Here is a 264,107-nt window from a genome sequence, read left to right on the forward strand (position 1 = left end):
ACATACATTAGAGTGCAATGTTATCTGTAAAGCAACTATAAAACAGCATGTATTATTAAAAGCACTGTATAAATAAATTTAATTTATACTGAATTAATGTCCACGCTGTTTTCCGAATCACCTTTTCCCCTTAAGGGAAGACAAGCACATTCTGCAAAGACACTCAAAAGAAAGTGAACTGCAGGCAGGAAAAATTCAGGAAAGAGGAAAATCATAATACAATTAATTTCAAATGTGATAAAACATATCACTACTGTACATGTCTCATCTAAACATTATGGTCTTCACCTGTAAAATTTCAGTTTAGCATTAGCCTACAGCATGAAAACAGTTGAAAACATCATCACTACTCACAGACAGTTCAGGAAAAACAAAGTTCCTTTTTATACTCAGTAATAATGCCATTACATGTTAAAAACACGTGAAGCATTCACAAAGCCCAACGCTGAATAGAAATGAACAAATTCTCAAAATGTCTAATGAACTTTCAACATATGTATACTAAGGTGACCAGATTCCTGAAATGAAAAACGGGGACATTTCAAGTTCAGTGGTCAATAGATCATTGAAATTTCATGTTACTTATTAAAAAAGGGGACAAATCGGGTTTAATGTATTTTGACCATGGTGAATGTGGTAATATGCTAAACTATGCACTGTAAGAAATAATTTTGGTTTAACTTAAAGTAATCTGGTTGCCTTAAAATTTTGAGCTAATTTAAAATAAAATGCAATAATAATATAAAATAAATAAATAATAATTTGAATAAAAAGTCTAGTAAATAACAGTTAGTGGAATTATTATTATTATTATTATTTTATTTTATTTTTCTACATTATATCAGTGCATTGCCATTGTGCCATTAGTTTACTCAATAAAAACACAAATTCTTCTGTTATCTGAACACATTAGTGAATCTAAGTTGATTTGGCAAAAAATATAAAGTTAACAAATCATGGAAATAATTTTTACGGTGTGGTATATCATGCTCTATTGAATACTGTAGACTTTGTCTCAATGAAATTCAAACATGGAGGTAAAGTTGATAATTTTAGTGGTCTAGTAATGATAATAATTATAATACTATTTTACCTAATTGTTTCATACGGACCTGTTTTTCTTAATGACCACATTTTATTTTGATCAAGTCTTATGCATATGGTGCTCTTTTCAGTCACGTGTTTCCCGGCAAGGCGCAATGCTGTGATGTACTGACTAACTATACAGATATTTTATTATACATTTTAATTTATTTTTCCATGTTATTAATGTCATATTCTTCTTTCGGGTATATGTTAAAACAACAAATGAGCAAATATGTGAGAAGGCGCTTTCTTTAGTCAGTGTGTGATATTACTAGTGCAGGAGGGAGGGAGAGGAGGTGGTGGGCCGATAGCGCTGATATACACAACACACACTGAATAAAGATACAATTATTGATTTTATATGGTCATCTGTGGGGATTAATTTGACTTCTTTTCATCAGCATGTTATAGTCTATGTGGGAATTCCAGCATTATGAAGGCCAAACTTTCAATACAATCCCCCGCCGAGTTCAGAACCTGTTATCAAATACATAACAATATAACTTTATAACATAAATAGCTAGTATGTGCCTTATCTTGAAGTTTATAACAATGATGACAATTCTCTTCAATTGCCTGGTCCAGTTCTTAATGGCAAAACAGGCCCAACCAAGTAATCAGTGAAGGAAGACGAATGAATTGAAGCTGCTATAGCAAACAGCCCCTCTCTGTTGATCAAAATAAATAGCACACGGTAGGCTTTGCTGCTCGGGCTAAGTTTGCCATGTAATATAATTCACTATGCGGGCTGTTTTGAATGCTCTGAAATAACGGGGACATTTCCAGGGACAGCTGCAGTTGGGGACAGATCACCAAAAACCGGGACTGTCCCCAGAAAACAGGGACGTCTGGTCACCCTAATTTATACACACGTTGTTATACATCGTTTATGTAATTAATTGCGCTCCGTTTCTGGACATCTATCGTAGCCAGAACGAAACGGTGGATAATATAAGCAATCCCCACTGTTGTGTTCTTGCCAATAAAGTGAAAAGAGCATGCAAACACATTATTCCAAGCTTTTTCTTTAATGAGCGAAAGTAAGAACAAACAGACCCAAGAGCAGAGGAAACGTTTTAAGGATTTATTAACAACAAAAGAGAGCAGTCACTGAAGCGTGGAATGTTGAAGATCCCAGCACCAGCTGCAGCAGCAGGAAGCGATCTCTGATAGCATGCGCGTCATGGCTGTGCAAGGGGCAATCCGTGAAGAGCATATTCGTGGGATGAGTGTGTGCATTGTGAAAGTCAGGAACAGATTTGCAGAATCCTCTGCTGAAGCTTAGTGAGGTGCAGAACAATGGCCAGCTTAGATGGGCGATCTTACTCCCAACACGCGGGCAGAGACGAGGTATCCTCCGTGGAAAACCAGCTGACATGCGGCAAAACTGGAAGGCAACCCGACACCAACCAACAGATACGCAAGACATGACCAACTAGACAGAGAGAGTGAGGTTGGTACTCAACATCATACAACAATGCTCAAACATTCAGTCAACACTGAGCAACATTAAACATTCAAACATTTAATCAGACAATCCAGCAAAGGACATGACACATGAGGGGATTAATATAGGCATGAACAAACAAGTGGCAAGTGCCGATCACAGCTGAAAGTTGGCATGATCAGTGTTCCTATGGAAACAATCAGGGTTCCCATGGAAACGCTGATTCCGCATGCCAGCGGCACCTGAAACACATGAGGGCAAAAACGTCAACATGCTTGGAACAAAACAAACAGGGAACGATGTCAAATGATGATGTTTTGTCCTCATTAGACAAAACCCCAACCTGTCAAGGTGACAGGGCCGTGACATCACCGGAGAGCACATGGCGGTAACTAACAACCAGACCCATGCGCTCACACAAAGAATGTACATGAAACACAAGACAGACAGGTGACGATGATGCCATGGTCCTCATCAGACAAAATCCAACCTGACAAGGTGACAGGACCGTGACATTTTCAAACAGGTGTTCCTAAGTCAATCCTTCTGTAGGCAGCCGATGGGAGAAGCAGCATCTGGGACAGGAGTGCTTTGCTTTGCGAGTGGTTTCTGATCATAACATTGCTGTTTTAGATAAAACATTAGTTTCAATTGATTATTAGGATACCATTAACTGCGCACATTGTCAGGGGAATTTTAAAGAGATCTTACAACATTTAAAAAGCACGACTCTAACCGCATGACACGCAAGCAAGCAGTGACCAGCTACACACAAAACGCCAACCAATCGCACTTCCGCTAGCCAACCGGAAATTCTGCCCACCTAGCAAAATACAGTGGACTCGCTGAAAATATTGTGGATAGCATTATTTAGTGTACACTCTTAGAAAAAAAAGGTTCTTTTGGGTTCTATAACCTTTTCACCTGGCTCAAAGAACCCTTTTGATATAACCCTTAAGAAGGGTTCAATATAGAACCTTTTAGGGGTTCCAAATACGAAGCCAGCGATAGAACTCTTTTGGGTTCAATATGGAAATATTTCTTCCAAGAGTGTACAGACACAAAATGTTTCAGTATCAGAAACTGAAAACTTTGAAAACACAAGGTTACTTGTAAATATTCAAGCCAATTAAAAGCAGTTTGAATTAAATTGAACATAAAATTGTTTATAAACAGTTGCACTGCTTAATTAGCTTAGACAGCTGTTGAGAATAAGATATGAAAAGGAAACAGACCATGTTTGCAACTGATTAAACAAATCCTGCCCTTCACTTCAAACCCTTAATGAAAACCACAAGTCATTAATGTGCACAGACCTCAGCAGGGACAGGGGCGGAAGGATAAATAAGGGCATTGATTTTTTTTTTTTTAATTAGTAATTATACTGTACATAATTTTTTTTTTTTCCTTTATCACAAGTAATAGCCTATTCTGTTATATTTCTCACAAAAAGCACCATGGTATTACACTTTTTTTGATTTTCAGACATGGTCTATGATAACCCCATGTTTTTTACATGTGTCATAGTAAAACCATGGTATTTTTTAAAGTACCTTGGAGTACCATGACGGTATCAGCAATGAATATAACAATCATTCAGTACCATGGTATTACCCTGGTAACGGTACAGTGTCAATTTTTTTTTTAGGGCTCTAATGTTTTTCTTGTCTCATCACTCTTTTTATTTTCTCTCATCTCTGCTCCCTCACTTCATCCTATAATAAATGAAACTTCTTATATTACTTTCTCTTTATTTCTTTTAATATTCATATAATGGTATTTTACTGTATTCTGTCATTAACGTTTATAAATATACAGGACCTCAGAGCAATAATATGGTGGAACCATGATACAATGATAGTGTCAAGATAGTACTGAATGCGACACGACCACTCTCATTATAATTAATAAAGCTGTCTACACTGCAGGTGCTTGATATCGGAAATGCGGAAGCAATCGACTTTTATTCTTTTGATGAACTTTCAACATGTGAAGTGGACTTTTATCTGCCCTGTTACTCATCTGAGATAACGGCACTTCGATGTTCCGGGGCGAATTCCAAACTGCAATTTTTGCTTCCTTGAAGGGCATTGCTGTGGGAGAGGATGCCACTCGAAAGCTCGTTCAAAACAGAAGTGAGAAAATGCATCATTTCTCGAAGGGCCCTTCCACAAAACTGTTAGCGAAGGGTACATTCATACAGTAATGCCATTTTCCTTCAGAGTACCCACTTCAAGGCTCTGCACTTTGGAGTGACTATAGGGCATAGGGAGGATCACTTGTGATTGGAATCTGCTGTAGCACACGCTCTTAAAGGCACCTCCACTTAATTATCATTAACACGCACACGATTTACAAATAAATCTAATAATAACACATTATCAATGTTATTTTAAGATTATTACGAGATTTTGATTTTGTTTCATTTAACTGTACTTTTTCTGGACAACCAAAACGGCACCTTTAGATTTGTGAAGGAAAGGGGCAGGGGATTGTGCCCCTTCTGCCCCCCTTCTGTGCACGTCACAGCTACAAGTTATCTCTGCTGCATTACTATGAAATCACTTAATGCATAATCTAAAACCCAGATTTTCAATGCAATTTAAAGATGTTGAGATGGTAATATAGACCCTTAATGCATGGTGTCATGCACAGTGTAAAATAAAGACATTCACCAACAGACTCCCATGCACAACAGCATTTAAAGCATGCATACTCTGTATGATGCTTAATAGATTGTTTACTGACACGAGCACGCTAAGAGCAGGGTTGCAAGCATACAATTTGCGCAAACGCACGCGAGGCTCCACAGCAGTAGCGCGGTGGTGATGATGTGTTGATGCTCCGTGTATGCCGCATGTCTTGCGTCGCATAGCGCACTCACAGACGGCAGACGGTTCGTGGCAGAAGGAATTACACATTATACATTATTTGGCATTCAGTAAAGGCGACGAATCCGAGGAATTTGTGTTCGGCACACGCAAAAGCGTACGGGTTCTGAGCACCACCATACATTTCTATTAGCCTCTTCCAAATTACTTGAAGGTAAGAAAGAGGCGGATGCATGCATGTACAGCGGCGAGAGATTGATCTTTTTTTCTTTTGCTGTTAATTGCAATGAAATGATCAGGGTTACATCTCTTCTGAAAACGCCAGGAATGAATGCATGAATGGATGGATGAATTGCGTTCTGCACACACTTGCATGACTGCGTTATACATGGCCTGATTACAGCATTCTGCGCACGTTATTAGTATATTTTAATTGAATCATTATTGGAGTATGAGAATATATTTGACTCGACGCATTTGAAACGCACACATTGCACCGTCACAATTGCATTCGTGTTGCGTAAGGAAGTGAAGAGATGCTTTGGTGCTTCTCATCCTGCTTTTTATTTGAGTTTAGCGCAGTGCAATGCACAAACAAATGTGACTGCGTCTTTTCTCTGCGGGCTGTGTCAAAATGATCCGAATTCACTCATTTCAACATTAAAATGAATAAAAAATTATTCTTTGGCAAGTAGGATTGATTAGATGTATACCGAAATGAGGTTTTACCCCATATCAAGGCTTACATGGCATAGGGCACATTATTTATGACATCTAATCCAGTACATGAATGGTGGCACTTTACAGAATTCAGTGGTCTCCTCAAGGTTATAAGTCTTCTTTAATCCTACATTTGAGATTTATGATTTTTTAAATCACTGTGCATTTCTTTCCTTTTTCAAGGTCATTTGTGCAGCCATTGGTGCATGAAAAAGCCTCAGCACTTGGCTATTACATAAGAGAGACAATTGGGTTAGCAGTAATGACCATTTCTTTAATTAAGCAGCATTCTTATAAAACGTGTTTGAGGCTGTTCTGGTTTTCATGCTCATATTTGATGCAGCAGACAGATGCTCCACATGGAAATAATAAGCTCCTCTTCATCCCCTCCCCATTTGTTGCCTATTTTACCTGATGCCCATTTACACACAAACTCTTGTGGCTTAGATCTATTTAGGGAAACACAATACAGCCAGACTGGTTTGAATAATCTGATCACATTTAACATAGCTGTGGTCACTTGACAGTGTAATTAAATACGGAGAGATACTAATGAACACGTACTTTTGTAATAATTGTGTGAAGCTGCTTGTTAATAGATTTTTTATTGCTTTTGCAGTTATTTTTGAGTAGATGATGTATGTCCATGGGTTTGTTTTAAAGGCATCAAGATTTTAGGTAAAACATTTATATAAATTGTTATATTTTAAGTCCTTAATGTCCCATTTGTAGTGGGTGATTCTCACAAAACCTGTCAAGAAAATGTCCTGGTCACATTTGACCTCAAATCAAAAGAAGAAAAAAAAGGTGAAATTATGTTTTGCATAAAGAAAACGAAGCCTACGTTTTAGACCTTTTTTTTTTTTTTTTTTTGCATTGTAAAAAAAAAAATGTCAGGACACCTAAAAAACATTTTATCATTTCTGATGTTTTGCTTTTACTATTCCTCTTGTTGATGATTCTCACTATTTATTTATTACAGTAAATATAGTATTCTTACCATATTACATTCAAAAAGATGCCGTTGTACAATGATTTTCTAAATTAAAATCAGCAGAAGTGAAAACTTCTTTCCACCACATTAAAGTCATGTGGTGTACCAACATGCAGGAAGCCAGTTTGTTGTAAAAATAAATAAATAAATAAATAAAATATAAAAAGAGAGAGGACCCATTTAGACCCTCAAGAATGTGTGTGAATTTAAAAAATAACATGTCTTTACATCTTTATGAAAAGGCAAATTTTGTTCAGAACATATGTAGTAACACTGAGAAAACGTCTTGATATTCTTGACTCAAAAATTCATATTTTTTACCTTAAATTTTTAAGAGAAAGTTGCATATTCTCTCATGTATTCAAGGTGCAAGGAAAGGATTTTAATACCTTTTACTTGGTGGTTACACCACATGACAGTTTAAGCCGTTAAATGTTTTTTTTAAAAACATTTTAAATTTTTTTTTTTTTTTTAGAAAATGCTATAGATGTTTTTCAAAGATTTATGAAACAAAATCTGACACAAAGATTACATTTCTACGAATTTGACACGTTTTTAAATCTAGATTTTTAAAAGATTTCTAATTTTTTAATCACCTCTGACAACTTTATTTTTCAATTAACCCCTTGCAAAATTACAAAAAGGCTTTTCAAACAAACTCTGGACATGGATCCTCTTCTGTTTTAGAAACATTTATTACTTAATAAAGTTATGCGTAATAGATTTTCTAGAATTATTCATTAATGTTTATACCATTTCAATTTTAATCACAGCAACCTATTACAAGAGCAGAGCAACTGCTGGAGGTGAAAATAACAATCAAGATGACGTTTCCATAAATAGTTTCAATCTAAACTTGCATCCCTGATTAAAATGCATCTAGGAGAACTTTCCATCAGCATAATAGTTCCTTATTTGTGATGCAGTAATCATGGGAAAACAGAATAGCAAACTGACCCCTGAGGTGATGGAGGACCTCGTGAAGAACACAGAATTTAATGAACATGAGCTCAAGCAGTGGTACAAGGGCTTCCTGAAAGACTGTCCCAGCGGTCGACTGAACCTGGATGAGTTCCAGCAACTCTATGTGAAGGTGAGAAACAATCGACTTTTTAGGAAGCCAGTCAACATCAAACCACAATAGTGCTGTTGCTCTTACTTAGGGTTAGAGATTTTAATAAACCCCTAACCCTAAGTATTAAACTCTGGCACATAAGATCATTTGTGCTACAGACCTTCTTTCTTCATTTGTTCTCTTTGGTCATTGTGTGCTTTTATTGTTTTAGTTTATTGTTTTCTTTTTGAAATGCTTTTCTAGTTTGTCTGAGTTCTTGTTTTTATGTTTGTCTCGTTTTAATCTGAACTTAATTTCCAGGAATAGTTCACCCAAAAATGATCATTCTCTCGTCATTTACTCACCCTCATGCCTTGTATGTCAAACTCGTACTACTTTCTTTTTCTGCGGAACACAAACAAATATATTTGGAAGGATGTATGATGTGCTTTTGTCGATAGGGTCCAAAACTTTCAAGCTCTAAAAAGAATATAAAGGCAGCATATTATAGTGAATAAGGACTTAAATTTTGAGCTATTTCTCACCCAAAGCGATCGTATCACTTCAGAAGACATGGATTAAACCACTTGAGTCATATTGATTACTTTTATGATGCCTTTATTACCTTTTTGGAGCTTAAGAGTTTCGGATCCCATTGACTTACATTGTACGGACAAAAAAATCATCATACATCCTCCAAAATGTCTGTGTTTAGGTTCCACAGAAGCAAGAAAGTCATACGAGTTATAGACGGCATTAGGGTGCGTAAATGATGAGAGAATTATCATTTTTGGGTGAACTATCCCTTTAAAATGCTTTATAAATAAACTTGACTTTTACTTAATTTGTTACACAAAACAAGCCTAGATGGAACTTGTGACAGAAACCTAGTATTTTTCGGCCTAAGTAAGGCACATCTTAATTACCACAGAAGCACAGAAGTCTTAACTATCACCAAAACGCAGAATGAGATGTTTTTGTCTGGAAGCGCTTTTCATGTGGAGTTCAAAGCGGCGCTTGACTCTGAACGTGGCTTCACGATTGCTGTAGGAAAGTGGATAGCCACAGTCTGCCGGCTGATTAATATTGTGGAGGATGAGAGCTTCAGAGATTTAATGCCCATTGCAATGAAAATGCAACATATGTGGGGACTACTTCTTTCAATTAGTCAAACTCCCACTTAGACTTTGAGAAATGTTTAATGTTACTTGAATTGATGATATTTTAGTGCATTTCTATCTTTATACTGTGGAAGACTTTGTTTGGAAAGTGTTAATAAAGCATTACATTGTTACATACTGTTTTGTTTTCTTTCCTAAGAAATAAATAAATGCATTTTGAAAGGAAAATAAGTAAATTTATTTGTTGATTATTTGTTGCAAGTAGCCACATACGGCAAATGTTCCAGTTTTAAAACAATGATATGCTCTGATCTGATAAAAAGTCAGAAAAATGAGAGCAAAATAATTCTAATTTCAGAGTAAAATTGTAAGATTGCACACTTCAAAAAAAAAACCTTTTACTGAAGAGATCTTCCATCAAAACTGCAGTCTGTGAAATGTTATTCATAGACTTGCTGTGACATTGTGAGATTTGTGAGTGAGGACCTTACTGAAAACACACTTTTAGATGCACTTTTATTTCTTGTTACCCACTGTGTGATACCTATTTATTTATTTATTTATAAATAGTTTGACAAGGGATGCTTCTGACAAAATGAAGAACATGGTGTGGCTGCAAAACTGAAAACAATCAGTAATGGTTAAAATTCCCTCTTCTCATGAATACTATCGTCTACCCCAGCCTAACATGCAGGGGCAACCATAAGTTTGCAATTTGTAGAAGGATTTCCCCCTGAAAGTATAAACATTGTGTCTCAGTAGTGCTTCCAAAATATTGTTCTGTTTTTTTTGTTTGTTTGTTTTTTTTGTTGTTTTTTTTTGTTTTTTGGTTTAAGGTAATAGTTTACTCAAAAATGAAAATTATCTCACAATTTTCTCACCTTCATGCCATCTCAGATGTGTATGACTCTCTCTCTCTTCTGCAGAACACAAACTGAGATTTTTTAGAATATCTCAAATCTGTAGGTTCATAAAATGCATGTGAATGGTGGCCAGAACTTTGAAGATCCAAAAAGCATATAAAGGCAACTTAAAAGTAATCTATACAACTCTAGTGTTTAAATCCATGTCTTCAGAAGCTATGTGATAGGTGTGAGTGAGAAACAGATGAACATTTAAGTTATTTTTTACTGTTATTCTCCTCCCTGCCCAGTAGGTGGCGACAGGCTCGAGAATGCGAATTGCCAAAAATAAAAAAAGAATGTGAAAGTGGAGAATTTACAGTAAAAAAAGGACTTAAATATTGATCTGTTTCTTACCCACACCTATCATACCACTTCTGAAGACATGGATTAAACCATGTCGTATGGATTAATTTTATGCTGCCTTTATGTGCTTTTGGACCTTCAAAGTTTTGGTACCCATTTACTTGCATTGTATGGACCTACAGAGCGGAGAATTTCTACAAAAAAATTTTGTGTTCAGCAGAAGAAATTCATACACATCTGGGATGGCATGAGGGTGAGTAAATGATGAGAGAATTGTCATATTTGGGTGAACTATCCCTTTAATGTTTATCCTTTGAGCATCCTGACCAGACTGACATAACAACACTGGCTCAACCAATGGCATGAGTTTGGGGCGGAACTATCAATTTGTCTGACCAAAGGAAGAAGAGGAGAATGTTCAGAAAACATGTTTGAAAACAGTCATAATTTGTGCAATTCCATTTGGTACCAATTAAAGTACAAATTATTATGACCTGAAAGATTAAGGACCATGACTCTAGTAAATACATGGAAAAGATTGCCAAACCAATCAATTGTTTGGAATCCTGTTTGTTTTTCCCCTTGCAGTTCTTCCCATATGGTGACGCATCGAAATTTGCACAGCATGCATTCAGGACCTTTGATAAGAATAGTGACGGTACCATTGACTTCAGGGAGTTCATCTGTGCCCTGTCCATCACATCACGAGGAAGCTTCGAGCAAAAGCTCAACTGGGCCTTCAACATGTACGACCTGGATGGAGACGGCAAGATCACTCGAGTAGAGATGTTGGAGATTATAGAGGTACGGAGATGACCGAAAGCTTTAAAACAAGTTTATTTGGCATGAAATGAATGTCACTTGATGAACTGTGTTTAACTCAACCAGATCTCATAGAATCAAGTTACTATACTTACATTTTTGCAAAATGATTTTTATATGGCTCATTGTATGCATCGCATGAGTTTCCTGGTGAAATGAACACTAGAGGTGCTAAAGCAAACAATGACTTTTATTCACTTTCACACAAATCACGAGTAAAACGGCAGATTATCAGTTCATAAACACTTACTTTTTGTTCTGTTCCTCTCACAACCTTATGACATCTAAACACTTTTACTTTAGTGCATGACTTGTAAGGCGATACATTTTAACGTTTGCATTACATAGCCGAACAACATTTACAAGCTTGTTCAAGTACCAGGGTACGAGTCCTGAAGAGTGTGCGAGTCGACACGTGAGCCATAAGTGTCATAAAAGCACCACAAAATGAAGTGGTTGCTCTTTATGTCACATTTGCTTATCGGTTAGGTTTAGGTTTAGGGTAGGGAGAACATTTAACTCACTTTTAGCACCACTTAGTGGAAATTCAGGGTTCCCTCTCTTTTCAAGGCACAATTTTAAGGGACATTTCCAGGACATTTTATGCGCCCAGCAAGTGTAATATTTGAGCAAAAACACACACATTTAAATCTAGCTTTTATTTAGACGTTTCTCTGTTTTTTTGACAGTAGTTTCTCACCTCCAGATAAGCAGTTTGCTCTATGGCCCAGTGTGATTATTAATCCCCATAAAGTTGTGATTTTATGAAATAAATATATAGTCTGTATGTGCTGCGCACTTCAGAGTACTCTCTGTCATTTCACTCACAAGAGCGCGCGTGATGATCATGATGAGGTGTTTTCATTGTATGAGCGGCCGGCTCTACACATTCATGTTGAAGCGTGCATCACTTGCAGCTTATTTCTTTATTCAATGAAATCAGATACTTTTTTAGTTTAATTATCACACTAAGACATATCACAAATTTAATTAGATTAATTCAAACATTAATTTACATCCAAAAATGACATATTCCTTGACATTCTGCGTTTTATCGCTAATGCCATTTTTATGACTAGATTCTGTGTTTTCCACATACTACATGTGGTAACCACGGTATAAGCTGACTCCAATCATTGAATTATTGAAACTTAATTCACATCCTGAGGTATTAAGGCCAAATCACCCAGTATGAATCCAACTGTCATCGTTGTCTGAAGTTTATAACTCACAGGGATGCAAACACATGAGGGGCGGAAAAAGTTGAGACAATCACTGATTCTCTGCTTTTCTCCCCAATTTGGAATGCCCAATTCCCAATGTGCTCTAAGTCCTTGTGGTGGTGTAGTGACTCGCCTTAATCTGGGTGGTGGAGGACGAATCTCAGTTGCCTCCGTGTCTGAGACCGTCAATCCGCCCATCTGATAATGTGGCTTGTTGAGCGTGTTACCATGGAGACATAGTGCGTGTCCATGCACAACTCACCACGTGCCCCACTGAGAGCGAACCACACATTATAGCGACAATGAGGAGGTTACCCCATGTGACTCTACCCTCCCTAGCAACCGGGCCAATTTGGTTGCTTAGGACACCTGGCTGGAGTCACTCAGCACACCCTGGATTTGAACTCACGACTCCAGGGTTGGTAGTCAGCGTCAATACTCGCTGAGCTACCCAGGCCCCCCCTGGGGTTATTATTTTAAAGAATAAGCTAAAAGCACCAACTTAAGCTATTTTAGTTTTTTAGTATTTTTATAAAATTATTTATTTTATATTTTTATTTTTATATTAGTGATAATATTTAGAGGCCTTTTTCCAGCAAATATTGATATATGTGATTAATTTGATTAATTAATCAGCATCTCATGTAATTAATTAGATTAGAAAATGTAATCGGTTGACAGCCCTAGTTTAAAACGACATATTTTTCATGCTGTTGTCCTTTTATGTTAAATAAATGTAACATATTTAAAAGTTCTCACTATGAAAAACTGCTTCTAATGCTGTAAACGAAAGTACTGGGACATCAAAGTGTACTGTATTCGTGGAAAGTGACTATAAAAAAGGTTTCAATGTGTATACAAAATATATCTTAATGCCTATTTTAATGTAATGCCATTAAAGCAAAGATATCATCTTTTTCCCTCTTGTGTAAAGGCGATTTATAAAATGGTGGGCACGGTGATCATGATGAAGATGAATGAGGATGGTCTGACACCAGAGCAGAGAGTGGATCGAATCTTCAGCAAGATGGATAAAAACAACGACGACCAAATCACACTAGATGAGTTCAAAGAAGCGGCGAAGAGCGACCCGTCCATCGTACTGCTGTTGCAATGCGACATGCAGAAGTGAGGGTGTGCATGCTAGCATGCTCCGGACTGAATACATTAATATCCGTTTCCACTCATTTCCACAAGATTAACATGTTTGGACTACTTTTAAATGAACTTTCTTCTTGTGATCGAAAAAACTAGTATGCATGAGAATGTTAAATGCTAAGAGTTTAGAGTATATACGTTTACTTTCCAACATGCAACAATGTGAGACGTGTAAATCAAACAAGTCCAGGTGTTTTCACGCATTCATCATTAGTGAAGTGATCCGCCGTATTTCATTTCTAGTAGCAATATCGCCAGATCACGCACACTTCGTTTACTGCAGTATTTCACGCAGTAGTTTGGGAACCGAAATCAAAATGTCACACTAAATGTATCTAAATGAAAATCAGTCTGTTGAACTTCAATATTCAAAATTAAGGAGGGTAGACAGGTTTATGCGACCCTCCTTCCAAATGTGCTTGTACTTGAGAATATAGATGTAAGTTATTTGCATGCATGTCCTAAGTGTAAAAATCTACTCTCTCTCTCTTCATTTTGGCAACCTTGTCAAATAATACAAGGGAGGCCTTATATAAATGATAGTATCGATACCAATACTAATGTGTGAGATTTACATTTGTTACTCATCTATCCACTAGATGTCCACCTTTGGGTGCATGTTTCTTCTCAAAAGACTTACAATGTATGTTGTAAATGCTTTCTGTAAGGCACATGTTACTACCCCAACTCACATTATTTGGCTTCTATCATTAGCTTTTACTGGTTTCACTATATTTTGCACTGACACGAGGACCTAGTAACCAATCAAACAAATCCTTTTTTCTTAGGTTTAACAACGTATTGCTGCTCTACCATCACAGCTAACATAAAAAATATTTTCTATTATAATATTTGTTTTCTTTCATTTACGCATTGTCGTCATCATGCATGAATGGTTGCTTGTGAATTTGTTTTCAGTAATAATACAGAAAGGGCAATATAACATTTTAAGCGATTTTCCCCGGAGGGCATTTAATAAAAGATTTACTTCCCCTAGTGTTACAAAAAAGCCGCCAAATGTGTTTGGTACACGTTTATTCTTAGTGTGCTGCATTTTTATTGATGTGATTTTGTAAAAATGATATTTCTACTCAAGTTCCAAGCATTTCAAATCATTTTTAACGCCACTGCATCCCTCAAAATGAAATTAAATAGTTTTTTTTTTATTATTTTGTAATATTTGCTGTTTACCTAAGATTGAAAAACATCTCCCAGATTTATTAAAACTTTGGCAGATTTATTGCTCGCCACATAAATGGCAACAAACAAACTCCCTCCGGCATGGAACAGGCGCATCTTTGTAAAATGCAAACGGCCAATATATAGTGTACATCTGTGCCCTGTAAAATTTGTACCTAATATGGTTAAGCCAAATTTAAGCAGTCATTTAATTGTGCAATATGAGGTTTGTGTTTTATTTGTGGCATGTCTTCAACTCGGTATGTAACAGTTGCACTACATTGTGATTAAAATCAATAAACTATCTATGGGTTGTTTTCAGAACACAGGTGCTTAGTCATGTGTGACCACAAATTAAATGTTTAATAACATATAAAATGCAACAGTCATTTTTGCAATGTGGTTCACAGAGAGGATCCCGGTATTAACTGAAAAATGTGACAAATATTAACAATGAACAAACTCAAGATAACGGTCATGAACAGGTGTTAACGGTTATAAACTGAACTGTTTTCTTTGATTTCAAGAGAACACACCAACAGGAAGTTGTGTGAAGGAAGCAGGAAGATTAAACTGAGGTCTAACAAACCACATTATGTTTACAAATTGACACACTGCAAAATTAAATAATGACGAATTTCATATACATGCTATGCATTAAAAAGTCCTCTGAAGAGGAACTAAAAAAATTAAAAGGTAAACATACAACTTCCTTAAAAAATAAATAGAACAAAGTACATAAATAGAACATGTTTAAACAGTTTCCACTACAGTTTTTCTTAGCAATGTCCATACCTAATGCACATCCTCTTCTGGTTCTCGTTCGGGATCCTGAAGTTGGTGGATTTTAATATGGACACTTTTAGGCAGATTGCTGAAAGTAATGTAAAGACACATTAAAATATACACACAGAAACATTAAATGGTCTGCACTTATATAGTGCCTTTATTTTTAACCTTAGTGGTTCCAAAGCACTTTACACTGTGACTCATTCACCCACACACCAATGATGGCAGAGCTGCCATGCAAGGTGCTAGCCTGCCATTGGGAGCAACTTGGGGTTCAGTGTCTTGCCCAAGGAGACTTCAGCATATGGAGTCACATGGGCTGGGAATTGAACCACTAACCCTGTGATTAGTGGTCAACCAACTCTACCACCTGAGCCACAGCCACCCCATGAGATGAATATATACAGCATTTGTGGCATAATGTTGATTTCAACTAAAAATTATTTCGTCTCGCCCCTCCTTTATTTAAAAAAAGCAAAAAATGCTGTTACAGTGAGGCTCTTACAATGGAAGTCAATGGGGCCAATCCATAAACGCTAAAATACACATAGATTCAAAAGTATAGCCACAAGACATAAACATTATACATGTTAACATGATTTTAGTGTGATTAAATCGCTTACAAACCTTATCTTTGCAAAGCTATATCCAATATTCTAACTTTGTTGTCATTACAACGAAACCCTGTAATCCTGGTATTGGACATAACTTTATACAGATAATGTTAGCAAGGGATGTTATCTTCCTAATATCATGTTAACATGTTTAATATTTCATCTTGTGGCTAGACATTTAAAACGATGTGTAGTTTAGCGTTTATAGAACGGACAAAATCACTTATATTGTAATCACAATCACAATCACAATGTTTTTTTTTTTTTTTTTTTTTGCGTTTGGGTCATTTTTGACCCGGGAGAGGTAGGTAATAATTTTTAAATACCACATCATTTTTCGTACAGGAACCAAACTTTGTGACTGTGTCAAGACTATCAAAATACACATAATACAGTTGTGCTCAAAAGTTTGCATACCCTTGGAGAATTGGTAATATATATGTACCATTTTTAAAGAAAACATGAGTGAGCAGGCAAAACACATTTCTTTTTTTTCTTATGGGATTCATATTCAACTGTAGGTTATAAGAGAATGGCACAATCATAAAACAAAACATGGCAACAAAGAAAAAAATGAAATGACCCCTGTTCAAAAGTCTTCATACCCTTAGTTCTTAATACTGTGTATTGCCCCCTTTAGCATCAATGACAGCGTGCAGTCTTTTGAAATAGTTGTCTATGAGGCCCCAAATTCTTGCAGGTGGTATAGCTGCCCATTCGTCTTGGCAAAATGCCTCCAGGTCATGTAAAGTCTTTGGTTGTTTTGCATGAACCGCACGTTTGAGATCTCCCCAGAGTGGCTCGATGATATTAAGGTCAGGAGACTGTGATGGCCACTCCAGAACCTTCACCTTTTTCTGCTGTAACCACTGGAGGGTCAACTTGGCCTTGTGCTTAGCGTCATTGTCATGCTGGAAAGTCCAAGAGCGTCCCATGCGCAGCTTTCGTGCAGAAGAATGCAAATTGTCTGCCAGTATTTTCTGATAACGTGCTGCATTCATCTTGCCATCAATTTTCACAAGATTCCCCGTGCCTTTAGAGCTCACACACCCCCAAAACATCAGTGAGCCACCACCATGCTTCACAGTGGGGATGGTATTCTTTTCACTATAGGCCTTGTTGACCCCTCTCCAAACATAGCGCTTATGGTTGTGGCCATAAAGCTCTATTTTGGTCTCGTCACTCCAAATTACAGTGTGCCAGAAGCTGTGAGGCGTGTCAAGGTGTTGTCGGGCATATTGTAACCGGGCTTTTTTGTGGCATTGGCGCAGTAAAGGCTTCTTTCTGGCAATTCGACCATGCAGCTCATTTTTGTTCAAGTATCGTCATATTGTGCTCCTTGAAACAACCACACCGTCTTTTTCCAGAGCAGCCTGTATTTCTCCTGAGGTTACCTGTGGGTTTTTCTTTGCATCCTGAACAATTCTTCTGGCAGTTGTGGCTGAAATCTTTCTTGGTCTACCTGACCTCGGCTTGGTATCAAGAGATCCCAGAATTTTCCACTTCTTAATAAGTGATTGAACAGTACTGACTGGCATTTTCAAGGCTTTGGATATCTTTTTATATCCTTTTCCATCTTTATAAAGTTCCGTTACCTTGTTACGCAGGTCTTTTGACAGTTCTTTTCTGCTCCCCATGGCTCAGTATCTAGCCTGCTCAGTGCATCCACGTGAGAGCTAACAAACTCATTGACTATTTATACACAGACACTAATTGCAATTTAAAAAGCCACAGGTGTGGGAAATTAACCTTTAATTGCCATTTAAACCTGTGTGTGTCACCTTGTGTGTCTGTAACAAGGCCAAACATTCAAGGGTATGTAAACTTTTGATCAGGGCCATTTGGGTGATTTCTGTTATTATTATGATTTAAAAAGGAGTCAAACAACTATGTGATAATAAATGGCTTCATATGATCACTATCCTTAAATAAAAGACTTTTTAAAAGTTTTTTTGCATGATCAGTCATATTTTCAAAATCAATGCCAAAATTTCACAATTTCTGCCAGAGTATGCAAACTTTTGAGCACAACTGTATATATATATATATATATATATATATATATATATATATATATATATATATATATATATATATATTTTTTTTTTTTTTTTATAAAATTGTTTAAGAGATATAATGATTTAAATATAATTGTTAGATCTTTTGCGTTCGCAGGTCAATTTTGACCCGGGCATCAATTGTGGCTTTATACATGATATTATGTAGATTGTTTTGATCATCTATGAATTAGATTTTTACTTATAAACACTTCACTTACATTTAGCCTCTTTTCAATACTCTCTCACACACTTTTTTGTCTCTCACTGGGACAAACATGCACACACACATACTGTCACACACAGACACACACACACACACATTCCTGTACAAAAGGACATGACAGATGTAACAAACATAACAAATAAAACTAAATCAAAGGTACTACTGTCTAAAGGGGGTGTGGTGAGACCAAAAGTTCATGCACACATTAGTCTAAATAGGGCTTGAAAAAGGAAATTGTCCACATTTATACTCTGTAGCCATTTGATGCCAAATCAGCTTACAGCAAAGTCACGCATCAACATTCAGCAGTTCATGAAAGTAAATAGAATAGATTTAGCTTAAAAACATAGTAAAGAAGTATTAATGTTCTATACTTGAGTTGTACAGTTGTTTTGATGATGTTTATTTGAAAAAGAATATGTTGGTTTCATTAGTTTTGACCACTCTGTTCTATTGAGCAGTTATGAGTAATTACTAGTAATTCTCACATTAGATGTTAATATCAATTATATATTATGTTATTTCACTGAAATGTTGATAAAAAAAAAGATGTCATCACATGTATCACACTGGTTTTTCTGTAGTTTATGTATATTTTGAAATGCCCAAAAATGTGTACATTTTATTATAAAAAAAAAAAAAAAAGGCATATTAATTAATAACTTTGTCAGTTAACATGCCAAAAATATCAATCTTTTTACATGTATGAACAGTTAAGAACTTATTAATGACTTACAATATACAGTAGTTTTAGATGAAAACCATCGGGTTATAAATTATATATAAGCTTGAATTTCACCGGGTCAAAATTGACCAGCGAATGCAAAAGGTGTATGCAGATTCTGAACGCAATAGGAGGGTTTGAACGAATGGGCGAAATCAAAATAATTTTTGTTGGAAATCACCATTATGCCACAAATGCTGTTAATTGTGCTTAGCTTGTATTGAACCCAAATCATGCCTTTAAAGATCATGAACGAAAACTAACATTTTACATTTCTTGTAGATAGGAATATAATTGTGGCAGGGCGGAGGGCGGGGCTGGGTGTTTCTACACACCCGGCTCCTAATCAGGCTGATTAGCCTGAGAGGGATAAAGGCAGACTGGAGACGGCAGTGCGACAGAGAGAGAGTTACGGACAGCTGTCCGACACCTGTGGTCGCACTGCTGTCTCCAGTCGGCCTTTATCGCTCTAGAATCACGACCCGGCCCCACCCTCCGCCCTGCTACAATAATGTTTCGCAATTCCTCTCCGAATTCTTGCAGTAATGACAGGTGAGCTGAAGTACTACTCATATGACCATGAAGGATGTTATAGGTGTGTTTCTCTACCTGGTGCTCTGAGGAGTGATGAAGATGAACTGTCTGAGATGTTGACGTTCAGAGAGCTCCAGTAGTAGATCCATTGAAATGCGCCGATTGTGCATGTCCTTGTACATACAAATGAGATTTATGAAACCTATTTTTACTCTACGTTATATCAGTGGTTCTTGACTGGTCTCGGGCAGCAGGTTAAACAATGTAAATAATAAAAAATGCAATTAACCACATAATTGGGCATAGATAGGATAGCCAAATAAACAGGCTTATCAACTTTTATATCTTTTGTTGCTGACATGCTATACTTCCAGTCAAATTCTAAAATCTAAACTAGCTGCATTACACTGAAATCAACATGGACAAACATACGACAAACACATTTTTTTGGCTATGTTTGTTCACCACTTTAAATTCAATGTAAAATCTGCGTCCTCAAACGAAACCATTTGAGAACCACTGTCTTCAATAATAATTCTCAACATATGACATATGCCATTGTGCATGCAACAGTACCGTACCATGTAGACATCAAACTCATCCAGGCACCTGAAGGGCGATTCAGTAATTTCCCAGAGCGACAAAATGAAACAGACGGTGGAGAAAGAGCGCTCGCCACCCGACAGGGAACGCATGTCACTGACAGTGTCATTTTCCCGACCTGGAGGCTTCACCTGGGACAAACCAATTAAAAGGCATGACGAAAGAACACAAGATGTTGTGTATAGAGTCTAACACTCATTATAAAATATAAACTATATTTTGTATAAAGAAGCCTATTTTCAGGACCATACTTTTTTTTTTGCAATGTGACATTATTTTTAGGACAGTTACATAATTCTCAAAACCATATTGCAAAAAAAAAAAAAAAGAATTAATAAAAAAAAAAAATCTAATTCTTATTACTGTAATATGAAAAAAAAAGTACATTATTTACATTGCATTTATACATCTTGTTGGTATTTGATGCTTTCTTTGAGCTGATTTGAATAAAATAATAAAAAATGATTGTATTACAGTAATTTTTACTATATTACAGTAACAATCATGAAATAATTTCATAGTAAATTAAAATTACTGTATTGCAGTAACAAGAATCTACTGATGAAAATGTTTTATTTTTTAAGAAATTTGAAAAAACTCAAAAGTAAAACATCTGGACACACTACGGTAATGAAAATTTGGCGGGAAAATATGCTTAACTGTCAAGAAAATAGCGGCCAAAAATAAATGAATAAATAATGATCCTATTAGACCTATGATCCTATTGTCCTACTAGACAATATAGACAAAAAAAATGTATCGCAAAATTGCAATTGCGATTTGAACTGCGATTATGGCAAATGTTTTTTCTTATTCACACATTGTGCATTCAAAAATATATTGTAGTGTTAAAAATCACATTTCAGGAGATAGAAAAAATAGTCTTTGCATATATGATAGAGTTGGTTATTTTTTTGTGCCTTATTTTTGTGTGCACTGCATTCTGATTGGCGAGATCTCGACAGTGAGTAAAAAATATGCACCAATTAAAGTGGCGAATTAAACAGTCACAGAATTCTGAATAAAAAATGTATCAATTGAGATTACAATTAATTACACAGCCCTATGTGAAACGTTTGAGCACAAACATAACGTACCGAAATGGACAGTGTTTCGTTGTTGTGGTCGAACATCATCGAGCCACAGCATTGTAGCTTTATCATAAAGTCGTTGAAGTACAGCTTGCATCTCACAGAAAGCGATCTGACAAAACGACACAAACAATTCATACATTCCAAACAAATACAAACTGAATCAATATAGTTAAACTGAACTCCCTTCGAATTGCATGTCTACAGTAGTTGAGAGGAGATGATTTCCAACGTTATTTTCCATACTTTACACTCTTACGTCACAGAATTCACACAGTACAGGTTACCGTCGCAGTAGTTTGTATCGAATCTGCCGGTCGGTCATGATGTTGTCGAGTCGATCAATAAACCTCTTTAGATCCCTCAGCTGGCTGGATTTGCTTTTGTAATTACTGTGAGCTTCTGCGTACTCTCTGAAAAAAATACATTCGTCAATAGAACAGAATAGGTAGTAATGTAAAGCATTACACGGCTTTACATTACTACCACTGTAAAATGAATAGTTCACCCAAAAATGAAAATTCTCTCATCATTTACTCACCCTTATGCCATCCCAGATGTGTATGACTTTCTTTCTTCTGAACAAAAACAAAGATTTTTAGGAGAATATTTCAGCTCTGTAGTTCCATTCAATGCAAGTCAACAGGGTCCAAAACTTTGAAGCTTAAAAAGCACATAAAGGCAGCCTAAAAGTGACCCATATGTTTAAATCCATGTCTTCAGAAACGATATGATAGATGAGAATCCTTTTTTTTTTTTTTACTATAAATTCTCCTCCCTGCCACTAGGTGGCGATATGCGCGACGTATGCAAATCGGCAAAACCAAAAGAAGAAGAACTCTTAGGAAAGTGGAGATTTATAGTAAAAAAGGTCTTAAATGTTGATCTGTTTCTCACCCACTCCTATCGTATCACTTCTGAAGTATGTATTTAACCACTGGAGTCGTATGGATTACTTTTATGCTGCTTTTATGTGCTATTTTGAGCTTCAAAATTTTGGACCCTGTTCACTTGCATTGTATGGACCTACAGAGCTGAGATATTCTACTAAAAATCTTAATTTGTGTTCTTCAGAAGAAAGAAAGTCGGACACATCTGGTATGGCATGAGGGTGAATAAATGATGAGAGAATTGTCATTTTTAGGAGAACTATGCACTTTAATGATGTTGTGCGTACCGGATTACTTGTTCCTTGTCGCCGTGGCTACTTTCTTGTGTGCTGATTTTTTGCAACAGGCGTGTGATCTCGGCATCAATACTTTTGGCACTTCGATCCAGCCGCTGTCGCACGGGACAGATCTCTGTGGCTTTGGCTTCAAAATCCTAGATAAACATTCAGAAAATGAAACAATTTCAAACAATTTTGGTGTACAGCCATTTGGATGAGAAGCCATTGATGCTATGTAATTTATTCAATGTTAAAATACTTTCTCCTAATTACAGCTATAAGGAAGCCATTGATTTCCCTGAAAAGTGTTCTCCCCCAAACACCGCTCTGTTTGTTTAAGAGGTCTGAAATTGCAACAAAATGGAACTATCTTTTTTTGTCCAATCAATGGCAGATAGGTGAAATATTCGAGGAAATTACCTTTAAGCACAAACATTTCTCACTGAAAAAATGGAAGATATAAATACCCGTGCTTCTTCCTGTTTGAGAGCGAGCTCGGCTCTCAGTTCCTGAATATTTTCTTGGTGGCTCTTGAGTTTCTTCTCTAAGATCTTCATGGTCTGATCGAGTTTACTGCACTCGGCCTCTGCTTTCACTTGATCTTCCTTTTGCAGACAAACCCATCTACTGATAAACACTTTTATTCAATCTGATCCACACTTAAAGGTGCTGTAAGCGATTTTTTCATGGAAAGGTTTGCAAAAAATGTTCCTGCTCTCTGAAAGATATTACTGAAATAAGTATCCTGAGATATCTCAATGATGTCTGTGACAGCACTAAACTCTGTAAACAGCAGACAAAAATGTTTCCGTGGGCCGCGGCCTCTGAAGCTTTCGACCTGTCAATCATTTTGTGCGTTCTCATTGTATTGTAGTTTCAGCAAATTATTAAGGCTTACTGCCATTTTTATGCCATGTTGCTCATAACAGTTGTCTGTTGAGGGCGCTACTTTGCTGCTGTTGTTTATCAACAACCGTTTCTGCGTGATGTCAGCCTCAGTATAGCTCATTTGGTATCTTTGGAGTGCAGGGTTTTAGAAAGAGGGGGCGTAGCTAATTTAATGGCTCAGTCTGGTGGAAGTAGAACGACTAAAATCGCTTACAGCACCTTTAAAGGCATAGTTCACCCAAAAATGAAAATTCTGCCGCCCTCACTATATGACTTTTTCTTCTGTGAAACACAAAAGGAGGCAGAATGTTCAGTCACCATTCACTTTCATTGTATAAGAAAGTGAATGGTGACTGAGGCTAACATTTAGTCTGACATATTAAATAATAAAAAGAGCTACCAGGATATGTCAAAAATGGACCTTTTGTGTTCCACAAAAGAAAAAAGGCCGTACAGGTATGGAACGACACAAGGGTGAGTAAATTATGACAATTTTAATGTTTGTATCAACTATTCCTATAAAGTTTTCACGTATGTCAGTGTTTAAAAAACATCATAATAATCTTAGTGATAATTATGATAGAAATACACAAAGTGTAACAAATGTGACCTCAATTAAATCTTTAAAGAAATAAGTGTTTTGATATCTTCCATTGCCGTCTCTCACCTTCAGCTGTTCGGTCTCATCTGACAGTTGCTCCATTTTATTTTTCACATCTTTATATTTCTGATTAATATTCATTAGCTCTCTCTCATGTTTCGTTAATTCATCCTCAGCTTCTTTAACATTTCTCCTCTTTGATTCAATCTTCTGTTCATTCTCTTGTGCATCTTCTTCCTGTAAATTTCAAAATCAGATATTCTTCTCTGCCATTAAAACAATAAACTTAAATGTTTTTGGCTGGTGAAATGTATAAACTGCTCACCAAAGAGCTGATGTCCTCAGCCTCAGTCTCTTCAATGTTCTCAAGTTCTGTTATAGAAGCTTTCACTTTATTTATACTTTCCTAAAAACAGAGTTTAAATTGCCAATAAACAGTTCATAAAATCAGAATACATCAATGAAAGTATACTCACTGGGAACACAACAAAACCGGCCAAGCATAACACTGACGTTTACATGGATTTATAGACTAATACATCAAAAAATGATAATAACATTTTGCCGCAAGGCAACGAGCTTATAGGTATCGTACATAAAGGCATACTGTAGCAGCAAAAAAATGTCAGTTTAATACTAAGGGTTGTAGAAAGGGTGGAAATGGAAAAAAATATGCAATTCAATGAGCTCTAGTTTTTGTTTTATAGTTTTGTTGCCAGCTTGCTAGTTGGCTTTAAAGCATCTTACAATTACAATGGTCTATTAACAACATCAGTTTAACATCTTGTGCAGATAAATGTAATACCTGATTCTTTTTGCTGGCCATGATGACACTGCGCAGTTTCTCCTCCATGAACTGAATGTCTTCCTTCACAGAGCTCAAGTGAAGCTGAAACCGAGAGAGCTGAGCCTGGTTATTCTCCACCTCTGACTCTACAAGACTGTGAATTAGGAGAGAATAAAAAACATATTCAAACATAATTCACCTCTGAACATACATTAACCTCACAGATCTGGATTGAAAGGTTGTAGCTTGAAACCACGGGTTAAAAACATAAGCTACAATCAGAATCAGATTACTGAAAGATTATTATATTCGTAAAGTTGGCACTTGCCGGATTTCTGCCTCCGGATCCCCACCGAGGTACTTGACCAGAACTTCATTTTCAGGGGTGTAATATCGATGAGTGAAGACCTGATCGCCCTCTGCAGTGAAGGCCTCCCGACAATTCCTTGGTGGTCTCGAGCCCTGCATGACTTTCCTTGCACGAGCTTTCTCCTGAGATGATTTGAAAAGAATCATTTCAGTCTTTGAAGCTCGAAACATTTCGTTCACATTGGGCCTCATTCATGAAACTTTCGTTTATGAGTACATTAGGAGTAATTTGCGCCTAAAATTGACATTCCCGAAAACTTTCTGCCGGATTCACAAACGCTTCGTACTCCCCAGATGTGTTAGTAAAATGTGTGTATGATAGTGAATTCCAAACATTCGTAAAGAGGGGGCGTGTGCACGTTCATTCACAATTATCATAATCCACGCCCATGAAAACACCATATAAGGAAGGCACCAGACTCGCTAGTAAATACTGTTAACATCTATATGGAACAGTAATGAAACCGTTTTTATGAATGAAGTGCAGTCATGTTGTACAATTTTGATATAGCAAGCACAATAGCGTATTAAAGAAAGTGATTTACTGTCATCACATGTTTTTGCTGTCATATGACGCTCTTTTGTGAATCAAACAGTTCAAGAAGTCAATAAAAATGGTTTGACATGAGTGTAGAAAATGTTCAGTTCACACCGGGAGGAGGATGTCCACCACCATTAACCTTCTCCGGTTCAGTTCGCAGCGCATCGCCAGCATCATTTGTGAAACTTCTCGAGTAAATCATGATGGTAACAGTGAAATACTTGCAACTGGAAGAATCTTCAGAGAAAATAATAGAACGCCTGAAGAAGATCTTGGACCGAAACGCTGTAAGATGTTACAGATTTGCAAGATATACAACAATGTGCGTGCTTTTACTATTTTTCCCTGTTGTTTTGTGCACGCACCTGCCCGCGATGTGTATTTATGGATTTAACAGCATTAGCATTGACCATACGTTATCAACTGAACGCGATTTACCGATGCCTATACTAAATTATGAAACCTAAATTATGGAGCTCATATCAAATAAAAAAACTGTCCAACCAGTCGCATTAGAGGGCATTCATTTCTTCGAGAAAAATCAAGCACTTCTGCTGGAAAAACGATAAGCAGAGTTGGGAAAATTATACTTTGAAAAAATTAAAGCATTAAAGAAACGTTTCTAAATAAATATAGGCTATGGTTTAAAAAGAAAACAAAGCTTTTATCCTCACTAATTTAATATTTTCTCAGATTAATTTCACTCATTTAATTATTAGTTCTTTTTTTTATAACTTATTTACTTTCACGTCTATCAAAATGTTGTCATGACAGTTTGCCTGAAAGAACGCAACACATTCGGATGTTTTACGCATGATTTACACGTGGTCAGGAGCAGGTGTAAATTTAGTTTGTACCAACTAACCTTTTGAAAATATGAAAACTTTCATGAATCCGAGAATTTACGTCAGTATGGCTTTATGAACGATTAACACAAAAATGAGTTCTGCTCGTGTTTCATGAAGGAGGCCTACTGATTTATGTATGAATCTCTTTACCAAACTTTTTTTAAATGGATTAAATTCATATTTTTAAATGGATGAGTCGGAGCAGATTTAGAAGGAAAAACATGTGTGCAGCATGCATGTGATCACGTTCAATACCTCATGAAGTTGGTTGAGATAATAAAGTTTTCAGGTGGAAACTTCCATTTTGCATGTTTCATTTGCCTTTTCTCAATTTTAAAGTTTCAAGTTTCCAGGTTCCAAGTTTTTCAGTGCTAAAATACTTTTTGCAACATTGCACATTGACTTAGCCAATGGTGTGAGATTGGGGGCGGGGCTATCTGTTTGTTCCACCAATGGCAAATTGAGGGATTATTCGGGAAAGCTATTTGAAAACAAAATTTATTTTTGCAATTCCTTTTTGTTGAAATGACACATTTTAGCATTAAAATAGATTTTAAATCCCAAGTTTTGGACCCCACTGTATCTGTGCCCTTATCATAAACATTTTCGTTGTAGAAATGCAATTTACTCACTTTGATTATTAGAATGCTCTCAACACCTCTCATATCAATGAGGCAGTTTGTTATCACTGGATTTTCGATATTGAGGGAGTCCAGCACAGACGGAAACTCAGGATGATGGACCCCCCTAACAACAAAACACAGAAACATTATGATTATGAGATATATATATATATATATATATATATATATATATATATATATATATATATATATATATATATATATATATATTTATTTATTTATTTATTTTTTTTTTACATAAGATTACTTCTTAAAGTGTTAAAATGCCTTCTCCTATCCCAGCTTAATATGCAGAGACAACTATAAGAAAGCCATTTATATTAGTCACTGTGAGACTTTAAAATTTCATCCAGCCCGACACAACAGGACTGGGGCAGGACTATCTATTTGTTCAAGAGCAGACGGGGGTAGTCTTAAAATGGCTGTTTGAAAACAATGGTTATTTTTCCCCTATGTTTTCCTTTCAGTGCCACAGAAATTACACACTTCAGCTTTAAGCTTCCAACATTTCTCACAAATATTTCTTACCGGCTTTGAAGGTTATAAACCCGGTCTGTGAACGGGCACACCATTATCTGAGGCCTACAGCCTTTGGGGAAGTATGGTGACATCAGTCCCTGCAAAACTTTTTCATCCTTGTAATTGTCACAGCAAAAGGTTTTCATGAAACCTCCTATGCAACTTTCCACAGCTACGGCTAAACTGGGGTCCTTTAGGCTGATGCATGCACCTGACAAAGAAAAAAACATTTCAATACTGTTAAAGGAATATTCTGTGCCATAATGCTGATTACCACAAAAAATAATTTTGAATCATCCACGCTTTTCTTAAAAAAAAAAGAAGATAAAAAAGTACAGTGAGACACTTACAATATAAGTGAATGGGGCCAATTATTGTTGGGTTTAAAAGCAGAAATGTGAAGCTTATAACTTTATAAAAGCACATACATGAATTCTTCTGTTAGAACTAGTGTATTATTTGAGCTGTAAAGTGGTTTAAATAGACGTTTTAACAATCGTTATGTTGTCATTGCAACTAAGTTGTAAAACTGGATATAACTTTACACAGATGTGGTTAGTAAGTGATTTTATCACACTAAAATCATGTTAACACACATATTGTTAACGCCTTGTGGCTATACCTTTGAAACAGTGAGGATTTTAGCATTTACGGATTGGCTCCCATTCACTTCCATTGTAAGTGCCTCACTGTAACCCAGATTTTTGCTTTTTTTTTTAAGAAAAGGAGGGACGAGTCAAAACAAATTTTTGTGGTAATCAACATTATGCCACAAATGCTGTCGACTGAGTTTAACTTGTATTGAACCCTGAATATTCCTTTAAATTAAATAGCAAACATTCATTTTTACTTATGGGTTTACATCAGAGATGAACCATCCCTTGTTTTGTCTTTATCGAGATTAAGAGTAAATATATGTAAAACGTTGCGCAGTGGTTCTCAACTAGTTTTGCTGCAGTTCACGGATTTCACAATGGAAAGTACTCCAAAGTAAACAATGAAATGTATTAATATAACCATGAACTCCATAGGCTTAAAAATATGAAGAATTATTGAGAGTTTGGTTTCTAAACATCTCTTAAATGTCTATCTTTTCATGCTCTCGGCAGCCAATAAATCACCACACAAAATATATTGTGCTTGGCATGAACCATGATTATCCATGCTGCAAGTGATCCTGTATTTAATGCAGTCTGGGTCATATTTTATTTTACCTGGTGTAGTTTTGTTCATGGTTTTTCGGGGATGAGGGCATGTCACACAACCTGTCTATGTTGGCATTTGACTAATTTGTTAAGCTTATACTAAAGGAAATCTGAATTTGTAACAAAATACCTTTAAGTTTAAATGTACACAGCATTGATGTCAACAACAAAAGATATGGGAAGCGTTTTCTCCTCATAAGCCTATTTATTAACTAAGCATGATTATATTAGTTGCATCTTATTATGCATTCAGCACTGTTTTTTCCCTGCTGTCTATGACCCTATCAGAACAGACCTACAACCCATTTTTGGTCACAACCCCCAAGTTAAGAACCACTGATTTATCAGATAACTCAAAGATTTCTTCCAGGCTTTGGAGGTCTTGTCACCTATTGGTCCAACAGGTTTCTTGATGAATCGCCCTTGAGCAAATGCTTTGTCAATAGAATCCAACAACTCTGGCATGTGATCACCAAACCGTCTCAGTCGGTTGGATCTGCTCGCCATAAGCTGCTTTCTTCTCTTTAGTTTCGACTCCAGAGAGACCTGAATGTTCTTTTCCTCCACACTAAAAAAAGATGAGAATGTAACATGTTGTCTTATACAGGTAACATCATAATACAGAAAGAAACCAGGTTTATGTACAATAGGTTTTGTCTTTAAAGGAATGTTTTGGGTTCAGTACAAGGTAAGCCTAATCGATAGCTTTTGAGGCATAATGTTGATTACAACAAAAATTAATTTCGAATCATCCCACCTTTTCTTTAAAAAAAGCAAAAATGGAGGTTACAGTGGGGCACTTACAATGGAAGTGAATAAGGCCCATTTTTGGAGGGTTTAAATGCAGAAATGTGAAGCTTATAATTTTATAAAAGCACTTGCATTAATACTTCTGTTAGAACTAGTGTATTATTTGAGCTGAAAAAGTTTTGTAAATCATTTTTAAGGTCTTTTTAGGGTTTTAATGGAGAAAACTTGGCACAATAGTGAACCTTTCCAGAAGTGGCCGACCTTCCAAAATTCCTCCAAGAGCACACAGGGGCGGGTTTACGATTTCTGAGGCCCCAAGCAACCGACCAACCCGGGGCCCCATTTAAATTTTTGTTTTGCTAAGTTTTCAAAATGTGTTTTAAATCATAATTTAAAATTCTTCCTATCAGCCGTTGTAGCCAAGTACATTCAACATTTTTAATGAAATAAAAATCTAGTTAACGATAATTAATGCATGTTTTCAAGTTTTTCCACAATACAGTGATAAAAAAAGCAATATTTACCTACATATATGTTTACAAAACACTTGTGTGTGTGTGTGTGTGTGTGTGTGTGTGTGTGTGTGTGTGTGTGTGTGTGAACAGGGTGTGAAAACCTACTACTTCACCCAGTAACATTTTGAAATTCAGTTGTTACAGTATATATTAATATTATAACCCAACAATTATTTATTGTTGTCCAGATTGTCATTATAATATGATACAGTGTTATTATTATTACTTTGAGGATTTGTTGTATACAACAGTAAGCCTTATTTACTTTCAGCTGGAGCTTATATTCTAATGCTGCAGTGTATTGTTCATCATGTTGCAAAAGGCTGTATTTTATGTAGGCTAAGCATCATAGGTAACATTCATTACAGTATTGTAACAGTAAACATACAAGCCACAGCAGCCCCTCAGCACACTAGAGCACAAGGAACATAACAAAATATTGCTCTTTATCAAGCGCTGAAACTTTGCTTGGTGCAGAATAATCTGTAATAATGTTAAAAATGTTAACAGTCACCTCTTTGCAGCCTGAACTTGTTCAGAACATTAAATCTTTGTGACACCTGCACTAAAAACAGTCTAGATGCAGCACAACGCATGAAACAGAACGCAGGTGTCTTGACGTGTTTTTGAAACCTGAAGTTATTTTTAACTTGACACAGTGTCTAAAAATGTGCAAGTCCTGCGTGAGACACTGAAGGAACAGCGAGACATGGTACAGCAGGCATGTTTACATAGTAAAACAATGGAAAATCAGAGCAGATGCACGCAAAAACACGTTAAGTGTGAACGGCCCCTCATCAGTGTGAGTGAGCACGCGTGGGCGAAACAAGTTTGGAAGGCCTGTATATTTATTTAATAAATTACAAACCCGAACCCAAAGTCTACTGACCTGAACCCGGCAGCTTCGTGAACTGCTCTGAGACCGCATTCGTATGTGTACGTATTCGCGTGTGTACCCAGAACAACATGACACCCCTCAAACGGTTTTTGCAGAGCTTTCCGACTCGGGCCATGGGGCCCCCGACGTCCGGGGTCCCACGCAATTGCGTGGTGGTTAAAACCACTACTGAGAAAGGGGCCTGGGTAGCTCAGTGGTAAAATACGCTAGCTACCACCCCTGGAGTTTGCTAGTTCGCTAGTTCGAATCCCAGGGCGTGCTGAGTGACTCCAGCCAGGTCTCGTAAGCAACCAAAATTGGCCCAGTTGCTAGGGAGGGTAGAGTCACATGGGGTAATCTCCTCGTGGTTGCTATAATGTGGTTCGTTCTCAGTGGGGCGCATGGTGAATTGAGCGTGGTTGCCGCGGTGGATGGCGTGAAACCTCCACCGAGTGAGATAGTGGAGTCATGAACAGTGACCTTTATTGTGACTTCCTGGATGAGTCGTCGCTGTGCTCTCAGTAGCATTTTTTTGGGGGGGGGGGGGGGGTTTCCCCTTTTTCTCACAATTTGGAATGCCCAATTCCCAATGTGCTTTTAAGTCCTCGTGGTTGTGTAGTGATTCGCCTAAGTCTGGGTGGCGGAGGATGAATCCCAGCTGCCTCTGCGTCTGAGACCATCAACCTGCACATCTTATCACGTGGCTTGTTGAGCGCATTGCCACGGAGACATAGCATGTGTGGTGGCTTTACCCCATCCACTGCGGCAACCACACTCAACTCACCATGCGCCCCACTGAGAATGAACAACATTACAGCGACCACGAGTTTACCCCATGTGACTCTACCCTCCCTAGCAACCGGGCCAATTTGGTTGCTTAGGAGACCTGGCTGGAGTCACTCAGCACGCCCTGGGATTCAAACTAGCGAGTTAGCGAACTCCAGGGGTGGTAGCCAGTGTATTTTACCACTGAGCTACCCAGGTCCCCTACCCAGAAGAACATTAAAGCTTGTATGAATTTTGCCAAAACACACCTTGATGATCCTAAAAGCTTTTGGGGGAATGTTCTGTGGACTGATGAGTTGAAAGTGGAACTGTATGGAAGACAGGGGTCCTGTTACATCTAGTGTAAATCAAACACAGAATTCCACAAAAAGAACATCATACGGTCAAGCATGGTGATGGTAGTGTGATGGTGTGGGGATGCTTTGCTGCTTCGGGCGACTTGCAATAATTGAGGGAGACATGAATTCTGCTCTCTATCAAAAAATCCTAAAGGAGAACGGTCATCAGTCCATGAGTTGAAGCTCAAGCGCAACTGGATTATGCAGCAGGACAATGATCCAAAGCATAGGAGTAGGTCCACCTCTGAATGGCTCAAAAGAAGCAAAATTAAAGTTTTGGAGTGGCCTAGTCAAAGTTCTGACTTGAACCCAATTGAAAAGCTGTGGCAGGACCTTAAACGGGCAGTTCATGCTCGAAAACCCTCCAATGTGGCTGAACTAAAGCAGTTCTGCAAAGAAGAATGGGCCAGAATTCCACCACAGCATTGTGAAAGACTGATCTCCAGTTATCGGAAGTGTTTGGTTGCAGTTGTTGCTGCTAAAGGTGGCACAACCAGCTATTAAGTTTAAGGGGGCAGTTAGTTTTTCACATGGGTGATTTAGGTGTTGGATAACTTTTTTGCTTCAATAAAAAAAATATATATATATTTGAAAACTGTATTTTGTGTTTACTCATGTTGCCTTTGTTTTATGTTAAATCTCGTTTGAAGATCTAAAACAATTTAGTATGTAAAATACACAAAAATAGAAGAAATCAGGGGGCAAATAATTTTTCACATCACTGTACAAAAAAAGTACACAGGGTCAAGAAATAAACATTACAATACTGTTCCGAAAGTATAAGTCACAAGACTTAAACATAATGCATGCTAACATTAAATCTAATGTGATGAAAGTGCTCACTAAACTTGTCTGTGCAAAGTTAAATCCAACTTCAACTCTTCATGACCATCTAAAGCCGATGACTTTCACATGAGAAGTCAACACAGGAATTCTATTGGTGATGAATAACCCGAAGTTCATCCGAGCAGAACAATAATTCAAATCTTTTTCAGGTAGAATTCATGCACATTTACATTTCTGCTTAATTTCAACCCTCGAAGTTTACATTAATTGAAAGTGAATTACTGTATTACAAAATTTTTGCTTTTTAAAACTGCGGAAAATCAACATAAAGTCACAAAATTTGTCAAGAGAACTTAACTTGTACTGAACCCAGAACATTCCTGTAAATTAAAGCCACAAGGCCCACAATAAAATCAAATCCCTGACTTTACCTCAGTTTATCATATTCTTCTCTTCCTTTAAGCAGGGCTTGTTGTTTGTCCTTTATCTCTTGATTTAGTGCACTGGAGTCACCCTCAAGTTTTTCCAGCTGCTTTTTGTAGGCTGATATTTTGCTTAGATGCTGTGTGTGCTCGGTTTCTTGGCTTCTTCGGCCACTGTTGAAAACGAGACATTCACAGCGTCTTTACCATTTAAACAGAAATGAACTGCTTTTAGTGACTTATGCATACTTCACTAATATACCGTATCTATGAGGTAGCACAAATAATACAAAGTACAAATATTAGACAATTGGTAAAGTGTTCAAGATATTTAAGAAGGATGTTTTAACACCTGTTTGCTATTCTGCATTTATATACAATACGTAAAACTGGAAAATATCTTGCATGTATGAAAAAACACTAATTGATCCGTATCCTGTAGATGTCATGAATAAATGCCAATGAAGATATGGCAGCACAGCTTGCAAAAATTATTTATAAAATTATGACTTATATGATACAAAAAATTTTTTGACAAGAATTGCATAAAATTACATTCAAAGGTGTTCACTCAACAAATGAACTCACCCATGACTTATTTTGTGAATTCTCTCCTGAAGAAGGCATTGCTCCTTTTCTAATTGTTTCAATTTATTCTCGGCACGGAAGTAAACCACCTGAAAAACTGGCACTCTAAAAATCTATACAAAATCTTTACAAATCAACATGGGCCCTGTTTAAAACAATGTGCTGACGTAAGAGTGAAAAATCACTAATTCTGATCTTAACCATCACAGTACCTGCTGTGGATAAATGTAAAATGTCATAAATGTTTACAGGGTATAAAGCTTGAGATATTCCACTACTGTATATTTATGAGAATGAATCTCCCCAATCTTGATTTATAAACACAAAGAAAAAATGAAGATGGAATCTCACCTCCTGGTTTTTCTGTGCTTTGGTTTTAACTTTAATTTCTTCCTTCAATTTACGGCTCTCTTCTGACAAACAGTCCTGTTCTTGTCTTACCGTGCAAAGCTTCTTTTGAATATCTTGCAATCTCTTTTCAGCAGTGGTAACTTTGATCTTAAAAGCAGAGAGAAAGACTTTGACGGTTATTAAGTTATTATTAAAGTAATAACAGGTCAACAGTTCATACTGAGAGCATTACATCAGCTTACTACAGTCTCCAGTTTTTACAAGCACATTGTTTAGTTCCATACAAGCAGTTCTGCAATGAAAAATTCAAAACATTTGTAGATTTTAAAAGCCAATCTATACGGCTGATCACCAGATCACACAAACCTGACAGAGCTGCAGCTTTTCTTCATGTTTACATTCAGATTCTTCTTTTTCAATTTGTTCCTTCAACTGTTCAACTTGCCATTCCTTCTCTCTCACCTATAAGCAACAAGCAGAGACACTTCAACAACTGTCTGTCTAACACAGGCGACTTCACACTTCTGTAAAACCTGTCAAAATAACGTACCAAACACCACGCCATCTTTTTTTTCAGGTCCTCCAGAGTCTGTCTCATATCATTGAGGGGTGACAACTGTTCATATCTTTCTTTCTTTTGCAAGAACAACTGCCTGAGGTCTTTGAGACACTAAAAATATAAAGGTATTATTGCTCTATGATGTTACAGCCATCCACAACAATTACACGTATAATGAATTCACAAGTAATGAACACAGAGTCACCTCCTCTTGTCTCTCCACCTGGTCACGTGTCACAGCTTTAGTCTGCTTGATGTGGATGTAGTCTCTTTTCATTTGCTCCAGAAGAGTTGCTTTCATGAAAAACTTTCAAAAAAATTGATGTCAATAGTGTGAAAATAACACTGCACAGATAGTGTGAAGAGTGTCTCATGAAGCCAGAGTCAGATGTACAACACTACTTCAGCAGGGTGCAGGGTGAATCTCACGAAACTTGTCACATTTTTAACTAATTAATCGCACAGTTTTCTGTGATTAATCGCAATTAATCATGGTACATTAAACCAAACATTTAAATTAGGGCTGTGAATCTATTACACATTTGTAACTAATTAATCGCACAGTTTTCTGTGATTAATCGCAATTAATAATGGTACATTAAAACAAACATTTAAATTAGGGCTGTGAATCAATTACACATTTGTAACTAATTAATTGCACAGTTTTCTGTGATTAATCGCAATTAATCATGGTACATTAAACCAAACATTTAAATTAGGGCTGTGGATCAATTACACATTTGTAACTAATTAATCGCACAGTTTTCTGTGATTAATCGCATTTAATCATGGTACATTAAACCAAACATTTAAATTAGGGCGAATCGTTTAAAATTTTTAATCGAATTAAATACATGGTATGCTGATTAATGAATAAAATTTATCGCAATTAATCGCATACGTAAATATTTGCTGATAAAGCTTCTAAAATAACAATAATCAAATGTATAATGATTGAATAATTATAATTAGTTCTTTGAATAATTTTAAATAAAATGTATATATTATAAAAAATAATAATACAGATAATTGAAATGCATTACATTATTTTGGCACACAAGAAAAGCATTAAAAAAAGACAATACAAAAAGTGGCTTTAGAATGCAATATATTTATTATTTCCATATTACTGAACATAAGCCAATCATTGGCCTACAGTTCACAGCAATCCACTTAGCAACTGAATTCATCAGTCAGTCTGAGATTTATTATAAGGACTTGTTTAAGGACGTGTCAATGTACACATGCGTCAGACGGATGCTTTTGGAGCGTCTCGGTTGTGCTGCATCATAAATGTTCCGTTTTTAGGTCGCTGTGTCAAGTTAATCGAAATTTGAAACTTAGAAAAACACGTCTTGAGATCCCTGCATTCGGATTTGCGCTCCATCACGTTGCATTTGAACACAAAAACATGTTCTCATCTTGTGCTGTCTGCTGTCAGTGAGTGTGGTTTGTTCTCTGTATAAGCTGTATGTTGCCTATACAGCTGAAGTTTCGCTTACTGCCCCCTGGAGAAAACAGGTGGTACTACAAGCTTGAATTGCTCAGATATGAGGAATCTTCTTTATTACAGTCTGGGGACATGATTAATTGCGTTAATTTTATAACAGTTAAAAACTGTTATTTTTTAAATAATTAATCGCACTGAATTAACGTGTTAAATCGACAGCCCTAATTTAAATATAATCATGAATATATTTCCTTTATACTTTGTCTAAAAAAACTTGATAGAAATTGGTTAGTCATCATTTATTGCAATTATTTAAATATGTGCATGTTAAAATGTTCCATTTTTTTTCTGGATAGAGTTATTTAGACACATTTTTACAGATATAAATATCTGATACAAGTATATATTTACATGCCATAAAATTAATGGAAATCCTGCAGTTAAAATTTGGGCAAAATCTTCTGCCTTTTCCAGTGGACTGTCTTTAATAATAGGATCAAATGGGCAGAATTCATATCAAGCTTTAATGGCAAGATAAACTTAAATCTACATTACCAATGCATCATAAGACTCTATACAGATATAAAACAAATTGAATGCAGAAGTTTAATTTGCTGAAGCTTAAAATCTCAAAACTATTTTTTTTCTCTGGCTGCCTTTTAGTTTCACTTTTTAATACCAGTTCAGAAGACATTAAGTGAGCGTTTTCGGGCGATGTGAAGAGATACGGCAGCTTGCTCTTATTCATGGCAGAATCTTTATATATATATATATATATATATATATATATATATATATATATATATATATATTAAAATTACCTTGACATGTTTCTGTGAGATTCACCCAGATATTCATAAGAGATACTGATATCTCACTGAAAAAAAAAATCACCTTGTACTTGTCTGCCTCACTCTTTGAATGCAGGAACTGTTTACTCATTTCCTGATTGAGGATTGACACGGGGTTATCAACCTGTAAAATGAAATTAATTTAGTGCATACAACATAAAAGGAGAGCTTTTGGCCATTCAAACTTTTTTCCAATTACAGATTTGTGTGGTATCTTTTAATATAACAATATGAGGCTCTGAGTAATGTAGCTAGACGTAACATACAACAGTCATGCACTGGTGCACATTCACATCTGAAGTCAAACATATTCAGGAATTTTATGTTAGGTCTTTATTTGAATAAATTGACAAAAAGTCATTTTGAATGCTAAAAAAATTATATTTATGTAAGTAAATATAAGTAAAATGATTTTTACTTACAACAATATTGTGATTGTGCACCTAAAATCACTTTAGAAGCTCCTTTCATACTTACACAGCTCACTATGCTACAGACAAATTAAAAAATAAATGACATTGAATGGCCAACTAGAAAAGTACCTGGATGCTGAAATGGTCCAGTATAGCAGTCAACTCCTCCTTCTTTGTGGAGACAACATGCCCTAAAAACAGAGCAAATCTTAATGTATGTTTAACTGGAGAGGAAGTCATTTGACATTTCAACACAGTTTAGATGGTAGATATTACCTGTTTTACTCTTGATCTTACAAGTCCTGTAACCATCACTTGTAATCCGATGCTCAATGCAAATGCTGTCTCCATAAACATCACCTTTATAGGGATCAGTTCCTCTGTTTTTTAACTTGACTTTAATATCTGCAGAGCTGTAAAGAAAAGCATGAGAGTGACTAAAACAATGATATCACACAAAGAAAGCAGGTTCTTACCTCTACTCTTCTAAAATATACTAACCTCTCTCCATATTTTACAAAACCCTTCAAAGATGCTCCTCTGTTGGTCGTAGTTGCTTTTCCACCAAGGCCCACTATAAGAGCTGTCAGAATGGCACTTTTACCACCTATATATTCAAAGAATTGCACCACAAAATAAAGAAAACAGTATATAGTGAGAAATGATGACACACCATTGTAAATACTTAAGTTTTTTTAAGACAGGAAGAGAACCATTTATTTACATACTACCAACTGTAATTGTGATTATTCATTTTGATTAATAGAATTTACATTAAAATAACCTAAATTGAATGTTGAAAATGACACTTTTCACGATTATATAATTGCAACAGTTGTAATTGTAATCTCGATCATTTTTTCGATTAATTGTGCAGCCCTACTTCCAGTCAAAAGTTTGGACACACCTGCTGAATCTTTATTGTTACCATTTTTTCACATTTTACAATAATAGTAAAGTCATAAATAATAAATAAATAAATAACACAAATGGAAGAATGGCAGTTTTGTAGTGACCAAAAATGTTAAACAAATCAAAATGTTCTTATATCTGAGCTTCTTTAAAGTAGCCACCACTTTTAGATTACAGCTTTAACCTCGTGCGACCCCGCGTACACATGCGTGGACGTTGTATTTTGGCTTCGCTATATGCAACACATAATTTAAATTCATTTAAACTGACTGATCTCAGTTCAGGAGACTCTGTGCTGTCAGTAAAGGGTTAAACTTTCATGTGACAAAACAACATGGCGCTGACCACAGCGGAGTTTGTCTTTGGGAGAAATGGCAACAAAACTGCATCTGGTAAGAAACCTAATTAGGTTTTTACATTGAAACCTGTTTGAGTCAAAAGATTAGAGTCTCTAGTTTCATCCGATATGCCATTTTTAAAATTTGAGCGATTTATCGCGAAACGCCATGCTGCTAAACACAGTGTACACTAATGTGTACTTTAGCAAAATAATTTGAAAAATGTTGCTTTCAGGGGCATCATATGGAGTTAGGATGAAAATAAGGTGCATTTTGAACTGTTCTGAGACCAGTGCAGACAGAGAGCACACTGGAGGTTTTGTCATTTACTAGCCTAAATAGGGAGCAAGGGAGCATCCTATAGTTAAGTGCAATCAATCCAAACTTGCTATCAAAATTCAGTTTCAGGCTCCAGATGATGTTTGGACCACTCAGCAGAGACATGGAACAATGGTAATCAGTACATAGATTCAGAATTTAAAATGTTTAATTTTATTTTATTTTAACATGTTTGACTGTGATTGGATGATGCTGACCATTACTTTGAATCATAATTATTTATGCTAATTTCTAATGTAATGTCTGTAACGTCTCAAAAACATGAATATCCAACACTCCTGGAAACATAATAATCAATTTAATTTAAAAAAAAATCTGACTTTCTATAGATTGGTATTATTTAAAATGTAACAACTTAGTCCCACTTTCCACATATGTGGACATCAATTTTTAGGAAAACTATTTGCCCAAGAAAAAAAAAATTTCCCTGTTTATTAGGTGCAACAAGTTACAAATCAAAAAGGAAAATGGAAAATGCACACAGCAGTAACGGCCGGGACTCTGGAGGTTAAAAAACAACACAACAAAATGCAACAAAACTAAAATAAAATAAATACATAAATAAAAATTAGTTCATGTGTGCCCAAATTTTGAATGGTGTACTTTCAAATCATGAATATTTTATAAACTCAATAACTTCAAAATTCTGATGGTTCTTACTTCCGTTGTTACCAACAATGAAGTTGACATTTGGCCCAAATTCGAAAGGCCCAAGCAGATGATGACTCATGAAGTTCTTCAAAGTGATACTTTCAATCACACCAATATCTCCCGTGCTCTGCAATAGCACAAAATAAAAGTTACATGGATGTGTGCTGTTCCAATACACATTATAAAAACACTATTATGCCTATCAGGTTCTGTTTACAAGATGACTGAATCATTAAACTGACCGAAGCAGAGAATGAGTGGTCTTCTTCTTCTTCATGAACATCCTCTTCATCCTGGACGTGTGTTTCACCCTCCGTCCTGGGAGTCTTAGAGGGTTTTACACCATTGTGGACAAAGGACTTCCTCTTATTCATGGCAGAAAGATGCTCAACCTAACACAATGTTATCTGTTATTTCATAGAAACAGATTTTAGAGTATGCATGTGTAATTACTCTAGTAGAGGGATGCATAAACAGATTTTATAAATTAACCTGCTGTCAAAATTAGACTGTCTAAGGGGGCAGTAATGCTGCAGTTTCATGCAAAGCGATATTTAAAGCTTTAAAGTTGATCTTTAATGTCAAAAACTATTTTAAAACATCAGTCAAAGAACAGAAATGCATTAAGAAGCAGAAAGGTTGCAACACAAAGAGAAACGTTAGATGCACTAGCGAACAATTAAATATCTGACATGACTCAACTGACAGGACTGAACAGGTGGCCAAATTGCCGTCCCATTCGCATGCTTATTCGGAATGTTACTGCATTTAATTAATCATAAATTGAATAAGACTTACTTCATTCCAACGCATATGGAAAGTGATTGCGCTTAATTCAGGACTTCCTGGTTGTAAATGGACAGTGGTGACAACAGAAAACAGCAAACTCCACCCTCCTAGTGTGACTAAAACATCTCAGACTGTTTATTTAAAAAAAAACATCAAGTCCACAATGTCCATATTTTGTGGAGAACCCTTCCTTAAATTGCTACGGAAGCCTTATGACTGTACAATCATAACAAAACATACTCCACCGGTGTAAGAAGCTTACAGTAGACGATTTGGTGATTTATTTTTAGTCAACATTTTCGGTTAATTTTGAGGCCAGTTAAATAGTATATAAATATACGTTTTAAAACTTACTATAGCTTACTATCCTATTACTATACTATCTTTTGAATTGAGCTCTCGAGAAATTGTTCTCATTTGACTTTATAAGCTCTACCAATCAGTCATATTGCCTGTGTATACAGCATCATGTGGAGGAAGTTTATATCGATAAATTAATTGTTTATTAAAATTAAATATGAGGTTCAGTGGTCAGTGCTCTTCTAAAACGTTTACAGTATGTTAAAACCCTAAGTAGTGATTTATGAGTTCTTAAGTAAGCATATAGGCAGGGTTGGGGAGTAACGGAATAAATGTAACGGGATTACGTATTTAAAATACAAAATATAAGTAACTGTATTCCACTACAGTTACAATTTAAATCATTGGTAATTAGACTACAGTTACATTCTAAAAGTATTTTGATTACTGAAGAGATTACTTTGCATTTTATTGTCATTTGTTTCATTTAATATTTAGTCCTTTCAGATGGTAAACATTTATACATATAAATGATGCAATCCAAAGTGCATTTGAACAGCGGTGAAACACTTTCTTATGATGTGCTACATTCATACGAGCAGACAGAGGAGTAAGTTTGAAGTAAGTTTGGAGCAGAAGAAATAGAAATAAACCTTGTGTAAATTGTCAGCTTTACGCTAAGCTAAAATGCTATTTCTAGTCATTTTACATGCACATGTTACCAGGCATGATCATATTTTTTTATCAACAAAATTTAAAAGTTAATTCAAAAATGAGAGCGAAATTGAACAAGGCTAACAGAAAAGGGTGCAATATCAAGAAAGGAACAGACAAGACAATTACTTGCAAAGTGTCTTCAGAAGGCATGGAGTCTAGAGGGGTGAGGTATGGTGCAAGTACTACATTACAAGCACAAGAGAAAATCAGTAGGAAAGTTTCAAAACCAGTTGAACACACACTGGAGCAAAATGGCAACTACCAGCCCATCAAAGTTCATCTAACTGGACACCATAAAGCTAGGCCTGGGCAACAAGCAGCGACAAGTGATCTGCGGTTATCCAAAGTTGACAGATCTTCCCTAAAAATCTTTGGATGTAGGATATGTTTCGGAGATTTATCTTTCACACTGTAACAGTCCATCAAGTTTCTTTGTACAATTGACAAGTGAGGACGATACAGTATTTTCCCTCCTGCACAAACTTAATGGTTCTCAATTAAGTGATGCTCAAGTTGAGTTATACTCATTGCAGCTGGGTGACGTGGTGAGTGCATAGTATCCTGTTGATGGAGCCTGGTATCATGCTGTTGTTCAAAACAAAAGAGGTGGCATGGTTCAAGTGCAGTTTATTGACTTTGGGAACGAGGCAACACTTGCACCCCTTAAATTGGGCAACTTGGCAAGCAGTTCCTCCAACCCTCCCAGGCTCAGAATTCATTGCTCGCTTGAGGACAGTAAGAGTGGAGGAAGCAGAGATTGGACCAAGGAAGAGATAATGACTTTCAAAAAAGCAGTTGGTGAAAATGGTGAGAAGAAAATTCTTTGCAAGTTAATTTGAGAGGGCTCATCAGCTTGGCCAGTCAGTTTAGAATACCAGGGCATTGTTTTGAAAGGACCATTGTTAAATTCGAGCAATACTCTTAAACCAGGTGCTCGGACTGAATCACAAATTTGCTGCACTGAAGATACCCAACCCAAGGACAAATTGCAGAAGCATATGTTTCATTTATTTTTGGGCCAAACTAATTCTGGTGCCAGTTCAAAAACTCAGCAGAACTTGACAAGTTTTCTCTGAATGCCCAAGAAATTGGAACTACTCTGACAAAACCAATTCATCCAGATCAGTTATGTCCAGGCGAACCATGTCCAGCACGCTTCTCCGACAAGCTGTGGTACTGTGCAGCGGGTTATTAAAAAATGTGATAATACAGTCTCTGTAGTTTTTATTGATTATGGAAATGAGTCTGACCTTGACCTAAACTCTGTTAAGTGCCTGCCCCCTAAACTACTGGAAAGCCCACCCCAAGCATTTTTTTGTCAGTTAGGAGGACTCGGAACCATACAGGGCACTTGGAGCGATGCTGCAGCTGACAAGTTTTTAGAGCTATTGGTTGATGATCCTTTAAGAGAGACCATTCAGAATACAGTAATGTCGTCTGACATTCCTCACTGTCCTCAGCACAACACCCTTGTTGAATGTCAGGGGTTGGTTGTTAATGATCTTAGAAAGTGAGAATGCATTGTTCTCTCTCACTATTCAGTAGGGCAGTTTGGTGTAGGCCATGTTTCCTGACAATGGGTCCTGGTATTGTACTGTTGTGAAGGACACAACTGAAAATGGCATGGTCAAGGTAGAGTCCATACATTTTGGAAATGAGGCAACTGTTTCTCCCCTTCAAATTTGCAGACTTGATGAGTGGCTTCTGTCATACCCAAGGTTTAGTTTTCACTGCAGCTCCAGTATGGACGATCGATTTAAAATACAGCAGATTGGAGGAGGGGATATTTCTCTCTAAAAAACTATTTTGTGACACAGGTGAAAACAAACTTTCTTGCAAGTTTATTAAAGAAGATATCACCACTTGGGAAGTTAAGATGACTCTCAAGGGCAGTGAATCAGACTCCTCATTGAGTGAAAAATGGGACAATTTAGACTTAAAGCCAGTACACAGCCACTGTCCAATGCAAATGCTATTTTGCTGGACCACATTATTTCTGGTGCCAGTTTGCAAACTCTGAAAAACTTAACCAAATCACCCTTACTGCTAATGAATATGGAAACTCTAGTGAGACAAAGCCATTTTAGATGGATCTTGGGTCACACTTTATATTAGGTGGCATTAACTACTATGTACTAACATTAAATACATACAAGAATATGTATTTACTGTGTAACCACATGTTGTTCTGCAAAATTCCCACATTTGCTGCTACTGAGGTATGGGTAGGTTTAGGAGTAAGGGTAGGGTTAGGGTTAGGGGTTAGAGTTAGGTTTTGGGGTAAGGGTTGGGTTAGAGTTAGGGGTAAAGTTAACAGTGTAACTACAAATGTAATTAAATGCAACAACATCTATGTACATAATAAGTACATTGTATCAAATGGTTAAGTACATAGTAGTTAAGGCCATCTAACATAAAGTGGGTGTGGATCTTGGAAGCCCATGCTTGGCTCTTTTCTCTGATGATCAGTTGTGGTAGCATGCACAGGTTATTAATAAATGTACAGACACAGCATCTCTCCTTTTCGTTGATTACGGAAATGAGTCTAAAATCAATGAAAGCTCCATTAAAACACTGCCCTGTAACCTGCTGGAAAGTCCACATCAAGCATTTCTGTGACAGTTGGAAGGATTTGGACCCTCAGAGGGGTTGTGGGACAGTACTGCTGCTGATAACTTTTATGAGATTCTAGTAGATAAACCTCTGAAAGTTACTGTTCAGTGCATTGACAATACAGTGGTTGCCAACAGCCCTCCATATTATGTTAAAATTGAGACCCAGCAATGTCTTGTGAATGAGCTCATGAAAAACTTTTGGAATACTTCTGTACATCATGATCAGAAATCTGCTGAGGTTATTGACTCTTTTGCATCAACATCTGGAGATCAACCTGTTTCAGAGGATAGATCAAGGGTGATCCTCGAGAGCTCTACAGGAGATAATCAGACTAGTGAACCTCAATGTGTTTCTCAATTTGGAGATAATCAACTTGAAGGATTGTTGGTAAATGGTGACTTGCATGGAGTTCCTGAAAACAAGTTGGGTGATCAGCTTGATGGAACAGATATGATTCCCTTAACAAATTCTAATGATGCTACAAGGGAGAATTTGGTTTTAGAAAACCACAGCAGTTCTCATGAATCCATTGATGGAGTTCCTGTTGTATCAGCTCAGCAAATGTTACTGCACATAGAGGAAAACAGAAAAGACATGGAAGATGAAAGATCTGAAAAAGGTTAGTGTATGTACAAGTACTTAATTTAGTTTGATTGGGTGCAGTGGTATATTGTTAATCATGTGGTGCTTCTTTTCTCCTTGGATTTCCCAGTGACGAAGAGTGGAAGTACATCTTGGGCAGCTAGTTTAGAAAATCAAATATTGCCCTTAGAATTCTTATTTCCAATTATTCAATAAATGTTCCCCTTTTGTTTAGTCATTTAGTAATTCTGCTTTTCTTAATTATTTTGGTCAATTTGTAGGTTTTTTCTGAAGACTTGTGTGACCCTACTAAGTGCATCTTCAAATGAGCAGAGTTTTGTTTAATTTAGTGTTGAAGTAACAAGGTATATAGTACATCATTGTATTTGTTTCCAAGCAGAATAATTGCCAAGGGAAAGGAATGAAACCCATGCAGATGGTGTAGTGGACTAAAGCACTGAACTGGTAAACAGAAGGTTAATGGTTCAATCCCCACAGCCACCACCATTGTGTCCTTGAACAAGGCACTTAACTCAAGGTTGCTCTAGGGGGATTGTCCCTGTAATCAGGGCACTGTAAGTTGCTTTGGATAAAAGTGTCTGCCAAATGTAGATGAGAGATGTTTTATTTTATTTTCCAAACATTTATGTTGATTGTCATGTTGCATGTAATTTTGAAACCTGACGCTTGTCTAATAGTATTGTGTTTGGGTTTGTACAGTAGTTGGCACTGTCTTTGTATTTGCTCGGGTTATAATTGTATTTCTTCAAACTAATTGTGATAATCATGCATTTGTGATGTTGTATGGATGAATTTGACTGGCGCAAGCCATTTTGAATTTAAATTGTAATTGATTTAGAACAGGAGTTGGACTATGTCCCTCCCCTCCATTTCACCCAACAGTTTGCTGTTTAGAGGGGGTATATGTGTTTTGATGCATATTTGTTAGAATAAAACATATTTTAACAGAGTTGGCTTTGCTCTTATTTTCAGTTCCTTAAATATGCACATCACAATATGCAAAATTATGTATATTCACACTTTTCTAAGAGTATTTAAACAGTTGCGAATTAAATTATTTATGCTTCTCATAGTAGATTCAGAAATGTGAGTTGTTTCAAAGCCTAGCGTGTATTTTCAATGTCACTTTTAACATGTTAGGCCCCATAAGTGCATTAAGTAGGCCAAACGGGTCAAAACATAACCTATGACACCTGAAAATAAAGGGAATTGACAATTGAAATGATATCTTTTAACATGTTTGGTAATAATTTAGTATATTTTGTAATTATTTTGTTTTGTTTTCATGATGTACAGTGTGCTTGAAGTCCTCCACTCCTATAAGACAAAAACATCAGTCTTCTGCCAGGGGGCGCTTGGCATCTCACAAATCCGAATCCTCCATTGAGCTGCTTTCAAATCCCTATATGTATTTTGACATTTTGGAGACATGTGTAATGTTAAAAAAATAATAATAACCGTTTAAATATATTAATTCGCCGATTAATACCTTGACAAAAAAAAAAAAAAAAAAAGTAAATCCGACATAATAATTTCTATATTATTGTTTTTAAAAATGACCTATCCATTGTTGACAGACTTTCGATTAGTGCATCCTGAGCGGTGCTGAGAAAAGTATTGGGTACCATGTAACGTCGCCTTCTGCGTGCCACTTCAGCAATAATTTCTAAATAATGACACTAATAAACTTTGATAGACATTGAATTAAAAATATGTCTTTGGTTCTTTTAATTGTGATGATTTTGGCTCACATTTAACAAAAACCCACCAATTCACTATCTCAACAAATTAGAATACATCATAAGACCAATAAAAAAAAAAACATTTTTAGTGAATTGTTGGCCTTCTGGAAAGTATGTTAATTTACTCTATATGTACTCAATACTTGGTAGGGGCTCCTTTTGCTTTAATTACTGCCTCAATTCGGCGTGGCATGGAGGTGATCAGTTTGTGGCACTGCTGAGGTGGTATGGAAGCCCAGGTTTCTTTGACAGTGGCCTTCAGCTCATCTGCATTTTTTGGTCTCTTGTTTCTCATTTTCCTCTTGACAATACCCCATAGATTCTCTATGGGGTTCAGGTCTGGTGAGTTTGCTGGCCAGTCAAGCACACCAACACCATGGTCATTTAACCAACTTTTGGTGCTTTTGGCAGTGTGGGCAGGTGCCAAATCCTGCTGGAAAATGAAATCAGCATCTTTAAAAAGCTGGTCAGCAGAAGGAAGCATGAAGTGCTCCAAAATTTCTTGGTAAACGGGTGCAGTGACAATGGTTTTCAAAAAACACAATGGACCAACACCAGCAGATGAGATTACACACCAAATCATCACAGACTGTGGAAACTTAACACTGGACTTCAAGCAACTTGGGCTATGAGCTTCTCCACCCTTCCTCCAGACTCTAGGACCTTGGTTTCCAAATGAAATACAAAACTTGCTCTCATCTGAAAAGAGGACTTTGGACCACTGGGCAACAGTCCAGTTCTTCTTCTCCTTAGTCCAGGTAAGACGCCTCTGACATTGTCTGTGGTTCAGGAGTGGCTTAACAAGAGGAATACGACAACTGTAGCCAAATTCCTTGACATGTCTGTGTGTGGTATATATATATGATTATATACTGGGTGATAACCCGTGGGGGCCTCAGTGGTAAAAGACGCTGGCTACCACCCCGGTTCACTAGTTCGTTAGTTCAAATCCAGGGCACGCTGAGTGTCTCCAGCCAGGTCTCCTTAACAACCAAATTTGCCCGGTTACTAGAGTAACATGGGGTAACCTCCTCGTGGTCGCTATAATGTGGTTCGTTCTCAGTGTTGAGCGTGGAAGCCACGGTGGATGGCGTGAAGCCTCCACACGTGCTATGTCTCCGTGGCAACGCGCTCAACAAGCCACGTGATAAGATGCGCGGGTTGACGGTCTCAGACGCGGAGGCAGCTGGGATTCGTCCTATGCCACCCGGACTGAGGCGAATCACTACGCGACCACAAGGACTTAAAAAGCACATTGGGAATTGGGCATTCCAAACTGGGAGAAATGGGAAATAAATAATTATTTACCCGCTTCTCAATTCCTATTATGAGCACCTGCTCGTTGCTGTGATAACAAGTTGTACTAGATCTTTGATGACGCATTTGTTGCCAACAGTAACAAGAGATGGCTGCACAGGAAATTATGGATAAGGGAAAAATATTCTGGAATGCTCAATGGGAGAATTCTATATGGTTTTCACATGGCTCTGAACATTCAGCTGGGGTAATAACACAAGAATAGATTTAATGGTGAAAACTTGCAGTCTGCATGTGACCCTGATGGACATTTTATTTGTCTGATACTTAAATATAATGATATTATTATCATTACCACCAATGTGTATGGGTACAGCAGGAAGCTAGAAATGACAACCTCTTGAATAATATAGAAGATACATTCAAATGTTGGTTGGAAAAATATATAAATGCCTATATAATAATGGGAATGGATTTCTGCAAGGTTCAACCTCCCTTCTGTATGCAGACTCATCATCATCCTGGATGAGGCAGATGACAGTAGTGTTGTCTGCAAACTTCAAGAGCTTGACAGAGGGGTCCTTGGCAGTGCAGTAATTTGTGTACAGGGAGAAGAGTAGTGGGGAGAGCACAGATCCCTGGGGGGCACCAGTGCTGATCGTCCAGGTGCTGGAAGTGAATTTCCCCAGTCTCACAAGCTGCTACCTGTCTGTCAGAAAGCTGGTGATCCACTGACAGATACAGGTGGGAACCAAGAGCTGGGTTAATTTAGTCAGGAAAATAGCTGGGATGATGGTGTTGAAAGCCGAACTGAAGCCCACAAAAAGAAACTTGCATATGTCCCTGGTCTGTCCAGATGTTGCAGGATATGATGCAATCCCATGTTGACTGCATCATCCACAGACATGTTTGCTCGATAAGCAAATTGAAGAGGATCCAGACAGGGTCCACCAGACTATCAAATGACTTCATAACCACAGACGTCAGAGCGACGGGTCTGTAGTCATTAAGTCCTGTGATTTTGGGTTTCTTTGGGATAGGGATGATGGTGGAGCTTTTGAAGCAGCAGGGAAATTCACACTGCCCCAGTGATCTGTTGAAGATCTGTGTGAAGATGGGGGCCAGCTGGTCATTTTAGATAAGTGGGTGAAGCACCATCTGGGCCCTGTGCTTTCCTTGTCTTTTGTTTCGGCAAGCCCCGGCACATATCCTCTTCACAGATCTTAAGTGCAGGTTGAGTAGCAGGAGGGGGGAGGAGGGGGGTTGTTGATGTTTGTGTAAAGTGAAGATCAGAGCGGGTGTGGGGTGTGAGACTGGGCTTTTCAAATCTTATTGTTAAACACAATGACCACATACATGGACTATAGGCTAATTTTCCTTAAAATATCCTACAGTATATTGACTGTGCATTATCACATTGAGAATCAATGGATGCATCCAAAAGCTGGAAAATGTTGCTTTCAGAGGCTTTATATAGAGTTAGAATGAAAATAAGATGCATTTCAAACAGTTCTGAGACCAGTGCAGACAGACAGCACGCTGGAAGTTAAGTCATTCACTAAATAGGGAACAAGGGAGCATCCTATATTTCTCTATGCAGCCAAGTGCATTCACTCCTAAAATCCAACCAAAAGTTCAGTTTCAGGCTGCAGATGATGTTTGGACCACTCAACATGTTTGGCAGACATGTGACAATGGTAATCAGTGCATAGATTCAGAATTTATAATGTATAGTTTTATTTTTACATGGTTGGCAGTGATTGGATGATGCTGGACATTACTTTGAATCAGAATTATGCTAGTTTCTGATGTAATATGTGTAACGTCTAAAAAATATGAATAATCAAACTCCTAGAAACATAATTAACAATTTGATGAAAAAAATCAGACTTTATATAGCTTATAATTTAAATTTTCACAGCTCTGTCCTGCATTTGGACATAAATTTTTAGGAAAAGTATTTGCTCTAAAAAAAAAATATATATATTTTTTCTTCTTCACGTTTCTTAGGTGCTATTAGTTACAAATAAAAAAAGGGAATGGAAAATGCACACAGCAATCACATTCAGGTCAAAGAAGGTTAAGACAATTCAGAACACCTCCCACACACGCTTCTCATTACTGTAATGCAAAAACTCTCATTCTCATAACTGTGATGCGTAAAAGTAATACGTTATTTAAAAGTATATTTATACAGTACATAACAATAGTATTTGTTGTTCTGCCTATAATTTATGATGGCTTAAATAAAAAAATAAAATAAAAAAAAAATGTAAAAAAAAATTTGTTTTTCAGTAAAAATAAATAAAAATTCATTACATTTAATGTTTCCATGCGTTAAACATAAATTAACCAGAGAATTCTTTAAAAAATCTGAAAAATATATAGATTTTAATCTTTTCAGTCTATTAATTTCATCTATATTATCACAATATACAAACATTTGTCATTGTTCTAATGTAAAATAGGCATAATTTTAATTTTTCAAAATATTTCTAACTTGAAATTTGTACTTTTTATTTTGGGGTGAAATGTGATGTGGACATTGTGATCTTGTCTAAGGCCAAACAGAAGTGGTTAGGATGCTGATTGAAAACGGAGCGAGGGCATGTTTGAGGACGGATAATAGATGGACGCCCGCACACTTTGCAGCGGAGTCTGGACGACTAGCAGTACTGCGAAACCTACATTCTCTCCATTTCCCTACAGACAAGGAAGACTCTTCTGGGGATAAACCTGTGAGAATTGCAGAGATCTATGGACATGAAGATTGTGTTCATTTTCATTGTGACGTTTTGTACATATACTGTACTGTGTACTCAATGTACTGTACTTAAAATTAAAACTTTTGATCTGATATAGTACATTTAAGCATTTGGCAGACACTTTTATCCAAAGTGACTTATTACCTTATTACAGGGACAATCCCCCCAGAGCAACTTGGGAGTTAAGTGCCTTGCTCAAGGACACAATGGTGGTGGTTGCGGGGATTGAACCAACAACCTTTTACTTACCAGTTAAGTGCTTTAGTCCACTACGCCACCACCACTCCAGTAGCATTTAATGTTATGGTAGTATTTTATAATAACTATAATTATATTCAATAACTTCTTGTTCTTCGTACTTTCAGGACAGAGGTTGAGAGCAGAAACTATCATCAAATGGTGAAGTTAAATGGGCTGTGCTTTGATGATACTGATGAAGAATGGGAACAAGAAAGAAAAGAGGGCAATATGCAGGGAAAAAACAATTAAAGAGCAGATTTTATTATACCAATTTTTTTTAAAGTTAAACAAGTTACATAAAAGCTAAATTACAATCGAATGGACACACTCTTTTGATAAAATTACTTTTTAAAACAGTGAACAAGAAGAGAAAACGTGCAGTAATGTACACTCCAAACATTTTAGTTTACAACATTAAAAAAAACTAACCCTAACCCTAACATGCACTTAATTAAGGCTGTATCTTAAAAAGAAAGAGCAGTTTTGAGTAATACCGAGTAGGATATATACTGTATATTTACATAGACATGCAAGCATCAAATATTTAATCCCTCTCTAAAATTAATCTCTCGTCCTTGCAAAGAAAGTAGATACATTAGGACTATATTAAACTAAAACAAGAAAGTATCCATGCTTGAATAAATAGATATATTTGTACAGTATCGCTGTTTCAACTAAAATATCACATAGTTTTTTAATGTTAAACAATTTCATAAAGTCATTGTTTAATAGATAACACAATCTGCATATGAAACATAAGACACAGACATGAAAATTCAAATTGTCCTCGTATTCCGTCTCTTCTCTTCCTTTGGTACTTTAGCATGCATTGACTTAACCTTTCATATCCAGATCTGGGATAAAAACAAATACTAAATAAATACAGTAAGTGCTTAACAAAATATTCACAGCAGCACAAAAATGTTACTTACCTTAAAATTCTAATGTCCAATCATTATTTCTTCATTACTGAGGACACTGCTTTTGTTGAACTTTCACTTTTGAAATGTACAGATTGCTAATGTGCATAATAATGAGACAATTACCACTATGTTATTATATCTGATTTTTTAATTATACATTTTATATTACAATTTCAGTCAAATTGTATATTTGCCATTCTAAATACTAACCTTGCCTTTGAAACGCATTAGAAGTGCATCACGGACCTTTGTAGAAAATGAAATTTGTGTTATACTCAGGTTTTTTAAAAGGAATATTCCGGGATCAGTACAAGTTAAGTTCAAGTGACAGCATTTGTGGCATAATGTTAATTACCACAACAAATTATTTAGTGCAGAAATCGAGTTTACAGTGAGACACTTACAATGGAAGTGAATGAGGCCAATTTTTGAAGCTTATAATTTTTCATAAAAGCACTTTCATAAATTCTTCTGTTAAAACTCTATTATTATTTGAGCTGTAAAGTTGTTTAAAAAGTCGTTTTCACAGTTGTTTTAGGGTGTGTTGACATTACATCGTCAATTCATCGACAAGTTGTAAAATTGGCTATAACTTTACAGAGAAAAGGTTTATAAGCGATTTTATCACACTAAAATCATGTTAACATGCATATTGTTTATGTCTTATGGCTATACTTTTGAAACAGTGAGTATTTTAAAGTTTACAAATTGGCCCTGTTCACTTCCATAGTAAGTGTCTCACTGTAACCTCGATTTTTGTTGTTGTTTTTTTAAAGAAAAGGAGGGACGAGTCGAAATGTGTTTTTGTGGTAATCAACATTATGTCACACATGCTGTCAATTGAGCTCATCTTGTATTGAACCCGGAATATTCCTTTCAACTGCAATCTTGTCATACGAAATTGGTTTAACAACACGTAATACCTAACAAACAAACTAATGCAAAAGAAAGCAGCTAAATATGAATATTTTCAGACTACATTCCCAGTACTTAAAGACGATCAAATATAATTGTAACAATAAGGTTCAATTCACTGACATTAATAAATGCATTAAATATCCTGAACTAACAATAAACAATGACGTTTTACTGCATTATTAATCTTGGTTAATGTTAATGTATGAAAAATACTATTGTTTATTGTTAGTTCATATTGCATTAAATATTAACATATCCAAATTTAAATGTAAAAAGTGTATTAGCATATTTAGAAATTAACATTAATCAACATTATTAAATGTCGTATTAGTATTGTTCATTGTTAGTTCATGTTAACTAATCTAGGTAACTAATGTTAACAAATATAACCTTATTGTAAAGTGTTACCAATATATCATACTGTATAAAACCAAATGGACTGTAGTATATAGAATGTCATTGTTACCTTTTTCTCTCCAAAGCAGTTTGTAAGAAATATGAAAAAGCCCTGAAATAAAATAGAATAAGATGGTTTGGTTGCAAGACTTTTTAATTTATGTATGTGCAATAAATATAAGAAAATAGGTGTTTTAAAACAGTAGGTTTGATGCTCAACTCACCTGTAGTGAATTGAGCACTGTAAATGCATAATTCACAATGTGGGCTAAGGGAGTATCTGTAAGGTCAATAATGAGCACAAACAACCCAAAGATCCATGTGATCCCAAGGACAGGGCAGAGGAAGACTACTGTCTTCATGATGCTTCTGGCAACGGCCTTTTCATCCCGAGCTTTTGCCTCTGATACAGTAGGCGTTACTATCTTTGTAATCACCACAAAAAGTGTGAACATGTTTATGAACACAATAATGCCAACCGGAATAACAAAGGCAAAGATGGATCCCTTGAGTGTTCCCTTGTATAGTAGCCAGCATGTCTCTTTTGAATAGTATTCACCATCCTTACCATTCTCAAAGGAAATAAAGGTTGCTGCCACACACAGAAATGGGCATACATAACCAAGAGTGATAGATAATCCCAAATAAACCTTTTTCCGTAGCTGATCGAAGACAAAGATTATTTGGTGAAGCAGCACAAAACTCAAGCACAGCATCCAGAAAAAGACGGACAGGAAACAAAAATGTTTGACAACTGTGAGGATCACGCACCAATTTGCTTGGCTATCCATTGGGTTGACAGATGCCAAAAATCCAATATATGCGAGCAGTAAGCATATGGAAATGTTGACTAAGGCTATGTGCCGAAAACTGGAGATGTTCGATTTTACAACCGTATCCCATACCAAAAACTCGACCAATAAACACAGAACAAGTGAAACGATCGAAATTCCCAAGCCAACGTATGTCAGTTCGTCCATATACAGAAGGCTCACTGCAGTTTTGGACATCAGTATGGTAAATGAAGTGTTGTGATTACATGTGCAGATGTCTGGATTTTTTATACCACCCCATAAACACCCCTTCTCAGACCAGTTCATCAGAGTTTCATTCCAAAAAACACAAAACATTTTATGGTTACGAAGTCTTCGATTCGCATAACTGAACGACAGCGTAACATTAAACACACCTGTCCCACCGATTTTATTTACAGTGGTAACCGACAAGATGGGCGCATCTGATAGATTGCTTTTATCCTTCAGGGGTCTTGGTAAAATTTTAGCCAGGTTCCTGAATTCAACAGCTACAATGTTGTCGTTTGATGTGACGCTGGCTGTGGAGATGTTGCAGTTATTGCTAATATTACAGAGCACTAGTTTAACATTTTCTGTAAGATTGAAAGATTTAGATATGTTTGCATTCCTTATTGTGCTCTCAATAGTATGTAGATATTTTAGAGATAAGTTGTCTTGTTTAACTTCTAGCCAGGGTTCCGTTGCATTCAAAAGATTACTTGCAGACTTGATAAAATCCTGAAATGTAAAAACAAAGAGAAAGTTAAGTGGAATGAAGTTTCTTTTTTTAATTAAAGGGATATTTCACCCAAAAAATGACATTTCAGTCATTGTTTACTCACCCCTGTGTAGTTAGAACCCTATATGACTTTAATTATTTTTCTTAACACAAAGGGAGAAATTGTAAAAAAAAATTTAAAAAAAATGTTGTGCTCAGTGATGTCATACAATGGCAGTTTATGGTGACCACCTCTTCAAGCTTCAAAAGAATGCAAAAGTATAATTCAGAAGTCTAATAAATTATTCCATGAGACTCATGATTGCTATGAAAGCATACGATAAGGTTTGGTGTGAAAAAACTAAAAAACTAAATCTAATGTATTATTTAGTGAAAATGTTCACTGACCTTTGATCTCCTGTGCGCATTCATTATAGGGCACGAGAGCAGCCCCCTCATGACATGGAGCGTTCAAGCAAAAATGTGTTTGGTTTATCTAAAAACAGGTCCTCCACAGCGATAGCGACAAAAGAACACAGATGCACAAAAAACAGAGAACAGAACTTACTAAACATGTCTGAAGAGTCTGTAGTTGAAGAATTGATGCATTTCTATGCCCAGCCTTATTTTTTTGAAAGGAGTACATGGAAAACAATCAGAAGCATAGAGGAGGCTATAGGCAACCACAGTCACACCGTGTCCAAACCTGACAGCAAACAACACGCGATAAAAGGTGTAATTTCTATGGTAATCAAAGTTTTTGTCCTAACCAGCAGTGATGAGCAACAGTACATTCTATCGATCGCTTGTTTCCTATTTTCTACATCGCACAGGTAACTCCGTCTGCTGAGAACAGGCACTGGTCAAAAAGCTTTCAAAAAATTATCTTTCGCTGTCACTATCACTGTGGGGGACCTGCTTTTAGATAACAAAACTAATTAATGCTTGAACGCTCCATGACGCAAGGGTACTGCATGAACTTTTGCTCTCGTGTTCTATCATGAACGCGCACAGGAGATCAGCGGTCAGTGAACATTTTTACTAAATAATACATTAGATTTCAGTTTGTTTCTCACCAAACCTTATCGTATGCTTTCATAACAATCATGAGTCTCATGGAATAATTTATTAGACTTCTGAATTATACTTTTGCATTCTTTTGAAGCTTGAAGAGGTGGTCACCATAAACTGCCATTGTATGACATCACAGAGCACAACATTTATACACAATTTCTCCCTTTATGTTAAGAAAAAGTGAGAAAGTCATATAGGGTTAACAACACAAGGGTGAGTAAACAATGACTACATTTTCATTTTTGGGTGAACTAATCCTTTAATGATGTAGTTTAAAAACCGTTGGCCATATAAATTGCAACTAACCATGTAATCGTGCAAAATAATAAGTCTTGTCAACATTTAAAAAAGGCTTTTCCATATCTTTTGTTGTTGACATCAAAGACTGTGCATCCAATCAAACTCTTAATACTAATACAATATCAGTTAGGCCCAGTGTTCGTTCCATGTGACCATGTGCATATGTTTGATGATCATTTTAATATATTTTCATGTTTGATTTCAAGGACATTTTTTATTTACCTTTTTACAATTGTACAATAAACTTGATGTTAAAACCTGGCTCCAGAAGCAAAACCAGTGTAGAACCACTAGATTAAAATATGAAGTTTTAGAAATACAGAACTAGAGACAAACAGACTTACAGGTATGACAGTGTCATTCCATTGATTTGACTGTTGTATAGACACATTATTCATGCCATCAATAATATTCACAGATGCATTAATATTTGCATAGGAGATGAAGTTCTCAGTAGTGGTTGTTTGTTGTAACCGGTTGAAAATAGTGTTTGCTACATCCTTAATTATCCCAAGTCCTTTGTTTAGTTCCTGTTATTATTAAAGAGATCATGAGTTTAATACTACAGTAAGTTCATCCGGCCAGGAGTGAGAAATAGGTAAATTAATACAAAATAATGATACCTGTACATGCTTCTGAATATCATATAGATTCACATTTACACAAAAAGAGATTTCCTGTTGCCATGTCCCATTGCATAGTCTCCGTCTATCTCCAGAACTTAAGTCATCACAATACTTTATGGCGTGGTGATTGCTTTTTGTCACTGGCCAGATATCCTCAGCTTCACAGAATTGTGAATATTCTGTATGAAGAGTATACATTTTTATGTTACTGTAAATATATACATATCTGTTTGAAAAACGGAATCCAAAATATGCATTGCAGCTACTCAACAATATCAAGGATGCCCAGTTCATAACGATAGTTATATCTGGGTGGACTCCATTCTAATCGTGCTCTAACTGTGCATATGTTGATATTGCAGTCATGTAGTTTACCCAAAAATGTTGTCATTATTTACTCACGCTCATCAATCGATTCATTGAAAAGATTCAACGCAAAAGAATGATTTGTTCACGGGCAACAAACATCACACTAATGATGCACAAGGAGAGCTAGGCCAAATGTCAAGATGTAATTTTCAGTGGATAACTTCTTTACACACTTTTTGAGCTTGACAGCCCCAGTCCTCGATTACTTTCGATATATGGAAAAGAGTAGCCAAGATATTCTTCATAAAGTCATAAAGGTTTGGAACAACACAAATAAATAATTATAGAATTATAGTAAATAATGACATTTTTGAAGTGGACTATACCTTCAAGCAAACTGTCAGGTATTGTGTGCTCATTGCTGAATTTGAGTTCGTGAAATTTCTAAGGCAGTAAAATACCTTACATACAGATATAAAATAAATAACATAAATTTTGTAGATGGAAAATGCCAAAACTTACCATTAATGACTGGGATGTTCACTGTGTTTTGTCTGTCTCGATTGCTTTTGGCTCTGTTGTTAGTGAATTTACATGTGACGCTCACCTCTTCTGTCATGTTTCCATATTTCATACAATCTATCGTTGCATCCACTATGTAATAGATAAAGCCCCCTCTGACCTCTTGAGAAAGCAGTAGTTTGACAATTGATTATCACCAAGTGTGTTAATACATCGCTGTTTCATTTACTGTATCTATCAGTCACATAGATTTAATTCTGTTGTGTGTAAAAAATAGTATAACATATGCTTACCTTGTGGTTGACTTGTTAGATCAGTGAGGTCAGTGCTGTTCCATGTAACACTATAATTTTCTGCGCTGTCAGAGATTGAACACCAAATTTTAACCTTAAGCTTTTTGTTTCGATTTCTACAGTCAGGAAATTGTGGCTCACTTATGCCACGTATATCTGGCAATAGTGCAATGTCCAACTTGTCACTTGCTGTGTGTTGAATGGAGTTTCTTGTATACTGACATGTAAATGTTCCTACAGTTAGCAAAGAGACAGATGGATAGTTAGGTAGGTAGGGTGGGAAGATAGATACAGTAATTAGGCTATATAAATTTCACGTAAAGGTTGACTTCAACTGAATCAAACTCAATTTAGATTGAATAACGAAAAATGTAAGGATGAGTGAAAAGATACTCTTTCTGTACCGAACATACCTTTCCAACTTCCTGAAATGGATGTTAGATAAACAGTGTCAGTCAAATGTGTGTTTTTTTGCAAGGAAGCTTCTACTCCATTTGTTATTTCTGTTATTTTATTCTGTGTCCCCACCAAGAGCCACTTTACAGGTCCTAGGTCTTCTTGAGGTGTACAGTTTATACTTGCTTGTGACCCGATATCAACGGGTTGATTCTGAGGTACATTAATAGTTACGAGTCCTGTGGATGAAATAACAAGAAAGAGGATCTGAGTGTGCAATTCTAAACAAATTCTACCCCTGATAAACATCTTTATCAAGTAAGATTATATCTGAATATTTGTAAATTTAAAACTGTATAGATAAAATGCATATTATATCAATAAAATAAATCTGTTTAACGCATTCATTTAGTATAATGTTTTTTGTCTGTCTGTCTGTCTGTCTTTCTTTTTTTTTTTTGCCTTTATTTGAAACAATCACAATGGCCCTTAAGTCAGATGTACCTACAACAGAATAATATATTTACTTCCAAAGCCACTTTATGCAATGTCTAATCAATGCATTATTGTCTGTCACAGATAAGTAGGCTAATGTCTTTGAACTATCTTCATCTGGGAGCTTTTCCCAGCAAATATTGATAAATGATGTCATGTCTCATGTGTACTACAATTAAATCAATTACATTTTTAATGGATTGACAGCCCTAGCAGAAAAGTTACCTTTTGTCACAATAGTAGATCCAGAGAGGCTATTGGCTATATTCTCAAGCTGAGTAAGGTTAGTTACTGGACCGAGCAACTGCACCGTATAGTCCACAATCACACTGCCACTCCTTTATAAAAAAAAAAAAATTAAATAAAAAAATGGAGAAAGAACGTTAAAGAATAAGATCTCAGTATGCATGCAAAGAACCCAGGAAATATTATTTGCCAGTGTGGATTTTTATCATCATTATTACCTTATATTCGTGATAACCAGAGAGTCAAACCATGGCAAAATGCTGAAACTAGTTTTGAGCTAAAAGATTTAAAAACACTTGTGAGGCATGTACAAACAAACAGTGTGCAAAAAGTCTGTGTTCAGAAAGAAATACTAGCTTACAACTGACTGAATACTATGCAGTTCATTGTATGCTGCAATTCCGTTAAATTTTATTTGTATAGCTCATACAATAGATATTGTTTCAAAGCAGCTTTACAAAAAAAGATAAACATAGTGCCTTAAAAAAACCTCCTAGTGAGCAAGCCATGGGAAACAGTGGATAGACATAAGGGATAGTTACCCTACCCCCCCCCCCCCCCCCCCCAAAACACATTTTTAATACACAAATACAAATTTTGTATGAAACAAATAACCAGTGAAAGTGAATTCAGCATTCAACATCTCCAAAGTACAGTATTTACTGCAGGTAAGAATAGTATGGTTGTATGCTGCTAATCCATAGGCAATACTTCTGAAGTCATGTGCTTGAGTAATCTGACCCAAGAGAAGAGTGCATTTGCAAACAAATTGATTTGGTTGATTTTCATTAATACATACCTTTTTAATTATTTCAGTGGTTATTTGGAGGTACTCGTCAGTAGGTGTTTTGTCTGTTTGATATAACTCATTGTAATTATATTCAGTCATAGTGGTTGTTCCATTGATGCTTACTGTAGAAAACAAGGTGTGTGGTTGAGGGGACAGTCATGTGCACAAACCAAACAAAAGTAATCCACCAATAATTACATATCTAAAATTTTTATTAGATTACATTACTGATACTTCACAGAGACAGTAATCACATTACTAATTACTTTAAAGTTACTTTCTAAATCCCCTAAAGACACTTTTCACATAAAAGCTTTTGTTTTAATGTCTACACTGTTACCCTTACTGTAGTTTATACAGTAAATAACAATGAAAGGAAGGTTACCCCCCCCCCCCCAATAAACAAAACAAGCAAGTACAAGCCCCCCCCCCCCCAATATTTATACCATGATCAATGGAGACATGTCAATTCTTCACACTTCACAAATTCTTCATTGTCTTAAAATGACATAGATATAACTCTACACCTTTGCCTCATTTAGTATGTGAAGATCTATGAATATGCAAATTAGTCCCCGCCTCCATCTCCACTCACCCCTGAATCGCTCACCTTCAACTCTGTTCACTGTAAAAGTACTAAACGCTACACAATGGCAAGTGGTAATACTGGAGTAATTCAGCCATATACATATGTATGTTCGAACCGGAAACTGATTCTGAAGAAGAAGAGCGAATTGTACAGGGTCGCCTACAAGTCGATGTATCACAATGGTAATGTATTTTATGTATCGCTCTCTACAACGTTAGAAACATAAGTTACGTAATGGTAATAGAAAACATGATCCTTCGGCTTGACTACGTTATCAAATGGCTAATAATATGTTGCTAATGTTAGACAAACCTTGTTCCCGTTCGCCACCTCTGACAAGTTAGCAACCTTGTAAAGATAAACATCCAGATGTGCTGCTCGGAAGAAACGCTTTGAACACCATAGAAAGTCTCTGGAGAAATGCATATAGTGCATCATAACTAACATCGTAATATACAACGTGTATATGTTTTGAGTAACGTTTGCCGTAACTTCGTCAATATACCTGAGCCATATAAAAGTCAGCATTTGACATGAATCATCATGTAACTTGGCATGCTAATGTTGGCTAACTTTATCTAGCATACTGCAGATTTGTTGGAAACAGCCAACGGATAAACACAAGAAAAAGAAACTTATCGGTTGACCAACATGTTGAGTCGTACTCGCTGTGTCCCCAGGATAAATTGATGGAACGGCGTTGGGCTTCAATATAAGTTTAGTGGCAAAACCCATTTGTTTTTAGGTAAAAATTTCAAAACAGTTCTCTGGAAAATTACTACTGCAAACCTGAGTTTTCTCTGGAAGTTTTACTGGGACATTACCATTATTTTTCTAAATAAACTGCACCCATTTATCTCAGATTTTCAGATCCTTTGGAAGACATGAAAGCTCACCATTTGTCCTTTCACAACTTTGCATCTGAAAACAGAACATGCCTTGCAAAATACCGATACGTAGCTACATCTGGCTTCTCCTGATACCTCTTGCTTTGCCATAGCTTATGCTATTGATATGGAAAGCCCCACCCCGCAAGTTGACGGGATTGGTTCCTTAGGTTTGTGACGTATGAAACCCCTGGCTGTCTGAATCTGTGTTTTTGAGACTGTCTTTGGTACACTGCAGCTCCAGCTCAGCAATGGCGTTGACTGCTGATTTCACTCATGTTATGTCTTCTAGCATATAAAAAAAACACCATATGGACATGTAAATAAGGTTAAAACTTGATTTTCACTGAAGGGGGTCTTTAAGATGGTGTGTCACGTTCAAAGCGGTTCAATGTTTAAAAATGCATCTCGAGCACGTGCGCTCCCATTGCGTTGCGCTCTGTCTTGCTGTTTTGGCACAAGAAGGCATCTTATGTGAACGGCCACACAGTTTGGGGTGGGGTGGGGGCTGGGGGTTAAAGTGTGAAGAATTTACATGTTTCCATTGATCATTGGTGGTGTACTTGCTTGTTTTTATTATTGGTTGGGAGGGTTACTTTCCCCCATCTCCCTGGAATCTACGGCCCTGATTGGATGTGATGACGTCGTGATTTTAACATTAACATTAATCAAATATTATTTTCGTTCAGTGTTCACTTGGCCTCCACTGACTGATGATGAATAATCCTTCAATCTGTATAAATATTTTCCTTGTTACCTTTTTAATTGCTGTATCCCTACTGTATGTTGTGTAGTCTTTTACTTAATGTTTTACTATACAATTAATGTATGTCATGATCCAGTTCCCCTTTTCTTGTCATGCTCCAATAATTGTTTTTCATATTAATAATAAACTTTATATAATAATAATAACAAAATATACAAAATAATAATAATGTATGGGATAACTACAGCCAGTTACTGTCTCATTTATATATATATATATATATATATATATATATATATATATATATATATATATATATACATATATACCTCAACTACCAATTACAGTAATCAGTAAATGACTGTACACAAGAACTGCAGTAGCTTACAGTAACTAATATAGCTGGCAACAGTGTTGCCAGTATATTACTGTAAAAAAAACTCATTAAGGTACAGTGTATATTTCCTGCTCCTCCATGCATGCTTTGTCACAGAACGAAAAGAAATGCATTGTATGTATGAGTGTAATACATGTTTAAATGCATTCAGCATAGATAATATTTTTTTTTAAGTACTTTGGGCAACACAAATGATGTAATTGTAATGTAATTGAAAATCAGCAACTGTAATCTAATTACAAGAATTTAAAATCTGTTACTCTACTTTTCAACTAAAAAAGTTATTAGACTAAGGTAACTAATTGCTTTACTAATGGCATTACACCCAGTAGCAAAGAATACACTACCTCTTTTGTCAGACAGACACACAGCAGTTTCGTTAATATTAAGAGTGCAAATTTCATTGCTGCAGCACTTGTACTTTTTGCATATGTCCGAAGTCCATGTGTATCCTGTGTTGCAAGTGCAGTTCTTTTCATCTTCCTTCAATGTACAATCTACAAAAAGTACATTGGGTTTTATCTTTTATAAAACTCTATTCTCATACAAAAAGTCATGAAAAAGTTTTATGGCCTGGTAATGTGATTTTTTTTTTTTTTAAACTATTCATTACTAACAATGTAAATTAATGCAGTGATTGTCCATAAGATGAATAAAGACATGATTTATAAATTTTACATTATATTTTTATATTTGGATGGTGTATTAGATGTTTTCCTTAGACAAACAGCATTACTTAATTTGCATTATAAAAATGTTTGTGTACCTGTGGTAATGTTAAAGTTGAATACAGTCGCATTATCCACATTTGTAATGACGTTCATAAGATAGTTTGTTATGTTATTATATATTGATGCTTCTACTTCAAGCTCAAACAAGAAAACCTGTGTTGAGTTATCTGGAATAAAAAACTGTGAGATTATTGTGAGATACTGATTTACAGTATAAATCACAGATAGCAGTATATATATATATATATATATATATATATATATATATATATATATATATATATATATATATATATATATATATATATAAATTATTATTAATGTTATTCATTCAAAAGATTATTGTAGATGTTGAACAAGAAAAATACACTACCTGCCACAGAAACCTATCAAAGGCACACAAAGTCATGCAGTCACTGTTAGGTGTTCAATATTTTCTTTTATACAGATCTTGTGCATATATGTAATTACTTAGTAGCTCCAAAAAGTATTTGGACACAAACAAAAATATACAGTCTGAATGTCATTGCATTATATAACAAAATATCATACCAATAGCATTTATTTTAATGATATATAGCAACATTTTCAAGCAAAGTATTTCACCAAAAAATCAGTTTGGTAGTTTTCAAATTATAAAACAATGGATACATTGTTCGAAATTAAGATGAAAAGTTAGTTCTGAGAGTGTCCAAAAGTGTCTAAATACTGTTTGTGGCAACTACTATACATACAGTGTAACTGAACAACTATTTAAATAATTACAGATATATTAACCAACCTTAACAAACAATCCCAGAAAAAGAAGAATAATGCCTTTAGACATCTTCGTTTTGTGCCATTAATTTCTGTGCATGGAATAGAATGTAGTTACTCATGTGAAATAATATGCACTTATACCATCTTTGTAGTTACAAGAACTAGACAATAACAAATAGGCCAAAACAAAATGTATTTATGTGCACAGTACATCATTACTTACTGGGTTAACATCCTAATGCTTGTTGATATTTTAACTCACAACATACAAAGAACATAGCTTTGCAAGAACTTTAGAACTCTTTAGAAGTGCAAACTTACCTCTATGCTTTACAATTCCTCAAAGCATCATTCGCTGGTGTATTCAAGACGTTTGATTTTATTTGAGTGATCACTCCTAAAGTTACAAGTGGACTGTCAAAATATGGAGAGGCTGCACAGACAGTCGATATGTCCAGAATGATATCCTAGTCCAATTATTTCCCCAATAACTTTTCTCATTTGCATTATACAGGTCACATGGTAATCAACTCAAACTACTCATTCTGACATTAATTCAAATTGCATTACAAATAAAAGCTTACACAGTAGCAAAATGGCTCCCATGTACAGATGAATAAACTGTACAATACATCAGTTTCCCAAAATGTTTATGTATAACATTTCTTTTATAGCTTATTCATCCAAATGAATACAATTATGGAAAGCTGACCTATCAACAGTGGAGCAAAAGAAGGTTAATATATAAAAAGTCTAGATTTTCTCTGTAAAATTTTAGAAATACTTTCAGTAGTAACATTAACATTATTACCTTCCATTTCATTAATGTACCCCATCGAGTACATTATATACATTTCTAGTAATATACACACTCTGAGCACTTTATTAGGAACACTGGTCCTGATAAAGTGCCCGACGTGGTCTTCTCCTGTTGTAGCCCATCCAACTCAAGGTGTTGTGCATTCTGAGATGCTATTTGGCTCACTACAATTGTACAGAGCAGTTATCTGAGTTACCATAGCCTTTCTGTCAACTTGAACCAGTCTGTCCATTCTCCGTTGACCTATCTCATCAACAAGGTGTTTCTGTCTGCAGAACTGCCCCTCACTGGATGTTTTTTGTTTTTTGGCACCATTCGGAGTAAATTCTAGAGACTGTTGTGATGTAAAATCCCATGAGATCTGCAATTACAGAAATACTCAAACCAGCCCTTCTGGCACCAACAATCATGCCACTGTCGAAATAACTAAGATCACATTTTCTCCCCATTTTGATGATTGATGTGAACATTAACTGAAGCTCCTGACCCGTATCTGCCTGATTTTATGCATTGCACCGCTGCCACACGATTGGCTAATTAGATAATCGCATGAATAAGTAGGTGTACAGGTGTTCCTAATAGGGTTCTTAATGACTGTACATAAAATATTTGTATCTTAAAAAAAATAAAATAAAAAAAAAAATCCTATATATTATATATATCTGACACCCTGCAGAACTTTTGTGGACCCCTGGTTGAAAACCTTGGGTTTAGACCTATTTAATTGGTTTTACCATAAAGTGGCACGTTTAACGAATGTGAATAATAATATCCAGTTGTCCATGCTATAATTCTAAGTCACAGCTTGGATACTTTCAAAATGTCAATAAGAACAAATTGGAGTTCTTTCAGGCTGATCACACTGTGAATTCGGCATCAGTAGGTCAAAAGTTCTGCTGATGAAATCAGTCTGTTTACCGAAATTTGAATCACTGCCCCCAGTGGCTGAAGCTGGATGTGTTGTTGAATGTATGGGCTCGTTTCTGGGTGAAATGCCCACAGAGTGCTGCCAAAAGCAAGTTTGATTTTAAGTTGCCAATGATGTATTACAGTCAACAGGAATGCATATTTTATAAACCATATGCCCTGACCCAAACCCCAAACCTAGCCGTCAGTAGAGTAAAAATGTGATTTTAGAGTGAAAATGCAACCTGCGTACCTCGCTCATCATTGATTATGTGAACACAATTATTTCCTGTTACCCGTGCCACAGAGGCTGCTCAGTACCGCAAGAAAGAAAGGTAACGTTCATCAAAATGTCTGATAGATGATGGCACATATCAGTAATTCAGCTGAATGGGGTTGATTTCGATTTCCTGTGTGATCATGTTGTTCTGTGGCAAAACTAAAACTTTCAAATATTAGCAAGCCTTTTGTAGCAAACAACAGCAATGCTCAACTGAATGCATAGTCTATAGCAACAAAGGTTTAGATATTTGCAAGGACAGATTCCCCTTTAGCAATCTCGGGTTTAAGGCCCATGAATACTTTGTTTTTGCACATTCCGGATCGTGCCCGGCCAACCACGTTGCCTTTGTGAGTATACTTTTCAGTCACACTTTATATTAGGTGACCTTAACTATGTACTAACATTAAATACATACAAAACTATGTATTTACTGTGTAACTATATGTTGTTCTGCAAAATGCCCACATTGGCTGAGGTTGAGGTACAGGTAGGATTAGGAGTAAGGGTAGGGTTAGGGTTAGGGGTTAGAGTTAGGTTTTGGAGTAAGGGTTGGGTTAGGGGTAAATTTAACAGTGTAACTACAAATGTAATTAAATGCAGGTACATTAAATGGAATTACAATTCAACAACATATATGTACATAACAAGTACAACGTATCACATGGTTAAGTACATAGTAGTTAAGGCCACCTAATATAAAGTGGGTCCTACTTTTCTGACCGCGAGCAAACACGAACGCGTTCAACGTATGCGCACTACAGCTGCTTTGTGACATTCTTTTAGAACAGTCAATGGCTAGTGCATGCACAGACGACGCACACAGCTGAGGACCGCATGCGTGAGTCAAGAAAATATAGGCGGGGCGCGGTCAAGATGCACGGCTGAGCTGATGAAGCAATTTGCGTCACACATACTGAGCACGGAGTGATCCGCAACGACCACACCCGAAGTATACTTTGGCCTTTACCGTCTCACCTAGAATCACAAGGGTGGAAAAGCTGTTTTCTCCCTAGGTGGCAGGTTTCTGCTTTAAGGGATCAAATCCATTAACTGAAAACAGATTAATGCAACAAGATGTACGATTCTCTTTGCAGTTTTTTAGAGATGGTTTGTTGTGGAACAGATTAGTGCTATCAGTCGGTTATATTTTTTAATTGGGATTAATTGCATAATTTTTTGTATTTAATCGTGATTAATAGCAGATTTTGAAAGTGCTGAAATTTTACAATATATATACTTATTTTCCTGTCAAAATTTCCATCTTAGGAAAGAAAACAAAATAAGTAACAATACAATGCTTTATTAACATTTTTTAAACAAATCCTTCCACAGTATAAAGACAGAAATTCACTAAATTACACCAATTCAAGTAACATTAAACGTTTCCCAAAGTCTAAGTGGGAATTTGACTAATTGAAAGAACTAGTCCCCACATAGGTTGCATATTCAATATGATAGACATTAAATCTCTTGAACTCTCCTCCTCCACAATATTAATCTGCTAGTATACTGTGACTATCCACTTTTCTTACAGCAATCATGAAGCCGCGTTCATGATTCGCGTCAGAGTGTCAACGCCAACGTCAAGCGGCATTTTGAACTCCACATGAAAAGCGCTTGCAGACAAAAATGTCTTAATCTGCGTTTGGTGACTGTTAACACATCGCACGTTTCCACTCTTCAAACCAGTGTTTTTGCTGGTTTATGCTGTATTAACGTTAAATGCATTAATTGCGAATAAGAAATATTAACGTGTTAAACTTTTTTAATTAATCGCATGCGTTAACTGACAGCTCTAGTACAAATATGTGCTGGTGTGAGCTAGCTAGGGCATGCATGATGCATGATTAGGGCATGGATGCATGCAGTTGCCATACTGGTCTAGGCTGGTTTATGCTGGCTAGTGTTGGTTTGGTGCTGGTCTAGCTGGTGGACCAGCATAGCCCTGCTTTTCACCGGCAATACCTAGCTGGTTAAGCTAGTTTAAAAGCCTGGTGGGGACACCAACACACCAGCACCCAAAACACAGCATAAGCTGGTGACAAGCAATGCTGTTCTTTTCAGCAGGGTTAGCTTCTTCCTTTTTGTTTGATTTCAAATAGTTGATTGATCTTTATCTGTATTACCCGTTGTCTGTTTTCTCTTTATAGGCCAGTTCACACTGTTCCAACAATAAGCAACAAATAGGTTTCACCCTGTTGGTTTTTGTTGGTATTTATTGGTGTCTGTTTTCTCAGATTGAACATGTTCAATCAGAATTTGTCAGGTATTGGAATGGTGTGATTTTTAGCCTATAGATTGTCAGGGAGCAACACTGAGCATGTGTCCATGCACGCTCTTACACCGATGATGCTTAATAAGCCAACAAAATGTGTGGTCAAGTAAATGCCTTAAACAGGTCATAAACGGTTTAAGCATAAACTGATCAACACAGGTTGATTTCACATATAACCACCTTTACCGCCATTTTTACTGCACTGGTTACCACTCTTCAGGCTTTACGGGATGTAATTTTGAAGCCTGTATATTTTACGGTGCATTACCGTTTATATTATTAAATGATATAAACTTAAACTTTAACCTTTTGAAACTGTAAAAATCTACTTTTCACTTTAAAATGTATTGTTGCTCACCATAGTTATTACAGAAAGGTACATGATGACATTAAGTTCATCAATAGTGGCCTTTCCAAGAGCAATGTAACAGGGTTAAAATGGGAAAGGAGGCGGTGGGAACCGCCTTTAATTTAAACTTAAACAAAAAGACACAAAACACAAATGCACACACAGCAGCTGCGTGTGGCTCTCTCTCTCCCAAACTGCCGCATCCAGCTGCCTTTATTCCTCTCCTCGGCTGATTAGCCCGATTGGGGGCAGGGAGTGCATAGTCACGGCCTGGCCCCGCCCTCCTCCTCGTCACAAGCAATAATTAATAAACATGTAAAGCGACAAACACAAAACACCATTAGCGTAACACGTGAGATTAAAATAATGCAATAAACATTAACTAAACTACATCAAATATAACACAAAACACCCCAATGTAGATAAGTGATATTAAAAATAAGAAGAAACATAACTATTCCCATAAAATATAATGAAATGTGATGGGTCACGCAATAATTTACCATAAAATGTACATGTATTCTCTTGTTAAACATAATATAAATTTTTACCATTAATTATACAGTAAAATCTACTTTTTTCATTTAAAAAAGGTAATTGTTTTTACAACATTTTACCATAAAATGACATGTATTGTCTTTTTAAATATATAATAATTTTTTTAGTGCATATTTTTTTTGACAGATATCAGCGCATCGGTGCATATAAACACGTCCATTGTGTAGCTATGTACTAGTCATCCAGAATGTAAATTTGTATCTAGACGTACAGTAATAGACACCTTTATGCCCTGCAAAAACCCACATTGCTTATCTTAAAGTGTGTCTCTAGTAAAAACTTTATAATTTGCATTTATTTTATTTACGAGCAGTATTTGCTCCTCATAGCCATGTTACTGTGCTCTGTTTTAAACCTTATCTTTCCAAATAAAACTCTCTTTCACAGTCTAGTAATAGTGTCCCCCCCACCACAAAACGGAAAGTAAATTAAAAAAAAATATTATAGAGAGAGAGACAGAGTATATTTGTCATAGGTTAAAGACAGAGAATACGGGTTAAGGAATACGGGTTACCACATGGCCTAACTGCATGTTTAACAGCTAGCAAGTGATCCAATTCTGTAAAACAAACATTCCCATTATAATCCACTGCAAGTATTGTTAAGAATGTTCCAGAGTAACCTTTCAGATGCTAATTTGAACCAGCTATTTAGGAAAAAGTCTACAAGGAAACTGACTCTGGGAAAAGCAGGTCCATCAGTTTATTTGCACAAAGAACAAAGATACAGTCAGCGTAAAAAAAAGTGCTCAAAACTGCATTTGCATGTTGCTTTTTTAAATAAACCTTACATTACTGCCTTATGCTTTTCAGTGACGCTTTATGATCATTCTATGTGCTAAAATTTTTTAATCATAAAATGAAACCAGCGTTTATATTTTTGATGGGACAGACACCTAACCACCTGAGACTGACTCTTATTTTTCTCTATTTGTGTAGTTGATGTGTGACATGCAATACTTCATACAAAACTATTTTAAACAGCATTTTTAAAGATATTGTTATTATTACGCATGGAGCTTTTATGACCTCATATTAACCTCTTCAACTCTGGTGCATTTTGTTGGCTACCCCCTGCAATTTTTTATTTAAAAGCTCACATCTACACATACTGTAGACTAATTGGACTACTGGAGCAGTGGCTTCTTCCTTGCTGAGCAGCCTTTCAGGTTATGCCGATATAGGACTTGTTTTACTGTGGATATAGATACTTGTCCACCTGTTTCCTCCAGCATCTTCTACAAGGTCTTTTGCTGTTGTTGTGGGATTGATTTGCACTTTTTGCACCAAACTACGTCATCTCTAGGAGACAGAATGCGTCTCTTTCCTGAGCAGTATGATGGCTGCGTGGTCCCATGGTGTTTATACTTGCGTACTATTGTTTGTACAGATGAATGTGGTATCTTAAGGCGTTTGGAAATTGCTCCCAAGGATGAACCAGACTTGTGGAGGACCACAATTTTTTTTTTCTGAGGTCTTGGCTGATTTCGTTTGATTTTCTCATGATGTCAAGCAAAGACGCACCGAGTTTGAAGGTAGGCCTTAAAATACATCCACAGGTACACCTCCAATTGACTCCAATTAGCCTATCAGAACCTAAATTAGGACTGACATCATTTTCTGGAATTTTCCAAGCTGCTTAAAGGCACAGTTAACTTCTTAGTGTATGTAAACTTCTGACCCACTGGAATAGTGATATAGTCAATTAAAAGTGAAACAATCTGTCTGTAAACAATTGTTGGAAAAATGACTTGTGTCATGTGCAAAGTGGATGTCCTAAACGACTTGTCAAAACTATAGTTTGCTAATAAGAAATCTGTGGAGTGGTTAAAACATGAGTTTTAATGACTTCAACCTAAGTGTATGTAAACTTCTGACTTCAACTGTATGTATTTGGAGACTTTCGCAACATAGCAGCCCCCTGTACTTTTAAAAATGGATCTGTCACACATCTGTCATGCGCTAGTGAAGGTTAAAAGTGATTAACAATAGTGAAAAAAGTTATTTGATTATCAATCTACAGTAAATCCATTTTAAACAGCATTTTGCTAATTCTTTTGGAGTTATTGCAAGCAGCTCTGTGACATCATACTGACTGAGAGATTGTGAAATTAGTTTTAAAAATGCATTTGTCAAATCACAGCGCCATTAAAAAAAATAACTAGTAAAGACCCAAAGGTTATTAATAATGGTGACCATTCATATAAATCTGAACCTAAAATCTCTACATTATGTTAACTACTCCATTTACCCTTATATAAGTAACGGCTAAGTGACTGTGTTCAGATTCAAAGCTGCATGGAGTGATTATACTGTAGCCTTAAGGTCTAAATGATTAAATTAGTTAGTAATGGCTGAAGGGTCTTAACTAACTGTAAACATATCGAATTGTGCACTCATGTTTTTTCATGTGGGATTGTCCCAGTCCCAGGGATGATGTAGAATAAACAATGTGTGCTTAATAAAAAGTTAAAAACTCTATATGATGATGGTTTTTGGTACACTCAAAAATTGTTGGCTTCTAAGGATTTCCCCGGAAGGTCATTCATGCAAAACTAAATGTCATAAAATTTACATACATTTACTTTAAAAGGCAAATCTATCTGAGAGTAATGAAGTTCATTTTAATTATAAGATAATACGAATGAAGGGCCCACTGTTTTGTGTCTGGTTATTACTGTACATATAAAGTGGGGTCCAAAAGTCTGAGAACACTGAAAATGTAGGATTCAAAATCTAATTAAAACCTGGAAACAAGCAAAGTTTTCAGATTTTGAAAAATGTAAACAAAAGAAACATTATAACATAAAATAAAGAAGAAATATTTAAGCTTCTACATAATTCCTAGGTCACTAATCTCAAATAAGCAAATTTGTGACATTGTAACATGTTGACTCCTTTGTACATATTTTCTTGTTTCCATTGAAACACACTGCAAATCATATGAAATCCATTATTTTGATTCGCACATTAACCCTTAAACACATACCTCGGGTCTTTAGTGACCCGGGACCTCATTCCACCCCCTATATCTCATAAAATTTTCTGGAGTTGTGCCCACACTTACAAATAGTGTAACATAAAACAAAAATGCCAAAACTGCAAAAAATGTAAACAATTATAATGGTTTAAGGACCAAAAGTGTCTGTATTTTATTTTTATTTTTTAGCACTTCCATAAATTCTATTTTAATTATTATTTCATATCTATATAAGTTTAATATCACAGGATATATTTCTTTGTTTATTACAAGAGGAATGAATACTATATTCATACAAATAAATATTATATCACATTGATTTTCTGTGCAACAATGTTGAATTATCAGTATTACTTTTGCATATACACATACATATTCTATATGTTATTTACTCAAGATGGAACTGTTGTTTCAGTGATTGACTTGATTTACATTTGACATTGCTATTTGATGAAGAAACAGCATGGAAGTAAACTATAGCACGTGTAACACATGAACAGTATGAAATGACTATTGTCATTTGAGTGTGCAACTGAAATTATGAAAGTAATTATGTGTAATTTAAGTGTAGCTTATAGATTTATAGATTATTTAAGGGCAGTGGTAGCTCAGCGGTTAAGGCTCTGGGTTACTGATCAGAAGGTCGGGGGTTCAAGCCCCAGCACCGCCAAGATGCCACTGTTGGGCCCTTGAGCAAGGCCCTTGACCCTATCTGCTCCAGGGGCACCGTATCATGGCTGACCCTGCACTCTGACCCCAGCCTAGCTGGGATATGTGAAAAAGAAGAATTTCACTGTATATGTGCAAATGTATAATGTGTGATAAATAAAGAAAATTATAATTATATAATTATAATTATTAGATTATGTGTTATGTGCTGCTCAGTATGTGTTTGACAGTCAGTTGCATCTCATGAAATCTGAGTGTGAAAATAATGAATCCTGTTCTAGATTTGTCCTGATTTGCTGCATTTTTTTTTGATATATGAAAAATAAAACATCAAAATATATTTTTTTCTATTATTTTTAAATTGTCTTGAATATATTTTGAAAATTTGACACTATCTGGGCATTTTGTAGATCAATTTGTTATAGATATGCGTTCCGGGTCTCCAAAGAACCAAATATGTATTTACCTTGCATTTAAGAGTTAATTTGCAGCACGAATGTTTTGGGATGAGTTATGCACTAAAGTTGAACATACCCTTAACACTAAGTATAAGCAATAGTAATAGACTTGCCTTAGCAAACATTACTAATAAATGTAACGACAAAACGTAATAATTTTCAGATGGTCTTCCCTGCCTATTTTTGGCTCTTCCTGGTGTAGGCCTCCTTGCTTGACCAGAAAGTTCAGCAGAAGTTTCATTTAGCATGAAGTTGGCTACTCTGTGATGTCATTACATGGGCGATTTACTGTAACCTTGGCTCACTGTTAGCATATTTACCCACTTCAGTCAGATATGTATAATGACATTTAGCAAAGAAATAGCAGACCGAAATGTTGATATGATATTTGCCTATTTACTGTATAAGCTGCATTTACAAAACAAATATTATAAACGGAAGAATGCTCAAGGTACAGATCTTTAATCACTTGTCCGAAACTAAATAGGAAAGGTCTGGTATCCTGCAGCAAATACGAATAAAAACAGTAATCTCCAGTAACCTCAGCACATAGAGAACATGCTACCAAAATATCTGGCCATGCAGAGTATTATACTTACATTTAAACTGAGCATATGACCAATACACTTTGAAACTCTGAGTCCTAAACTTTACCTAAAATTATCTAACCCAATCTGCTACAATAAACACCATTATTCTAACTATGTTATTGCTCCAACAACAGGCACTCACCGGGCATCAGACAGCAGAAAAAAACCCAATGCTAAATGCATAATAAAATGCAACTAATAATATAATAATGCATAGTTAGGATAGCACAATAAATAGGCTCATCAAACCCCAAAGGAATTCATTTTGCCAGCATTTTTTGTCTCTTTTGGCCTCAGCCACATTGATACAAGCCTTGAAAGCATTGTTTCAACAAATGACATTAAATAAATATCATCAATAGCTAATAAGGCACACCTTAAAAAGATCCTTTATTCAAAAGTGAAAAGCATACTTGTATTTCAATAATATTCTCTTTTGGATTTGTCCTTCAGCTTAACAAGCATTACACTTTGGTGTGTGTTGTAAAAAATGTTCTTTGGTTTTATATATAACTACAAATGCAAAAGAATACAAACATGACAGAAATAGACAGTATATTGATCAAATTTACACCAAGGCACAAATGTTCATTCTGAATAATTACATTTGGACTGAAATCTACATCTCTGTAATTAGATGTACTGAGTACTGATACCGTCAATTTACTAAATATATACAGTAGTGCTAGTTTGCAGGTTAACCCCGAACACTGTTATGGCATTTTTGTTTCCATTGCATTTTTTTTACACTGATGTTTCCTGCTCCAAATAAGACACTGCATTTAATGGAAGAAAAGTTTCTCTCTCTTCCGGTGTCTCAGTATCCTCTTTTACGTTGACGTTCATTTCTTTACCACCATCAATCTGTTAGAAGCAGTTTTACTACAGTAAAATCACACAAAACAACTATACATTTTATTGTTAAGCCTCACTACCCTCTTACCTTGTTCTCATGAGGGGATCTGCAGCAAGAGCTCGGCTTCTGAAGCTTTTGCAAAAGGGATTGTGCGTTGCCCACCACAGGATAAACCGTGCCAGAGGCCACGCCATTTCCCTTCGTTGGGCCTTGCAGTTAAAAAATAAAGTTTTTATAACTGTTTTTATATACAGTTGTGCTCAAATGTTTGCATACCCTGGCAGAAATTGTGAAATTTTGGCATTGATTTTGAAAATATGACTGATCATGCAAAAACACTGTCTTTTATTTAAGGATAGTGATCATATGAAGCCATTTATCATCACATAGTTGTTTGGCTCCTTTTTAAATCATAATAATAACAGAAATCACCCAAATGGCCCTGATCAAAAGTTTATATACCCTTGAATGTTTGGCCTTGTTACAGACACACAAGGTGACACACACAGGTTTAAATGGCAATTAAAGTTTAATTTCCCACACCTGTGGCTTTTTAAATTGCAATTAATGTCTGTGTATAAATAGTCAATGAGTTTGTTAGCTCTAACGTGGATGCACTGAGCAGGCTAGATACTGAGCCATGGGGAGCAGAAAAGAACTGTCAAAAGACCTGCGTAACAAGGTAATGGAACTATATAAAGATGGAAAAGGATATAAAAAGATATCCAAAGCCTTGAAAATGCCAGTCAGTACTGTTCAATCACTTATTAAGAAGTGGAAAATTCGGGGATCTCTTGATACCAAGCCAAGGTCAGGCAGACCAAGAAAGATTTCAGCCACAACTGCCAGAAGAATTGTTCGGGATACAAAGAAAAACCCACAGGTAACCTCAGGAGAAATACAGGCTGCTCTGGAAAAAGACGGTGTGGTTGTTTCAAGGAGCACAATACGAAGATACCTGAACAAAAATGAGCTGCATGGTCGAGTTGCCAGAAAGAAGCCTTTACTGTGCCAATACCACAAATGACACCTTGACACACCTCACAGCTTCTGGCACACTATAATTTGGAGTGACGAAACCAAAATAGAGCTTTATGGTCACAACCATAAGCGCTATATTTGGAGAGGGGTCAATAACGCCTATAGTGAAAAGAATACCATCCCCACTGTGAAGCATGGTGGTGGCTCACTGATGTTTTGGGGTGTGTGAGCTCTAAAGGAATGGGGAAACTTGTGAAAATTGATGACAAGATGAATGCAGCATGTTATCAGAAAATACTGGCAGACAATTTGCATTCTTCTGCACGAAAGCTGCGCATGGGACACTCTTGGACTTTCCAGCACGACAATGACCCTAAGCACAAGGCCAAGTTGACCCTCCAGTGGTTACAGCAGAAAAAGGTGAAGGTTCTGGAGTGGCCATCACAGTCTCCTGACCTTAATATCATTGAGCCACTCTTTGAGATCTCAAACGTGCGGTTCAAGCAAGACGACCAAAGACTTTGCATGACCTGGAGGCATTTGCCAAGACGAATGGGCAGCTTTACCACCTGCAAGAATTTGGGGCCTCATAGACAACTATTACAAAAGACTGCACGCTGTCATTGATGCTAAAGGGGGCAATACACAGTATTAAGAACTAAGGGTATGCAGACTTTTGAACAGGGGTCATTTCATTTTTTTCTTTGTTGCCATGTTTTGTTTTATGATTGTGCCATTCTCTTATAACCTACAGTTGAATATGAATCCCATAAGAAATAAAAGAAATGTGTTTTGCCTGCTCACTCATGTTTTCTTTAAAAATGGTACATATATTACCAATTCTCCAAGGGTATGCAAACTTTTGAGCACAACTGATAAAATAAAAACTTGATGGTGGTTCGACAAAGCCTTGCATAAGAATCTACAAATGCCTTTTAGTTAGAGGGCTGTATGGTCCTATATTCTATAAATACAGTATATATACAATAGTGTCAGGTCAGGATCTCACCTGTCATAAAGCTAATGATGAGTCCGATAAGTACCACAGTGAAGGAGTTGAGCGCACTGTACCACATGTATGACAGAGAATAAAGCCCATGCAGCCCTAAAGCTGTGCTTGAAAACAAAAAAACAAATAAATGTTACATTTTTTCCCCCTCAACACTTCCAGCATCACATCACATGATGTCCTGCTCACCTAGTTTTCTCATTGGCAGCTTCAAAAATGGCTGTCACAGCTGTTATAGTGATGTTGTCAGAGACAGCTGGTGTTGTGTTGGTGGAGTTAAGTGGATGAACTTTGACAGAACTTGACATCCGAGCCAAAAAGCCACCAATGCCAACCCAGAATGCCATGATCAGACCTGCAGCGAGTCCTGTTACAGCTCCCTAAGTGTTATAAGTGAGAAGATTCTTATTTATTTGATCTGATCACATGGACAGCTCTAAATTCAGGTGTAAAACGAGGTTAAAAATGTTTTGGGATCCAATCAAACCACATCTAGAGGCAGTCGGATATGCATATGTAATAGAGACAGACCGATATATCAGTTTTACCGATTTATCGATGCCAATATCTGCTTTTTGGAACAATCGGTTATCTGCAAAATTCGACACAGATAATTGAGAATAGTTTTTTGTTGTTGTTTTTGTTTTTTATTAATCAATAAACCTCCTCCTGTGAGGATTAACCTGGCATATATACACACACACACACACACACACACATATATATACATATCTGACATAATATATATATTACACATACTAGGGTTGTAAAAAAATATCGTATCGTATCGTATTGTATCGTATGATACGACGCTCACTATACAATACCATATGTATCGTACGATACAAAAATAAACACATTATAATGTAATTAAAACCAAGCAGAGCAATATTGAGAGCTGCGAAACAGTCTCCTCCCCAGAGAGGCAGCGCTGAGCGCTCACAGGACAACAGAGCAACACACCTACAGTACATAGGCAAGAAGATTGATGGCAAACGGCAAGTAGATTGTACTGTAGCGGTATAGCTTGTCGAATTTGCCAAACAACAGTGTCATGTCCTGGTGCTACAGCACATCAAACACGTCATTTTATTTACGCCAACATCACTGTGAAAATCAGTGGATTTGTGATGCAGAAACAGCAGCAGTAAGTTTAACAACCGCCTCTCCCAGCCGCACAGCAAGATGCTCATAAGTTTTGAGTCAAAACTATCTAAAAAACAGCTTATTCAAAAAACTGACAATTAAGAAACCTGCGATTGCATGAGACTCATAATTATCTGTTTTTGACTTCAAAATGTAAACAGCTTTGAGACTTGCGCACATGTTATAAGCTGGTAATAACGCCAGTAAAGTTTACATGCAAAGTGAAATGGGGGAAAGAGGCGCTAAATAATATTGGATTATGTACATATATCGTAAAACCAGAGGTCAGGTTACTCTAGAGTTTTTTCCTTGTTACAGTCACTTCAGCTTGTTCACAGGAGGCTTTCAGACAACAAGGCATGATTTTCTATAAAGCTGCTTTAATACATGTATTGTGAAAAGTGCTACACAAATATAAATGACTAGAGTGTAGACAAACTTATTTTCTCAAGAGAAAAAGTTTTTCTCAACAATCAAACAAAATAAATGCAGTGCTGTTGTTTAAGTTACTTAGAGATCTGCTTTTCATTGCCAATGTCAGACACTTTTGTGCCATTTATCATTTAAGACAGTTATGTTGAATCCTTGAATAAGTTTGCGCGAAACATTTGCGGGTGCTCATATCATGCTGTATCATATTGTGAGGCTATGCATCATATCGTATCATGAAATTTGTGTATCATTACATGTCTAATATATATATATATATATATATATATATATATATATATATATATATATATATATAGGGTTGGGAGGGTTACTTTTGAAATGTATTCCACTACAGATTACAGAGTACATGCTGTAAAATGTAATTTGTAACATTCGATTAGATTACTCAAGGTCAGTAATGTATTCTAAATACTTTGGATTACTTCTTCAGCACTGGTAGATTTTTTCACTTGTTTTGACTATAAAAACTCTGTCAGTACAGTAAGACAAAATACACGTTAAAAATACATTCTCTGAAAAACCTAAATATCTTATACAGTGTTGTTTCTGAAACAAGATAAATCAAACTGATCTTGTTTTAAATATTTTTAGATATTTTTTCAGGAAAACAATAAAAAAATGATTATCAAGAATATGATTTTTGCCCTAATATCAAATGTCTTACTAGAAAAAAGAAATTATGATCTAAAGTGAATTTTCTTGATAAAAATATGATCTTGCCTGCTAACATGTGCATGTAAAATGACTAGAAATAGCATTTTAGCTTAGCGTAAAGCTGACGATTTACACAAGGTTTATTTCTATTTCTTCTGCTCCAAACTTACTTCAAACTTACTTCTCTGTCTGCTCGTATGAATGTAACACATCATAAGAAAGTGTTTCACCGCTGTTCAAATGCACTTTGGATCGCATCATTTATTGCTCAGAACAGATGACAAGGGTTCCTAGATCTGCTGCAGAATTTGCATTTGCACAATCTGCCTTTTCATACAAGGCATTTAAAGAATGGAATAAGCTACCCGATGATCTTAAAATTTGTGTAGATTTTTATACGTTCTCCAGAAATGTTAAAAATGGGCTTTTAGGACTTCAAACTTGTCATCATTAATTTTGTACCATGTTAGTATTTTACTGTTAATGTATATGTGTGTACGTATGTACATATATTTGCATGTTTTTTATTTATAGTATTTTATTTACCTGCCCAGAGACTGCAGACAGAAATGAGCTAGTAGCTAAATCTGGTGCAAAGCATCTCTTCTCTTGTGAGATTAATGTTTTTTGTGCATGGTCCCTGACAAATAAATTAATAAAATAAAAATATGTATAAATGTTTTCCATCTGAAAGGTCTAAATATTAAATGAAACAAATGACAATAAAATGCAAAGTAATCTCTTCAGTAATCAAAATACTTTTTGAATGTAACTGTATTCTAAATACCAATGATTTAAATTGTAACTGTAGTGGAATACAGTTACTTATATTTTGTATTTTAAATACGTAATCCCGTTACATGTATTCCGTTACTCCCCAACCCTGTGTGTGTGTGTGTGTATATATATATATATATATATATATATAGCGCTGGAAAAAATTAAGAGACCACTCCAGATTTTTCTTAAATCAGCATCTCAACATGTATGGCAGCCATTCCATTCCAGTGTCTGTTGAATTCCAACACAAGCACACCTCATTCTACTTAATGAGGTACTGATTAGGTGATCACCTGAACCAGATCTTTTTTTAATGAGGAAAAGTATAAAAACCACTGCTGTGGTCATCACTATCCTCTTGCAATAGGACCAGCTGGATGGCAAAAACAGTGCTAGAAGTACCTCAAAAGTAACTGGAATAATGGAAACTACTGACCATGCCAAAAGAGTTGAAAAGAAACTTTTTAAGTGAGGAAAAGAAGAGTTCAATTCTGGCTTTACTGGCAGAGGGATACAGTGAGCATCAGACTGCTTCCATCTTTAAAATTTCAGACACAGTGGTTCATAAGAACCAGGTCAAGCAGCAGACATTGGGGACAACCAAGCTACAGACCGGCAGAGGGCGAAAACAACTCTCCACTGACAAGGATGACCGCCAACTCATTCGAATTTCACTCAACAACCGTTGGATGACATTGTGATCTACAAAAAGAATAGCAAACGGCAGCTGAGGTAAAGTGCACGGTGAGGACGGTTTGAAACAGGCTCCTAGGGGCAGGGCTGAAGCCGTGCAACGCTAGAAAAAAGCCCTTCATCAATGAGAAGCAAAGAAGAGCCAGGCTGAGGTTTGCAAAGGACCATAAGGAATGAAGCATAGAGGACTGGAGTTAGGTCATCTTCTCTGATGAGTTTTTCAGCTTTGCCCAACACCTTGTCATCTAATGGTTAGACAGAGACCTGGAGAGGCCTAAAGGCCACAGTGTCTCGCACCCACTGTGAAATTTGGTGGAGGGTCGGTGATGATCTGAGGGTACTTCAGCAAGGCTGCAATTGGGCAGATTCGTCTTTGTGAAGGACGCATGAATCAAGCCACATACAAGGTTATCCTGGAAGAAAACTTGCTTCCTTCTGCTCTGACAATGTTCCCCAACTCTGAGAACTGTTTTTTTTCCAGCAGGTCAATCAAGGTGTGGACGGAGGACCACCGGATCAAGAACCTGTCATGGCCAGCCCAATCTCCAGACCTGAACCCCACTGAAAACCTCTGGAATGTGATGAAGAGGAAGATGGATGGCCACAAGCAATCAAACAAAGAAATGCTTGAATTTTTGCGCCAGGAGTGGCATAAAGTCACCCAACAGCAATGTGAAAGACTGGTCGAGAACATGCCAAGATGCATGAAAGCTGTGATTGAAAATCAGTGTTATTCCACCAAATATTGATTTCTGAACTCTTCCTAAGTTAAAACATTAGTATTGTGTTGTTTAAAAATGAATATGAACTTGTTTTCTTTGCATTATTCGAGGTCTGAAAACACGGCATCTTTTTTGTTATTTTGACCAGTTGTCATTTTCTGCAAATAAATGCTCTAAATGACAATATTTTTATTTGGAATTTGGGAGAAATGTTGTCAGTGCTTTATAGAACGAAACAAAAATGTTCATTTTACTCATACACACACCCATAAACAGTAAATCCAGAGAAAATTATAAATTTGCAGTGGTCTCCTAATTTTTTCCAGAGCTGTGTGTATATATATATATATATATATATATGCCAGGTTATAAAGTGAAAAGAAAAAGTATGTGAACCCTTTGGAACTAGCTGGTTTTCTGCATTAATTGGTCATTAAATGTGATCTCATCTTTATCAAAGTCACAATTATAGACAAAAAACAATGTGCTTAAGCAACACACAAACAATTATAATCTTTCATGTCTTTATTGAACACATCCCATTACAATGCACAGGTCTGTGGAAAAAGTAAGTGAACCCTTGGATTTATTAGCTGGTCGTTCTTCCTTTGGCAGCAATAACCTCAACTAAGCGTTTCCGGTAGCTGCGGATTAGACCTGCACAACGTTCAGAAAGCTTTTTTAACCATTCTTCCTTACAGAACTGCTTCAGCTCAGCCATATTCTTAGGATGTCTGGTGTGAACGGCTCTCTCTTGAGGTCATTACACAACATCTCTATTGGGTTCAAGTCTGGGCTCTGACTGGGCCACTCCAAAAGGGGGATTTTCTTTTTTTTGAAGCCATTCTGTATTGGATTTACTTCAATGTTTAGGGTCATTGTCCTGCTGCATCACCCAACTTCCACTGAGTTTCAGCTGGTGCACAGCCACCCTGATATTATCCCATAGGATCTCTTGATAAACTTTGGAATTCATTTTTCCCTCAATGATGGCAAGCAGTCCAGCCCCAAAGCAGCAAAACAGCCCCAAATCAAGATGCTCCCCCCACCGTACTTCACCTTTGGGATGATGTTTTCATATTGGTATGTGGTGCCTTTTTTACGCCATACATAGTGCTGCGTGTTCTTCCCAAACAATTCAACCTTAGTTTCATCAGTCAAACAAAACATTTTCCCAGTAGCGTTGTGGAGAGTCAAGGTGGTCTTCTGCAAACTTCAGATGCACAGCAATGTTTTTGTTGGAAAGCAGCGGCTTCCTTTGTGGTCTCCTGTCATGGACACCATGCCTGTTTAATGTTTTCCATATAGTGGACTCATGAACAGAGATGTTAACCAGTTCCAATGATTCCTTCAAGTCTTTAGCTGTCACTCTAGGGTTCTTTTTTTATCTCATTGAGCATTCTGTGGTGTGTCCTTTAGTCATCTTGGCTGGACGGCCACTTCTAGGGAGAGTAGCCACAGTACTAACTCATATCCATTTATAGACAACTTGTCTAACTGTGGACAGATGAATATATATAATCTCTTTGAGATAACTCTGTAACCCTTTCTATAATTAGCTTTTGTTGATGTCATTAGCATAGGAGTTTACAACTTGGACTGTGAATATTTGAATGATGTTTTCAATATGTACAAATGCAATACATTAATTTGTGTGTTATTAGTTAAAACAGATTGTGTTTGTTCATTATTGCAACTTTGATGAAGATCAAACCAGATTTTAAGACAAATGTATACATAAATGCAGGTAACTCCAAAGGGTTCATTTACTTTTTTTTGCCACTGTATAAATGACCCTAACCTGGCATATATACAGTATATTCAAAACTATTAATCTGGTGAATATACACTACCGGTCAAAGGTTTTGAAACACGACTGAAATGTTTCTCATGATCGTCAAAATCTTTTGATCTGAAGGCGTATGCTTAAATGTTTGAAATTAGTTTGTAGACAAAAATATAATTGTGCCACCATATTAATTTATTTCATTATAAATAAATAAATAAATAATCAAATTGATGACTTGGACCAAATAATAAAGAAAAGCAGCCAATAAGTGCCCAACATAGATGGGAACTCCTTCAATATTGTTTAAAAAGCATCCCAGGGTGATACCTCAAGAAGTTGGTTGAGAAAATGTACATGTCTGCAAATTCTAGACAAAGGGTGACTACTTTGAATATGCTAAAATATAACACAGTTTTGATTTATTTTGGATTTTGTTTAGTCACAACATAATTCCTATAGTTCCATTTATGTTATTCCATAGTTTTGATGACTTTACTATTATTCTAAAATGTGAAAAAAATTATAATAAAGAATGAGTAAGTGTTTCAAAACTTTTGACTGGTAGTGTATAGGCTATAAAAAGCTTTATTTGGTAAATACTTACATGTAGAGCACTGCAACAAAGAAAAGTCTCTGTCATTTCAAAATAAGAGTCACTGGTGTATTTTGGACTTGTCTGTAGTTAAGTCCCACTTTATACACCAAATCTGAATTTTTTCTGGTTATTATTGTGAATTTGGTTGCACATTACACTGTTTTGGGGATTTTATTAATTTATTCGTTTTGAATGTCTATCCCTTTCATAGCCAAGAAAGACTAAAAAATGTTCATTCTTTAAGTCGATTAAAACAAAATTGTCACAGGAGACCCATGTTACTACCAGGTGTAAACATTAAACAGTATTGTCTGACCGTTTGTGATTGGATCACTGAGATGCATGTTAATATCAGATGTAAACAGGGTCATATACACGCACTGGATGAATAGAGAGTACTTACAATGCTATTGGCACATGGGAAAAAAATTCCCAGACAGAACAGACCCAGCAGTGGCCCGCCCACCATTCCAAAGATACTGAGAGCTGCCTTTAAAATGAAATATACAAGTAGAGATTTATATAATACTCCAGTGAATGCAATAAAAAAGTTTTATCATCTTATCCCACACATTTTTTATTTATATACAAGTTATTATAGGTATTCATAATTGCTTGCACAAACTAAAAGCTAGTATGCTTACCTGAAGTACTGAACTGTTCATCAAATGGACAACATATGCCATTGCAAGACATATAATCCCATATGATAAAGCTAGATCAAGAATATAATCAGGCATTATCAAACATGCTTACTGGAAAGCTTCATTTAAATATGTTGTAATCTACTGGGAAAATCAGATTAAAGTTCTTAAATCATAGTGCATCAGTTGGGAGACTGAAAACAGATATTCAGAGTGTATGATCTACAAATATAGCATATAATTTCTTACCGAGCATCTTTGATAGTAGAGTGGCTCTAGCGTCTGTCATTGAGTAATGGGGTTTGATTAGATCCACCATAGTCACCGTAGCCAATGAATTAAAAGCTGAAGATATTGTGCTGCGAACCACATTTAATGAAGACACAATGACTGCATATTTCTAGCAAGTCATATATTTTATATTTTCTTTCAATATACTCTTTCCTAGTTTTTTTTTTCTTGCCATCCCCCCCCCCCACCTCTATTTGCTCCAAGGTAAATCAAATCTAATCACTTAAACTTGTGAGAAAATGGGCACAACACAGGCTGTGTGTAGCACTTGCAAATCTTCAGATCTGTTATTTACAAAAAGATCCTTAATAATTTCAGTCTTAACAGTTTAATTATTTTGTGAACCTGCTACAATCTAATGCAGCTTTGGACTTGACCCGCAGCGAGCTGCAAAGTGCTGTTTCTCATTTCACATGCAAAGAAGGTGTTTACACAAAAGTTCTGAAGGTGCAACAGCAAAAAAACAAAAAACAAAATTTTCTAATTTTCTTTGGTGCAAAAACTTTGCTTGCATTACTGTAAGAGGACCGAGGAGAAAAAATTTAATAATAAAATCTCTTCTAAATAGAGGCGAGTGTGAAACAAGCAAATCTGCATGGGCACCTGGTAACAAACAATGTGGAAAATTACATTAGGTGGTTGTTACCTTAGAGATGCACTAAATAAACATGCCACAAACAATCCAGGCAGACCAGGTAAGTCTTGCAGCATGTCCATAACAAAGTACAGGACCATCTGTATAGTAAAAAAACAGCACATACCATAATTGCATCGTGTATATCAGCAATCTAAAAAATAAATAATTTTATAAAACAAATTATAAAATAAAATGGATCTAAGAGTCTTATAAAAATGGATAGTTTCATTACTGGATGCTGATTAGTCTAAATAGAGCAAGGCCTCAAGTGCCTTATTGCTATAATAATATATTAACTGCATTAGAACAATATTAACCTCCTGACACCCGAGCGTGACTGCTGTGTGCGTTTTCAATTTCCCTTTCACCTAATAAACAAGCAAAAAAAAATGTTTTCTAGAGCAAATAGTTTTCCTAACAATTGATGTCCACATATGTGGACAGAGGGACTAAGTTGTGAAATTTTAAATAATACCGAGCTAAAGAAAGTCAGATTTTTTTCATCAAATTTTTTATGTTTCCAGGAGTGTTGCTGTTTCATGTTTTTGAGACGTTACAGACATTACATCAGAAATTAGCATAATTAATTCTGATTTAAAGTAATGTCCAACATCCTCCAATCACTGCCAACCATGTTAAAATAAATTATACATTATAAATTCTGAATATATGTACTGATTATCATTGTCCCATGTCTGCCAAACATGTTGAGTGGTCCAAACATCACGTGCGGCCTGAAACTGAACTTTTGGTTGGATTTTAGGAGTGAATGCACTTTGCTGCATAGAGAGAGATATAAGATGCTCCCTTGCTCCCTATTTAGTGAATGACTTAACCTCCACTGTGCTGTCTTTCTGCACTGGTCTCAGAACCGTTCGAAATGCACCATATGTTCATTCTAACTTTATATAAAGCCTCTGAAAGCAAAATTTTTCAGCTTTTGGATGAATACATTTATTCTCAATGTGAAAATGCACAGTGAATATACAGGAATGCATTTACTAATGTTAATGAACAGAATTGTACTGTACAGTGATAACAAAATAAAATATGACAAAATGTATATTAAAATGAAGAGAAATGACCCACAGATGTTTTAATGTTGAAAGTTATTTAAAATGACTAACATGTGTTTTCTACTTTTGAGGGAATAATGTTCTAAAATCCAATTCTGATGCAAGAAAAATGTATATCTTTTTTTAAATCAGCATATCAAGTGAAACTAGAGACACTACTCTTTTTACACCCAAACAGGTTTCAATGAAAAAACTTAAATGTTTCTTACCAAAGCTAAAAGTAGCTACTCTGAGAAGCTGAAAAACAAGTTTTCAGCTAATGGCCCTGCATCAGTGTGGAGAGGCCTGAAAGACATTACTAACTACAAGACACCATCCCCCAACACTGTAGGGAATCAACAACTGGCTGACATCTTGAATGTGTTTTACTGTAGATTTGAAAAGCCCAGTCTCACACACCACACCCATTCTGACCTTCACTTCACACAAACATCAACACCTCCTGCAACACCTCCTGAAGTGGGAGACCCATATTGAGGCCCAGCAGAGGTTGTACTTCCTTCGCCATTTGAGGAAGTTCAACCTGCCACAAGTGCTGCTGATACAGTTCTACTCCGCTGTCATTGAGTCTGACCTCTGCACTTCAGTAACTGTCTGGTTTGGTTCAGCTACGAAATCGGACATCAGAAAACTACAAAGGACAGTTTGGACTGCTGAGCAGATTATTGGTTGCCCCTTGCCCTCCCTTTAAGAACTATACACATCCAGAGTGAGGAAAAGGGCTGGTAAAAACCCCACTCACCTAGCCCACAACCTTTTTGAACTGTTGCCTTCTGACCGACACTACAGAGCACTAAGCACCAGAACCATCAGGCACAAGAATTTATTTTTCCCTCAGTCTATCCATCTCATGAACAGTTAAAAACGATACTATAATTACGTGCAATACACAACCTAGTCAATTATATTATTTAATAGTGCCCGCCCGATATATCAGTCGGTCGATATTATCCTTTCACCGATATATCGGTATCGGTGTATATGTTTACCGATATGCGCCGATATGAAAAAAAAAATGTCAGAACATGTAATGCCGAAATCAATGCTTTAGAATTGGTGTCATAGTGTAGTTTGTCCAGCAGAGCGCGCTCCGACTCCATTGTTTACAGAGCTGACACTGAGCTGTCGGTGGCTCTGCAGACAGGGCGGAGTTCAGCGGTGTCTCTTCACGGAAAGTTGCTAACTAGTTTGTGAAATACATATTGGAAAGTTAATCAACAATGACCCCATCATTTTCCCTTTTCAATATTACTAATATAACGTTATCCCTGTCCCTGACAACCATGTCACTCATGTTTATCACATCTGTTTGTTTTGTTAGCCAACTATATTTTGTCAGTGCAGTAAGTAATGTAGCAGATTGAAAGGTAAACATCAGAGCATCTTTTTGCAGCTCAGCAGACAACGGTGCGGTGGTGGATTGTGTCTGTTGAGTGTTGATTTCACGCTATGTTGTTACCTAGTTGGTGAAACACAATGCTGGAAAGTAAAATAAACAACGTCCATCTTTTACTCTCCGTGACAACGAGCTTATAGCTAACTAGCTAATCACGTAGCTACTTTCATTGCTTGTCAGCTGAGTGGAAGCTAATGTGTAAACATGTATTCACCAAACTGTTTTGTTCAGAATTCACAGTTTGATACCCCCTTCAACCGAACAATTCCAGTCATTGCATTTATAAAATGTAATATTTAAAAGTCTGGATTTCCACAGCTGAAAGTTTCCCCTGATTGTATAGCAGAATACGGTGTAACACCACTGCCGCTGTTTTTCTCTCATCTCGGCAGTATTAATATAGTCAGCATTTGACTGATACTAAATATAATACTGATGTTTATTTAGCTATTTATTTTTATTTATTCTTTATTTTAATGGTGAGCATTTGACTGATACTAAACAGTACTGATGTTTATTTAACTATTTATTTTTATTTATTCTTTATTTTAATGGTCAGCATTTGACTGATACTAAACAGTACTGATATTTATTTAACTATTTATTTTTATTTATTCTTTATTTTAATGGTGAGCATTTGACTGATACTAAACAGTACTGATGTTTATTTAACTATTTATTTTTATTTATTCTTTATTTTAATGGTGAGCATTTGACTGATACTAAACAGTACTGATGTTTATTTAGCTATTTGTTTTATTTTTATTTATTCTTTATTTTAATGGTCAGCATTTGACTGATACTAAACAGTACTGATGTTTTTTTAACTATTTATTTTTATTTATTCTTTATTTTAAAGGTGAGCATTTGACTGATACTAAACAGTACTGATGTTTATTAAGCTATTTATTTTATTTTTATTTATTTTAATGGTGAGCATTTGACTGATACTAAACAGTACTGATGTTTATTAAGCTATTTATTTTATTTTTATTTATTCTTTATTTTAATGGTCAGCAACTGACTGATACTAAACAGTACTGATGTTTATTAAGCTATTTATTTTATTTTTATTTATTTTAATGGTGAGCATTTGACTGATACTAAACAGTACTGATGTTTATTAAGCTATTTATTTTATTTTTATTTATTTTAATGGTGAGCATTTGACTGATACTAAACAGTACTGATGTTTATTTAGCTATTTGTTTTTATTTATTCTTTATTTTAATGGTCAGAATTTGACTGATACTAAACAGTACTGATGTTTATTAAGCTATTTATTTTATTTATTCTTTATTTTAATGGTGAGCATTTGACTGATACTAAACAGTACTGATGTTTATTAAGCTATTTATTGTATTTTTATTTATTCTTTATTTTAATGGTCAGCAACTGACTGATACTAAACAGTACTGATGTTTATTAAGCTATTTATTTTATTTTTATTTATTTTAATGGTGAGCATTTGACTGATACTAAACAGTACTGATGTTTATTAAGCTATTTATTGTATTTTTATTTATTCTTTATTTTAATGGTCAGCAACTGACTGATACTAAACAGTACTGATGTTTAGTAAGCTATTTATTGTATTTTTATTTATTCTTTATTTTAATGGTCAGCATTTGACTGATACTAAACAGTACTGATGTTTATTAAGCTATTTATTTTATTTGTATTTATTTTAATGGTGAGCATTTGACTGATACTAAACAGTACTGATGTTTATTAAGCTATTTATTATATTTTTATTTATTGTTTATTTTAATGGTCAGCAACTGACTGATACTAAACAGTACTGATGTTTATTTAGCTATTTATTGTATTTTTATTTATTCTTTATTTTAATGGTCAGCATTTGACTGATACTAAACAGTACTGATGTTTATTTAGCTATTTATTTTTATTGATTCTTTATTTTAATGGTCAGCATTTGACTGATACTAAACAGTACTGATGTTTATTAAGCTATTTATTTTATTTGTATTTATTTTAATGGTGAGCATTTGACTGATACTAAACAGTACTGATGTTTATTAAGCTATTTATTTTATTTTTATTTATTCTTTATTTTAATGGTCAGCAACTGACTGATACTAAACAGTACTGATGTTTATTTAGCTATTTATGTTTATTTATTCTTTATTTTAAATGGTGAGCATTTGACTGATACTAAACAGATCTGATGTTTATTTAGCTATTTGTTTTATTTTTATTTATTCTTTATTTTAATGGTCAGCATTTGACAGATACTAAACAGTATTGATGTTTATTTAGCTATTTATTTTTATTTATTCTTTATTTTAATGGTCAGCATTTGACTGATACTAAACAGTACTGATGTTTATTTAACTATTTATTGTATTTTTATTTATTCTTTATTTTAATGGTCAGCATTTGACTGATACTAAACAGTACTGATGTTTATTTAGCTATTTATTTTTATTTATTCTTTATTTTAATAGTGAGCATTTGACTGATACTAAACAGTACTGATGTTTATTAAGCTATTTATTTTATTTTTATTTATTCTTTATTTTAATGGTCAGCAACTGACTGATACTAAACAGTACTGATGTTTAGTAAGCTATTTATTGTATTTTTATTTATTCTTTATTTTCTCAGTGTTCATTTCTAGAATTTGTTGACAGTGTATAATAATAATGTCAAATATTATTTGATAAAAATATTTAAGAAAGCAGCCTTCTGAGTACATTTGCATAGTCATATCAGTGCAAAATCGGTGAACAATCCACATAGAAAAAGTCTGTTTTAATTCCAGCTCAAAAAGTAACTATATTGGCCACCATATCGGTAATCAGTCAATTTTCCCTCTCTAAAATCGGTATCGTATCGGTCTCAAAAATCCCATATCGGTCGGGCTCTATTATTTAACATATCCTACCTCTTCTGTATTTCATTCCCTTGCACTGTATATAACAGATTTGTATTTGTACATACTAAATATATATTTTTGTCTTATTGTGTATTTCTATATTATATATATATATATATATATATATATATATATATATATATATATATATATATATATTTATTTATATTAGCTTTTTATTTTTATTCTATTTTTTTTATTATCTCTGTCTTGTTGTTGTACTGTCTGGGCACTTGAAGCTTCTGTCACAAAGAAAAATTCCTTGTATGTGGAAGCATACTTGGCAGTAAAGCTAATTTTTGTTGGCTCTGCACCCATAGGAGCACTTCAAGGAAATTGACACCATGCTGTTCTGTCACGTGACTCGATGCGCCAGAAGTTTAACCCTTAAATGACAGTCTAGAGTATTTTGAACAGTATTCAGTCTGGTTTAAATTAAGTTATGGGTTGCATATAGCGAAGCCAAAATACAACATTCATGCATGTGGACGTGGGGTCGCACGAGGCTAAGAACATAAATTGAAATGTTAAAATTTAGTTAAACACATTAAAATGTTATTTTGTTTTATTATTTTGTGTCATCCTTCCACTAGAAAATATAGTACAGGCTTTAGTTCATAGCTCATACTATATATTGTATTTTAGCACAGCCGTGTTTGACCAATCAGCATCCAGAACCAAAAATATGCACTTATGGTTGTGCTATATTGTCAACTGTGCTATATTTTACAATCTTTGCTATGAAAACATTGTTAAAGTAGTCAGTAATGGGGAAGTGCCAATTCATTACTACTATTCACTACTACTAACCTGGTCTTTGGATGTGATGTACTGCTGATCTAAAGGGCTGCTGTCACCATAGCAAGCGTACATGACCAGGCCCATTACACAGCTGAGCATTAAAGCAACCTGAAGACAGGGAAACACCATATAACAGGACCTGAAAGAAAGCAGACTATATTTTGTGACAACAACAAGTGATGTATTATCACTGAAAGGTCATCTGAGACCCTTTAGGGTCTGTATTTCTGGCTGAACGAACACTTACAAGACAGCTTCTCTCTCCGTACGTGAACTGAGGTACCTCTGAACCTGTGCCTGGTTCACCCCATATAGAGACAACATGAGAAATACTCCTCCAACCCCTAATGTCCAGAATGTGTGTCTCACCAATGGGTCTGGATTGAGGCTGAACATTCAATGGAGAGAAAGTTTCAAAGTGTAGGAATGTCTTTGAGTCTTAATACAAATAGAAAACCTATAATGTATTTAAAACCACCAATGGTTTGATTATGGTAATTGTAAATATTTTTGCAATCCATTTAAGTTCTGCAATCTGATGCTTTACCAATTTTGAATAAGCGTTAAATGCCAGAATCGAGTTGGGACGGGTTTAAAAATAAGAGGGCTTGGTAATGTCAGCCAAAAAGTAGTTTCCTTGATTTTTTATTAAAAACTTTATTTTCTCTGGAAATAAAATGCACCAATGTCAGGATAGGAACAAGAATGGACCCTTTTCGCACTTCCGATTTTAAAATGGGTTTCGGTAGTAAACTAAAGCAGGGTAAACTTCTGTTGCAATGAATGCGAGACCACGGCAAATATTACTTTTGTGTTCCCATGTACTCCAACAGATAAAACAAAAAATCCACTTTAACATTTCCATGACTTTCAAAAAGAGGAAAAAATAGAGAGAGAGACAAATGAAGACAGTCAGAAGATAGAAAGATTGCAAATTTACTGTCACTCACTCGACAGCTATAAAAACCCATCACAGCAGTGCTGACTAGTTAATGTCAGGGTAATATAACAAAAAGAACGTTTTAAATGTACACTAAATGACAAAAAAAAAATTATATATCTAAAAGTTTGCTAGATTTATGCTGCTAAATAAGGTGGAAATGTGTCACCACAGGCTGTGAAAAGGGTCCTCTGGGTCAATTTTGACTTCATGTTGACTTTAAAGTGAACATACTCAATCCCAGAGATGCGGCCACCATCTCTGACTTTAATCCAGACATCAGACAGACCACCAGCCTGTTGTACGCCCACAATGATGACGGCCAGCTGACCGATGAACATCACCACTGTTTGAAAAACATCTGTCCAGATTACTGCTTTCAGTCCACCCTACCAGGAGGAATAAAATACTAATGCAAAATAATAACACAGATAATATACCTAGATAAGTAAAGTTTCACTTTGAATTTGGCTTGACAAAGACTTGTCTGCAAGTTTAAGATAGTTTTAAAAGTTTGATGGTTACACAGACAGTACAGTAAGACAAACGGCCCAACAGACAGACACTACGGGATCGCCTGTTACGGGAAAACCGTAAGTCCAATAAGTCAGAAAAGATAGAGCAAATTAAGTCAGAACAGTCTGTAGGTCCGTGCCAAGTTTGTTGGATATAGCTTGAAAGACGTAGGAGTTACAATTGATAATTCTGATCCTTGTTAGGGATTTTGGAAAAACCCTAAACCACTGCTGTGTTCCAAATGACGCAATATACAGTTAATTTTTACGCAGTTTTTTGTTTTGGTCATAGTTTTAGTCTTTAAAATGAGTCAATAATTCATCATGTCATATTCAGTATTACTCTGACTAAAATGGCATATAATTTTAGTCAACAAAAATAATAGCCTATATTTTAATTGATGATAATGTACAAAATGACAAAAATGTGTGTCAATAACAGACCACACTTTAATCAAATATTAGGAAAACATTTAACATTTCTTAATTTAAACATGTGTTAGATAAAAGATAGACTACATACAACTGTAATAGCATATAATGAATATAATGAAGTATTAGCTACCCTTTAGAAGTTAAAATACTGTTTTCTTAATTTTTCATCCTTTAAAAACTGTTTAGACCATTTTAGGATATTGCATTGCATGTAGCGTGTTTTTTACAGAAACAGCTTATTCACAACGCATATTATGATTTATACAATTTAGTTCAAGTTCACTTATTTATTTGCTTAATTGTCCGTGCAGACATACGTTGTAATGTTCTATATATGTTGTGGATTATGGGATTAATTTTATGTATATACAGGATGCATTTGAGTGAGGTAATTAACCCATTTTAAAAGCAGTTAATTTAGCCGGTGTTCATTGCGTTCAACTCATGCAGCTCAAGTGGGAAAATCCCCAACATACTGGATTATTGGATTATATGAGCCCATATCCAATTTATTTTTCTATAAACAGATGTTTCTCTAGATGTTTCATCTTCGGTTTATATCTTAAACTTTGAATATCTTGCAGTATTATTTTTCTCACCATATTTTTGTCAATAAAATAGTTTAGTTCCCGTCATGATGCGTCTTTTTCGTCTCGTATTTGTTATCGTTGACGAAATAAAAAAAAACCTTGGTTAATGAGAGTTTTCGTAAGTGATTTCGCTGATGAGGTTAACACTGCTATACAGTATACACTTACAATAGACACTATGCACTCAGCAATGTAGTGTATACCTTTTCAAAGTGTAGTATTGAAGCATTCTCCGTTTAACAGCTGACGGAAGTGACGTTTCAAATGCACACAATGTGTTTTCGCTAGCTTTAGCGTGTTAGACAACCTCAGTTCAACACTTAGATCTCAAACAACATACATATTCAGAGTGGGGTGATAGTAAAGGATTAAACTCACATTTCTAAGGTGCTGTCTTCACTAAAGATTTGCTAGTTGTTTTATTCTCCATTATTTACAATTGTTTTGTCAGAACAGCAACGCAGCAAGGTAACTCCGCCTCTTCCGCTATGTACTGCAAGCAGCGAGCGCTGAGTGCACAAAGTGCCCAAAGTTTTGATGGTTGAAGAAGTGCATCATCCGGGGACTCATAGTACACTTATTTTTATTGCATTTTCAGTGTTAATATACTACTCTCACTACTTACACTACAAAATGGTGTAGAATAGTGCAGAAGTGTGCAGTTTGGGACGCACTACATGTCTGTAGAATAACAGTACGTTGGCTTTGTCAAGCCAGCATAATAACAAAATATTAAAAATTCAAGAGATTGAAAAGGCATTAAGTCAACATGAAACTGCATTCGCAACCAATTTAACTTCTGCAATGTGACATATTTCTCAATTAAATAGGATATTTAGCAGGGGGAAAAAATAACATTTGATTTTATCCATTGGGAGTTGATTTGAATGAATTAAAGTGGCCATTTCATACCAAAATAAAGCTAACCTAAATGTAAGTTTGCTGTTGATTGTGAAGGACTACTCCCCTCGTGAAACTATTTGGTTAATGGATAGCATTAGATGATGTCAGCCGAAAAGGAAAGTCGTTTCAGTGGTGGAGAAAGTTATTATGTTTTAATTAAAGATTACAAATAAATAATAGAAAGAAAGTAAAGGAAGTAAATAGAATGAATGTTGATTTCATGTTGACTTTAAAAAAAAACTGTATATATTAAACATGACTGTGGTCTTACCAGTGCTGTGTAAAGAGTGCACACTAATCCAGTTGCCAGTACTGTCCCCCACAAATGAAACCCAGTAACTAGAGACAGAATAAGAACAAGCAGTCAAATCTTATTAGTCTTAATTTAAATAATATGTTACATCTACATATCTTTGAAAGTTACTGAAACACTACCTGCATTTAGTGCAAGAGCAGGTGTATAGATACCAACACCCATATAAATGACCTGCAAGAAGACACAAAGTACTGTAACTCACCCAATAGGACCATATTAATGTAACAGTTAATGTAACAAATACGTAATATGGAAAATGTATTATTGTTTGCTTGTGGAAAGGAACGTACCATCTGAAAAATAAATGTTACAGTGCCACATATGCGGACAGCTTTACTGAAACGCAGTTCCAAATACTGTAAAAGAAAAATATGACACATGTGCTTTGTTTGTTATTGTGAATAATCACTTATTTTAACAGGCACTAGGAAGGGTGTTTACCTGGTAAACACTTGTGAGGTGCAGTCTGTAGAACAGAGGAATGAAGATGTGTGCTGGAATCAGGAGACCCAGAATATAAGAACAGCCAATGAACCAGTACTGTGTACCATTAGCATAGACCTCAGCTGGTGTGCCGATGATGGCCACGGCCGACTGGAAGGTGGCCATAAGAGACAGAGAGAGAGGCAGGCACTTCATACTCCTGTCAGCGAACAGAAACTCTTGCATGGTGCTCTGGCGTCCTCCGGTGAACGCGTAGTACAGCCCGATGGACATAGACGCCATCAACAGCAATGCAAATATCACATAATCAAATGTAGTGAAGTACTTGTGGCTTGAGAGATCCATAGTTCACACTAATATAAGAGTCTCCAGTTTTTTATGGCAAAGGTCATGGCCATCCGCATGGACTCTTGATGACAACCTAGAACTTTTCATAGATAGTTAGAATTAACATTATGTGAACTTTGGTCAATACTATAGGTTATTATTGCATGTTATTGCATGGCTCTCTGGAACACTTGACCTAATAAGTTTGTATAATGAATGCTAAATGGTATAAATTACCAATTTTTACCATAGCTGTGATAGTTTCATGCCTCTTTTATCACTCTGTGGTCTCTCTTGTCTCACAAAATACAACTCAAAATCAATATTCCATGTCCATTTATCTACTTGTTTGGTATGTAGCCATGTATTAAATGGAATATTGTACAGTAAGTCTTATTAACTCAAAATAAGTTTTGTTTGGGGGTCTAAACTTTTGCCATAATATTAACTGTACATTATCCCTTACATAGTATGCTCAGTATGCATAGTATAGTTAGGATGTTCACATACTGTTCACATGTGAAGTTACCACTACCAAAAAGCACCATGGTACTCGCATGGTTTTTCCTTTTTTTTTTGAGACATGTACCATGGAAATATTATGATTTTTGGACATGGAACTATCATGGTTTATATCATGGCTTCATGTACTGTGTCTGTGGTAGTACCATGGTATTCTTTAAGCTACCTTGTAGTACCATGTAAATACCATGGTATATGAATATAGTAATCATTCAGTACTATGATACATTTTATAATATCATCTGATAACATTAATGTAATAAGTAACCAGGTCACTGACAAATAAGGTTGTCCGAGGTGATAAAAAATGAGAAATCTTGCTTAAAACAAACATGTCAAATTCATAGAAATATAATCTTTTTGTCCATTTTGTTTTGTTTTAAAATTTTAGACTAACATTTATAGCATTTTCAACAAAAAACTGATTTAATGACTTTAAAAATGTCATGTGGTGTAACCATCAAGTCAAAGATAAGAACACAACTGATTCATTATTAACTTAAATATTTTTTTTACATATTTTTCAAGGTCAAATATATTTTTTACAAACATCATGAATTTTGTAGTCAAAAATATCAAGAAGTTTTCTCAGGGTTACTCCATTTGACCGGAACAAAATGTGCCGTTTTAAAAAATACGTTTTGCGTGCCCTTGCAATAAGTTTTGCGTTCCCTCGCAATAGTTTACGTTCCCTCGCAATAAGTTTTGCGTTCCCTCGCAATAAGTTTTGTGTTCCCTCGCAATAGTTTTGTGTTCCCTCACAATAATATTGTATTTATATACGTATAAAATCCAAGGTAAATTTATTGTGAGGGAACACAAAACTATTGTTAGGGAACGCAAAACTTATTGCGAGGGAACGTAAACTATTGCGAGGGAACGTAAACTATTGCGAGGGAATGCAAAACTTATTGCGAGGGAACGTAAACTATTGCGAGGGAACGCAAAACTTATTGCGAGGGAACGTAAACTATTGCGAGGGAACGCAAAACTTATTGCGAGGGAACGTAAACTATTGCGAGGGAACGCAAAACTATTGCTAGGGAACGCAAAACTATTGCGAGGGAACGCAAAACTATTGCGAGGGAACGCAAAACGTATTGCGAGGGAACGCAAACTATTGCGAGGGAATGCAAAACTATTGCGAGGGAACGCAAAACTATTGCGAGAGAACGCTAAACTTATTGCGAGGGAACGCTAAACTTATTGCGAGGGAACGCTAAACTATTACGAGAGAACGCTAAACTTATTGCGAGGGAACGCAAAACTATTGCGAGAGAATGCTAAACTTATTGCGAACGAACGCAAAACTATTGCGAGAGAACGCTAAACTTATTGCGAAGGAACGCAAACTATTGCGAGGGAACGTAAAACTATTGCGAGGGAACGCAAAACTATTGCGAGAGAACGCTAAACTTATTGCGAGGGAACGCTAAACTATTGCGAGAGAATGCTAAACTACTGCATAATAGTGGTCCTTTTTGTTTTATGTTTTTTTGTGTTTGTTTTTGTTTTTTGGTCACACCACATGACTTTGATTTGATAAACAGAAGTTTTTCCAAATATTTATAATATTTTAAAACAAAATTGATTCACTGCTTATTTGTTTGTTTGTTTTTTGTTAAAGAAGTAATAATAAGAGATTATTTTGCTCAACTCATGCCAACATGCTACTGTTTCTGGACAGTCAACCTACATAATATAAAAATGAGTTTGAACTCAGTAATTGAAAACAAGTTCATAATAGAAGACGCTTTTTTAAGCGATTGTTTTATGTGAATTGCATTTTTTCTTTTTTGAATAACAAAATAGATCCAGACAAAAAATAAGCGTCACCTCATTGGCCTTACCACCACAGTCAGTCAGGAAGACCAAAGGGTTAATTTAGGGGTTGTATTCCCCTTCCAAGAGTTACCAGTTCCTGGCAGTTGTCTGTGAATAGTTTGCATAACGACTTGCGACACTAGTTTTGCATTTTCAACTTTGTCCCAAATCTATGCTTTGGGACTACACTGCATGTAAATACTATATCACATTAACATGATCTAGCAAGTGATCCCTATCAGAGTAGGATGTGTGAGATTTCACTTCCTTGTTATACGTTTACAGTACATACACGCTGTGCTACAATGTATCCCTGTTAATTAACAACAAGGAAAGCACAACAAATGCACATGCAGTGTGTGTTTAATGTTTGTTTGACATGCAGGTTCTCTTACCTGAAAGAGCCGCTCAGATATTCCCAGCTGGAGCTTCAGACATTTCATGTGAGTCATTGGAGGGCTGAGAATGAATGTCAATGTAGCACTCCAAATTGTACTGTTGCCATCACGCCTGAAGGTTACCGAGCAACTTTATAACAGTCAAACACAATGTGCACCAGCATGCATTAATGATTATACACAATTATATACAATTTAAGCGTATGCACGTATTTTTCCTCCATCTTTCTCTCTACCTGGTTTTGAGGTCGGCTGCAAATTTAATTTATGTCGAAATCATAAAATGCACATATTATACACACATATAAAGATTTACAACCACGTGGTAAAAACAGTACGTACTCAGTACCGCAGATTATCCGGCTGCTCAAACAGCGCGCAGTGTTGATGCGCAAGAGCGGTTTGTTTTGGTTTTGAGCTTCCGTGTATGACTAAACAGAGCGCCAGTGTTTGAAGCATTTTAATTTAGGAAGAAACAAAGTAACTCGCTTTATATATATATATATATATATATATATATATATATATATATATATATATATATATATATATATATATATATATACGCGTGTCAAAGTCAAATTGACAAGTGAAGGAGATGGAGAGCCAGAGGGAACCCCTCGAACTTGTCAGTCAAAAATTTGGACACTCATAGTTAACAATAAAAATAAAAATCTAAACCCTAATGCTTTAAATATGTTTAGATGAGACAAAGTGTGCCTACGACTTCCTTAAAAAAGACATTAATCAACTGGATTTTTGCTCACTACGTACTTGCAGTACTTCCATTAAAAAAAAAAAAAAAAAAAAAAAATTTTTTTTTTGTTTTGTTTTGATGACTTAACTATTCTTAAATGTGAGAAATATTACATATCTTGCAATTACATTATACTCTGTATTTTTTATGTTTATTTATCCTATATAAGGTGTCCTGAGTCATTTGATGGCGTTAGAAAGTGGTGGCATGATACAACAGGATCAGCATCAGTCAGTGCTTGAAGTCACAGCTGCAACCCTCTGTGCCAAAAGAGATCAACGCAGACAACAGATACACACCATCAAGGTGACGAGCCACAGCTTCAACTACATTGTCTTTGTTACATTTAGCCTCTAAACATTGCATGTTTTTTTAGTAGTGTTTTCTAACACAAACATCACTATTACTGGGTTCCCAAGGTCATGGATAACCTGAAAATATTAAAGGGATAATTGAAAATACTTTTAATTTACTCACCCTCATGCCATCCCAGATGTGTATGACTTTCTTTCTTTTGCAGAACACAAACGTAGATTTTAAAATAATATCTCAGCTCTGTTGGTCCATAGTGAATGGTGAATGGTGATCAAACCTTTGAAGCTTTAAAACTCACATAAAGGCAGCATAAAAGTAATCCATACGCCTCCAGTGGTTAATTCTGTGTCTTAAAAAGTGACATTTTAGGTGTGGGTGAGAAACAGGTTAATATTTAAGTCCTTTTTACTTTAAACCTCCATTTTCACTTTCAAAATGTGAAAGTTTATCTTTCACTGGCAAGATATTGCTCTTTGTGTGTGCAATTGCTGTAAATTTTATCAAGCGATTGGAAAAATCTTGGAAATGTCATTAAACAATCTCAGACATTTTTTTGTCAAAAGGTGTTGGAACGCTGCTGTTATTGCTCAAAACTAGGGTTAGAAGCAGTGCTGGCTAAGCTACTCAAAAAGTAATCTGCTACAAATAACTAATTACTTCTTTAAAATTGTAACGGCGACTTGACGTGGCTTCATGGCATGACGTGGTAACATGGTACGGCAGGATCACTGACTTGGCCATGGTGGGCGTGGATGCTGACTCATTGGCTGTGGCAGGCGTGAGCACTGACTCATAGAGCGGAGGTGGGCCTGGACCGTGGAGTGGAGGTGGGCCTGGAAATTGGAACGGAGGTGGGCCTGGACCTTGTAGCAAAGGCTTGCTTGTGACATGGCATGGAGCACTCTGGGGCTTGGCTGAGACATGGCATGGAGCAGACTGAAGCTTGGCTGTGACATGGCATGGAGCAGACTGAGGTTTGGCTGTGACATGGCATGGAACAGACTGAGGTTTGGCTGTGACATGGCGTGAAGCAGACTGAGGCGTTATTGTGACTGGCTCAGGCATTGCTGTGACATGGCATGGAGCAGGCCGAGGCGTTGCTGTGACATGGCATGGAGCAGGCCGAGGCGTTGCTGTGACATGGCATGGAGCAGGCGGAGGCATGGCTGTGACATGGCATGGAGCAGGCCGAGGCATGGCTGTGACATGGCATGGAGCAGGCCGAGGCATGGCTGTGACATGGCATGGAGCAGGCCGAGGCATGGCTGTGACATGGCATGGAGCAGACTCAGGCTTGGCTGTGACATGGCATGGAGCAGACTCAGGCTTGGCTGTGACATGGCATGGAGCAGGTTGAGGCGTGGCTGTGACATGGCATGGAGCAGGTTGAGGCGTGGCTGTGACATGGCATGGAGCAGGTTGGGGCGTAGCTGTGACATGGCATGGAGCAGACCCAGGAGTGGCTGTGACATGGCATGGAGCAGGCCGAGGCGTTGCTGTGACATGGTATGGAGCAGGCCGAGGCGTTGCTGTGACATGCCATGGAGCAGGCTGAGGCGTGGCTGTGACATGGCATGGAATAGGCCGAGGCGTGGCTGTGACATGGCATGGAGCAGGCCGAGGCGTGGCTGTGACATGGCATGGAGCAGGCCGAGGCGTGGCTGTGACATGGCATGGAGCAGGCCGAGGCGTGGCTGTGACATGGCATGGAGCAGGCCGAGGCGTGGCTGTGACATGGCATGGAGCAGGCCGAGGCGTGGCTGTGACATGGCATAGAGTAGGTTGAGGCATGGCTGTGACATGGCATGGAGCAGACTCAGGTGTTGCTGTGACATGGCATGGAGCAGGTCGAGGCTTTGCTGTGACATGGCATGGAGTAGACTCAGGATCCGGGGCAGAAGGTGGCGCAAGCTCTGCGACCATGACGTGGGACCCTGGCTCAGCGACAATGATGTGGGACGCTGGCTCATCGACCATGACGTGGGACGCTGGCTCGTCGACCATGACGTGGGACGCTGGCTCGTCAACCATGACGTGGGACGCTGGCTCGTCGGCCATGACGGGGGACACTGGCTCGTCGGCCATGACATGGAACCCTGGCTCAGCGGCCATGACGTGGGACCCTGGCCCCCAGCGTTCGCTCAGACCATCAGAGTGTATACACTAGTCATCTGGTAATTACAGTAATTCCGACATGACGTGAATGCATGTCAGGTAAAAAAGAATGCCATACATTCACAGCGCCAACCAATGCGTTAAGTTGTAATGGCAAGATTTAGGTCATAGAAGCAGTTTCATTGTTGCCCACATCAGGCAAAGGCACAAAGGAAAATCAAATTACAATATTCAAGTAGTGATTTTACTAGTCGAATATTTAAAGCTGAAAATTACTTGCAGTTAAATGCCGAAAAAAACAGAAGTTCTTATTTCTGCTCCTGCTGGTGTTCTCCCAAAGGTGATGGAAACTCTTGGTCCTTTATCTCATTTTGTTAAGCCTACCCTTTGAAATTTAGGTGTTTATATGGGACAGACCTTGAGTCTTGATCAGCATGTAAATTCTCTTGTGCGTACTTATTTTTATCAGTTGAGAAATATTGCTAAACTAAGGCCAATTGTGTCCACAGTAGAAATGGAGATGCTTATACATGCGTTCATTTCCTCTCGCCTTGATTATTGCAGTTCTCTTTTTACTTGTCTTAATAATGCTTCCTTGAAACGATTACAAGTGGTTCAAAATGCTGCTGCCAAACTTTTAACTAAGTCATCAAAGACATCACATGTAACACCAATTTTAATTTCTTTACATTGGCTCCCAGTTAAATTTAGAATTCAATTTAAAATTCTTGTGATGGTTTTTAGAGCATTGCATGGTCAACTCCTGCTTATATAAAAGAGTTGTTGCAACCTTATAACACCAGCAGGAATCTGAGATCTTCGGAACAGGTCTTGTTAGCTGTTCCTCGCTCTAGACTAAAGACTAAAGGTGACTGTGCCTTTGAGGTTGTTTAAATATTTATTATAATTAGTCTTTATAATCTTTTATAATCCACATTTTCACTTTTTTTCACTATTTCAGATCCTAAAAGATAAAATCAACAATGATCTTTCTTTAAAAGATGATGTTGATGTTGCTGGATTCATAGAGCTACAACATTCCTTGTCAACTGCTTGGCAAATGCAGTTAAAAGACCTTCAGCATGCCCATAACTTAATTGGTATATATACATGTATGTATATATATATATATATATATATATATATATATATATATATATATATATATATATATATATATATATATAATATAGGGCCGAACATATGACACTGCTGAGACAATAACACTTATGAAATCTGATATATATATGTCTAATAAAACTAAGATGTCTAATAAAACTCCTAAATAATAAAACAATTATCAGGTATTCTCTGCCGAATATTCAACAGTTTATCCCTGGTGAAACTGATTGGGAAAGAGTGACAAAAAAATCATGACAAAAAATATGTATACTGTATGTATATACAGTTGTGCTCAAAAGTTTGCATACCCTTGGAGAATTGGTAATATATGTACCATTTTTAAAGAAAACATGAGTGAGCAGGCAAAACACATTTCTTTTTTTTCTTATGGGATTCATATTCAACTGTAGGTTATAAGAGAATGGCACAATCATAAAACAAAACATGGCAACAAAGAAAAAAATGAAATGACCCCTGTTCAAAAGTCTGCATACCCTTAGTTCTTAATACTGTGTATTGCCCCCTTTAGCATCAATGACAGTGTGCAGTCTTTTGTAATAGTTTTCTATGAGGCCCCAAATTCTTGCAGGTGGTATAGCTGCCCATTCGTCTTGGCAAAATTCCTCCAGGTCATGCAGTCTTTGGTCGTCTTGCATGAACCGCACGTTTGCGATCTCCCCAGAGTGGCTCGATGATATTAAGGTCAGGAGACTGTGATGGCCACTCCAGAACCTTCACCTTTTTCTGCTGTAACCACTGGAGGGTCAACTTGGCCTTGTACTTAGGGTCATTGTCGTGCTGGAAAGTCCAAGAGCGTGCAGAAGAATGCAAATTGTCTGCCAGTATTTACTGATAACATGCTGCATTCATCTTGCCATCAATTTTCACAAGATTCCCCGTGCCTTTAGAGCTCACACACCCCCAAAACATCAGTGAGCCACCACCATGCTTCACAGTGGGGATGGTATTCTTTTCACTATAGGCCTTGTTGACCCCTCTCCAAATATAGCGCTTATGGTTGTGGCCATAAAGCTCTATTTTGGTCTCGTCACTCCAAATTACAGTGTGCCAGAGGCTGTGAGGCGTGTCAAGGTGTTGTCGGGCATATTGTAACCGGGCTTTTTTGTGGCATTGGTGCAGTAAAGGCTTCTTTCTGGCAACTCGACCATGCAGCTCGTTTTTGTTCAAGTATCGTCATATTGTGCTCCTTGAAACAACCACACCGTCTTTTTCCAGAGCAGCCTGTATTTCTCCTGAGGTTACCTGTGGGTTTTTCTTTGTATCCTGAACAATTCTTCTGGCAGTTGTGGCTGAAATCTTTCTTGGTCTACCTGACCTCGGCTTGGTATCAAGAGATCCCTGATTCCACTTCTTAATAAGTGATTGAACAGTACTGACTGGCATTTTCAAGGCTTTGGATATCTTTTTATATTCTTTTCCATCTATATAAAGTTCCATTACCTTGTTACGCAGGTCTTTTGACAGTTCTTTTCTGCTCCCCATGGCTCAGTATCTAGCCTGCTCAGTGCATCCACGCGAGAGCTATCAAACTCATTGACTATTTATACACAGACACTAATTGCAATTTAAAAAGCCACAGGTGTGGGAAATTAACCTTTAATTACCATTTAAACCTGTGTGTGTCACCTTGTGTGTCTGTAACAAGGCCAAACATTCAAGGGAATGTAAACTTTTGATCAGGGCCATTTGGGTGATTTCTGTTATTATTATGATTTTAAAAAGAGCCAAAAAACTATGTGATAATAAATGGCTTCATATGATCACTATCCTTAAATAAAAGACACTTTATTTGCACGATCAGTCATATTTTTAAAATCAATGCCAAAATTTCACAATTTCTGCCAGGGTATGCAAACTTTTGTGCACAACTGTATATACAGTATAGTATTTGTTCAAAATGTTCAAAGCCAGGCTAAAAGTAATTTTACTGTTTGACAGTTTGTGGTTGTCAAACAGTATTGAAACATACTGTAGTTAATGTGATGAACTACACCTGTGTGAACTTGAGGGAAACTGACATCAGCTAAAAATCACCTTGACACCAGTTTGTTTAAAAGTCATAAAGTTAGTTCAGAGAATGTTTATGCTATGTTCTGCGTGGTCTTTTCTAGCCAAAGTGAAGCTGAATGAGACAGTGTTGATTCATGCTGGAGTGAGTGGAGTCAGCACTGCAGCTATTCAGCTGGTTCGATTGTCGTGCTATTCCAATAATAACAGTTTGCAGAGCAACTGGGAGTAGCTTTGGGAATCAATTATAAAGAAGATGATTTCTCTGAAAAGTACTGCGATTCACTGAAGGTTGGTAATTTTATTGTTTTAGTGAATGCATTTGTTTTACATATCTCATTTATCTTCATTGAAAGTAGAACGGAATGCATTCAATAATTTATCATTTAATTGGGTATAATATTGTAGGCAGGGGATCTGATATAATTCTGGAATGCATTGATGGATTTTCTTGGGAAAAGAACATTTTCGAGGGGAACGGATGAGGGGTGCTTTATGCATCTTGGGAGGTAAAACATGAATGGAGACTTGCTTGGCAAGCTTTTAAGGAAGAGAGCTCATCTTCTTTGTTCACTCATGAGATCAAGAAATTTACAGGTATTCTAAAGGCTGAAACAGACTATACCCATGTATGCGAACACAGGCGCTTCTAACTATGCATGCTCGATCTCGTGCATAACATAACATAACACAAGTATGCAATCCCAACGTTGCCGCAAGTGGGAACTACAGCGGACATTATAGCGAACTGAGATTTCTCTTTCAAGTCAACTATTGTCATAGCGGAGCAACAGTTTGAAGAGAATATTGCTGAGCAAGTAAAGTCAATATATTTATAACATCTTACCTGAATAATAACACATTCAATTTAATGCCAAAGACATTTGAAGGTAGCTCTATCGCTCCCTTAGTGTTACCGCAACAGTAACGCAAAGCGCACATTAAGCATGCTCGCATTTGCGCACACATACTTGCGTTAAGTATGTTTATGGCATGATAAATAATTGTACGAAAATAATATACTGTATATTGAGAAGTGAATACACCCAAAAATGAAAATTCTGTGATTATTTACTGTCATGACATTCCAAACCTGTACATGGTTAATTGTTTTCTGTGAAACACAAAACAATTTTTTTGAAGAATAATCATGCAGCTCTTTTCCATACAACAGCTTATAGTAACCACATCTGTGAAGCTACAAAAAACACCATAAAATTGGTCCATAAACCTGTGTTTGATATTCCAAGTCCTCTGAAATCATACGATAGCTTTGTGAGAGGAATTATTAATTATCACTTATAATCTTTCATCAACTCATTTTCGTTTTTGTTGATGGAAATCTCATTTGCGTTCACATTCAGACTCAAATATTGGTGGATTGACGCGTCTAGCCAGATTTGATGTCATGGACACCAAAAGGCCATTGGTTCTAGCATGTGTCATATCCAAATGCGACATGCCAATTTGAATACAGTTTTGGAACGACATGAGGGTGAATAAATAATGACAGAATTTAAATTTTGGGTGAACTATTCCTTTAATAATGTCAAATAATGCTCAGTTTGATGCATAAAAGGTTACTTTGTACTGTTATAACACAAGTCGACAGTGTTCTTATTTCTAGTATAAAGCAGAGTTCGTCCGGAGTTTCACCGAGCATGTTTGCTGATCTTTCAGTCAGTTGATCTGCCCCTGTGCCCTGTGATTGACAACACATTCAACATAGAAGATATTGAAAAGGCTCATTAACAGATGGAGGAAAACAAAAATATCGGGAAAATAATTATCAAAATAGGAACCTCTTGATCATAGTGTTTTGCAATGTAAAATAAGTGACACTACCTGCATTGGGAACACCTACAGATTTATATAAACAAACAATCACCATAGTGTCAGATACTGTAATTTTTATGATTGGCAGAAATTAATTGTCATTGCTACAGAATTAAAAGAAGAGATATAAAGTTTATGACACCATAAGACATCACAAGACAGGTAAATAGTAGGTGTAACTTTAGAGTAATACAAAGAAGATAGCCTCACTGATTATGGCTTTTTTGAGGCCCATGTTACATATTACACAAAATGAGTTGAAAGCCTATGAATACCTTTTCGAGGTTTATGACAGTTCCCAGGCACACAGCTTCTGATGAAGAAAAGGGCCTGGGTTGTACAATGTAAAGGGAAGGATAAAAAATGTTTAGCATGTTTAAGTCTTCTCAACACTACCCTGTTCTCTTAACCCTTGTGTTGTGTTCGTTTTGTGCTAACACCTTTTGTGTTCCCGGTCAAAAATGACCGGCCCATTAAGATTGTTAACAAATCTCTAATATTGTATATATTTTCACAAGATCTTTTTATCAATCTTTTTTTAGTAATCAAGACAGGTTTTAGACTTTTTTGAACATATTTAAAAAAAAAAAAAAAATATTGATAGAAGGATTCATTGAACTGAGCATATACCGGGCTAGTGGGGGGCACTCCCTGCAGAAATTTTTATTTTATTTAATAAATTAATAACCACTTGCTTGATCTGAACAAAATAGGTGTCATTTTAAAGCTTATAATATGGACTTTACAATGCACATAGCTGATCCAACCAATTCTTCAATAATGCTTTTTAATTTGCTGACATATTTGCAAATTTGTGATCACAACAATTATATTCAGAGTTGGTAAAGCCATAAAAAAGATGAGATAGCCATGTGTTATATATCGTTGGAAAGGTCTCAGTTAGTAAAATGCAATGAGCAAATTTCTTTCACTCAGAGGCCAGACGGCAGTGAGTATATGAATATAATAAACAGGAGTCACATTTTTCATTATTACTTCCTGAAACATACATATAACACAGACAATGACATATCGTAACTTACTGCAGATTATCCCGATTCAAACGAGCCCAAACACAACATAATATGATAAGTAGATCTTAAAATATACCCCAAAGAGTGTACATGGAAAGATGATGCACAAAAGGGTGCACTGTTTGTGTATGTTTGTGTGTGTGTGCGTGAGTGAGTCTGTGTGTATGGGTGTGTGTGTGTGAGCACATTTCCGAGGACTTTGTGTGTGCAGACACAAATCCACATATGTGCTCATCTAAAGGATTGTGATGCTCCTGAACACTTAATATTTTGTAGTCTAATCTATTCATTTCCAATGGCCGGTCACTTTAGACCGGGAACACCACAGGTGCAACAAAGTGAAATAAAACCAATAAAATGTTATGAAAAAAAAAAAAAATAATTGTTCAGATGCACTGTGTGAACAAAGTCATGGAATTTTATTCCAACTGGATGAAATAAACTACAGTTTTCAGAAAAAAAAAAAAAAGTTAATCGGTCAGTTTTGACTGGAACACAATATAAGGGTTAAATAGATTTATTTCGGTTATTTTGCCATTTTTCAGGCTCGTTTCATTCACAAATGTATTTTACATGATCATGGAAAACAAGAATGTCAGGGAACCTTAAAACTGTGATTTGCAGGTCTGGAAAAGTAATGGAAATTACATTCGCTATTGTGAATACATTGTTTTTTTTTTTGTTGTTTTTTTATGTAGTTCATAACACTAATCACAAGCAACTGGAAAAGGCATGAAAATGTATTTGTAAAAGTGTGCGGAAATATGTTTTATTTTTTTTATTTTTTTATCTACAGTATAGTAAGGTTTATGATCATTAAGTTTAGGCCTAATCAACTGGAAAATTTCTAAACAGTCTTTTACTATTAAAAGGAGCTACTTCTTTATTTCTGTAATAAACAGTCTCATTTTAAAATTGAGTTTGATTGCTTTTTTATTTTATGATGCTTTGCTGTGGAATGATTCTTATAAAAAGCTCTAAAAACAAAGATCTCATTTGATATACTTGCATGCATACTGATACACAAATGTTTGTTTGTTTTTTGTCTGTATCTATGAAGTTCAAGTCAAGTCATATTTCACAATACCCATTGTTTCAAAGCAGCTTACAGAAAATAATATTGTAATGTAAGTAATCTAATAAATGTCATAAAGTCCCCAATGAACAGCTTCAAAAACGTCTTTGAAAATTATGCCTTAATATTTTGTCTTTAAGATCCCAATGAGCAAGCCAGAGGATAATGTGGCAAGGAACAAAAATGTTTAATAAGTTCTAAAAATGCAATTCACACAAAACATTTACTTGAATACATCTCTTCTATGATGAACATGTTTTCAATTTCTGAGTTCAAAGTCATTTTTATATTTTTTTTGTTGGGCTTAAAGTAAAAAATGTGGTGTAATCATCCACAGACAGAATTTTTTTTTTTTTTAAATAAAAAAATAAATTAAACTCTATTTCTAAAAACGAATGATTATATATATATATATATATGATTAATATTTGAAAAATGTTTGTCCACCAAATCAAAGTCATGTGGTGTATCCAACATGCAGGTAGCCATTTTGTTGTCATGTGACAAAAATTATAAAACTGAGAAGACCCCTTTAGACCTGCAAGACTGTATGTGGTTTAAAAAACAAATCATTATTTTGTCATATCAGTATTTTAAAATGTTTATGGAAATTATCATTTTATTCATATCATTTGGTGTAACGGTGAGAAAACTTTAAAAAAATATATTTTTCACCTTGAAACATCTGTTTGAAAACTTTTTTGATAAAGTTGCTTTAACTCTCATGTATATTCAAGGTGCAAGGAAACTATTTTATTACCTTTTACATGATGGTTACAACACATGACATTTTTAAAATCATTAAATAAAATGTTTGTAGAAAATGCTATAAATGTATTTATAAAAAATTTAAAAACTACATGAACTTCAATATTGCATGTCAACGAACTTGATCATGCTGAGTGACTCCAGTCAGGTCTTCTAAGCAACCAAATTGGCCCGGTTGCTAGGGAGGGTAGAGTCACATAGTGTAACCTCATCGTGGTCGCTATAATGTGGTTCGTTCTCGGTGGGCGCGTGGTGAGTTGAGCGCGGATGCAGCGGTGTATGGAGTGAAGCCTCCACACACGCTATGTCTCCGTGGCAACGCGCTCAACAAGCCACGTGATAAGATGCGGAGGCAGCTGGGATTCGTCCTCCACCACCCGGAATGAGGCGACTCAGTACGCCACAACGAGGATTTAGAGCACATTGGGAATTGGGCATTCCGAATTGGGTGAAGAATAAATAAAAAAAAAAAAAAAATTGCAGTGAAACAATTTTGCTTAAAAATAGTATTAATATTTGGAAAAATGTTGTCCACAACATGAAAGCAATGTAACAAAAAATTAATAAAATAAAACAGATTTTTTATAATCTCAAATTTTGACATTTATACACACACACACAGAATAATATATATATATATATATATATATATATATATATATATATATATATATATATATATGTATATATGTATATGTATATATATGCTCATTTTGTTTAGGTCAAATTGAGTAAGAAAATGTATTTATATTTGTGACTTAAAAATTTCATGTTTTTTTTTTTGTTTGTTTGTTTTTTTGTTGTTTTTTTTAAATCTGAAATTTTGACATTTATATACACACACACAGAATAATATATGTATATATATATATGCTCATTTTGTTTAGGTCAAATTGAGTAAGACAATTTTATATTTGTGACTTAAAAATGTCGTTTTTTTTTTTTGTTTTTTTGTTTTTACCTGGAAAATACGTTTTAAAAAACACCACTAAAACATTTAAAAGTAATTAAAATGTTTAAATATTTATTTTTTTAAATTTATTTATTTATTTATTTATTTATTTATTTTTAATGCTGTAAATGTTTTCCAAAAATTTATGAACACCTCGAAACAACAATTTTACCAACTAAACGTGCTCGATTCAATAATTCAGCACAGTCTGTCCATACAGAGAGATTGTTTCACTATCAGTCAGCTTGTGTTGTTTACGTAAGAGAAAGTTAATTTCGTACTTCCTGGTGCAAACCTCGCGGGCATGATCAATATCTCAACTCCACATTTGCGCTGTTTAAAAGTTGTACATTTTTTCGGAGATGAATACTCGCATAACCTTATCAATAATCAACTTATGCGGCTGTTTATAAACGGTAAGTCGACTCATTTTTATTGATAATTTTCTCTAGTTATGAACTCTGGACAGGCCTGAACTCAAATCAGAACTATTGGACTCGTAAAATGAAATGTATTCAAATCTCTAAACTGTGGTAACATTAAAAACGATTGAGTCTATAATCAAATGAAAGTCAATACAGACAATTAGCAGATACTGTAATGATTTCCTGTTTTGTTTGGTTATCTCTACAATTATTTGTAACCACAAAAACTACTAACATGTCCTACTTACTAACTTGTTTGCTTGAAAAGTGTGTTTGTGCTAATTTGCCTTGATATAATGTCACATAATGCAAAGACATTAATATATTTGAAGTGTCAGATACTTGTTGAAGAACACAATGAATGTCTGACTTCCCTTATTGTCTTCAATCTTCAATGTTTTTTTAGCAGAATTCAACAATGACAGATTCAAACAAACCTCAACGCAAGCTGTCCAGAGCCGGAGACAGTTTATACAAGACATTAGGTCTGGAGAAAGGAGCTTCATCTGAAGATATTAAGAAGGCGTACAGGTGTGCCCATTTTTATTCTTATTCTTATTTGAAATATCCAAATATGTTTATAGTCATTGGTATTACTAAAACACAAACAATGCTACTTCTCTCTAAAAGCTGTTATTTAAAACCATTTCCCTAAAGGAAACTGGCGCTGAAGTATCACCCTGACAAGAACCCCAATAACCCCGAAGCATCTGAGAAGTTCAAAGAGATTAACAATGCCAACACTATCCTCAACGATGAGACCAAACGACAGATCTATGACGAGTACGGCTCCATGGGCCTCTACGTTGCAGACCAGTTTGGAGAGGACAGTGTTAAATATTATTTCCTCATGTCCAAGTGCTGGTTTAAGGTCAGATGTTCCTTGTGCATTTTATTCATTTGAATTGTATAGTTTCAGATAGCAATATATATTTATAAAAATGTTATAATAATAACCACTTCTATTTCTTTAGACTGTGCTCATGCTGGGAATGCTCTTCACCTGCTGCTGTTGCTTTTGCTGCTGTTGTTTCTGCTGTGGAAAATGTGGCGGTCCAGAGAACGAAGACAACATTCAGTATGTGGATCCGGATGAACTCGCAGCTGAGATGTCAGAGGAGCAGAATGTGACCCGGGGAGGTGCTAATGGATGAAATGATTCTTAAATGTGTATATCTAGAAACATTTTTGTATTGTTGTATTGAACAGCCCACTGCAGTTTATTTCTATGACCTGTCTCTAAAAATATTTTTGTTATTTTTCAGGCAATGACACGGTTATCATCGGACAGCCGATTCCCTGTCCAGCCCCTGGAAATTCAGGTTAAAATATATTCACATATACAGCTTTGTCTGGTCATTTTTGTGTATTTGTAACACTTTTTGTTGGGTATGCACTTTTACCTGCTGCTGTTTTTTCTGTTAATAATTATATAATATATATTTATATAATATTTATATTATTTTAATGCATATATTAAGTCACATTGCACATACAACAGAAAAAGAAAACCTATAATAAACAATATCACAAAAAAATCACAATAAGAAAAAGGAATATAACCTAACAATGTATAACAATAACAGATTACATAATATAAATATATATATGATTCTTAGACCACTAACCATACAGCTTTTCTTTTTTTCAAAAAATAAAATAAATAAAACACAGCACTAAGGCTTAATACCACAAATCATATATATTTATACATATATATATATATATATATATAAGTCATTTAAATATTAATATATAAAAGTGAAAATAAAACCTTAACCAATCTCAGTTCATTTCCAAAAGCGTAAACTAATGTAGCCTATTTTCTCCAAAACATGTTTGTGTATGTGTGTGTGTGTATATATATATATATATATATATATATATATATACTGATTGAGACTGAGACTGAGACTGTTGTGTGTGAAAATCCCAGGAGATCAGCAGTTACAGAAATACTCAAACCAGCCCGTCTGGCACCAACAATCATCCATGTGATTATCTAATCAGCCAATCGTGTGGCAGCAGTGCAGTGCATAAAATCATGCAGATACAGGTCAGGAGCTTCAGTTAATTTTCACATAAACCATCAGAACGGGGAACATTTTTTGTCTCAGTGATTTGGACCGTGGCATGATTGTTGGTGCCAGATGGGCTGGTTTGAGTATTTCTGTAACTGCTGATCTCCTGGGATTTTCACACACAACAGTCTCTAGAATTTACTCAGAATGGTGCCAAAAACAACAAACATCCAGTGAGCAGCAGTTCTGTGGATGTAAACACCTTGTTGATGAGAGAGGTCAACAGAGAATGGCCACACTGGTTCGAACTGACAAAGTCTACGGTAACTCAGATAACCACTCTGTACAATTATGGTGAGAAGAATATCATGTCAGAATGCTATTCTGAGATATGGGTTGGCGCTGTTTTGGTGGCACGAGAGGGACCTACACAATATTAGGCAGGTGGTTTTAATGTTTTGGCTGATCGGTGTATAAATATATATATATATATATATATATATATATATATACATACTGTATATATATACTGTGTGTATATATATATATATATATATATATATATATATATATATATATATATATATATATATATTGTATATAAATAAAATACTGTATATACTATATACATATTATAATTTTTATGCAGTATAATATATATAGTGTAATATATATATTACACTATATAAATTAAACTAAATAATAAAAAAACCATAAATTATAATCTAAAGCTACATTAAAATATGAAAATCATATCATATAGAAATAGATTTATTATTTATAATAAATATAATATTTAAAAAAAAAAATATATATATATATATATATATATATGTATAAATAATGTGTATAATAAAAATATGCTTTTATTATATTTTTTTCATATTGTATATTATTCGATTATATTTTTTTTGCTCATACTACTGAACATTTCACCCTCTTCACATTCATTATATGCTGTTTTATGTAAGATTAAAAGGGACAAAAATAATTTAAACCTTTGCTTTCTTGAATGTTCCAGGATTTTCTATTACAGAGATACTTTATTTTTGTAATATATTATACTATATAATTACAGTATAAATGTTAATATAATAACATGTTTAAAATATATATTAAAAATATATAATATAAAATATATATGTAATATATTATATAAAATATTATAATATTAATATGGATTTAATTATAAAATACGTTTTTTTATCATATTTTATTGCTATTATATTTTATGTTATCTGATTGTTTATTTCCTTTTTTGCACTAATAATTTCACACTCTTCACATTCATTATTTTCCATCTTAAGTAGGATTAAAAGGGATAAAAATAATAAATCATATAGTTTTTAGGCTTATGCTACTTTTATTGAGAGTACAGTAGAGTGAAAAGGAAATGATGTAGATAGAGGCAGTGAGATCATGGAATGTTGCGAGTTGGATTAAAACCCACATGACTCGCAAGAGCACCATTGCTCAAGACAGAGCATGTGAAATATCCTCTATGCCACAGCTCTTGATGTACAGTTTAACAGTGATTCTTGTCCGTTTGATTCAGTTGTCAATAGATATTCTTGCTTTGTGTCGTTCAACAGAACACACTGTGATCGTAGGAATGCCCATTCCTGCCCATAGCAATGGAAACTCAGGTAAATATCAGCTACACTTGGAATTATTAACCAATTTCACTGTTTATTGGCTGTAAAATGTTCATAATCTGTGTTCTCCTGTAGATGGAGACACTGTTATACTGATAACTTCAGACATACATGCGGAGATGGCACAAGACTAGTCAGCCTACAAACAAGTCTGAAGAATTATTCAAGGGGCAGTTCACCTAAAAAATGTTCTGTCATCATTTACTCACCTTCTTGTTTTTTGTCCAAACCTGTATGACTTCCTTCTGTGAAACACACAAGGAGATGGTTGGTAGAATATTGAGATGCTAGGCAGAATGACAACCTCAGTCACCATTCTCTTTCATCAAAAAAGATGCAATGAAAGTGAATGGTGACTGAGGTTGTCATAATGCCTAACATCTCCTTTTGTGTCCCATGGAAGAAGGAAAGTCATACGGGTTTAAAACAACAAGAGGGTGAGTAAATAATGAAAGAATTGTCTATTTTTGGGTGAACTATCCCTTTAAGAAGGCTGGTACATCCCTTTTAAGTCCTTGTTTTCAGCACGAGGAGTGTAGAAATGTTATCCCAGTGAGGATATCGCTGATGAAATGTGCTTCAGTGGTTTGTATGACATGCACACAGTGTCTGTGCAATACTTGTGGCTCATTTTATCTCAATAATGCAGTTTTTGTTTACGTAATTTTATAATTGCCTATTTTTTTCTGAAATATTCCAGGATTGTTATCGCAGAGACACTTTATTTTTCTAATACTACTTAATGAGGAATAAAAAACGAAATTAGTGTTTTTCAACAGATGGGTTGCAGGTCTGTTCTGATAGGGTCACGAACAGTACGGAAGACACACTGCTAAATGCAAATAATAAAATGCAAATAACCATATAAATGTGCATAGTTGGGATGGCAAAATGAATAGGCGTATCAACTTTTACAAGGAAGGAGAAAATGCTACCAGTATCTTTTCTTGTTGACGTCCAAGATCGTGCATCCAATCAAACTCTTATGGTATTTTGGCACAGATAAATGTGTTGTTTAGTAATATGGCTAATACAAATACAACATCTAACTAGCCCAGTATTTTTTCCATGTGCTAGATTTGCAATTGACAATTTTCCTGTTGCACCAATGTCATGTTAAAAATTTGCATATTGATGGGCCAATACAGTTATCAATGCAAATACACTTCAGTGTTTGATTTGACATTTACTGTATGTTTACATAATTTTTGGTTCGCCATTTGACGTCCAATGTAAAATGTGGGTCTTAAAGCAAAACCAGTTGACAACCACTGATCTAGAGTGCAAAACAGAAAAAAAGTCAGCAAATAACCTCATGGTAAATAAAATGTTATCTGTAAACATGCAGTTTTTATAATAGCATCAGCCACTACCACATTCCATTATTTTCTTTATATATTTTTTTTTGGTCAGTTCTCTGATCAGTTTGTCTAATTTTAATTTCTCATACACTGTAACAATGTTATATGAACCGTAATGAATAAATTAATCTGTGATATTGGTATGAATGTTTTGTGTGCCAAATGCCTGAACAGCACAATAATTCTTGTTGATAGTTCACCCAAGAATGAAAATGTTCTCATTTGCTCAACCTCATGTTGTTACAAACTTTTATGAAAGTTTCTTGTGTAGAACACTAAAGGACATGTTAGCTTTGGTCACTATTCAGTTTTATTGTATGGAAAAAGCTGCAGTGAAATTGAATGGCAGTTGAAGCTGTCATACTGTCTGACATATCATTTTGTGTACCATGGAAGAAAGAATGTCAAACCGGTTTGGAAAAAAACATGAGGGTGAGTAAATGATGACAGAATTTGTATTTTTGGGTGAACTATCCCTTTAAGAACAAAATGCTTGTGGAACTGAACTTTTCTGAATATTTGTACACTGGAAAGTTGTATCTATATGCAGTATGAAAAAGAACAAAACCAAGATTATTCCTTGCTCTCTGTGTACTTTGATATTTCATTTCTCAGAAGAAATGACGAGTACTATTTTATATGCTTTATTTTGTCTTAAAGAGAGAAAATATGAAAATTGTCTCATCATTTACTCACCCTCATGCCATCATTTCTTTCTTCTGCAGAACACAAATGAGGATTTTTAGAAGAATATTTCAGCTCTGTAGGTCCATACAATGCAAGTGAATGGTGACCAGATCTTTCAAGCTCCAAAACTCACTTAAAGGCAGCATAAAAGTAATCCATAAGACACCAGTGATTAAATCCATATCTCCACTTTCACAGTCGCATTCAAAAAGTGAAAGTGGAGATTTATAGTAAAAAAGGACTTAAATATTGATCTGTTTCTCACCCACACCTATAATATCACTTGATTCACTTCTATAGACATGGTTTTAACCACTGGTGTCTTATGGAATACTTTTATGCTGCCTTAAAGTGATTTTTGTGGCTTGAAAGATCTGGTCACCATTCATTTGCATTGTATGGACCTACAGAGCTGAGATATTCTTCTAAAAATCTTTACATCAACAATCATGCCACGGTCCAAATCACTGAGATCACATTTTTTCTACGTTCTGATGGTTGATGTGACCATTAACTGAAGCTCTTGACCCGTATCTGCATGATTTTATGCACTGCTGCCACACGATTGGCTGATTAGATAATCGCATGGATTGTTGGTGTCAGACGGGCTGGTTTGAGTATGTCTGTAACTGCTGATCTCCTGGGATTTTCACACACAACAGTCTCTAGAATTTACTCCGAATGGTGCCAAAAACAAAAAACATCCAGTGAGCGGCAGTTCTGTGGATGGAAATGCCTTGTTGATGAGAGAGGTCAACAGAGAATGGCGTGACTGGTTCAAACTGACAAAGTCTACAGTAACTCAGATAACCACTCTGTACAATTATGGTGAGAAAAATATAATCTCTGAATGCTGTTCTGAGATGCGGGTTGATGCTGTTTTGGCGGCACGAGGGGGACCTACACAATATTAGGCAGGTGATTTTAATGTTGTGGCTGATCTGTGTGTGTGTGTGTGTGTGTGTGTGTGTGTGTGTATATATATATATATATATATATATATATATATATATATATATATATATACATATATACACATATATATATATATATATATATATATATATATATATATATATATATATACTTGCTGCTTGTTCAGTTTACTTAATTAAAAAGAACTAAAGCAACACAGTCCTAGAACATTTTGCCACAACTTGAATTCATTGCGTTCTATAAGTTTGAATTTGATGGAAATTTTTATCCATTTAAATTAAATAGAATTTTGCAGATATCGCACATGAAATTACCATAAAAATGTATTTCGCTTCTGGTTTAGGAAAAACAAGAGGTTACAGTGGGGCACTTACAATGGAAGTAAATGGGGCCAGTCGATATACATTGAAATACACAGTGTGAAACAAATGTGAAATATTCCAGCCAAACAGTGTAACAGTGTTATTTCTCTTAGATGAACTGATCTGTATATTGTTGCAGGTGCGGTTGTGTGTTGATAGTCTGTCACTCTTGTAGGTGGTTATGTTGCTAACAGTCTTGCTGTAATGACCGAAGCCGCTCACATCCTCGCTGACTTGAGCAGTATTCTGATCAGTCTCTTCTCTCTGTGGATTTCCTCCAAATCCCCCTGAAAATGTCTGACCTTCGGATAGCATCGCTATTAGTAGAACACATTCAGTGGGTTTATTAATAAATACATCCCAGACAGCACATGTGCAACTCCGAAATGTGTTTTAGATCTTTTCATCTGGAAAGCATCGCATTCAATGAACATCTGCTAAACACCTTAAAAAGATCAGATTTACAAACATTCAAAATCATGAACATCTTAAAGACATTTGCTGAATGTCCTATTGACATCCGAGAGGAAACGACTTATAGACGTATTGCAGATGAGAAAACAACTTAAAAAATACTTCCAGATGAAAACACACACATCAAATAGACATCTGGGTGATGTATGTGTGCTATCAGAGTTGGGTGTTTCTTCAATTTCGGGCCATGGCCCCAAGATTTTCGTTGTGCCCCCAAAAAACTTCTGATACCCCCCTTCCGGTCCAATGAAGAGACAACCACTTGCCCACACTAAAGATCAAAATGCAGAAAATAATAATGTTCTTCACAGTGTCTTTTCCTTCTCAAATTCTGTATTGCATTTACTAGAATTCTGTGCTGGAAATGACGCTGATGGTAATATATTTTTGTAATGTTTTTAAAATAAAATAGGCGATTCCTTTGTCTTGCTAAGGCTGATTTCATAACTAACATTTTGTGTATCCTAAGTACACACAATACTAATATTTTTTCACCCTTTTTGCATAATTTGGCAACATTTGTGATATTTACCTCAAATTTAATTTTTTTTGGTCAAACATCGCTCGTCTCATATTTCATCTCAAGCATGCTCTTCACTGACATTTTTGTAGACTTCATTAACAGTACACCACTTTGTTAGGGTGAAAATCGTTTGGTGTGGTGAAAATGATGCCACAACACAGTTTTACACAAATATTGAAATGGTTTGTTTCACTCGTTTTTAAAACATGTAATATTATTTTTATAATGGACTTTCCTAACATTAAAAGTCTGGGACAAGGCTAAAACAGTAAAATCTGTACATACATGGTATTTGAAAAGTAACAAAAAATAAATGATGAAAGCTTGGTGAAAAGTTAGTTTTAACGGGACCTTCATAAATGATAAAATGTGATCATTTTCTTAAAAATCAACCCCCGGGACATGAAATGGCTTAAGCTGAAGATACACCCTATGTTAAAGATTGAGTTAATGTGCCACTTTCTTTGAGCAGCAAAGAGCTCTGCAAATTGATCAAATTTTTCCAGAAATCCCCCCAAATAAACAAAGACTCCAATTATTCATAAATAATATTGTATGTGTTTATAATCTTGTGATAAACACATTTTATTTTTTTATTTTAATTTTATTTTTGTCCTAAATTTGTAAACATGTAACTCTGGTTCTGTTCACTCTACTTCACTTTGAAAAGTCATATTTCATTCCACTAGATGGCAACAAGCACTAGGAAAATATTATTTCTCAATCACTTTCCATCACAATATACAGATCTGAAATGTAGGTGGCGCTTTAACGCATTTTAGCCCTCACAGATGTGCTCGTCCATAGACATTCAGTATAATTTTCAGTTCAAGCACCACCCCCATTGTTTCATTGAATATCTTGGCCTCTGAGTGGACTAGAAGTTCAATTTAAATGTCATTAAAAAGATGAGATCCTCCCTTTTGTGACTATATATAACATTTTATCATCAATAGTCGAAAACATATTTCTCTGATGATTTGTTTGGCATGCTTTTCCTGCTGGATGGCATATTTTGTTCTGGACATCTAAGATATAACATTGGATTATTCACACAAGCAAACTCCCAGACAAGTAAAAAATGCCAAATTATAGCATCCCCCTTTGGACCTGCTGGTGGGTCCAACAGAGTTTAAGGATCCTAACATGAGGATTTCACACATAAGAGGTCATTGTACAATAAAAAAACATACTGTTAGTTTCAGAACTCAAAACTTTCTGCTCACTACAAAAACAGCATTTTGACTTTTTCTCACTGATATATATATATATATAGATAGATATAGATATATACACTACCATTCAAAAGTTTTGAAACACTTGACTGAAATGTTTCTCATGATCTTAAAAATCTTTTGATCTGAAGGCGTATGCTTAAATGTTTGAAATTAGTTTTGTAGACAAAAATATAATTGTGCCACCATATTAATTTATTTCATTATAAAACTAAAATTTAATTAAACAAAGTTTTTGAAATTGATGACTTGGACCAAATAATAAAGAAAAGCAGTCAATAAGTGATCAACATAGATGGGAACTCCTTCAATACTGTTTAAAAAGCATCTCAGGGTGATACCTCAAGAAGTTGGTTGAGAAAATGTCAAGAGTACATGTCTGCAAAATCTAGACAAAGGGTGACTACTTTGAAGATGCTCAAATATAACACAGTTTTGATTTATTTTGGATTTTGTTTAGTCACAACATAATTCCCATAGTTCCATTTATGTTATTCCATAGTTTTGATGACTTTACTATTATTCTAAATGTGAAAAAAAATGATAATAAAGAATGAGTATTTCAAAACTTTTGACCGGTAGTGTATATATATATATATATATAACTGGATCGCTCACACAGTGGTAAACTGACAGAAGGAGGTGAAGCCACTGGAAGTGTTCGAGCTGCCATTTTAGTATGCCCAATCTCAGAGTGTCAATGACTTACAGGCAAAAACACCCCCATTTCACCATCGCCGACCTGCGGATATGACAGTTGCATTTCGCCCTCTAGTGAAAATCATGTTTAATGTTTAATTAGCTTGTTATGGATAATATTTGTTATGAGGGAGAAGATATTCGCGGATCGTGATGTCAGAGCATCACCTGTCCCAATGTTCAGTCTATCAGTGCAGCACACTGATCACCAATGGAAGCGAATGGGACTTTAAAAAAGTAAAACCGGGATTTCTAAATCGCCTTAAATGCCTGGAATCTGCTTGTTTTCATATTGATGTGCTCTCTGCAGTCATACATGGATACATGTCATAAATACATGTTCGTTTGCCATTTAAATCTAGCGTATCAGTTTATTTCAACCAACTTTGCTTTGTGTGTCTCCCTAAAGGCGCTGCTCGTGAGGGAGAGAGAGCACGCGCTCTTATTCAAATGACCGTGAAAACAAGGCACACTTTTTGATAAAAACATAAAACAAGTAACTCTGAACAAACACTTCGATGATCACAATAAATAAGTCTGAAAATGTCTGTTTGTATCTTACCTCAGTTTCAGTGATCTTGTTTACATTCAGCTGATCTGTTCGCCGACGAAGTTTGTTAGAGGTGGATACTGTTTGATATAGATACACAACTCACTCAGGCTTTCAAGAAACTTTAAATACTGTAAATAATGACATGTGTAGGATGTTTGCATTGTAGGGATGTACATGCAGATTTCAGATCTAAAATCGGTGATTGAATGACTAATGTTTACTTGCTGAAATGAGATGATTTCCTATTAAGTCAATAGGGACACTGGAATGTTTGGGCATAGCAATATGGCAGCGCAGTGGCTTCACTGATATGACGTCATGAGCAATCCAGTTCTATATATATATATATATATATATATATATATATATATATATATATCAGTGCTCGTTCTCAATTTCCTTGACATTATGATGTCACTATGGTGGGCATTTGCATCTGACCACATCACATTACCTTATCACTTCCGTAGTCCCACCCAGCAGCGGAGAGCAGTGTGATGGCAGGTCAGTCAAGAGCAGAGAGCCAGTCATAACAATGGCCGTTTACTGTCAAGTCTTAAAGGAGAGGCAGCACCAAAACCGAGTGTTTCTGACAGAGAGTCAGAATCACGGTGGAAAATTCAAGGAACTTCAAGAAACACATTAAAATAATAGAAAAAGGCATGCCATGACCCCTTTAATTAGCTTGTAGCTTGAGAAGCTACAGTTTCAAAGTAGCTTCCCCAAAACTGGATTGAACCAATAGCGTGTGTGTGGGGCGGGACTATTTGTTTTTCTGACCAATGCAAGGCAGGGCGAGTGTGCCACTAGTGGTGGAAAAATAACACACAGCTGCAGCTTTAATTTAAAACCCATGCACGAAGGGGCAATATATCATCATGTACAGTGTCCCCTTGTTTATTTTCATCAGATTGGCTTTGATTCTTTATCAGTCCCCTGGTCATCACTCTCACAGCCATGACCCCTCTTCTTGGGTCAGTGTTACTGGTCACTATCACAGCCACACAGAAGGGCACAGAAACACCAGTGTGAAAGCCACTTTTATTCACATAGTGGGAGATCTACTGCAAAGCTTTGGTGTGCTAGTGGCTGCAACCAACATTTACTTTTGGGTTGGTTGCATTACCTTTGGAACCTTTTTTGACACTGAGAAAAGTTCTCTCAAGCCACACATTAAAACATTAAAATTATAAAAAAAAATAAAAATTATGAAGTCAGTGCAATGCAATGAAATATTAAGTGTGGCTTAACTGTCCAGATAACTTTTGGGGCCACTGTAAATGCAATAAAAATAATAACCAAATAACAATGCATGAATAAACATCGTCTCTCTGCCAAAACAGCCTGAATGGAAAATAGCAGATCCTACGTATATGCTCTTTTCTGTTTTAAATACTTGTGTTTGGAACGACATTCACCATCCTGAAAGATATCTTCAAAATACTCATGGAAGGCAAGTATTTTATTGACTTGCAGATAATCACAAATATAGAAATAGCTGACACATGAGTAAGCTATTTATGCTATTTTTTTATCGGAAGGAGTCCCTCATGGTGTTGACTTTGACTCTGTCAAGGAAGTTCTGTTATCAGTGGGAGGTGTCAAATCTACGCACAGTCTGCACATGTGATCGCAGCTCTCCGTATATGCTGTCGTAGGCAAGATACCATTCTGTACTGTAATATTTTCTAACGTTCACAAACATTACTAAAAAGCACAGTAGTTTTAACCCAAATGACTGGTTTATTTTCCAGATGAGCAGACCAACTCACAGACTGTTCTGATGGATATGACCAAACTACTCCAGGATGAATATGGATTCAACAATATTACAATTCAAATAAAAGACATACATTGATTGTGTGGCCTACTGTTTACAGTGCCAGGACCCAATGGACTGATTTTAGATGTCCATTATGGTTAACTTTCACAGACTGCTCTTTTCCATTCAAGGAAAGCATATAGTGACTAGCACTTACAATGGAAGTGAATGGGGCAAATCGGTAAATGTTTCAAAAGTATAGTCACAAGATGTAAGCAGGGATGTTATTGAATATTTAATATTAATTAATAATAATTAATGAAATGAAATGGTTTGATTGATAAAGCTTATTATTTAATGTTTTCATGTTTCATTCAACAGTAAAGAACTTTTCCCAATGTTGACGTTTTCAATTTTGCATTAGAACAGTTAGTCATCATAAATCAAACTTTGAAGAAAAATATACATCCTGTCATTTTTGATTGACCACTTACAGATTATTATTGTTATTGTTAATGATTAATCGATTCATTAATGATGTCGATTAAGTGTTAAAGGGTCATGAAACCCCAAAACCATTTTTTTGAGATGTGAACAGATATGCACAGGTTCTACATCACTGAAAACAATGATAGCACTCATTATATTTATTGTTAAGGGAAAAGTGATTATTGTTCAGTTTTATTGAACCATTTCATTCTTTCGGTGTAAAAAACAAAAGTTGAAGCAACATCACTAAAATGAGGTTTATGCGTAAAATCTGAGTTATGATTGGTAGGACAGTACACACATATGTAAGAAGATCCTGTGCGTTTCTATACATAATTATGAGAAAGAACGCTTCCATCCAATCACAGCGCTGCATCATGCATGAGCTCACATTACAGCGGAGAATTCAAACTCATGGACGTTACAGCTGTTCAGGGTAGGCTCGACTTCAACAGCACTCATGTAATAGACATGAGTCAGAATGGACCACAGTCCATAATTGGACCTGCGCGAGCATTTCTTGGCTAAAGACATGAAGCAGCTGTTTATAAGGGGAGGCTGTTGTTTAGATGGAGCGCTGATTCAATCACGTCTTCTCCATGTGTCTGATCATAAACAGGATAACTCAATGGCTTGTTTAAAAACAGCAGACAATGATGAAAACCGAAAAGCCAGCTCTCTTTTATGTTCCCTTTACATCATGTGAAAGTTTCCGGAACGTGATTTTTTCTTTAGAAAAAGGGTTGAAATTATTTCCTGTGGTTATCAAAATGCAACAAATGCTGTCAATAGAGTTTAACTTGTATTAAACCCAAAACACTCCTTGTAAAAATAAAATATATATGAATTATTAAGTCTCAAAGCAGTGCTGGTTTTGATGGTAATGTCTGCTCTGATTGCTGTTCTATCTTCATTCTCAAAAGTTTCAACAAAATCTTTTTGCACTCTTCACACTTTTGTCCCATGACTGATATACTGCAAAGTGCCCTAAAACTCTTTTGGTTTCATCTCCACTCATAATGTGTTGTTTAGCTATCTCTGTTGTGACTGTGTTTTGGAAGTAGCTCTTGACCCCCTACTGTCCAGCCCCTTTCCAAGCCCCGTAACCGCCCACATTTTTACATTTGTTCACGCCCATTTCATGAGTACTTTTTCAGTCTGAGGTGTGAACAATTGGTGCTGAACTAGGGGGGGTTTCATGACACTTTGACATGATTTTAGCATGATAAAATCACTTACAAACCTTTTCTGTATTAAGTTGTATCATAACTTCCAACTTCCATGATGACGTAACGGTGTAAACCCTAAACGACCATAACAACAAGAATTTAAACAACTGTACAGCTGAAGCACACAGGTTTGAACTGAAAGATTAATGTAAGTGCTTTTATAAAATTATAAGCTTCACATTTCTGACTTTAAACCCTCCAAAAATTGGCCCCATTTATTTCCATTTTAAGTGCCTCACTGTAACCTCGACTTTTGCTTTTTTTTTTTTATCGTAATCAACATTATGCCACAAATGCTGTCGACTGACCTTAACTTGTATTGAACCCGGAATTGTCCTTTAACACGGTAAGAGGGCATTCACACCAAACACATTTCTGCCTTCGTCTGCAGTGTTTTTCAGTTAACATTCACTTGATGGACGTCTTTCATTTATGGGTGCTGACCGTGCATTTTCAAGTGTATACTAATACATCCACAAACTCTTTCATCTACTGGACACTGTAAAGGTAGACTTAAAGGTTCACGAAATACCCCTGTTTCTGCAACGGTTCTTCACACTTCAGATTAAAAAGGTAAAATAAATGGGGGTAAAATAAAGTGCATATTTAGCAGTCTAGCATAATGTACTTTAAAAACGAGTGACTGTTTGCCTGGTACACCCACACAGATATCCCTAATGGATAAAGTGTTTGTAAGATTCTTGTCGCAGTTTCCTTTTGCCGATCTCTCCAGTACTTAGTATACGCCTCCTGGAACATGTTCTTGCAGCGTATCTTGGCCTTCAGGCGGGAGTGGATGAGGAAGGATCCAACCATCTTGCGGTGCAGTGAGTATGTTTCCTCTGGAGGCTCTTTCAGCATCACAGGAATCAGACTGTGGATCCGTTCTGTTGTGTTCTGAGATCCAAAGTCAAAAGCTCGTCTGATGCAAACGCCTCCCCAAAGATCATTTCCACATCCACATGGGCGTTCTCCATTGCCTAAAACATTCAAGAGTGAGAGAGAATGAACTGAAATGAATCAGATTACACTCAATGTCAGGTTTGTTCGCCATTCAAAATTTAATTGAGAATACCAATTCAATATTCGATTGCAAATTGAATTTAAAATGTAGTGGCAAACAGAATGGAGAATTGCAATTAGAATGTAAATTTAAAGGAATATTCTGGGTTCAATACAAGTTAAGCACAATCAACAGCATTTGTGGCATAATGTTGATAACCACAAAAAAATAATTTTGACTTGCCCCTCATTTTCTTTAAAAAACAAAATAAAGAAAAAAAGCAAAACTTACAGTGAGGCACTTACAGTGGAAGTGAATGTGGACAATCTGCAAACGTTAAAAAAACTCTCTGTTTCAAAAGTATAGCCACAAGACGTAAACAATATGTGAGTTAATATGATTTTAATGTGATAAAATCACTTACTAACCTTTTCTATGTAAAGATTTAGCTTATTTTACAACTTTGTTGTCATGACTATGTAATGTCAACAAACCCTAAAACCCTTAAATGACTAAAAATGAATAATTTACAACTTTACAGCTCAAATAATACATGAGTTTTAACAGAAGCAAAAAAAGAAGTGCATTTATAAAATTATAAGCTTCACATTTCTGCCTTTAAACAGTGTATACATGTTTTCATGAAAATTAACCAATGAATAGCTTACTTATGACTGTCTCTGCATATTAAAAGTATTCAAAATGCATGTACACATACATAATATACATGTTATTTCTTACTCAAGGTGGCACTGTTGTTTCAGTGATAGACTTTACATTTGACATTGCGATTTGATGAAGAACAACATGGAAGTAAACTATAGCAGGTGTAAGACATGAACAGTATAATATGATTATTGTCATTTGGGTGTACTACTGAAATTCTATAAGTTGTGCATCTATTTAGACTCAAAATGTGGCTGAAAAAATACATATGTGTAACTTGACAGCCAGTTTAGTCTCATAAAATTTCAGCGTGAAAGTAATGAATCCCGTTCTATATTTGTTGCAACATCTCTTTGATGTATAATAAATATAACACAAAATATTCTATTCTGTTAGTGTCTAATTGTCTTAAAAACACTTTGAAAATGTTAAACTATCTGGGCATTTTATAGATCCATTTGTGATAAATGCTTGGTCGCTAAAGACCCGAGGTATGTAATAATGTTTGGCAAATGAGGTCCAGAGAGCTCTGGAGCAGGTTTTCATCAAGGATGTCTCTGTACATTGCTGCATTCATCTTTCCCTCGATCCTGACTAGTCTCCCAGTTCCTGCCGCTGAAAAACATCCCCACAGCATGATGCTGCCACCACCATGCTTCACTGTAGGGATGGTATTGGCCAGGTGATGAGCGGTGCCTGGTTTCCTCCAGACATGACGCTTGCCATTCAGGCCAAAGAGTTCAATCTTTGTTTCTCATGGTCTGAGAGTCCTTCAGGTGCCTTTTGGCAAACTCCAGGCAGGCTGTCATGTGCCTTTTACTGAGGAGTGGCTTCTGTCTGGCCACTCTACCATACAGGCCTGATTGGTGGAGTGCTGCAGAGATGGTTGTTCTTCTAGAAGGTTCTCCTCTCTCCACAGAGAAACACTGGAGCTCTGTCAGAGTGACCATCGGGTTCTTGGTCACCTCCCTGACTAAGGCCCTTCTCCCCTGATCACTCAGTTTGGCCGGGCGGCCAGCTCTAGGAAGAGTCCTGGTGGTTCCAAACTTCTTCCATTTATGGATGATGGAGGCCACTGTGCTCATTGGGACCTTCAATGCTGCAGAAATTTTTCTGTACCCTTCCCCAGATCTGTGCCTCGATACAATCCTGTCTCGGAGGTCTACAGATAATTCCTTGGACTTCATGACTTGGTTTGTGCTCTGACATGCACTGTTAACTGTGGGACCTTATATAGACAGGTGTGTGCCTTTCCAAATCATGTCCAATCAACTGAATTTACCACAGGTGGACTTCAGTCAAGTTGTAGAAACATCTGAAGGATGATCAGTGGAAACAGGATGCACCTGAGCTCAATTTTGAGTGTCATGGCAAAGGCTGTGAATACTTATGTACATGTGATTTTTTTTTTTCGTTTTTTATTTTTAATAAATTTGCAAAGATTTCAAACAAACTTCTTTCATGTTGTAATTATGGGGTATTTTTTGTAGAATTTTGAGGGAAATATTTTTAATAAATTATTTATTTAAAATATTTAAAATAAATATTTATTCTCAGCCTAAGAAACTGCTGAAAATTCACAAGAAACTTGAGCCAAAAATTTACTTTTTTCCTTATTTTTCTGATTTGACATTATATATATATCTATGTGTTAATTAGGTGGCTCTGAAAAATTATTTTATTTTGTTCCCAATCATGTCATCTGTAACTAAGAACTGTAACTTTTGTGTTGATACGACAAAGCAATCAAAAGTTATAGCATTACAAAAATAATTTATCATAGTGTCCAAAAACATATCCAAGTGTCCAAAAGCCTCTCCAAACAAATAAAACATAATAATTGTACATAAGAACTAATTACACATGCAAACACAACAATGACTAAAGGTTTGCATAGCATGGAGACATGATTTTAGTAATGAGATTTCTCAGAATTTTGCCTTTTGACTGATTGAGTCTGCATCATCGAGTTTGTGTCATTGACTTGGCGCCATCTCCTGGCGGTCATATGTAACATTGTGCTTCGTGTGGATTATCTAAAGATCTATGCATCCGATTAACTTGTGTATGGGCTCGTTTGAAAGATAATCACCTCCTCTAAGTAAGGCAATGTGATATTTTATTTTCTGTTTATTTTTCGTCAAGTTATAAGTGAAAGTGTGGAATATAAGCAACACCTGTTCAAATAATTGTCAAAGACATATACTTGGCTATTACTCGCTATATTTTTTGTCTGTGAGTGAAACAAATAGGCTGGTTGTATTCCACTATTTGAGAGCTTTCCAACAACATATGACACATGGCTATTTGATGAGTTTGATGTTTTTACTGATTGCAATGTACAGTCTACAGTGCAATTTCTTTCTTTTTTTTATTTTACAAATGATCAAAACAGAACACTTCTGATTTTTCTGCAAATTTCAAAGCACTTGTTCAGTTTTGGTCATAATCCCTGCATGCATTGGAAAGTAGAGTTTATAAACTTTCAAACGATACCTATTTTGTGTTGGTCAAGACTGTAGTCATTAATATTTTGACAATAGTTTTTTTTCTCGAGGACCCAACATTGCGCTGAAAATTTACATGATATAGTATTAATTTGTATAAATAGAGCACTCATTTGTCTTGTAATTAACAAATAAATATATGTCTTGTGACAGTAAACTTCAGTAGACATGAAATAATAATAATAATAATAATAATAATATATATATATATATATATATATATATATATATATATATATATATATATATATATATATATTTATAGAAGTGGAAATATATATTGTGAAACTATTACATATCTTGGGTCACAAAAGACCCTATACACTTTTTGTAAATAAACAATAACCCCCCCCCCCCCCCCTTTTTTTTTTTTTTTAATTTTGCCATTTTTTTATTGTTAGAAGATTCATAAGAGAAAGGTTGAGATATACCAAAGAAGTGGGGGCATAACTCCAAAACATTGATGAGGTAAAGGAGATGGAATAAGGTCCCAGGTCACTGAAGACTGAGGTATACGTTTAAGGGTAAACTAAGATAATGGTTTACACATCGCATCTAGCTATTCAAATACTCACTGGAATTTCTTGGCACTGTAAAAGGGGTTAAAAAAGCAAACTATTTGTTCTGATGTTGGATTCCAATAAAATGGCCCCTTGAAGGTCTCTGCATTGTTCTGTCTTTTCTGAGCACTGAAGTAAAGCAATTATTGTTAATTTACAGTTTACAAATTGATTCCGTTATTCATTTTATCTGACTCCAATTTTATATTAATCTGACTCCAATTTTAAGTTGACCTCTATATTTAAGCTCTAATTAATTTCTGATCATTCTTTTAATTTAACATTTTTAGGTTATTGATTACTCTAAATCCTCTTCTATACATTGTCCTTTCAATCAGTACTCAATTGTTGCTTTGGAGTCTTACGTCGGCTGTTATTAAATTACGTAGATCTCCCTCTCATAATATAGCCAGTTTCATTCTTAGTCAGCGGTTGTAGGGTTAACTAATATCGTCTGGTTTGGCTTGTACTGAGAGTCTTTATATGGCTTTCTCCTACCTGGTTGTCCTAGGTGGTTTCTCCTATATTAAAACTCCAGTATGGTTAACCAGACGATATTGCCGCTTAGTCACATACATACAACTTGCTAAGACGGGCGATGAGCAGTGACTGAGAGTCTTTATGTGGCTTTCTCCTACCTGGCTGCCCTAGGTGGTTTCTCCTACCTGGTTGTAATGGGTGGTTTCTCCTATATTAAAGCTCCAGTTTGGTCTACACCCTGGTCTAATACATTACGGTAACAAAGGTACCCTATAGCGATCTATCGGTCACAATGATTCCAGAGAAATTCAGAATAAATCACATAATAACAATTTATTTGTCAGGTAGGATATAAAACATCGTTACAGAAATTCAAATCAAAGCCAATTTCACACATGATCAGAATAAACAAGCATTACTAAAAATAAGTTAAGAATCAAGAGGCATACCTGAGAAATAGGAAAACTACATGCGACGGCAAAGCATGGGAGATCTGGCTTACAGATTCCCCGAGCTTCTTGCCAACTTTCCTTAAATACCCAGACAGAATAAATATTGTGTACCAAATGGTATTATCTTTTGAACAATGAGAATTTGGGGGTGAATGTGTTCTTGACTTCCTGGGGTTTAACCTTAGAAAGGAGATCATTTAAATTGTAGTTCAAGGAGGGGGATAGACCTCCAGAATTATGCAGTATTTGGAAAAGACCTTATAACTTTGTCACCATTAGTTTTATCAACATGGGAGAGAGACCATTATACCAGTCGCACAGAGACCTCTTAAATGATATCAAACACATACAGCTGCATTCTTTGTTTTCATGGTATTTGTTATATTTTTACATATAAATCTTGTGTCTTTGTATTGGTCCTGAGCTGTTGAAGGGGAGAAGGGGGAGAGAGAAGAGGGGGCAGCAAGGTGATTTGTAATTTATCACACTGTGGTGATATTCAGGTGAAGATTTCAGCTTTGTAAAACAATGCAAAGGCAATTTGCAATTTATCACACGTGGCGATATTCAGGTGTAGATTTCAGCTTTTGTGAGAGAGTTCTATGACGCTGATTCTCGCAGAGCTCTTTGACTTTTACCGGAAATGGCGCCTTTTGGGTGTAGACATCCTGGTGCCAGCCTTACAGCACATTTGGCTTCCCATACATAATCACATTCCAATGCCAATCTCTGCTCATAACTTCTATTAGATGCTCAGGAAACAGACCTGATGGACAGATGGACAAATACATATAAAGCATGCAATATACCTTAATGTAAAACTTTTACAGCAGAATCATTTGGATCAATATATTTACAGCATAATTTGTACCTTCAGGTAATGCATTGCTTATACTGAGCACTGTCATTAAGTGGTTCACATCTCTGTTTATACTGTTTGCCACACCTGGATACTGGGAGCAGACTTTCATTTAATTTATTTACAAAATGCCTAAATTTGCAGCACAAATAACAATGATACATAAAAAAAAAATGTAAAAAAATTATCTTTCGTACCTGGATTTTCATGGCCACTTCTCTGCCGTCCTTCATTCTAGCCAGATGCACCTGACCGATGGACACCGCCGCAAGCGGACGCTCCTCAAAGTACTCGAGTTTATCCCACCAGTTTGGACCCAGATCACTGACGACAGTTTTCAACGCTCAGTAGAAGTAAAAGAATCATTAATGGAACTGCTAATTGTTAAATTCCTTTCTAGTTTTCTGTTCTAGTTGTATACATATTTTAAAGTTGACTTTAAGATGTAGAAGCTGTTTTTGTGTTTTTATCAACTCTCACATTTGAGTCTAGACAAATAAATTGCTTGGAGGGCATGAAGTCAGCATTCTGTTGAACACGGTCAAAGATCTTTGCAAGCTGGGGGTTTATGAACGTGTCATCTATGGACAAGAAAAGAAGGAAATTATCATGGATAAATGTGGGAATGCATAAACTGGTAAGCCCACTTCTATGTACAGTACGTCAATGACTTTTGCAGCATGGAAGGCATTAGCAAGCTTTACATGGTTATTGTGGCCAGCTGGTGTGTTGGATGCTTATTTTGGTCAGTGACATATCACAAACAGAGCATTGCTCTGTCGTTCACCTCAAATGACATGGAATATAATATATTATTGCCCTTTAGAAATACAACAAACATTAAAAGGGACTGTAGAGCCGAGGAGGGCGGGGCCGGGCTGGAATGAGACACACCCGGTCCCCAATCAGCCTGATGGGGTGCGCGAGGGATAAAGGCGGCCAGGGACGACAGTTCAAGAGAGAGAGAGAATTACAGGCAGCTGTACTGTGTGTTTTTGGTTGTGTGTTTAAGTTGTTTATTAAATTATTATTTAAGTTGTCAAGCCGGTTCTCGCCTCCTCCTTTCCACTGAACCCCCTTAAGGGGACTAAACGTGATCTTATCGGCTTTCTAACTGGATCTAATTATCTATTTTCAAGTGTTAAGCTACAGAATGCAGCCCGGCAACATACACAACCCTGCACTGTATTGGGGGAAGGGTTGTAATGATATTGCAGAATGACATTTGTGTCTTTTACACTGTCACATACTTAACAGGAATAAAGGTAAATGTCAAGGGTAACGCAAGCCATAAAAATAGTTCTGCACCACAGAGTGTAAACATTAGCAATGATTGCTCTGTGTGTGCAAAACGTGACAATGATTTTAGTGCACCTTAAAAGGTAACCAGACATTACCTTCTTCACTTGAATTTCAAGCTTATATCAGTATCAAGAGATGCTTTTATACAGCTTAATTGCCTTGCGCAAAACATTAAATAGGTTTTTTTTTTATATAAAATGTGTAAACAAATCAAAATATAACACTTTCCTTTGACATTATACACACAAATGTGTAAATATATGTATTATATTTATTAAAAGATTAAATCATTACATAAAGTCTCAGTAGCTTCTTCAAGTAAACCATCATGGGAGTTCTGCTGAACAAAATGAATTTCTCACACCACTGCTTCAAACACATGTTTTCCCACCTGTTTTATCATCAGATTTAAGACTTTTCTTTCCCACTTCAGCAATGGTTCCAATGCCTAATCCAAAAGCTATCCATCCATCCATCGATCCATCTATCGATCTCTGTCTGTCCATCCATCTATCTATCCATCCATCCATCCATCCATCTTTCTATCTACTCATCCATCCATCTATCTGTCTGTCTATCCATCTCTCTATCTGTCTGTCTGTCCGTCCTTCCATCCATCAATTTATCCATCCATCATCTATCTACTCATCCATCCATCCACTCATCTGTATGTCTATCTATCCATCCATTTATCATCTATCTGTTCATCCATCAATTTATCCATCCATCCATCCATCCATCCATCTATCTATCTATCTATCTATCTATCTATCTATCTATCTATCTATCTATCTATCTATCCATTTATCCATCTGTCCTTCCATCCATCTATCTACTCGTCCATCCATCCATTTATCCATCTATCTATCCATCCATCTGCTCATCTGTCTGTCTATCCATCCATCCATTTATCCATCCATCTACTCATCCAGTAGATGGATGGATAAACTGGAAGGTGTTCTAGCCCATGCTGCGATCTCCACCAACATCTAGGGCTGTAAATGTTGAGGGCTCCACTGCCCTGGACATTGTCCTTCAGACTGGCACAGCCCCCAAGAGCCCTGGCACACTCAACAGTGCCCAGTGCTCTGCCAATTTGGAAGTAATTAAAGTGTGACTCCATAACGCCACTAAAACTAGAGGCATTTTGGTGATTGCAGCTGCTGTCCCCCTGAAAAAGTGTGCAGGAAAAATACATAAAATATCAGTCTAGATGGATAAAGCTTAAACAAACAAAAAACAAACAAAGTTATGTAAACAAAATGTAATCCACTCATTTATCCATCTATCTATCCATCCATCTGCTCATCTGTCTATCTATCTATCCATCCATCCGTCCATCCATCCATTTATCTATCCATCCATCTATCTACTCATTCATCCATCCACCTATCTATCTATCTATCTACCATCCATCATTTATCCATCTGTCCATCCATCCATCCATCCATCCATTTATCCATATATCTGTACATCCATCCATCCATTCATCTATCTATCTATCTATCTATCTATCTAGACAGATATGTTATACTCTATCCATCTCTATACCTATCAATCCATTTATCTCTAGCACATCAAACCTATGTAACCATTAACCTTAAAGTCAGCTTTTCAAACTTTCAGACAAGGCTTTGTCAAGCCAACATTAAAAAAAATAATAAAAAAAATATAAAATTCCTTAAAAAGCTTAGTGTGCTATACCATTTGCTTATGTTTCTTGGAATCATTTTTTGGGGCGTTTTTGGCTGGGTCGACCTCTTCCTGTTTTAGTCCACTGTACAATCTGTGATCTTGGTGGAATAAACAGATCCGTTCATGAACGTGCTGTTGAACTGGACGGTGTTCTAGCCCATGTTGCGATCTCCACAAACATCTAAGGCTACAAATGTTGAGGGCTCCACTGCCCTGGGCATTGTCCTTCAGACTGGCACAGCCCCCAAGAGCCCTGGCACACTCAACAGTGCCAAGTGCTCTGCCAATTTGGAAGTAATTAAAGTGTGACTCCATAACGCCACTAAAACTAGAGGCATTTTGGTGATTGCAGCTGCTGGCCCCCTGAAAAAGTGTGCAGGGAAAATACATAAAAAATCAGTCTAGATGGATAAAGCTTAAACAAACAAAAAACAAACAAAGTTATATAAACAAAATGTAATCCACTCAGACAGCATAAGTCTTACCTTGCCTATTAGGTAAGGTGTGTTAAAAATGACCCTTCTTTGACCTCCTCCAAGAATGACTTTTCTAAACCTGGTGATTCCTCTTATTAATAACATATCAGCCACCAGTTCTAGCTTTCAGACCTGTGCAAGCAGACAAAAGTTGATCCTTTAGACTATTATCATTGGCTCACACTTCGATTAATATTCAGTATGCACCAGGATAAAGTCAAAATGCCACAGAGTTGACAAAAATGCACCACATATTTAAAATAAAAGTGAATTCCTCTTTTATTTAAAACTGTTATTTCGCATTTGATATATTTCATAATCTACTATTCTACACATATCTAGTTACAAGATTAGTAGAAAAATATTCTTTATTATTAGAAACATTTGCCCTTATAAAGATAAAAATGCCCATGAAAACAAACTACAACTACTTTAAAAGTTCATTTCTGACACTTTTCAATACCTTGTGTGCAGTGATTCAAACTAAACATGCATAATAAGCAAGCAGCTAATTTGCCCATAACATTTTATTTGTCAAAACTTGAGGTGCCAAACAAAGCTTTAGTTTTTGATTGACGGTGCAAGTCTTATGCTTTAAACGTATTAAACATCTATAAATTACTTCGTAAAATAATCCGCAAGACTTCAGTAGCACACATTGAAGGCCTTAAGATTTGAAAAATCAAATTGTGCTCAAATCACTCTCAACTCTACTGAAGTTCCCCATCATCACTCGATAGAGAGTGACTGACAGGATGACATGCAACTGTCTGCAACAGAAACCAGAGATCACAGAACATATTTAAAATCAGCAGTCAAATCTGACAACAATAGTTTCATAAACTGTGCTTCTTTAGCTCAGATCACGCTTAAAAAAATGCTATTTTTCAGGCGGATTCAGCTAATGCGCATACGCGTTTTCCAGTTGACTGACAGGCAATGTCTGCATCTAAAAGGTGATTGGCTCTTTTAACTATAAGGTGGGACTTCCTTTTCTACATCCGTTGAGTGTTCCAATTTCTCACAATCATTCAAATATCAGCGCTCCATTTCTACTAAACTTGCTGAGTTTGGAATTGCATACTAACATACTACTCTTACTATTCTGCCACTAAACTGTTTCAGGTGACGTCACTTTTTCTCCACAGCTGCCATATTTGTGACGATCAGCAGAAGAAAACAATGGCGGTGAATGGAAAAACATCCGTAAAACGGTATCTGTATCTTATTGGCTCTGTACTCTACTCTGCACAATGACAAAGTTGAATCTAATCTAATCTAATATCAAGAAAAACCTCAAAAAATGCCTTTGATCCATGCAAAGTCCCAGGAAAGGTGTATACAGGTCTGAGGTCAGCATAAATATTGCCAAATTTGACTTTCACGGACATTTAAATATATTTTATCCACGATTTACTTCCATACGGCGGCAAGTCTGATGTACGAGTGCACACGCTTACCGGTGTTTTGTCGAAGTCTGTTCCCCCTTTGTTTCCCCTTAGGTTAGTGCCAAAGTCTGTTCCCCCTATTGTTTCCCCTTAAGGTTAGTGTCGAAGTCTGTTCCCCCTATGTTTCCCCTTAAGGTTAGTGTCGAAGTCTGTTCCCCCTATGTTTCCCCTTAAGGTTAGTGTTGAAGTCTGTTCCCCCTATGTTTCCCCTTAAGGTTAGTGTTGAAGTCTGTTCCCCCTATGTTTCCCCTTAAGGTTAGTGTTGAAGTCTGTTCCCCCTATGTTTCCCCTTAGGTTAGTGTTGAAGTCTGTTCCCCCTATGTTTCCCCTTAAGGTTAGTGTCGAAGTCTGTTCCCCCTATGTTTCCCCTTAAGGTTAGTGTCGAAGTCTGTTCCCCCTATGTTTCCCCTTAGGTTAGTGTCGAAGTCTGCTCCCCCTATGTTTCCCCTTAGGTTAGTGTTGAAGTCTGTTCCCCCTATGTTTCCCCTTAAGGTTAGTGTCGAAGTCTGTTCCCCCTATGTTTCCCCTTAGGCTAGTGTTGAAGTCTGTTCCCCCTATGTTTCCCCTTAAGGTTAGTGTCGAAGTCTGTTCCCCCTATGTTTCCCCTTAAGGTTAGTGTCGAAGTCTGTTCCCCATCTTCCTTACAATTTTTTACTAGTGAGTCATAAAAGAATTCTAAGTCAATACAATACGTTGTGGTCTTACGGTGTGAATAAATGATCTTATGATGTATTGTTTTTTTGACTATATTTAGTATACACACATTAAATATATACTTTATATTAACATTATAGTGCTTTTTTATTAATTACAACGTGTTACAATTTTCACATACCTATATACAGCCTGTCTATCGTCATATGTGCATTTTCAGTTTAACTGTATCCGAATCGATGATGTTATAAATATAATTGTCACGTGTACAGATAACTGACAGGTCTGAATAAATAAGGAAAGGGAGTGTTTTTATCCCTGCGTTGGTGAAATTTTAATTATTACTAAGCATAACAATTAAAGTAATTTAATTCCAAAGATTAGTGCCTGATATACAACTGGAAATTTTCTCTGAAATCCATATTAAATTACAGTTTTTTAATTTAATTACCTCTAAATGTAATTACAAACGACTGTGATTGGTCTATCTCGACTAGCGCTGAGAAAAGTAACAGTTGCCACGTGACAGTTCCGTCTCTGTGTTCGGGAAATTATTTACACCGGAATAATAACACCGAGAAACACAACGATAGTAGCAATTAGCAGCAAAGTGAAGATTTAAAATGAAATAATATTTTTAATAAAAATACATTTTGAGACTCCTTTTTAAAAAAATGTTATGGAAATCACCATTCTGAGCAGCAGTCTCAAATTGTTGCATTCTCTGCCATCTACTGGTACAATTAAATTCTGCATTTACTTTGTTACAGAACCACAGTGGGTTCATTTATTTCTACAGTTTATTCCACTTTAGCTTGAGTAAGTTAGTTTTTACTGAAAAAAGATTTCCACCCACTGCCTGAATCACAAAGTCTCTGTTTAATCCAATTTTACAGCAATGATACCAGATATGTCAAAGACAAACAACCAATTCATTTAATTTCCACATCAATTTATTTTAGTTTTCACTTCTCAAAATACTTCTCTTCTGCTTTTATTGTTCTGGTAAATATGACCTTTGCAAAGGTACATCATAAAACCAAAAAGGGTTTAAAGAACCAAAAAAATCTTACATATACACATTTAAGCCACACAAATGAAAATAAGCAATATCTTTTGAAAAAAGGTGATGATTTTTCACAACAAAACAACTTGAGAGGCGTTTCATTCAGAGTTAAGCTTTGATAAATGTCTTTAATTTGGGGAAGAGGCGCATGGCATTTTGTGTGGTGACCTCTATGACCCTCTCCAAGGGGATTCCTTTGACTTTGGCAATATATTCCGCACTAATACGGATATTCTGTGGTACATTCCTCACCTGGAGTGAAAGACAGATGTACGTGTATGTCAAAAACTATCAAACAACACCAAACCAAGAAGTAAACTTAAATTAAATACACGTTTTTGCAGTTGAACACAAAATGTCACCGTACCTGCTTTTCAGGTCCCAGTGCGGGAGAATCCGTCTCTAGACACATGTTCTCCAGAGGAATCTGCTTCACGAGCTTCTGCTTCTTGTACATGTGATGTGTGACAAAAGAAAACATTTATGTAGTTATAGATATAGTTATTACACAACTCTCATGAATACTCAATTGCATAATATAAAGGCAAAGTAGCAGAGCAAAGAATGCAAATAGTAATGCAAAAATAATGCAAAACTGATCGCACAGTTCAAATGTTGCTAAATGTAGTAGTATATTTACCTGATCACTTCTTATAATGGATGGCGGTATTGAAAAATAATAGCCAGCTTTAACACCCTCCATTGCAACTGAGGGTTTTCCATCAAATGCATGCAGAAGTGCATTCTCTACACCTGATTGACAAACAGACATGAGTGAGATGACATAATCATGAAAAGCAACTCATTTTTGAATAAATGCATGTTTTGGCATGCATACCGATCTCCTTCAAAAGATGGATGGTTGGTCTCCCAGCAGATCTTGAGTGCACATTTCTAATTGACAGATAAACTGTAAAATGACTATGTCAACTAAAATGAACATTTTAAAACACAAAGGCAAAAGAATGAGACTCACAAGGGGAGATTCAACTGTTTTGCGAGTTCTGCCTGTCGAACGAGCACTTTTCTCTGATTGTCTTTGCCAGCGTCACTGTTGACTATGCGTGGGGTGAAATCCAGGCCAACCTATATGCAGTTTTGGGTAAGTTCATTGTCGCACACATATAATACACAAAACACCATGTTTCTCCCTTACAATTACAGTTACTTTTTACAATTAGTGACTCTTCAACTGTCACAAAGGTTAACAGATGTACATATAAACAATGTTTTCAATGTATTCTACATAAATAATATTATTTGAAAAATATGTATAATGGAAGTAATGCACTTAAAAGTAATTAATTAAAAGTTAGTAATACAGTGGCAAGAAAAAGTATGTGAACCAATTGGAATTACCTGCATTTATGTACACATTTGTCTTAAAATCTGGTTTGATCTTCATCTAAGTTACAAACAATCTGTTTAAACTAATAACACCAAAATTATTTTATTGTTCTTGTACATATTAAATACATCATTCAAATACAATGTAGGCTGGGAAAAGTATGTGAACCCCTTGGCTAATGACATCAACAAAAGCTAATTAGAGTCAGGAGTTGGCAAACCTGGCAACCAGTTAATGAAACGAGATTGGAGGTGTGGGTTAGAGCTGCTTTGACTTATAAAAAGCACCCACGCATGTTGAGTTTGCTATTCAAAAGAAGCATCTGCTAACGTGGACCATGCCTCACAAAAAAGAGATCTCAGAAGACCTATGATCAAGAATTGTTGCTTTTCATAAAGCTGGAAGGGGTTGCAAAGTCTCGAAGAGCTTAGATATGCATCTGTCCACAGTTAGACAAGTTGTCTATAAATGGATATGAGTTAGTACTGTGGCTACTCTCCCTAGAAGTGGCCGTCCAGCCAAGATGACTCAAAGGGAACACCACAGAATGATCAATGAAGTAAACAAGAACCCTAGAGTGACAGCTAAAGACTTGAAGGAATCATTGGAACTGGTTAACATCTCTGTTCATGAGTCTACTATATGGAAATCATTAAACAGGCATGGTGTCTATGGCAGGACACCACGAAGGAAGCCGCTGCTTTCCAACAAACAAACTGCTGCACGCCTGAAGTCTGCCAAAGACCACCTTGACACTCCACAACACTACTGGGAAAATGTTTTGTGGACTGATGAAACTAAGGTTTGGGAAGAACACGCAGCACTATGTATGGCGTAAAAAGGGCACCACATACCAACATGAAAACATCAACCCAATGGTGAATTATGGTGGCGGGAGCATCATGATTTGTGGCTGGTATGCTGCTTCGGGTCCTAGACCACTTGCCATTACCAAGAGAAAATTAATTCCCAAGTTTATCAAGATATCCTACAGGATAATATCAGGGTGGCTGTGCACCAGCTGAAGCTCAGTAGAAGTTGGGTGATGCAGCAAGACAATGACCCTAAACATCAAAGTAGATCCACTACAGAATGGCTTCAAAAAAAAGAAAATCCATCTTTAGGAGTGGCGCAGTCAGAGTCCAGAACTTAACCCAATAAAGACCCTGTGATATTACCTCAAGAGAGCCGTTCACTCTAGACATCCTAAGAATATGTCTGAGCTGAAGCAGTTCTGTAAGGAAGAATGGTTAAAAAATCCTTCTGAACTTTGTGCAGGTCTAATCCGCAACTACCGCAAATGCTTGCTTGAGATTATTGCTGCCAAAGGAGGATCTTCCAGTTAATAAATCCAAGGGTTCACTTACTTTTTCCAAAGCACAGTGAATTCGCTTCAGTAATTGTTTGTTTGTTGTTAGCTTAAGCACATTGTGCTTGTCTATACTTGTGACTTTAATGAAGTTGAGATCACATTTTATGAACAATTAATGCAGCAAACCAGCTCATTCCAAAGGGTTCACATACTTTTTCTTGCCACTGTATGTACATTCAGTACAACTTGTAGTAATTCTCTAAAAAATGTACTCCAACTACTTTACCGATTACTTCCTCGAAGAAGTAATCATGGGAATCACTTGATTCAATTGATTGAAAGTTAGTAAAATGATTACAAGAATTTAAAATGTAATATATTACACTACTTTTGACTTAAAAGGTAATTTGATTACAGTAACTAATAATCAGATTACACCCAACACTACCTATATGTGATTTTACAATTTTAATATTGCCAAAAACAGTTACACTGTTTATTGCATTAACAGTTGTGAAACATTGGTACTTATTGTTGCTTGCAAATTATCAGACAATTAGGGGAAGTGACCCAATTAATTTCAATAATCGACAGCCACAGACAATAGAACTCTATTATCTATTTATAAGCCATAAGTACAATATATGTCTAACCTCACCAATAGCCACAATGTGTTCTTTGTATTTTTCAATCAGTGGTAAGGCAGCGTCTAAATCCTTTGGGGTTGAAAACATAGAAATGTCAGTGTGTGAGATAGTAGATAAAATAACAGAAATTCATCATTATATACATATTTTTCAGACCTCAGGTAAAGCTCCTCTGGGTTGTGCTGGGTCTTGACCTTGGACAGGATGAACTCCAAGACATGGGATGACAAATCCAGGGAACCTTCAAGGTATTAAAGCCAATTAATGTTGCATTTGCTTTAATATATGATCCACTATGATAAAGGATCTATGCAATACCTTTGTGAGAGCTGTATAATTTTCTCAAACTCCCCAGCATGCTCTGCTACTGCAAGGAGGGCAACAAGCCCAGCCTGAAATGAAATAATAAACATTATAACACACTTTACATGATAACATACCGGATATCTGTTTGATAGAGAACTTAGATGGAATAAAGTACCTTTTTAGACTCCCCAATGACATAATCAATGTCCTAAAAACGCAAAACATACTTATTAAGAAACGTTCTCAGATCATTTCACAATATTATGAACAGAGCTTCTAAACACCTTACACTGTCAAAATCTTCGGCAGATATATGACAGTGGCAGTCGATATATCCTTGCATAGATTGATATAAATAAGCGGATTGCACATGGATCTACAGACGTTCACAACAGAATCGGATGTGACGATGCAGTTTACTCTTCGAATCCTACCATAGATATCTATGAATCCTACTACGGCGAAGGCTTACCTCATGAATATTAATTAGGTCAAAAATTGTTGCTCGGTAACCTTCCTGTAGCGAACATCTGTTAAAGCGTATCTAATTTTAGATTTATTTTTTAAATTTAATTTAAATGTGACAATTGTAAGTGTGTTAATATGGGGATAATAATAATTTAAAGACACACTACTATTATTTTAATGAAAGCAATAATTGTATTGTATCTCCTTTGCAAGGAACGGTTTTATCTGTATGTTTTGCTAAATATATATATATAAAAAAACAATATAGTCGGTATTTATGAACCATAAATAATTAATGTAATTTCAATATACCACAAAAGTGCATAAATAAGTACAAATAACTTGTCTTTTTGATAAAGAACAATAGATCTTTCTATTATTTTAATGTATACCTTGTGGGAATAATAGTAGTATTACTATTTTTCCCCCCTCTATGCACTGCAAAATATAAAATAGGAATAATTTAGTTAGTATTCTTTATTTATTTAACCATCACAACTGTTGTGTTTGTTAAAGAAGAAAAATAAATGTTTGTATTATTTTAATTTTTTAAGAATTTTCTTTCATTTCATTTCTCTCAAATGTAACATTTTATTGCATGTTTTGCGAAAAATAAAATAAATGAAAATTCTAGTTAATATTTATAAGCCAAACCCTCTCAATAGGGCCAAAGTCTGCCGTTCAGCCAATCATCATTTAGACCGATTGGACGAACGTCAAGTTACGTAATTAATATTCATGATCCCAAGCCACTGCCATAGTAGATTCGCGCACGTGAAAGCTGCTAGATTTGTTTTCCGTAAATAGTTTCAGAACTAGGAAGCTTCATCAATTACTGTGTTTGAAACTACAGGGACGTTTGTCGGGTGTACGACCAGTCACATGCATTTTTAGATAACAGTATCATGTGATTTGAAGCAGCTCTCCACTGATCTTTATATATAGATCAGTGCAGTTCTCATATAATCAGTGCGGAGCGGAGACAGAAACAGTAGCACAATGCACCAGTTGAGTGTTTTAGGCTTCTGTTTACTTGTTATTGGCACCTGCCATTGTCAATACAAGCCTACATGGGAATCACTTGATTCAAGACCTCTTCCGGAATGGTATGACCAAGCCAAATTCGGCATATTCATTCACTGGGGAGTGTTTTCTGTTCCCAGCTACGGCAGCGAATGGTTCTGGTAAGTGCAAAACAGCGTCAGGAAAAACACAGTGTGGTTGACATAATTTCAATATGTTGTGGACATGGTGTTAAAGTAATTCCATTTTATTTTTTATTTTTTTGGTAGGTGATTATCGTTAGATTCTTATATAAAAAATATATATATAATAAAAATAAAAAGTTTTATTTTTTTTAGAGATGCACCGATATGAAACATTTTAGCTGAAACCGATTTTAAGAAAAAAAAAAAAAAAAAAAAAAAATACCGATACCGATATTTTCTGTTTTACTTAGGAATTCTTAAAAAAATTAACAGAATGTACAAAGTGGTAAAAAAAAAATATTTTTACTGTTCTAACAATAAATAATTTCTGATATATATAATTTCCGATATCTCTGAAGTCAAAGTCTGCTGGTTTCAAAGCGTTTTTAATGGTTTCCCTTATCGTGTAGCCTATAGGTAAGTGCCGCTTTCGCAACTGTCACATCGGTTTATGGCGTTCTGTCCGCATTAATATGAGAACGAGAAAGAATAATTAGTAGGGCTGTTGGTTTAATGCGTTAATTCTAGAAAAAAATAACGCAGTAAAAACATTAACGCAATTAATCTTGTCACACACACATATATATATATATATATATATATATATATATATATATATATAAAATTTGTAATTATTTAAATATAACTATTTATAATTATTTCATCATTACATATTGAATTATTGTTATTTGAGGGGCTTTATCAGCCGATTAATTGCGATTCATTCGACTATGTAATTAAATTGATTAAAAAAGTTTATCGATTGGCAGCCTTAATTAAAAGTAAATATTACATGTTCTTAGGAGAACCAACCCTTCTTAATATTATGGCTATTATTATTTCTGGATTGTGCATTTGAATTTATTTGTAGAATTTTTACAAAGTGTGTTACTAATTAATTATAAATAAACCGTCGGGTTTTCATATCAGAGTTTTCATGCTTTTTACCGAAATGCCGTTGGTTTTAATTTGGTCAGTTTGGTCAATAATCAATTAAAGGCAGTACTTACTACCACAGTGTGTAAATACTTTACAATTTTAATCAAATATTGTTATTTCCGATTATAATAATGAGAATTAGTTTTTATTGCATTACAGTAATGAGAATATGGGGGAAATGTGCTTAATTGTCATGAGAATAACTTTACAATGTAAAAAAAAAAGGCTTCATGTTCTTTTTTCTTTTATTATGCTGGAATATGACTGGGACGTGTTCACAACAGGTTTTGTGAGATTCGCCCTTATTCAGTTTAATGGAGATTGCGAACTTAATTGTTTCCATTACAATGCATGTATTAAGAAAATAAATAGTAGTGTGTTCCAACAGGTGGTACTGGCAGGGCCAGAAAGTCCCGTCTTATGTTGACTTTATGGTAGAGAATTATCCACCTGGCTTTACCTACGCAGACTTTGCTCCACAGTTTCGGGCTGAGTTCTTCGATCCCAAAGAGTGGGTCGATATTTTTGCCTCATCTGGGGCCAAGTACATCGTTCTCACAACCAAACACCATGAAGGTTTGTGAGAAATTACTGCACAGACTGCATTCCAAGTCACTTATGCATTTGTCAGTGTCTTCTTTGCACTCTTTTTAATGCTGCATTAGAGCAGGAACCAGGATATTGGCTGGTTGACATTTTTGATGGTACAGTTAAAGCACTGAACTACAGTAGGATGAATTTAAAATTATGTAAGAGTGAATCTCACAAAAACATATCAGAGTCACATTTCACCCCAAAATCAAAATAAAATTCTGTTTGTATTCTTTTGATTTTGGGGTGGAACACAGTATGACTCAGACATGTTCTTGACATGGTTCTGTGAGATTCACCCATAAAATTTGTGAGATTTATTCAATTTACCTCTACTTCAATTCCTCAGGTTTTACCCTATGGGGTTCGAAGTACTCGTGGAACTGGAACGCAGTGGAAGTCGGACCCAAGCGTGATCTGGTGGATGAGCTTGCCACTGCTTTGCGGGCAAACAGTGATTTGCGTCTGGGCCTCTACCACTCTCTGTTTGAGTGGTTTAACCCTCTGTACAGAGCAGATGCTGACAACCACTACAACACATCTGTGTTTTCCACAACAAAGACCATGCCTGAGCTGTATGAGATAGTCAACAGGTTCAAACCTGAAGTGATATGGTCTGATGGGGATGGAGATGCTCCCGACACATACTGGAACAGCACTGGGTTCCTCGCCTGGCTTTATAATGAGAGGTAGGGCCACGTAAACTTGAATGTCAGAGTTACACAACGCAAGCTCAAATGGCGCACAAATTATTTGCTGTTGTGAAACTTCTGCAGTTATTTAGCCCAAAACCGTTTAACATACAGACTCCATTCTCCTTTTGCTACTTGCTATTTCTAGTCAGAGGCTGCTGGTATTAGGGAGAGGGACATTCTTATTAGAGGTTGACCGATATATCGGTTTTACCGATTAATTAGTGCCGATAGTTGCTTTTTGGAACTATCGGTTATCAGCAAAAATCTATGCCGATATATTTTTGCTTTTATTTTTTCTCTTTTTTTTTATTCCTTATCAATAAACCTCATTTGGTGAATATACAGTAACGTGCAAAAGTCTTAGACACATAAGATGTTTAACAAAAACATTTGTCTTAAGATGGTTATTTATATTTTCAGCTTTAGTGTGTCAATAGGAAATATACATTTTAGACTCCCAAATTTCATTTTGCAAATAGAATAGAATAGAAGACCAGGGAGCCCTGCAACAGATGGCATGGCCCCACAGAGCCCCCCACTGAATGTTGAGTCAGTCTGGGATTACAAGAAGAGACAGAAGCAATTGAGACAGCCTAAATAGATAGAAGAACTGTGGCGAATTCTCCAAGAAGCTTGGAACATCCTATCTGTCAACAACCAAGAAAAACTGTGTCCAGGTGTACCTAGGAGAATTGGGGCTGTTTTAAAGGCAAAGGTGGTCACACTGAATATTGATTTAGATTTTTTATGTTTACTGGACTTTGTATGATGTTAATTGAAAAATGAAAACTATTTATGGCATTATTTTTGAAGAAATCCTCACTATGCAACATTTTTCACAAGTGCCTAAAACATTTGCACAGTACTGTATACACATATAAACTCTTCATTTGGTGAATATATAGGCTATAAAAAGATTCATTTGTTAAATACTTACTCGTAGAGCATTAAAAGGTAGCCAAATCTCTGTCATTTCAAAATAAGAGTCCCTTGTGTATTTCGGACTTGTTATAGTTCTTAAATCCCGCGTTATGCACTAAACTTGAACTTTTCTGGTTGTTATTGAGATTTTGGTTGCACAGTAAACTGCTTTTGGGATTTTATTCATTCTGGACTCTTGTAGCCTCAATTTCTGTGCCTATGAATTTTAGTATCGTCCAATTAATCGGTTATCAGCCTATTGCACCACCTTAGTTACCGGTATCACCAAAATCCACTATTGGCCGACCTCTAATTCTTATTCTAGAGAATATTTAATTAGGAAAAAAAATGTGTATCATTAAATTTAAGTTAGTTTCCCGGAGGTTGCTTTTTCCCTCTAAGATTACATTATAACTCCGCTGACAGTTAGGTTTAGGGTTGGGTTTTGGTTAAGGGCATGTGGTTAATAAAATGTGCATTCCTGTTGACTGTTAAATCATTTACAATTGAAATAAACTCACTTTTGGCGCCACCCTGTGGACATTTCACTTGGAAATCGGAGCTTGCACTTGCCCATAAATTTAAAGGATTAGTTCATACATAAATGAAAATTCAGTCATTGTTTACTCACCCTTGTGTTGTTGTTAACCCTATATGACCTTCTTTTTCTTAACACAATGGTAAGAAATTGTGAAAAAATGTTGTGCTCAGTGATGTTATACAATGTCAGTTTATGGTGACCACCTCTTCAAGCTTTAAAAGAACGCAAAAGTATAATTCAGAAGTCTAATAAATTATCCCATGAGTCTCATGATTGTTATGAAAGCATACGATAAGGTTTGGTGAGAAATAAACTGTGTTGTGTCTGTTTTGTGTTCTGTTGTCACTATCGCTGTGGTGGACCTGTTTTTAGATAAAACGAGTTTTTGCTTGAACGCTCCATGTCACGAGGGGCTGCGTGAACTGTTGCTCTCGTGCCCTATCATGAATGTGCACAGGAGATCAGCGGTCAGTGAACATTTTTACTAAATAATACATTATATTTCGGTTCGTTTCTCACCAAACCTTATCGTATGCTTTCATAACAATCATGAGTCTCATACAATATTTAGACTTCTGAATTATACTTTTGTGTTCTTTTGAAGCCTGAAGAGGTGGTCACTATAAACTGCCATTGTATGACATCACAGAGCACAGCATTTTTTCACAATTTCTTCCTTTTGTGTTAAGAAAAATAAAGAAAGTCATATAGGGTTATAACAACACAGAGGTGAGTAAACAATGACTGAATTTTCATTTATGGTGAACTAATCCTTTAACAACCTTTAAGAACATTCTTTTGATATGTATGCGAGTAGTATGAATAAAATTCCAGACATACTTCATCCAGTTGTCTCGTGTCCTGAATATTTGACGTAATAACAACAACCATGAAAATAACCTACTCTAAACCTACTATTTATGCACAATGAACAACTTTCTAGGTATATATAGCACTAACAGTTGAAATGACTTGTCCGACTCACGGTTCTCCAACGTTTTGTTCTTTTGAAAATCCAGCGTTTGAACTTACATTTACATTTATTCATTAATTTAGCAGACACTTATCCAAATCAACTTACAAATGAGGAGAACAATAGAAGCGATTCATCCAACAAAAGGGGCAACAATATAATAAGTGCTGTAATAACATGAAGGTAGTGCGTTAGTACGAATGGGTTAGGTGTTCACGAAAAAGATGTGTCTTTAGCAGTTTTTTGAAAGAGGCTAAAGACACAGTCGCTCGGGTGGAATTAGGCAGGTTATTCCACCAGCAGGGAACAGTCAAAGTAAAGGTACGGGACAGTGATTTTGTGCCTCTATGAGATAGCACCACAAGGTGCCGTTCACCTGCAGAACGCAGACTTCTGGAGGGCACATAAGTCTGAAGTAGTGAGTTTAGATAGTGGGGTGCGGAGCTAGTGGTTGTTCTGTAAGCAAGCATCAATGCCTTGAACTTAACGAGAGCAACCATTGGCAGCCAGTGCAATTTGATGAAGAGAGGCGTGACGTGTGCTCTCTTGGGCTCGTTGAAGACCACTCTCACTGCTGCATTCTGGATCAATTGCAGAGATTTGACAGTACTTGCTGGAAGGCCTGCCTGAAGAACATTGCAATAGTCCAGCCTGGATAGAACAAGAGCTTGGACGAGGAGTTGTGTAGTATGCTCCGATAGGAAGGGCCTGATCTTCCTAATGTTGTACAAGGCAAATCTGCACGATCGGGCAGTCCTTGCGATGTGGTCTGTGAAGTTCAACTGATCGTCAAACACAACTCCAAGATTTCTGGCTGTCCTGGATGGTGTAATCGTTGACGAGTCTAGCTGAATGGTGAAGTTGTGATGAATTGCTAGGCTCGCTGGAAGCACGAGCAGCTCTGTCTTAGCAAGGTTGAGTTGGAGGTGGTGAAAATTTAGACGTAGCCAGTGAGATCAGTCTGGGTAACCATAGGTATACCCCAAACCACCAGATTCATCCATCCAAAACAAAACAACATTCCTGCGCAAGGAGCTTGCAATTTTATGTTTCAACCACAGATGTCGATAGAGAGCCCATAATTTCATGGTCTACCATGAAATTTTAGAGATCTCAAACCACTTACATGTTAGAATAGTCAAAGTGAAGATGTCTCTGACATAATATAACCCAACTGATGGCAAATATGCATTTTCAGTCCTGTTCGTGACACCGTTGTGACCAATGACCGCTGGGGGATGGGCTGTCCGTGTAATCATGGTGGATATTTCACCTGCAACGACCGATACAACCCCGGACATCTGCTGAAACGCAAGTGGGAAAACTGTATGACCATTGACCAGAGGTCCTGGGGCTACAGGAGAGATGCCAAACTCAGCGATTACCTCACCATTGAGCAGCTCATAGGAGTGAGTTTATATTTCTTTTACATTTCACTTAGATGCTTACATGCAAAGTGATTTACAAATGATACAAGTGAGTGCATTTTTCAATCCCATAAAGTACATTTTAATTTTGTATTTGTAAGTAATTTAATTACAAATTCTGTAAAATGTGTTGTAAGTACCTATTCATTGTCAATAAACAATACATTATGAATGATTTGTTATTTAAACATATTATTGTTATTAGCGGTGCTTGCTATTGCAGACATTATTAGTGAATGCACATAATTCTGAAAACGTCTGATCATTAGAAAAGTAATCTCACATTCAATAATACATCTGTACAGTCTGATCATTGTGTCATTTGTTTGCCCAACAGACCCTTGTAGAGACCGTGTCCTGTGGGGGGAATTTACTGATGAACGTGGGCCCGACTCATGACGGCCGCATTACTCCAGTATTTGAGGAGAGACTGCGTCAGATGGGCCAGTGGCTCAAGGTGAACGGAGAAGGCATCTACAACACAAGCGCATGGAGAGTTCAGAATGACACGGTCACACCTGGAGTTTGGTGAGCTGCGTTATGACTTTTTTCCCAGCGATATTCTTGTATCTTTACATAGTGAGCGGAGGTCTGTTGAATTACAGTAAATGATTGCAGAATTTTCATTTCTGGGTGAACTTTGTCAGCCTTTTATTTTCATATCTTTTCTAAATGAAAGAACGTAAATTTTGTATCATCCTAACAGGTATACAATGAGGCCGAAAGAGAACGCAGTCTACGCCATTTTCCTTTCGTGGCCAAGAAGTGGAAATATTGTTCTGAGCGATCCGGTTGTCTCATCAGCCAAGACTAAGGTAATTTATATTATAAAAGTACTGTAAAAGTCTACTGAAGTCCTGTGAGTTTGGATCATTTTAAACGGAACTTTGCAGAACTTATCCAAAAATAGCAAGTAGGTATTGCTGCAGGCCAGAGATCGTCTAACGGGGACCAAAACTCCAAAAGAGGATGGGAAAATACCAAAAGGGGTGGAGTTTCTCCAGAAGGGGATTGGGCTCACTCCAAAAGAGGACGGTACTTCCACCCATGGTTAGGTTTGGGTAAGGGTTGTTTTAGGGGCTCTATATGTCTTTGCTGGTGGTTTGGAGCTGCTGCCCCTTTTGGAGCTCGGCCTGCAGCTTTATCCTTCGCAAAAATAGGGCAAAATGTTGTTGTCTCTTGTAATAGTAACACAGGTTATTCAGAGATGATAAACAAATAAATAAATCTTTAAAAGTACATGCTCTGGAACTCCGCTCTCATTCCCAAATGAGCATGTATGACAGTTAGGTGCACCAACAGCTTTTTTTACAAGCTGTGTATTGTAACAATTCCTTTAAAAAGCAGCACATAAAAGGTGCTTTGCAATTTCAGGCTTAATTCCAGCCCACTTAAAGGTGCATTCAGTAATTTTTAGAAGTGTTTCGAAGTGGCATACATTGGCTTACACCTAGTGGCCTGGATGCTGCATCATTAAAATACAGTAGTTTTCAGTTACCAGTGCCATTTTAGAAATTCACTATGCACAGTAAACCAGGATTAATTTAATCCATGAATGAAAGTGTCCACTAACAGGGCAGTTATTGAGATCAAGTGAAGTATTCAGGTGGTCATGTCCCCATGAGGCTCAAAATTATTTGCATTAGTTGACCAGTTTTGCACTATATTTTAAAATTGTGTTGCTCCATCAATATTCAAAAAAAATAAAGCAATCTTTTCAATCTTGATACATTTTGTGACCAGAAAAATGCTAATTTTTCTTAAGGTGTGCCTTTAGCCCCGTTGTACCTTTTGTGTAACTTCTAGCGCCACCGATCGTAATTGCAAAAATTTAAAAAAAAATCCATACAGCTTTCCGAATACGCAAACATATAGTCCCGTCTTCACTAACGCCATTGGTCGAGTCAATATGATCGTGTCAGGCTGGATCGGCCACTCAAAATAACCAGAGGAATTTTTATAGTAGACACAGTGTTTACCGTTTTCGAGAAAATTAACCTACAAACGGCTTACTTGTAGTTGTCTCTGCATATTAAGTAGGAATAGGAGAACGTAATTTAACACAGAAAAGTTATATGCTTCAGCTTTAAGAATAATATTCCCTACAGCTTTTACAACTTTTTGAGCTCAATTTAGTAAGAATCGGTCTGTTGGATATCTCCATTTCATTCCAATGAGACGATCTGCAAAGCTTGTCTTGAATGGGCAGGTTTATCAAATGATCCAGAACTGTTTTGTGCAAACATTTAAAAAATTCTCACCTGAAGCAAAACTTTTGCTTTTTTCGTTTCCGTGTTTCAAATGATTGCCCAATTTTCAAATCAGGTGGTGCTGCTGGGTTACAAAGACCTCACGTGGGATTCCATGAGTCCGACTGGTCTGAAGGTGCATCTGCCTCAGCTGACCCCTAGTGAGATGCCCTGTTCCTGGGCCTGGACTCTACGACTGACTGGTGCTGCCTAGACAAACGATAGCAACACATCTAGTTGTCCCCTTTGGGAAAGAACTAATCTTGAAACAAATGATTGAAGGCACTTTTTTTTTCACTCACTTTTCACATTGTTACAAAAATAATTTTACATGCAAGTGAAATTTATATTCATATGAATGACATTAGCTTTTTTTTTTTTTTTTTTTTTTGCCGGAGTGCATTTTATAAGTAATATGAATGTGAATTTTTATTTCAACTGTATATCTGATTGTGTCTTAATGGTGCATGCTAAGGTAAGTGTCACTTTTAGTATTGCTCATACTTGGGGTTAGGGATTTGCACAAACCTACTAAATATTAAACAATGGTGCCATAACTTGTCCCGCTCGTTTCTGCTACGGATTTGAATGATTCATGTGTTGAGGAAAGGTGTGCTGCTACTTGTCTAAGCAATCAGACGTACTATTTTAAACAGCGAAAAAGTTAAATTGAAGAAGGGACTTGAGCCATATCTAGGGACCAGAATATCACAGAGACTTGGACTCTTTTGACTTGGGCCAGTAAAGAACTACATAGTAACCACCCAGAACACCTTAGCAACTGCATAAAAACACCCTGGCAACTTCCCACAACACCATTTCACTGTGGCGGCAACTTTTGCACAAGCAAGCGCCACTCATATTTTCTTCAAAAAATATAATCTTTTATTTTAAATAACTATTTTCACTATTTCATTGGCTATACAGTGTCTGTGCTATCACTTTTTTTAATGTTTAATTTTATTTTCTTAATTTGGAAACACTTTATTTTACAGTGTCCTTGTTATACATATTACATGTAATGACAATATTAATAACAGTACATTAGGCATAATTACAAGCAACTAAGCCTAAACCAAACCCTAACCATAAACCTATATTAAGTACATGGGTTACACTTTGTGTCCTTGTTACAGTGTAATTACACAAGTAATAACTGATTATTACTAATTAACAACATGTACTTACTGTAGGTTTAGGGTAAGACTTTGGTTTAGGGTTAGTTGCTTGTAATTATGTAAGAGATAATCCACGGCTAGGTCTGTATTAAACTATTTTAAATGCACGACGTGGAGGTGAAGAACCATCGAAGCGGAGGCTGGTTGCCTCTGCGAAGTGCATTTAAAATCATTTAACGCACACCTAGCCATGGATTATCCCGCTTATACCATGGTCACTTGCCAGAATTGATTATTTGTAGCTGTCATAATTTTTTGCCGGTGCAAATTTTGACTGGATAAAACAAAAAATAACGGTTAATTTTATCTAAGAGTCGTTAGATCTACAGCTCTGCCTATTGAGACAGAGAAAAAGAGTGCAACCACACACTTGTGTGTATGATAAGGGGAAAACCATTCAAAACACTCTGGAACCTGCAGATTTTGACTTCAGAGACAACGGTATGGTATCCATCAAGGCTGCATGATTGACTGAATTAAGAATGAAATTGCAATTTGTCCATGAAAGGTAGCGCTTCACCGTAAAATGCTGCGTGCATTTTGTAAACAAACAGTGCTTCTCCTTCAGCGTTTGAGTCAGAGATGTGTGAGCGCGGGGGGGGGGGCCTCTAGTGTCTATAGGCGGCACTTCAGCACATAACATACACAACACATTACAGTTTAAAACATCTTGCATTGCCTTGCCAGACAGCGAAAGAAAACAAACTGAGTTCCATTATATTAGCTATGCTGATGAAAGTGGTTAGGAAATGTTTTCTGTTGCTATAGCTCACTCTGCTTGCTCTGTAATGTTATGTTGCTATGTTTACAAACAGCGCATTAATATCAAACACTGATTAAAACTGACCGGAACAACCTGTGCATTCAACGATTTGAACCACATGCATTCCAGCCAATCAGAATCGAGTATTAGAACAGACAATGGCATTAGCATAATTGACTGTTATTACTATAGTCGATACATAAAATATGTGTAACAAGGACACTGTAAAATAAAGTGTTCCCAGTACATGCTGTTAATTAATATTACTCAGTACTTATGTGTGTAATTACACTGTAATAAGGACACTGTAAAATCAAGTGTAACCCATCATTTGTTCTTGTAGCTCAACTGGCAGAGCATGGAGCTATTTGTTAGATCCCAGGAAATACACAAGCTAATAAAATGTATACCTTTAATGCACTTTTCGATAAGAGTGTCTAAAAAATGTAAATGTAATTCACAAATTCATTATATCCACATGGAAAAGGAAAACCATTTTGTGTCAAATGAAATGTATTACAAATTCAGCTGAAAAAATAGGCTTACTTAAAAGAAAGTTCCGGTTTCAATACAAGTTAAATTCGATCAACAGCATTTGTGGCATAATGTTGAATACCACAAAAACTCATTTTGACCCTCTTCTCCTTAATTAAAATAGGCTGTTATATTAAGGCACTTACAATGGAAGTGAATGCGGCCAGTCTATAAACGCTAAAATACATACGTTTACAAAAGTATAGCCACAAGATATAAACAATATGTGTGTTAACATAATTTAATGTGATAAAATTGCGTACTAACCTTCTCCGTGTAAAGTTACAGTCAATACAGGCAAAGAAGTTGTAATATTGGATTTAACTTTAAACACAAGGTTAGTAAATGTTTTTTTTACACTAAAGTCATGTTAATGGGTATAATGTATAATGGCTATATTTTTGTAACAGTATGTATTTTAGCTTTTATAGACTGGCCCCATTCACTTCCATTATAAGTGCCTTTCTGTTACTGCTTTTCTTTTAATAACCAAGGGGCGAGTCGAAATTAGCTTTGTAGTAATCAACATTATTCCACAAATGCTGCTAATTGATCTTAACTTGTTTTGAACCCAGAACGTTCCTTAAACTAACGTAGTTAAGTGACTTTAAGTTAAAATGTATATGTGTGCAATGTAAAGGATATGAAATGCATTCAGAGTCATGTTCATTTGAATAGAACTGTGTGTAGCTGTTTGAAATATGGAAATCTTTGGAATCGGAGAGCATCACATGCTGTGTTGAGACACACGTGTGCGCTGCTCCCATATCAGAAACTCCCTATCAGAGTTATTCAGGGCAGCAGTGCTAAGAATAGTCCTGCACTGTTTATGAACATCGCAGTCTTTTTAACTCACTCTGCACGGGGAAAATTCTGAATTGGCATCAGAATGGTCCTCCTATAAGGTGAAAATCCCTTTTCTCATTGATTTGTTGCATTTCAATCATGATTTGCATAGAAAAGTGTCTTTCTCGGTTCTGTCTGTGCAGGTGTCCGGGTGTTGTCCCGGCTGGGGTGATCTGGTGTTTGTGCTTGTGTTTGTCTGAAGTAACCCTGCCCACTGGGGCGTAAAAACAGGAAGGACCTTTGGGGTTTCAGAGCCAATCTTCCATTACGTGTAGTACGACAGAATGAGGGGGTCTAGAGGGGGATTTCATCATGTTCTCAACATGTGCACTTGGGAAAATGAAGGCACTGTTTTGCCATGTTTTGGAAAGGTCATTGTAGTTTGTTGCATAATCTTATACTGTGTCACAACAATGGATATGTTGTTTTCAGTTGTTTTATTCTTGTTGGAAAGTACTTTAAGGCTGTAATGAAAACTATGGCAAAAATCGAACACTGAAAACCAAAATAAGTTGGATTTACTCAATTGAATTGAGTAATGGCATCTCCAAAACGTGTGTAATTAAGTTCACTTACAGAATTAACTTCACTATAAGTTAAGGGAACTAGATGCAAGTAGACAAAACTCATATTTTCTATTTAAATCTTGTTGTTTCTACTTAATTATTTTAATTGAATTGACTCAAATTTAGATCATACAATAACACAGCTCAAATAAAGGTGATTAAGGGTACGTTTACACGACAACGATGTAATAAAAACGGAAAAGTTTTCCTTTGCGTTTTTGAAAAGTTTCCACGTACAGACGACAACGTTGTCAAAATGATCCCCGTTCACACGAATCCGCGAAAACGACTAAAAACGCTGTATTATGCATGCCAGGCCAGTAGTTGGTGATGTCACTTTGTAAAGAAACACTACGCGCCTGCGTACATAAGCATTTATTTTTATTTTTATTATTGCTTTAATCAATATAACGACAGTCAAACCAACTGAAAGCTTAAGAAATAAACTAAAAGAAAAAAAAAGTTATATAATATACAGAATTCAAAAGGCTATAAATTATACAATATACATTGCATATAATATTAAGATTCAAAAGGGAATATTCAAGGCTTTATAAAAGTTAATTTTCTTTAGCGCTTTACTGTTTTTTACTCCTGTTAACATATTAAAGTTATACTTTTACTTCTATTTTGAAGTGTGTGAAGTTTGGTTTCTGTGACGGCCATTTACATTTATGAATTATTTTTTTCCATAAATCAACAATAATTTATAATATACCATGCTTTATGTTCAATTTTACTATCAAAATAAAATAAAACATCCTCTTTCCTTAAATGCATATCAGTACCCGTATTCATCTTAATAAAATATTCTAAATCACACCAGAACATTTTTGTATAGATACAGTCAAAAAAGAGGTGTACAATGCTTTCAATTTCAATGTTACAAAAGCACATTTTAAATCAATATCTTTTCTAAATCTTGCAATAAATTGTTTAACAGGGTAAATCCTGTGAATAATCTTAAACGAGACCTCACGAATCTTATTGGTCACACAATATCATCTTGTAATTTTAAAGGTTTCGTCCCAGTTAATATTTTGAAATTGTGCACTACAAAAACATTTGGCTGATGGAGCTGCACAATTTTGATAGATTTTCCTAAGATAGTTGTTATTATTTTTTTTATCTATAATACTTATACCTTCCAACTTAACAGTAAAGTCAATATTTCGTCTTGAAACAATGTTATATTTTAATAATTCAATAAGTTCAAAAGGTATAGTATCAATCACAGTCATAAATTCCTTAAAAGATACTGGGAAGGAATATTTTCCAGCGAATTCAGAGTGTGTAAGTAAATTACCATTGCTGTTAAATAGTTGTGACACCAATAAAATATCTTTTTTAAACCAACTGTCAAAAAAATAAAATAAAAAATAAAGATTTATTTCTGTGCTTAATGTAATTATTGTTCCAAATTATACATCACATAAGCATTCTTCTACAGAGTGGTGAATACAAACAATGAAGATGGCGAAAGCATCGAGCAATTTTGTCTGGATGGACGATGAGGTTGCTTTATTTCTACAATTACTTTGCTGGAGACAAAAGAGGCATCGTTTTCAAAAACATGCACTTTGAAACCCGTTTTCAAAAGTTTGCATTTTCAGGCCCCAAAACGGCGTTGTCGTGAAAACAAACAGCCAAAAAGCATAAAAAGTTTTCCGTTTTTAGTTGAAAACTTTGTCGTGTAAACAGCCCCTAAAACTGATTCTAGGTGAATAATAAAATAAACGTATTTCTCCACAGAAATGCATTGACATCTGTACTTCAGTTGCGCATGCACAAGGAGAACCGAGATAGTGTTAACAGGCTTCAACTTGACCAAAGGGGACACAGATCACCCTAATGGTGACATCACAGGGAACAACTACAATATTTGCAATAAATCAACATAAATAATACTACAAAAGAGTTAAAGCATCTATTAATCCTTAATAACAACTATTTATGTACCTCCATAAGTTCAGGGATGGGAAGTATTTCAGATACATGTACTTTGTATTTTAAAATCAAATGTAATACATAAAATACTTTGTGCCAGTCAACCTCTTTATTAGGCTGTTGATTTCCTGTATCAACAAGTTCAGGCATGCCCCCAACTTTCATGCATGTGAGCTGCAGATGTCAGAGAGAACGGCTCCATCTAGCATTGGGCGAGCAAATTTTCTGCATTCCTGCAAGGAAATATGGAGTAAGATAAGGTGAGGGTGTTATGGTCGATTCTACTTGTTGCAAAAAACAATAATTTCTGGCAACTTCATTTCCATTAAAATATGAAGGTAGCTATGATACTTCTCACCAGCCAATGCAATGCATGTCAACAGTGAGGAAATCAAAACTAGTCAGTAGCCAGCTAGCGAGCTAGTCTAAATATCGTTAGCGAGTTCACTAGCTATCGTTAGCTAGATTGCTAGCTAATAAGCTAAAATGGAGCATCATTCAGATTTGCCTTTAGTGAACATGAAGGAATAAAAGAGCATTGGCAAGGAGAAAATAGTATTAGCACTAGCACTGGACATTAGCGCTAGCTAGTCAGTCTTGCTAGCTAAGCGATTGTTGGTGTTCAGACGTTTTTTCCAAAGATTTTCATGTGTTAGCTTCATTAACATAATCATCAGCCAGGCAGAAGGAGACAGAGTGCACATTAGTATCTCTCAGCAAGAGGTGATAATCACTTGACTGTCGGGACTCCCTGCTGAGTTAATGGCTTCAAAGACTGAAAAAACACATTTGTTTTGTTTGAAAAAATCATTCTGTAACTGAGGCGGGGTCTTGTGTTCTCGTCAAGTGACTGATGAGCTTCTTCTTTTACTGAAGAATGGATAAGACGTCAAGCGGATGTGAATGTTTTCATCGCACTCATTTTTAAGTTATTTTGATTGGAAATTCTTTTTAGAACGACCCTTCAGCATGGATTGTGCTCCCTTTGAAGTGACCTGCGAAAGCATGATTAGCACCAGTTAGAACACAGCCAGATGTGCTAAATAGTTGTAGGGAGAGGGTGCGTTCTCATTCTAGAAAGCATTTGATTGGACAAGGTTTCTCAACCTCTATGTGACGTCATGGATGTTCCTGAGTCTTTTTAGCTGGAATAGAGAGACATATTTTAACCTAATCTCATTGAATGAACATTACTATTACAACATTTCTGCAAACTGAGTTTTACGTGCCACTTTCTACGTTTTGCTGCAGTTTCCTGGTGAAATTAACAGTACAGGTGCTACAACAAATGTGTGTTTTATTCACTTTTACACAAATCATTGGTACTATGGCTGTTTATGTCTTTAAACACGTATTTTTCTATTACTCACAACCTACTATGTTATTATATCAAAACACTTTTACTCTAATGCAACATTTGAAAATGGTTCATTTTAACACTTGTATCAGGGGCGGAATGGCCATCAGGAGAACCGGTACTTTTCCCGATGGGCCTGCCGCGAAACGGGGGCCGCGATATGTCAAAATTTGCTTTTAAAACACTATCAGTTAGGTTTTGAAGCGTAAGTTAAGGGTAAAGATTTCTGTTTTGTTCACCTTATTTCTGTCCAGTTCAGATGCACAGAAAATGTGGCTCTGGTTTTATGACACTTCAAGAGGCCATCAATTTGTCTCATGGCCATTTAAGACTGAGTAGTCCTTTTAAAACCTGAGTTTCGACCATAACCATTAAACCACGGCTGACTTGCTGTATGTGACACGAATAAAGATGATAATCGAAATGCAGTTGTAGCCAATTACTAAACCAATCTAAAAACTATGTATTTGAGCAATGCCCTGTTTTAATTAGTGGAATTTTCTTGGGCAACTATTCCTATTACTATTGCTCATGCTTGGGGTTATTGATTTGAACAAACCCCTTACTTCTGCACATAACTCATCCCACACCATTTGCTACGGACATTAGTTGCAGGTGTGATATTCTAAGCGAATGCCCTTGCTTTCTCATGTCTGTGTCTCAGATCTCAGATTCCCTCTGGCTTTCCTCCCTTCTTCTGTTCTGGGATTGTGCTGCTTTGGAGTGAGCACAAATCTATTTCTAGCCCGTATATTCCACTCCGGCAGCAGCCGCTGCCAGCAGAGCGTTGTCACGGTGATGGACATCTCTGCCGGCCTCCTTCAGCCAATCAACATGCCTGGGTATATGCCAAGAAACATAACCATTTTCCATTTACATAAATGGTTTCCATAACCATTTTCCAGTGCTCTTGTGAGTAAGAGTATTGTAGCTGTGCCTAGTAGAGAGTACTTTGTGTAGCATGGGAGTCTTGGCAGTCACACAGTGTTGATGGAAAATGTACCCTGTTTTACCTGGCTGGAGGCAGCTGAACTGGTCTGAATGGGAAGATCTGGCAAGGTGAGAGCTTGTGATAGATGCTTAACATGTAAATTGGTCTTGCACTAAAATAAGAACTGAGTAACATAAGATAATGACAATGTGCTGGGACATTGGATATAGAAAATATTGGTCTTTTTTGTTTGTTTGTTTAATTTGGTTGTCACTTTCATGCTGGTGATGCTTAGGAGATGTAGAAGAGATGTTTTGGTTCATTTCATGTAGTTTATTAACATATTTCATTGAGTATATGAGTGAGTTTCTATTGTCATATTTTCTATGTATTTAATTTTTTAGTGATGGACTGCATATTTGCTTTGACTGATTACTGTATCTGATTAGCCAATTACAGCCAAAGTCTGTTCCAAAATCTACAGGTAAACCTGTTGTTGAATTTTTCAAATATCTTTAAGCAAATTTTGAGTAAATATATGTATATTCTGTTATATATATGTAGTATATACTGTGTGTGTGTGTATATACATATATATATATATAATTTACATGTTTCCATTGATAATTGTATAAATATTGGGGGGGATGTACTTGCTTGTTTTGATTTGATTATACCTCCCCGCCACCCCATAACCCCTGGAATCTACGCCCCTGTATATATATATGTGTTTTATATATAACACAGTGATATATATGCCATTATTATATATTGGTATCATTTCAGTATTGCCTTTGGCCACAAATTATTATTTTTTCTTTCTCTGTTAGACTGAGCCTGAATGGGCATGTTTGGACATGTATTAATTCTATCTCTAGTACACAACAAGGCCATGTAACAATAGCTTTGATCGCAAATACATTAACATTTTGTAGTCTTATTGATTCTTATCAAGTTTTAACTGGAATTGACACCATTTTATGTATCCACCTTTTTCCTAAACGCGGAAGTGTTCCACGATTCGACTGTTTTCAATTTCCGGTATTTTCACTCTCAACGGCGTGTATTCTTAGCATGTAATGTTTAAGGTATTACATTTGTAAAAATTGTCAAAAAACATGCTGATACAAGTTTTTTTTTTATAGACAGTGCCTCACCTGAGTGTGTAGATGACATGAAGCGATGGTCTGATGTTAGTTATATTGATATCATTAATTATTCTGAGTTATGACAGCCAACAACTGCACAAGTTGAGCCTGAAATTCATTTTTACTCCAAGTGACATTTAAATGGTTGTTGTTCTCCTCTGGATCGCTCGTTTTGGCAGTTTTTACTTGGCATCTCGAGACCAGATATAGAAAACAGGCAATTACAATCATCATGGCGCCGACCAGTGGTTGCTCAAGAAAACTGTGGATGGTTTCACTGTGAAATGTGACTCTTCATGTGTTGCTTTGGTAATGATAGAACACCATTCATTAAGCTAAAAATAAAGACTTCAAGGCATATTTTCAAACTGAAGATGGCCAATTTTCTTTTAGTCGGGTAAATGATAAGATGCACTTTAAAAGAAAAAAGGAACAGTTGTTCCTTTAAAGGGATAGTTCGCCCTAAAATGAAAGTTCTGTCATTATTTACTCACCCCCATGTCATTCCAAAGCTATACTGTTATGCCTTACATTACGTTATACTTTTATGGTGGTTTTTTTTTTTTTTGGAGCTTGACAGACATAGTCACTATAAATTGTTGTTATATGGAAAAGAGTTGCATAAAGATCCAACAAAATTTCCCCTTTTGTCTTCAACAGATGAAATAACGGCATACAGGTTTGGAACAACATGGGGGAAGGGGTTGAACTTTTCCTTTACCAATCTATTTTTACCTGAACTTACCATTAAAATACTTTGATTGGTGTTCCCCAATGTATCAGGTTGATTCAGTCATAATAAATAAAATTGTTGACTTGAATAACAATTCTGATAATAACACAGGAAGCTTTTTAGTTTACCTTACAAAAGCTGAAAATGATTTTGCTGATGCCCATCTGCTCTGTGCAGCATTTATATCTGCTCTTGTGAATAAGGAGCATGTGATGTCGCAGGAAGGTTACTTGAGGATTCCCATTGGCCTTTTGAATACCCACTTATGTGCGCCTTGGGAGAGACAAAGAGCGTGAAGCACAGCAGAAATAGTCATTTGGTTGCCATGGGAACATTCCGTATTTCTGCGCAGCACATGCATGGTGAATGACATTTACAGTATAATTTCCAGATCAAGGCCATTTGCATATGGCACACTTTTAGTGCGACTATTAAACCTTTGTGAATTTGGTAGGAATCTGTGCATACTCGATGATTATAATAAGCCACAGGACAATAAAAGAAAAGAAAATAGGAAGGATTATTATTATGATTGCTAAGGCAAGCATCACTATTACTATTGCTCAAACTTAGGGTTAGTTTGAACAAACCCCTTACCTGAAGTATTGCACTGTTTATGCTAAGGAGATTAATTATACCTCAAATTGTCCAGAGATTGTTGAGGAGAGGTGTGCTATTACTTTTATAAGCCATCTGCCGTTTTTGTCCAGAAGATGTTGAAATGGTTGAAAAAAGTCCCATAGACTTACATTGAAGGAGGGACCGAAAACAAATAGCAATGTGCTAACAACCACCCAGGCACATTTAGAATGTAATGCATATACAATCATTCTGAATTTCAAATGTCATACTCAAGCAAATGTATGCAGAACATTGAGCATTGAGGATGTTGTACCTTTAAACATGGAAATGTGGCATGCAAAATAGCATGCTTGTGTTTACATTTCTTGGCAGATGCTGATTTACCAATGCATTATAAATGTCAGAGCATGTAAGTGATCCATGATTAGTATGACAGGCAGGTGGTGTTCAATGACCTAGTGATCAGTCAATCATCTTACACATGCAGACCATCTCAATTCTGTGGAGTATTTGGTCATTAAATCTACACTTGTGCATACAAACCATTTAACATAGAGTCTATTCATTAAAGTTCCATGGTATTACTATTAATAGTGGTGTTTGCTAAGGCAAGCATCACTATCACTATTACCATTGCAATTGCAATTGCAAGGCAACATGCTAGAAACACTCAGAACACCTTAGCAATATGCACTGTGATGGCAAGTTTTGCACAGGCAATGTGAAAATCTAGTTACTACTAAAAGTTTGGAGCAAGACTGTACAAAAATATGTACGCAAATATCTTGTAAAAAAATGTATTTGAAGCCCATGTTTATAATGCATTGTAAAGGCATTATAAATGTATTATAATGCCTTTATAAAGTCTCATATAATATGTTTTAACTTCTCATAAATAATTATAACCACAATTATAATGCATTATAATACTTAACTATTAATAGTTTTATCTTCGAATATAATGCAACATAACATGACCAACATAACATTTTAGTTCTAATGTATTATAGGTATGCTTTGAGTAAAGTAACAACCATACGATATTTTTACGTGGTTTTAAAATATAATAAGACATTACATACATTTTAACCCTGTAGCTTTTTCTTACAAGTTCATGTTATGACTGTATATAAGAAGACATTGCTTTTGTAACTTAACTTAAAGCAAGTCAAGACCACTTATAATGGTATATGATCACATCAAGCCTTATAACTGTTGACACTATGCTGCTTTTGTAGACAGCACTTTTACGATACCTAATACTGTGTATTACAATACAACTTTTGAGGATAAAATTGGATGTTTATTGTGTTATAATGCATTATACTCTTTTAGGTATAACTATGAATATGTTAAGGATTATAATGTATTAAACTGGAGTTACAATTATTTATGAGAAGTTATAACATATTATAAGACATATTATGAGACATTATGAATGCATTATAATGCATCTATAATGAATTTACAATGCATTAAAAATATGGGCTTTCTAGAATGTGTTACCAAAAAATCCTTACTGCATGCTATGTAAAAATAGTTTTGAATGATGAAAGATCAAGAGTAGATACAAAGTGATTTGTTGATTATAATTAACATTATTAGTTAATTTTCATAACATACTTTTTGCTCAGTAAGGTAAACTGCATGGATATCCAGTTTATTTGATGCATTATCAGATATATAGTATAGAAGCAGTTGTGGATAATGGTTTATTTACCTTCACAGAATACTGTAATGCATCATTCTGTCATAACGCTAAGAGCAGCCAGTGGAGGAGGAAATTTTGCATGCTGTCAGATCACATGCAAATGTGTTCAGAATTTCCGCTGCAGTCAGCAGACTTGTGCGCCTTAGACGGTGGATAATAAGCCGAGCAGACATATGGAAAACCCGCTGGGACAGACCATCATATTTATAGAGACAAGACTTGACCGTTAGTGCCTAAAGGAGGATCGGCCATTTCATAGCTGTTCCTCAGTAAACTTAATGCAGAGTACAGAAAGCTGCCGTGCCCTGCATGCTATATATGTAGCCTGAAGGAATTCAGTATGTGTTTCCAAAGCCTGTGCATTCTGGCGTGCCTTATGGTCTGTTATGTGTTCAGTAATAAACCAGAGAATTGATGCACATTGTTGCATTGTTAAGCTTGTTAGCAATGTCACTGTATCAAGAGAATTGGCTTTTGATTGCTAACCTTTCTAAAACCGATCATAAGAATGGATTACTGTGCTCTCACTTGGGTGTTCTGGATGGTTACTTGGGTATTTGGGTGTTCTGGGTGGCTACTTTGGCAATAGGGTGTTCTGGTTGGTTGCTAGGGTGTTACTAGTGTGTTCAGGGTGGTAATTTGGGCGTTATTAGAGTGTTTTGGGTGGTTACAAGGGCATTACCTGAGTGTTTAGGGTAGTTACTAAGGCATTACACTGTGGTGACTAAATTTTAATTCTTAGGGTTAGGGGTTTGTTAAAATAGTAGCAATAGTAAGTAACAGTGATGCTTGCTTAGCAAACACAATGAATTGAAATAGGTCTATGCTTTTGTGATATCGGAGAGCTCTACAGTTATGAAGACCATGACTACAACACACAGAGGGTATCTCCACCCCCCCCCCCCCCCCCCACACACACACACACACACACACTCCTCTCTAATGCAGTTGTCTTCCCCCACTGTAACTTAAGATGGGACTGTGGTCACAGCAGGTCAAATATTTTTAGCCATGCAAATTGTATTGTGTTTAAAGGCCAAGGTTACAGGCCAGTTGAGAAGTAGAAGGATTCACTGTCCTGAACTGAACTTTTTTCATTTTTTGTATAAAATCTTGCATGAAATGTATGCATTTCTGTGATGAGTTGTGTATAAGATGTTTCAACATGTCAACATGAAATGGCATTCGCACCCCATTTTATTTCTGTAATCTGCAATTTCTGAGCATACCAGTATGTTCAGTGAGGAAAAATTTACTACTTGATTATGAGGTGCATGGGCGTTAGCAGGGGCGTCGGACCACAGGTAATGATGGACCTGAGTAACAGGGGCCCTCACTGGAGGGGGGACCACAAAAAGGCTTCATTGATATTCCATCATATTATCAGTAACATGCTATTGGTTAGAATTAAACATCGCAAGACTCTGTTTAACACCTGTAAAAATGGGGAGTTCTCCTATAATCTGCCTTGATTCCTCCCATTTTAGCGACCCCCACCCACCTCAACAAAAGCAAAAGTGGTCTGGTCCATCAGCCAGCACGCGGTCCAAACTGAGTGCACATCATGATGTCATTTGCTTACTGCGTTAATGTATCTTCAGAAATGAATAAAAAAATCGGACATTCAAAAGAAAAAGGAGCGAAGAAAAAGCGGGAGGTAGCAGAGTTTTTTACAGAAGAAATATGAGCCATACCTCTCAATGTAGCTACAGGTGAATATTTGTTTGATATTCATGTAAACATGGTTCAAAATTAACACTTGGCATGCGCCAAAATTGCTTTTGGTGAGAAAATAAAATGGAAATATTCACCAGGTGGTTGGTAACATTATTACTGCATCATTACATGATTTTCATTAAACAGTGAACAACAATCAGATGCTTGCTTAATAAAGTGACGTGCACAATTCAAATCAAACTGTCAACATCAGCCTCATGCATCTACTGTATAAACATATTTTACTTCAGTGCAAAATATACCATCAGATGTTTAACTATGATGCCTAAATGTTATTTTTTTTTCCAGAACTGCATGAGATACATGTGAAATTTTACTCACATTAAGCCATCAAAAGTATATGTGAGGAACAATATCACCTGTCCTTGCACTCAGAGGCTGTTGTCTATTTAAAGAGACAGTACCGATTTATCATGTGTTCTGAATATCAATGTAAATAATTGTAAATGGAACAATTTATGCATGTAAACTATAAACATGTAACAAATATATGTGAAAAATAATAACTGATGTTTTAAAGACATTTATTGATGGAATATAATGAATTTTAAAAAATTTCAAAAGCTAAAATGCAACCAATATGATGAAAAACGGACAAAATATATAATATTTTCAAATTGTATCTAGAAGGGTTACCTAGAAGGTTAAAAGGTCCCTTCATAATTATCAGCATGAGCTTAGAAATAATTTATTTTATATTTAAGTTAAATGGGCATTGTAACCAAAATATTCCTGTTATATTAGTTAGCAAGTTAAGACTTTCTAAAACTACCATAGAACAGAAATGTCTCAGGATAGACTGAACAACCTGGCACTCTTCTCATTTCAGAAATGTTATGGTGACATTGCCAACAAGACAACTTATAAATTGATGTATAATTTATCTTGTTTGTAGGCTTAGTATATTTTTTTAATAATGTATTGCTTGATCCAAATAATATGTGCATTTGAACATAAAATGTTATGAATTAGCACTGTTAAATATCCATCTATAATGTTTATACTGGATATTATCCCCACCACAAACCCAAATTGGTCAGGGGGCCCTAACGTAGTTCTGTGCCTGGGGCCCAAAATTTGGTGCTACGCCCCTGGGCGTTACACACCAGAATGGAGTCCGATGGAGCAATTATTTGTTATTTGTGATTTGAAGCCCTCAAGCGCAAAATCATTCAGTCCATTGCGGTGTCGAAAGAAGCCTAGAGTGACCACGGTTTAAATTTTGATTAATTAAGTGTTGATTATTTAGCACTCTCAAGACCCATAGGGAGAATGTGTCAGTTGTTTGGATGTACATATATAGACAGAAGGTGCCACTGGTTATGACAGTTTACTGGGGAGGAAGAAACCGATCACTATCAGTCTTATTTGTACTCTTAATCTGGTCTAAATAATTTCTATTTATGGAGTTTAATTAAAAAGGGGGGGTTATGAAAAGTTCCTGACCATTTTTATCCCTGTTTTCAAGCAGAAGTGTGGTCTCTCAGTTCTCCATTGCATTGATGCAAAAGTGGCATTCAGTGTGGGCTGTTGCATAACCCTTTTGAGGGTCCCTTTTCTATTTTTGTTCCTGGATAAGCCTCTCAGTGAGGTATTTTCTGTGGTGACTGGCTTACATCTGTAGGTCTTCTAATGTACGCTTACTGAGCAAGACATGGATCACTGTTTCACACTTATTCCTGGCAAATGTTGCATTTTTTTGTGTGTGTGATGCACTGCAATTCAGGAAGCAGGATTTATGAGAACATCTGCATTTGACTGGAGATTGAACAAGGCTATATTTGTACACCAGGTTTGTAGATCAAAGGCAGTCAGTATGTTGTATGTCTTATTGAGACTTGAAAGCAGGTGATTTGTCAAAGTCAGTCCTTGAATGCTCTGTTTTAAGCAACACAATCAGCTCTTCTATGGACATTTTGTGCCTGCAGCTCTTGGGAGAGATACTTCAAGTTTAAAGATGCAACACAACTGTATTTTATGACATGCCAGGCTTTGCCAGGCATCTCTTTGGCTGGTGATGTCATAGGGGGTGCTGAAATATGACGCAATAACTTTCTCTTGAGTCTGGCTATATTTTCCCACCATTGACTTTGATTAATGCAGTTAATGCAGATGTTAGTGTGTCTAAAGGTGATGTAGATGGCAAGCTTTGGCACCTCCAGTATTACACCCATGACTACAGATTACTTTCAGTGGTGTTCTTAAATGATGAAATCACATGATCTTACAGTATTCTGACAGATTCACGCATATCTGTATTTTGTAGCATCGTTGACATGTTCCATCTGTCAACCCAGTTTTAAAAGTTGTATGTAGTCTCTGGTTGGTTTATTCATCATTTTCCTCCATAAATGTGTTGAGGACATCCCAGAACTGAGATTGCCCTTGACAAAGCTCAATCTGATGGCTGTGTTTTGTCATTCCTCCATCATCTCCTCTACTCACTGTCTCCAGACAGACAGGTTGTTTAGATAATAACTCGACCTGTGGGAAACATTTGACTTCATTGTAGACTTTGCCAAAACTTGATAATGGTTATATCTTAGGTTTTATAGACAGACAGAGCTTGATGTTTCTTTTCTAATGGACTGCAGAGCTTCAATGTCCTACTAATTATGATGAGCTCAGAGGTCTTATCCAGATAAACTTAGGTGACTTCATTAGGCACACTCTATGATATTTGCAGATGGGAATTTTACTTGCATGTTCCCCTTAAAGTGAAGGTAGCAGTGGTTTAAGTTGCAGTATAATTGATTATACTATGTTCCTATTTTGGCACAACATGTTGACTTATATTGGGTCAGTGTAACAAACAGTCTATTAATTGTCTTTTTACAGTGTACTTGATGTGTACATGATTGGTTAGCGAGGCACTTAGTCATTAAACACTGCCTAAATGTTTTTCTAAATGGCAACATTTTTTATTTTCCATTGTTGTGGGAATATTCTTGCATCATTTTGATGTTCATAAAAGAGAGCAAGAGCAAGTTTCTGAAAGAAGAGAAACTTTTCAAGACATACAGTCCCTAACATCAGCTCCAAGATAAAGTTATAGTATATTATTTATATACCTTTTTTTGGGGGGGCTTTAAATTAAAGTCAAAATGTTGAAATTAGTGTCAGTCGATTCAAATTGTATTAATCGCATAATTTTTCACAGTTAATCACAGATTTTGAAAGTAGTGAAATTTGACTCTAAATATACTTTTTTTCCTATCAAAATGCATTAATTTGCTTTTTAGGAAAGAAAGCTAAACAATATATAACAACATAATGCCTTATTAACATATTCCAAACAAAGGCTTTCACAGTATGAAAGTAGAAATGCTCTAAAACAGCACCAATTTAAGTAACATTAAACACTTCCCAAAGTCTAATTGGGAGTATGACTAATTAAAAGAACTAGCTCTCCCATAGGCTGCCTATTTATTGCAATGGGCAGTAAATCTCTTTAACTCCTCCACAATAATAATCAGCTGGCAGACTGTAGCTATCCACTTTGCTACAGTAATTGTAAAGCCGCGTTCATGATTCAGAGCGTCAGTGCCTGCTTCAAGCTCTGCTTTGAACTCCTAATTAAAAGTGCTGCAGACAATGTTTTCGTGATAGTTAAGACTTGACATGCTTCTGTGTTTATTAAACTGCACATAACAGGGGCTGTAAAGTGCTTGATTTCTGTCACAAGTCCCATCTGGGCTTGTTTTGTACATCAAATAATGTACAAATAGAGGTCCTTTCTCCATCACTTGATCATTGACATGGAATCTCTGTTGTGTGTGTGTCAGTGTAATGACTCCGGGCGGACACATTGACACATTACAAAGGTTCCACCCTGGTCTGACCATTGTTTATGCTGGTTTATGCTTTATTTTTATTTATTTATTTTTTTTATTTATTTTTTGTTCTCCCTTTTTTCTCCCCAATTTGGAATGCCCAATTCCCAATGGCTCTAAGTCCTCGTGGTGGCATGGTGGCGTGGTGACTCAATCTGGGTGGCGGAGGACGAATCCCAGTTGCCTCCATGTCTGAGACGTCAATCTGTGCATCTTATCACGTGGCTTGTTGAGTGCGTTACCGCGGAGACATAGCGTGTGTGGAGGCTTCACGCTATTCTCCGCGGCATCCACGCACAAATTCACCACGCGCCCCACCGAGAGCGAACCACATTATAATGACCATGAGGAGGTTACCCCATGTGACTCTACCCTCCCTAGCTACCAGGCCAATTTGGTTGCTTAGGAGACCTGGCTGGAGTCACTCAGCATGCCCTGGATTCCAACTCGCGAATCCAGGGCTGATAGTCGGCTTCTTTACTCGCTGAGCTACCCAGGCCCCTGGTTTATGCTTTATTAATATTATACGTGTTAATCGTGATTAAGAAAAAATAATGCTTCAAACTTTTTCAATTAATCGAATGCGTTAACGCATTAATTATGACAGCGCTAGTTGTAATACATCTTGGAGCTGGTTGATTTGGTTCATGGCTCAGAACTAGGGTGGCCAGACATCCCGTTTTTCCCGGGACAGTCCCATGTTTAAGCACTTTTTCTAGTGTCCCGACTTATTTGGAAAATTTGTTTGTTTTGTCCCGTATTTCCCTCTCCTAAAATTTCTCTATTGCCTATGTGACTTTCTCAGTCACATGAGTATTCTAATCAAAGGTAGCCAAGGATGCGGCTTGTAAAACCAAGTACATGATTGGATTAAACTGTCCAATCACAGTCCCCATCAATAGATGTCCAGTTAATGAACTGATTGAAGAGTCAGTTTGAAAGAGCACACAGATGAAATTGCGGCTGGAAAAATGTAAAGGAACGTGCATGTACATTTAATGAGGATCTTCAAAGAGAGTTTAAATTTCTAAAAAAGGAGTCCCAGACAGAGCCTAGTAAAGTGAGGTGTGAGATTTGTGGAGCTTGCTTTTCCATCTCCCATGGAGGCTGCACCGACATCACACAGCATGTTCATGCAAAAAAGCATGTGGATGCTGATAAAAGTAAATGTGCCACACCAAGTGAAATTTTCTTCTGCCCGCACCAAATCTGAAGCTGTCATATGCAATGAACTCTCTCCTTTGTCAGAGGAAGAAGTTCAGAGTGATTTGGACAAGTGCTCGTTTGTCATAATGACTGTGGATGCATCCAAACACAAAGACATAAAATTGTTCCCTGTACTTGTGTGTTACTTTAATCCACTAGATGGTATAAAAGTCAAGCTAATTGAGTTTTCATCTCTCAGGTGAGATGTTGGATTTGCAAACTGACTACATTTCCAGTGTAATTGAAAAACATGGCCTTGACCAAAAACTAGTTGCCCTCAGTGCCAACAACACAAACTTTGGTGGTGTTAAGAAAGCTGGTAAAGGCAAAATCTTGAGAAAGCTGCAGTCAAGGTTTGAAGGGAAATTTTGGGGATTGGCTGTAATGCACACATCATCCGTAACACATTGCAAACAGCAGTGGATTGTCTTCCAATAGATTTAGAGAGTTTTGCTGTGAAGGTGTACAAATACTTCCATATCTACACAGTGAGCATGAAGGAGCTCAAAGACTTTTGTGATTTTGTGCAGCTGGACTATCAGAAATTACTGCAGCATGGCAACACACGTTTCCTCTCTCTTGGTCCAGCTCTTGATAGAATACTACACATATTCAAAGGTCTGCGTGCATACATTCTTTCTCAGGAAAAATGCCCAAAATTTCTAAGAGACATTTTCAGCGATCCTTGCACTAAACTTTGGATTGGCTTTGCGCTCAAGCAAACAACCATTTTTAACCATGCACTGGAGATAGCAGAGCAAGACCACATATCAGCCACAGAAGTGGCTTTGCACATTCATGACCTGAGAAAAGTCTTGCAGGCCAGGCTGGAGGAATCATTCATACCCTCTGACATAAAAAAGCAGCTGGATGCCGTGGTTGAAGCTGGTGACATGCGAGTGGATGATTCCTTTTGTGCAGTGAGAAACTTTTATTCAGCATCGGTGGATTACCTCCAAAATTGGAGCTGCTCATTGGAGAACACAGAAAAACTTGAGTGGGCCCTACTGAGAGACATCCCAGAGTGGAAAGACATTCAGAGCAGCCTTGAACACTTCTACTCCAGAATCCCCGCTCTCAGTTTGATTGACAATCTTTGGTGAATGGGCTTGCACAAAAAACTTTGTCACTCGTCGCATCACTGAGTGGAACATGAACAAGACGGCCATGTCTGAGAGATGGACAGTTGTTTTTCGTGAGCTGGAGGGCAAGACCATCAACTTCGGAGTCTTAGCCAAGGTCATGGGGTTTGTTTTATGCCTGCCTGGGACATCTGCATCTGTGGAGTGTGTGTTCTCGTTAATGAACACAGCATGGACACCGGATAAATCTCGACTCAGTGTAACAGTCATAAAGGCAATTCTTTTCGTACATCTTAATTTTGGACTGGACTGCTCTGCATTTTACGATAAACACTTGAAAGACAAGCGCACACTGAGAAAAATTGTGCCAGCGAAAAGTAAAGGGTGACAACAGTTACAGATGCCCTCTACTTCACATTGATCTGTGCCTAGGTAAGGATACGTCAATTTATGTTTTGCTAGGAGGGGGCTGTCCCATTTTCCACAAGCAGGAATCTGGTCACCCTACTCAGAACAATTAATTTTTTTATTATTTTTTTATTATCCCCAATTTGGAATGCCCAATTCCCAATGCGCTGTAAGTCCTCGTGGTGGCGTAGTGACTCGCCTCAAACCGGGTGGCCGAGGACGAATCTCAGTTGCCTCCGCATCTGAGACCATCAATCCGTGCATCTTATCACGTGACTTGTTGAGCGCGTTACCACGGAGATATAGCGCATGTGGAGGCTTCATACTATTCTCCGAGGCATCCACGCACAACTCACCACGTGCCCCACCGAGACCGAACCACATTATAGTGACCACGAGGAGGTTACCCCATGTGACTCTACCCTCCCTAGCAACCGGGCCAATTTGGTTGCTTAGGAGACCAGGCTGGAGTCACTCAGCACGCCCTGGATTTGAACTTCAGGGTTGGTAGTCAGCATCTTTACTCACTGCGATATCCAGGCCCCCACTCAGAAATCTTTATTGAGGATTTTTGTTAAACTCCTTATGGAGAAAATTAATCTGGAATATACAACCGGAACCAACGCTGCTGAAAAAAGGGTGTTCACTAATACGCTTTCTTTCTTGAAAGTATTTTTTGTTGCTTATACCTTATTTTATTTATACAGGAGGATTCGTTCCACAGTATATTTGATGTTTTAAAGCTTTGTCTCGAAAAATGAAAGTGTTTTCCTTTGTAAAGGGGCCACATGATCTCCAAATGGATAATTATGTGCAAAATGATTGATGCTGTTACACAGATAAATGGTATTTTCTTCCCTAATTATGTTTGTGCAGCCATGTTCTTGTTGTACTTGTAGTTGTGGTTAACTTAACTATTTAACAGCAGAATTATTTACCTTACAGTTTGAGACGACCCTCACATCAATCACAGACCTCAGAAAGACAGTGAGATGGAGCTGGCAGATTGCCTTCAGAAACACTCTGCTCAGGTCATGGTGAGTTCATGAGACATTTTGTCTTCAAGCAGGGATGTAACCACATATTCAGGATTGGCAGGGACCAAATTTAATAATTCATGAATCAACCATTGGAAGAAAAAAAATCCATATCAGTCAAACACTAGTCTAAACATTGGACGCTGTATATCTGAATATGCTTGTAACAGCCCTGCCTTAAAGATGATTTTTATATTTCTCTTGTCTTTGTTCTTGAATAATTGTCTCATCATTAATTACATTATCAAAGTTATTTTTCACTCTAATTTAAACATTTTGATTTTGTTGTTAAGCTGATAACATGTTTTTTTTTAAGCAGAAAACTTGGATGTGGTGCCCAGAAATAAATGTACATAGAGATGGAGACCATTATTAAACAACTTGTCTGAAATGTGGTCTTGAACACATGGGAAAGATTATTCCAACTGTTTCTGAAGATTATGCTGTTGGACTGACTGCTGTCCAATGTAGCAACGCTACTTAGAAAAGTAACCCTCTTATCATGGAGGCTGCAAAAACCTCATGTGAAGAAGAGTGCTCTGAGCAGATAATCATTTTCAAAGATGACAAAAAACACTTGCCATCTGAGATGACCCAAATAGGCCAATCTTCAAGCTCCGAAGGCAAAATAAGACTTGCAGAGCAACCTCAGACAGGGTCTGTAAGTCCATCTTCCGGTATGGAGTCAAAGGCCTTTGCTTCGGGAAATTCTCTTACCTCAAAATCTAGAGAAGAGTGTCACATCCACCTCAGGAAGAAGACATTTCCTCCCCCAAACAAGCGATGTCTTCATTCGGAATGTGATTTTCTGATGTCCGAGGGTCAGCACAAAAAGGAGCAGAAATCTGTTAAGACTGGAAAGTATGTATGCCAGTATTGTGGGAGAGCTTGTGCCAAACCTAGCGTACTGAAGAAGCACATCCGTTCTCATACTGGCGAACGACCCTATCCGTGTATTCCTTGCGGTTTCTCTTTTAAAACTAAGAGCAACTTGTACAAACACAGAAAATCTCACACTCATGCAGTCAAAGCAGGGTTGATGTTATTTTCAGGACAAGACAGCAATCATATGGGTTTGGAGGAGTTGACAGTTGTGGAGGGTGAGATGCATTCTGATGTAGAGCAGAGCACAGACACAGATGATGAGGTTGTGGAAGACTTGGCCTTGGATGCAACAAGCCATATCAAAGACACAGAGGGTTTCATACAAGCAAAGGGGGGAAAATTGACAAAGAAAGAAGCCGTGATGCTCTCCACTCAGAGTTCACTAAAAATGCAAACTGCATCATCAGGAAAAGTTTCTTTATGGCAATTTCAGGAAATGATGGCACCTGCCGCAATTGCTCAGGTTGACCAAATGGTTGAGTTCTCCACCATCAAGCAAAGACTGGCACTTAGACTTTCGGAGAAGAAAAATCAAGACTCAGAACAGTCTCTTTCTCTTCCCAGCTCATACAGTAAAGGGAGCACTGATTCTGGCTATTTCTCACGTTCTGAGAGTGCTGAGCAACAGTTCAACCAGTCAAGTGAAAGCGCAAAGTCGTATCAAGAAATTATGTTTGGGAAATGTTACAGACCAACTACCAGGCCAAAGAAATCAATCACTGTACAGACCTGTATGACAGACAAAAATGAGGCAACATCAAGTTGCATGATTAAACTAAACAAAAGCATGACGCCTGGTGACACAGTATCCTCTATACATAGAAGCAAAAAAGACCTAGTCCGATCAATAAAAATTGATTCTTTCGAAGAGGAAGATTATCAAGAATGTCAAATCCCTGCTAGCACTGATCTACTGGAAACGGCATCAGAGAGTAGCATGTTCTTGCGCAGTAACTCGCTTCCAACCTCAACTAATTTAAATCTGGATGCACCACTAGGGTTAAGAAGCAGTAATTCGTTTGATGAGAGAATGCCAGGTGCTGATGTGACCTACCGGGGCCTGGTGGGAATGAGAAGACTCATGCGGCAAGCTGCGTTTGAGCACTCCACTAATGAAGGACATGCAGAATCAGACTGCTACATGCATCTAGCTTGTAACTTAAAATCAGAGTTGAAAATTCACAGCGTAGATGATTCTAAAATGGGTGTGGAGAACTACCAAGAAACTGAGTCATGTTCGATTTCCCAAAGCCAATTGTCAGAAACTTCAAGGAAACGTAGAAAAGACAAGCAGGTCATGGAGGAGGAAGATTTTCATATCCAAGATAAGCCCTCAGACTTATCTGAGACAAAAGAAACTATCTTAGATACTGCCTTCTGTGACACTGAGAGAAGAGCTGGGAGCAATGTAATCTCTGTAATTCAGCACACAAATTCATTCAATCAGCTAAACTCCTCAGAAAAACCAACTGACATTAGATCACATCCGTTGGACAAAGTTGGCCTTTACAAATTCACAAAAAAGGAACATAGCATTGAGGGTCAGAGAAATGACTTAAATCATAGCTCGGAAGGAATAGAATGGCAATTGGGAAGCAGCAGTTTATTGCACCAGAAATGTCACATGGCTAAACAGCCAACACCTCAGCCCAGTATCCAAGTCCCAGAGATTAGAGTAACTGTGGAGCCTGACAGACCAGAAAAAGTTGTGGATGTAGGGGTCAGGCAAAGGGAAAAGCATACTGAAGAGTTCCAGTGGCCACAGAGAAGTGAGACACTGTCACAGTTTCCAATGGATAAACTGCCACCCAAAAAGAAACGCTTGCGATTAGCAGAGATAGATTGTTCTTCTAGAGAATCTAGCTTTGAATCTGCTTGCACGAGTCTCTCCAGAAGCCCAAGTCAAGATAGCAATTTGTCTCACAGTTCAAGCTTTTCCCAGTCCCTTGACAGAGAGGAGACCATTTATGTTTCATCCCAAACCAACCCAGATGAGTTTAATAGGCCATTGGAGTTATTATCTGTACCAGGAGGTTCACAGAGTCATCACAAAGAGATGATATGTTCTGCATCAGAGCAGTCACCTTATAACGAACCCTTAGAGTTTCCAGAGTTTCGAAGCAAGTCTTTTGACTATGGTAGTCTGTCTCCTACATTTAGCCAGGAAGAAGTAAAAGAGCATAGAAGGTGCTACTTGGTTAGGCAAGCATCGTTAAGTGGCGAACCAGAGATTGTAACACACAGTTCCACAGTTCTAGATGAAACCAGCAGGAGAACAACCTCACCAAACAAACAATTTTTACCTAAGGGATCCATTGAGAAAATGAGATATTCTTTGATTTCTAGCAGTCCTTTTCAACAACACAAACAAGTTAGCCAAATACAAACCTCATCTCATAAGCAATACACTCAGCCCAATGTTAGCCATGTTTTGGACCCAGATAGTATAATGCTTTTAATTAAGAAGGAACAAGAAGATTCCAAGGCATCTGAATCGTATATTAGCTTAAGAAACCTCCGGGAAGATTGTTCGCAGAGCGTAGGCAATGTTTTGTCCACAATAGCAGTCCTTTCACAAGCTCAGCATGCATTAGCCCATCAAAACATGTCCAGTTTTCTAGTTCCTGTCAGAATTCAAATGCAAGTGCCATCCTATGGACACATAACATACACTAGCATATCTCATATTCTCGATTCTCAACTACAGAACTCTATCTCATGCATAGAACACAAAACATTCTCCAGTCAAAGTCTTGCCACAGTCACACCACAAACTAACATATCTTGTGAATCATCTGAAATATTAGGGCACCCAAGACGACTTTTGCGCAGCCCACCAGCATCACCAGCAAAGCTTAATACAGGCATACCTCTTTCATTAACCTCCAAAACCATCTCAACTACAGAGGCCCCCAGTGGTGGGGCAAACAAGCGCATTCTCTCTCCTGCAAGTAGCGTTGAACTCTTCATCAAGGCAAAGCAGCAAAAACGAGTCAAAGATGAGAGCATTTACGGCCAAATTGTCAAAGAGCTGAGTGCTGTGGAGTTAGGAAATCTCGAAGATGACAAAGAAAGTCCCAAGAGTTTCAAATCAAAAAATACCCAAGACCAATGTGAGCCTTCGGAAGAGGTAGAAATGGATGAGTCCAACCTAGAGTTACAATCTTCTGTCAGTATTCCTCTAGATACTGCTATGATGGAACGCAAACTAATGGCAGAACACTTGATGGCCAGTCATAGCTCCTCTATAGGTGCTTTACTTTTGTCTCAGCTTTCAGGTCTTCACACCACAACTTGTGTGAGCTGGTGCTATCTTAACTCCACTAAACCAAATAGCACCCAAACAGCAGCACATTTCTCAGAGTATGCCTCGTGGTTTGTGAGATGCCATAACCCCAACCCACCCAATCTTAGCACTGGGATGGTTCTTGCTCTTCTCCGATCAAAACAGGGGATGCAAAATTCTATTTATACAATCGCTACTATGTATCAACCTGGACTTCTTGTCACCTCCACTCCTTGGATACTGAAGCAAGAACAAGTATGTTGTTTTTTGTGGTTGTTGTTATTTACCACTTGATGCTGTGCTATATTTACCTCTTAATTGTTTCCATAGATATTTAGCCATCTGATCTACAGAGTATGTTGTGATGTTTCAGGTAACTCTGGAATACAGAGAGGAAGATACAAAACATGAAGTGAAATTAAGAGACATTAGCCAGAGAAGCAAATATTTACGAGAGGACATTGCTTCCTCCATACGACAACCCGAACCAGCCCGTGTAAAGATTTTTGAAGGAGGGTAAGATAGTGTAGTCTTATAATGTTAGCAACTGTAAACGATTGCATCCTGATAAAAGTGTTTCTTCTGTTGGTTTATCTCTGTCAGGTATAAGTCAAATGAGGACTATGTGTACGTGAGGGGCCGTGGTCGGGGAAAATATATTTGTGAAGAATGTGGTATTCGTTGCAAGAAGCCAAGCATGCTCAAGAAACACATACGAACTCACACGGATGTGAGACCCTACATCTGCAAGTACTGCAACTTTGCCTTTAAAACTAAAGGTTTGTTTTACAACATTCATATAATATCAAGAAAGATTAATGAGAAAATCTGTTGCGCTAAGATTGAATAATAACATGTCTCTTTATTTAGGTAATCTCACCAAGCATATGAAGTCAAAAGCTCACATGAAAAAATGCCTTGAACTTGGAGTATCACCCACAGCCATGGATAATACAGAGGATGCAGGTAGGAACTTTAATTTATCTGCAATGCTGGGCATTATTATCGCTTCAAATATCAAAGCTAATAGTTTAACTACATTTCTTAGTCGCCAGGTGGTAGCGTCGCTGTATTTTAAATTTTTTAGTAGGAAAGCAGAGGTGAAACGTTATCAAACGTTACAGTGCCTAATTTTCCTGTACGATATTTTAGCTTTAATAACTACTTTGGTCATATAGCTAAGATAATATCATTTTCTGCTCTTACTGCTTGTGTAGATGACATCCTGAAGTCCTTAGATATCAGGCCAATGGAAACAACCCTCAAACATCAGTTCTCAGATGCGGAGGACTCTGATGAGGATGGAGATGAGCCAGACGATGAGGAAGATGATGAATGCGATGGTGATTTTACACCAAAAATGCTGTCCAGAAGCACAAGTCCTCAGCCCTATGCAGTCAACAAGCCATGTCTGTCTAGCTGTCTCATGAAACACATGGACACTAGCCGCAATCTACCTAAGGAACAGCTTGAAGTCTCCTCTTCGAGTATTGAGGATGATCTGACCTTGGAGCAATCGAGTACCTTTTTTGAGCTCTGCCCACCTCAGCTGCTGTCGCCATGCTGGGACTTACCTCTTCAGAGGAACATATGTCCACGAGGAGACCTGTCACCACAACATCATCTGTTGTCAAGCTGTGATTCATCTCCTTTGAGGGCTGTTTCTCCGAGGAGAGATCTGAGTTTCAGAGAGGATTTCTCACCTATTTGCCAGCTCTCACCTGTAAGGCTGATCCCTACTGGGGCCGACCCATCAGGTCAGCGAGCGCAGTCTCCACTAGGTCATCAAAAAGGGGTGCTCAGGGCCTTGTCCCCGCTTAGGGGGTCTTACCAGCACAGGGCCCACATGGATCAGGGAAGAAGTATTAGATATCAAAGCTCTACCCTTAGACCAATCATCGGAATGCAATCAGAGACGAAAATGGTATGCTTTCAACGTAACTTTTTGCTTTTGAATGTGTAGATTTGCTTTCAATTAAAAGCGAAGTCTGTAATTTCTTTGTCACTTGCAGCACTTACAATACAAAATTACAGATCATCGTATTACTTTGGGCTTGGTGTAAAGACATTTATAAAAATGCAGTTTTGTTTTGATGTTGGCTTGAAAAATCCATCATACTGTTATTCTACAGTTTTTTTTTCATAATCCCTGGACCAAGATCAAAATCTCTGACTGAAACTCATCCTAAAACATTCAAGCTACATCCACTAAACGTGTCACAGTCCTTAAGTGTGAGGAGCCAGCACCAGCACCAGAATACTGTAGAGACATGGGGGTTGATTCTTTTGACATGGGGCAGTATACTTAGTCCCTTTGTGACAGTCTGTCGGACTATCTAGCTAGCTAGCTAACTATTTTCTTTCTGTAAAATCTGTGTAACCATCAAACTTTTAAAACTTGTTTGAAATTTAAAACAAGACTTTCATGCCAACATTAAAGTTTGTCTTGACAAACTTTACCTATATAGTTCAAATTTGTTGTGCATGTTTTATCCAGTGGCAGTTTGTGACAGAATTTTCAGAGGAGGCAAATACTGTATACAAATTAGTATAGAAAGATAAAGCCAATAAAAGATTGCAGTGGGTCTAAATATCATATATTATGATATGTTTTTGCTGGTAATTATGCTCCCGTACACATATGATATCCTCTCCCTGATATCTTAAAATAGTCTTGATAACTACAGATGTGTTAAACTCTTTCTGATCACCAACTCAGCGCTTGTAAATATAACAAACAAACGGAACAAATGATGCAGCGCCAGCTAATGACTAAGATCAATGCAAACATTTATAAATTAATGGAGGCCCCATTCCATGTACAGTAACATCTACTCACCTAATAGCTACTGTACTGTATGTGTAGATGAACTCCATCCTCCACTGCTTCACTGCGTCAATTAAATATATGATCATGTCTTTCAGACTTTCACATATTTTCTGATCTTCCAATAACTTTTATTCCACCTATATTTTGCCATATTTTGAAAGTTTCTCTTTACCTTTCACGTTATCCACAAGCAGACGTGATGAAGCATAAACATGATATTTAAAGCTAATTGGCTTGAATGGTTACCTCTGATAATGATTGGTTATGAACACGGAAAGAGGCAAATTTCATTTTGACTCTGTTTGTTTTTTTTTTTGTTAGTTTTTTTTTTTACGTTTTTTGAATGGAAGCAGATGACGTTGCACCATTTGAATATCCATTTTGATTGGTCAGTTTACTAATGAGAGGAGGCTGTATGCCGTCAGCCTCCTCTGGCATTCATATCGATTCATACAGTAATAGAAACTCACATTTCTACTATGCATGAAAGAAAAATAAATAGAAAAACATATTTTTCATTAAAGGCATCTGAGTTGTGTATGTTAGTAGGTAAACTGATTAAAACAACGTTCATTTTGAACATATTCTTGAGGAGGCTTTGCCTTCCTTGCCTCCTCTGACCAGCAGCCACTGGTTTTATCATGCTGGCTTTTTGTGAATAGGCCATTACTTAGTTATATATAATAAACAGCATAATAATCTACACATTCCTTATTTTTCAGGATCGAGAAGGTACTCCTCTGAATCTGTATGTTCCTGTTGGCCTATGCAGCAGCAAAGATCTGTCCACTACCCTGCAGCCTGACATCTTCAGTCATTTGCCTTTGCACTCTCAAGGACAGGTACCAAAACCTGTTCCAATGATCCCTATTGGGGGCTTAAGGATGCCATCTCCATCGACATCTGGTGCTGCTCAGGAGAGAAATTTACTCCCATCACTTCAGCAGGAGAACATATCAGAGATGGCTAGTTCCAGCCAGATCTCAGCACCTGTGCCAGATCCTAGAGTGACCTACGATGGAGACACCGAAACCTCTCGCCCTGGACCTCCTAGCAAAGACGATAAAAAGGAGGAGAGTGTCTACATCTGTGCAAAAGCTATTGCGTCCCTCAGAATAACAACAGAAGATGCCACCGATAAACCTCCTAAAAGTTGATTTTTAGCGCTGTACAAACACATTCAAAAGCTGAAATCAAGCTAAAGCCAGAATCATACTCTATGCAAATACGCAACTGCAAATGCTTGGTTAGCTCATTGCAAAAGTGTGGTTCTGTTGAACGTAATGTGCGTTCTTGCATTGCTCGGTGGCAGTAACAAACCTCAGTACTCAAGGGGGTGATAGAGTTACCTTCAAATCTCTGTGCCATTAAATCAGATGTGTTGTTTTTCAGGTAACTTACTAGAAACATATCGACTTACTAACTTGCACAGCCATATTTTCTATTGCTCCACCATGACAGTAGTCACGATGGGAGAAATGTGCCTCTGGTTGTTCCTTGCAGGGAACTCAGCCTTACAGGCTCCATATAGTTAGGATTAGGGTGGGGGCAGAGTAAGGGCATCTGCTGCCTCCCAGGAACAAACTGAGGCCCCTTTGCACAATGATCTTAAAGAGAAAACTGACCCTCGGAGGAGACAATTTTACGCTACTGCCTGTTGTAGCGTCCCTTGTGACAATGCTGAGAATGCAACATGTACTTGAATTCAGGAATGCAACAGTGCACAAAATTCAGCTGGCATATGGCTCGAAGCATCTGCGTTTACGTATTTGCATGGACTATGTTTTGGGAGCCTGACCAAGACTCTGGAGTTTTGGTTAAAAATAATACACAGAATATGCACGGCATTTCATATTTATGTTCATTTCAGTTCGCATGCCATATTCTCTGTACCTGCCATACAAATCTCAACTATACATGGTGTACAAATTATACATGAAGATGATATTTACAACAATACATGCAAAAAATACTAAATCAAATATTTAATGAAACTATTTCAATTGCAGATCTAAAACTGCTTTTCCAGGAAAATGTAAACATTTTCTTCAGGAAGTCATATGCATCATTATGTCTCAAGTATAACTCAAAACAAAACACTGATCACCATTTGTACTGAAACTGTCTTCATTGACTTCTGCTTGTGCCTTTAAGATGTTTGCATATTTCTCAATGAGAGAAAGTCATTAGATGTACCCTGTTTATGCACTTATCTTAAAAATAGTGGTGGTTATTAAGTTATTAAGAACTAATATGAGGCATTGTGGTTGCTTTTGAGATTGCACTTATTACGAACGTTAAAGTTTGCATATTGCATTAATCTCTGCTTGATATTGGCTTGTATGCTGTTGTATATTCTTATTGGCACCTTCATAACTTAACTGCATTATACAGTATGCATTCAAGATAATGAACTGTAAAGTGTGGATGTAAATTATTTAAACAATCCTTTTGGTTAAACCTTCTCTACCACTTAGTATTTTTCTAAATGTATCATATCTCGTTTCCTTCTGTAGTCGTTAGATTTTTCGGCACTTAAGCAACAAAATGTCATTACAAGGCATTTTAATATAGATCTGCATTTGACATCATATTATTATCTAAAAAGTGTTAAGTATTATGAATTATAGTGACAATTTGAAGCACTGTCTAGCGAGTCGATAGACTGAATGCAGTGTCATCAATATTGGAGCTATTTTTAATCATTTTAGGTGATGATTGTTGATTGATTAATCATATGGCACAACATTCCAGTCACTATATGTGCACATACTGTATGTGAACAACTATGTATGTGTTACACACACAGGTATACATGTGTGTATGTACACACACACACACACACACACACACAATTGCTATCATGTACTGTAATTACTTTTAAAGAGAGTTTAGTTTTAGTAAAAAAAAAAAAACATTTAAAAAAAAAAGTTAATAGTATATGTTTTTTTCTTGCCATCGAGGGGTCTTGAACTTGTCTGACTGTTTGAATGTACGCATTTTTAGCTTATGTCATTTTAAATGTCTTTAAGAGGGTATAAGTGCTATCTGATATTAAACATATGCATATCAAATGAAGTAGCAACTGGTATAACATCCCCTTTCAGTGTATGGTATTTATATTAATAGTCTGAGGATTAAAAAGTTTATATTGAAAGAACTTTCATGTCATGTTTACAGTATTACATATTAAAGATTTTAAGGTACCTAGTTTGAATTTATGGCGTTTTAGAAACTACAACATTGTGTTATTTATCTTACAGACAGATACATGGTCATCAAATATGAATTCATGATATTTCTGTTTTTGCCTATAAAAGCAGCTGATTTTGTATTTGTTTTACTCTAAAACAATGACATTAAAGTATATTATATAAACGTGTTGACAATGTTCTTACCTCAAAATGAAATATTATTCATAAATCAATAAGTATTTGATCCTGACAAAACAGGGTCAACTTTTTAATTGATTATTTATCACATAATTATGTAATTTACTCTCTCAGAATTGTTTTTTTTTTTTTTCATTTTACAGTGTCAATATTTTTTGTGATGTGATTTGCAGTGTGATCCAGGTCTGAGACCACTTGTGCCAACGCTTCTATTTTGCATTACTTTCTAATTAATATAAATTTAATTATAAATAGTCCATACTATAACTTTTTATTATGTTTTCTACATTTAATTGAAAATAATCTCAGATTTTCAATGCGGTCTCAGACATTTTGACCCCACTGTTTATGTGAGGTCATGAGAGATTGGCTAGTTAAGGTTTAAATAGTTTAATATTTGTAATTAAACACACTTCTACAAAAATACATAAAACAAGAAGGGCTAAGTTTCATGACAAGAGCATTAAAAGACAATGATCACAGTCAGCATTGCAGTGATCAGAAAAAGATAAAATGAACAGAAGAATATAGTTCAAAGCTTATTAATGTCCAAAATATTTACAAAGGCTTATTTCTGCATTTCACAGCATATCATTCTGCCTGAGGCACAGAATAATGCGACAAAACCTGAATGGATGGAAATTACGAAATTATTCATGGTTCATGGTTGTCATTGGTTTGCTAGATAGCCCAGCCTTCTGCAGAGTATTTCAAAAATCTCAGCCATACACAAAATCAGGGTGATAATGGTGAAAATATACATTGCACTGAGGAAGATGGTCTTTTCGAAGTGCTCGGGCACCATACACTTGGTCAAGTTGAATGCTTTCTCCAGTGAACTGGCATCACAGAAGTACAACGAATGAACCAGGAATCCAAAGAGACGACTCTGAAGCCAGAATGCTGCCACCTCCAGGACGATTCGCAAGAGGACAGAAATGATGTAGAACACAGTGTATGTTGGTTGTTCCAGAATATCCTCTTGGTCAATGTTTTTATAGGCTGCATAAAGATGGAACACAGCTCCTGGAACGAGCACAGTCACTAGCTGAAGAGCCCAAAACACCTGAAAGAAGAAAAATGCAGATGAGATCTGGAAGACTGGGGCTTGCTCTCACACTTGTGAATATTGTTCGAGGTAAGTTTACTTTTGAAAATCAATTTCTCAATAAACACATACTTTAAAGTCTTGACTATATAGAAGCTATTGAACATTTCCACTGTCATTGCCCAGGATACAGTTCATTGAACACACCTTGATGTTGTCACACATATAAGGGAAGTTGTCACAATGGGAACCTGCCTTTAAATAACCTATTTCAAGTTCAGTTTAAACAGTAAAACAATTACTAAGCACAAATCAATTCATGAAACAGTATACAATCACATACAGTGTACAACAACATATAAAACACATGTGAAAACTTGCCCCAAGAAATATGTGAGAACATGCCCTGATCTGACGTTTATAAAAGCACTCTTGTCCTTTAAACACTCAAAACTCGATCCTTGTCATAATTTATAGGCTACCAGTGTGGTTTTATTGGGTTTACTTATTTAGATATTGGACTTTTAGTTTGGAGCATATAATTCACAAAAAATATTCTAATTTAAGAGGTTTTTTTTTAAGAGGGTTTTTAACCAACATACAAAAACAAGCATTTGTGTAATTGACCTTTTGAAAAATATAAAGCATAATATCACTAATGTAAGATTTGTAAACAGTACCTGGGGCGTCACAGGTCTAAACTGATTATAACAGAAGAGGTTGAGCTCTCGTCTGTCAGGATCACAGCTAAAGTGAAGGGCCTCATTCCCATAAACTGCAAACCCCAGAACACCCAGGAAGAACATGCGCACAGAGCCAAAAAACAGGGTATGGAACTGACCAATCACAGTTGGAGGCCGGAGCTAGAAAAGACCAAATCAAACAACACAGCTTTGCCAATAACAAAACAGCAGTGATGTTATGGAAGCCCCAAACCGCAAATTAAAAAATTGTGTTCAGGTGTCTTAGTGCCTTCCTGAGCCTATGTGCTACATTTTGTTTCTCTCTTTTTTCTCTTTTAATTTTTTCTCCTGTCTAAAAATGTTTTTTTTTTTTTTTATCTCTCTCTGAATTTTTTTTTCAATCTGAATTTTTTTCTAAATTTTTTTCTTCTCTCTCTCTGAATTTTTTTCTCTAAAAATGTTTTTTTTTCCTCTCTCTAATTTTTTTTATCTGAATTTATTTCCTGTCTGAAATGTTTTTTCTACATTTTTTCTCTCTCTCTGAAATGTTTTTCTCTATATAATTTGTTTTCCTCTATGAATTTTTTTCTCTCCTCAAAAGGCACACATGAGAGTTGCATTTTTAAGAGAGAACATTTTTTTCAGAGAGAAAGAGAAAATAAAATTGTAAGAAATAGGCTCAGGAAGGCATATAGAGTTATTTTTCTTTTCACCTTGCGGTTCAGGGCTTCTGTACAATGTAACTCTATTTGAAAGTAAATAATGTTTTCTCTAGACAATCTGTCATTTTTTCCCCAAAATCTGTTCATTTTTTCTTTTTGAATATCAGTTTAGTTCAATAAACAAACCATGAGTTTGAAGTAGTATTTGACTGATATGGTTTTTTTTTTTTTAAAGTGCAATGCTGGAAATAATGCATTTATATACATGAAAGCAGTGTTGGGGAAGCTGTACTTTGAAACTGTAGCCTCCCAAGCTACAAGCTAAAAACAAAAATTAGCTAACTACATCAAAGCTATTTATAGAAGAAAATATTTTTAGATACATAACAATCGGATGATATTATTTATATTCTGCACTCAGTTCTGATTGCAAAATTCAATAACATTAACTTGATAGTTATATTTATTTAGGGTGACATTACCTAAGAAAATTAAACATGGTTTTACAACAGTAACCATAATTAAACCATAATATTTGTAGTAAAACCATAGTAACCATAAATTTAACCATACTACATTCTACACTACAGTCAATATTATACAGTAAAACCATTGTTAATTTTCCTAAGGGTTAAAAAAATAGGGTGACAACATAAAATTTATAGGTGCTAAGTAAAAAAAAAAATCACACATTATAGCAACCATGAGGAGGTTAACCCAATGTGACTCTACCCACCCTAGCAACCAGGCCAGTTGGTTGCTTAGGAAGCCTGACTGGAGTCACTCAGCACGCCCTGGATTCGAACTCATGACTCCAGGTGTGGCAATCAGCATCTTTACTTGCTGAGCTACCCAGGCCCCATAAATTTGTGTTCTTGATTTTGCCACCAAAAGCAATAAAACAGAATATTAAAATGAAAATGAAAAGTCCCCTGCTATATTACAAACCAAAAGAGACACAGCAGTTCTGTCTTACTTACACATCCCTCATAGAAGTTCTTTATGTAGTTTAAGGACATGGTAATGTCTTTGTTCTTTAAGTTCTACTACAAAGTGATGTCTGGCCCTCATTGCAGACCTGTTGCCTCCTGATGAACATCGGTTCAAACTCTGGTGTGCCTGTTGACCTTTTGCAATGGAGCAAAAGCTCCCATCAATGCATATTTCCCTTTCATTTGCTCTACCTTCATCAATTTACCCAGGGGGTACAGAAAGACAACAAAAAAGGAAAAACAAAAGGATTGGACATGTGGTCTACACATAATCCCCATTCAACTACGTCAGCAAAACAACAAGCCTTTGACACATTGTGGGAGAACAGCCAACAAAAATACAATGCATTTAAGGCATAAAGTGAGATTATTAAATACCATATAAGAGATGGAAGTAAAAAACAATTGCATCAGTTGTTTCTTGAAAATGAACAAATCAGGCACTAATTAAAGTTTTAAAACATAGCTTATTAATATACAGTAACTAAACTTTTTGCATGTTGCATATATATATATATATATATATATATATATATATATATATATATATATTCTTGCATTTTTAACATTTTAAATATCACTGATGGTAACATAGTTGTGCAAATAATAAACAAAAGCATCAATTTGATTATATTTTACAGCATTCTTGGTGTAATCTTACCAGCCGGAGTCCAAGTGGAGAGTTGTTTGTCCTCCTCATTTAATCAGACTTTATAATGACTCTCTTGAGTGCTTGTCCCAACTCTCAACAAAGATTGTCAAAAGCTGTTGTCAACATTTATCCATGTGGTTTTTACAGAGTGCCATGTAATCTGATGCAAACAGAGAGCCATACTGTGCGATCCTGAAAATATGCCGTGCTCTGCCTATAGACACTATCAAAAGGTCTTTTCACACTGAGATTAATGGAGGCATGGCCAAAATATCTATGCTGCATTGGTTAAATGGTTTTGTATTGGATAATGAAGAACTTTAAAGTGTATGCATGTACACATACACTTTTACAAACTGTTTTATCTAACATGTAACCTCATTCTTATTTTATATATGTTTTTTTATATTAACTCCCCATTAATTTAATTATATATGGCAAATTTGACAGAAAAATGACCCTTGTAAAATCTATATGAGTGTAAGGTAACAGACAAACAAATTATTGATACAATGACATAAATGTGTGACTTTTGTGAGTGACTATTATTTTTCTATTCTCCCAAAATGGGTGTTTATTGTCACTGAATTTAAGGTGTGGTTAAGGTTATATTTTATTCATGAGTACAAAGTGAAGTACCTACTTATTTTGTCTTTCTTAAATTTAATTTGAATTCTAAAATGCTTCAAGGCAGGCTTCATTGAAGAACTACAACACAAACACAAGCTCCTTTATATATTAATTTGTCAGTTAAACAGTGTGACAAATGTGACATTCTTTACATGGATGCACCAATATAGGACTTTTTTATGAATATTATATAGCCGATAATAATAGCCCATATATAATTTTGATATGATGACCAATATTACAAATCTATATCTCTTTGTTGTTTTAAAAGAAAAGCGTTCACAGTGAAATCTCCGATCTAGAATTTGACATGCTTCAAGTTCAAAAGAACACTGAAACATTTTAATGCAAGACAGAAAAGTTTAGTACTTTTATATCCTGGTAAAAGGAAAGTTGAGAATTTTAGGCTACTGTTTAAGTAGGAAGAAATAAGCCCTAAAACTATTATCTGCATTCAATATCGGTCAAAATAGACCCACATAAAAATGATAAAAAGTTTAGGCTTTTAAATTTGAAAAATAAATAAATAAATAAGCCTTGACACTATTATCTGCGATCAATATCGGTCAAATCAGATCGATACGATAATAAAAAAAAAGGCTACTCTTTAAATGGAAAAAATAAGCCCTGATACTATTATCTATGGAAGGCCAAATTATCTTTTAATGTTCCCAGCGTTACTCGTCATAAATGCATTTTTACTAGTAAGAATTCCAGTTAGAGAGCTCAACAATTCAATTGTTACCAGTGAAAATTCAAATTAGAGATCTCTACAATTTAATTGTTATTAGTAAGTATTCCAATTACAGAGCTCTCTAATTGAATTGTTACGGTAAAAAGTTGCATTAAAGGAATAGTTCACCCAAAAATGAATATTTGCTGATAATTTTCTCACCCTCAGGCCATCCAAGATGCATCTGAGTTTGTTTCTTCATCAAAACAGAATTTAAGACTTTTAGGATTTCATTTCAGGCCTCGTCCTCTAAACAATGCAAGTGAATGTACTCCATTTTTTGACGGTCCAAAATGCATATTTAGGGTGCATCAAAATAATCAACACAACTCCAGTCAACAGATAAAGTTCTTCTGAATGCAAACGGTTGATTATTTTTAGAAACAAAACAATACTTATATAGTTTTTAACTACAAATGTTTGCTTCGGTACATCTCTGTGATGTGCGCTCATGAGAGGGATGACGTAAGCTCGTTGGTAAGGTCATGTGTCACGTGGAGGAGGAGTCAGGAAGCGCACCATTACCAACGAGCTTACGTCATCCCTCTCATTGCAGAGCTCTGTAACTGGAATTCTTACTAGTAGGAATGTAATTGTAGGACTCTTTAATTGCAATTCTTACGAGTAAAAATGCAATTGCAGAGCTCTGTAAACGGAATTCTTACTTGTAATAAATGTTTACTAGTATAAATGTAATTTTAGGGCTCTACAATAGTGGTTCTTACTAGTTAAAATTGCATTGTAGAGCTCTCTATTCAGTGCCATCTCATTATGGTAATGGAGCCTCATGCATATTCATATTCATCTGGCTTGTATAAATTGTCAGGTGGGAAAATGTATATAAATATGTATATGGGGGGGCACAAACTGTATTATGAATATACAGTATATGATTATATATTATATTCTATCATATATTAATATACATTTATTTAAAAGATTAAAATCATTACAAATTCTGTTATAAAAAATATTTTTGTCAGGTATTTCATACAATAGGCACAACTTGTGAATGAAGGAAAAACAATGCCAGGGTAAATGAAAAAAGAATAATCAGAAAAACATTTAAAATTACTCGTCTTTCTACTGTTTTGCATGTACATCTCTGTACTCATTGCAAATGTTTACATAATCTACACATTTACATTCAAAACATTTTGATAAAAAAAATACAATAAAAAATACTAATACAGTTTTCATCATTTTCGGGACAAAATCCACTAGTTTCTGACTGGCAGGTTTGTAAAAACTATACTGTAGATGTTACAGACCACAGTGGACCACATGAGTTACTGACATGTGAAAAATGTCTTTGAACTTTTTTCAAGAGTATACAGAGGTGAATTAGTATAGTGATTAAATATTATTCCGATATTCTTGATAATTCTGACACTATGTGAATGCAATCAATATGTTTGCTGTATAAGCTTGTATAAATATTTCACATAATATCATACCATGTCACACATGGCCTTTATTTTGAAATGTAGCCTACCTCAGGTGGGATTTGGAAAGGAAAATGGGTGTATTCGCTTCTTTTTTGCATCTAATGAATACAAGTTTTTACTAGTAAGAATGCAATCGTTGAGCTCTGTAATTATAATTCTTACTAGTACAAAATCAATTGTAGATCTCTTTAATTGGAATTTTTACTAGTGAAATGCCATTGCAGAGCTCTGTAATTCAATTGTAGAGCTTTGCAATTGCATTCTTACTAGTAAAAAATATATTGTAGAGCTCTTTAATTGAAATATTACTAGTACAAATACAATTACAAGAAGTAACACTGGATGCATTAAAGGCAAAATCGGCTTGCCATAATTATCTGCATTTTAATATCTGTCAAATCAGACCGATATAATACTGTAATAATAATAAAGTTTAAACTACTGTTTAATTTGGAAAAAATAAGCCTCGACACTATTATCTGCATTCAATATTGGTCAAATCAGCCGAAATGATAATAAAAAAAGGCTACTCTTTAAATGGAAAAAATAAGCCCTGATACTATTATATCCATTTAATATCAGTCAAATCAGTCCCACATAATACTGTGATAATAAAAATGTTTAGGCTACTCTTTAAATTGAAAAAATAAGCTCTGATACTATTGTTTGCATTCAATATCGGTCAAATCAGACCGATATGATAATAAAAAACAGTTTAGGCTACTGTTTAAAATAGAAAAATAAGGCCTGATACTATTATCACCATTTAATATCGATCAAATTAAACCAATACAATAATAAAAAAGAAATTTAGGCTACTCTTTAAATGCAAAAAAAAAAAAAAAGCCATGAAACTATTATCTGCGTTTAATATCGGTCAGAATAGACCCACATAATACTGTTATAATAAAAAAAAGTGTAGGCTACTGTTTAAATTGGAAAAAATAAGCAATAAAACTTTTATTTGTATGCAATATACACCCCAACCCCCCCCATGCAGATAATATAGGGCTTATGAGTGGTGGTGGCGTAGTGGGCTAAAGCACATAACTGATAATCAGAAGGTTGCTGGTTCAATCCACAGCCACCACCATTGTGTCCTTGAGCAAGGCACTTAACTCTGAGTTGCTCTGAGGGGATTGTCCCTGTAATAAGTGCACTGTAAGTTGCTTTGGATAAAAGCATCTGCCAAATGCATAAATGTAAATGGCTTATTTATTCCATTTTAAACAGTAGCCCGATATAGACCAATCCTATTGTTTACAATAATGTAAGCACATGCACAGTACATGGTGTCAGAAAGCCAATAGACTTTAGATTTGTTAGATTTGACAGATTAGACGATTAAACAAAAGTATGACACAAAACCAACATAAATACATAAATGTTCATAGCTATACAATTATTACAATGATATGAGTTCATTACATATCTGTAATAATGTTCGCTTTATATGTTTGCTGCAAAGCAATGAGTTGAAATGATCTCCTCAGTCCAGTCAGCTCTCCAAATTATTTTGAGGTCTGCCCCTCACAGCTGCTCTCTTTTGCCCTGACAGCCATTCAGAGTATTTCTCACTCCTCTACACACTCTCTCAGTGCTCCTGCTGGTAAGTGTTTCCTCAATTCTCCTCCTGAACTTTACTGAATATCTCCACTGCATTTTCATTTTCTTAATGTGAATTCGCTTGACTGTATGTTGCTGCACCAGAAAGGTAAATATATATCAATATGTGTCCAGCAGGCGAAAAGCTTGTTCTCATATAGTATGTAATTGTACTTTTAACTCAATCTGTGTTAAGGCCTTGTGTGTCTGTTGAATATCTGAAAATATCAGTGCCTGTAAAGACAAACGGAAAATACAGTGATATGAATTAATGTTTCGTGTAGGTCAACTGAAAGGCAAAACAACATTTATTTATTAAATTTTTTTGTGGATGTATTTTTTTCTAAATGTGTTATGTAATTATAAAACATATAATCTGAACAATCATTACTTTCAAGACGTGCTGAGGATAAACAGATAAGTTGACCATATTAAGAGTCTCTTGAAATAGACTTCAGGCCATGAACAGGTGCCATGCCTGTAAAGGAGGAGTTATCAGTCCAGACCAAGGACGTAGATTTGGTTTAACACTGGGGGGTGGGGGGTTTCGAGGGGTAGCAGCGTGATGCATTTACATGTTTCTATTGACCATGGTATATATATTGGGTGGGGGGGGGGGGGGGTTGTACTTGCTTGTTTTGATTATGGGGGAGGTTACCTCCCCCCATCCCCCCTGGAATCTACGCCCCTGGTCCAGACAGAGAGGCTAAATTTAACCAGATGAACAGGGAAAATAGTCACTTCATTGCTCAAGGGATAAACAACCCCAGACTGTAGACCTGTAGACCACCTTATGAATAATTAGAAGAGAAAATAAAAGCAATCCTTTCAACATTTTGATCTTATTTGACTTGTAATGTGTGCACTTTTAAACATAGGCCTATGGATGATTATTAGTTTAGACTGTGGGTTTAAGTTATTTGTTTTCAATATAACATATCTGCTAGTTGCAAAGCTTAAGCAGTGAACACCTTTTTGATATTATAAGCAAGGGAAAGGATGTTTTCCCTAGTGAGTTTGTCAGCTATATTATGGACAAACAGCAGACACTGATTAAATGCTACATTTCAAGTAACACACATAATTAAGGGTTCATTTGTCTATTCTGACATATGTGCATTAATTCTTTAAAAATAATTTTAAGAATTGTATATTTTTGCAGGCATTCATGTGATATTTTCAGCACACAAATTTCTATCATAAATCTGAGATATTATGCAAAACTCCATCCTTTACCTTGAAGGATGTCAAAAGCAGCATTCTTGCTATTTGAAATGTAAAAAAAAATAATAAAAAAATAAAATAAACCATAGTTAAAAAAAACAATATCCTGCTTATTTCACAAAATACAATGACACCATTTGCGAAAGAAGATCTCTGTTTTAACTTGTGAAGGAACAATATCTAGTTAATTTTGTAAAACCAATTAAATGTCCCTTAATCCCTAATCATCACGCATACACGCACACACATGCACGAGGGCACACACACCCTCATACAGGCCTAAATTATGGTTAGAAAATATATAATTATCATTAATGGACATTAAATGTACGCTAAACTATTTTGGAATTGGGGTTGTGTGTGTATATATATCTATTATATATATATATATATATATATATATATATATATATATATATATATATATATATATATATATAATATACACACGTACTAATATACATATATACAGGGTTGGGAGGGTTACTTTTGAAATGTATTCCACTACAGATTACAGAGTACATGCTGTAAAATGTCATTTGTAACGTATTCCGTTAGATTACTCAAGGTCAGTAACGTATTCTAAATACTTTGGATTACTTCTTCAGCACTGGTAGATTTTTTTCACTTGTTTTGACTATAAAAACTCTGCCAGTACAGTAAGACAAAATACACATGTTAAAAATACATTCTCTGAAAAACCTAAATATCTTATGCAGTGTTGTTTCTAAAACAAGATAAATCAAACTGATCTTGTTTTAAGGATTTTTTGATATTTTTACAGGAAAACAATTCAAAAATTATTATCAAGAATATGATTTTTGCCCTAATATCAAAGGTCTTACTAGAAAAAAATAAATTATGATCTAACGTGAATTTTCTTGATAAAAAAATATAATCGTGTCTGGTAACATGTGCATGTAAAATGACTAGAAATAGCATTTTATCTTAGCGTAAAGCTGACAATTTACACAAGGTTTATTTCTATTTCTTCTGCTCCAAACTTACTTCAAACTTACTTCTCTGTCTGCTCGTATGAATGTAACACATCATAAGAAAGTGTTTCACTGCTGTTCAAATGCACTTTGGATCGCATCATTTATATGGATAAATGTTTTCCATCTGAAAGGACTAAATATTAAATGAAACAAATGACAATAAAATGCAAAGTAATCTCTTCAGTAATCAAAATACTTTTTGAATGTAACTGTATTCTAATTATAATGATTTAAATTGTAACTGTAGTGGAATACAGTTACTTATATTTTGTATTTTAAACACGTAATCTTGTTAAATGTATTCCGTTACTCCCCAACCCTGCCTGTGTGTGTGTGTATATATATCTATATATATAGATATATATACACACACACACATACAACCCCAATTCCCAAAAAGTTGGGACAGTATGAAAAATGCTATTAAAAACAAATATAAGTTTTAATTAAAACTCCAAAAACTAAATACAAGAAACTAAAAAACATGCAAACAGAACAAATCATTCCAGCCGTGAATAGATAAGAACTGACAAAGAACACAGCGGAACAGAGGGATTAAATACACAAGGACTAATAAGCAAACAAGGAACACCTAGGACAAATGAACACAAGAACCAATGAACAAAGAAAAGGAAAGAACTACAAAACCCATAATCAAACGAAAGACACAAAGTGAACAATAAACATACTAGCGACCTCTGGTGGTCACCAGGGTAATACTTACACTCTCAGTTGAAAGTGTTAAAAGGTGAATTTTAGCAGAATTTCAGTCTATTTAATGTCACCTAGTAAATTTATATATTTTAAAAAAAAAAGTAAAAAAAATAAAATAAAATACAAATCATGTCAATTCAGTTGCATGTCATTACCATCATGCCAAACATTTTAGAGACCAATTGAGTTTTTCCAAAAATGTTTATGTAGTTTATGTTAATGTTAATTGGTAATATATATTATTATATATATATATTTTTAAAGAAAACATGAGTGAGCAGGCAAAACACATTTCTTTTATTTCTTATGGGATTCATATTCAACTGTAGGTTATAACAGAATGGCACAATCATAAAACAAAACATGGCAACGATGACAAAAATGAAATGACCCCTGTTCAAAAGTCTGCATACCCTTAGTTCTTAATACTGTGTATTGCCCCATTTAGCATCAATGACAGCGTGTAGTCTTTTGTAATAGTTGTCTATGAGGCCCCAAATTCTTGCAGGTGGTATAGCTGCCCATTCGTCTTGGCAAAATGCCTCCAGGTCATGCAAAGTCTTTGGTCATCTTGCATGAACTGCACGTTTGAGATCTCCCCAGAGTGGCTTGATGATATTAAGGTCAGGAGACTGTGATGGCCACTCCAGAACCTTCACCTTTTTCTGCTGTAACCACTGGAGGGTCAACTTATCCTTGTGCTTAGGGTCATTGTCGTGCTGGAAAGTCCAAGAGCGTCCCATGTGCAGCTTTCAGGCAGAAGAATGCAAATTGTCTGCCAGTATTTTCTGATAACATGCTGCATTCATCTTGCCATCAATTTTCACAAGATTCCCCGTGCCTTTAGAGCTCACACACCCCCAAAACATCAGTGAGCCACCACCATGCTTCACAGTGGGGATGGTATTCTTTTCACTATAGGCCTTGTTGACCCCTCTCCAAACATAGCGCCTATGGTTGTGGCCATAAAGCTCTATTTTGGTCTCGTCACTCCAAATTACAGTGTGCCAGAAGCTGTGAGGCATGTCAAGGTGTTGTCAGGCATATTGTAACCGGGCTTTTTTGTGGCATTGGCACAGTAAAGGCTTCTTTCTGGCAACTCGACCATGCAGCTCATTTTTGTTCAAGTATCGTCGTATTGTGCTCCTTGAAACAACCACACCGTCTTTTTCCAGAGCAGCCTGTATTTCTCCTGAGGTTACCTGTGGGTTTTTCTTTGTATCCCAAACAATTCTTCTGGCAGTTGTGGCTGAAATCTTTCTTGGTCTACCTGACCTTGGATTGGTATCAAGAGATCCCCGAATTTTCCACTTCTTAATAAGAGATTGAACAGTACTGACTGGCATTTTCAAGGCTTTGGATATCTTTTTATATCCTTTTCCATCTTTATAAAGTTCCATTACCTTGTTACGCAGGTCTTTTGACAGTTCTTTTCTGCTCCCCATGGCTCAGTATCTAGCCTGCTCAGTGCATCCACGTGAGAGCTAACAAACTCATTGACTATTTATACACAGACACTAATTGCAATTTAAAAAGCCACAGGTGTGGGAAATTAACCTTTAATTGAAATTTAAACCTGTGTGTGTCACCTTGTGTGTCTGTAACAAGGCCAAACATTCAAGGGTATGTAAACTTTTGATCAGGGCCTTTTGGGTGATTTCTGTTATCATTATGATTTAAAAAGGAGCCAGACAACTTTGTGATGATAAATTGCTTCATATGATCACTATCCTTAAATAAAAGACAGTTTTTTTGCCTGATCAGTCATATTTTCAAAATCAATGCCAAAATTTCATATATATATATATAAATGACCATGACACAGTGTTAAAAATCAACACCACATTATCAAATCGTGAATGCTGATCAAAGCCATGATCAGATCTTTATCCCTGGACACGTGATACATGTTAGGAGGACTGGCTCCCCCAGCTGAGTCTTGTTCCTCTCAAGGCTTTTCCTCTCTTCTAACTAAATTTTGGGTTTTTTTTCTTTGCCACAGTCAAAGGCTTATAGATAATAAGGCATGATTTCTATAAAGCTGTGAAGTGAAGACATTAAGGCATGACCCACTGTAAAGCTATTTTGAAACAATGTGTATTGTGAAAAACACTATACAAATAAATTTGACTTGCCTTGGCTCCTATCCTGCTTGACTAACTCTGATTGGTCTTAACAGTAGAATTTCATCAGAATGGAGATCTGTTCCCAACCTACTAATGGTGACCCCAAGGCTGATGTCACCCAAGACCTCACTGATGATCTGGATCAGCAGCTGGAGGACATTATCAGCACCTATCAGGTGACTGAACAGCCCGGTGAGCCTGAGGATGTGGAGGAAGAGGTCGTCACAGACGGGAAAGAAGCAGGCAAAGCCAAAGACCAGAAGCTGGAGAAGAAGATGTTAAAAAGTCTTGGTGAGTCACACTTACAAAGCAAACAAAGCTGATTTCTTTTTTTAAAGAGATTTTTTTTTCTCTCTACAATGTCAAAAAAACTACTAGCAGTCAGAGTCATGGTATAGCAGTTAGTACACATGAAGTATTGAGATATGGTGCTCATGTGGGAGACGTGGGATTGGATCTGGCCAATTTCATGTCATGTTTCGAATCCCATTATTCTTCTACCAATTAAACAATGTCAAACAAGCTAAAAATCAAAACATTGTGTGTAGTCAATTGGATAAAGATCACAGTTGGTAACTGAAAGGTTGTAGGCATTGACAGACCAATTTGTGGCCATTCAGATTACAGGCATCATATTATGCGTTAGAGGTCGACCGATAGTGGATTTTGCTGATACCGATAACTAAGGTGGTTTGTTGTGCAACCAAAATCTAAATAATAAGCAGAAAAATTAAGATTAGGTGCATAACACGGGACTTTCAACTATAAACAACACCCGGGACTGTTATTTTTAATTTACAGAAACTTGCCTGTCTAACAGTGCTCTATATTTAAGTATTCACCAAATTAACCTTTTTATAGCTATACCAGATTAAGAGTTTATATGTATATATTTTACCAGATGACGTTTATTGATACCAGCAACTATCGGTGCTGATATTTGCCGATAACCGATAGTTCCAAAAACCAACCATCGGCACTTATTAATCGGTAAAACAGATATATTCTGTCTACCTCTATATGCATATCAGCACTATATCAGCCTTCAGGTATCTCACTCTATAGATTTTGGTTTATAGATGAACTCTCATCATTGTGTCCTGAAGTCCAGGTTGCTGTATTTATATCACTTAAAAATATGACTTTACTCTTAAAAACGTTTAGTTTTTCTCTTCATACTATCAAACTGTGTGACCGATGTATATTGTCTCAATAATAACAGGGAAGGAAGCCATGCAGCTCATGCAAAGCCTGAATAAACTTGGAACCCCTGAGCAGAAACTGGAGGCTCTCATTAAAAAACATGCTGAACTGGTATGTACAACATAACTGCAATACGCCACAAAGGTTATGAGAGATGTTTTGCCTTCAATGCAAATTCAAATAACTACATAAAAAAGCAAGTAACACTGCTGAAAATTACAGCATAGCTGATCGCCGGCATACAAAATGTTGTTTTTTAAATGCTGGTCCCTATCATGGTATTCTGTTATGCTGCTAAAAGGGATAGTTCTTTCTGTCATCATTTACTCACCCTCATGTTGTTCCAAACCTGACAATCGGAAAGAGTAAGTTGACTTTTCTTCAGCTAAAATCGGTCCGTACTCAGCAAAATTCAAAACACTGCCCCCAGTGGCAAAAGAGGTAACTGTTGTTGGGCGTATGGGCTCATGCGAGCTCCATTTTCTGAGTGAAATGTCCACAGAGGGGTGCCAAAAGTGAGTTGCAAATCGAGTTGTTTTTGGTTGTTACAGGATGTAATACAGTGAAGAGAATATTTTATAAACTGTATCCCCCCAATGCAAACCCCAAACCTAAACCTAACCATCAGTGGAGTTAACTGTCTGATGGATGCTGCCGCTCGTCAGTGAGTCGGCATAAAGTGGCCGATCCACACATAAACACACACACACAGTGCACCCTTTTGTGCATCGTCTTTCCATGTACACTCTTTGAGGTATATTTTAAGATCTACTTATCATATTATGTTGTGTTTGGGCTTGTTTGAATCGGGATAGTCTGCTGTAAGTTACGATTTGTCATTGTCTGTGCTATATTTATGTTTCAGGAAATAATAAGGAAAAATGTGACAAATAGACACTCCTGTTTGTTATATGTCTGTGGGAATTTCATACACTTTCATATATTCACTGCCGTCTGGCCTCTGAGTGAAACAAATTTGCTCATTGCATTTTACCAACTGAGACCTTTCCAATGATATATAACACATGGCTATCTCATCTTTTCTATGGCTTTACCAACTCTGAAAATAATTGTTGTGATAACAAATTATGAGAACAAAACAGTTCTAATTTGTCAGCAAATTAAAAAGCATTATTGAAGAATTGGTAGGATCAGTTATATTCATTGTAAAGTCAAGATTCAAGCATTAAAATAACACCTATTGTTTAGATTAAGCAAGTGGGTATTAATTTATTTCATTATTATTATTATTATTATTATTATTATTATAATTATAAATTTTGTCCACAGGGAATGCCCCCCACTCAGTATAAGCTCAGTTCAATGAATCCTTCTATGAAAAAAAATACAAAAAATAAATGTTTTAAATATGTTTAAAAAAAGAAGTTGACAAAAAGATCTAATGCAAAATCTTTGGAAAATATATGCAATATTAGAGATTTATTAACAATCTTAGTAGGCTGGTCTTTTTTGATTGGGAACACAAAATGTGTTAGCACAAACGAACACAACACAAGGTTTAAGTTACCTTGGTCAAGCAGCTCCACTAGAAACATTGTGCTGATGAGCAGCATGACTATGATAGTCCACCAGCTGCAAAGACTAGCATAAACCAGCATGGAAATGCATGCTTCTGTAAGCTAGTCTTTTCATCTGGGTTTATAAAGTGTGATTTTCCATATACTGTATACATTTATACAGAAAAGAGATCATAACTGTATTATGTACTGCAGTTGGAGGAGCATCGCTCAGATCAGAAACAGTTGAAGGTTCTGCAGAAGAAACTTCTCCAGGTGTTGAAAGAGAAAGACCAGCTGCAGAGTGAACACAGCAGAGCCGTACTGGCCCGCAGTAAACTAGAAGGCCTGTGCAGGGAGCTGCAAAGACACAACAAGACATTAAAGGTGCGAAACCTCAATTTGTCTATTTTTGCCAATTGTTTCTCAAACTACAAATCTTTGATGCCTTGACATGTGTGCAGGAGGAAACTCTACAGAGGTGCCGTGAAGATGAACTGAAGAGGAAGGAAATCACCACGCATTTCCAGAGCACCCTCACAGACATCCAGGCCCAAATCGAGGAGCACAGCAGTCGTAACAACAAACTGTGCCAAGAGAACAGTGACCTGGCTGAGAAACTCAAGGATCTCATTTCTAAATATGACCAACGAGAGGCGGTACGAGAAAGTCACAGGAAGTAGCCACAGTTTGACCTAAAATTTTGTGATCATCACAAGTGTACATTCAGTATCGTCATCGTTGTTGAGATTTTGCGTTTTTGTCCTTTATGCAGAATCTTGAAAAAGTGTTCAAACACAGAGACCTGCAGCAGAAATTACTGGAGACAAAACTCACACAGGCCAACTTGATGCTGAAAGACTCAGAAGAGCGACACAAACGGGAGAAGGAGCATGTGAGTTGCATATTCTCAGCTAATTAAATGTGTGAAATGTGTTAAAACATGAAAAGCGTTAGAAAATGGAAAATTGCTGGTTTGAGCCTTGCAAGATGTAAGCACTGATCTCTCCCATTGTGCAACAAGAGTACTTCTGTTGCTTTACATAAAAGCATCTGTTATGTGACTGTTTACTTATTTTCGTTTATCAGTATTAAATATTCATTGTTATATACAGTATATTGACAGAGCCGTATGTTTTATTCTCCAGTTATTGAAGCAGACTGCAGAAGCTAAAATACATGTGAAACTTCTAAAAGAACAGGAGACTGACATGAAGACCCAGGTAAATTTGCATCCTATACTGTAAAAATTAAAAGATACTTGAAGCACCATTTGGGGTTCCTCAGCTGTCACTCTGGCGCAACCCTCTGGAAATCCTCCAGGTATCCTTTAAAAGCCATCAAATATACCTTTTATGTCCTTAAGGAACTTCGAAGCCTCGAAGCCTTTCACTAATGGTGGGATAACTCAGTTGTTCTCAATTTTTTCAGGTCACGCCTCCCCTTTGAAACAAGAAAAACTTTCTTTTTTCATCCGTGAAACACAAGATTGAGGGAAGAGAGGATCATGTTTGTGGCTGTCCAAGCACTGAAAAAAGCACCATTAAAGTCACCCATAACTCTGGTGCCTTAGATTTCAGTTCTTCCGAAGCCATATGTTAGTGTTGTGTGAGCAACAGAAATTTAAGTTGTAATTCACCTCTTCACTCATTTGAAACTGCCGTGCACGCAAGAATGACCTTGTTTACGTGAGCGCACCTGACATCAACGCTTTGGGCTGTCAAGAGCTGCGTGCACTGAACATGCTGCGGTGCCAGGCGAAAGTTTAAACAAGGCAGGAGAAAAGGCACAGGAAAATCAATTGTGAACATCGGTTCTTATGTGTATTTTCACTGTTTATGTTGAATGTGTGAAAGTTAACGAGATTTGAGGATGGGTCAGTCTTCCGCGCCCCCCTTGCAATATCTCCATGCCCCCCCCCCACCGGGGCGCACCCCACACTTTGAGAACCACTGGGGTAACTTAAGGAACCACTGACAGTCCTTAGAGTCCTTTAGAGTTCTTTCAGGTACTAAGAATAAGTTTCTCAATGTACCTGAAAGGATGTCTGGAGGATCTCCAGAGGGTTCTGCCAGTGTTGCAACTGAGGAACTCCAAATGGTGCCTCGTGTATATTTAAATTTTTACAGTGTATAGTACACATCTATAGTTTTCCATAAATCACAATTGTTCAGAAACTAACAACCTTTTTGTCCTTTAGCTTGCTGTATATTCTGAGAAGTTTGATGAATTCCAAGGAACGGTATCTAAGAGTAATGGTGTGTATGCTAGCTTCAAGCAGGACATGGACAAGGTGTGCACATCCCCATCACAATTCTAATCATTTTACAGTAGCAATGGTTAAATCATAGAGGTGATTCATAGGTTGAATCATTTCCCCTTCAAACCTTTTAATACTTTCCTTTGAAATAATCAAAAACCAACAGACAAATATAATAAAAGCTTTAACCCTCTGTTTTAGCATAAAGTACGTGATATACATCATAATACGTTGCTTTGTCTTACAGATGGCCAAGAGGATGAAAAAGCTTGAGAAAGAGGCGATGGCTTGGAAATCCCGTTTCGATGGCTGCAACAAAGCTCTTGTTGATATGGTTACAGATGTAAGTATCATGTATTCATTTGGTATTCAACAGTCTTAATAGTCGATATGGAGCCATATAATCAACACAATGTCTATGAGGCTGTTTTCACACTTTGTTCAATTCCTTGGTCCAAAACCGAGTTTGATTCCAACCTCCTTTCCCCTCTCACAAAGGGCTCTTCATATTGTATTAATGTGGCATCAAAATACTTGTATACAGTATATAGTGAATTTGAAGAAAGAACGAGTATGACGTCATTGTAAACAACATTTGCCCAAAAAGAAAGAAGGTGCTATTGAGTTCAGTTGGTGGTTGAAATCAGCTTGCCAGCGCAAACTTTCAGGAAAACTTTGTACCGGATGTTAAACACATTTTAACTCCCATTGATCCATGCCATTAGTGGGTTTGACCAAAATCCCTTTCAAGGCAAGTTAGTTCACTCGAAGGCCATCTTGGGAACTCTCACTTGCCTAATTTACCTGTAAGGTGGGACTTCCTTTTCTACATCTGCCATATTGGTCATTGCAATTTCTTCCATTCATTCATACAAGTGCTCTGTTTTGGGCTAAATAGTCTCTGGTTTGACAAGGTGCTCCACCTATTTTGATGGCAAAATATTTTTTGGTTCATATCTTCATTCATTTGAGATCATTCAACATGAACACAGTGGAGTGCAGAGTTGCCAAGCTGGTGCAAACTTAACTACATCTGTATGATCGTTTGCAAAGACAATGTCATGCAAATTTCATGTGATTATTTTAAGATTAAGTCTACAAAAGTCTGTAAAATACAATAATATATTATGGCCACATAGATTGTGTTAGCTTTAGCATTAGCACCATGAATGCAGCATGTGAACATGACAAACAACACATTATCTACTGCATACATATTATTTTAAATGATCACCAAGTGGATAAACAGCTTCTTTATCTGATCTCATGTGGATTCTATTCATAGAATGACGCTTGTAGTTATTGATAACTCATTTTAATGTCGCATCAGATAATGTTTACCTGTAGCAATCCAAGCAATCCATCCAAGTGTTAAAAACAGCCCTATAGTGTGAAAGTGTCGTAAATCTCAATGTTTGGTACATTGTGTTCTCTTATGCAGAAAGCACTGAAGGAGAAGGAGTTTGAACACTTCACCCTGAAGAACCAGAAATTGGAGAATCTCTGTAGAGCTCTTCAGGATGAGAGGAAAACCTTGCAACAGAAGCTCCAAGGTTCCCAACAGTCTGGAGTCGATGCCACAGTTGCAACCGAGCAGGTCCCTACTGAGAACAAGGGCGTTACAGAAGCCACAGAGGAAATTACAGTAATTAAAGAGGAGGTGGCAGCCACAACAGAAATGGTCACCCAAGACACCCCCAAACAACCAACCAGTATGTCCCCTGTAGATGCAATGCCTTTGGCCAAAGAGCTCGCCAATCTGAAGGCTGAGAAAGCTCGGCTACAAGAGATAGCGGCAGATTTTACTATCCGACGCCACTTGACACTAGAGGATTGTGAGGACTCAAACAGCTGTGGATTTTCTGATGGCACAGACACCCCTCAAGATGGGCAACAGGCTACAACGGGCGATGCTGAACTTGAGCAGAACTTTACAGAGGAGATGGGCCCCATCACAGACACACTGTCTGAAGAGCACCAAGAACTTAGAGACAAAGATATGCAGTCAGTTGATTAAAAAGGCTCATCTGAATGTCCTTTTGTCACACATTCACAAATAAAGTTTATACTGCAGCCTCTAGTCTTGTGCGTCTGTGTGAGTTTAAACTTCGTTGTCATTGATAAAGTCAGGAACTACTTCAACAAATGGTTGGTGTGGTGCAGTGCATAGTGGACTAAAGCACTAAACTGGTAAGTAGAAGGTTGTTGGTTTGATCCCCACAGCCACCACAATTGTGTCCTTGAGCAAGGCACTTAACTCCAGGTTGCTCCTGGGGGATTGTCCCTGTAACAAGGGCACTGTAAGTCACTTTGGATAAAAGTGTCTGCCAAATGCATAAATGTAAATGGACCATCAACATGGTAATAGCTATTGTACACTTTTTCCAAAAACATTTTCACTTTCAACTTTTTGGGAAATACAGAAAGGGAGAAGAATATTGGTACTTTGTACTTTTACTCACCAAAGTGGTATTCAACTCATCACAAAGTATATTCAGGACATTACTGATGTAAAAAAAAAGCACCATCACTATTTGAAAAAAGTAATTTTTGATCAAATCTAGACAGGCCCCATTTCCAGCAGCCATCACTCCAACACCTTATCCTTGAGTAATCATGCTAAATTGCTAATTTGGTACTATAAAATCACTTGCCATTATATCAAACACAGTTGAAAGCTATTTGGTTTGTTAAATGAAGCTTAACATTGTCTTTGTGTTTGTTTTTGAGTTGCCACAGTATGCAATAGACTGGCATGTCTTAAGGTCAATATTAGGTCAAAAATGGCAAAAAAGAAACAGCTTTCTCTAGAAACTCATCTGTCAATCATTGTTTTGAGGAATGAAGGCTATACAATGCTTTGAAAGATTTCATACAAAGGTGTACACAACAGTCTTCAAAGACAAAGGACAACTGACTCTAACAAGGACAGAAAGAGATGTGGAAGGCCCAAATGTACAACTAAACAAGAGGATAAGTACATCAGAGTCTCTAGTTTGAGAAATAGACGCCTCACATGTCCTCAGCTGACAGCTTCATTGAATTCTACCCGCTCAACATCAGTTTCATGTACAACAGTAAAGAGAAGACTCAGGGGTGCAGGTCTTATGGGAAGAATTGCAAAGAAAAAGCCACTTTTGAAACAGAAAATCAAAAAGAAAAGGTTAGAGTGGGCAAAGAAACACAGACATTGGACGACAGATAATTGGAAAAGAGTGTTCTGGATCTTAACCCCATTGAGCTTTTGTGGGATCATCTAGACTGTAAGGTGCGTGAGAAGTGCCCGACAAGACAGTCACATCTATGGCAAGTGCTACAGGAAGTGTGGGGTGAAATGTCACCTGAGTATCTGGACAAACTGACAGCTAGAATGCCAAGGATCTGCAAAGCTGTCATTGCTGCACGTGGAGGATTTTTCGATGAGAACTCTTTGAAGTAGTTTAAGAAGTTCTGAAAAAAAAAATTCAAATTGTAATAGTAATTTTTCACATTATTAATGTCCTGACTATACACTGTGATCAGTTGAATGCCACTTTGGTGAATAAAAGTACCAATTTCTTTCCATAAGAGCAAAATCTGTACATTATTCCAAACTTTTGGCCGCAAGTGTATATATATATATATATATATATATATATATATATATATATATATATATATAATTATGTATCATTTTTAGACAAATTATATTTTTCTAGAATGCATGTTTATTACTATCTCTAAATTTTACTCTCTACAATCTGCTAAGTTCCACATTATTCTATTAACATTTTTGCTAGGCTGACTATCAAGAGGAAAGTGACTTCTGAGAGTCTGTGTATGAATAGGCCTAGTTATTAGTGAAAGCAAAATTAGAAACCCATGTGACCCAACTTCAACTGTGAGGCCTCTCTCCAAAACCCCGCCCTGTAACGACATGTCAGCCAATCTGATAGCAGCAAAACCGAAAGCATATAATGACTGACGGGCAGAAAGCGTTTCTAAAAACAGCCATATTAAAGAATAAATAGCTTGGTTTTCTGATTGGCCAAAAAAGACCTTGAAGGGCCTTGACTCTCTTTTACAGAGCTGTCACAGGTGATTTCAGGACATTAATTTCAGTGATATCTGTCAGGTAGAAGGGAGTCTTTATGCGTTGTATTTAAAACAAATAAATACAAAATGTCGACAGCTCCTTTCATTAATTCACAAAGATTTTAGGCATGTTCAAATCAATTCTGACAGATAGAGTCCACTCCACATATGATGCTGAGGGATTTTGGACTGTTTCTTAACTCCACCTCTCCAGCATTTAAATGCTCATGCATGACTGACTTTGTAGTAGCCGATCTACAGTAAACCATCCCAAACTTTAACAGTCATGATGCTTGATTAAATAAGAGAGTACTTGTGGAAACCTTTTTAAAGATGTCTAATTTTGATGAGCTTCTGCAACATGCTGGGGATTTCAGATTATATCAGAAAAGAATATCGCTCTTAGGGTCTCTCCCTATTTTGCTACTCGCATTTGTGTTACTTGGGGTTGTGTTCTTGGGATATATGCCGGCTCACTGGAGTAAAAGTGCTTGTGTCCTAAAGAAATGTGATTTCTCAGAAGAGGATGTGTGGGATTTGACAGTTCCCCACACTGGTCCGCACGGCGGGGTCAGTAAATGTGTGAAATTTATCGCGCTCACTTGCAATATTTCCATAGACTGGTCCATATTTACCAACAACACTCATCTGTCCTCATGTGACGAGGGGTGGACTGTTAACGAGAACCAGAGCACTATTGTAACAGAGGTGAGAATGGCTGTTTTAACAGCACTACTTCAGAAAAGTAGATTAACTAATTATTTAGATGTACCATCTACCCAAATGCATTTGTGCTTGCACTTTTGCATGGAACTGATCAATGTTTACACCACAAACTAGAGCACAGCTCGTAAGTAAAGAGTATGGAGTAGATGCAATTTTTTTTTAGAATGCTCTACCTCTTACCAGTTGACACTTATTATTAATTTGTATTGTATTAACCCTTGTGCGTCAATAACAAAAAGTTACTCAGAGGTCCTTAGAGGACAAAAATGTATGCGTCAAAAAAACTGCCATAATAATATTATATAGGTTATTAATATTATTTTCAACTTTCAATGAGCTATTTTTTTTTAACCAGCATCAGTCCTGATAATAACTACCAAATATTCATTCATTTTCAGGATTTTAACCCTTTAAATGGCAGTTAGTTTATATAATGCTACTGTTGTTTTTATAAAAAAAAAAAAAAAAATAAAATAAAAAAAAATATATATATATATATATATATATATATATATATATATATATATATATATATATATACATATTCCATATACTAAATGCTAAGTGGATTTTTTTTTTTTTTTTTTAATCAACTGAACCAACATCAGTCCTGATCATAACTACCAAATATTCATTCATTTACAGGATTTTAACCCTTTAAATGCCAGTTTTATTACATAACGCCACTGCTGTTTTTACACACACACACACACACACACACACACACACACACACACACACACACACAAATTTCTCAATACACACATACAAAACACACTCTGACATCCATACCAACACACCCACACAATGTTAGTGACATCATTTATTAAACTGGCCTGCAGTGCTCTATAATACAGCAAACAGAAAATAGGAAAAAGCTTGTATTTGCTCCATAGGCTAAACATGAGAAAAATGGCGCCATCTGGTGGAAAATATAAAAAATTTAAATTTTGAAGCCAGGGCTCTGGAATGAAAGCATAATAATATCATAGAATTCATGATTTTATGCTTTAATGGCACTGGGATCAATTATTGCAGTTTTAATGGGTTTCAATGGGGACATTTTAGTCCTGAAGGTCCTGAGTGTAACTATTTTTTGTACACAGTGTAATAGATGTATTATAGGAACTGAAGTTGAAATATCAAAATTCCCCCAGAAATACACACCATTGGCTAAATTTATGCCATTGGCATTAACAGCCAAAATGACAAAATTGAAAAAGACAAAAATGTCCCGAAGGTCGCACTTGTATTCATAGACATTTGCATTGAGCTGGTCTCTGCTTCTCTACCTCATAAATTTGCACTCCATAAAAATCTTTATTTTATATACTCATATATATTTATATATATTGCTATTTGTACTTCTGGTTAGATGCTAACTGCATTTCATTGGCTCCGTACTTGTACTCTGCACAATGACAATAAAGTCGAATCTAATGTAATCTAATTTAAACAAGGGTTAAACATTTTTTATAGCTATATAAAAGTGCTATATGCAGAATGAAAATTCTCTCATCATTTACTCACCCTCATGCCATCCCAGATGTGTATGACTTTCTTTCTTCTGCAGCACACAAATGAAGATTTTTAGAAGAATATCTCAACTCTGTTGGCCCATACAATGCAAGTGAAAGGTGGCCAGAACTTTGAAGGTCCAAAAAGCATATAAAGCCAACATAAAAGTAATCCATATGACTCCAGTAGTTAAATCCATGTCTTCAGAAGCTATATGATAGGTGTGGGAGAGAAACAGATCAATATTTAAAGGAATATTTTGGGTTCAATACATGTTAAGGTCAATCGACAGCATTTGTGGCATAATGCTGATTACCACAAAAATTATTTTGACTTGTCGCTCCTTTTCTTAAAAAAAAAAAAAAAGCAAAAATCAAGGTTACAGTGAGACACTTACAATGGAAGTGAACAGGGACAATTTATGGAGTGTTTAAAGACAGAAATGGGAAGTTTATAATTTTATAAATACACTTACATTAATTCTTCTGTTAAGCTCAGCTATTATTTGAGCTGTAAAGTTGTTTAAATTTGAATTTTTATAGTCATTTTAGGGTTCTAGGTTTTGTTGACATTACATTGTCATGGCAAAGAAGTTGTAAAATTGGCTATGACTTTACACAGAAAAGGTTATTAAGTGATTTTATCACTATAAAATCATGTTACCAATAATCTCCACTCCACTTTCACATTCTTCTACTTTTGTTTTTGGCTATTTGCATTCTTTGTGCATATTGCCACCTACTGGGCAGGGAGGAGAATTTATAGTAAAAAAGGACTTAAATATTGATCTGTTTCTCACCCACACCTATCATATCTCTTCTGAAGACATGGATTTAACAACTGGAGTCTTATGGATTATTTTATGCTGCCTTTATGTGCTTTTTGGATCTTGAACTTGTATTGCATGGACCTACAGAGCTGAAATATTATTCTAAAAATCTTCGTTTGTGTTCAGCAGAAGAAAGAAAGTCATATACATCATGGATGGCATGAGGGTGAGTAAATAAAGAGAGAATTTCCATTTTTGGGTGAACCGTCCCTTTAATATGAGTGTTTCCTTCATGTATCACAGTTTTCATTGGTCTGTGAAGACTCCTGGCTTGCAGACCTAAACCAGGTATCCTTAGCAGGAGGCTTCTTTCTAGGTGCCATAGTCACGGGATACCTAGCTGACAGGTTTGATTAAATGATTTAGGACCACATGTACTGCCATGTTATTTAGTCTGGTATGTTCTGAGTTTAAATGTGAAAGGTTAAGTGAAACATTGTAGTGAATTTATTTGTTAATATGCCCTACTCTTTCCTACAGGTTTGGAGTCTCAGGGATTTGCATCATATTTTCACTTACTACCCCCTGCTCCTGTTCTTCAGATGCTTGCAAGGATTTTTCGCCAAAAGGGCATGGACCACCACATATGTGCTTGGTGGGTTGCATGCAGGATGCTGTTGTTGTATGCTGTGGAGATCCTGCTTTACTATAAACATTAGGAAATTTGTTGAATGCATGCATTTTAATGACAAAGTTAGGTCAGAACTCTAAATCAGGAGCCAGATATTACAACATGGTCATTTATAAAATACAATTGAAAAATTATCATAAATAAATTATGCAAGTATCTAAGCAAAACAAGTAGGCAATAGCGTTTGTATCAATTCAGACATTTCAATTCGATTTGCTTCCAAATTTAGAAGCTCTCGATTCCATTCAGTTCTGATTTCAGTTCAATACAATTTCGATTCTTATAGGTATATTTTAGTTAAAATGTCCACTTTGCATACATGAAAAAATCTCTCTTAGCTAATGCTGTTAAAGGGAAAGTTTACCCAAAAATAACAATTCTCTCATTATTTACTCATGCCAATCCACATGTGTATGGCTTACTTTCTTCTGCAGAACACAACGAAGATATTAAGAAGAATATATCAGCTCTGTAGGTCCATACAATGCAAGTCAACAGGGTCCAAAACTTTGAAGTTCAAAAGCACATAAAGGCAGCATAAAAATAATCAAAATGACTCCAGTGGTTAAATCCATGTCTTCAGAAGTCATATGATAGCTGTGGGTGAAAAAAATCTATATTTCAGTCTTTTTTTATAATAAATTCTCTTCTCTGCCCAGTAGATGACTGGTTACCCTTGCAACCAGTCATTTCAGTCTTAACTTGAACAGTTTTAACTCAATCAGTAGACAACTGGCTGTGGAGCATTTAGTTTGCAAGCTTGTGTTTATAATGTGTTTTCCCTTTTTAAAACAGTTATCGAATTTTTTTGATGAAACAACAGGAAATTTGTCTCTGTTGTGTCCCGTACTCTACTCGTTGGGTTTGGTGCTGCTTCCTGCTCTAGCATATTACATTACTGTTTTAGGGCTTGGACACCCAATCTGGTAATTCTAGTTCAGTAGAGCTAAAATTAGATTAGATTTTATAACTTTTATAACAGCATTTTATTTTCGATTCAGACTATAAATTCAGATAAATATATATTACTATTCTTGTATATCCAAACAAAGCTTACTCAAATTCACTCTGGGCTTCTAGCAAATGCATGCAATTTTCAGAATAGTAATAATTTCCAGTTTAAATGTCATTAAATAGCTTTGGAGTTTAGGATGTTCACTGTATTGTAAACTGTATTGGTACAGCAACTGGTTAGGACCAAGAATCATTTTCAATGCTAAATTAAGAAAGATTTTTAAGCTTGATTGGCCAAATTGGGGCATGATCGACCCTTTTGTGTGAAATGAGGTTAGCCTTTGAACTACTGTGTGTTAATGGGGCAAACAACCCCCAGCAATCCCCTTTTAGACTGAATGCTTAACAGGCTGGAAAATAAATCAGTGGCAGACATTTGACATGAGAATAACGCAAAGATTGGTGGAGTAAACCTCCACAGCTCTGGCTGGATCATTTGAAATTGCTAGACACTTATTACAAGCAAACTAAAACAAACAATGAAGCAAAAGCGAAGAAATGCTCTTGATTCGGGACATGCTGAGATAGGTCCAGAGGAAAACAGGAGAGCATTCGTCAATGGAATTCAAACCGACTCGGCCTGTTTGAGATCACCGAACCTGATGAGGTACATTGTTTTTTCTTTCTGTGAGATTATCTTCAAAGACGTTTTGAAATGTAAAACCTACAATATTTCAATTGTTGGGGTTATGAGTAGAGAATTAAATTACAAAATGTTCAGCACACATGGAAAGTTAAAGCAGCTTTTGTTTTAATTGGCTTATGACAGCTGAAAGAATAATTAAGACTTACAGAAGTTCTCATTTTTTGATATCTACTATGTTTATAGCATATTTTGGTGCTGTAACAGTAATGACAGCCAATGTTTCATATACTGTACATTTATATAACATCTTTTTCTCTCATTTTAGGACTCTATATTTCATGGAATTATTCGCTTCTACCTTCAAGACAATGTTTCTGGGAACTGTGCCACTCAATGCATTTGTATTTCAAGCGCGTCTACCACACAAGAGGTCATTAAAACTCTGCTGGAGAAATTTCAACTTGATGAAGCCTTGCATCATTTTCCATATTGCTTGTATGAGGTCTTCGGAAATGAAGGTGAGCACAGGATTGAATTTATGCCGGAAATGTTGAGTTTACAAATGCAATACATACATGCTTCTGTCATTCAATAAACCTTGTTTTTGGCATTTAGAGGGAAGACAGCTGCATCTTTCAGAAAAAGCCCTTGGTGGTTCAACTCAACTGGGCCAAAAACAACACAGATGGCCGATTTGTCTTGAGGAATGACTCATGGCTGCTGTATGACTATACATTTTCAAGTCTGTGTCACTGTCATGCTGACAGACTCATTAAGGTAGCATCTCCAAATATGTGAGATGCATTAGTTTCAGGATTTTGAAATGTACTTAAAACAACTTTTTTATTTTTTAAGAAGGGCTGTTTGAAAACTAAGGAAAAAGATGGCGTAATTGAGAATTTCAAAAGGACATTATCAAGGAAGTAGAAGACAAAGAAGAAACAGAAGGAAAAACAACTTTCTAACAGTCACACACTGGAGAAAGATGAACGTAAAACAAACAGGTGGGTAATAACATTTTAGCTGAACAAGAAAAGGCTAACCTAAAAGAGATGCTTAACTAAAAAGACAAATGTAAACATTTTAGCAGATGTCCTCCCTAAACATGAACATAGTTTGTACTTAATCCTTTAAGACAATGAATACAATTGTAGCGGTCACATATTTATTAACTTTAGTTTATACTATATACTGTATATATATATATATATATATATATATATATATATATATATATATATATATATGTACACTTGCGGCCAAGAGTTTGGAATAATGTACAGATTTTGCTCTTATTGAAAGAAATTGGTACTTTTATTCACCAAAGTGGCATTCAGCTGATCACAGTGTATAGTCAGGACATTAATACAGTAACATGAAAAATTTCTATTACAATTTGAAAAACAATGTTCAGAACTTCTTAGACTTCTTCTCATCAAAAAATCCTCCATGTGCAGCAATGACAGCTTTGCAGATCCTTGGCATTCTAGCTGTCAGTTTGTCCAGATACTCAGGTGACATTTCACCCCACACTTCCTGTAGCACTTGCCATAGATGTGACTGTCTTGTCGGGCACTTCTCACGCACCTGACAGTCTAGCTGGTCCCACAAAAGCTCAATGGGGTTAAGATCCATAACACTCTTTTCCAATTATCTGTTGTCCAATGTCTGTGTTTCTTTGCCCACTTGAACCTTTTCTTTTTGTTTTTCTGTTTCAAAAGTGGCTTTTTCTTTGTAATACATTCGTTAATCCTGACTCAATAAAAGTTTACAGAGATGTAAACATCTCTCTGAGGTTCACTGTAGTCACAGATTTATTGATCTGTATTTCAGATGAAGATTCTTTCTTGCTTGCTGTGGTAAATGGCATCAACAGTTCCACAATCTACTTCAAGCTCTCACCAGCATATATGTGTTTATCTGGTTGGGCGATTTCTAACTAGCCAATCAGAGCAGAGGAATAAAACCCGTCAACAGACTGAACAGAAGATCTGCAGAATATTTGACAAGAGTTTGCGTTTGATACAAGATTTCAGTTTCATTTTCCCATTTTCCCGATGTTTCCAGGTTTTCCATGATGGTGGGATCGACGATGAAAGAATTAAAGATTCTTGTGTCTGTATTTCCCATGTAGATACAGAGGAACATCACATTGGCTCTTGCCTTCTGGATGGCCAACACATCTGAGCTCCTTAACTTCATCAGACAGGATCAGGATCTGTCTCTCATCACACCCCAGCAAATAAAGAATCTTTTTCATTTTGCATTTGTTTTTCAGAGGGCGTATTGAACACTCTCATAAAGACCATGAACTTGCTCGTGAGATGTCGGGTTGACTCTGCTCTCAGCATCCAGCTGTTTTCTGAACTCTTCTACTTCATGGGCAACTGGCTCCTGAACAGGCTCACTGGGGCTGTGCCGGGATCTACACTGTGCTCACACTACTGGGGCAAAACTCTATGGCAGCGTCTGAGGCACGTAGAGGCCTGGGCAGAGAGAGAGGGACTGGAGCTGGCAGTTGACTGGCATCTTAGCTGCGTAATCCAGGTATAGTAGGGCTGTTAGGTCCATTGAATGTGCATAGTTAGAATAGCAATATAAAAAGACAAATCAGTGTTCAAAAGGGAGGAGAAAAAACATTAGTTAAATGTTTTGTTGTTTACGTCAAAGGCTGTGCATCCAATCATCGTCACTTTGTAGAAGCTAACCAAATTACGCACATGCCAACATGGACAGGTTGTGTGACATGCCCTCATCTTCAAAAACCATGAATTTATGAGTTCACTGGTTCATATAGTCCTTGAGCCCATTAAAGGGACAGTTCATCCAAAAATTAAAATTCTCTAATTTACTCACACTCATGCCATCCCAGATGTGTATAACTTTCTTTCTTCTGCTGAATACAAACAAAGATTTTTAGAAGAATATCTCAGCTCTGTAGGTCCATACAATGCAAGTTAATGGGAACCAAAACTTTGTAGCTCCAAAAAGCACATAAAGGCTGCATGAAAGTAATGCATACGACTCCAGTGCTTAAATCCATATCTTCAGAAGCGATATGATAAGTGTGGTTGAGAAACAGATAAAGTCCTTTTTTACTATATATCTCCACTTTCACTTACACATTCTGGTCACCTGATACTCATCATTCTATGCCCATATAAACATAATTTCATATTCACATTGTAATCCAATTGCATTAGCGCCGTAAAATTAGTTTTAGTTTTGTGAATTGCATTTGTACTCGGCTTCAAAAACGTAAATGAAGGCATTTTTAATTTAGTAACAACTTTGGGGCTGTTTTTGTGACGTTGATTCTCAGATATAACTGGTTTGATATCTTACCACACATGGATGGCATTCGAAAAAATACCGAAATTGCATGACAACGTTTGTGTAACATGGCCCAGAAACCTGTCCATATTTCTAGAAACTCCCATAATAAATGACTTTTTAAATGACGTCACAATGGTCAAGTCAGAGCTTTCATAGAATTCTGAGGTTTGTAATTTTGTAACTTGTAATTACGAGTTCCACGAAGACGTGGACAACTTTTACGAGTCGGAATCTCATACTTACGGTATCTACACAAGATATAAGACAATATAACCAAGACAAAGAAACAAGGTTAATCATTGTTTGTACTGATCAGTGTTTTTTGTACCACAAATATTTGGTTGCTAATGCAAAAAAGGTTACAGAGGAGTAGACAAACAGATGCCGATGCAGGATAAGTCAAGAAAAATTATGAAAAATGTCATTTATTTTATTTAGCTGGCGCTTTGAACTATAATTTAGATCAAAAGCAAAAGACTCATCCTGGTCTGTATTATGATGGTTATTTCCTTAAAAATGATAAGAACTCTTCTGTTGTCCCCCCTCAGGCAACAATGGTTCTGACCATGACTATTTATTCTACACAAGACGCTCAGACAATTCAGTCCACATGCTACAAGTTGAACTCTCTGCAGTTATGGGCATTGATGAGCAAATACCGCTATGCCCCAAATCAACCCCACTTTCCACCAGTAAGTTGAGGAAAAGCACACTACATGGTCAAAATTATGCATACACCTCCTAATAATTTACAAGTTTAGGCCAGATCCTTTAAAATATGTGGCATGGGTGGGCGTGGTCATGTGTCAGTCTGCGGGAGAGGGAGAGTGGTAAGGATCGTCACCTAGGTTATGATTACTCTAGCACCTGTCTCTGATTATAGTGATGGTGGAGAGAGACCTGAAAAGGCATGCCCCCCCATGCCACAATTCCATTGAAGACAAATCTCAATTTTATGGCATTCATTGACATTCTAGAGAATTGTGTGCTACCAACTCTGTAGCAACAGTTTAGGAAGAGCCCTTTTCTGTTCCAGCATGACAGTACCCCAAATTTAAGTACATAAGGGTGTGGTGTTTGGGTGTCTACACACTTTAGGCCATGTAGTGTACCAACAAAACCATGAAGCAATGCATGGATGTTCTAGTGTTGCATTGAAAGATGGTGTCTACAGAGTTTGTCATTTATAGGGTCTGATGAAGAGCATGATGGCCTTGGTGGAGGCCACAGCAGACATCCTGAGGGGAGAGGGTAGAGACATCTGGCTGGACGAGGAACTAAATATTCACCTGCCGTTCATGTTGCCTGGGGATGTTTATTCATGTGATTCCATGCGTGGCATTCTGCAAGGATTTCAGGAGTTTTTAGAGCCCATCTGTCATAAAGGTACCAAAGCATTACATGCTCTGCTTGTGACACCTAAAAGGAACATTCCAGATTCAATACAAGTTAAGCTCAATTGACAGTATTTGTGGCTTAATGTTGATTACCACAAAAAATTATTTAAACTCGTCCATCCATTTCTTTAAAAAAAAGCAAAAATCAAAGTTACAATGGAGCCAATTTTTGAGGGTTTCAAGACAGAAATTCAAAGCATATAATTTTATAAAATCACTTTAATTAATTCTTATGTTAAAACTTGTGTATTATTTGAGCTGTAAATTTGTTAAATCGTTGTTTTTACCATCGTTTGGGGTTTTAGTGTTTTAGTGGCAACGAAGTTGTAAAATTGGCTATAACTTTACACAGAAAAGAATAGTAAGCGATTTTATCAAATTAAATCACGCATAGGCTCTAATCAGGTCAATGGAGGTTTATCTCCGACGTTTATCTTATACAGTCCATTCCCTGTCAAGCTCCAGTGATATAAACAAAGACAGTACATTCATAAGAATTTTGTAGTGTAAATGGACTGTATGCAATGAACTGGAAGAATAAAAATATGGATTTACATTATTTTGTGCGTCCTTGTTAAATGGGACATGTTCTTTTTATATGCATGGAAAATGTGGTACAAGATATGGATATAGGCTCTGTTAAATGACAGAGAATGTAAGTATTATTAATCATTTTCATCTACTGACACACAAATCATGGCTATTATTAACAGTGATTCCCTTACGATGCAGTACACTTGACATTGCATTTATTAACGCATATGGGGTGTGTCTTCTTGCACGACTTAGTTGAAACCTCTCTACAATAATGGCAATATTTTAATATTGGCTATGGTTTTTGAGCCCCGCCTATTTTGGCGCGAAACTGAGTCAGCGGGCGGAATCTTTGCGGGAAGACTTTCTGCTCCCCTGCAGTGCTCTGGCGAACATCACACCGCCTCGCCGCTTGAAGCTTCGTTGGTGAATGAGCCTCAGCATCCTGATTCCCCGCAGCACTTTGGCAGGGTTTGTGTTTCCTTACAAAGCAACTGTATGTATATTGTGTTATATAAATATAAATATACTGTATATTTATTTATATATTTATATATCTAAAAGAGTCATTTATTTGTTCGCGTCTTTCTAAAGATGTTGTTCCGTAAGTGTTCCTTGTGCGAGAGGCACATCCCACCGTCAGATCAGCATGAGAGCTGCGTTTACTGTCTGGGCCGCTCCCACGCAGAGACAGCTCTCATGGGGACAAACTGTCCTCACTCTGAGAGCATGAGTCTAAAGACGCTTCGCTCACAAATCACCCTTGTTCTGAGGGACAATTCAGCCTCACGCGCCCTCCCACCTGCCTCTTCTGTGATACCCGAGGAGTCACACGAGGAGGCACGGTGGGGCCGCAAGGTCGAGCACGATGACTTTGAGGTGGTCCTCGTGGCGGCACATGCCCCGTGAGCCCCTCAATCTCTATCAAGCGCATGCTTATCGATACACTATGTGCGAGACGAAATCTGGCCTTCTGAAAGAGCAGGCGGCCTCGTCTCATACAGCGGTTCTGATGCTGGGGATAATAATGATGATGTCATGTCTCTCGCTGCATCAGGCGAGTGGTCAGTGGATGATGCTGCCGCCCCTCCCCCCAGCGAGGGCGAGGAACGTGCACACCCCACTGACAGGGAGATGTGGTCAAAGAGCTTCACCTTGAGTGGTCTCCACCAGAGGAACCTGAACAGTCTCACCTCAATGAATGGTTCCTGCAGTCCGGACGCCGTCAAAAGGCCGCATCTCGCAAATCTGCCCCATTCTTCCCAAACTTCATAAGGAACAGTCTAAGTCCAGGCGCATGCACTTCTCGGCGCGCTCGTGCAATGATACCACCCTCTCTAATGAGGATCATGGGGAAGAAAACGGTTATCCCCAAATATCCCCTGTGGAGGAGCGGCACACTCTGCCCAGCGAGTAACAGGCCATGGAAATAACACCCCATACATCCTTCCAAACCATGTCGACAAACATCTGCACCGGCGGGAAAAGCTTACTCAGAAGCAGAATAAGCTGGATCAGCACTCCACGCAATGACGGTGCTCCACGTAGCTCCTCAAGCAAATGGACAGAGCACGGCTTCGATCCAAAGACATTCAAAGAGCTCCGCACTGCTATAGACTTAGCACTGCATGCCACGAAAGTCACTGCGCAGGCCATCGGCAAGTCCATGGGCAACCTGGCAGTTCTGTATCAACATATATGGCTGATCACCACAGAAATGAGTGATAAGGAAAAAGACACTCTTTTGGATGCTCCAGTGTCTCCATCCAGCCTCTTTGGTGGCTCTGTGAATAAGTTTGCTGAGCATTATGTCATGACTCAGGAGCAGTCACAGGCTATGAGACACTTTATTCCCAAACGGAGTCTATCACAGCCGGAGTATATCGAGGGAACAGCATATCAATTCAGAGTCCTGCCCTTTGGACTGTCTCTGGCTCCTCGCACATTCACAAAGTCCATCAATGCGGTTCTCACCCCTCTGAGACTGAGCGGCATGCGCATATTGAACTACTTCAATGATTGGCTGTTACTGGCGCAATCAGAGGCTCTGTTATGCCAGCACAGAGACTTACTGCTTCAGCATCTGAACAGCTTGGGCCTCAATGTGAACTGGGCGAAGAGCACACTCTCCCCCAGCCAACAAATCTCCTTTTTGGGAGTCCGCCTCAACTCCACGAGCGGACACACGCACCTCATGAGTGAGCACGTTCAGGCCATTCTACAGTGTCTGTCTCAGTTCAAACTGGGGAGAACACTTCCACTGAAGCTGTTTCAGAAAACATTGGGATTTATAGCAGCGGCATCCATCATTCCATTAGGTCTCTTACACATGAGACCTCTTCAGTGCTGGCTAAAGCGCTGTGTGCCACGACATGCTTGGCACCAAGGGTGCATGCGCATCACTATATCCCGCCGCTGTATAGCTGCTTTAGCACCATGGACAGATCCTGCATTTTACCAGTGAGGTGTCGTGCTGGGGCAAGTTTTCAGGTGGAAAGTGGTGACTACAGATGCTTCCGACACAGACTGGGGGGTGGTGTGCGATGGATGCCCGACTTTCGGCACCTGGACAGGGGCGAAGAGAGTGTGGCACATCAACTGCCTAGAGCTATCGGCTGTATTTCTAGCCTTAAAGGCTTTTCACTCAGAAATAGCAAACCGTCATGTCCTGGTTGACACAGACAACATAACAGTTGTGGCATATATAAACCGCCAACAGTTGTGGCACTGTTGAGAATGACGCATTGCCTCCTCCTTTGGAGCAAGCGTAATCTCATCTCCCAACACCAGTCCAGTGTTTCTGATGTCTGTGATGGCACAGAAACTTTTGTGTCTATCAAGACTATCAAAGACATGGAGAAATCAGCACACACTCAGCAGACCAAACAAGAAACAAAACCAGAAATTGATCAAAAAGAAACTGGAGTACCGTTCAAACCCCAGCCTGGCATGTGAGTGTCCTGTATAATTGCACATAAATAATGTCACATTTTTAGACTGTCGTGTTCTATTCTACTTCTGCCATTAGCTAACCAGGAAATGCCTGTCAATTCAGGTCTCCCTAAAATCTGTGAGTGCAGATAAACTTTAATGTTTTTTAAGTATATCACCTAAGGTTTATCCCCTTGGCTTCACTACAAAAATCTCATCTCATGTTTAATTTTCCCCCTTCCCCAGTGGGCACCCAGAAGTACTTCTTCAGATGTGGGTATTTTGGAAACTTATCACAGGCTATATCAAACCCTGCCAGCATCTAAACCACTGAGCAATAAAGCACCCAGCCCTGACCAGTCTCAACATATTGCTAAATTCTCCAGGAATCAGCAAAAGGTTAACATTATGGTATTCTTTTGTTGCATTTATGGTTTTTGTTCTGTACATTTTATTGCATTGAAACAGTGTTTAATATTTGCAGTTCCATGAACTTTGCATTAGTTTGTTGAGACGCAAAGCTACATCTTGACATATAGAGTGGCCCCGAAAAGTATTTGGACACTTTAAGTCACACTTACAAATGTCTGAATGTCATGGAATTAGAACCAAATATCAGTAAATGGCTTCTGTAAACAAATGCTGCTAGAGCTTTGCTAGGAACCAAGTTCGCTTTTGTGAGCCATTTTTGCAAAGACATGCATACATTTATAAGTGTGGCAGAAGTATCCAAATGCTTTTAAAGGTGACTTTGAATTGGATTCCAGTGATATTTGAGACAATATCATGTCGTTTTTCAGATGATTTGGTTTTCAACCATTGAAAATAGGTAAAATGTATTTGTATGTAGCCACATTGAGAGCCCCATATCTCTGGGAATTAATTAAACAGGGCCTTAAAAATGAAGATACAAAAAGGACATTTTGTTCAGAACCAGAATTCATAAGGATGTTAAGATAGCTTTAATACTTCTAGAGTTATAGGCAATGAAACCTTGGAAAAACAACCAACATTTTCTGTGTGAAAAAAATGTATGAAACCCCCCCCCCCCCATATTTGGACTCCGCATTGGCGTATAATGCAATGAGGGTTGCTTAAGTCAACTGATTTATGTAATAGACCTACTTATCTCTGTGTAAAAATAAAATAATGATGCTAACACCTTTCTAAAGTAACTTTTTTTCTGTAGTTTTGCTTCAAAGTCATATGCGAAAATTGTCATTTTGACCCCTCTCTACAAAATAATGAGTTAGCTACTTATTGATTGAAATACTGATTCAGGGAATTTGATATTTTGGCTTTCATCATCATTAATGTTTATCTATCTTAAGAAAAAGCTTTAACAAAATCCAAAAATACAGCTGGGGGAAGTTTCAAAAATTGTTGATTTGACATGGTTGTGTTCAGAAACAGGCGCACTCTCAAGACAATCTTTGCAGTATAGATCAAGGACGACCCCTAGTGGAAAGATCAAAGTACTTGAAGATGCAGCAAGACCTGAGCAAAAGGAAACGCCTTCTTTCAGCCAGTCAGTCCAGCCCCTGTAGTGGCAATCCAACCCACCTCTTCAAAACACCACCAGTATGAAAACCACAACAAATCCTCATTAGAGGTGTTGAAGCCACTGATTCGGATTCGACCAACACCATCTCAGAGACTTCAACAACCACAAAGGAAAAATATCAATCATCTCCTCTTATATTTTCATAATTTGGCTGGGCAGCAAAGAACACTGATTTTGGCTTAAACTAAATATTATTTATTAAATTTAGCAAAGTTTAAGTACAGTAATGTGAAAATTGTCCTATCCTGACTTTGAAATCAATGGCGATAGACATGTAATTTAGATATATTGGTATTATCTAATTAGAGTTTACAGTCTATATAATTGAGTCTGGTGAAGTGACAGAAAAATTAAATTTTTGGCCAGTACAGAGTTATTTAACAGGTTCAATACAAGTTAAGCTCAATCGACAGCATTAATGATGATTGCCACACACAAAAAAATATAGTTTTGACAAAAATCTGGGTTACAGTGAGACACTTAAAATGGAAGCCAATCTGTAAACATTAAAATACTCACCGTTTCAAAAGTATAGCCACAAGACATAAACAATATGTGTGTTAACATGATTTTAGTGTGATAAAATGACTTATAACTTTACATAGAAAAGGTTAGTATCTAATTTTACAACTTGGAAACGATTTAAAATTTATAGCTCAAATAATAAATTAGTTTTAGCAGAAGAATTAAAGTAGGTGCTTTTATAAAAATAGGCCCCCATTCACTTCCATTGTAAGTGCCTCATTGTAACCTCGACTTTTTCTTTCGTTTTAAGAAAAGGAGGTATGAGTCAAAATTATTTTTTGCGGTAATCAACATTATGCCACAAATGCTGCCGATTGAGCTTAACTTGTATTGAATCCGGAATATTCCTTTAACAGTATATAAAACACACACTTTCCCTTATACAGATATATTCATTTCAACCTAAATTCTTTGTTGTTATTCTTAAGTTTCATGTCCAATATCCATTTATCATCTACCCATGTACTGGAGAAAACAACAGTCATCATCCAACCTCAAAAGACATCACAGAATAATGTAAACAACAGAACCCTAAGTGCTAACCCTGATCAGAATGGGTACAAAAGGGTTGGCAAGACTGATAAAACTCCCAACTGGAGATCCATGGAATTGGGATGCTCAAGAGTAGATGGAAAACCATCAAATGACAGACCTGCTGGAACAAGAAGTGCAGCTGTTACAGGCCAAAGTACAGCACATCCTAGAACAGAGTGAGCACCTGTGGAGGCTTTCTCTAGAACTAGTTTCAGAAGAGATGAGATTCAGATGCATGAGGATGAGGAAGATGAGAGGACAGAACAGATGTGGCTTAAGCCAGGAAGTGATTTAGAGGTGAGTCACAATCACAATAAGCAGTTGTAAGTATATGTTGTATGTGCAAGCTTTTATAATTCATTTGTTTGTCTGTCTAGCCAAACAACAGAGAGAGAGGACTGCTGTGTAAGACTGAATCACTTGCTGTCCAGCAAATGGAAGGTAAGTTTTATGAAGAACACAGCTTGGAATTACCCTAAGGATTTCATTTCAAAATCAATCATTGAGTAAACCGTGGCTCAGATCTAACACATTGCTGTAACACAGATGATGACTCGTGGAATTGCAGATGGAGTTACTCAGAAATCTACAGGATATGACAACAAGGTCACACCTGAGAATTTATCACTTGGGTGACTCTCAACAATTTAAATTCTGTCATTATTTACTCACCCTCAGCCCCGGAACTGTATTTTTGGTTGAGCTATTCCTATAATAACCTACTTTAGCGGATATTGGCTGTAATATTTGAATGAAAATCATGTGCTTTTTAACACTTTTGTAGTGAAATGGATCACAAAAGCTTCAAGACTCAGAGCTCCAGAGAATTTGAGCTTTAAGGAGCATCAGCAGCTGTTTTCCTTGGCAAAGATCACTTCAAACAAAGTCAAAGCATCTTGATTCATGACTCCAAAACAGGCAAAACCACTAAGATTGTGACAAAGATTAAGACTGTAAACACGTTAAGAGAGAAACATATAGTTTATTGTTTGTGTCCAAACCCTCCCAACCTGCATGAAAATTGCAACGTTTTATAGACACGGGATGAATTCAAGACAATTGGGCCTTAAAGATATATCCTCCTGAGACCCGAGCGTAACTGCTGTGTGCATTTTCCATTTACCTTTTTGATTTGTAACTAGTAGCACTAAAATTTAATACACATGCAAAAACAAAAATAAAAAATAATGAGCAAATAGTTTTCCTAAAAATGGATGGCAACATACAGTATGTGGACCGTGAGACTAGGTTGTGAATTTTTAAATAATTCCAAGTTATAGAAATTCCTACATATTTTTTATTTTTTTTAATCAAATTGTTTATTATGTTTCAAGGAGTGTTGCTTATTCATGTTGAGACATTACAGACATTACATCAGAAATTAGCATAATTAATTCTGATCCAAAGTATTGGCCAGCATCATCCAATCACTGCCAACCATGTTAAAAAAAAAAAAAAATTGCTTGAACAATTCTGAATCTATGTACTGATTATCATTGTCCCATGTCTGCCAAAGATGTTGAGTGGTCCAAACATCATCTGCAGCCTGAAACTGAACTTTTGATCAGATTTTAGGAGTGAATGCGCTTAACTGCATAGAGAGCTATATGATGCTCCCTTGCTCCCTATTTAGTGAATGACTTAACCTCCAGTGTGCTGTCTGTCTGCACTGGTCTCAGAACAGTTCGAAATGCACCTTACGTTCATTCTAACTCCATATAAAGTCTCTGAAAGCAACATTTTTCAGCTTTTGAATGAACCCACTGATTCTCAATGTAATAATGCACAGTGAATATAGAATTTCTAAGGACAAAATGCGCTAAAGTTTCACAATAAATTGCTCAAATTTTAAAAATGGCATATTGAATGAAACTAGACGCTCTAATCTTTTGACTCAAACAGGTATCAATGTAAAAACTTAATGTGGTTTTTTACCAGATGTAGTTTTGTTGGCGTTTCTCCCAAAGACAAACTAAAAAGTTTAGAAATGTCTCAATGTACCTGAATTCACTCTATATTTTACTTAGAACACAATGTCAATCATAAGTATTAATAGTGTAAATAGCAGGATGTTGGAGTAACTTTAAATACTTTTTTTTAACTTTTATTTAGGTAACAGCAACCTGTAAGGCATGTACAAAGTGCACAAAGTCATGGGATCTTTGAAAATAAATACATAAATTAGAAACAAGTTATTATTCATTGCTTTATAATTCACTATACATCGTAAAAATAATGTTCTTATTTTAAACCTTGTTTTGTTGATAAAACTGCACCACAATTTGTTCCTGCTCTCTGGTTTCAATGGACCCTCGCCTAATGCTTCTGATCTCATTAATGGCGTCAATTCCACTGATTTTCCGGCTTTTCACCAGGTAGCAGGCGAGCATCGTTCCTGTCCTTCCAAACCCATGCATACAGTGCACCGCAACACCCTGCCAAAGTCAAGTATAGACAAACACAGTCTCTCGTAAATGGGAAGTAAATAAAATTGAATATAAATACCTGCCAATACATGCAGATATGAGCTAAACACAGGAATTGATACAACATGAAGGTGTGTAAATGATTAATTTTGTAAATTATTTCCACCCCTTCATTTTCAGGTGAACTATTTCTTTTATATGAGAGTTGAGAGATGGTTTTGTCTTTACCTCTCCTCTTGCATTGGCCTCCTCCACTACAGACAAGAACCGCTTGATCTGATCAAATGTTGGAGCGCAGAAGTCATGTATCCTGATATGGTGAAGGGTCAAGTCTGGACAGGTATCATGGTAAGGAGGTTTGCGCTCACTCAAGGTCACCAGATGCTTAATGCCATTGTTAAGCAGGTACTGATAGTGGGCGGTCATTCTGGGCATTGCCAGCCCTGCCACCTTACCAGGATCCACCCAGGAAAAGTTTGGAGGTTGAGCTGATGCCATGGGTTTCAATCACTTCTCTGTAACAAAAACCTTGGCTGTTTGATGTTTTGGGGAATTAATTAAATCATTTTACATTTATGCATTTGGCAGATGCTTTTATCCAAAATGACTTACAGTGCATTCAGGGTATACATTTTATCAGTTTGTGTGTTCCCTGGGAATCGAACCCATGATCTTGGCGTAATAATGTAACCGTGACCTTAAATAACACTGCATTTTTTAATACATCTTACAGAATCCCACCGTTGAGCAAATATATTAGTTTAGACAAAAATAGATAAATTATATTTTTTATTAATAAATAATATTGTATATTTTTTAGTTTTGTGTTGTAATAATTCAAATTTTCATTAAAATAAACAATAGTATTTTTTAATTAAAAAATAATTGATCTATTTGTTTTTAAACTAATATAAATTATCTTGCTTAATTTCTTAAAATAATGATATATGCCTCATGATGCCATCTATTTTGTGAAGTCCCTCCTGCAGCAAAGCACCCCCACAACATGATGCTGCCACCCCCATGCTTCACGGTTGGGATGGTGTTCTTCGGCTTGCAAGCCTCACCGTTTTTCCTCCAAACATAACGATGGTCATTATGGCTAAACAGTTTAATTTTTGTTTCATTAGACCAGAGGACATTTCTCCAAAAAGTAAGATCTTTGTCCCCATGTGCTCTTGCAAACTGTAGTCTGACTTTTTTATGGTGGTTTTGGAGCAGTGGCTTCTTCCTAGCTGAGCAGTCTTTCAGGTTATGATGATATAGGACTTGTTTTGCTGTGGATATAGATACTTGTCTACCTGTTTCCTCCAGCATCTTCACGAGGTTCTTTGCTGTTGTTCTGGGATTGATTTGCACTTTTTACAACAAACTATGTTCATCTCTAGGAGACAGAATGTGTCTCCTTCCTGATACTGTTGTTTGTACAGATGGATGTGGTAACTTCAGCCATTTGAAAATTGCTCCCAAGGATGAACCAGACTTGTGGAGGTCCACAATTTTTTTCCTGAGGTCTTGGCTGATTTCTTATGATTTTCCCATGATGTCAAGCAAAGAGGCACTGAGTTTGAAGGTAGGCCTTAAAATACATCCACAGGTACACCTCCAGTTCAGTACACCACCTATCAGAAGCTAATTGGCTAATTGTCTAAAGGCTTGACATAATTTTCTGGAATTTTCCAAGCTGCTTAAAGGCAGTTAACTTAGTGTATGTAAGCTTCTGACCCACTGGAATTATGATATAGTCAATTAAAAGTGAAACAATCTGTCTGTAAACAATTGCTGGAAAAATTACTTGTGTTATGCACAAAGTTGATGTCCTAAACGACAAAACTATAGTTTGCTAATATTAAATCTGTGGAGTGGTTAAAAAATGAGTTTTAATGACTTCAACCTAAGTGTATGTAAACTTCTGACTTCAACTGTAAATAATAACCTTATAACATGGGGTTTCAACCTGTTAAGGGCGCTAGATCTGAATCATCACACTGTCATGAGTCTTGTGAATCAGTTCACCAATGACATTCGCACAGATTAATTCAGTGATGGGGGAGAATGCATGTTGTGAAAATTTGAAAACTACATTTTAATAGTATAGTTTGAACATATTTTTGAATAAAATTACAGTTGAAGTCAGATGTTTACATACACTTAGGTTTAAGTCATTAAAACTCATTTTTTAAGCACTCCACAGATTTCATATTAGCAAACTATAGTTTTGTCAAGTCGTTTAGGACATCAACTTTGTGCATGACACAAGTAATGTTTCTAACAATTGTTTACAGACAGATTGCTTCACTTTTAATAGACTATATCACAATTTCAGTGGGTCAGAAGTTTACATACAGTAAGTTAACTGTGCCTTTAAGCAGCTTGGAAAATTCCAGAAAATGATGTCAAGCCTATTTTAGCTTCTGAAAGGCTAATTGGAGTCAATTAGAGGTGTACCTGGGGATGTATTTTAAGGCCTACCTTCAAACTCAGTGCCTCTTTGCTTGACATCATGGGAAAATCAAAAGAAATCAGCCAAGATTTGTGGACCTCCACAAATCTGGTTCATCCTTTGGGGCAATTTCCAAATGCCTGAAGGTACCACGTTCATCTGTACAAACAATAGTACACAAGTATAAACACCATGGGACCACACAGCCATCATACCACTTAGGAACGAGATGAATTCTGTCTCCTAGAGATGAACGTAGTTTGGTGCGAAAAGTGCCAATCAATCCCAGAACAACAGCAAAGGACCTTGTGAAGATGCTGGAGGAAACAGGTAGACAAGTATCTATATCCACAGTAAAAAGAGTCCTATATTGACATAACCTGAAAGACTGCTCAGCAAGGAAGAAGCCACTGCTCCAAAACTGCCATAAAAAAGCCAGACTACAGTTTGCAAGTGCACATGGGGACAAAGATCCTACTTTTTGGAGAAATGTCCTCTGGTCTGATGAAACAAAATGGCCATAATGACCATCGTTATGTTTGGAGGAAAAAGGGTGAGGCTTGCAAGCCCAAGAACACCATTCTATCCGTGAAGCATGGGGGTGGCAGCATCATGTTGTGGGGGTGCTTTGCATACCTCCAAAGTTGTGGCAAAATGGCTTAAGGACAACAAAGTCAAGGTATTGGAGTGGCTATCACAAAGCCCTGACCTCAATCCGACAGAAAATTTGTGGGCAGAACTGAAAAAGTGTGTGCGAGCTAGTAATCCTACAAACCTGACTCAGTTACACCCGTTCTGTCTGGAGGAATGGGCCAAAATTCCAGCAACTTATTGTGAGAAACTTGTGGAAGGTTACCCAAAATGTTTGACCCAAGTTAAACAATTTAAAGGCAATGCTACCAAATACTAGCAAAGTGTATGTAAACTTCTGACCCACTGGCAATGTGATGAAAGAAATAAAAGCTGAAATAAATAATTCTCAACTATTATTCTGACATTTCACATTCTTAAAATAAAGTTGTGATCCTAACTGACCTGATACAGGGAATGTTTTATACGATTAAATGTCAGGAATTGTGAAAAACTGAGTTGAATGTATTTGGCTAAGGTGTATGTAAACTTCTGACTTCAACTGTACATTGTATTGAGCCACGTTATATGACAATGTATTACAATAATATTGCATTTTATAATTGAGCCATTGTCTTATAAAGTTCAATTGTGTCCTTAAGTTTAGCATTCAACCATAAATAATATTGCATTGTATAAGATATTTAGCTCAAGAACAAAACATAATTTAGAACAGGAACATACCTGATCATAAAGAAGGGTCTGTGGTAGATTAATCAATGGTTTTGATTGCAGATATTTATCTTGTTCAGTGTTTACTCGGCGTGGTCTCATAAACACTGAATGTTTGCAGCGGAATTACTATTCCCTTCCCAAACACTTTCTTCATCTAAATACATGTGCATTTGATCTATATAATTTTGTATATCTGTTGGCTATGTGTGAAAATAAAATGTCCGATTTAAATACGCCTTTCTGAACTAAAGACGGTGTTATTACGGAACTCGAGGCACGAAAGTCTCTTCCTCCAGGGGACGCAGTGAGGCTCATTCATACGAATCCTCTGTTGAGTTACTTTCGTATCTGCATATTTTTGTTTGTCCCTTCTTGTTACAAATAAATGTAATCATTTGAATCTCATAAACGTAAAGACTGACATCTGACATGAATGAATAACGAACATAGCAACATCTGTAAAATTATTAAATGATATGTGGAATCCTGTAATCGCAGACGACAGTGATTGGTCCATCGTGACCAGCGTTGAGAAAAGTCACAGGTATCACGTGACAATGATGTTTACAGGCTGCTTCTGCAGTGGTCTGGACATGAAAAATGATAGTGAGAAATTTAAATAGCCCTTGAATTTAAAATAAACATTAAAGATAGTTGAAATAGGGGCGTAATTATTTAGAAACATTGTACCTGATAAGTTGGAAACAACATTTGGCCCTTGTCAAAGTCGCTCAGATCCTGACGCTTGCCCATTTACTTCATCTGTCAGTGGTTTTAATGTTGTGGCTGGTCAGTGTTGTTTATAATGGTGTGCCGATAAATATGGTTTTAAACTTGTTTAATCACCAAGGCAAGACACTAAGGGTTTTCCACTGCCAAATTCAAATTAGTTCAACGTCTCGCGGAGTTGTTTATAATGATTTGCTCTGTGTGGGTGAGACTGCTCTGCGCTAGTGCTGCTCTGTTCATTGAGCCGGCTGATAATCGATCCAGGTAGTGGCTAGCACTGTTACATTCTGCTTTTGGAGCGTTTGCTGTTTCTCTTACGAAACAGAAAATGGACATGTTGCACACATTCAGTGAGTGTTGGCAAACTCTGTAGAAACACCGGTGCGACCTTTTCATTTGTGTAGGCACTCACGAACAACCTTAGTTGACTCAAGATGGCGCCGAGTATGGCTGCTGCGTTGCGAGCTCCGATACAACATTGTAGTTTTTTGTTTGTTTTGTTTACAGTTCTTATGTTTTTTGTCTTGGATGTTGCCTGCCTTATTGTCTATGACAGACAAACACTTTTGGACATTGGTTCTGCAATTACACACCGTAAACTGGAATTCAAATTCCTCAATGCCAACCTACTGTTTACAAATACGGCAGCGGAGCCCTTTGTCTGGGCAGTCCGGCCGCAGAAATGCAGAAGGAAAAGGGGAAATAGAGCCGGCGTTCTCATCAGAGTAAGATGTCGCGCAAATCGACCTCCGCTACCCAGTATTCTACTAGCAAATGTTCAGTCTCTGGACAACAAGCTCTGCGAGCTGAGAGCGTGGATCTCTTTCCAACGAGAGACGAGGGACTGCTGCCATTATCTGCCTTACAGAAACTTGGATGTCTGCTGAGATTCCAGATTCAGCCATCGAACACGCTGGGTTCTCCGTGCACCGAGCGGACAGAGCAAAATACCTCTCAGGTGGTGGTGTATGTTTTATGATCAACAAATCCTGGTGTGATCAGAGGAACGTACATTCTATCAAGTCTTTTTGCTCTCTTGATCTGGAATTTCTCATGCTTCTGTGTCAACCATTCTGGCTACCAAGGGAATTCACAGCGGTCATTATCACTGCTGTGTACATCCTGCCACAAGCCGACACAGACCGGGCACTCAAGGAACTATATGGAAGTATAAGTGAGCAGGAAACCGCGCACCCTGAGGCCACGTTCATTGTGACCGGGGACTTTAACAAAGCCAATCTCAAATCAATCGCACCAAAATACCACCAACATATCAGTTTCAACACACGAGGGGACCAGGTTTTGGACCATTGCTACTCTCCCTTCCGGGATGGCTACAAATCCCTCCCCCGCCCACCATTTGGCAAATCTGACCACTCGTCCGTTCTGCTTCTGCCCGCTTACAGGCAGAAACTGAAACAGGAAGCACCCACCTCAGAACGATCCAGTGCTGGTCAGACCAATAAGACTCTATGCTACAAGACTGTTTTGATCACGCGGAATGGGAGATGATCCGGTCCGCCTCTGATGACAACATCGAGCTTTACGTTGATAGCGTAATGTGTTTCATCAGAAAGTGCATAGAGGATGTTGTTCCGATCAAAACAATACGGATCTACCCCAACCAGAAACCTTGGATTAACAGCAATGTTCGTGCGGCACTTGATGCGCGGACCTCCGCTTTGAATTCCGGGAATGCAGAGGAGCATAAACAAGCCAGTTATGCCCTCCGCAAAACTATCAGAGCAGCAAAACGCCAGTACAGGAACAAGATTTAAGGACAGTTTAACACCACCAACTCTAGAAGCATGTGGCAGGGAATTAATATCATCACAGACTTTAAAGGGAATAAAAACTCTGCTGTGAACACCGCTGCCTATCTCCTGGATGAGCTAAATACTTTTTATGCTCATTTCGAGGGAAATAACACCACCCTCGTGGAGAGAGCTCTTGCGACCGAAGCTACAGAGGTTAGTTCACTATCCGTCTCTGTAGCGGATGTAACCCGATCCTTCCGACGGGTGAATATCCGTAAAGCCGCGGATCCAGACGGCATTCCGGGCCGCATTATCAGAGCGTGCGTGAACCAACTGGCTGGTGTTTTACGGACATTTTCAACCTTTCCCTCTCCTTGTCTGTGGTCCCCACATGCTTCAAAACGTCCACCATTGTGCCTGTACCAAAGCAATCCAAAATCACTTGCTTAAATGACTGGCGTCTTGTTGCTCTGACCTCCATCATCAGCAAATGCTTTGAGAGACTAATCAGAGATTACATCTGCTCTGTGCTGCCTCCATCACTGGACCCATTGCAGTTTGCTTACCGCAACAACCGCTCCACTGATGATGCCATTGCATCTACACTATACACTGCTCTCTCCCATCTGGAAAAAAGGAACACATATGTGAGAATGCTGTTTGTAGACTACAGCTCAGCATTCAACACCATAGTGCCCTCCAAGCTTGATGAGAAACTCCGGGCTCTGGGCTTAAACAGCTCGCTGTGCAGCTGGATCCTGGAATTCCTGTCAAGCAGATGCCAGGTAGTTAGAATGGGCAGTAACATCTCCTCATCACTGACCCTCAACACTGGAGCCCCACAGGGCTGTGTTCTCAGCCCACTCCTGTATTCCTTGTACACACATGACTGTGTGGCAACACATAGCTCATTAAGCCATCATTAAGTTTGCTGATGATACGATGGTGGTAGGTCTGATCACTGACAATGATGAAACAGCCTACAGAGAGGAGGTACACACTCTGACACGCTGGTGTCAGGAGCACAACCTCCCACTCAACATCAGCAAGACAAAGGAGCTTGTGGTGGACTTCAGAAGAAGAGAAAGAGAACACAGCCCCATCACCATCAATGGAACACCAGTGGAGAGAGTCAGCAGCTTCAAGTTCCTCGGTGTCCACATCACTGAGGAACTCACATTTGATTTGATTTGATGGGCTGCTATACGGTGATGTCACTGTGAATACATGCGTGTATTTGTGTGTATGTGGTGGGGTCCCTTTCGCTTCATACAGGTGTGCCACTCAACTGCACGCAGTGTAGAAAGCACGCAACTGACTGGTGCAAGTGTTACATTGCGTCATGGATATTAATGAACCATGTGAAATGTCAATAGATAATAGAGGCGCTCATAATTCAGCAGCCGTGGTGCACCGCTCCTGATTGCATATAGGGGAAACACTAGAATGTGAGTGTTTGCTAATCACTAAGAATCCTGATAGTATTTTGAAAATGACCAAATAAAATGGACAGATAAATTACAGAATACATGATGTGTACGAGAAGATTCAGATAAGCTGACTAAACAAAGCGCAATCTATATTTTATACCTCAAAGTGAATGAAAGATGTCCACCAGGCAGCAAACAGAAATTTTTTCTTGAGATATATGGATATTAAATGCAGTTAGCATCCATAATAATAAGACTGACGTAATAATTGTGAGAGTAATTGCGAATGGGAGAGTATTTGATAATCACTGAGCATCCTGGTGGTTTATTAAAAATTAAATGTGAGACAAAGTCAAATAATTCACAGATATCGAAGATTCAAAGCAGATAAAACAATACACATTATGTACTTTTTACATTTAAAAAGATGTTTCATACTCTTAGTTTTAATATACATGTGGTTATGTCATTTATATAAAACAGTTTGTTTTACTGGCTACAATTTACTGTGTTGCTTTTCAGTGAACTGAACCTTGGGTCATATAGTCCATCGGACTCTGTAGGACAGGAAGTTTTTTCAGATGGCAATCTATTTCCTGGACAGACTCTGCATTTAAAGTTTTGACTTCTGCAATACTATCAAAAGGTAAAGAATGAAGGCTTAGGGGTTGCTTTAGTGGTGTAACAGGACAGCCAGGTGTCATGATGACATTAGCTTGTTCAGGAACCCTAGGAAACTGCCTCAATTGTGCGTCTTCATGCTGACGATGTGTCTTCATATGGGCATTTCGACTCTTCACCTTCATAAACACCCTATGAAACGAGGCATATCATGAATCAGACCAAAACCACTATGATTCAGAACTGTATTGAGATGTTTCTGCTTTGACTCAGAATGTAGCTTACTTTCCACACTCAGTGCAGGGAAATATGAGGGCTGAATCAGTATCTCCACTGGTGGTGCTGTTGGAAGGTGAACTTCTCACAGAAGCCGAACCCAATGCCTGAGTCAAAGTAGAAGTTTTGTGTTCTGCTGGAGATCTACAGAGCAGCCCGACATTGTTCTGGTTCCACGTTTCTCCATTCATCTGCTTTAAGAACAAAAACACTTAAGGGATAATATACAGTCAGCTTGTCATTATTGGAAAATATTCCTTGGCGTGAATTAGTGGTAGACTGACATATATTGGTTTTCCCGATTAATCGGTGCATATAGTTGCTTTTTGGAACTATCGGTTATCTGCAAACATATATGCTCATAGTTGTTGTTTTTTTACAGTGTGAAAGAGTGCACTGAATTCAATGTGAATTAAGAGCTCATTCTAAATCTTTCACCATTGCCAATATTCATGCATATTTTTATATTCACTTTAATGCATATTTTGTTATTTTGATTAGATAATCAAGTGTTTAAAATTGAAGTGAGGGCATGCAAAGAAAAATGCGACTATTAGGAAACATTCTATAAGTTGATTTTTAAAACTATCGGCCGATTAATCTGTTATCGGCTGTTTGCACTTCCTTAGTAATCCGTATCTGTAAAATGCACTATCGGTCGACCTCTGGCATAAAGTGCAAATTGGGTTTCCTGTTTATTAAATGGCTTCTTACCAAATAAATATAAAAATGGACATGCAATTATTTTATTCTGTGAGAAAAAAGAGCACAGATTGATACAGGTATTAGTTTCACCAAGTAGCAGATTTGTTAACTGTGTCCTCTTTTTTGCATTTTTGCAATTTATGGTGACAGATTTGTAGATCATTCCTTTAATACATAAATATGTGCCTGCTGATTGAATGCACAACCTCTCAATAATAATCAATTTTTATCAATTTACCTTTGTATTCGTGCAGATAACCCTTGAAAACAACTTGCAAGTTTAGATTTAACCGTTGATGGCCGATGTGGTCAACGTCTCCAAATGTTAATGCAGGAAAAACTTTTAATGACTGTGAAAACACATACACCTCGGCAAAGGCCACAGTTGCATTTACCCAACTATGACGACTTCCACTTTGCGAACGCGGAAGTGTGAAAAGGGTCCATATATTGGGTTCCACAAAATAGTGATGAAAAGTGGGCTAAAACCCGATCACAAAGTTGACAAATACAGGTACACATTGAACAGATACAATGTGAAGGTGATGTGAATCTGTTTTTGTTTGTTTTTTCCACTGTATATTTTATTAATTTAGTCTGGTTCTTTTTAAGAGGACTCAGGTGTAAACAAACTTTCTTGAACAGTATTTCTATTGGCAGCAGGGCATGTTTGCCCATGACTAGTTCACCCAAAAATGAAAATTATCTTATTATTCACTTACCCTTATGCCATCCCAGATGTGTATGACTGTCTTTCTTCAGCAGAACACAAATTAGGATTTTTAGAAGTTAGAGCACTGTCAGTTCCTTATAATAGAAGTACATGGGTGCCAGCCCTTTGACGGTCCAAAAGTCATATTTAGGCTGCAATAAAGTAATCCACACGACTCAGCTGCTGACGCAAAGCATGATGTAAGCGTGTCAGCGAGTTCATGTAAGAATTTGGAAGTGGCACTTATTTAAAACAGAAGAACGAACACCACGCGAGAGTTCGGCCATTTCAAACAGCATCAGAGACCTTGATGGAAGCGCCAACTTAAAGTTAAAACTTTTTAATTATCGACTTGTTTCTTACATAAACCTAACGATTCGCTTCAGAAGACATTCATTGATCAACAGGAGTCACATGGATTACTTTTATGCTGCCTAAATATGACTTTTGGACCCTGAAAGTGCTGGCACCTGTGTACTTGCATTATAAGGACCTGCCAGAGCTCTATATTCTTCTAAAAATATTAATTTGTGTTCTGCTGAAGAAAGACAGTCATACACATCTGGATGGCATCAGGGTAAGTGAATAATGAGAGAGTTTTCACACTTCCATTTCATCCCTTGAATCCCTTTCATTTTGGCCAAAATAAAACACTTGCTATTTTTTTTTTTTTTTAAATGTTAATAATCATATCGTAGTTCAAATCACAATCACAATATATTTTTTAATAATTGCAATTAGAGTTTTTGTCCAAATCGTTCAGCCCTAGCAGGATGTACAGATCAGTGAGTACATCCAGTTTCAGAGAATGCGGAGGCAGTAAACAGCATTGTAGAGAAAAGGTGTGGGCATACTAGTCAATGACAGGAAATGGAGAAAGAACCCAGAGGTTTCAGAACGGAAGTACATTAGCTCACAGATACTCACAGAGTTTGACACTTCACAGACAAACAAAGTGTTGGAGTTGTCTGATAATTCAGAGTTCCTAGTTTGGCACTTTGCTTCTTTGTCCAGTCCTGCGGTGGTGCTCATCGCCCAATCCCCCTAATTCATGGCATATAGGCATAAAAAATGGGTCCAAAATGTATTTGGACACTTAAATGTATGAATGTTATTGCGTTAAATTACAAAATATCAAACTAAGTGGCATTTACTTTAAAGAAAGAAAGCTCAAGCACACTTTTCAAGCAAAACATTTCACAAAAAGAAATTTGTTAGATTGAACTATACTTCTGTGAACTTGAGGGTAACTGACTTTATACATCCACTACAAATCGCTGAGACACCAGCTGATTAAGTAATTGAGCAAAAATGGCTCAGAAATAGAACTCTAGCATCATTTGTTTGCAGATGCCACTTGCTTTAATATTTGTTTTTTGCAATATAATGATATTTATACATACAAAGTACCCAAATACATTTTGTTTGGTACTTAACATTTACGTAGAGCTCAAATCTAACAGATATGTACTACAAAAGAAACAAAGTATGACAGACAAGACAACTGGTCTGAACTGTAACTCACCTGCCGATTATGAACAGGTGTATTCGTAGTTGTACTAACTCTTGTACACAGACGCAAACGCTTTTTCCACGTGTAATAGTATTCAACACACTGAGAGACTGACTTCGTCTTGACCTAAAACAAAATCACAGTCCGCAAAACAAACATGAATGTATATTATGCATTCATGGACAAATGTGTACTTATTTAATATAAAACATAGGACTGTTTTAATAATTATTGCAGCACTGCAACTACCATTTTCTGGACTAGATAGAAGTCTCTGTGATGAATTAAAAGTGCTTTGTTCAGCTGCCGTTTTTCTTGAAGAGTCCACTTATCTGAGCCTAGTTGGCGGCAAGAGAAGAGGAAATATTGTAATGTGGTGCATTTCATATTTTATGTTCCTTTACCAGTTATCTTATGATATCATCATACTTCCTCAGGAAGGAATTCTTATAAATGAGATCACCATTTGCAGTAAAAGAAAGACAAAGATAAAGCTCTTGAAAATGTTTAGGTACAAGATCTTTTGAATAGTTACAAGACCAGTCACACCTGCGTAATGATAGTCTGTTTTAACGCTGGATCCATTTTTCCATAGTGTTGGCAAGAGAAGTCTTTCAAGGGTATTCTGGAAGATAAAATATATTTTATATATATATATATATATATATATATATATATATATATATATATATATTATTTTATTTTTAAAAAGTGTATATTGTGTATATATAATAGAAATTAAATATATATACAGTTGAAGTCAGAAGTTTACATATACTTAGGTTGAAGTCATTAAAACTCATTTTTTAACCACTTCACAGATTTCATATTAGCAAACTATAGTTCTGGCAAGTCGTTTAGGACATCTACTTTGTGCATCACACAAGTCGTTTTTTCCAACAATTGTTTACAGACAGATTGTTTCACTTTTAATAGACTATATCACAATTCCAGTGGGTCAGAAGTTTACATACACTAAGTTAATTGTGCCTTTAAGCAGCTTGGAATATTCCAGAAAATGATGTCAAGCCTTGAGACAATTATCCAATTAGCTTCTGAAAGGAGGTGTACTGAAATAGAGGGGTACCTGTGGATGTATTTTAAGGCCTACTCAGTGCCTCTTTGCTTGACATAATAGGAAAATCAAAAGAAATCAGCCAAGACCTCAGAAAAAAAAATTGTGGACCTCCACAAGTCTGGTTCATCCTTGGGAGCAATTTCCAAATGCCTGAAGGTACCACGTTCATCTGTACAAACAATAGTACACAAGTATAAACACCATGGGAACACGCAGCCATCATACCACTCAGGAAGGAGACGCATTCTGTTTCCTAGAGATGAACGTAGTTTGGTGCGAAAAGTGCAAATCAATCCCAGAACAACAGCAAAGGACCTTGTGAAGATGCTGGAGGAAACAGGTAGACAAGTAACTATATTCACAGTAAAAAGAGTCCTATATTGACATAACCTGAAAGGCTGCTCAGCAAGGAAAAAGCCACTGCACCAAAACCGCTATAAAAAAGCCAGACTACAGTTTGCAAGTGCACATGGGGATAAAGATCTTACTTTTTGGAAAAATGTCCTCTGGTCTAATGAAACAAAAATTGAACTGTTTGGCCATAATGACCATCGTTATGTTTGGAGGAAAAAGGGTGAGGCTTGCAAGCTGAAGAACACCATCCTAACCGTGAAGCATGGGGGTGGCAGCATCATGTTGTGGGGTTGCTTTGCTGCAAGAGGGACTGGTGCACTTCACAAAATAGATGGCATTATGAGGAAGGAAAATTATTTGGATATATTGACATCTCAAGACATCAGCCAGGAAGTTAAAGTTCGGTCGCAAATGGGTCTTCCAAATGGACAGTGACCCCAAGCATATCTCCAAATTTGTGGCAAAATGGCTGTGATGAGGGGGAGGGCGTGGCCGTGATGGAGCATGGCCAGAACTGAATCAGCTGATCAGCAGGAGAACGAGATAAGGGGCAGCCGGAGATGCCGGTTTGAGAGAGAGAGAGACGCACGCGGCCGCGATGCAGGTGTGTCTGTGTTTTTTTTTTTATGTTTGTTTTAAGTTTCTCATTAAAACTTTGTTTACTGTTTAGCCAGTTCCTGCCTCCTCCTTGCCTGTCCTTTAACTGTTACAGTAGTGCTGGAACCTGGGAGGGAGGAGGGATGCACTGTTGCAGAGTCCTTGCCGCTGCCATCCGCCAGGGGAGCAGCTGCGGCCATCTGCCTCGGGACGGAGGGGTCGCTGCCGGCCGCCAAGAGCCGGAGGAACCGTGACTGTCTGCCGAGAAGGGGAGGAGTGAGCTGGTGTCCACCAGAGAGCGGAGGAGCAGTTGAGGACCGGGCAATAGCGCGTCCAGGAGCCGGCGAGCAAGTTCTTCTCTCTCTCTCTCTCTCTCTCTCTCTCTCTCTCTCTCTCTCTCTCTTTGTCTCCGCTCGCCCTTTCCCTCTCCCCACGCCTCCCCTCATCTCTCCCCCAGACAGAACGGCTGGGAGGGCAGCGCCCCCCCCACCCAGAGATGGGGGGGGAGTTAGTCTGACCGGTGGCACCCCGGCCTGAATCGGGCAGAGGAGGAGTGTGACAAGGAGGAGGGCGTGGCCGGGCCGTGAATCAGCTGATCAGCAGGAGAGCGAGAAAAGGGGCAGCCGGAGATGCCGGTTCAAGAGAGAGAGAGACGCATGTGGCCGCGTTGCATGTGTGTCTGTGTTTGCTTATGTTTGTTTTAAGTTAAGTTTCTCATTAGAACTAAATTTTTACTATTCGGCCGGTTCCCTCCTCCTTGCCTGTCCTTTAACTGTTACGATGGCTTAAGGACAACAAAGTCAAGGTATTGGAGTGGCCATCACAAAACCCTGACCTCAATCCGATAGAAAATTGTGGGCAGAACTGAAAAAGCATGTGCAAGCAAGGAAGCCTCCAAACTTGACTCAGTTACACCAGTTCTGTCTGGAGGAATGGGCCAAAATTCCAGAAACTTATTGTGAGAAGCTTGTGGAAGGCTACCCAAAACATTTGACCCAAGTTAAACAATTTAAAGGCAATGCTACGAAATACTAACAAAGTGTATGTAAATGTCTGACCCACTGGGAATGTAATGAAAGAAATAAAAGCTGAAATGAATCATTCTCTCTACTATTATTCAGACATTTCACTTTTTATCTCTGAAAAAAAAGTAGTGATCAAAACTGACCTAAGACAGGGAATGTTTTCTACAATTAAATGTCAGGAATTGTGATACATTCCCCATTTATTTTCAGTCTGCGTTTGGGTCCTGTCTCTGACATTCCATGACATATATATATATATATATATATATATATATATATATATATATATATATATATATATATATACAGTGTATATTGTGTATATATAATATAAATTAAATATGTGTGTGTATATATATATATATATATATATATATATATATAGTATATGTATATTATATAAAATAAAATCTGTATATACATATACAGTATGCTACTCACCATAATATCTCCTTTGCATTCAAAGAGACAATGAAGGACATATTCAGTGTTAGTTCCCCCTCCTGGTAGTACACTAGAACAAGCCATTTTCAGAAGATTGTCCACTAAAATGGGAATAACATAATCAGATAGACAAATAATGTTATTTATTTATTGGTTTGCACAAGAAATACATAAACTATGGCTAGTTTCTACTCTAATATCTTATTAGCGGAGTCACATTAAGTAACCAACAGACACACACACCTGTAACCACAAAAGGAGTTGAATTTTATATTAATGTGCCAAGTTACTATGTATGTTGCTTGGCAGTCATAAACAGTCTACAGTTAGTTTAATATACTATATTTCTGTGCGGAAGGATTTTACCACGGTCCATTTTGAATTGTGCCAAAAAACACTCATTATAAAATTACTGTAACACACAGACTCTATCGGCTTAATGCTTGACTTAAGTATTTCAGCACAAAAGTTAATTAAATTAACCCTTTAAACACTGCAGGTGTTTTGGCATGACCAAAATCAAAGGCTTAAATCTCTACAAAAAAACAACAACAACAACAACAACAAATAAAGAGGGTCAACTGTTTGGTATCCAACTGTTTGGTATCATTTTAAAGAAAACTTTTCAAAAAATGATAAACATATAGATTATAATAAATTATCAGACTCTGCTACAAAAAAGTAACAAAAATTCACATACATTTTTCTGATTTGACATTATTTATCTCTGGGTATAAATATGTTAGCTCTGAAAAACTGATTTTGTTTTGTTCCCAATCATGTCAACTGTAACTTGATGCGACAAAGCAATCAAAAATTATATAAAAATTACAAAAATAATTTATCCTAGTGTCCAAAAACATCTCCATGTGTTTAAAAGCCTCTCCAAACAAATTAAACATAATAATTGTACATAAGAACTAATTACACATGCAAATAAAACAATGACTAAAGATATGTTCTCTTTCCAAAGCATGCAAGCATGAGTAACGAAATCTCATTCAGTTCCATTCTGTGTCATTTGAGTCATCATTGAGTCTGTGTTATGTACTAGCCGCCATATCCTGGTGGCCATATGTAATTAGTCAAGGATCCTTTCTGCCCATATCTGGATGACTTCCACCTCTGGTTGTAGTGATCTGAATCCTAATACAACTGGTTTAATGTTCCATGATGCTGGACAATATACTACATAATTTCTGATTAAGTCATCTGATCCAGGAAAGCTAATGTGTTTTATGCCAGATATCACATTATGTGCTGTGTGCACATTGTGCTTCATGTGGATTATCTAATGATCTATGCATCTGATTATGTTGTGTGTGTGATTCTCATTTTAATGGGAATCCCCTCCTATAAGTAATGCTGTTTTATATTCTGTTTATTTTTCGTGAAAATATAAGCGGAAACACGGCTTATAAGCAACACCTGTTTACATGTAACATGTATGTAAAAGACATGCACTTAGCTATTACTCGCTATATTTTTGTCTGTACACATTGAAATTTGCAGACAAATCAAAAGTGTTTCAAAGTACTTGTTCAGTTTTGGTCATAATGCCTACATGCATTGTACAGTACAGCTTCTAAGCTTTAAAATGATACCTATTTTGTGTTGGTCAAGATTGAAGTTTTCACAGCGGGCCATTCCGAGCTTAAAGGGTTAAAGGCACTGGTGTTACCTTTCTGCTGGTTATCTGCATTCTCCAGGTCTTCAGTGGGTGTCCATAGAAGAACAGCATTATGGGTATCTTCCCCTGTAATGGACCGACTCTTCATTCCTGGGATGGTGGCTTGAAATTCCTCGCCAATGTTAATCCGACTGCAGTGACAATGCAAAATGCAGTGACTGACCAGCAGTTGACTGACAGTGAGCAACAGATGGTGTTTGTAACTAATGTTGTTTTTGTAGCTTGATTATAAAACAGATCAAATCCTTACGGTGTTACATTAATTGCTTTCTCCGCTGAAGTCACCACACAGCCGTCCATATCACCTGTTAGTTATAGATGCATATGATGAGAAAAGCAACTGTGATGTGCCACTGTTTACAGACACTATAGCACTCAAGAGTCTGGTTCCGGAAGTAAAAATCCCATAAATTTTTTTCCATAGGGGAACTGATTATTAACGCTAACTTATAAACCTTTAAAGACAGACCTACCGTGAGCTCCGAGGTTGTTTATTGATTATATATGCTTCTGTTGAAGCCATCAGTCCACATTATTTCAACTTCATTAAAAACATTTTTTTTGTTTATTACAGGTATTCCTGGTAAAGAACTACACTACCCATGATCCAACAGAGAATGATCTACCAATCAGAGAAACACGGCCATCAAAGCTTGCTAAAAGAGCTCTGCAATGACCGCCCACTCCCATGAATGATTGAATCAATCGTTCTCCCTACGCTCTCAAACTTTCTTTAAATCTCTGACCTTAAGTATGAGCTACAGTGCCTTTAGCAAACACCACTAATACTAGCAATGATCAATAACAGAAACTGTAATAATGTCAACAATGATCTATAATATATATAGACCCCAATTAATTAAATCGAAACATTAACACTTACTAGCTGGAGAGTGGTGCGCATTTATGGCAGACTCTGCCCCACCAATCTTGCCCCTTCCATTGACTGCAGTGAAGAGGCCTGACCCGGGGCGTACAGGGCTGAGCATGGGTGGAGGGGTGTAAGGCACATCATCTCCCGTGCTGCTAGCTGACCGCAGTAGACTCCGGAAGAGCACAGCACCTCTGGACTCCTGTCCGCCACTGGGTGGAGGAATCATTAATGGAACCAGAAAGTTACGGTATCTTTTCTTCTCCGGCTTTGGTGCACATTCTCCATCCGACACTGATCTCTTTATCTAGAATGGATTGGTGAGTTAATTAAGTTGTCAATGCAGAAACAATTATTCATATTTCCTTTCATTTATATAGTGCTTTTGTAGGCACTCAAAGTGCTTTACATAGTATAAGGGGAATCTCCTCAACCACCACCAGTGTGCAGCATCCACCTGGAAGATGCAACAGCAGCCATAGTGTGCCAGTACACTCACCAGCTATTGGTGGAGAGGAGAGTTATAGAGCCAGTTAATGGATGGGGATTATTAGGAGGCCATGATTGAGAAGGGCCAGTGGGGGGAATTTGGCCAGGACACCAGGGTTAAACCCCTACTCATTTACAAGAAGTGCCCTGGGATTTTTAATGACCACAGAGAGTCAGGACCTCAGTTTAACATCTCCTCATAAAGATGGTGCCTTTTAACAGTATAGTGTCCCCATCACAATACTGGGGCATTAGGATCCACACAGACCGAACACCCCCTGCTGGCCTCCCTAATACCTCTTCCAGCAGCAACCTTAGTTTTCCCCAGGAGGTCTCTCATCCAGGTACTAGCCAAGCTCAACCCTGCTTAGCTATAGTAGGCAACCAGGCAAGAGCTGCAGGGTGATATGGCTGCTGGCTTTTCTGTGATGATGTATTTCCTATTTCAAGAAGTAGTTAGGGCAGGACATATTGAAGGGTTGTTGATTAAGTATAGATACAATCTATTTAGAGTTTTTTTTTTGTTTTGTTTTGTTTTTTTGGCAATACATTTAGATATTTGTAGTTTATATACACCGATCAGCCACAACATTAAAACCACCTGCCTAATATTGTGTAGGTTCCCCTCGTGCTGCCAAAACAGCACCAACCCGCAACTCAGAATAGCATTCTGAGATGCTATTCTTCTCACCACAATTTTACACAGCGGTTATCTGAGTTACCATAGACTTTGTCAGTTCGAAGCAGTCTGGCCATTCTCTGTTGAGCTCTCTCATCAACAAGGTATTTCCGTCCACAGAACTGCCACTCACTGGATGTTTTTTATTTTTGGCACAATTCAGAGTAAATTCTAGAGACTGGCAGGTTTGAGTATTTCTGTAACTGCTGATCTCCTGGGATTTTCATGCACAACAGTCTCTAGAATTTACTCAGAATGGTGCCAAAAACAAAAAAACAGGGGTGGACTGGCCATCGGGAGAACCGGGACTTTTCTTGAAGGGCCGACCACGAAACGGGGCTGAATGGGCCACGATAAGCTGAAATGGGCCGCCACGTTATGTAGAACGGGCCACAAAATGGCGCCGTGATATACCGAAGGGGGCAGCGATATGCAGAAAAGAACAGCGACACCCCCCCCCCCCCCCCCCCACTCCCTCAACAACATTTGGGCCAGATTTCCCTCCCCCATGCTCTTACGTTTTTTTTTTTTTTGTACATAACCACATTATAAAATTAGGTAGCTTGGACAGAATGGAGAAAATTTTGGGAAACTATAGGCAAAAAACTATGAAACAGAAAACTATAAAACTGTGCCTGTGCACGCGCATGAATTCATGCAATGTATTATTCTAGCGATTGGTCTTCTGAAGCATGCAAAGTAGCGGTGGTGATATTGATTCATTTTAGTGAATCGATTCTTTTGATTCTGTTTACCAAAAAAATTCGTTCAGATTCGTTTATTGATTCGTTCACTGGCCAGATCTTCAAGTTACACCTTTGTGTCTGCAGATGGTGCCAAATGACCGTCTTTTATGTAATTGCAATGAACCTAAAGCAGTCAACAAGTCTAATTATCCTTTATTAAAATTCTACTAAGAGACTTCAGCACTGCAGAGTGTTAAAGCATCATAAGCTTTTCCCCACAAATGACAACAAAGCATATCTATCATACTGTGAACTGCTGAGCACTACTTTTTATCAAGCTATACAAAAAAAGGACAACAATAAAATATGAGTTTCAGTAATGTCCGTATGTCATTATAATGTGTGGTCATCACTCACTTTTATTCAAAATTCATCCAGCCCCTTTTCTTGTTAAACGAGTTTGAAGATATGAATGAATGACATGCAGCTCCTCCTCCCAGTCATTATGACTGATTTGTCCATGTTGGTCGTGAATGAGTTATCAGTACATTGTGTTCGTTCACATGAATGAAATGACCGACAAAAAGTTTAAGAAAAACCTAAATATCTTACACTGTGAATCAAAGCACAACATTTCCATGTGTAATTAATGTCATTTTTACTGTATGTCTTCAGTCATTTTTACACATTCATAAATTGGGGATTATTTTTTGTGTATTTCTATAAACTTGTCTTAAGTGCATTTCACCCGTCTTTCCTCGTTTAACGCACATGCGCACATGCCGAACTGAATGAATGCCATGACTCCTCTCATTCAGTCGTTCAGCAGATCTTCGTTCACGAGTCATTTGCAAACGAGTTTATTAGTATATTCAATTTGTTCACGAACCACCTCTCATATTGTTCAGACTCAAATGACCGACTAGTTAAGTGAAAGGGCGTATTCGTTCAGCGGTTTGAACCATGATATGCTCCTTCACAGCGTGCACTCGAATGCTATTTGCTTGTGCTATAGTCAGTCTTTACAGGCATGAAAAGCAGCAGTGTCCATTGGCTTCGAAAGGGAGAGATGTCAATGAATGAAAAATTAGTCAGTGTATGGAGGTGAACGAGAACGATTCGTCCACGAACGACACATCACTAATGCAAAGTTGCGAACAGCTGAGCAAAAGCAAAAACTCAGGCAGCATATTCATATAAGGTTGGCATTAATGGTTGATTTACTTCTGATAATTAACTTATAAATTCACTTAGAAACAAAACCTCTTCGGAGCACTCATGTTTATAACCTGATTGGTACATGTTGGACACCCCTCAACCCCGAAAAATAAAAGTCATCGGATCTGCACAAATTCATAATTGCCTTTTTTTTAAAAATATTATTCAAAACAGCATATTTTGAGGAAAGGTAATCAGTTTCCATCCTTGACTTGTAACACACTTCTAAGAAAAAAACAGGTCCATATGGCGAAAGAGAAGCACATAAAGGCCCAGGTATACTTCGTTTTTGCACGTTCTGGATCGCCTCGTGGCCTTTGTGAGTATACTTTTCTGACCTCGAATGAATAGGAACATGTTGGATGCATGCGCACTACAACTGCTTTGTGACACTCTTTTAGCACAGTCAATGGCCAGCGCATGCGCAGAAGGTGCGCACAGTCAAGGACCTCGTGCGCGAGTCAAGTAAATCTAGGTGCTGATGATGCAATTTGCGCCACACATACTGGGCTCGGAGGGATCCGCAATGCGCACACCCAAAGTATACGTTGGCCTTAAGTTTGCTGCTACTGAAAACTTAGCTAAACTGTTTACTTATTTATTTATTTGTAGCAAGTTGCTGCTCACCATTACAGTGATGTCATTTTGTTGTTTACAACAAGTCATAGAAGTACGCCAAATATCGTGCAAATGCCTTTATGAATTTTAAGATATGAGCAATCAAACTTAGTGGCCCTGTTTTTTTTGGAGGAGGGGGGCACCCTGTGTTATAAATTGTATTATATAAATAATTATTTTGATATCTTTGTATTATATATAATATTATATTATGCAATAGTAAAATATTTCATAATTCATCATTTCTAAACTTTCACACATTATTTAAATGCTCTGATCAAACCCACAGGCCCTTATTTCTCATGATGCAAAACCTTTGAGATTTAATTTCATCATTTTTTTCACTCCACAGAAATAGAGTAAGCGTGCTTCTCCTCTGTGTCACTGCATGCCATTAACACTGCCTGTATGAACCTGTTGTGATCAGCATCATTTGCCATTACACGATCGCTTACAGTGAAGCCGGAGTGCTTTGTGTGCACTATAAAATATTTGTACATTTGTATTATCGCAGGAGTTTGGTGTGAGCCCCTGTTGATGCCGCGCACATCAGAATGCTTGAGAACTCTTCATGCACTCTTCTGGACTGGAGCTGCTCCAGTTGACTGTGGTGCAGCTCAGTGATGCTCTGAGTTCAACTGAATGACACACAAACACACCGTTCACGCCATTTGTATGTTCCCTTATTTGGACATTAAAATTTGTTTGGAATTTGAAGTGCACAATAATCGTGTTCAATCAAATAACTGCGATCAGACGATTATTTGATAATCGCGACGGGCCTAGTCATGGGAGTTGGTGGTCGCTGAAGAGCCCTTTTGGCATGCTTTGTTCACTGCAGTTTTCTGATTGGTGGACCTTTCTCTTCAGGATCATGGTTAGTGTAGTACTTCATCAGGAATTCCGTTATTAAACATGATTTCCAAGAAATGAAGTTAAAATAATGTGGACTAATGGCTTCAACTGAGGCATATACCATCGATTAACAACTTCACAGCTCACGGTAGATCTGCCTTTAAACGTTTATAAGTTATCATTAATAATCAATCCGCCCATGGATATAATGAATGGGATTATTTTCTTCCTGAACCCAGCTGTTGCGCTCTATTGCCAGTCTTTGGTAGGTGGCATTATGGGGAGAGACATTCTCATTCTTCTAGCCTTTTATTTGGCAAATTGATTTTTTTTTTAAGGATTTAAAACACAATGCAACACAACAAAAGATCTGTAACAAATCAACTTTATCCTCAGATGTTGCAAACCATATAAATCCTCAAAATGCTGAAGTGATGTTTCAAGATCGCAACATTAAAGCTCTTTTAAATTTCAAAACAGTGGCTGAAAATACCTTTACGAATGTAGAAAAAAAAAAAAAAACTCACACAGGAAGGATGGTTTTGTACTGAAGGGAGGGGTGACTGTGCACAAGACTTAATTAAGGCACGTGGGTCATCTTCTTTCTGGTGACACTGAAGACCAAGGTTAAGTTTGGAGTTGACCAGGCAATCCTTCACCGGAACGGACACTGGTAAGATGATGGGCTTTATTTGAGAAACCCCACTAGACAGATGAATCTGTCCATCTTTCTGCTAAAAGAAATTGCAAAAATCAATATACTTAACCTGTTGATGTGCATGCCCCCCCCCCCCCCAGAACTGATGTCACTTTGCTTCAATTAGTTCACATATACTATATAGTCTAGTCAAAAAATAGTTAATAATGTTGACATATTATAAAGATGTATAATTTGTCAACATTATGAACAATTTTTAACAGCACACTATATGGTAAATGTGAACTAATTTAAGCAAAGTTAAGTCAAACCCATGGGTGGGGTCAATGAGCATCAACAGGTTAAGGCAATAGGTTTCTACTTGATGGGATAGTTCACCCCAAGCACTAAAAACATAATGTTTTTCATTTCGGTTCATTCTGAGCAGAAACTGTATTTTTTCGTTACAGTTCTGGTATTCTGCAGCCTCCTTTCCAATTGGTAGCTGGTTAGAACGAAATAAAAGAACGGTTAATGATGTCTTTTAAAAATAACGTCTTTTTAATAAATGTATTTCTTGTATTAAATATATTCCCCAAAATATTAAAAAATCAATTAATATCCTACATCTCTCTCCTGCATTCATGCACACACTGCGTGGGCACGTTTGGACTTTTATAAAATACATTATTTTATTTTAATTATAAGTTGAAGTCAGAAATTTACATACACTTAGGTTGAAGTCATTAACACTAATTTGTTAACCACTCCACAGATTTAATATTAGCAAACTATAGTTTTGGCAAGTCGCTTAGAAAATCTACTTTGTGCATCACACAAGTAATTTTTCCAGCAACTGTTTACAGACAGATTATTTCACCTTTAATTGACTATATCATAATTCCAGTGGGTCAGAAGTTTACATTCACTAAGTTAACTGTGCCTTTAAGCAGCTTGGAAAATTCCAGAAAAGGATGTCAAGCCTTTAGACAATTAGCCAATTAGCATCTGATAGGAGGTGTACTGAACTGGAGGTGTACCTGTGGATGTATTTTAAGGCCTACCTTCAAACCCAGTGCCTCTTTGCTTGACATCGTGGGAAAATCAAAAGAAATCAGCCAAGACCTCAGAAACAAAATTGTGGACCTCCACAAGTCCGGTTCATCATTGGGAACAATTTCCAAATGCCTGAAGGTACCACGTACATCTGTACAAACAATAATACGCAAGTATAAACACCATGGGACCACGCAGCCATCATACCACTTAGGAACGAGATGAATTCTGTCTCCTAGAGATGAACGTAGTTTGGTGCGAAAAGTGCCAATCAATCCCAGAACAACAGCAAAGGACCTTGTGAAGATGCTGGAGGAAACAGGTAGACAAGTATCTATATCCACAGTAAAAAGAGTCCTATATCGACATAACCTGAAAGGCTGCTCAGCAAGGAAAAAGCCACTGCTCCAAAACCTCCATAAAAAAGCCAGACTACAGTTTGCAAGTGCACATGGGGACAAAGATCTTACTTTTTGGAGAAATTTCCTCTGGTCTGATGAAACAAAAATGGAACTGTTTGGCCATAATTACCATTGCTATGTTTGGAGGTAAAAGGGTGAGGCTTGCAAGCCGAAGAACACCATCTCAACTGTGGAGCATGGGGGTGGCAGCATCATGTTGTGGGGGTGCTTTGCTGCAGGAGGGACTGGCGCACTACACAAAATAGATGGCATCATGAGGAAGGAAAATGATGTGGATATATTGAAGCAACATCTCAAGACATCAGTCAGGAAGTTAAAGTGCAGTCGCAAATGGGTCTTCCAAATGGACAATGACCCCAAGCATACCTCCAAAGTTGTGGCAAAATGGCTTAAGGACAACAAAGTCAAGGTATTGGAGTGGCCATCACAAAGCCCTGACCTCAGTCTGATAGAAAATGTGTGGGTAGAACTGAAAAAGTGTGTGAGAGCAAGGAGGCCTATAAACCTGACTCAGTTACACCAGTTCTGTGTGGAGGAATGGGCCAAAATTCCAGCAACTTATTGTGAGACGCTTGTGGAAGTCTACACAAAACGTTTGACTCAAGTTAAACAATTTAAAGGCAATGCTACCAAATTCTAACAAAGTGTATGTAAACTTCTGACCCACTGGGAATATGATGAAAGAAATAAAAGTTGAAATAAATAATTCTCTCTACTATTATTCTGACATTTCACATTCTTAAAATAAAGTAGAGATCCTAACTGACCTAAGACAGGGAATGCTTTCTACAATTAAATGTCAGGAATTGTGAAAAACTGAGTTTAAATGTATTTGGCTAAGGTGTATGTAAACTTCTGACTTCAACTGTAGTTATTTTAATTACAGCTCTGCTTCTCAGTCAAAACTCAGAGGTGTAAAATCTGTATTAATTCATCATATATATTGTTTATTCAGTGAAGACTTAAGAAATTTAATTTTTACCTCGAAATTTATATTTATTATATTTAGTCATTTAGCAGACACTTTTATCCAAAGCGACTTACAAATGAGGATATTTCTCCTTGCATCTGTATTAATCATGCATCTATATATAGTAATTACATATAGTGGCCAAAAAGGTCTCCAGCATGTCATGGAAGGCTACATCTTCAAATGTGCAATTAGGCAAAGAAATGTGTGATGCAGCGGTTTCCTTCAGAATTAAAGCACATGCTTATGATGTTCTACTAAAAAGAGTGAAGCCTAATTTTTGGGAAACAGGAAGTGGTCTAATTCTGAAAAATGTACTGTAATAAGCCATTTATTCTTTGGTTTCATGAAAAAAAAATTATTGAAATTAACCAGTTACCTTTGTTCTTGTTTTCAGTTACGTTCTGCAAAATATTTCATTCATTTTCAGTTTTCGTGCTTTTAACTGTTTTAAGTCCCTGGTTCACCCAAAAATTAATGTGATATAATAAGTTTGACTATAATGAAACACAAATGAGATTCGAAAGCTACAATGAAGGGGAGAATTTTCAGTGCATTTTCAGTCTGTTCCTCTTATGGCTTCAGAAGACTTGGAATCAAATGCATTGTTGTATTCACAACTTTAATGGTGCTTTTAGGAGTTTGACAACACCTGGTCACTATGTTTTTGTTTTATGATAAAGTGCAGTGTGAGCATTTTTTGATGCCATGAGGTTGAGTAAATAATGACAGAATGTTCATTTTTGGGTGAACTATCCCTTTAAGATAAAATCTGGTGGCTCATACCATTTTGAGTGATGACTGATGTGTTCTGCATCCTCCGTGGGAGCGCATGTGGCCGTTCAGGGCTGGAAGACTCTTGAATTCCCTCTGACAGACGGTGCACGTCATCTTAGCATGTAACCTCTCCCTGCTCATCAGCCCAGTTTCGGCCCTAACACCAAACACAGCTTTTATAAACAAATTAACTTCTAATTAAATAAAGACTTTTGCAAGGAGACTACTATATTATAATCAGTGTTGGGGAGTGACTAACTAAAAGTAGCGACACTACTATCTTGAAATTTTTCAGAAGCGTGACATTAGCTCAGCTATTTTCACAACAGTGTAGCTTTTCTAGTCACGGTCTACATTTTCCAACAAGTTGCAGTGTAGAGTCACAAAATGCTACAGTTTTGTCACATATAGAGCTGTTCATCAGCTGTTCACGTTCATTTTGAAGCCATATTGAATTACATTTTTTTTTTAAAACACACAACGGCTTCAAAACTCACGTTTAAGTTATGATTGTGTGTTGTGTATCGTCAAGTAATGTTTACTACTGGCCTTATTTTACTCCAAAAAATAAATAAATAAATGAATATTTTAAAAACCCATAGGAAAATCCAGAGGGAACCCATGGCGATTTAGACTTCCGTTTCACCTAAATATAAATATAGTTCAAATAATGAGTCACTAAATTACTTGAGCTTCTGCGCAGCCTTAAAGGGACTTTGCCAGAAGTCACTGTGTTCTTTTATGAAGTGAAATATTGGGGTTAATTGCTGCTGTTTATCACACTATTTTGACTAATTTATGTAAAAACGTTTTTTATTTTTTATTTTATTTTATTTTTATTTTTATTAGTTCATATTCAGTGTAAATTTTGTTTAAAAAGTTCAAGTTAATTCATTAATAAATAATATATATCAGGTGTTATTATTTAATTCTGCAATTAAAACCTAATCTTTATTTATTAATAAATATTTTCCTTTTTAAATAGCTTTAATGTAGTTAGCTGTTTTTTTGTTAGTAACTTGTAGTATAGCTAACTACCTATTTAAAAGAGTAGCTTGACTGTAAGTTAACTACTTATGGGTTATGGGTAGTTTTTAGCTTTGTAGTTTCAATGTAGCTTCCCTAACACTGATTACAAAGTATGGGTAGTTGACATGTCCTACGGTGTGACATGCTCCACTCCATCTAAAACTATTTGAAACAGCATTTTGATAATGCTTTTGTAATTATTATGCATGCAGTTTTTATGACCTCATATTAATTGAGAGACTACATGGAATATTTGTACCTAATCTGTCACATTGCAGTAGTATTTAAATTAATTTGTGAAAGAAAAGTATATAAATAGTATATATATATATATATATATATATATATATATATATATATATATAAAGAATAATATTACATTCTTTGACTGGTCACCATTTCTCTTAGGTATAGTTCGCCCAAAAATGAAAATTAATAATTTTTACACACCCTCACCCTTTACACAATTGTATGACTTTGTTTTCTTCCACAGAAAGTCATACGGGTTTAGAACATCATGAGAATAAGTAAATAAAAACAGAAAACAAACCTCTTTTAGAGAAATGGTAACCTGCCTCAGCACTTAAAATTATTCTAAAATATGCCATTTTTTTACACCTTCCCTTATAAGTTGGTCAAAATTTTCAACAAAAATCTTGATGGTGATTTTTTTTTTTTTTTTTAAGTTATCATCAACTTTCAGTATATAATTCTGATTGTCAAACCTGTAATGTGGTGAAATGACTTCATCATGAATATCAGGTGAAGCGGCCTGCAAGAGCAAAATATATTTATAAGAAGCTTTTAGTTCACAACCAAATAGTCAGTAATACAGTAATAAAGTAAAAGACACGGTACCTGTGACCAGTGAGGTGTATGTGAGGTTAGATGAGTAAAAATATCTCCCCTTATAGTCATCTGTGGAGCACCTTTACTGCCTCCTGAACGCTTGCTCTGATAATGTGGACCGCAAAGATCTTCATTTCTACTGGGGAAGTTGAAACCAGATTGGCCGTCTTCTTGGGGACTAGAATACACTGGTGTGTTGGGTGCAGAATGTTTGTCAAACGGCGCCAGTCGACCATCAACAAACATGCTGCTTTGGTTTAGAGAGATTGATTGGACGTGTTCCTGAGGCTGTTGGTGTAGAAAAGGATCGTTTTGATGGGAAAGTGCACGAATGTGTTGCTGGTCCTGATAATGTGGAGATGGAAGGTTCAAGCTATGACTGCCTTGCAAGGTCTGCTGCTCCGGAGTCTTAAAGTCTTGATTGTGGCCGTAAGTTGGTGATTGAGAAGAATCATAGGCCTCCTGAGTGTTTAGATGAGTTTTACATGCAAATGTTCCTCTATGTTGTAAATGAAGCTGTTGTTGTTGATGCAAGGTCCTTGGATAAGGCGTTAGATGACTTTGATGGACTTGATAGCCTTGTTGAGGATGCCAAGGGCTTTGTGGCTTATGGAGACCCCTGTTGACCTGCTCCATGTTGGTTACTTTTGGTTTATGTTGCTGGTATCCATAATGAAACTGCTGGTGGTTATGGTAAGTACCACGCAATGGGATGTCTGGTGAACGGAACCCTGACTGATCACATATTGGTTGTGTTTGAGCTTGAATTGAAACAACTGGATTAAAAATGGGGGACTCCAGGGGTTGTCTATCCAGCCCTTCTGAAAGTGTTCCACTTTGAGGTAACTGCAAAACCCCTGAAATGTGATTATTTTCTGAGTTCTTTTCATCTGTCCTGTTACTATCACCAAAGAAAAGGTAAAGGTTCTTTGTCGGAAAGGCCTTTGAGAATGAATCCAACCGTTGAGGACAGTGAGCGTTGCCGTTGTCTTTGGAAATCAATGTAGAGTTGAAAGGGTAGATTCGGGAGCAATCAGAGGTCTCGGATAGTTCGTCCTGAGAAGAAGACCCCCATGATGAGGGGGCAGTCCTTCCAAACTGATTATAATCCCATGTCACAGCACTGTCTGGCATGTCAAGCATTGGAGAAAGTTCATTTCCTGGTGTGATGGGAGATGCTAATGGCTCGTGGTTGAGGCGTGGGGATATAGGAGAGGACTGAATTGAGTTTACATTAGGTACACCATAGTGAGGCATACCCAATGCACTCGGGCTGTGTTGGAACAAATATGTTCCATTGGTTTGGTTAGTGAACTGGTTCGTCTCATACAGATTTTCAGACATGTTTGAAAGATTAAAGTGCCACTATTCTTACTGTTAAACTAATAGTTTGAGGGGATGCAATTGCATGGTGGTTTGAATGTCATTAAGACTTAAAAATAAACTTTTTCATCATTCGTTGTTTGGGCAGACACGGCAAGGTGCGAAAAATTGTTGTCTTGACAGGTTCAGCTGTTCGGCCAATTTCAAACATAGGTCATTCCTAAAAAAAAAGAATAATAGAATTAAGTTTTTTCAATTTCTACATTTGTAGAATTATTTTGTTTAAAATAAGACCAGGGATGTGTTTCCCAAAAGCATAGCAGGCCTAAGTAGATCTTAGAAACCATTGTATGAATTATTTTAAAATTATGGACCGTTTCCCAAAAGCATTGTAATTTAGGTAGTACTTGAAAAGTACATAGACCTACGAGTGCTTTTTTTAAGCCTTAGTAGATCGTAGAAACAATCACACGAATCATCTTAGAATTACGGACCGTTTCCTAAAAGCATTGCATATTAAGTAGTAGCCTACTTGAAAACTGCTGTAGATACGAGTGTTCTTACGGACAATTTCCTTAAAGCATTGTAATTTAAGTAGTATATGAAAATCACCATAGACCTATGATATTTTTTTAAGTAGTAGATCATAGAAACAATCGTACATATCATCTTAGATTTACAGTCCTTTCCCAAAAGCATCTTAAGTATAACTTGAAAATTGTTGTAGATCTATGAGTGCTCTTCTTTTTTTTTATCATAAGTAGATTGTAGATATGATTGTACTAATCATCTTACATTTATGCATTTGGCAGACACTTTTATCCAAAGTGACTTACAGTGCCCTTATTACAGGGACAATCCCCCTGGAGCAACCTTGAGTTAAGTGCCTTACTCTAGGACACAATGGTGGTGGCTATGGGGATCAAACCAGCAACCTGATTACCAGTTATGTGCTTTAGCCCACTACACCACCACCACCACCTCCTCCACCTCCACTCCACTCCACCTTAGGAGACTTGCAGACCATTTCCTAAAAACATTGTAACTTAAGTAGTACTTGAAAATAGTCATAAATCTAGTTTTTTTAAAAGCCTAAGCAGATTGTAGAAACGATTGTACAAATCATCTTAGATTTACATACCATTTCCAAAATGCATCATAACTTAAGTACTTGAAATCCATTGTAGATCTATGAGTGCTCTTTTTAAGCATAAATAGATCATAGAAACGATCGTATGAATAATCATGGAATTATGGACCATTTTCCAAAGGCATCATAACTTAAGTAGTACATAAAAATCGCTGTAGATCTACGAGTTTTTTTAAAGCCTAAGTAGATTGTAATAATGAGCGTACGAATAATTTTAGGATTATGGACGTTTCCCAAAAATATCGCAATTTAAGAAGTAGTACTTGAAAATCCCTGTAGATCTATGAGGTTTTTATAAAGCTTAAGTAGATCGTAGAAACAATCATAAAATTCACCTTAGAATTACTGGCCGTTCCTAAAAACATTGTAACTTGAGTAGTACTTGAAAATCGTCCTAGATCTCTGAGTGCTCTTTTTTTAAGCATAAGTAGATTGTAGATACGATCATACAAATCATCATACAATTGCAGACAATTTCCCAAAACCAACATAACTTAAGTAGTACTTCAAAATCATCATAGATCTACGAGTTGTTGTTTTTTTAAAGCCAAAGTAGAACATAGAAATGAACGTACGAATCATCTTGAATTACGGACCATTTCCCAAAAGCACTGTAACTTAAGCAGTACTTGAAAATCGCTGTAGATCTACGAGTTTTTTTAAAAGCTTAAGTTGATAGTAGAAACGATTGTACGAATCATGTTAGAATTATTGACCGTTTCCCAAAAGCATCCCAACTACTTTATTTATAAACTATGTCATATCTGAGATTCATTTAATCTCTCCTTCATACAAAAAGGGTCTTTCCATATAGCAAACTAATAATATTTTATTTTTCCACCCACAGTAGATACAGTAAATTCACACCATCACTCAGTCTGAGGCTTCCTCTCCTACTGACAATCTAGAATATAAAGTACAGACACCATCTTATCACTTCCTGTCACATGGTCTGCCTTTGAACATGGAATGGCAGTTTGATCTGTATCTAAGCTTTTTTGAAATATGCTGTTGTTCTAAAAAACACCATTTTTGACATACAAACATTTTATTTTCACATAATTTCAAAGCTACCACTGGAAACAGCTCCCTCATAGGAGTTTAATAACTCTCATAGCAAAACTATTCAATTAAACACCTTAAAATGTAACTTTGTATGTATAGTACTTTGTAAAACATTTTTTAATACCCATTAAGATTCTAATCCTAGACTCCTTTATATCTTAGACTCTTAATAAACAAAGGTTTTAAACTCTCACAAAACAGTGCACAACTACATAAAAGTTGCTTGCACATGCTTTGAGCTAGGCCAACATGTTTGTGTCTTTTGTTTAACTGTGAAAACAATCATATATTTAATTCTGAATCTGATTAACAGCATCTGAGTGTCAAAAGATGAAGTTCGCTTTGTGGTTTAGAAAGTTTCCATCTTAACTTTAGTCTATATACTGAGCGTGTGAACTCGCCAGACTCTGACCAGTAAGTGGAACAATGCAACTGTTAGAACTTTTGAAATACACATAAACTTTGCATGTATACAGACAAACAAAACTCAAAGAAAAAAATACTGGGGGAAAAAAATAGGTTTTTGTGTTGTTGCTATAATTAGTTGCAAAACATGTCAACACTGACATGACAAAACGGCAACAGTAGTCTGTACAGTATGTTTATCTACCCATCAATTTTATTTTAATCAAAAACTACTTCTTGAAATGTATTTGGCCTTTAAGGTGGCATTAGTGTAAATCAGACTGATGATTGGTCATTTTTTTGCAGTCTGCTCTCTGCTGATTGGTGCAACACATTTAGCTTGATTGAAAGATGATGTCTGTTATTGACTGTTTTAATATATTTAGCATATTTTGTTACATATTTAACAGTTACACTTACATCAGTTCATGTAGTAATATAACTAAGCATCATGTTATTTCTTTGTGGCTGAAAATATGATACTTGCATCAGTAATATGTTTTAATCTTTACTTTGAGTCCTGTTAATACTTGTTCTCCATCAAGTTGTTTCAGTGGAATACTTAAATTTATGATGATGATGATGATGATGATGATGAAAAAATCTATTTGAATTGTAATAATAATATGGAACTTATTAGTCTTAAGTTGTCATAAGTTAATAATGTTTACTTAGGACCAAATTAAAATGAACATAAATTGCTAATGCTAATAATAACATAATGGCATGTTATTATTGTAATTCAAAGTTGGTCAATTTGTTTTTCAAACTTGCATGTGAATTACACTTTATCTGCTACATTTCCCCTTATCTCTTCAATAACAATAATATAATCAAACGATTAAGTTATTACATTTATTAGAATCATATTGGCATCACTGGAGCATTTGCTTATGTAAAATAAAAATCACAACATTTACGCACATGCGTTTACCGCAAAAATCTATTTTTTAATTTCAGAGTCTGCTGTTATTTAAAACATCTCAGCGTTTGTTGAATTCGTTTTTCAGCTGCATCTCAACTTGTGCTAGCTTTGAACTTTATGCACTACTGAGGTAAACCCACCTTAACGTCACCCTTCACAATAGTACAGTTAACTGTTAAAACACTAGATATATTTGTACATGCTAATGTGTGTTTTGATTTAAACAGCAATGCCACAGCAAACATCCCGACTCTTTTTCATGTTTGACTAGAGTAAACTCCATGATTGAGTTTCTTTCAACAGTTTGTGATATTATAATGAAATCAAAGCTTTTAACACAAATCCGCAACCTTGTTGAGGTCAGAGGATGCAAGTATTCGTGAGACAGCACGCACTGATGGTGACCACTGTTATGGTAATTTAATGTTATCTGAAAAAGTACAGTATACTTAAATGTCATAAAAAGCGAATTGTTCATCAGTGATATTTAGTTTTAGTTGCAACATAATAAAACTGACATCATTTTCATGCAACACTATTCAAACAACAAATTGCACGGTGACGTTTTGCCATCTTTAAATAATGAGGTCTGCATCACTGCACATATTTCTGTCATAAAGCCTCCTCACCAATAGTGACAAATGATAATTCTTACCTCTTTAGTTTCTCAATGTCTGCAATCCACTTTTTTTTTGTGACGTCGCCCCCTCTCAAAATGACCCATGAAGAGGCATTGAAATATTAAATCAACAAACATAGACAATCGACACAGCAGATAAAAAGTCAAGAACTTAAAAGAACTTGTGAAATGTGCAAAGGGAAGTTAGTTTAGTTTGCTGACTCATGAAATCTTGTGTCCTCTTATAGCAACAGCGATGTCTGAAGGCCTGAAAGGGTTCAAGATAGTTCAGGAAATGTCATCTTTTTCTTTAAGCTGTGACACTTCCTGAACATAACCACAAGCTAATTTCTCGACTTGCTATTAATTATTTCAAGGTTTTTTTTGGCCTCATCTTTACACTTGAGAAAGTGCTGGTTAAATTCACATTACAGCAGTAACACTTTTTAAAGTTGAATGTAGCATCAGTTCTACAAATTCCTTAATGACAATAGGACATCTCGTGTGGACCCAAAGTACCAAAATTATTTACTGTACAAAATATTTACAGAAATATCCTTAAATGACAACATTTTAATGTATTAGGGTCAATCATTTGACACTCATTTTTTTGTTTGGATCTATTAAATTATTCAAAAATACAGTTAAAATGCAATTCCCACTAAACAATTACTTGAATAAACCTCAACTATGATGGACATGTTTTCAGTCTGAACATGTTGGATATGCATACATTTTTTTTATTTTTCCCCCAATTTGGAATGCCCAATTCCCAGTGTGCTTATAAGTCCTTGTGGTTGCGTAGTGATTCGCCTCAATCCGGGTGGCAGAGGATGAATCCCAGTTGCCTCTGTGTCTGAGAACATCAACCTGCACATCTTATCACGTGGCTCGTTGAGTGTGTTGCCATGGAGACATAGTGCATGTGGAGGCTTCATGCCATCCACTGTGGCATCCACACTCAACTCACCACGTGTCCCACTGAGAACAAACCACATTATAGTGACCATGAGGAGGTTACCCCATGTGACTCTACCCTCCCTAGCAAGAGACCTGGCTGGAGTCACTCAGCACACCCTGGGATTTGAACTAGTGAACTTAGCGAACTCCAGGGGCGGTAGAAATTCAAGATATTTGTTTAAATAAAAAAAAAAAAAAAGGGCGGCTTAAAAATTCAAGATATTTGTTTAAATAAAAAAAAAAAAAAAAAAAAAAATTTTTTTTTTTTTTACCTTTAAGTTACTTTAAATTTAAGTTAAGTGTACACTCCCGTGTGTTCAAGGTGCAAGGAAAGTATTTTAAGCCTTTTTTACTAGATGGTTACACAACTTGACATTATTAAAGTTATTTAATCTTTTATTTTTTATTTTTTGTAGAAAATGCCATAAAGGTTTTTAAGATTGCATTTTTACAAACTTGACATGTTTTAACCTTCATTTTTGGGCTGACGTCTGCAATTTTTCACACTCAAATCTAAAAGCTTACCAATCACACATACTGTGGACTAATTGCCAAAAATTTGTCTTATTTTTCAGAAAACCCCCCAATATAAAAAAGTGTCCAATTATTCCTAAATAAAATTGTTTATGTTTACAGTCTTGTGATAAAAAGAAATAATATATATATATATATATATATATATATATATATATATATATATATATATATATATATATATATATATATATATATATATTGTTGTTGCTGTTCGCCCTATCGCCCTCCAAAAAGTCTTATTTTATTCCACTAGATGGCAGCAAGTATTAGAAAAATCTTCCATCACAATATGCTGATCTGAAATGTAGGTGGCGCTCTAACGCATTTTAGCCCTCACAGATGTGCTCGTCCGTAGATATTCAGACTAATTTTCAGTTCATGCACCACCCCCATTGTTTCATTGAATATCTCGGTCTCTGAGTGGACTAGAAGCTCAATCTAGGTGCCTTTAGAAAGCTGAGATCCCTACGATGATATAGAACATTATCATCAATAGTCAGTAACATATATTTCCAATGATTTGTTTGGCATGCTTTTCCTGCAGGACTGCATATTTTGTTCTGGACATCTAAGATATAACATTGGATTATTCACACAAGCAAGCTCACAGACAAGTACAAAAATGGTTAATATTTTAGAAAAATGCCTAAGGTAAAATCAGATATAAAGTTTTTAGCTATTTGAGCCTTACAGCAGCAGTTAATGGTGCATAAAAGAGACGTTTGCATTTGATGTCTTATAAATATCATATTTCACTTTGTGATTCTTTTGAAAATCTTTTAAACTGCGGTATTAGGGCAACAAAATAAACAGTCGCATTCCTGAGAATGAGCGCTTTCATTTGATATATGTTTGTCTATTTAGATGCTATTTATAAGACTTTTATATAAAAATGTCTCCATTATTACTTCTAGGTGGCACTTATTTGTGACGCAGATGATTTCGGGCCTTATTTTGTTATTTTATGTTACACAAAAGCAAAAGTGATGGTTATCTATGAAAAGTACAGATTCTAAGCTTTCAAATGATACCTCATATGCCTGACTTATGAATGCAGCGACTTGAGCATTTTAATCGTAAACTTTTTTGCGACATATTGCCCCCTGTATTTTTAAAAACGCAGATGTTTTCAAGACTTATTTTGTTATTTTTAGCAACATAAGTGTTGATAAGCCTATTTATATTTCTATCCTTACCATGCATGGTTAGTCGCATTTTATTATTTGCATTTAGCATTGATTTTTCCCTGTCTATCTATCTATCTATCTATCTATGTAATTAAATGTAAACGTTGCACATTTAGGTTCAGATATCCCTGTATTTTCGGCTTAGCCACAATTGTCCACTTACACGTTTTGAGAAGGTCAACATTTCTTTGAATGTGTGCTTGTGGTGAACACATACTGGCACAGACTTGCTGCCATCAGCAGTTTCATAGTGAATAATGATAAGATATAAAAGAATTTGCAGTGTTTTGTCATTTCTAAGAATGTTGAGTGCATTGAATTATCTTTATACCCTCGAAACTTTCATTTGTGTAAAAGCACAATCAAACAAAGTATATATTATGACTAAATACAATTTTATGTTTTTTACTTTGATGCTTACTTACATGTGTTGATGTCCGGTGTGTAGAAATCATGCAGTATCTGTTTAGTAATCTCCTTATCTAGAAGGAAAGCTAAAAAGAAAATATATACATCACATACGATTATACAATTCGTATACACTCAAATCATTAAAAGGACAGTTCACCTGAAAATGAAAATACTGTCATGAATCATTTACTCACCCAACAAATCCAGAGTTTTTGTACAGGTCTTTCTTTTCTCCATGAAACACAAAAGGAGATGTTAAGCAGTATGTCAGTCTCAGTCACCATTCAATTCCATTGTATGGAATAAAGATGCACTTAAAGTGAATGGTGACTGAGGCTAACATTCGGCCTAACATCTCCTTTTGTGTTCCATGGAAGAAAAAGAGTCATACAGGTTTGGAACAACAAGATGGTGAGTAAATGTTGACTCCATTTTATTTTTAGCCACTATATATGGGATGTAAGTGTATTGTGATGAAGCTAATCATGTAATACCAAACTTTTAAGCGCAAAAAGTCTACAATAGGCCTAATTTAAAAGTAAAACATGTTAAAAAGTATTAGTTTAACTTATTGAATAATAAAAACACATGTGCTTGGTTGTGCAGCACTATGGGAAATACAAAAAGAGGTCTTATAAAAAAAACATAACATATTCATAATTTTATCTGATCATAGTTGCACCTGTTACCGTAACTGAAACCTGCAGTTATTATCAGAAATTCAGTTTTACTGCTATTTGGCTATTTGATAATAACAGAAAACTAAAGGAAGCAATAACTTATTTGTATATGTTTTGCTTCAGACAGTTTATTCTATACTGATAATGCAATAATATGCAAAATTATGAGGGCATTCTTACAAAACACTAAGAAAACATCATACATTTTTGTTTACTATATTTTAATTAAGGTTGAAAGAGATTTATATCAATATGTGATCACCGATAGTATATTTAATAAAAGGGTGTGGTAATGATTCCCATTATAATTTCCATTTACACTTGCAAACATTATTAAATATAATCTTTAAAAACCTTTTAAAACCATTGGAGTTTAATAAGAGAACAAAAACTGCTATGAATTAATGTTATGTCTATAAAACAAATACATACCTCTATAGAAAGTGAAACGTGATTTTATGAAGCACTGTATAAACATTGAAGTTCATCCATCATCTTTCCTCTGAAGGTTGTCATTACAGTAAACCTTTGATCACATGACCCACACACTGCCATCAGATCCCAACATTTTGTTGGTTGCACTTAAGAGTTCAGCGTTCACGACTTTAAATCCATCAGGTAAAATCTGTCAAGCATCTGTAATTCTGTGGACAGGTCTGCAGGCTGCATACTGTAGTGCCCTCTGCTGTAAATTAAACACACTTCCGCATCAACAACATCCTCTAAACACAGTTTCACAATGACTCACTCACTGTTTATCTGATTATAACACTCTAACCTAACTGCTTTTCATCTAAAAAGTTGTACTCTTGCAGTTCTTTAAGCTGGTTCTACATAACTGTTGTTTAACATTGTAGTGTTGTTGTTGTTTTGGTTTTTATTGCCATATCAGCATCAAGGGCTATATCATGGCAAGGACAAGTTATAATCAAATGATCAACAAATACAACAACAATATAAAATACATTAAAACATAAAAGTAAAATAAAATAGTTTAACATATGTAAGAATCAAAGTCAACTCTATCAATTATTATTATGTTTCTTTATTAATCAGCATCAGTGAAAGCTAAACTGCTTGTTAAAATGTTTCTCTAAAGTGATTCAATGTTGCCAGCATTGGCTGTTGTTGTTTGAACCAGATCCAAACATGTTGTAACCATTTGCATAAATATAATCACAATAATATTGTGTTAATAATCATAAATAACTCATAATAACCATATATCTATTTGTATTATTAGTCATATTACATTTGAATAATGTAATAATAAGAATAAAAAATAATACATTCATATTATTAAATTATTTATTCAAATGTATTCTAAATAATTATAATTATTATAATGGTTTTATATAATGTATAATGCAATAATATTAGAATTAGAATCAGAATGAGCTTTATTTCCAAGTATACTTACACATACAAGGAATTTTTCATGGTGACAGAAGCTTCCAGTGCACAAACAATACAATAACAAGATAGAGATAATAATAATAATAATAATAAAAGCCAATAGAAAATATAAGTATATATAGAAATACACAATAAGACTAATATATATATATATATATATATATATATATATATATATATATATATATATATATATATATATATGCGTATGTACAAATACAAATCTGTTATATACAGTGCAAGGGAATATTATGCAGAAGAGGTAGGATATGTTAAATAAATATAATTGACTAAGCTGTGTATTGCACATAATTATTGCTCAATGGGGCAGTTTTAACTGTTCCTCAGATGAAAAAACATGGGATTGCATCATATCCTGCAACATCTGGACAGACCAGGGACATAGGCAAGGATCCTTTTTGTGGACTTCAGTTCGGCTTTCAACACCATCATCCCAGCTATTCTCCAGACTAAATTAAACCAACTCTCTGTTCCCATGTCTATCTGTCAGTGGATTACCAGCTTTCTGACGGACAGGCAGCAGCTTGTGAGACAGGGGAAACTCACTTCTAGCACCTGTACAATCAGCACTGGTGCCACCCAGGGATGTGTGCTCTCCCCACTACTCTTCTCCCTCTACACCAATGACTGCATCGCCAAGGACCCCTCTGTCAAGCTCCTGAAGTTTGCAGACGACACTACTGTCATCGGCCTCATCCAGGATGATGATGACTCTGCATATAGAAGGGAGGTTGAACAGCTGGCTGTCTGGTGCAGTCAAAACATCCTTGAGCTGAACACACTCAAAACGGTGGAGATGAATGTGGACTTTAGGAGGAACACCCCAACACTGACCCCCCTCACCATTCTAAACAGCA

At 36.6% G+C, this 264,107-nt stretch overlaps 14 protein-coding genes, 1 long non-coding RNA gene and 3 pseudogenes across 34 annotated transcripts; 9 read left to right on the forward strand and 9 right to left on the reverse strand.

The window, feature by feature from the left end:
- The first annotated feature begins 5,317 nt into the window (after positions 1-5,317).
- Positions 5,318-15,148, forward strand: LOC127454805 (visinin-like protein 1). The gene is made up of 4 exons (XM_051722226.1): positions 5,318-5,578; positions 8,005-8,171; positions 11,050-11,265; positions 13,441-15,148. Exons 2-4 carry the CDS (start codon positions 8,010-8,012, stop codon positions 13,636-13,638), a joined length of 576 nt encoding a protein of 191 aa, XP_051578186.1. The 5' UTR covers positions 5,318-5,578; positions 8,005-8,009; the 3' UTR covers positions 13,639-15,148.
- A 137-nt stretch (positions 15,149-15,285) lies between these two features.
- smc6 (structural maintenance of chromosomes 6) lies at positions 15,286-40,869 on the reverse strand. Of its 2 annotated transcripts, none has more exons than XM_051722218.1 (27): positions 40,776-40,869; positions 40,220-40,369; positions 39,987-40,104; positions 38,239-38,344; positions 38,014-38,150; positions 37,867-37,928; positions 37,368-37,448; positions 35,229-35,330; positions 35,015-35,134; positions 34,831-34,926; positions 34,465-34,611; positions 34,114-34,202; positions 33,535-33,699; positions 29,441-29,619; positions 27,856-28,057; positions 27,316-27,430; positions 25,254-25,417; positions 24,944-25,079; positions 24,464-24,544; positions 24,205-24,375; positions 23,117-23,254; positions 22,659-22,804; positions 21,769-21,894; positions 21,488-21,593; positions 20,369-20,521; positions 19,863-19,960; positions 15,286-15,717 (listed from the first exon to the last, which is right to left on the reverse strand). In XM_051722218.1, exons 1-27 carry the CDS (start codon positions 40,788-40,790, stop codon positions 15,639-15,641), a joined length of 3,282 nt encoding a protein of 1,093 aa, XP_051578178.1. In that variant the 5' UTR covers positions 40,791-40,869; the 3' UTR covers positions 15,286-15,638. The 2 variants fall into 2 exon arrangements, with proteins under 2 accessions (XP_051578178.1, XP_051578179.1); XM_051722219.1 differs by having other exon boundaries at positions 40,220-40,384; positions 40,776-40,846.
- Positions 40,870-41,838: 969 nt separating this feature from the next.
- On the forward strand, positions 41,839-45,197 carry LOC127454990 (uncharacterized; annotated as a pseudogene).
- Positions 45,198-51,241: 6,044 nt separating this feature from the next.
- LOC127455509 (adhesion G protein-coupled receptor F5-like) lies at positions 51,242-66,144 on the reverse strand. 2 transcript variants are annotated; one of them, XM_051723467.1, is made up of 18 exons: positions 64,197-66,144; positions 63,898-63,964; positions 63,490-63,502; positions 63,152-63,283; positions 62,733-62,882; positions 59,816-59,928; positions 59,235-59,293; positions 58,996-59,108; positions 58,293-58,514; positions 57,880-58,113; positions 57,587-57,748; positions 56,753-56,934; positions 56,474-56,659; positions 53,468-54,775; positions 53,314-53,355; positions 52,140-52,175; positions 51,939-52,024; positions 51,242-51,860 (listed from the first exon to the last, which is right to left on the reverse strand). In XM_051723467.1, exons 2-17 carry the CDS (start codon positions 63,940-63,942, stop codon positions 51,962-51,964), a joined length of 3,060 nt encoding a protein of 1,019 aa, XP_051579427.1. In that variant the 5' UTR covers positions 63,943-63,964; positions 64,197-66,144; the 3' UTR covers positions 51,242-51,860; positions 51,939-51,961. The 2 variants fall into 2 exon arrangements, with proteins under 2 accessions (XP_051579427.1, XP_051579428.1); XM_051723468.1 differs by lacking the exon at positions 63,490-63,502.
- Positions 66,145-72,520: 6,376 nt separating this feature from the next.
- Positions 72,521-98,808, reverse strand: LOC127455272 (sodium-dependent multivitamin transporter-like). Of its 6 annotated transcripts, none has more exons than XM_051723012.1 (17): positions 98,741-98,808; positions 98,396-98,528; positions 95,325-95,477; positions 95,174-95,239; positions 95,003-95,054; positions 94,839-94,906; positions 92,359-92,513; positions 91,432-91,572; positions 91,194-91,323; positions 85,022-85,110; positions 84,334-84,443; positions 84,085-84,155; positions 83,844-83,930; positions 76,798-76,988; positions 76,609-76,715; positions 74,706-74,827; positions 72,521-74,626 (listed from the first exon to the last, which is right to left on the reverse strand). In XM_051723012.1, the coding sequence occupies exons 2-17, from the start codon at positions 98,450-98,452 to the stop codon at positions 74,507-74,509; spliced, it is 1,719 nt and encodes a 572-aa protein (XP_051578972.1). In that variant the 5' UTR covers positions 98,453-98,528; positions 98,741-98,808; the 3' UTR covers positions 72,521-74,506. The 6 variants fall into 6 exon arrangements, 5 of the variants coding, with proteins under 5 accessions (XP_051578972.1, XP_051578973.1, XP_051578971.1 ...); XM_051723013.1 differs by having other exon boundaries at positions 98,396-98,510; positions 98,741-98,779; XM_051723011.1 differs by having other exon boundaries at positions 72,522-74,626; positions 98,635-98,794.
- A 2,691-nt stretch (positions 98,809-101,499) lies between these two features.
- LOC127454991 (quinone oxidoreductase PIG3-like) lies at positions 101,500-106,785 on the forward strand (annotated as a pseudogene).
- LOC127455327 (beta-taxilin-like) lies at positions 101,901-204,185 on the forward strand. 3 transcript variants are annotated; one of them, XM_051723123.1, is made up of 10 exons: positions 101,901-101,911; positions 197,165-197,402; positions 198,334-198,425; positions 200,048-200,218; positions 200,296-200,490; positions 200,607-200,726; positions 200,980-201,054; positions 202,032-202,124; positions 202,339-202,434; positions 203,533-204,185. In XM_051723123.1, the coding sequence occupies exons 2-10, from the start codon at positions 197,180-197,182 to the stop codon at positions 204,106-204,108; spliced, it is 1,641 nt and encodes a 546-aa protein (XP_051579083.1). In that variant the 5' UTR covers positions 101,901-101,911; positions 197,165-197,179; the 3' UTR covers positions 204,109-204,185. The 3 variants fall into 3 exon arrangements, with proteins under 3 accessions (XP_051579083.1, XP_051579082.1, XP_051579084.1); XM_051723122.1 differs by lacking the exon at positions 101,901-101,911 and adding an exon at positions 191,974-192,053; XM_051723124.1 differs by lacking the exon at positions 101,901-101,911 and adding an exon at positions 191,998-192,053 and having other exon boundaries at positions 197,168-197,402.
- On the forward strand, positions 110,651-116,438 carry LOC127455333 (dnaJ homolog subfamily C member 5-like). Of its 2 annotated transcripts, none has more exons than XM_051723133.1 (7): positions 110,651-110,816; positions 111,235-111,356; positions 111,483-111,696; positions 111,800-111,965; positions 112,091-112,147; positions 114,439-114,492; positions 114,577-116,438. In XM_051723133.1, the coding sequence occupies exons 2-7, from the start codon at positions 111,244-111,246 to the stop codon at positions 114,633-114,635; spliced, it is 663 nt and encodes a 220-aa protein (XP_051579093.1). In that variant the 5' UTR covers positions 110,651-110,816; positions 111,235-111,243; the 3' UTR covers positions 114,636-116,438. The 2 variants fall into 2 exon arrangements, with proteins under 2 accessions (XP_051579093.1, XP_051579095.1); XM_051723135.1 differs by having other exon boundaries at positions 110,654-110,816; positions 111,232-111,356.
- LOC127454992 (atypical kinase COQ8A, mitochondrial-like) lies at positions 125,418-131,998 on the reverse strand (annotated as a pseudogene).
- LOC127455332 (uncharacterized) lies at positions 131,098-134,945 on the reverse strand. 2 transcript variants are annotated; one of them, XR_007899658.1, is made up of 4 exons: positions 134,821-134,945; positions 134,345-134,698; positions 133,032-133,811; positions 131,098-131,919 (listed from the first exon to the last, which is right to left on the reverse strand). XR_007899658.1 is itself a non-coding variant. In XM_051723132.1 (3 exons), the coding sequence occupies exons 1-3, from the start codon at positions 134,914-134,916 to the stop codon at positions 133,533-133,535; spliced, it is 729 nt and encodes a 242-aa protein (XP_051579092.1). In that variant the 5' UTR covers positions 134,917-134,945; the 3' UTR covers positions 131,098-133,532. The 2 variants fall into 2 exon arrangements, 1 of the variants encoding a protein (XP_051579092.1); XM_051723132.1 differs by having other exon boundaries at positions 131,098-133,811.
- Positions 137,849-142,017, reverse strand: LOC127455331 (putative deoxyribonuclease TATDN3). Of its 3 annotated transcripts, none has more exons than XM_051723131.1 (10): positions 141,882-142,017; positions 141,768-141,800; positions 141,605-141,678; positions 141,443-141,527; positions 141,293-141,355; positions 138,956-139,065; positions 138,818-138,873; positions 138,620-138,732; positions 138,347-138,421; positions 137,849-138,231 (listed from the first exon to the last, which is right to left on the reverse strand). In XM_051723131.1, the coding sequence occupies exons 1-10, from the start codon at positions 141,933-141,935 to the stop codon at positions 138,088-138,090; spliced, it is 807 nt and encodes a 268-aa protein (XP_051579091.1). In that variant the 5' UTR covers positions 141,936-142,017; the 3' UTR covers positions 137,849-138,087. The 3 variants fall into 3 exon arrangements, with proteins under 3 accessions (XP_051579091.1, XP_051579090.1, XP_051579089.1); XM_051723130.1 differs by having other exon boundaries at positions 138,347-138,424; XM_051723129.1 differs by having other exon boundaries at positions 138,347-138,427.
- Positions 142,843-153,961, forward strand: LOC127455329 (plasma alpha-L-fucosidase-like). Its single transcript, XM_051723127.1, has 7 exons — positions 142,843-143,244; positions 144,596-144,783; positions 145,148-145,487; positions 149,127-149,337; positions 149,693-149,883; positions 150,062-150,170; positions 151,681-153,961. Exons 1-7 carry the CDS (start codon positions 143,060-143,062, stop codon positions 151,816-151,818), a joined length of 1,362 nt encoding a protein of 453 aa, XP_051579087.1. The 5' UTR covers positions 142,843-143,059; the 3' UTR covers positions 151,819-153,961.
- On the forward strand, positions 154,108-183,671 carry LOC127455321 (transcription factor HIVEP2-like). The gene is made up of 8 exons (XM_051723110.1): positions 154,108-157,698; positions 173,112-173,203; positions 173,523-177,629; positions 177,748-177,890; positions 177,978-178,153; positions 178,245-178,340; positions 178,592-179,298; positions 180,927-183,671. The coding sequence occupies exons 3-8, from the start codon at positions 173,706-173,708 to the stop codon at positions 181,359-181,361; spliced, it is 5,481 nt and encodes a 1,826-aa protein (XP_051579070.1). The 5' UTR covers positions 154,108-157,698; positions 173,112-173,203; positions 173,523-173,705; the 3' UTR covers positions 181,362-183,671.
- LOC127455335 (gap junction epsilon-1 protein-like) lies at positions 183,802-187,779 on the reverse strand. Of its 3 annotated transcripts, none has more exons than XM_051723138.1 (3): positions 187,643-187,779; positions 185,325-185,507; positions 183,802-184,662 (listed from the first exon to the last, which is right to left on the reverse strand). In XM_051723138.1, exons 1-3 carry the CDS (start codon positions 187,679-187,681, stop codon positions 184,267-184,269), a joined length of 618 nt encoding a protein of 205 aa, XP_051579098.1. In that variant the 5' UTR covers positions 187,682-187,779; the 3' UTR covers positions 183,802-184,266. The 3 variants fall into 3 exon arrangements, with proteins under 3 accessions (XP_051579098.1, XP_051579099.1, XP_051579097.1); XM_051723139.1 differs by lacking the exon at positions 187,643-187,779 and adding an exon at positions 186,970-187,070 and having other exon boundaries at positions 185,325-185,419; XM_051723137.1 differs by lacking the exon at positions 187,643-187,779 and adding an exon at positions 186,970-187,062.
- Positions 204,186-206,498: 2,313 nt separating the features above from the next.
- slc22a3 (solute carrier family 22 member 3) lies at positions 206,499-210,799 on the forward strand. Its single transcript, XM_051722510.1, is given in 6 exon segments — positions 206,499-206,873; positions 209,482-209,639; positions 209,719-209,750; positions 209,753-209,833; positions 210,665-210,719; positions 210,721-210,799. Coding segments are annotated over 6 exon segments (780 nt in total).
- Positions 210,800-222,610: 11,811 nt separating this feature from the next.
- Positions 222,611-223,762, forward strand: LOC127455339 (uncharacterized). The gene is made up of 3 exons (XR_007899659.1): positions 222,611-222,731; positions 222,837-222,922; positions 223,075-223,762. It is a non-coding gene; the product is annotated as an uncharacterized LOC127455339 (long non-coding RNA).
- A 616-nt stretch (positions 223,763-224,378) lies between these two features.
- Positions 224,379-228,728, reverse strand: LOC127455337 (dual specificity protein phosphatase 23-like). 2 transcript variants are annotated; one of them, XM_051723142.1, is made up of 3 exons: positions 228,474-228,728; positions 224,945-225,249; positions 224,379-224,725 (listed from the first exon to the last, which is right to left on the reverse strand). In XM_051723142.1, exons 2-3 carry the CDS (start codon positions 225,212-225,214, stop codon positions 224,537-224,539), a joined length of 459 nt encoding a protein of 152 aa, XP_051579102.1. In that variant the 5' UTR covers positions 225,215-225,249; positions 228,474-228,728; the 3' UTR covers positions 224,379-224,536. The 2 variants fall into 2 exon arrangements, with proteins under 2 accessions (XP_051579102.1, XP_051579101.1); XM_051723141.1 differs by having other exon boundaries at positions 224,945-225,231; positions 228,474-228,720.
- A 3,948-nt stretch (positions 228,729-232,676) lies between these two features.
- LOC127455322 (transcriptional-regulating factor 1) lies at positions 232,677-262,483 on the reverse strand. 4 transcript variants are annotated; one of them, XM_051723114.1, is made up of 16 exons: positions 262,246-262,483; positions 261,148-261,216; positions 252,561-254,094; positions 252,428-252,474; positions 250,683-250,830; positions 247,339-247,542; positions 242,279-242,573; positions 241,646-241,700; positions 241,387-241,526; positions 239,703-239,806; positions 236,757-236,832; positions 236,457-236,545; positions 236,220-236,333; positions 235,622-235,738; positions 233,287-233,471; positions 232,677-233,193 (listed from the first exon to the last, which is right to left on the reverse strand). In XM_051723114.1, the coding sequence occupies exons 3-16, from the start codon at positions 253,893-253,895 to the stop codon at positions 232,899-232,901; spliced, it is 3,204 nt and encodes a 1,067-aa protein (XP_051579074.1). In that variant the 5' UTR covers positions 253,896-254,094; positions 261,148-261,216; positions 262,246-262,483; the 3' UTR covers positions 232,677-232,898. The 4 variants fall into 4 exon arrangements, with proteins under 4 accessions (XP_051579074.1, XP_051579075.1, XP_051579071.1 ...); XM_051723115.1 differs by having other exon boundaries at positions 233,287-233,468; positions 247,339-247,545; XM_051723111.1 differs by having other exon boundaries at positions 247,339-247,545.
- Positions 262,484-264,107: the final 1,624 nt, after the last annotated feature.

Source organism: Myxocyprinus asiaticus, chromosome 17 (assembly GCF_019703515.2).
Source record: "Myxocyprinus asiaticus isolate MX2 ecotype Aquarium Trade chromosome 17, UBuf_Myxa_2, whole genome shotgun sequence".
Taxonomy (NCBI): Eukaryota; Metazoa; Chordata; class Actinopteri; order Cypriniformes; family Catostomidae; genus Myxocyprinus; species Myxocyprinus asiaticus.

Excerpts from the sequence above, each read along its gene's own strand:
- LOC127455329 (XM_051723127.1), top strand. The coding sequence starts at position 143,060 with ATGCACCAGTTGAGTGTTTTAGGCTTCTGTTTACTTGTTATTGGCACC. Across the intron at positions 145,488-149,126 it reads GCCTGGCTTTATAATGAGAG|TCCTGTTCGTGACACCGTTG; the intron begins GTAGGGCCACGT and ends ATGCATTTTCAG. Across the intron at positions 149,884-150,061 it reads ACGGTCACACCTGGAGTTTG|GTATACAATGAGGCCGAAAG; the intron begins GTGAGCTGCGTT and ends TCATCCTAACAG.
- LOC127455335 (XM_051723138.1), bottom strand. The coding sequence starts at position 187,681 with ATGAGGAGGACAAACAACTCTCCACTTGGACTCCGGCTG. Across the intron at positions 185,508-187,642 it reads CTCCACTTGGACTCCGGCTG|CTCCGGCCTCCAACTGTGAT; the intron begins GTAAGATTACAC and ends GGTCTTTTCTAG. Across the intron at positions 184,663-185,324 it reads TTAGACCTGTGACGCCCCAG|GTGTTTTGGGCTCTTCAGCT; the intron begins GTACTGTTTACA and ends TTCTTCTTTCAG.
- LOC127454805 (XM_051722226.1), top strand. The coding sequence starts at position 8,010 with ATGGGAAAACAGAATAGCAAACTGACCCCTGAGGTGATGGAGGACCTC. Across the intron at positions 8,172-11,049 it reads TCCAGCAACTCTATGTGAAG|TTCTTCCCATATGGTGACGC; the intron begins GTGAGAAACAAT and ends TTCCCCTTGCAG. Across the intron at positions 11,266-13,440 it reads AGATGTTGGAGATTATAGAG|GCGATTTATAAAATGGTGGG; the intron begins GTACGGAGATGA and ends TCTTGTGTAAAG.
- LOC127455321 (XM_051723110.1), top strand. The coding sequence starts at position 173,706 with ATGGAGGCTGCAAAAACCTCATGTGAAGAAGAGTGCTCTGAGCAGATA. Across the intron at positions 177,630-177,747 it reads GGATACTGAAGCAAGAACAA|GTAACTCTGGAATACAGAGA; the intron begins GTATGTTGTTTT and ends GTGATGTTTCAG. Across the intron at positions 178,154-178,244 it reads CTTTGCCTTTAAAACTAAAG|GTAATCTCACCAAGCATATG; the intron begins GTTTGTTTTACA and ends CTCTTTATTTAG.
- LOC127455322 (XM_051723111.1), bottom strand. The coding sequence starts at position 253,895 with ATGTCTGAAAATCTGTATGAGACGAACCAGTTCACTAACCAAACCAAT. Across the intron at positions 241,527-241,645 it reads AAAGCAATTAATGTAACACC|TCGGATTAACATTGGCGAGG; the intron begins GTAAGGATTTGA and ends TTGTCACTGCAG. Across the intron at positions 235,739-236,219 it reads CACCTGTTCATAATCGGCAG|GGGGATTGGGCGATGAGCAC; the intron begins GTGAGTTACAGT and ends GCCATGAATTAG.
- LOC127455509 (XM_051723467.1), bottom strand. The coding sequence starts at position 63,942 with ATGTCTAAAGGCATTATTCTTCTTTTTCTGGGATTGTTTGTTAAG. Across the intron at positions 56,935-57,586 it reads GAACATCCCAGTCATTAATG|AATATTCACAATTCTGTGAA; the intron begins GTAAGTTTTGGC and ends CTCTTCATACAG. Across the intron at positions 52,025-52,139 it reads TAATGCGTTTCAAAGGCAAG|CAATCTGTACATTTCAAAAG; the intron begins GTTAGTATTTAG and ends TATGCACATTAG.
- smc6 (XM_051722218.1), bottom strand. Across the intron at positions 37,929-38,013 it reads TAAGATCAAGAGTAAAACAG|GGCATGTTGTCTCCACAAAG; the intron begins GTAATATCTACC and ends CTCTGTTTTTAG. Across the intron at positions 24,545-24,943 it reads TGGCCAGCAAAAAGAATCAG|GAAAGTATAAATAAAGTGAA; the intron begins GTATTACATTTA and ends CTCTGTTTTTAG.
- LOC127455337 (XM_051723142.1), bottom strand. The coding sequence starts at position 225,214 with ATGGCATCAGCTCAACCTCCAAACTTTTCCTGGGTGGATCCTGGTAAG. Across the intron at positions 224,726-224,944 it reads AGGCCAATGCAAGAGGAGAG|GGTGTTGCGGTGCACTGTAT; the intron begins GTAAAGACAAAA and ends TGACTTTGGCAG.
- LOC127455333 (XM_051723133.1), top strand. The coding sequence starts at position 111,244 with ATGACAGATTCAAACAAACCTCAACGCAAGCTGTCCAGAGCCGGAGAC. Across the intron at positions 112,148-114,438 it reads TCCAGCCCCTGGAAATTCAG|AACACACTGTGATCGTAGGA; the intron begins GTTAAAATATAT and ends GTCGTTCAACAG. Across the intron at positions 114,493-114,576 it reads CCATAGCAATGGAAACTCAG|ATGGAGACACTGTTATACTG; the intron begins GTAAATATCAGC and ends GTTCTCCTGTAG.
- LOC127455331 (XM_051723129.1), bottom strand. The coding sequence starts at position 141,935 with ATGCAAGGATATATCGACTGCCACTGTCATATATCTGCCGAAGATTTT. Across the intron at positions 138,874-138,955 it reads AAACAGTTGAATCTCCCCTT|AAATGTGCACTCAAGATCTG; the intron begins GTGAGTCTCATT and ends TCTGTCAATTAG. Across the intron at positions 138,232-138,346 it reads CACTGGGACCTGAAAAGCAG|GTGAGGAATGTACCACAGAA; the intron begins GTACGGTGACAT and ends CTTTCACTCCAG.
- LOC127455327 (XM_051723123.1), top strand. The coding sequence starts at position 197,180 with ATGGAGATCTGTTCCCAACCTACTAATGGTGACCCCAAGGCTGATGTC. Across the intron at positions 198,426-200,047 it reads TTAAAAAACATGCTGAACTG|TTGGAGGAGCATCGCTCAGA; the intron begins GTATGTACAACA and ends TATGTACTGCAG. Across the intron at positions 200,219-200,295 it reads GACACAACAAGACATTAAAG|GAGGAAACTCTACAGAGGTG; the intron begins GTGCGAAACCTC and ends ACATGTGTGCAG.
- LOC127455332 (XM_051723132.1), bottom strand. The coding sequence starts at position 134,916 with ATGTTATTAATAAGAGGAATCACCAGGTTTAGAAAAGTCATTCTTGGA. Across the intron at positions 134,699-134,820 it reads CACCTTACCTAATAGGCAAG|GGGGCCAGCAGCTGCAATCA; the intron begins GTAAGACTTATG and ends ACACTTTTTCAG. Across the intron at positions 133,812-134,344 it reads CCAAGAAACATAAGCAAATG|GGGGACAGCAGCTGCAATCA; the intron begins GTATAGCACACT and ends ACACTTTTTCAG.
- LOC127455272 (XM_051723010.1), bottom strand. The coding sequence starts at position 95,672 with ATGGATCTCTCAAGCCACAAGTACTTCACTACATTTGATTATGTGATA. Across the intron at positions 83,931-84,084 it reads TGAACAGTTCAGTACTTCAG|GCAGCTCTCAGTATCTTTGG; the intron begins GTAAGCATACTA and ends TTCATTTTAAAG. Across the intron at positions 76,716-76,797 it reads GCTGCCAATGAGAAAACTAG|CACAGCTTTAGGGCTGCATG; the intron begins GTGAGCAGGACA and ends TTTGTTTTCAAG.